This window comes from Artibeus jamaicensis, unplaced genomic scaffold (genome assembly GCF_021234435.1).
Source record: "Artibeus jamaicensis isolate MK-2021 breed Jamaican fruit bat unplaced genomic scaffold, CSHL_Jam_final contig_391, whole genome shotgun sequence".
Lineage (NCBI taxonomy): Eukaryota > Metazoa > Chordata > Mammalia > Chiroptera > Phyllostomidae > Artibeus > Artibeus jamaicensis.
The window spans coordinates 7,654,043-7,872,815 of NW_026521814.1; the positions used below are offsets into that span (position 1 = coordinate 7,654,043).

The window sequence follows — 218,773 nt, forward strand, 5'->3', positions numbered from 1 at the left end:
CTGCCTTCGCCTTTAACTACTTTTCACAGTCATGCGCCACTTAATGATGTGGTCCCATGAGATTATAATAAAGCTGGAAAAGTCCTACTGCCTGTGAACATCGCAGCCATCCTGCAGTCAAAGCCCAACGCAGTACTCACAGGTGTGCGGCCACGCAGGAGTGAATGAGCCAACTGTGCTGTCTACGCAGTGTAGCATATACGACTGCAGACGGTACGTCATGGCTGGTGATAATAATAAAAACCTGTTACGATGTATGTGTTCACTATACTATACTTAGCATCATTTTAGAGTGCACTCTTTAGAGTGCCTCCGTAAGGCATCACGTTCTCCTGTGCTCCATTCCATCCTGAGTGTGTGCAGTGACAGGCCGCATGGGCCTGCGGCCCAGGAGCACCAGCCTGTACCTTCTAGGTTTGTGTAAGTTTGTTCGATGGTGTGTCCACAACGACAGACTTGCCTGCCGGTGAGTTTCTCAGAACGTACCTCCACCACTGATTGTTGCGTGACTGTATTTATTTACTTAGCTGACATGGACTCAGCATCGATTAAGGAGCAGGTGCAATGTCAGGGGCTACGGATTTATGGGTGAAAGCCAGCCATTGCCCCTGAGATTCTCACACAGGGTGAGAGAGAGAGCTAAGAAGAAGGACGATTAATACATGTGCCAAGACCAGAACGGAGGTGAGCTTAAAAGGCCTGCGAGCGTGCAGAGAGCGTGCATCCACTTGGTTGAAAAGAGACCTGCCCAGGAAATTACAAACAATTAGAATAGGTTAGCTAACTGAGCTGTTGGACCCCACCCCCTATTTTGAAGCAGAGCTCATAAATAGCCATTGGAGCTCCCTTTCACATTTTCAGCCTCTTTTGTTTCCCTGGAACAAGCATCTTGCCTAATCAGACACAGCAGGGGGCACACCACTAATATTCAGCCTGTCCTGGCAGATTTCTTTTTCCACAAAACAAACCAAGGCATTGGTTTGTCATATGTTTAAATGCAATAAACAAGTTACTGCTGATGGCTAGTCAGGGCTGGCTTGGCCCTTCTCAGCTATAGAAGCCAGCACCCAGCTGGGGAAAGAGCACCCCAAATCCGGTTTAGAACAAGGAGGTCCCTCATGCGACTGAAGCCCTCTCTTCCAAGGGCTTTTATTGAATTGCATTAGTGTTAACTGAAGGCGATACAGGGATGCACTTGGGCCGGAATCGCTTTCTCTGCCCTCAGTGCAATACCAGTCGCTGAAGGCTTCCTTTGGACAGGAAGTTTTGACAGCAGTTAAGAATGGTTTTAGGAAGCTGTTGGGCAGAAAGAGCAGAACGGAGCAGAGATGCAGAGGGCGTCAGGTCTGTGTGGGTTTGCACGGGGTATTTCCTTGCCTGCGTGTGTCAGAGCTCAGAGTGGCAGGAGGGCACAGCGTAGACACCAGGGACCACACTGACAAAGGCCGGGTCCTGGTCCAGTATCTAACGTCTGTAAGACCCTGTGCAAGTGATTTACCCTCTCTTACTTCAACGGCCTCATCCGTAAATGGGGGTGATGATGATGATGATGATGATAGTCTCCTTCACAGGGTTGTTGGGAGGATTCAATGCCTTAATACTTAGAAAGTGCTTAAGAGAGGCCGTGGCACGTATGAAACATTCAATAAACACCTGCCGTCATTATTGCTGTCACTAGGCAGTTTAGGTCACTAGGGATGCAGACAAAGTGAGGAAATAAAGGAAAATCTTTCCTAGGTAACAGTCTTGTGCTGTAAAGCAGGGTGTATTGTGCTTTGTAATTCACAGAGAATCTTCCCCTTTGTTATCCCCACTTTCTGATCTATAAAAGGTAAACTTGGTACTTCTTATATGAGGCCTCCGGGATGGAGATGCTTCACGTAAAGTGCTCAGTCAACGTTAGTGTGACTGCTCAGCGGTGCTCCCTGGTATCTGGTAGACACTCAGTGTTTACTGAGTGAATGAGTGAGTATTACCCTCATGAGAGCCCATAGAGATTATTCTCTCCAGGTTTATATATACATATATATATAAAAGGACAAGGTTAGAGGAGCTCAGCAGCTTGTAGCTGGGTCAGCCTGCTACTTAGGGAGTCTGGGCTCCATCTCTGGGTCACCTTCTAAGACACCAAAGCTGACACCAAGGTTTCATAGCCATTCACGTAAGGTAGGGTCACTGGTGGGCTTCGAGTCCAGGCTCTTTCTAGGACACCCTGAAAGCTTGTGCATCTCCAACCGGCTTCTACGGAGAACCCCTGCACCCCTCTCCCCAGGCCTAACTAGTTCTTACTGTCTTTGAGTCAGCTCAAGGTCGTCTGTCTCCAAAGTTAAAAGGTCATGGTCCCAATTCAGAGAGGAAAAGAAACAAGTTAATGGACGGAATTCTCAATCGAAAGTTCTCCTCTCACATATTTTCCTCAAACCCATGGACTTGACCTCCGTTTCTCTGCAACTGAGGGCTGGGCGAACACAGAATGAGTGAGTGAGGGACTGAGTGAGTGCAAGATCAATAGGAAACCCTGGAAGCAGGCGGCTGGTGAGACCCGACAGCTTTCTGTGGTCATATCCGTTCTGGCTGTCTATTGTGATTGTATATTGTGCTGTACAGTCTGCTAGTGAAAGTGCTCCTGCTCCATGTGATGAAGTGGTGAGCAACATCAGCCCTTCAATCCCCTAAATAGCCCCTGTCCTCCACCTGGCAGAGCTGGGCAGCTGCTGTAGCCAGAGAGAGTGAGGCAGGGGCACAGCCATCGCTGGGAGAGCCGACCGGGAAGGGGGCCATGATTCTCGCTCTCTAATATCCAAGTGCCAGAGGATGGGATCACAGCAGCAGGCTTTCTCATTCCCTCCTGGGGAAGACCCAGGCATGAACTTAAGCAAGAAACTCACTCTTATAAAAGAAATTCTCCAGAATAATATCTTACTGAGCTTCAAGTCCCAGACAAATATCAAAGCTGGGAATTGCAAGCATCTTCAATCTCAGGTTCTCTTGGCTCCCTTTCACGCTTGGCATTCACAGTTGCTGATACAGCCCTCACATCCCAGAGTTAAGACATCAGAATACACCTACTGAAGCTGAATCCCAGTCCTGAACAAAGCGTCATCCAGCTGTGACCATCTCCAGGTCTCTCAGCAGCAGATGCCTAACACTAAGCTCTGGGACACAATTAGGTCCAAAATGGGGGAATTGGCCGGGGCCTAGGGCACAAGGAAGGAAAAGGGGAGGTGGAACTTGGCTTTGAAAGGCAGGTAAGGGGGCTGCCCACACAGAGAGTTTGTTGTAGGCAACAGATGAGTCAATGCACGCTCTCGGAGATGAAGATAGGTTTCAAAGATCTCTAATTTTATTGATTACAAAATAATAGTCTAATTATAAATTTGGTGGCCAAGCTTTACCTGCGCAGGGGCGAACTCTCGGGGTGTCCAGAGACACGGTGCCCAAAAGGGCTGCAGATGAGAGTCGCGCCTGGCTCACAGACTACGGGGTTCTTATAGGGCAGAGCAAGCAAATGCGGGGTTACAGAAGCAGATGTGGCAGTTAGCCATTAGCCAGGTTGCTAAGTTTAAAAAAACGGCGAAAGTCTCTAATTGGTGGTTGGGAGCTGGGGGTCTTATCTGGCGGGCCTTGGTCAGTTACCTTATTTGGCTAGGAATTTTAACCCAGCCGTTCCCTGACATTTATTTATTACCCAGTCTCAGGAACTGCAGATGCCTAACGGCTGTTTGTATGTTTCTACTACTAATGGCTATTACAAGTTCAGGTGGGAACCTAAAGGAAGGCTCTTATAGATGGGGTTACTCTTCTTTCTGAGATCACCCTGCCAGGCCTGTTAGGGCTGAGTGCTGTAGAAATTCCCATTTCTGTCTGAACCCTGGGCACCCCGGTTTCTGGGTTCCCTAGTACTCAAAGCCTCAAGCGATATGCACAGCAAAATATAAGATTCATGGCCCAGGCTTAAGAAGCACACAAAAGAAGTCTGATAAAATACACATTTATTAGAAATTTTTCAGCAGCATCATTTCCATTTGCTTTTCTAATCAAAATACATTTCAAAGTAATTACAATGAGCACTCAAAATGTGAGCAGCAAATATTTTGAGAACTCAGCAATAAAATAATCAGTAGTACGTTTCATTCATTCATTCATTCATCCACTCACTCATTGTTTTAAAAACAATGTGCAATATTAGCACAGAGACCCAGGAATGCTACTTAGTATGAAAATTGAATATTCCTGCCATTGTTCTGGTTGTAGAGACTTTACCCATATTCAAGAGAAGAGCTGGACTCTACAGTACATTCTGATATAAATGTGTGGTTTAGCCAAAAGACCTAAAAATAAAAATCAGTAAGAACAGTTTCCCTTTCTATTCATGTTTGACTTAGTAAATAAATAGTCATTATAATGATATTTTCATGCACAGAAACCCAGTTTGAGGCTTTGCTTAACCAGTATTCTTTTCACATCTTACTTTACAAAGACACAGATTTGGTTTTAATAATTCAGCTACTGGGCTCCAGTTTCTAGGGCAGGTGACCCGCCTGCGGTGCCAGGCAGGGACGGGAATCGCCCTGTGATCCATCAAGTGGAGCAGGTCATTCGATTAGATACAAACACTTTGCAAACTAACTCGTACTTAACGACATGGGATTTTTTTCACAGACATCAGAAAACAAAATGTTACCTTGGCAACTGGTGAAATACACACGAAACAGAGTGTCCTGGTTAGACAATGCGAACATACAGAAGGGTGAAACCGAACCGCTTTTCCTAACTTCTGCATTATCTGCGGTGTCGACAGTCAAATCCAGGTGCCCATACAATACACAGGGCCCTCTACCAATACACCTGTTAGTCGGGTTACCTGTGATACTGAACATTAGTGAAGTGCTGATGTGTGAAAACAGACCCAGCAGTGGGTGGGGCCTGGATCCCCGTCCTGGATGATTCTGTAGGGAACACAGGTGGGGCCTCTTCTTTAGACACAGCCAAGGGCCCCAAGTGCGTTCCTTTCTTCATGGGGTCATTCACTGCGATGACCACCAACCAAGGGGGCAGCAGGCAGTTTTATTAGCAAATTTAATGATGTGATAATCTTTCCCAAATTTACAAATGTACAAGGTATTTGTACCATTACCTTTAGATAGCTTCAGCGCAAAGATATACATATAGTACACTGTGATAATTATTTGTAAAAATATGAGACAGCATATTAAGTAAAAAAAAAAGACACACAAGACATAGTTTCCACAGGCACTTCCAACTACAGGTGAACAGAGAAAAATATAGCTTTTTAATAAAGGACTGAATGTTAACTTTTTTTCATCTGTAAAAAATATCTGTGCAAAAGTGTGTTTCTCATTATTCCCTAAGTAATTGTAGCACTGCTACATCTCAGAGTCTTCTTTAACAAGGTTTGCTGTGTCTTTAAAAGTGTCTTCCGTGGCAGTATAGGCTGGAGCGGGGCTCCTTTTCGGATGAACTTGAGCAGGGGGCGGAGGTGACGGGGGTGAAGCCACAGCAGCGCCCTGCTTCTGCTCGGTCTCCATCTGAAACCACAAGGAAACAGGCGTCAGCCATTCACTCCCCCAACAGGACTGCAGACGGCTTGTGTGAAGAGGACAAACCTTTGCCAGTTTGCGCAGAATATTCCAACTGTATGTCTAAGTGAGACCAACAAGTTACTGCTTAGAAGGACCACCTGTGCTAAGCAAAAGGGTTCAAACTTACCTCTGCATAGACCGGATTTTCAAAGTTGGCAGTTTGTTTCAGTTTTCGTTTGAAGATATTCCATTTTGTTGCCTAAATGAAAAAGGGAAATCAGAAAGCCTTCAGCAATTTTGTATGAGTTTCTTCCCCGGCCTAGGTTTTAAAATTCCTTCTTAATAAAGGAATAAGCAATTTGGAACCTAGGACCAGATGACCTGGCTCAGATGGTAAATTGTTCAATTTTTCTTTCAGTCATCCCTGAACAGTAACTGAAACTCTCTGGGCTCTTTACATTTAATAATTTTAAAATACTTCCTTGGTTTGAAATTTATAATTTATAGAATCTATGCCCATAATATCTAGAAGCTGGGTTTTTTTGGGGGGGCACAGTTTCTGGTTGCCTCTTGTATGTGTCCTGACTAGGGACCGAACCTGCAACCCAGGCATGTGCCCTGACTGGGAATCGAACCTGCAACCTTTTGCTTTGCAGGATGACGCCCAACCTACTGTGCCACACTGGCCAGGGCTGTCTAGAAGCTTTGACAGAGGCAGGCAAGTTTCTTCAGGGGCTGCCTGACATTTTAAGGAAAAAGCCAGATTACAACTCTTGTTTCATAAAATGGTATCCTGATCCTTGATCAGTGCAAGCACATCCCTTCTTCCCTCATCATCCCTCCTGGAACCATAGTAACAAGAGCAATAGCCAACACAGTTCACATTAATTGAGAACTTGCTGTGTGTCAAGGACTAGTCCAAGAGTTTTACACGTTTCTGATTAAGCTTCCTAATAATTCTGTGCGCCAGGTGCTCTTACTACCTTTATTTTACAGGCAAGAAAATGGAATCACAGCACGGTCAGATAACTAAATTGTAAGTGGGAAAGTGGGCAATGATTACAGAGCTCAGAAGCCCATAAATGAAGGGCCACAGAGAGAGATCATCCCAGACTATGATGGGTGGCCCGTCTCACTGAGAAGCTGGTGGTAGTGGCAATGCACCGGCTGGGAGATGAAAGGGGACAAGGGGACTAGGACAGGAAACAGCCTTCTCTATCAGGTAGCTCAAGTAGCCCATGTTTCATGGGGTGCCTCTGGCACTGTGAAAGTAGGGGGCCAATTTTGAGGAGTGGGGAGCACGTGACTGCAGGAGACGTAGAAGAGACCAGTCCCTTTAACCCCCATCTAAGTGTGCACCTTCCTTGCACATGGCCACCACCAAGGGGAAGATGAAGACATTCGTGTCTGAGCCCGGCCTCTGGAAGCTTATGCTGAACTGGGAAAGGTCAAAGCTCTTAAAAGTCCCTGCTGCAGTACGGAACGGCTGCTTGGAATTAAGCAATTACTAACCAAAGAAACGGTGGGGGTGCTCATTTTTATCTCCTTGGGAAATCCAATGCATGTCAACATGACTTTTAGAAAATGACAGAACTGAGCAACAGCATTTCATGTTCTGAACTTTCAGTCCTTTGAGAAGAGGTACTCAAAGGTGAAAGACAAATTTATGAGGCCTTTGCCAAGTTAATGTCAAACTAGGGTGATCCCAACCAAGTGCCCCTGCTACTCGGAGCCACACTGGCTATTACCACAGATACAGGAAGACCCCTGGACATGCCACAGAGGACAGACCTTAGAACAGGGTGTCAAAATCATTTCCACCAAGGGCCACATCAGCCTCACGGTTGCCTTCAAAGGGCCGAATGTAATTTTAGGGCCGGATAAATGTAACTACTTCTTAACAGTTAAGCGAGAGCTCGGCGCTGCCACCAGGTAGAAACAAGGTGCCAGCTGGCTAAAACAAAGTGGAGGGCCAAGGGCCTTGTGTTTGCCACCTGTGTGTGCCTTAGAGAGTGTCGGAACAGGAACCTAATCAACAAAACAAAGAAGCAAAATATAACCAAAGACACTGAAATGGAGAAAAGGCTGACAGTGACCAGAGGGGAGAGAGGAGGGAATTTCAGGGGAAAAGGGTTTACAGGAACAAGTATAAAGGACACATGGACAATAACGGGGCGGTGGAAACAGGAGGGAGGTGGGGAGGGCGGGGGGTTGGGCTGGGGTGGGGGGAAAAGGCAGAAAACTGTACTTGAACAACGATAAAAAAAAGAGAGAGAGGAAGAAGTGACGTACTGCAAAGACGGACATGAGAAAGAAAAGGACTACAGCCAGTGAAGGTCCACTACTCTTATTTGAAAGGGTCTCTCCATGTTCATCTGTTTTTGATGACTGATGAGTACGTAGGTTAGAGGTCACGGCGTCTGCACCACACTGCCCTTCCCACGCAGGCCGACAAAGGGCTGTGCAGGCGAGCTGCTGTCGCCACTCGCAACTGGCTGAGAGGAAAAGTCACACTGCCTCAGGGGTGAGTCGGACTTGGGGAGCCAACTATGTGACAGGCACGTATTCTGGTGTACATGGAAAAATTAATCTTCAAAATCTACTTTTAAAATGTACTTTGAAAAAAAATTCAGCTCCTTGAAAAATATAAAACTGGAAAGTCCTTTCTAAGACAACATCTGTATGTGTGTGTCAGGATGGAAATAGTAAAGGCAACCTGAAAAGGTAGACAGAAACCTTTGTTATAAGCTCTTCTCATTAGCATTGTTTAGTTCAACTTTTATTTCGACCTGAACAAGCAGAACAGGAGCCAATATCTAAGTACCTGAAAATCCAAAATGACCTCCAAGTTAACTTTGCAAATGCCAATTCTGTTTATAGATTATGCACTTTGAGAAACAAGAATTTTATAAAAGGGTAAGATTTCTACCTCCCCTAAGACTTGTGTTTCTTTGTATTTTTTCACAGAACACAGAACCTTCAAACTGAGACACCCGAGGTACTTTCGTTCTCGACTGGGATCACAACGCCCTGGGAGGCGCCCTACACAGAATAGTTTTATCCCCGAGAAGCCCTCCCAACCAGTATGCCAACAGTGCCCTCAAGGAGCAACTTTAAGGACTCTAGTGCTCAGCGGCAAAATAGTTTGCCCAGAATCAAACAGCTAGATCTTAGGTAGCATCACATGTGTCCATTAAAACTAGTAATATATTACTCATTAGTATTTTATATAAATGTATTTATTGAACTTCTCTTTATAGACCAAATAACATAAAACTTTCAAGAGACCTGAGGAAATGGTAGGGAAACTCTATCTAGTGGGGTTTTTTTTCTTTTAATCTCCGCATTGAGAACAATAATGTTGGTGCGAGAGTTAGACCACTAGACAGATAGATGAAGACGGTATAAATTAGCGCCATCTAGTGGTGAGCATAGGTGACAGCTGTAGAACTAAGAACAACATACATTATTAAGGGACAAAGATGTAAACTGTAGTAAAACTGCATTACACAGTAAAGGAAAGTGTCTTCTATACGAATCCTTGATGCAGTGAGCTCTTCATTCATATTAAGTCATTTTCTCAAATTAAACACCTCTGGTCTGAAGAGGCTGGATCCAGATGCCCTTTTTTCTGCATAATCTTCCATGTCGCAAGCAACATCATTCCCATCTCAGCGTTGGAATATAGGTTTATTTTGTGGGAAGTTTCTCAACTTATAATTTTTTAAAATTTATCTTTAGTAACTGCCTACACATCTTAGGATCTGTGAGCCCACTGGGGTCTCCCTAGTTTGCCTCGGATTAAATAAACCCAGCAGTTCCAAAGTCCTCTCCCCAAATTCTACACCATGCCAGTGGTTAGTCCATTACCTGAGTTCCATCAGCACCTGGGGAAGTTGGCTTCGTGTCTGGAACTAGCTCAGATGGGTTTATGGGACTCCCATAGTTCAGGTTCTCCACATTTTCAGATGCAGTCACCTGTGCAAGTATTAGAGGCCATTAACCAGTGCTAACAATTTGTGCTATAAAGTTTCTTATCAAGTCTTTGGTTCTGCTTTTCCCACAGACATGGTCAGGCACCGATTTCATTATGAGACTGGGCCCAGGGCCCAGGAATAAATACCACCCTCATCTTGCCACCTACCACTTGGTCATCTATCTTATGCCTTAATCCTGGGAGACAAATGCACCCACCACTAGTAATGGCAATTTCTATTATCTTCTCTGTGTCCTCTCACTCCTGCTGTTGAGCATATTTCTGGATAAAAGTTACTCTGGTTGTACGATGACAGCCAACATCCCAGGAGGAAAGCATGAATTATTTCCAAACTCACTGGTGAACTGAGAATCTTATCTTTGGATACTGAGAATAAAATTAATAATTTCAGAAAGACTGTTTAATGGGTTAATTTTTACATACAGATTTTTATATATTTTACTTTTCAATATTACTCTGCATTAGTTTCAGAAGTACAGCATAGTAGTTAGAAAATCCTGTACTTTACAGAGTGGTCTCCCTGGTGTTTCAAGTACCCGCCTGGCCCCACACCTAGTTATTTTGATACGAGTCACTATATTCCCTGTGCTGTCACTTGTATCTCTGTGACTATCTGTAACTTCCAGAGGCTGAATTTTTTTTAATTTATTTATTTAATTGTTGTTCAAGTACAGTTTTCTGTCTTTTACTCCCATCCCAGCCCACCTCCCACCTAATGCTCCCCACCTCTCTCCCATTTCCACCCCCCTTAGTTGTTGTCCATGTGTCCTTTATACTTGTTCCTGTGAATCCTTCCCCTTTTCCCCTGAAATACCCTCGCTCTCCCCTCTGGTTATTGCAGAGGCTGAATTTTTTAAATGAGGCATAATGAAATTAATACTCCTCTAGACAGTCCCTCTTAAGCCCAAATTACCATGGATATACAATCAATAAATTGCAGAATAGAAATTCACTCCTTTTCCTGTATTTTTACATTCACCACTTCATTTCCTCTCAAACTTGAGTATGTGTTTATAAACATGGCCTCATTTTATTTCAAATGAAAATGCCGAAGAAAATATGTTTTATCATGTAACTATAAAGTTTTGCCATCTGGGTATCTGAGGATTAGGCAAAATGCTTTCAAGATTCAAATATTTCTGATCTTAAGAAAGCTATTCATAAAATAAACATTTGTATCTTGTATTAAAATGTGCCATTATCTTGTGAGCACAAAAGAAGTTTAGGTATTAACAATAAAACTGTATTTCACTGAGGTGGAAGTTGTTTTGCCGGAGGAATTCGGGCTAACAGTTGGCCAGCACAGGAAGTGGTGTTGGAGCTCTTGATCCCGACCTAATGAAGTTTTCTTCTGCATGCACGCTCCTATCTGATCTCCCTGACCGTCTTAAGGATGAGTGAGTAGTGGGGATGATGCATCAGGAGAAATTTAGATATTTGCCTCTCAGCTTTGGAGATGTTTGTACTTTTCAGAAAGGCAAGCAGGGAGAGGTCACCTAAAAATCACACATCCGTGATACCAGTAAGAATCCAGAAAGTATCACCGGCCCCCTATATCTCTGCATAATGACCAGACGATCACTCATTCCGCTAATATTTACAGGTTGCCTGTGTGTGTCAGACTCAGAATGAGTCCTCTTGCTTCGACCACTCAGAATGAAAAGGTTCTTAGTCAGCACCCCCAGAACAGTCACCAAACCTCAACAGCTATGCAGCAAAGTGGGTTTTTTATTATATTCAGGACTCGTATCCTTGGATCAGTCCTGTTATTACAGATAGTGAAGCTGAGGATTGGGGGTGAGGCAGCCCCTAAAAGAGTGTTGTTCATTATGCAACAGAACAAGACCCAGCAGTAGTAACACCTGAAAGAAAGGGCCGTGGGACTTCTCACCTGGGCTGGCTGGGCCACTTTAACAGCACTGTCCCCGGTTGCATACATTGGGTTTTCAAATACTATGGGTTGTTTCCCCATCTCCATGGTAAAGTGATCACTCTGATAAAGGGAAAAAAATCATACCATGCTGATCTGGTTCGCACACAGAGGAAGGTGTTCTCACGCCTAGGCACAGGCTAGGTGCTATGCCAAATTTACCCCCCGAAAGTTGCAGAAATAAATAAACACAGCAGAAGCACGAGACCTCCATATGGGAGTTTTCAAGCCTTTTCATCTCAGGGCACACAGAGACTAATTACTAAAAATTTTTAGCACACCAAAAAATACATGTTTTGCCCATCTGACAAAGAAAATAGGTATAATTTTGATTCATTCACACCAGACAGCTATTGTTGTGGTGGCTGTTGTTGTTTTCATTTGACAATCTAAAGGAAAAGAGGTCAGTGCCCCAAACTAAGTAGGTATTGCATGTTTTAAAAATTCTTTCAGCACACCAGTTGAAAATCGCTAATGTAAAGTAAAAAATGGAAACACTCTTCCTATATCTATGGCACCTCAATACGAACAACTCACTTGGGGATCGGGTTTGGACAACAGAGAAAAGGGTGGGCAGTGAAAAAACAGCAAAGAGGAGAAGAGAAAGGGCGGGGAGAAAAAAGAATGAATAGTATTGTGCTTGTAGGCAGAAGCAAAAATGAAAGCTTTGGGGGAAAGGCAGAATACTGAAAATAATTTCCCTATCTTGATTTTACAGTACTAGTCCACTCATGAAGTAATCCATTTGGTCCTCACAGAAGGCAATATTGTATCCATTCAACAGATGGGGCAGAGAGGTCAGCAAGCTCCAGGACCGTCATTACATACTTACAAGGCAGCAGAGTTGTAATTTGAAGCAACCACTGACTCTAAATTTCTGTTTATTCCATCATTATACAATGGTGGGAAAATAAACAACACTAGAAAATGTATATTCCCTACTCCTTTCCTTACTTCTTCCTTTAAAAATACAAAAAGTCATCAAATGAAGAGAGAATACCTTGGTCTGTCTCCTTCACCAAAAATTATAAGACTGTTTAAGATTCTAATTAAACTTAATTAAGACTGTTTAGAGGGAACCCAAGATGGCAGAGAAGTAAGTGGAAGCCATACTAAAACCCAGGACCAAACTGGAATTATAACTAAACTAAAGAAAATTCATCCTGAATAATCGAGTGAACACTAGCTGGAGAAGGCTTACAACCAGAGACTTACAGAAGGAACTTCACCACAACAAGACTGGTAGGGAATGTTGGGGTGCAAAGGGCTGGCTGGGCTCCCACAGGCAGCAGTTGAAGTTCTGGAGGGATATTTCAGTGTCTGGGGGGAGGGGTCTCCAAGAGGTGTGGAGTCTAAACCCCAAGCTGGGCTCCCCAGCCCAGAGCACCAGAACAAGGAAAGGAACCCAAATAACATCTGGCTGTGAAAAGCAGTGGGGTTTCTGTCTGCAGAGAGCCTCTTAAAGGACCAAAGCACAGAAGTTAATCTGCAGCCCCTTACCCTGGGCTCTGACAGAGTAGACTAGAGACACATGAGGAGAGTCTTGGGTTGGTGGACAGAGAGAGCTGCAGGGTCAGCCACCAGGATCCCTGTGCCAAGTCAGTCCCCATACTACAGAGCCACCTTTCTCAGGCAGAGCACTCCCCTCCCAGCCTGAGGGGAACCAACAGCTCCACCCACAGGAATCCCTCTTGCCCTACCCCGTGGAGCTTAAGGCTGGCTGCTGAAGGGTACAGCTGGAGGCTATTTCAGCAACAACCTAACAGAGAGCCTTCAGGCCAACAAGAATTGCTGGGAGCTCTGAGACTTTAGCTGACCCTCCCCTAGGCATGGTGCTGGTCAAAGCCAGCCTCGGTGCACAGCCAGGTCCTTTCTGCACACCAACAGGACCGGCAGAGAGGGAGCCACATACTGTAGATCTCTGATAGCTCCAAACAGGGTGACCAGGGCCGGTTACAAGCAGCATCTGACAAATGCCTACACCAGAGTCTTTGCGGATCCACCTAATACATAGAAACAAATACAAAGAAGCAGCCAAAATGTGAAGACAAAAAGCAGGTCCTAAATGCAAGAACAAGAGAATACTCCAAAAGAACTAAATGAAATGAAGGCAAGTAATTTATCAGATATAGAGTTTACATAATGATAAAGAGAACAACCCAACAAGAGGATATAACTCTGGTAAACATTTACGAACCCAACACAGGAGTGCCTAAATAGGTAAAGCAAATCTTGATGGGCATAAAGGAGAAGATCAACAGAAATACAGTCATACTAGGGGATTTTAACACCCTCTTAACTTCAAAGGATAGATCTTCCCAGACAGAAAAACAACAAGGAAAAAGTAGCCTTAACACACTAAATCAAATGCATTTAATTGATATTTTCAGAGCATTTCACCCCAAAACAGCAGATTGTACATACTTTAAAAATGCACATGGAATGTTTTCTAGGATAGGTCACATGTTGGGACACAAAACAAGCCTCAATAAATTAAACAAGATAAAATTATATCAAGCATCTTCTATGACTGCAATGCTATGATACTATAAATCAATCACAAGAAGAACACCGAAAAACACACAAAGACATGCAAGCTAAATAACATGTTACTAAACAAGGAATGGGTCAACAACAAGATCAAGGAAGAAATCAGAAAATACCCTGAAACAAATGAAAATAAAGACACAGCAACCCCAAATCTGTGGACACAGAGAAAGTAGTCCTCGGAGGGAAATTCATAGCATTACAGGCCTATCTCAAAAAAAAAGAAAGAAAAAGCTCAAATAACCAGTCTAACTTTACACTTAAAGGAACTTGAAAAAGAACAACAAACAAAGCCTACAGTGAGAAGACAGAAAATAAGAAAGGTCAGAGCAGAAATAAACAAAACAGTCTTTAAAATGATACAAAAGAGCAGTGCATCCAAGAGCTGGTTCTTTGAAAAAATAAACAAGATTGATACACCTTTAACCACACTCATCAAGAAAAAAAGAGAGAAGACCCAAATAAATAAAATCAGAAATGAGAGAGGAGAAACGACGACTGACACCAAAGAAATACAAAGGATTGTAAGAAAATATTATGAACACCTGATATGCCAACACATTGTACAACCTGGATGAAATGAATAAATTCCTAAAAACATACAATCTTCCGAAACTAAATCAGGAAGAACCAGAGAATCTGAATGGACAGATTACACCTAGTAAAATTGAAGCAGTCATCAAAAAACTCCCAACAAACAAGAGCCCTGGACCAGATGGCTTCACAAGTGAATTTTACCAAACATTCTGAGAAGAACTAACACCTCTCCTTCTCAAACTATTTCAAAATATTCAAGAGAAGGGAAGACTCCCAAGCCCATTTTATAAGGTCAGCATTATTCTAATTGAAAAACCAGATACAGACACCACAAAAAAAGAAAATTATAGGCCAATATGCCTGATGAACATAGATGCTAAAATCCTCAAGAAAATATTAGAAAACCAAATACAGCAATACATCAGAAAGCTCATAGATCATAATCAAGTGGGATTTATTCTGGGAATTCAAGGTTGGTACAACATTTACATATCAATAAATGTGATTCACCACATTAAAAAAATGAAAGATAAAAACCACATGATCATATCAATAGATGCAGGAAAAGCATTTGATAAAATCCAGCCCCATTTACAAGAAAACCTTTCAGCAAAGTGGGAATAGAAACATAATAAAGGCCACATATGAGAAACCCACAGCCAATCATCATACTCAAGGACAAAACCTACAAGCGTTCCCCTTAAGATCAGGAACAAGACAGGGAAGTCTGCTTTCCCCTCTCTTATTCAACACAGTACTGGAAGTCCTAGTCATAGCAATCAGACACAAAGAAGAAAGAAAAGGCATACACATAGAATAATGGAACTGAATAGAAAGCCCAGAAATAAACCCACATCTTTATAGTCAATTAATATTTGACAGAGAAAGCAAGCACATACAGTGAGGTAAAGATAGTTTATCAAATAAATGGTGTTGGGAAAACTGGACAGAGAAAAATAAAACTAGACCACCTCCTTAAACCACACACAAGAATAAATCCAAAATGGATTAAAGACTTACCTGTTAGACCTGAAACCATAAAAATTCTGGAAGAAAACATAGGTAGTAAAATCTCAGACCCAGCTCATAGCTGTATTTTATCTGATCTATTTCCTCATACAAGGGAAACAAAAAAATAAACGAATAGGACTACATCGAACTAAAATTTTTACAGAGCAAAAGAAACCATCAACAAGATAAAGATGCAACCCATGGAATGAAAGAACATATTCACCAACATATCTGATAAGGGGTTAATATCCAAAATTTATAAAGAACTTATAAAACTCAACACCAAAAAACCAAATACTCCAATTAAAAATCTGGCAAAGGACCTGAATAGACACTTATCCAAAGAGGACATATGGATGGCCAATAAATATATAAAAAGATGCTCAACGTCACTAATCATCAGAGAAATGCAAATTAAAGCCACAACGAGATACCATCTCACACCTGTGAGAATAGCCATCATCAGTAAATCAACAAACAACAAGTGCCAGTGAGGATGAGGAGAGAGGGGGACTCTTTTGCACTGTTGGGGGAATGCAGATTGGTACAGCAACTGTGGAAAGTAGTATGGAGATACCTCAAAAAATTAAAAATGGATCTGCCTTTGGCACAGTGATCCCAGTTGTAAGAATATATCCAAAGAAATCCAAGACATTAATTTAAAAGAATATAAGCAACCTGCTATGTTCATTGCAGCATTATTTACCATTGCCAAGATATGGAAGCAGCCCAAGTGTCTATCAATAGATGAGTGGATAAAACAACTATGGGTTGTTTATATAGTGGAATTCTACTTGGCCGTAAACAAGAAGAAAATTTTACCCTTTGCGACAGTATGGATGGAGCTGGAGAACATTAGAACATTATGCTAAGGGAAATAAGTCAAGCAGAGAAAGACAAATACCATATGACTTCACGCACATGTGGACTCTAATGAACAAACTGAACTAACAAGGAAAATGGGTACAGACTCATAGATGGAGAACAGATGACAGCTATGGGGGAGGGGGGCAGGTTAGAGGGTAAAGTGACCAGGCAAAACCAGAAACGGACTGTGGACGTGGACAACAGTGTGGTGATTACAGGAGGGGAGAGAGTGTAAGGGGGATAAATGGTGATGGAAACAATGCACTAAGGCCGTTCAGAATTCCAATTCGACGGTGTGGCATATAAAGCAAGGGTAAGTTTCAATTTTATTACTATTTTGGGACACATTTCTGCAACAAACCTGTTTTCCTAACTTTGTCAGTAAGGTGAAGAGTTTATTCTGAGAGGCCTCCCATCTGTTTTTTTCTAGGATAACTTCATTCTCTATAAAAAGTGTTACTTTTATAAAACAGTAAAAACGACAACATTCAAACAGTCATTGTGGAACCCCACTCACCATCACCACTGCTCTGTCAATAGCCGACTCCGGTCCAAACCCAGATATTCCGATATCCATATTACCATCGGCCCCTGATCTGAAGGTCACCCCATTTCCATTTTCAGAGGATTTGACAAGACTGCTTAAACTGAAAAGAAGTCATCGAAACAGGGTTACTGCTTTTTGTAACAACCCTTCATAATAATAATACCCTTTCCTCCGTGTTGCTAAGTCTCGCAGAAAGGAAATGCTCACTGTCCACTCTGAATTTACACATCAGATTCGCTAGTGAGTTCTCTTCGCTCCCTGGAAGTGCTAAGCTTGGGATCTGAGAGGGGCCCAACTTGACCTTCACAGGAATGAAGCCTTTCTCCAGCCCCGCCTGAGTGCCCACCAGCAGACACCACCACTGGACTGTAAAACGGGATTTGCATTTAGGCTTCCAAGAAGCACTTGATCGAGAATTTGTGATTTGAAGTGACCGCTTTCAAGTTCACTACTTTTTGTTTCTGAAGAATAGATGAACTGTGTATTGTGTTCTTCTAACTTTAAAAAAAAATTATTTCTCCATGGTTACATCTCCCTGGCTTCCAAAATCAAATACTCCACGTAATGAAACCGACCTTGGCAGCTTGGGCAGAGAGGGCAAAAGGGAGCCGGTTTTCCTATAGTGGAAAAATCCCAGCGTTGCCAGAGCTCCAATTATGATGATCAGGATGATGGTCAACAGCACGGCCGTTGCTGCCATTGAGGAGGGAAAAAGAAGCAAACATGTTACCACGCGAAGGGGAAGAGCCAGTCTTCGCTGAAGAAGCGGGGGACTGGAACCCTTCATCCTACAGAGACCGGGTTAAAGGATGCAGACGGCATTCGGTTCAGGCTCTGCGAAGTGTTTCCAGACAGCTCGTATTCTTAAAACTTACTTGTTCCTGGAGAAATGCCTCTCGAAAGCCCTATTTCACAGTAACTTCCCATGTAGCCGCTCGGACACCTGAAAGTAAAAGAAGAATTGTTCACGAGATATTGCCTTCTTAGGCGTCTACTGCAAATGTATAAGTGCATCTTGAGGAAGAGCAAGGTTTGACTGAGTAAATTATACGCTGAACAGACATGTGTCCTGCATGACTTTCATTTACTCTGCCTGAGATGAGGAGCAGAGTGAAGAGTAACCTGACTTTGAAAATTCACTCTCAGTGTAACAGCTATGGCATCTACAAGGTCAACCTCATCAGATAAACCTACCAGTGTCTTCTCTAACCCATGGAATGTTTCCTTATAAAGAAAAAACAGAAAGCATGATTGTCTTTTTTTCTTTGCTATGCTTTCCTTAAATACTTTTTAAAGAGCTCCACCTCTCTTATTCTCAATAATTCTCCTCTTCCCAGGTCTTGAGCAGAGTCTCTGATCACCGTGGGCACCTTGTCTTGAAGCAGCTTTGCTGGCAGCCGCCCTCCCACAGTCCAGTTATTAACTGACCATCCCCAGTGAGCAGGCAAACGCGGTAGTTGTCATTTCTCTAACTCCCTGCTCTTCCAAAGTGTGGCCCACAGTTCTGTGGCACCTCCTGGGAGCTTGTTAGGAATGTTGCATCCCTCTGAATAGCATGGGCATTTGATCCAGGCTCCAAGTGGTTCTTAAGCACAGTCCTGTTTGAGAAGCGCTGCCTTAATTCTCTCTAGACTTCCCAAAGGAGGGCAAGCTGGTTAAGATGGGACAATTAGTGAACTGCCAAGGCTTCTGTACTTGTTTTTCTGGCCACTTTAAGGTCTTGAATTCCCCCAGAAGAGGCAAATCCTACAGCTCGGACCTCAACATTCAGACTTACTTGCATTTGGGGAGGTCACTTTCATCAAAATAGCAATTTCCTCCGTGCATACACCTGCATGGGAGGGGCATGATGATAGGATTTTCGATGGCTGCAGAAAGGGAAGGCCATGCACGTGTTAGTCAGCGTACTTAGCAGAGCACCTACACCATGCAAACTACTTCCAGTCCAGGGTCCAGGGTGGGGGTGGGGTGGTTGGGGGCAGGGCAGCTAATCAGTCTCCCTATCAAAAAACGTTGCCTTCCCCTTGAGTCAGATGAATTTCCTTATCAATAATAAGGTCTTGGAGAGTAACATACATTTGGTAGAAAGAAAAGGGCAGTGGATAGCATCTCCCCCACAAAAAACAGCGGAGAGATGCTAGGCTCCAGAACAGACATTAATAGTTCAAAGAAACTGTGGTAAAAAAATCTCTTAGGACATCCACCTTCTCATTTGAAGTGTCCATCTGCCCTGTGAACCTCATTAAAATCAAGAGTTCAATTTAGGCACACCTCCAAACTTCAACTAAAGGCTCCAAAGCATCAGTGACCCATCCATCAAGAAACAGACAAACGGATACAGATACACAGACGCTTGACAGACAGCTGGTTGGAGACCTCATTTTTTTGAGTGTCCCAGAACCGCCCTTGCTGTGGGTCCCGGCTCCAGCTCAGGCCCTAAGGATCCCCTGGGTATGGTCACTAGAGTTTGTCTTATACCCAGAAGATACTCAGTAAGTACTGATCACCTGTGTGTTTGTTCAAGGAGCTCTAACACCCTTCTGGCACACAGTCCCTCATTTTGAATCTCTGCTCGAAATCCCTTTCATCAGAAGGCCTTTCCCGGGCTTGCTAGCGCGCTCTCACCCCACCCCATCCCTCTTAGCTTCTTCCATTTTCTCCTTTCCCTTTTTACCACCTGACATCATATATTTATTGGGTTATTGTCCTATTAGAATATAAGCTCAACAAGACCAGGGTTTTGGTCTGTTTCCACTATCTCTAGCCCTTAGAACAGCACTTAGCACATAGTAGGCACTCAATAAATTCTTTTAAACGCAAATCTTAATATAATCCACTTGGTAAGACGTGTAAATGAGAGAAGCAGATCAGGTGACAACCTGGACAGCACCTCTCCTTCAGTGTGAGGCTGTAATGTCAGGACGATTCACCCACAGCACAGAACAAATCTCAAAAGCTTTAAATTGTCATTTTGTTCAAAATAATGCTAAATATTGTAATCTTGCCAATATTTCCCGTAGCACTGGGATGAGAGTGGGGGTAGGGGAAGGGAGGCGGGGAGAAGCAGTTTCTTTCCTGGGTTCATTCTATAAACCTGTCAAACTTTTCAACCAGGTTGAGACGTCAAACGGCAGTGCCTTGTTTAGCTGCTTGCTCCCCCTGGTGGTAGAAGGTGGTTAAGCCCCTGTGTTCTCCATCTGCTAAAACTGGGGGACGTAAGCTGTAAAATGGGCCGCTAGTGAAATGCAGAGTGATTTTTTAACGTACTTATCAAGCATTGAAAACTAGTTACAGAAACTAATTATTCTCCTTAATTTAAAAATTATTGAAAAAAATGTCTTGCCACGCACAGATCATTCAAAAGATTTCCCATTGCAGCCTTCATCTCCCAACAGCACCAGGTACATTGTAAAATGTGGTCCTTTTGCACTTGTCACAGCTTCGGGATAAACATGTGAGGAAAACAGGAAACCTCTGGCCCCCCCTCCATACCACACAAGGCCCCCCACACAAGAACCTGGGCCTCCACCCGAAGGAATCCAGTTTTGGCTGAATGGATTTGGGGGTGACAGCCGTCCAGTACGGGGCAGAGGAAGGAAAAAAAGGCCTTACAGAAAATTCAGTTTTCAAAATGTCTTTTCGAAATGACACAACTGTAAATTGATGGACACTGAATCTATCTCTGCAGATCTTGGCAAATAATTCTCAGAAACCACTGGAGCACAGTTCAGTTTGGCACCTCGGGTCCCACCCTGTCCGTATTTCCTGCATCTCGCACCCCCCTTCTAGCCATCATCACTCCAGTCTGCAAAGGACTCAGTCCACAGAATTCTTCAGGCTCCCGAAGGAGGGGACGCACCAACAGGGAACCTGTGGAAGAGAGCAGGGCAGCTCTTTCCCAGGCCCCTGTGGCTGCCCAGGCGGTGCCCCTACCTGCGTTACACTCGGTGATGCTGCCCTCTACAAAGGTGGAGCCTTGGGGACAGGCGCAGCTGTATCCTGCGGGTCTCAGGAGGCAGAGATGGCTGCAGACATTTTTACAGCGGTTGGGCACTGGAAAGCAGATGAGAACAGCATTTAGGTTCTGAGGACGAAATGAATCCCCCGGCCAGGAACATGCCCATCAACTGAGTGGTAGCCCTGACGGGTGACATCCCAACACCTCTAGGCCACATGCCACCTGGCTGGTGCTCACCCTCACTACACCATCACCCCCGCCACCCACCAAAGTGGCACAGGGGGTGCCACTGCCCTGTGCCTGCCCTGTGCCTCCATCCTGCCCTGTGCCTCCATCCCACTTCTGCACCACTCACATTTCCTACCGGCATCAGCATTTCCTCTACCGCCCTAGCAGGTTTGAAAGGCAGGTGTCTGGTTGCTACACAACCTCAAAAACTGGTCAGTGCTAAGCAAGTGGAGATGATTCAAAAGACCCCATGATTATATCAAGATTTGTCACACCCAGATTTGGGTAGGTCATTACATGTGGTCCATCCAAAGCACACACTGTATGTGATTTCCACCCTCACCTTCCAAGAACTTTCTTCTGTGCTTTGAGGTTTTTTTGTGTGTGTGAGACAAGGGAGTTTAGAGCTGTGACTATCAGAATCAACTGAAAGCCATTCACACCAATGGATGCCCAGTCACAGGAATTCATATTAAAATTGGTCTGGGAAACAGCTCCATCATTACCATTAAAAGTCCCTCTAGTAATTACAGAGCCCTCTGAATTCTACCTTAGCATATATTATGACTTGTGCAAGAGGTAGATGATCTCTGAATTCCTTCTCAGGTTAACATTCTGTGATCCTGATTCTCTGTCACCTTAAATGTAACCATAGACAAGGCATGGCGATAAAATAAAAAGGTGTACTCCAAAAGCCTCACTTGGAATCTATCCCATTACCATCTCTTCAGCTCTCTAGAGCAGGGCTTTCCACACTTTAGTGTGACACAAAACACCCAGGGAATCTATTCCAAAGGGCTGGGTGGGGCCTGAGAGTCTGTATTTCTAATCAGCTGCCATATGATACCAAAACTACTGGTCCAAGACCCACATTTGGGAGTAGGGCCTGGAGCAGGGATCCTCAAAATGTGGTCCCCGAACCAGCAACAGTAGCATCAGTTGCAAACTTATGAGAAATGCAAAATTCTTAGGCTGCCTAAATCATTTTAAGTCAGAAACCCCACAGGTGGGGCACCATGACATGTGCAACGAGCCTTCCAGCTGGTTCTGATACATGCCACAATGTGAGAACTACTGCTTCAGAGTAAATCTAATATGGCACAGCTGGGCGGGGTCTCAGACTTACACAGGACTGGGCACTTTCCAAAGGGGGCCCAGAGCACCAGCTGACTGCAATGCTTTTCCCTCAGGGGCGGTCTCCAGATTTCCCTCTGCCTGACTCCTAGACAGCCTTCTCCGCAGGGGCCACAGGGGGCTCACCATATATACTGTGCTCTCCCCGTCTGCCTTTAAAACTGCCAAGCGTGAGAGCCACAGGAGCATTTAGGACACGGGGCTGCAGGTGTTTGGAGAGGGGCTGGAGAACAGGCAATCACGACCAGCAACACAAGGTGGTTTTAGAAAGGGCATTTGCCACCTGCGTCATCTCCTGGGAGGCTCATCTCTGAGCTGCAATTTGCAATTTGCTGATTCAAGGTGTCAGAGTACCAGTGCATTTAAGGGGACCTCAGGCTCCACCTTTGGTCCACACACAGGGAACGGGAGGGAGGCAGCTTATCAAAGGTCACAGAGCTATAGCATTCAACTTGGATCTCAGCACACTGATCACGAATTGAATGGATTTGGAGAAGACTAATTGAAGTAACATGTCTGGGTTACCACTGAAGAGAGAATTGGACATTTAGAACTTAAAAGCCTATTTCCTTTCCTCACTTCAAAATTTTCCCTTCCCTTTCAGCCCACTCCTTATGAAGCAGGGCCCAGAACTGTTTCATAATGAAAAAGAGGGGAGCGAGCAGAAATGCACCTAACAATTTTAGAAGGAGGCTGATATAGCTCAGGATAACTTACTAGCCTGGTTGTGAGAGTGGGTACAACTGATGATACTCGGGAAACCCATTGTGTGACCTGTTAACCCATCTCACACTTAGCAGGGGTGTGGCACCTGCTGGGTTCTGTGGCCTGGCAGTACATACTCATAACCCCAAACAGTGAGGACCGAAATATTTGTACCTTGTATCTGCTGGTGGCGTACATAATTTCATTCAACCGCCAATTAACACACACACACACCCCTTTCACAAAGCAAGAGGTCAGCCTATTATAATCCACCGCCATTTTCTAACAATATAGTCATTAATCTGAAACAATGAGAAACATCGTCTCCCAAGGTTAGTGATTACCTGACTGGTTGTATCGATGTTGATGAAAGACTCGAACTTGAGTGAGCCAAGGGCTCACTGTCATCATTCTTTCTTTCTCATCTTGCCCAAATTTATCTTGTGTCCATACTTCTCCCTTATCCTTGGAAACCCAGTACAACTGGTCTTCGAAGATGTCAAGACTATAAGGGCTCATTGCTGCTCACCCACCAGGAAAAACAAAAGAAAACAAGGTTACTGAAGAGAAAACACCCTAACCCCATCTCTATCTCATTTGGCTTGGATTAATCACGATGCCTGGAAAATTCAGGAACATCCAGGCAGACTTTCTGTACATGAAAATACAACAGTGTGCTGCTCTGGGAAATCAAGATAAAAAAAAAAATCAAACTAGATTCATGCTTACTGGCAAACACAAATTATTGGGGACTTGCTCACTTTCAAGTTGCTGATTTTATTTTACTTTCGGAAAATAATTTGTGTGGCAGGTGTTCTTTTTTTCTTTGAACTTAAGAAACCACTTATCAGGAAAACTTGAATTGTGTTGAATTGCTGTCATTCTGCAGAGTCTGGATAAGAAAACAAAATATTTGTCTCCTTCCAGATGGTTCCAGTTGTGCATAATAAACAAGCCAGCACATTAAACACACGTGTCTAGAAGTGGTTAGATGGATTACCACCTGCACACAGGAGCACCACCTCTATCAGGGCAACCTAAATGGAAACTTGGTTAGTTCAATATCTGCTGCTGAGAGCATTTTAAAAAATTACATAAAAAGAACAAAAAGGGCATCATTACTGCTAATGAGTTCATTCACATTTAAAACCACAGCTGCGAGCTAGAGGGAGTGGTAATTAAGAAAATATAAACCATTTCCTAAAATCAGCATTCCTTTCTAAGAAAATGGGCAAAGAGACTGGAAACATATTCATTGATTATCTTACAAATGAAATTCTAATTCGTTTCTAACCTGCACTGGCAACAATTCTCCTGTCAGTGCCATCGTATTTTATGGTTTCAATAGTTTTCTCCTTGAAGTCACTCCAGTAGATGCGGTCATTGTTCAGATAATCAATAGAAAGACCCGTCGGCCAACCCAGGTCCTCGTGAACCAGGACGGTCCGATGCTGCCCATCCATCCAGGCTGACTCGATCTTCGGTTCTGTGCCCCAGTCGGTCCAGTACATAATCCTGTAACAGAAGGTTTCCTCACTGTGGCGTTTCACCTAGTGAGGCTTCTCCCCTGAAGGGGAGCATGGACTTCCCACAGGGGAGTCAGACGGTTTTCTTAGTGGCAGGGGTGCGAGGTGATGCTGTTTTTATACTTTGTAAGACAGAGAGAGGAAAAAGAGAACTGGTGCGTTTGCATCTCTTCTTCCCGAAAACTTCACTTCCTCAACAGAAACTGGCCAGCCTTGCCCAAGGACACACACCCAAACCCTGTAAAATACACACGCAATTACAAAAGCTGTTCCTTCTTCAGAAAATACTTACTGACTGCCTACGGGGTGAGAGGCACAGTTCTGTGTTTGGGATGCCTCGGAGACCAGAACAAGGATTCCTCCTGTCACGGAGCTTACTTACTTTCTAACTCTTTTTAAAGGTATTAGTTTGCATCCAATCGAGACTTAATTATACAAGAACTGAGCAAACCAGGGATTGTGCCAATTCAAATACATAGAAAGGATCAGTCAGGCCAGGTAAGTGAGGGGAACAGAGCAGCTATAGACACCAAGTGAAGGGCAGAACAAGGCTCTGTTTAGAGGTCCCAGGCAACGTAGCAACAAGGAAGCCACACCTCCCTCAGATACTGCTGTTATCAGCTCTTCTCACTTTTCAAGCCCCAAATACAGATTTTAAAACAAATTTTTTAATGTGACTGATTAAGGGAAAAAAATCTGTCGCTCTGTTAGTTCAAGTCAAACATGCCTCTGGGCCACACTAGCCCACCAGTCGCCCACCACTTTGCAGCCTCTAATCTAAACCACTCATCAGGTATAGATAGGCCGACGGCTAAATTCTCCCGAGGGATGTGTGGATTTAGGTAAACTGGGCTCTGGAAAAATTGTGGCCAGAGGCCTTCCCCTATACAACACTGGTCTGAAGCCTGGTTGGTCCTAAATGACCTTTAGGGCATATTATAATTCTTGAAAATAGTCATAGATGCCACTCCAAAAATGTCCAAGGACAATTTCAGTACAATTAGGAAAATCAATCAAATACATGTAATTTTCTGAGAAGCCAAGTAGAAAATACCTAGAACATGAAAGACTCCTCCTTCGAATACTTACCCTAGTTTGGGGTTCACCACGACTGCCGCTGGTTGGTCCAGCTGGGTGGTGATCAGCCACTTTCTGTACCTTCCATCGAGTTCAGCCACCTCAATTCGCTGACTCCTGGCATCTGACCAGTAAATGTGCCTGAATTTAGAAGGACACAGTGAAACAACAGAAAGGTCTAGACTGGTCACTTCTGAGCACCAGGCATGAAGATGAGAGGGAGCATTTAGTCTGGGAGTTCCAGTTGGCAAAACGGCTACTCAGATACTAGCAACAAGGGCATAGTCTCCCTCCCTGGGGACTGCTGAGGGGACATGTTTGGAAGGTTACGGGGACAAAGGTGGGAAAGTCAGAACTCCAGCATAATTGGCCAAAGCTGCTGAATCAGCTGGGACCAGAACAAGGGTGGACCTACGTCTGGCATTGTTATGAGACATGCCCTCCCAGGTAAAAGTCTTAAGCACTTTGGGGCTGTCCCTTTAATTCTGATTGCTCGTGAGTCAACTTCCTCCTCAGCCCAAGAACCCCACTGGAATCAATAGGAATCTGGCCTTGGTTCCACGGGTGAGTGGAAGCAGCTTTCCAAAATAACTCAGCCAGGTCATCCTGCACTTCTTCCACCCCTAAGACTGCAGGTCTCAGTCTCTCACAAACAGAAGGATGTCCATCCATTTCTTAATTCATTCTTTCCTTAAGTCTGAGAGAGGGGTAAAGCTTCAAACGTGAACATAAATCTGGCATTGCCCACTTGGTTTTTAGGAGGAAGTGTTAAAAGTCAAGAGTTTCAAGTTCCAGATTCTCTGAGGCCTTATTTCTTGGCAGAAAATGCTAAAATGAGTCTCTCCTGTTAGCCTGCAGACACAGTGGGGACCTAATTAACTTCTTCAGAGATGTTCAAGTCTTCCAGGAACACCAGACAAGTGTGTTTAAAGGTGCAAATTAACCAACACAGCAAGTGACTTTCCATTCTCATGGAGGGCAGGAAGCCCCTGAGCCTTTCCTATCAAACATTTTTCCGTTGTCAGTTCATTTTCAAGGACACAGGGGATTCTGTGAATGCTTGAGCTGTTTCTCATGTCGCCACTTTTCCGCCAATGTCACTGCAGTGCAAGGCTCTTCAGTGAGGAAGGAGCTCACTGCCATTTCCCACCTGAGTTTGCAGCTCATGCATCTACCTTATGAGACACTTGCTTAGAGGTCTTATGTAGGGATCATCTAAAATGTTTGACTCTGCTCCCCGGGGACCTCAAAAACCTAAAAGAGGACTGTGGAGCTGACACCTCTACTAAGAGAAAACCCCAGTGATTAAACAGGGAAGTCAAATTTCCAATCTGTCCAGACAACACTGCCCACTAAAATCACAAGGTGTTGACTGTTCCTCCCCAAAATAATTACCACAGGGCAAAACGGTTCATCTCGGTGGCTTTCCTGGGAGAACTGTGAAGCGGTCCCATTTCTTCCCAAAATGAACAGTGCCACTGCACTAAAGGGTGATTTTGGAATCCAGAACTCTGTCGGCAAGAATACTCTCCTAGATATAAATATAGAATCTTGACCTTTGTCCTTTGCCAAACTTTTTCAGGGCACACATAGAATAATGGAAATGGGCATATTTATAGGATACACTGGGGAAAGCGAGGTGGTTGCTGGGGCTAGAGCAAGCCCAGCCGTGACCCAGCTGCACCAGTGGCCGAGTGTGCCCATATCCAGCTCCAGCCTAACTCGTGTGCCCAGGAGAGCAGGAAGGGGCTACAGCCAGGTAAATAGAATAGGCAAGAGGGGAATGAACATATGCTAAGCTTACCTTCCAACCCAGTCCACTGCTAATCCATCCGGCTGCATTATGTATTTCAGGCCTAGGTCAAGCACCTGCACGCGGTTATTGCTACCAGATTCAAAGTTGGGGATGTAGGCACGTTTGATAGCACCGAAATTGGAGCCGTGCCCTAGCACAGTGTAATACAGGACACCTGCAGAGGCGAGACACACATGCCAGTCTCAGGTTAAGGACATCAGGTAAGAGAGAAACGGGGGTCCAACTAGGTGAAGTACTGTTCCTTTATGGACATCCATACCTCCTCATTGTTCCTATAATGCTAGTAATTCAATTGCACCAATATGATCAAACCTCAAAACTTCTCATACCTGAAGAGCTATTGGCTACGAATGCTTCATTGATAACACCAATACATACTCAGTCATCTTTACCTAAAGGTAATTCATTAAAATATATTCCAGATATTTACTCTCATTAGGATCAAGTTCTAGTTTCCAAAATGGAATATACAGATAAACCAGGGGAAGACTGTTGAGAGTTTGCGATCCTACTCAGTAAGAGCAATAATAAAGGAGCCATGCAGATGAAAAGCCTTATTTTATGTACAGACTAAATGACAGTGGACGGCAGGCATTATAAAGAGCATGGGAAGATTGTGACTTTTAAGGTATATACTTTCCTAGGTATATAATATTCTTTAAAAGCTTACTGTATTACATAATTGTGTGAAAACATAATAACAAATCTCCACTGCATAGTTTTCAATAGTTTGCAAAGCATTTCACATTTATGATCTCATTTGACCTTCAAAACAACTCTCAGAGGTAGAAAGGCAGAACAAAATTTCTTCTTACTTTACAGATAAGAAGTGGCAATCCAGAGGACTGGTACAATTATTTAAGGTCGTAAGACTAGTAGATGAGGGAGACAGGCATAGAAAGCAACTTTCTGACTCCTGCCCTGTGGCCACCTCCCACATACCATACAGAGCTTTGAGAGACTTAACAGTAAGCATTACTCAAGTTTTTATTCATTAAACTAGATTTTTTGAGCACCTAGCACACACGCTGTCCTGGGGGTTGGGTGAGGTGCTAGGCATGTAGACTTGAATTAGATTCAGTCTCTGGCTCCAAAGAGCACAGGGTTATGAAGTCAGGAGAAAAACATGTGGACAAATAACTCTAACTCAGTGCAACGTGTGCTTTAGGAAAGGCATGTGTAAAATGTTACAGGCTCATGGCTGAGCAGTCCTAACACTGTGCCGGGAGGAGTTACAGAAGATGTCACAGAGAAGGTGACATCTGCACTGGGTGTTTGAAGTTTCCGTAGAAGTCTGCCAAATGTGCAACAGCGGGGAAGAACAAGATCTGTGTGAGCAAAGACAAGGAGGCGTTCAACAAAGGGATGTGAAGTGGTCCTGAAAGCGTAAGCCCCAGGGATGGCAAGAGGTTTGGTGAGAAGCTGGGAAAGGTTGGCTGGGACCCGTGACTATACTAAGGTGTCTGGAGCATGCTGGGTAGAGGATCTTCCATTTCCACTCATGCAACAAGATTCACTCATTAAAAAATAAATCCCCTAAAGCTCAACACCTTATACATCGGTTAATTCAATCAACATCAATGACAGATGCCAAAGTTCACACTCACTGAGCGCTGTGCCCTCGGGATCCCAGTCATAATCGACAGCCTGGATGTGTTCCTGTTCCTCAAGGTAGTCTGCATACTTCTCAGAGGAAAGATTGTATTTCCGAATTCGCACATTTTCGGGAAGTAGCAACAAAGGAGGGTCCCCTATAAACAAAGAAAGGGTTGCTTTACCTGTTTGGTTTCTACCTGAAGTTTTCTATATAAAGTGGGATAGAAAATAGCAGGTATCCTTCCCCCTTTAACAACAACAGCAACAAAAAGCAAAGAAAAGAAAAAATATATGAGTTTCCATAGGAGTCTGGCTATCTCTGCTAACCAAGCTGGACAGAGCTGACTATCCAGCTGGAGTTGCAAAATCCAGGACTGTGGACGTTCTCATCTCCAGTCTGGTGGGAAGCTAACATTCCTGCTGGGGACACTGTTAGTTGCTTATTCTTTGTGCTCAGTGGAAAACAGTTTGCGGGGGTGTTCAACCCGCACCCCGTGAGCTGCATGTAGCCCACGATGGCTGTGAATGCGGCCCAACACAACATCATAAATGTGCTTAAAACATGAGATTTTTTTGATTACGTGGCACAATGTATTTAACGTGTGGCCCAAGACAACTCTTGTTCTTTCAGTGTGGCCCAGAGACACCGAAAGCTTGGATGCCCCTGGTTTAGAACAAGGCCAGACCAAGGCCCCCATCCTTTTTTCCACTGATCTTTTTCCTTTATTTGCTGACCATAAAACAGAGAAGATTGCAGACATTCAATCTCACAGAAGAAATGCAGTACATATAGTCTTACTAAAAGTTTACCAGGAAGTCCTCATTCCTCACTCTTTACTGACAGATTTTATGATTCTTTTAACAGGTAATTGGCTCCATGACCCAATTTAGCTTCCAGCTAATGACGAAAAACAGCTTGCTCTGGATTTTTTTTTTAACTTTTTTTTTTTTAGCTAAAGCGGCTATTTTAATGGTGTCTCATCCTGAGTTGCATTAAATGTTTCTATTTAACATACTTGCCTAATGGCAATTGAATCTAATTTAAGTAACTTTGAAAGTTTACTTTATAAATTTCCTGTCTTGACATTATGTTTTATATGAATATTCTAATTTATTTCAGTCTTCTTCTTAGTTAAAAGATTTAACCACTTTATAATTTGCTGCTTAATTACCAGCCCAACCGCTCAAATGCTTTTGCCCTAGTTTTTCTTCAGCATAAGAAATGTTTGGAGGGTAAAATATTTAAGTATGCTAGTCAAATGTATATGTTAAAAGCCCAATTTGTATGAAAAAATTAAATAGCTATTTTACTCTTGGTTTTCAAAATAAAATGCTATTTTCTTATCAAGTTCCTTAGACCTTACAGAGGTGTCCAACACGCAGCCCAGGATGGCCGTGAGTGCCGCCCAACACAACATCGTAAGCTTACTTAAAACATTGTGAAACTTTTTTTGTGATTACGTGTTGCAATGTATTTAATATGTGGCTCAAGACCATGCTTGTTCTTCCAGTGTGGCCCAGAGACACTGAAAGGTTGGATACCCCTGCTAGCACAAACTTTAAACTCAAATCTGTAAGATCATGAAGTCCTGTGCCCCTCGCCTGTTAATATGCTGATTGAGATCAGACCCCTGGAAATGTGGACTGTAACCCTTCCGATTCAACAGTCTGGTTACTGCTTTCTGCAGGCCTGCTTCTCAAATACTGGCAAGAGCCTAAACTGCAGAACTAATGTTTGAACTTATGAATGTGCCAGACGCCAGACAAAGGTGTCTTTGATTTGTCCCAGAGAAATGTAACTGGTTTTTTGCATGATCCACCTTAGATGACAGGGCCTCAGACCTTGATCCTCCTCATGGAGCTCCATTAATTTCATTCTACTGATGACCATCCCATAAGCAAGCTTCCATTGTTTGAATCTTCTGGAGCGTGGCATCTTGTCCACCTTCTGACATTTTCATAAAGGCAGACAAGAGGCTAAAGCCAGGATGAAAATAACACCTGACTCCTGTTTGAATTCCTAAATATTTGTTAGGGAACTGTAGTTATTGTTTTAATCTGGCAAAGGAGGGAAGAGGAGAAGAGACAGGGTGGGTGTGGAAGTAACTGATGAATTAAAAATAAGACTTTAAGTCTAAAGTTTATGTTCTGGTATATTGTACTCATCTGCATTTATTTCTCCAAAAGTTAATTACCCCCCACATGAACCCATCATACCATCAGCTTCACACCGATTCCCATAGACGCCACTCAAGGACCTGAAGCCTTCGGCGCAGTAACACTCATAACTTCCTTTAGTATTTTGGCATTTCTGGGGACATGTGGCAAATTGCTCGCACTCATTGATGTCTGCAGGCAAAATAAAACCAAATATCAGACATCTGCTCCCATCCACTCTTTAGAAATCCTGCTTCTGCTTAAATCCATATTCACACACAGTGAGGACTGAAAAGGCTACGGATGAAAAGAAGCAGATACCAACATTTGTAGAATACTCTGGTGTTTCAGACACTATTTCACATGCTTTCCATGTTTTTCCTCCTCACTTAATCTTCTAGAAAGACTCTATAAGGTATGGACTGTTATTAAACCCAAAGTCCCAAAGCCAGTAAGCAATGAAAACAGGGTTTAAACAGAAGCAGTTTGACTCTGTGCAATAGCAGAACAAACTTTTCCCTTTCTGGAAGCAGGTATTGTTTATGACCACTTTCCCTTCTGCTAACCAGCTTCAGGAATGGGAGTGATCGAGTTGGTTTTTCAATGGAGTTCCTAAGCTTCTGCTTTCAAAAGAACTCTTCCAATCATCTGAGGTTAGATGTAAATTCAAATTTGAAACAGTAAATTAGTTAGAAACAGTAAATGCAAATAGTTAAAGACATTTAAAATTATCCTAATCACTTACCATCTTGAAAAGCTATCTTCCAACTCTATACATTAAGACATTGATGTCTGACAGGTTTGTAATATGTTGTTTGACTCAAGATAAAATATTTGACTTGTGTTCATTAAAAAAAAAATGTGATCTCACACAGTGAAGCAACACACAGCCGTCATCACTGAAGCCTTCGTAAATCCCATCAGTGTCAGAGCTGTCGCCGAGGGTGGGCAGCCTGCCCAGCCCCTGGGAGGCACTGGTGAGACAGCACAGAAAAAAGCACCAGGCATCCCTGAGTTTGGGATGGGGCGGGGGGGGGGGGGGGCGGTTCACAGCCCATTAATAAGAAAGAACATACAAGTAATGCAAAAACAAACCGATCATCACCCTCTGATAGTCAAGTTATTGGTGTACCTAAGTATTTTAATGAGATGGAACCACGAGTTTAGCCCCATTCAGAGAATTACACATGGTTTAATAAAAGGGAATGAGAGGAAAACATAAAACGTGCAAGTGTCTCCTAACAAATTGTAGGAAATATACTCTACCATCACAGGAGTTTCTGTCCAAAATACCGGCTTTAAACCCAGGTCTACAGGAGCAGATAAATCCTCCCTCACTTAACTGGGTGCAGTTATGTTCACATACATTTTCAGCACATGATCTTTCTTTTCCTTTATCTGAAAAACAAAACCCCAGCATTGCATCAGATCCATCACAACTACGCATTGCTAGGTAAGCGTTAGCTAGAGCACAACAAAATGCACGTTAGTCATAAGTCACACCATTGCCGTTAGAACCATAAATTGGTCTACACGAAAAGGAATTTTGCAATATGTAAATATCAAGGACTTCAGAAATAGTCACACTCTTTCATCGTTATTTCACACTAATACATTTTGCCTTAAAGAAGGAATAAACGTATGCACTATAATTTGTGTTTAAGGATTATAATGAGAAAATTTTGAGAACAACTTGAGTGTACATTCAACAACAGGGACTAAATGGTGGTGTGCTGCGTTTCATCAAATCGGAGGCACCCCAAGTGCGCCATTGTTTTATGTCACAGTAAAACAGAAAGGATCTGGGACTTTAATAACTGTGGCATGTTATTAAGTTTACAATACATCCTGGTTTCAGAGAGATATTAAAAGTAAAAATAAACATGCTCAAGGATATGTTTTTTAATCCTCACTCAAGGATATGTTTATTGATTTAGAGAAAGAGAGAGGAAGAGGAGTGAAACACCGATGTAAGAGATAAACATTGATCGGTTGCCTCCTATACACGCCCCTACTGGGGATTGAACCCACCAGCTAGGCATGTGCCCTGAGCCAGAATTGAACCGACACTCCAACCTACTTGCCGAGAAATCTTGCTGGGGCTAAACATGCATCTCAGAATCAATGTTTATGATTTATGATTATCTACACAAAGGATTGCCATGCAATCTTCAAAATTCATGATTTCAAATGATACTTTCACATGGGAAATATCTCTAGTAAAAATGAAGTAAAAGATTGTAATACAATTTAGTATAGAATACTTCTTTAAAATTGTTTTAAATATCAAGAAATACCAAACTTGGATTAGTTCTCTTAATGTTATGATTCAAGTGATTTTAACTTTTGATTGTTAATATACATTTTTTTGGATTTTACGACTTTCTTAAAAAAACTTCAACTACTAGTTTATCTCTGTAGAGCCCATATGGATAACTCCCAATAGCCCTGCTGTTTGGGGGTCCGGACCCTCCAGGACAGCCTTTTAATAGTTCAGACTCCACTTAGAACAATTTGCTGCTCAGCATTGCCCCTGGTTCTTGTCTCTGCCAAATATCTGTCCAAGCCATCTGCCTTTCATGCCTGTCATTCTGATCAGTTTGCCTCTTTTATCCGGAGTCTTCATACACCTCCAGACCTAGGTCTTACAGTGAAGCTGACAAGGATAGACACAGACAGTGAGAGCTAATGGGAGGGAGGGTGGGGTGTGAAAGGGGGTTATCTCCAAAAAGGATCTCAAACCTGTTTAAACTTCTTCAGAAGTCTCTTGGAAGCAGGCTTCTAAATTTTTAGTCAAAGAGATTGTGGCATCTCCTCATTCAATTCTTTCAAATCCAAATGGATTTTTTTCTACCTGTCTTCTACAGCAGACAATAAGGTGAACCTAACCATTTCTCAGAGCCCCTAAGGGTACTGACTGTATAAATATATATGGTTTGAATAAACTAAAAACATTTGAGTTTCAAAGAAAAAGAAAAATAACCACTAAATAAAGCACAAGGTCATTCAGTGGAATGCTGCCCTTGGAGTTCATACATCAGAGCTATACACATAAAAGCCTTATAATAAAGTCTGAGCTCTTAACAACCACACATTGATGAAACAAGAGTCCTTAACAAGAGCCGAAGCTACACGAGGACCTTCTTATAACTTCTCTCATTTGAAAATAGTAACCTTTAAAAAAAAAAAAGAAAAGAAAATAGTAACCTTTTTCATCCATCTAATAGAAGATTTACCCAAAGAAGACATAAAAAATTTTTAAATAAAATTTGTTTTTAATCAAATGTCACTTGAATAAAACCTACTGTAGTCAATTTTAAGCCTTTTAATTGGCTGAGGCAACTGGAAGAGAATCCATGTTTGACCCAAGCCCAGCTTGGAAATACTCCAAGATCCTAGAACTATTCACATACCAGTCTTTGGATGCAAACACAAATCTACCACCCAGTTTTGCAAATTCTGTCATGTCTATGCTTTCTAAAAACACTTGAAGTGATCGAGTACTTCATCATGTCAAAAAACTCCAAACCCCACTAAGAAATTTTATGAGATAAAGGGCAAATCAACATGGCATGGCTGGTCATTCATCCCCTTTTGAAACTAACCCAGAAAACAAGTTTCCATGGAATCTTTGGGATGCGTCAGAAAAAAACTGTTTAAAACCCCAGAAGTTGAAAGCATGTGGAGCTAACTGAGGTGACTACGTCACAGGTTCCCAGTATTTGAAGAACTCCCTCCTTCTTCCTATAAAGAAATCGAAGCCTGGATGTCCATAGCTGCCCAAAAAGGCACAGCTAATGGCAGAGGAACTAGAGGGCCGCTCTCCTGGCCTGGAGTCACGGGACAGTTCAGGTTCCACCTCTGCCACTCTGTGTGACTTCAGCAAGTTACTTAAGCCCTCTGAGCTTCACTATACAGATAGACATAATAGCAGTGACCCAATAGGGCTAACTTCAGTGACAAATTAAATAGCATATGTGAAAGCCTTTCATAGGAACTATAAAGGACTACAAAGGTGTGAATTGCTAACATATCATTCTGACATTTCCATCACAATACTGGGACAGAACCATCCCTCGGTTGTGTTCACCATCTTTTGCCCACACAAACTGCTCTAAAAATAAAAATGTTCCTTCCAAGGTCCCATGTCATTCCTATCTTTACCAACTACCCTCAGAAGTTCTTCCCCTAAGCGCCAAGGATACTGCATTTGGGTTAAGATGGGAAAATGTGAAGCCTGGTAAACAAAATATGTAGCTGAGAGGCACTGAGTGAACTGGGAAGGGGATGCGTTCTACAGCGAGGTGGATCAGATCCCAAATCCTGACTCAACATCTTAGTGAAAGACGTGACCACTTTATTTAACCTGTAAGCTGGTTTTCTCATTTGTAAGGGGAGCAGGGGGGAGAGAGACAGACAGACAGACAGACAGAGAAACCTCACTCATCGGATTGCTGAAAGGGTGGAATGAGATAACACACGTAGTGTTTGGCTCAATGCCTGGTAGAGAGTAAAGTGCTCCACACCAGGCAGTGGTGGGCTTGACCGCCGCTCAGCACACAGAGTAAATTAAAGAGAAATACATGGTATCATTTACATGGTATCATTCATTATCAAATGCTTTCATCAGATAGGCCCGAATTATCACAATGAAGTATAAAAACAAGTACTTACTGCAACCCGTTTCATCAGACTGGTCACCACAGTCATTGATATCATCACATACAAGGTGCTGTGAAATGCAATGCTTGTTGCTACACTTAAATTCATCTTCTCTACAAGGTCTAGGGGTCGGACCTACACCTGTAACGTAAGAACAAATTAAAAGTCAAAACTTTTCCTTCTGCAAAACAAAATGCTTCCCTCTGTGGCAGGGACAGTTACCACTCACCAATAAGCTTGTGCTTCCGGCCATTTCCCAGTCTCCCTTGCAATTATGTGGGGACTAGCTCTGGTCAATAGACTATGAGTCGGAAGAGAGATGCCACTTCTGGACTGAAGCAATTAGAAGTTCACATGCCCCCACGCAGTGGCAACCTTGAAAGCCAGGCGTGTCAGGTGGCCTCATGACAAAAACATCAACCGCCTGACACTGGCCTCACGGTCAGGAGGCAAATCATAGGACATGGACACTGGAGGCAGGAGAGATGGGGAGCTGCATTACGTAACGGCAAAGCATTCGGCAAAGCTTCAGAAAAACTGGAAGGCTGACCGTGTGCTTGCTGAAGTCAGTCTCAGGAAAGAGGTTAGAAAACAGAGGGCCAGTGATGTGCATTGTTTGCCGTTATCTGAGTTTGGCAAGGTAGTATAACAAAGAAATAAGCTCGGAAAAGCACTGAATGATTTACAAGCAGAAATGAAAGAAAGTCAAGTCCAGAAATCTGCCAGGTGGAAAAAGCCAACTGCATTTAGATCCCAAGCAGTAAGAGTATGAAGTTTAAACGGCTTCGAGACACAAAGGCCCAGTAAAACCTTAGCTGGATGAAAGGACTACCCATCTATTTTTCAAGATGGGCTGAATGAAACTGATGAACAATTGAGGCAAAAGTACACGAGAAAAACAAAGCAAAGAAACAGAAAAGTTTCAAGAATTATGTCCCATAAGGAACACTGAGGATATTGACTTTCAGAACTGACGGGAAGCAAATAGATCCAAAGTGAGTGCAGAAAGTTTGCACCTGAGTAATGCCTGCGTTTATTAGTGTCTGGTAAACAATTATGTCAGCAGAGATCTGCAGTCCTAGGGGCAGCTCCTAGGGGCAGCTCAAACTTCTGTAGAACAAACTGAAATGCCAGAGGTACATTTTGCAAACTGCAATTTGGGGCCCTAAGCTTTTCCTCCTCCCTTTTGACTTTTGCTTACAGTTTTCTGCTTTCTCATCACTTCCATCTCCACAGTCATCTATGTGATTGCACACCTCATGACTATAAATACAGCGATTATTGTCACACCGGAAACGGTACAGCGACTCACAGGAAACGCTCACTAGAACAAAAGATGGAAAAACAAAAATTCAGTTTAAGAGCAGAACATAACGTCAGTATCTAAACTGCTCATATGTCAGCACCAAGCTTGCTTGATTCATCCATTCATTTGCTCATTCAATTAGCCAGTCAACAAGTACATCTTGAGTACCTGATATACAGCACAGTACTAGGCTAAACAGCAGAGTCAGTGGGGAACAAGAAACCCACAGACCTTGTCCTTTTGGAGCATTCATTCTGGCAGAGAAATAGACTTTACCAATTAACCATTCAGCTACCACTGTGGTAAGAGCCACAAAGTACATGTGCTATGAAAGCATCTACAAGGGGTACCAGATAGATCTTGGGTACAGGGGAGGCTGCATGGAAGATTCTGAGTCATGGTAGGTTTCTGGACCCGAATAAAAGGCTCTGTGGCTGGAGCACAGAGGGAGGAGGACAATGGGGCCACGAGGCTGGAGGGCCAGCAGGATCATGCACATGTGAGCTCTTATTCTAATGGTCAGGGGGCCATTGTCTATGTCTCTGACATCAGTTGTCATCAAGCCTCCAGAGCATGAAGTCCTTTTATTAGTTTTACACAATGATGGACTCTGCTTCCCAAATTCCCTCATCTATTACATTTTAAGTTGATATCTCAAAATCAAACCCTGAGTCATTGTTATCCAGAGTTACACCATTAGCTGTTGTGGTGCACCTATGAGGAACCCAAGGATAGTAAGGGACCTAGGTCCCTTACTTATTTTGTATAGGGGTATGGTTCTTTGTAGGTACAGGAATTCAGTAAGCTCAACACTTGTGTGGGTTCTTCTTTTTTTACACCTGGGGGACTTGGACTGTGTGATTTCCTTCTGCCTTTGTGCTATACACAGAGAGCTAGCAGAGAGACTTGTAATGATGTCAGTTGGGGGAAAGACTCAGATCCAAGAGCAGGTTCTTGGAAGTATGGCTCACAGAATTATTTGCTATGAAATGCAAGTACAGCAATAAAACAGTGTTGTCACTTCTTAATGTGACTGTGTCTCTGCCTCTCCAAAGTTTAATTTTAATAGCTATGGACATTGTATATTATATCCTCATTGTATACGAGGGAAGCAACTTCCTAAGAACTTCTTTGAAGGTTATATATGCTTAAGATGTTTTTCAAGATTCATCGAGTTAAAAGCAAAACAAAACATTGTTAGTTCCCAACAAGAAAAGAGATGGCAAGAAAAATGTTGGAATGCCACTGTGAAAATGTAATGTATGCTAATCACAGTTCTCTGAAGGAAAGGAAATATTCTGGTGTATCTTTTTCTAGAGCCAAATCTCTGAGATAAAAGAACAGCAATGAGTCTAGGAAACCAAACAGAGGGGACCATGTGAACTCCAGAAGCAAACTACAGTGGAGCCAGACCAGGAGCTAATCAAGAGTTCCAGCAAGAATGTTTCTGGGGTGTCTGCTCCTGTGCTAAGGCCTTTTACTTACACAAAATCATTAACCTTAAGCTTGCATCAGAATTATCCGTGGGGCTTAGTAAATGCAGAGACTGGTGGGCTCCACTGTCGGAAATTTGGATGGATGGGCCCATGAAACCGCATTTCTAGTACGTTCCCAAGTGATACAGTGGAGCCTCCCAGGGGTGCCACTTGGGGAACAGCCGCCCTAGAGTCTGTCCAGTGACTCCAAACACAGAGCAAACGGATCAAAACAAAGTCTATTCTCATTCATTTGGTTAAAATCAGTAGTTCTCAACCAGGGCACTAAATTAAAAACTACGAAGCTTTTAAAAATAGACATTTGCCCAGGCCCTGTCCTTGGAGATTATGGTGCATTAAGGTCTAAGCCTGGGGTGGGGCCAGGGCATGTGATTTTGAAACATTTCTCCCCGAGGGGTTTTGAGGTGCACCCAAACTGACACTCACTAGTTTAAAAAATATGCATCATACAACAGAAAGAAATTAGATGGCCTTGAATTTCCTAAGTTGTTCTATGAAGCTCTAGAGCAGGGGTGTCCAGCCTTTCGGCGTCTCTGGGCCACATTGGAAGAACAGGAGTTGTCTTAGGCCACACATTAAATACATTGCAACACATATCACAAAACATCTTATAACGTTTTGAGCAAATTTACAGCCATCCTGGGCTGCATGCAGCCTGCAGGCTACAGGTTGGATACCCCTGCAGTCTAGAGGCCTGGAAGAGATGTTTTGAAGGGCATCAAAAGTAGGAGGATGAAGGAGAGGTTCAACACCCTTACTCAGACTCCAGCCACCCAGATCAGTCTCTGTTTACCCACATTCCATTTCCTACTAGGATTTCTTTTGAAGTTGTTGTGTTCTAAGACCATAAAAATGTTTAAAACCATAAATGTTTGGCCAACTTTTTCATATTCCCAATAGAGAACTAGGCATGAAGGCTAAGAGAAATCACAGGGAAGCAGATCATGTGTCTGGTACTCAAACACTGCACAGCTGCCTCCGGGTCCACAAGCTCCTCATAAAAAACACCGTGGCTTTGCCAGACAGCATCGCTCCCATTCACTCCATCCCATTCCCTCTTACAGCACAGGTGGAGTTCTTCATCAGAACCATCGCCACAGTCGTTATCACCATCACATATCCAAGATGACTGCACACAGACGTGATTTTTACATTCAAACTTGAGAGCTGGGCAGTAGGTACCATTGGGAAAGCGAGTGGCTGTTGGTTCAAATGATTAGAAGTTACTAGATTTGAAAAGCAACATTCAAATGATTAGAAGTTACTAGATTTGAAAAGCAAACCTGCTATTTCTCCCTTAGCACTCTCCTTTCCAGCCTGCCCTCTCTTATTCATCCACATGTGTTGTGGCCTTAAACTTTCTGAAATGCTGATGGAATATTTCTTAAGGACAGTTGTCCCAGCCACTGTCCAATGACAGGAGTCATTCTGTGGATGGCGATGGACTTTTTTTTTAGAGGCAAGGGCAGTTCCTCAGCTGTGTCAACCCTGGCTTTGCCCACGATGCATTTGTATACTTAGTCTCTTTGAAAGTAGATTTACGATGGGGCAACCTGATCATCAACAGTATCTATCATGGATATTCAACAGCTATTACATATTCCGTGATTTATAAAGAGCAACATGTGATGGTCATATTGACATTACATTTTAAAATAACTTTTATTTACTATCATGCAATTCAGAAACAATTTAATGCTGTAAATTCAGCATGGTCTAATACTCAGCCCAAGCTCTCTATACCATTCATTTATTGCTTGAATATTTTTTTACCTACAAGGTTTTTTACCCAATTAATGATTTATATAGTAGCTGTATATAAATACTTTGATAGCACAGATGCTTAATATATTCTTTACTTAAAGTATTTTAAATGAAAAGCCCTTGGATAACCACTGTGAAATATATAGATATGGTAACTCAGACCCCAGGTGAACTGAGAATTAATTATCGATGAGTGCTGCATAGAAAATACCTATGTCCTTTTAATCTAAGAAGTGGTGGCTGATGAAGAGGTGGGTTCTGGTTGCCATACCCATACGATTCAAATAAACAAGAGTCTAGGAACTTACGACAAACTGTTTCATCAGAGGCATCAGAACAGTCCATGACTCCATCACATTTCATGTCATCAGGCACGCAGTGTCCACTGTCACACTGAAAATATTCAGGATGGCAAGTCCTCATCTCTGAAGAGAAAAGACTGTCATTCCCAGAATGCCTTGGAATTCTCAGACAGATATTAGCTCTAGGGGCTGTAGTAACTACTCAGTCACATTCCAATCCACAGCCTGTCACTGGCTGACCGCAAACCCACAACTTATAGTTAGAATAAATAACGAATAAACTCTCAAAACTCACACCTTCTCCAAGCAAGGTAGGGAGATAAAGTATCTACTTCTCCTATGTCTCTTAAGCTTTTCCTCATAAATCTGTATTCCTCAACTTTTAATGTTTGCTGATTTTTCACAGACCCAACCCTTCCTCAGTAAAGAGCTATAAAAATTACTTGGGCTTTACGGTTCCTTCCCAGTGCTCTGACCTGTACACCGGAAAGCTACAATAGAATAAGGCCACTTTCTGAGAAGTAATAGGAAGACTGATGTTTTTATTTGTTAACAAGGCAATGCAAATTAAATTCTACTCCTAAAAAACGTTTAAGTTAAAATGAAATTAAAAATTTTTTTCTTGTGTTTCCCCTCTCTCATTATTGATCAGGCTGCTATAAGTTAAAAGTAAAGCACAGAAAATACAGAGCAGAAGGTACTGTGCAATGCTAAGGTTTACAAAGTCCATAAATTACACAAAAAATCATTTTATTCTAAAAACCTTGCAAACACTCATTTGCAGACCCTACTTCTGTCAAATATGCTACCTTTCCTACAAGACTCTATGGAAAGCCTCTCAGAGAATTGTGACAGTTACCACAGTCCCGCTCATCTGAGTTGTCTCCACAGTCGTTGTTAAAGTCACATATCCATCGGGAGGGGATGCATCTCTGATCATCACACCGGAACTCGCTCTCTGTGCAGTCCCGAGGGACTAGAAAGGAAGAACCACGTGGCCATCAGTGGGTACCAGGAATCACACACAAGACAGGTCAGTGCCCAAGGCCCTCTGGGGTCCCGAGTCACAGAGGTCTGCTTGGGCAGACTGTCCATCCTCTAAAAATAGACTTTCCACCTCCATTTTCAATCTGTAAGAGGTAATTTAATCTTAAGAGAAATTTCAGTTTCATGAAACTCTAGGTAACCTCCTACAGGCTTCAACGTGAACTTTCATATAAACAATAAGATGCCAGTTAGATTGTCTTTTTGTAGAAGAATGATCAGTATACTGATTGTCTCCATTGCCTGTGGCAAATAATGATCACTTCTTGCTTCCAAAACATGACTAAAGTTAGAATGTATTTCATATCAATCTGAAATTGACATAAACCATGAGTCAATGGTATACGCTCAGGGAAGGTCCTTATGAAAACTCTCTTCAAAACACATATAATTATTCTATCTGGCTTGGTGTGATCAGATCTCTGCTTCCCTTTCCTTACCCTCCCTGTCCAATTTCCTATAGTCAGCACCTTCCCTGGGAGAGAGGAACTAAAACTTGACCTGTATTTAGCCATTAGACCTCCTAATACAGTCACTATTCCAGGTGAGACGACAAACCTAAAATACCAGTTCTCTTTCCTCTGCTGTTTAGGTCATTTTAGGGCAAGATCTTAAGAAATAATATCTTTGGATTAGTACCTTTCCTTTTTATATTTCTCTTGGCCCTGATCTTTTATTTTTACCCTATTTATCATATTATATTTGTCCTTTATTATGTGACCTCAAGTTCTTTTTGGAAAAAAAAAGTTGGGTATAAACAAATAAATTCAACAAAGTAAAGATATACTCAGATAAACATCCTCATCCCAGAGTTGGCTTATGCCCATAGTTAAAGAAAAAGTAGAAACATACCAGTTAGAAGAAGGTAAGAGACTAGGTAGTTGTCTTCCTGCTCTTTAGGATGAATGGCACAGACAGTTAACTTATGGGCAAAGAGCAGACACCACAGCTCTGACTGCACTTAAGGATGACGGGACCCTGAACTCACCACAGTTTTCCTCATCTGAGTGATCTCCGCAGTCATTGTGCCCATCACATTTCCAGCGAAGAGGGATGCATCGGTGATTATTACAGCGGAAAACCCCCTCAGGTTTGCACGTCATCTCCTCTGCAAAGCACAGTCGTTGCAAAGACTTCAGAAGCCAGTCATCAAGAAATGCCAGAGTAGCGATGGCTTTCTTGTGAGAATCTGAAAATTTGCTACCATGTTCTCAAAGCTCCCAGAGAAAGGAATGCCAACAACGCTCTCTGTCAGTGATCCTCTTTGGCTAACCTGAGCCTATCCTACTACTTGAACCTAGATCCAGTCTCATTCGTAGAAACCGTTCAGACAATGAATTGTTACCTGGTTTCTAATTTGCAACAATGGCCTGGAAAGGAAGAATAAGTGATACCACCAGCAAATAGAACATCTCCATTACATTGTCTTTAATTCATTAGATTCAGTTTTATTAAAACAACCCAACTTTCCAACTAATCCTAACACATACATTCATAGTCATTTTGGTTTCAAGTTAGAGTATATGCCTAATCTCGATGAATTCCATTAATCCACTTGACCATTTGTCCACAGTTATTTCCATGTTGCCAGAGTGAATACAGCTGACAGACAGATGATACAGGAAGTCGGAGAGATATTCAGAATACAAAAATCTTCAAATAAGAAATACTGACTTTGAAATATACTTTTTCATAATAGATTATCAATTTTTTTCTCTAGCCTCCTCAATTTCAGTAATTCTATAAGCGTAGACAATTTAAACTTACTGAGTGTAAAAAAGAATTCTATACTTGGCAAAAATTTTACAAGTTCCTAATATCTTAATAAAGTTTTCCCCAATTTCATTTAAGATGCTAGAATTAAACTCCCCCAACAACCCTGTAAAATGCTATAAAGATGTAGCATGCTAGTAGAAGAATCAATAGATAGTCATTTTTTCAGGGATAAACCAAGGAAAGATGATGAGGGAAATCCACCCTCATCTCCTAACAACAGCCCTGGACACTCAAATGTTCTTGCCCCTCCTGACCGCCCTGCAGCCCCCTACCACAGCCTTGCTCGTCGCTGTTGTCCCGGCAGTCATCGGCACCGTTGCACACAGCCCATTTGGGGATACAGCGGTAGTTTGTTTTACAGCTGAATTCCGTGTGGTTGTCACAGCGATAGGCTGGGCCCACTGGGAAGAGAAAGTAACAAAGTCAGATCTGAAGCCTCAGTCCAGCCAGGAACTGACACCAAAAGACACCTGCCATTGTCACATTTAGGAAATGTTACTGACAAGTAACAATGACCACGTCACCAACTAAATTGACTCCAGCAACATGTGTCTGGCTGAGGTGTGATCTGTTCACCAAGAACAGAAAGGAAGTTTTCTCATTATCTTAGTAGAACTCATTTGTGCTGCAGTATAACTTAGTGGGAAGAAAAAGGACTGGGTTTGAAATATAAAAACCAGGGCAGACCTGTTAGCTCTGCCACTAAAGACAAAGATGACCATCCACTGAATGTGAACCTCAGTTTCCTCATCTGTAAAATGGGAATTGGTAACACCCTACTTCCTGACCTCATCTGTTTTTCTTGAGGCTCAAAGGAGAAAGTGGTAGATGTACAAAATGTAAGTTCTCGTTATCACATTCTGAACAGGTGTATCCAGTGTATCAAGAGGAGAAATCCCGCATTTCAGAAGCAGGAGTCTGACTCGATCTGCAGCCATACAGCTAGCTATACTTTGTCTTGCAATGCCAGGACTAGGCCAGAAATCCAAGACAGGTAACCCAGTGGGATGCAGCAGGGGGCTCCCCATCTTCTCTCACTCCACACACGGGTTCTCCTTGCTCTGTGCTCCTGCTCAGGCCACGCCCCTCCCACGAAAACTTACTGCATTCCTGGACAGGCTCATCTGAGTAGTCTCCACAGTCATTGTCTACGTCACACTTCCAGGACTGAGGGATGCAGTGACCGTTGGCACACTTAAAATAGCCGGGCCGGCAGATCCTGCTGGCACAGTGCGAACTGTCCTCATCTGAGCCATCCCCGCAGTCATCGATCGAGTCACACTGCCAGGCTTCTGGGATGCAACGTTTGTTGGCACACTGCCACTCATTAGACTCACACTGGTGGTGCTCTACAAGCGAGGGAACTTGGTTATCGGCTTGGAAGGCATCAGGAATGGAAGCTACTGATTTACACTGAGAGATCCTGGAGAGCTCAATCACAATTTCTCTCTAGAAAAATTACATCCTAATGTACTTATTGCCAACCAGTACCACTATGGGCAGTTATTTCTTCAACTATTACTATCTCCTAAATTTTTAATATCTTTTTTTGCATGCAGAATTAGGGGATAAGGACTGAATCAATGAGGCCCTACTGACTTCACCTTCTCTGATTCCTGTTGCCCTAATGGACAATGTTTTTTACACTTTGTGTTAAAAAAAAAACACTTTGTGTTTGTTGCTGTTGTTAATATGTTGTTTTTAGGTTGGAGGGTTTGGGGGGTTTTTTAGAGGGTTTTTTTTTTTTTTGCCTTTTTATAAAATGGAAACAAATAAACATTACAACGGAGAGGCTTTGATTAATATTGGAGTGGGAAACCCTTATTTCACCCTCAATGTTAGCTCTCTAGGAGGATTCTATGCATAGCACATGATAAAGAAGCACCAATGGCCAACTTACTATCTACCTTGACCATTTGCCTTGCAGAGACCTCAGAAATTCTAAACATTTTATAAAAATAGATACAGGATGGAGTTTTCTCCTAGGACTTTGGACCGGGTCTTGGTTTATGACATTCAGAAAATCCCCACGGAATCACAATGGTACAAAATCAACTATGGAAATGGGCAAAGAAGGTATTGAACACACCGCAAAGAGTGAGGTCTTCGTCGGACCCATCAGGGCAATCGTGGTAAGTGTCGCACAGGAAGTGCGGGCTGGTGCAGTTGCTGTCCTTGCACTGGAACTGTCCCAACCGGCAGTAGCGCTGCGGGCAAATGGGGGGCTCATCGGAACCATCTAAGCAGTCTCTCTGCCCGTCACATTTCCACCAGATAGGAATACACCTGCACGGACACAAAAGACCACTTCTCTCAGCGAAGCACCGGGGGGAGGGAGAGTAGGGGAGTGGGCAATGCTTCTCTGGAGAGCAGAGGGCAAAACGAATTCCAGGTGATGACACGCATGAGTTCTCCCAGAGCCTGAGAAGAGGACAGTTAAACCCTGGTTACTGTGATGCATTTTTAAAGGAAACATAACTACATGAGATAGACCAGGTTAGTTAAGACTCAAGATACACACTGAAAAAGTGCTTGGAGTAAGATGATTAGATTCTTGCCACAACAAACAGTGGAGTGCGTGTGTGGAGCTGTGCATCTGGTAGCAGAGATCATCTGGGATGGTCTGACAGGGAGATATGAAAGGCATTTGGATGTTGGCGGGAAAGCTGGAGGGAGTTAACATCTGTCAAGAGGTTATGTGTCTGCTAGATTCTCTTTTTTGTTAAGATATATCTAGTGTTAGAGAGAGGGGAAGGGAGGGAGAAAGAGAGGGAGAATAACATTGATGTGCTAGCAATACATCAGTTGTTTTCCTCTCACACATCCCTAACCAGGACCTGGCCCGCAACCCAGGCGAGTGCCCTGACCAGAAATTGAACTGGTGACCTTTTGGTTTGCAGGATGTCACCCAACTGACTGAGTTACACCAGTGTGGGCTCTGTGCTAGGTTCTTAATCTAAGATATTGTATTTAATCATCAAAATGACCTGCCACTAAACCCTGTGATTTGCATTTACACCTCTCCTCACCCCACTCCCTGACTCAGTGCCCCCAGTCACCCACAGCCTGTGGCCATTGTTAGGAAAGTAATCTGTGGCCCTGCTTCACAGAAAACCCAAATGATCAAAAAATGGCATAGTTAACTAGAAAGCTGGGCCAGTACACATATAAAAAGGTAGAGAAATTCTATCACTCTTGAGAGCTAAATTTCAGTGTACACATATAAGGGGGGACTCAAAAAAGCCTAAAATTTATAAATTTTATAAATTTATTTATAAAAAACTGTGTATTTATTCTTATATGTTTAAACTTCAGCCACTTTCAAAGTACTCCCCATTTGACACAATGCACCCATTGAGACTTTTTTCCACTGCTCAAAACAGTTTTTGAAGTTGTGAATTTTTGGTGCTTTTTATGCTTCTGCCATTTTTTGTTTCACCTCTTCCACATTGACAAAACATTTCCCTTTGAGGACTTTTCCATCCCAGGAAACAAAAAAAAAAGTTGCTCAGACTGCAATCCCATCAACAATGTATTAGGGTCCCCTCTTCTCCACAACCTCCCCAACACTTGTTGTTTGTTGCATTGACTGCTATGACCACTGTGGAAAACAGTATGGAATTTTCTAAAAAAACTAAAAATGGACCTGTCTTTTGATCCAGCAATTCCACTGCTGGGATTATATCCTAAGAACCCTAAAACACCAATCCAAAAGAACCTATGCACCCCAATGTTCATAGCAGCACAATTTACAATAGCCAAGAGCTAGAAGCAACCTAGGTGCCCGTCAGTAAATGAATGGGTCAAAAATTGTGGTACATATACACAACGGAATTCTATGCAGCAGAGAGAAAGGAGGAGCTCCTACCCTTTGCAACAGTATGGATGGAACTAGAAAGCATTATGCTGAATGAAATAAGCCAGGCAGTGAAAGACAAATACCATATGATCTCACCTTTAACAGGAAGCTAAACAATGAAACAAACAAGCTAAACAAAAACAAAGACACTGAAATAGAGAACCAGGGGACAGTGACCAAAGGGGAGAGGGGAGGGAATTTCAGGGGGAAAAGGGGAAGGATTTACAGGAACAAGTATAAAGGACACATGGACAACAACTAAGGGGGGTGGAAATGGGAGGGAGGTGGGGAGCACTAGGGGGGGTGGGCTGGGATGGGAGTAAAAAACAGAAAACTGTACTTGAACAATAATTAAATAATTTTTTTTAAAAAGTTGCTCAGAGTGAGACCAGGTGAATAGGGAGGGTGGGACACCCAGGTCATGCTGTTTTTTGGTCAAAAACTGCTGAATATTCAGTGTGATGCAGGCAGGTGTGCTCACAAATCGCCCATCATGAAATGAGCAAATGCATTGAGTCTTCCAAAAAAATTTCACTGAGGCCGAACTCAGCCTCTCATGACAATACCAGTTGGTACACTGCTACAAATGGGATCCTAGAACACTCAATGGGGGAGCCTATACTACAAGAGACCCACCCTCCAGAAGATAATTCCGTTATTTTTGGGTCCCCCCCCCTTGTATATATAGGGGTGAGAAAAAAGTTTATAGTTGTTTGTATGGAAAATACAATGGTTAGTAAATTAATAATAATAAAAGACTAAAATTGTTTGTATACTCAAAACTATAACCTACTTTTGCCAACCCGTGTATACTCTGGCCCTGACACTGGGGACAATTTATTAGAAATAAAAAACATATAGTTTGCTTCCTCTCTATAGATATAAAATTTGCATATATAGGCACAACCATTGATGAATATGTTCATTTCTTCCATGGAAGAATTTATCTGAAGTTGGAGACTGCAAGTCTTGGTGCATCCAAATGAACCACATTAATTAGCCAAATCTCAATTCATTTGAAAACACTCATCCCCTGGAGACTTAGAGTTCAATGTGTATCCAAGGAATGGAGAGGCACTGGGGAGAGCAGAGAGGAGAGTCTCACTTTTCATTGTTAGCACACAAGAATTGGGTGCTGGAGCACATGGGCAAGCAGTGGGTACTGTCCCCCAGCTGGACGGTTTTGAAGTCATCTGGACACTCGCAGGTGAATCCTTTCCCTCCTGCTGTGATGAGGCAGAGATGAGAACAGCCACCGTTGTTGGTACCGCAGGGATTATTCACTAGTGAAAGAAGAAAGAAAATGTTCACTCACTTAAAGAGAACACTGAGCACAGATGAGATGATTCCCCACCTCATCAAACTCATCACCTCTTAGTAACAAAAATAATTAGCCCAGTTTCATGCTTTTTCCAGAAGTTTGTAAATAGGACAGATGAGAGAGCTGTATAAGCAAGTAATCCTGGGCTTTGAGAAATTGATTTTTGTACTATCGGACGTGAGACGTACCCACTGGTGTTTGGGGCTAAAAAATATGTATTTCTCAAAGACCTAAGAGAGGAGGTGGGAAACTTAATTTATACTCATGTGTCTTGAACCAAAGTTAAACTTGTAATTTCCAGCAGATGGTATGTTCTCTCATTCTAAGGATACAAGTAACAGAATATGGCCAAGGACAAGGTGGTGGATACACTGAGCAGCATTTGCACTAATTTTCTGGGCTGCCATTGCAAATAAAGATGAATTTGAACTTCTGCTAAAATAATACGAAGAATATTAACTTCAGGAAAAAATATTTAGTATCTATATTTTGCCAATTCTCATATTTCTTATTTCTAATTTTATCACATGTTTTAGCAAGACACCACAACAGGTCCACAAATGGTCCATAAAATCTACTGCACCCCCACCAAAATATACGCCAGACATTCACTGGACTTTCTCTAAAGTATGAAATGCTTTAATTGCATGAAGAGGAACATAAATTCACAAATAAAAATTTCTAACTTATGATAAAGTGAAATGAGCTGCACTCAATATCTTTACCTTCTGGAAGACAACAAAAACATATTCAATAGACAATACAATGTTGTATGCAAGAGGAAATTTAATAAATGATATTTTATAATTATAATTCTATTCTAAACATCTCTCTTTTGGGGGGCTTTTTAAATTTTTATTTTAATTGTTCAAGTACAGTTTTCTGCTTTTTACTCCCATCCCAGCCCACCTCTCCAGCCCTCCCCACCTCCCTCCCATTTCCACCCTCTCTTGTTTTTGTCCATGTGTCCTTTATACTTGTTCCTGCAGACCCTTCCCCTAAACATTTATTCTGGACCAATCATTTCAATAGATTGATCTCAATATTAAGAAATAATTGTTATAACTGCATCTACATAATTATATCTCTGAGGTAGAACAATTTATTGTGGTTATATAGGAAATGTCCTAATTTTTCTAAAGTGTTTTCTTAAGTATTTAATGCTGAAATGTCATATTTTTAATTCATTTAAAAATACATCAGTAAATCCTTTGTATATTTTGGAGATTAAACCCTTGTCTGAGGTATCATTGACAAATATGTTTTCCCATATGGTTGGTCCTCTTTTTATTTTAATACTGTTTTCTTTAGCCATGCAGAAGCTTTTTATTTTGATGAAATCCCATTTGTTTATTCTTTCCTTGATGTTCCTTGCTCTACGGGACATATCAGTAAAAATGATGCTGCATGAAATATCTGAGATTTTCCTTCCTATGTTCTCCTCTAGGACTTTAATGGTGGAAATGGGAGAGAGGCGGGGAGCACTGGGGGGGTGGGCTGGAATGGGAGTAAAAGACAGAAACTGTACCTGAACAACAATTAATATAAATAACTTTTTTAAGTTAAAAATATACATCAATGCTCCAACCAAAATAAATAAAGTAAATATGGCAACATAAAAACTGTTAATTCTTACCAAAAGACAAAAAACAAGATTAATTTTTAAGACTAGAATCAGCATTAAGAAAATGTTATAAGCAGCCTTTCCAACAGAAGAATAAACTCTACAGGTATTTCCATGCCCTCAACTTTCAGCACGTGCTCTGTAGAAAACACTGACAGGTAACACCATTGCCTTTCCAAATCAGGATGTTTATGATGAAAGAAACAAGATGTCATGCACATGAATCTGAAGCGACTAGTCAAACTTCTGGGTCATCTGCTCACCTATCGGCTGCCTGTACGGATGGTACACGTGGATGTCATATGGCTTATGTGTCGTGTTCACCAGCATCACCCTGTTCGATCCATCGTATTTGTTTCCCTTTTCAACCGTCCTGGTATTCCAATCTGTCCAGTAAATAGTGTCTTCGAAAATGGTAATGGCAAAGGGGTGAGACAGTATCCCGTCATACACTACGTGTCGATGGCGGCCTTCCAAGTCAGAGTACCTGGGGGAGGAGGAAGAGTCACTCGGTGAAGATAACTGCTCTCCTTTAACGCCTTTAAGGATAGAGAGATTAGCAAATTAATAATTCCAACTTCCAGAGGTAACTGAAGCTGAGATCCTCCATAAAACTCCTCATCTTTAGTTAAAACAAAGAATAAAATTACAGGATATTTGGACTGAACAAAAGGTGTAAAAGTTGAAAAAAAAGTGATGTCTTAAAAATAGGAATGGCCAGAGGAGTTTAAATAATCACAAATTTCTAACCACAGCTGCTTTCCTGCAGATGCAGCTGGTTCCACTGTCACAGGTTTACAATTTCTTACACTGAAGTTCTCCAGGAAGCATCATTTGATATCCTGGGATGAACACCCTTCTTGTGTCCTAAGTCATCAGAAGGAATCAGAGGATAGCGACACAAAGCTGGAATTCTGCCTTCTCGTGAACATTTCAGGGGAGAAGCTGTACTAGGAGACAGCTGGATTCTCCATATAACCTGAGTGGCATATACTAGCTGCACTAAAACTACAGATCAGGGTTGACTCTGCGTGTACTGACAGACCATTTATTATTAATCATGCCCTTGGCACTTTTAATGAGTACTTTTCCAGAACTTTGCGGAGGAAGTTCTCTGATTTCAGTCACGGAGCATCCACATCCAAATATCTAGGTCCTCTAGTTTTGTCTCATTCATTTCTATGAGTCTGTCAGAATACTGATATTTCAAGTATTTTTAAAGTTTGGAGCAGACCCTAAAAGTCAAACAGGAGACTAAATGAGCTGTCAACTAAGAAACCTGATGATGTTAGCCATGCAATGTTAGAAGTATTCTCCAAAACATCATAACTGATGGTCTTTTAGGAAACGTGGAGACCTTGGCCTCTATTGATACGACTGCAGATAAGCACCCAGAACTTAATCACTATTGGTTTCTTTTTAAAAAAATCATTGACCAGAAAGTAGTCTTGAGACACTTCCTTTCAGTTCTTGCAGGATCTCTGTGTGAAGACCTCAGGCTCCTTTATGAGTATTTTTTTTTTGTCACATGCACAACCACAAGCACAGCAAGAAGGATGTGGTGGCACAGCCCAACAGGTACGAGAAATGCACACGCTTTATGAAAACGTATTTGCTTACGTGGTCCATGAAACATGTATCTGAACACAAACACTTCCCCCACCCCACCCCGGGAGCTGATCGAGTCAACATGGCTACATGAATCTTAAAGGTTCATTCAGTCCCAGATCGCAGCGCCTGGTGTTATGATTTGACCTTTCGACAGCAACCTATTGTCTGAATTTTAGAATCCGAGTACACAGGTTTCACAAAAAGCGAACAGAATATTAAATAGTGAGAAAATTCCTTTTTGCTTCTAATGCTCCTTAAAATACTATCTATGTATACACTGTCAATTTCAGCTAAACTTACAAAGCTTTTAAGACTGAGAATAATCTACAAGTCCTAAAGGACAACACGAATCCAACAGTAAAGTTGCTGAAGTTTCTTTGAACAGCTTAATGCTTCTACTAATTCAAAATGAGATTTTATGAAATGCTAAATTCTGTGATATTTTTTCAAAAAGAGAATACGTATACCATGGGAAGAGCCAAGGGTATCACCATCTACACATTACATTGAAAAGGTACAAATAAATATAAATAAACTAGAATTCATATTCTACTTATTATGACCGAAGTTGAATTCTACCTAACAGTGAGTTAGTATCTGTTATGGAAAATTCTGCAAGAAGAATGCTAAAGACTGCCTTAGTATAAAAACAAGAAAGAATCCCTAACACATCACACGTCCAAACCCTGATAACCTTCAATTTCCCAAGTCTCCTTTCCTACCAACCCTAAACATATTTTAAAACTAAGATTATTAAGGTAATTTCAAGGGCCCTGGCTAGTTTGACTCAGTGGGTTGAGAGCCAGCCTGAGAACCCAAGGGTTGACAGTTCCATTCCTGGTCAGCGCACATGCCTGGGTTGCATTCCAGGTCCCCAGTAGGGGAAGCAAGACAGGCAACCAGCCATTGATGTTTCTCTCCCTCTCTTTCTCCCTCCCTTTCTCGAAAAAGAAATGTTAAAAATCTTTTAAAAAAAATTAATTTCAAGGGACTGAGTTCAAAACAAGTATTAGGGAGCAGCAGCGGGTAGTGGCACAGCCTGTCAAAACAGTCCAGTGTCCCAGGACGGGGGTGGCAAAGAGTCTTTATCACATGTGTCAGCTGCGGAAAGCTGTAGAGAAACATCCCAATTCAGCAAAAGAGAGTTCTGGGATTGATTCACTTTGTCCGCCCTGAGCACTAGAGAGAGCACCGGAATGTGTGCCGGGTTCCTTCCCTCTCAGTGGTATGTCTCTAGCAGAATGTGGAATTCGAGAACTTCAAAAATATCCACACTGACTTTGGCAGCAAAATAAATTTAACACAATGACAGAATTTTAGAAGGCCTGTAACTAATGAGTTAACGCAACCCCATGCTTTTGAATGTAACAGGCTGCAGATCGGGGCACCTGTTCGTAAGTGCTTACCCAGAAGAAATTACTACAATCTAACCAGAACATAACTAACAATGCCCCAAATAGACATGTACTGGTTGGTCAAGAAAGTATATTATCTTTCTTACAATGAGAATTTTTCACTGAACAGTATAACATTTAACATACTTTTTAAAAATTACCATTTTACAAGAATGATTTGAATGTATTATCATATTGAATAAACCACTACATAAAACATATCATTATACTTATCAATAAGTGAGTGCACAAAGTATTTTAGGAGAAATCTTTTTTACACTCTTACTCTTTTTCTTTCTTTACATAATAAAATTTATTAATCATGTGTTTGGGAGGGAAGAGAAAAATAAAGGGATAAGAAATTAAGACAGATTGAGCACTAAACTGACTACCATAGAGGAGAGATTATTAGCTCCACTTTTTTTTAAGATGGAAAAAAAAAAAAACAATAAGAAGTGAAAACACGTGATCTGTATGACTTCAAGGTTCACTCCCTTCCCACCGGACCATGCCCGAGCTCAGTGAATGGCCGATAGGCAGTTCTAGAAAAGAGTGATCTCAGAGACCAGTGAGAAGCTTCCTGGCAACACAAGCCTGGTGTTTGGAACAAACAGTTACTCAGTGGGCTTTATTCTTTTCCATATACGTACTCAATATAACCCAGGTGAGCATCTGCCCAGTAGAGTAGATCGTTGGTATAATCAATGGTGATGCCATTGGGCCACTCTAACTTGGTAGAGATAATCACAGACTTGTTGGCCCCGTCCATGCCTACTCGCCCAATGTAGGCCTTGTGAGCCCAGTCTGCCCAGTACACATACCTGTGGGAGGAAGCACAGAGGGTCAGCTCCTGAAGCCAAAAGAAGTCAGTAGCCACAAGACATGGCCCTTCTCCAATTAGATAAATAAAGTTTACATTCTAAAGAGCTTCTTAGAAAGGAAAGAAAACTAACTAATAGAATATCATCTAAAGGGGGATGGTATACAGAGAATGCTCAAGAGTAAATGCAATTAACTGGGGATTTCAATGGACTTGGCCGGGAAAGTCCAGTAGAGGCGAGTTATTTCTTTTACCAAAATTTTGTCCATGTAGCCAAAAATTGTGACTTGAAAAGTGAAATGGTGGCATGGCAAAGAAAACAGAATAACTCATGAATACCATTAGAATAAGCCATGCTTTTACCCATTACACGAAACCATTTACCAGGTAGAAAAAGGAGACAACAAATCCCAGCAAGATACTGGCCTTGAGATAACAGAGGCAGAATAAGGGCATGAAAGAAGAGCCCCAGATTACAGGGAGACAATACCCATATTGAGGGTGAAGGACAATTCCTCTGGGATTATCAACGCAGAAGGTGTTATTGGCATCCAAACAGTGCTCCACCAGCTTGCGGCGGTACCGACCATCAAGGTCAGAGACAGAGAGGCAATTCAGGTAGGCATCCACCCAATAAAGCTTTCTGAAATGGAGAGCCAAGAGTTACTGACCCAGGAATCTTTTTTGTGAAACAGTGCATATTTAACCACCCAACTCTCTATCCAAGCTACCTTGGAATCACACATACAACTGTTAAAAGGCACCTTTCCCCCACTACCCAGCAAACAAGGGTAAAGGGGGAAAGCTGACCTTCCTGCAATGGGACAATGGAAGACGCAAGACTGTGTGCCACAATTCCCACTTTAAGATGATGTCACATGAGGAATTCTGGGTCCACACCTCAAACAAGGATTCTGGCTTTACTTTCTTCATATTTAGTTCTGTTCCTGCAAGTCTTTAATTGCTATGCTTTTAGACACCTAGTAGGGCCATAAAATACTCATATCCACATAGTCAATATTTTATTCATTATTCATCAGGCACTTATTGAGCACCTAAAGTAGGTCAGCTACTATTCACGTAGAACTAGGGAGCAAACGCCCCAACCCCTGTTTTAGGATCTTTACCCTTAAACAGAGAAGAAGCGGAAGAGTTCCCCTGTAGGTCTGGGCTGACTGCCGCACTATTAGCAGTGTACCTGCCTGCATCTTCATTTCTGTTAACCACAAAGCCAACTACTATATGCTGCCAAGTTCCTGACCGATTCGACATTCAACCAAGGTGTTTAGAAGTGTGCATGATTTGATCAAATCTAATTATCCCTTGCCTACGTTAAAGAGCCTCAGTTTCTAGAAGGACTCAGAACAGAAGTTGCAGATTAGCCTCTCTATTTCATAACCAGCACAGGCTGGGAATGAGTACTGTTGTAAACAAGCCTGTGAACTCGGGAGAACAGGGTCTGCTCTAGAGCCCTGGTACCTGGCACAGCGTCTGACATGAAGCAGTTTCAAATGACTGAAATTACTGGTGAATGCATGAGTCATCCCTCACCCCAATCTCCAGGTAACTGAATGGCCAGAAATAGCAGAGGCCTTTTCTCCTTTGTGATGCCCCCCCCCAACGATGATAGCACATTCTTAAAATCACTAGATTTTAGGCTCTGTGGCATCCCACCTGAGCATCAGGTATACAACAGAAGAAAAAACCCGTGCAGAAGCATTAAATGTATCCACACTATTAACCAAGCTGAAAAAGACCAATTCCCTGTTAAGACGAAAACAGGTTTGTTCCTTTTTTAAATTAACTTTTATAAAGCTCCTCAGGGTTTTCTTACCTGGCAACCCAGTCTACAGCCAGACTTTCTGCAGCTGGTAGTTTGTGCTTCAGGATTATCTCCCTGCTTGTCTTATTCAGAAACATTCTCTCAATAACTTTTTTCTCTATATCAATCCAGTATAACCTCTTCTCTACTCGGTCAAAATCCAGTGCCACAGCATTGCCCAGTCCTTGCAAAATGAGGGAGTAAAAGGAGCCATCTACAGTTAGATTTCTCAAATAGTAACGGTTGCTGAAAATGAGATAGGGCTCAATGTTGCTGTTCTGCCGGCAGCTCTTCCCATCGGGCTCCCGGATGTAGCCGGGGGCACACTTACAGATGTAAGAGCCCATTATGTTCTCACACTTCTGGCTACAGACAAAGGGCGTCTCCTCGCACTCATCAATATCGCTGCAAGTCCGCTTGTCAGACATAAGCTTGTAACCAGGATGACAAGAACAATAGAAACTGGTTAAGGTGTCTGTGCAGTTTTGGTCGCAGCCACTGAGGGAAGGATCATTGCATTCGTTAATGCCTGTAGGTAAAAGAAAGTCATTAGAAAACCTAAAATACCAATGATGGATCCACCATGATGACCCAAAGTCAACATTTCCACCGTAAAAGCGCCAATTCTCAATGAATCGTGCTAAAAGTAGACAGACAATAGGGATTTCTCAAGGCTCTTGATTTATTCAAAAGTCATTGTTTTTCCAACTTCCTCCCCAACTTAGTCCCTCACCAGTGGTTTTAACAATACAACTGACAAGCTTACATTTCCCTTCAAAACCTATACCTGCCAAACTTCTTTTAATCAACAGTTTTTAAAGTAAAATGTCAGGGGAGAGGAGGAGAAAGACAAATGGAGGAGACCCGGCCATCAGGGTGCTGGTAAAACAGGCCTGGGGGCGGGGAGGAGGGAGCACCCTGGTACGCAGCATCTCCGACTTCAGCAGTGTGACTACTCACATCACGGCAGGGTTCAGGGGGCCAGTGTGGCACCACCGACACTGGTCCAGTGTCCAGTGCATCTGGGAAGAGATGCACACATGTGGCTGTCCCGTGAAGGGATAAGATGCCCGCACTCCACTGAGTGCGCCTTTGGCCCGTCCTGTGACACGTGGCTAAACTCACACAAAAACTATCTACCCTGGGAGGACAGCATGTTCTTATTAATTTTAAGTTTTATAAATTCCAGGTGGTTTCCTGTGGAAGTTGGGGTGAGGGGGAAGTTAACAGTCTCCCATTCAATCGCCTGAGGATGAAAGTGAACAACAGGCTATGAAATCCTTGCCTCGGGGCAGTTCAAGCAACAAGTCATTCCAAGGGTTCAAAGAGAATGAATGTTGTCTGCCTTGTGTAACAATGCTGCTAGGTACTAATGGTCTGACTTTGCTCATTTTCTCTTCTCTGTAATGAGCTGCCTAACTCATGGACAAGTCCCTATATAGCAAGTAATCTTTGCCTTTGACAAACAAGAAATAATAATTTTCTACCTAGAGGACAGACAGGAAATTCCTGATAAGTCATAAAGGGTTAAGAATTCAGTTTCCAGCCCTGGCTGGTGTAGCTCAGTGGATTGAGCGCAGGCCTGTGAACCACACAATCACAGTTTGATTCCCAGTCAGGGCACATGCCTGGGTTGCAGGCCAGTTCCCAGCAGGGGACCCACAAGAGGCAACCACACATTGATATTTCTCTCCTTCTCTCCTTCCCTTCCCCTCTAAAGATAAATAAATAAAAGTCTTTGAAAAAAATAAAAACCTTCAAAAAAAAAAAGAATTTAGTTTCCCCAATTTCTTTTCCCAAATCTTCTGTTATACTCACCACATCCTTTCTCATCGCTGTTGTCAAAACAGTCATCTAGGTGGTTGCAGACCCTCACCAGGTCGATGCAGTTCCCGTTATCACACCTGAACTGATGAGGGGGGCACGTGGGCTCTGGGGTGTGGCACAAGTGCCCCAGCTCATCAGAGTCATCTCCACAGTCGTTTTCCCCGTCGCAGATGTAGCCCTTGTAAATGCAGAACCCATTCTGACAGGTGAACTGATTCTCATTGCAGGTGGGGTATAAGCAGTCCCTCTCGTCGCTGTAGTCACCACAGTCGTTGTGCCGGTCACACCTGTGTTATGAGACCCAGTACGGCTCTGAGAGAAAGTCTCAACTATCTCCTCCACCCAAATGACAGGTCAGCCATTTCCATCACAAGATCATCAATGTCATCGACCTCTCCTCCCCCAGCACCTTCACCCTCCCCACCAATCTCTGGCAATAGAAGAATAGAGTATTTAGCATTCTACCCAACTTCCCCAGGTGCTGGTTGCTACCATTGGAAATGTGGGTTTAGAGCTATTTAAACAATTGCATTCATTTTCCCCAGTGGACAAAATAACTAACTGCAACTTTTATAATTTTTGTGTCCATCAGATCCACTCATCAGATAATGACACAGCTTATGGGCACAAGAAATATCCTGGCTACATAGCTATACACTAGAAGTGTCCATATGCAAGTACATACTCATATACTAGAAGTGTCCATATTCAAGTACATACTCATAAGATGTGTACTATATATTATAAATAATGAGGCTATTGGGTGTGGCCTATAAGAACACTTATCTTCTGATTGAAGTCGTGTTTTGCATTAACAGTCCTGTTACTTCCATTTTTCATTATAATACCCCTGCCACCTACCATGAGATGTGACTGGTAATGACGATGGGGAGGAGGAAGACTAGTAGGCTAGCATAGACTACTGTCAAAGGAAAAAGGCATTCCATAGTTCTAGAAGCTACCTTGGAACCTAACATTCGTAGGCTCTGTGAAGACCATGTGGTTTCCCGCAATCCTATGAACCAGACTATTCTTTTTTCTCTACATTGTTGCAAGATCCTATGAGTCATAATTACTGAAAGCAATCTTGTTAACAGTAACAAAACTCATCTTAAGTCTAAAAGAATCTTCAGTAAAGGTGGGCAAAACTAATGGCTGACAATTCATAAAAGAATTTACTATGGAGCCATAGAAGTTAGAGGCAGAGCATTAAAAGACATTAAGACATCAAAGCCAAGTGTTGTCAATTTTACAACTCATCTATGGTCAGGCCTTCTAATCAGCATTCCCATCCACAAACCTAGGACACTGTCATTGTGATTTATACCAAAATGTGTGTGTATAACTGTAAAGAACTGTGATCAATGCAAGTTAGCTCAACTCCATTTGGTGTTCTGGGAGCTATAACTCATTTCCAAATGATTTAAGATGCCAATGCTTTCTCTACTCTCATTTAAATGCAACCCAGGAGGGAAAAAATAAGTCATTTAAGTAAGCAAATCACCATGTTTTTAGACACAATTGCATGTCAGCATTGCAGCAAGCTGCTCACAATACAGTCATATCCAGATTCTTCAGTAGCATCAGGAATGAGCCAAGGGAAAAAAAGTCGGTAGGAAATATGATCCCTTGTACCACTATACCAAACAGGGAGTCCCCACTCTGCCAAGCAAGCAAGAGGGTACATGTTCACAGTGTGTTTTAGTGGAGGATGCTGGCACTTAAGGCACAGAACTTGGAGTGGTTTAGACCCTATAGCCCAGGTTTCCAGATGAATGGTCCTCCTTCTCTTTTGCCATAGCCCTTGTCAAAAGCAACTCAGAAAGCTCAGTGGGGGGAAAAAAGAGAGGGAGAGAGGAGAAAAGGAAGAAAAGATAAATGAAATCAATAAAACTCTTATGGGGCAGGTAAGTCAGCTGCTAGATCATAGTAATAAAGAAGGCAGAGCTCAGAAAAGTCAGAAATAACCTAGATCGAATTTCAGACCCGACATAATAATTCCACTCCCTAGATCCTAGCCCAGGTTGTCAGAATATATCAGAGACTAAGGATACTAGATATTTACTGGGCTCAGGAGAACCAAACATCAGTAAACATAACTCTTGAGCAAGTAGGGAGAAAATATAAAGATTTATTCTCTTTCTCATACAAAGGCTAAAAATCTACAGATCACATCCACATCAGTTAAATGTAGACAAACCACATGTAAAGAAAGTTCACTAAAAAAAAAGGGGGGGCAGGAAAACAGCTCCTGAATGTCTTCACATTGTCAGCATTCAAACTGCCACCTCTCGGCAATGTTAGGGTGGGCTTCCTTGGGGGAGGAGCCATCCCACAAGAGCGCATCATCTAGACAACATTTATCTACCTCTTTAATCTCTACCATTTGTGGTCATAATGTCATGTTTCTGGTCCTTCCACATCCTTCACAGAAGAGAACCCTGTCTGGCATCCTCAGGACCACCACCAAGAGCACAGGGTTCTGCCCCCTGCTCTACCCCGTAGTGCCTCAGGGTCAGGGAAGGGGCTGCTGCCATGGCCCCAGAAGCCCTGCTGCTCTGATCTTGTGCCAGCTTCACAGATATTTTTCTTCTCTGTCCCTAGTAGGATGTAAGCCAATGTCCTTGTTCCCTCATTATGCATTTCTGACCTTGGCACATGCAAAAATCAAAATACTTCATACAAAAATTCAGATTTCCAACTTCTTTCAAACAAAAGAGCAGGGGAGATGCGTCCCTCCTGCCTCTCCCGCGGGATGCTGGATGCTGGATGCTGGATGCTGGATGCTGGATGCTGGATGCTGGATGCTGGATGCTGGAGCGCGCCCTCAGTTTACCTCCCCTGCCTCTGCCCATTGTTTCACTGACCATGAGCCTAAGTGCCAAGCCACAGTCAGCATCGTTCTTACACCGTTAGCTTCCTCATTGCACAGAGAAGAAAGTGAAGCACTTCTTTCCCCCAAGCCTTTACTCCGAATCGAAAACCAAGAAAGTCATTTGCTTCAAGAAAAACCTGTGCCTATAGCCCACCCTCTTCACTCATCTCCCTGGGCCCCTGGGGAAGGTCACAGCGTGGCTGCCATGAGCCCCAGGCCCTTTCATCTTCACGAGCCCTTTCCTTCGTAAAAACATTTGAAGTTATAGTTAATGACAACACTGATATAAAGGCAGATACACCTATTAATACTACCTATTAAACTACTTTCTTTGACTTAAAATTTCTCTTTTTCTCCTTGTGATTTTGAAAAAATCAAAACACGTCACAGCCCCCTTAAAAGGACCCTGAGCCAAAGGCAGCGATGCCACCAGGCCCACGGCCCACCCATCGGATCGGTCAGCTCTGCCCCAGTGGGTGGTCGAGGTTTACAGGGAAGTTTTTAATCCCCCTTCACCTGTAGGAGCCGGGGACGCACTGTCCATTGCTACAGGTGAAATCGTTTTCAGAGCAAGACCCCCGGGTGCAGTTCTGCCGCTCATCGTAGCCGTCGGCACAGTCCATGTCCCCGTCGCAGACCCAGGACTGGGGGATGCACCTCCTGGAGGGGGGCGCGTTGTTCACACAGAGAAACTCGGAGCTGGAGCAGTTGTGTTTCTCTGAAACAAAGCACGTGAGCATCAGAAACCACGCCAAAGCACGTTCTAGCAGTCAGAGTCTTTCTAACCCATTACAGTCTAAGAGGGGAAAGGAAATGAGAAAACAGATGAAAAAATCAATTATGGTCATGCTAGGTCATAATAAAAATGCCTCCAAAAATTCCATTGTAATTGTTTTGGACTTTGGATTTTTTTTTTCAGAAGAAAGAAACAGTAAAAACCTCACATGGTTTTCCATAAAAATAAGATCCTACTCTTTCCTTAGGGCTTCAGAAAAAAACTCTCAGTTTTGTTAATTGGATACCAAAACATGCCTCACATTTGATAACATGTTTTAGCTTACACGGTGTCACCACACAAACACATGTGAGACAGGTACTTGTATGTGAACTCCACAGGTGAGGAATTGAAACTCAGAACGGTTAAGTAGGCAGCTCACAGTCACAGAACTTTTTAAAGAGCTAGGGCTTCAAACCTAGGTCTGTTTTCCCCCAAATCTAGTACTTTTTTCAAACTACATTAAGCTACCATCCTAAGTACAAATAAGGTGTATAGGAGAAAACACACACCAACAAGGGTTATCAGAACCCATGGCACTGTTAGGAAAGAGATGAGACACAAGTTTTATAAGCATTGATGCCCCAGAATAAAAGAAGAGCTACGTTGTTGCTTAATCTCGTGGTGGGTGAATAGGAGACAGAGGAAAGGGGTCCTGGGGAGGGGAGGCAGGAGTTCCCGCCTGTGCAGCTGCCAACCACCGTCTCAGGGGAGGAGCATCTGTGGAGCTCAGGACAACCGTGCCCCTGGCACAGGAGGTAATGATCAAATGCGAACAGCGGGGAGCCGTTGTTCTCATGGTTCTACCACGGAAAGACAACTTTTCTAAGACACTTCAGCTAAGAGCTGGCAATGCTCCGTTGGTAGTGAAAAATGGTGTTCCTCAGCGTGTTCAGTAACCCTTCTCCAAACAACAGCTCTAAGGTAACGGATGAAACTAGAGGCGTAATTAATTGCTACACTGTTGAAGCTGCTATTCATGTTAAGTGTGGCCAACTGAGCTCTCTTTATCTGCTCTAGGAATGTGGGACATTGTTTCTCTCAGTTAAATGCAAGAGAAAAAAACAAAATTTAAAATCATTTTTCATTACTTAGAGGTATTTAAGTACATGAGAGCAAAAAAATCCCACAGTGGAAAAATTACAATAACTTTCTATCAGCGTGTGTTTGCGTAAAGAGGAACTGCCTGACAATCATACGCTCCAAAGACAGGAAAATGAATCTAGTGAGTTTCCCTGGAAGGTGACGTGGCGGAGGAATGAACTGGTTTCACTCACCACAATGGTGTCTTTCATCCTCATCGCTCATGTCCCCACAGTCGTTATCACCGTCACAGATCCAGTCTGCTTGGATGCACCTCCCAGTGTCACACCTGAACTCATCGCTTAGGCATGTTGACTCGCTGTACACTGAAAACAAAAATAAAAAGTTCTCTTGTTGCAGCAAATATCTGCATCCCAAAAATCGTGGGAGAAGCCTGCTCTAGGCTTCTCATGCAAATTCTTTAATCGTATCCCCATATGCTCCTGCTAACCAGGGACCGGTAGACCAGGGACCCCACAAAATGAGCCTAAGGCAAAAGAAAAGTTAACTTTATAAAAAATACAGCACAAGGATAACAGTAAGAAGAAACAGGACCTTTAATAAGCTGGTAAAAAGAAGTGCAGGTAGATTCGGGCTTTGGAAGAGACATCCTTTCTGAAACAGCAATACCGCTTCTAGAAATCTAGCCCACAAAAATCTTGCCACATTCTACGCACAAAGAGACTTCTAGAAGGATGCTGAAGGGGTTCCAAACAGGCCTCTGTAAGATGTCCTTCTTTGACATGCGAGTTATTTTGAGCTGAAGGCAATCAAGACCCTATGGGCTCAAGAGAAACGTTTTCCTCTCCCTTAAACAATTTAAATTGGGCAGGGGGTGTCTTGCCCATAATGCAAGTATTCACCGGAAATAACATTCTGTGATCTATCAATAAGGCAGAGTAAAACTTCTAATTCCCAAATATCTGTTCTTCTTATCATCCTGCAAAGGAGCTTCCCCTCTTCTCGATTCCCAAGAAAATTTACCTCCCATCCTTAGCTCAGAATGCCTTATACACCTCAGTTCAAGTTTCTGTCTCCGAACCTCTCACGTGTGTGGAGTATCTGACTCTTTCCTGCATATGGGGTGCCCATGTGTATGCATGGAATTAGTCTGGTTATTTTCCATTAATAACCTGTGTCATGTACATTTGATCATTACACCAGCCAAAAGAACCTATAAAGATAAAAGAAAATTTCTTCCTCTCCCACAATGTTCATTCCAGCATTATTTTTCAAAGTGAGAAAAATGGAAATTACCTAAATGTCCATCAGTGAGGAAATGGGTAAAAACACACAGAGTGTCCCTACTGTGGAGTGACATTCTGCAGTGCAATGAGGTGGAGCTGTATTTGCTAACACGCTGACATGTGTTCAGCTAAAAAAAAAAGTGGGGGCAAGTGGCAGAAAATGTATACATAGTAAGATCTCATTTGTGTTTTAAAACCTACTTATCAGGGTGTGTAGATAAATGTAAGAAGACACTCCCCCTTAATTGTGATTATCTCTGGGGAGTGAGAGTATTAAAGAAGGGTGGAGAAATAAAAATTTTACTCTTTTGTATACATCTTATTATTTCTTTAAAATAATATCACTGCCTATTGTGAGACAGTATTGATATATAGATTTTGTGTTTATCTTCATATAGCTATCGCTGTGACCTTGGTTCCTATAGATATGGAAACTACTTATCCTTCACATATTTTAACCAGTAGTTCATATATTTAAACCAATTTATAATACTATTCTACTCATATCACTTCACTTATGGATCCTCCAAACACTATGTGCCATTTGTTCTCTACAAAACTTTCCATGTTGGGGGGAAAAAACACTTGGCAAAGGCTTCAAACAATTACTTCCCAACTATTAGTCACTGAATTTAAACCTGAGAGAAAAGAGAATAGAAAATCCTCTAAATTCAAATTATGCAAATGGTCCTAAGAAAACCACCACAGAATAAAAAGGTTTACATATGATGGCATTGCTACAGTGATATATAATAAAGGAAAAACAGAAGCAATGTAAATGCTTAGAGTAAAGGCAATCAACTCAATGAGGATCAGTGGAATATCATAGGGCTATTAAAAAGGAGTGTAAAGACACTATCACAAGGGTCAGCAAACTCTCTCTTAATCAGCTCGCAAATATTTCAGGCTTATAGGTCACACGTACTTTGTCTCATCCACTTGACACTGCCGTTGTAGCACCTAAGCTATTGTAAACAAAATAATTGAATGTGTGACCACATTCTACAGTAATAAAACTTTTTTATAAAGATAGGAAGTTGGCCCGTTGCCGGTTTGCCAACTACTATACAGCAGTATCAAAATCAAAGTAAAATATTTTATCTCTGTATTTTTATAATTATGTAAAAACAATGTGCATGGATATAGATTAGAATTTGCAAATGTAAATTGCAGCCTCCAAATAGACAAATAAGCACAAACATCTCCAGGAATACAAAAGCATCCTCAGAGCTTCTTGGAAAGATCAGACAGCATAAGACAGCAAAAGCTGGCAAACAGGCAGAAGAGGAAGAGGATATGTGCCCATAACATGCCCCAGACTCATGTATGTGATGAGCCTACTGTCTGTATCCTCCCCACAGGCTTGTGGGTCAGAACTCAGCCAATTCAAAGCCAACCATAATTAATCGAGTTCTACAAGCCAGGCACCATATTAGATGCATCACCATTGGTCAGCAACCTCCATATCCTGACAGCAGCCCATACCCTGCCCTGCACTAACATGTTCTTAATGATCATCTGCTGAGAGGTTGCAGCACCGCAGCCGAGAGCAGCAGCAAGGAGTGCAAACCTTCAGCAGCTGTGACTGTCCTCTGTGTCTGGAGGAGCTGGAAGAGTTTCTCTAGCTGCACCGTAATGCTTTCCATGCTTGCTCACTCTCTTACCACAAGTAGCAGGTTCATCAGAGCCATCAAGACAATCTCTTTCTTGATCACAGTACCAATGGCTAGGAATACAGGGTCCAGAGGTGCAGTGGAACTCATTGCTGCTGCACGTGTGAACGGCTGTTGGAGGAGGGAAAGATGATAAAACCCATGAGCAAGACTCCCGCTTATTCCCACCAGTCTGCACAACCTGCCTGTATCTCTGAACTGAACAAATAATTGCCAAGAAAGGAAGACCAAGGCCTGCTCTTTCAGAAAAATGGAATTTTGTATATTTCCTTTCCATAAAGAGGAAGGAATATGAGGGAGAGAGAAGGCAAACAATACTGCCCCAACTTTCCGAGATATTTTTTCCTAGATTTGATAAATTCCAAAATAAATTGTATGTGTTAGAAATACTGAAGAACTGCTCTTTTGATACATAGAAGACTTGCTTCTCTATTATAACATAAACTTAAATAAATTCTATTGAAATAATAACTAAAAGCAAAAACAGCAATATGACCATATCTGAGCTCACCCCACACACAACCTTTAGTTACATTAGACCATGATTCTAGAGGGTTAGCAAAGTTCTGCTCTTATTCATCCTTGTTATATGTGGCTTTTATTTGAGTAAAAGGATTCTGCCTATATTTAAACACTGGCTCTTTTCTCAAGTAACCTTAGGTAGCTCTGGTCATATGTATTTTCCAAATGGTTATGTGGTTACAAGCCACAATCAAGCCTTACTATTCTTCTGCTCTACAAGGCTTCCGAGCTTTGGCCCATGATATCTGACAATTTGCAGGAGTAAAAGCACTGCTCAGGAAGCAGAAGTTCCTAAATTGTCAGTAGTAGCTCCAATCTGTGTGTCCCTAGCTGGTGGCTGTGTCTGAATTCTGCTTCTTCTTGTGGTTGTTACTACAACTGACTCTTGCTCTTGAACTGTAGATTGGCCTGGTGACAAACATAGACTCTTAAATCATGTATCTATTTACACTAATAGTCTCAAAGTGATCAAGCTTAAGGAAGGCCTTTTAATTTGAACTATAAATATAAGAAATTGTTTGATTTAACCAAATTGCTAAATATGAAATGAGGGTTTCTGAAATTTAAACATACTTAAAATTAGAAAAAAAATTTTTCAGTTACTGACGGCTACTATAATCATATTAAAAATAAATGCAGGGGTTTAACGTGCAAGTTTTGCCTGGAGTTCCTGAAGACAAAAGGCCTTCAACTCGGGCAGAAATGGCTGTGTGACTGAGGGCGGTCACACACCAGAGCAGGTCTCTAGAGGAAATTCTTGGAGTCGGGCCTCCAGCCAGGGAACAGAGAGAAGGGGCTTCTTAATCCACTCCAATCACATCCTAAAGTAATGCCTACTGCATCTACTTACAATGTCAGACAGAACGACAAATTAAAATTTGCCCAGACTCCCAGCCCATGTATGTGTGTATTAGCTGAAGATGAACATCCCTGGAACCACAGAAAGAGAAGCAGGCTTATATTACCGCAGAAAGTGGGGTTTTCGTCACTCATATCTCCACAGTCATTGTCTCCGTCACACAAGTAAGAACGAAGAATACAAATATTTGTAGAGTGACACTTCGTGAATCCCGACTGGCAAGTGCGATCAGCTTGAAAAACACAACCAGATACACATTCAGAATATATCCACCACACATATACCATCAAGAAAGCCCACAGTGACAGGTCTGACAGTGTGGAATCTGAGCCACCAGAGGGGAGGCATTTTCAAAGCTATTACAGAGGCAGGATCCATTACATTCAAGTCACACCACAGATTCTAGAGTAAAAAGAGGTGTTTCCAGCTGAAACTGCATGGAGAGGTGGGGAGGCTTGCTTTGTAGTTTAAATCATTTTCATTATTTAATAGCATCAACAAGGGGCCCAATGCTTGGGACTCTTTTGTAAGTAGAGTTACATAAAACTCTAAGTAATTAGAGTTACATAAAAACTCCCAACTCTACATAATCTATGGCATATCCACACAATGGGGCAATGTGTAGCTATAAGAAGGAATAAAGAAGATCTCTCTCTATAATGTAAAGAATGATGGTTTGATCTCTAGGACCTATTAGTAGTAAGAAAGCACAATGCAAAACAGTAGACAATGGGGTGTGTGTGTGTGTGTGGAAAGACTAGGAGACAGATACACTTATATTAACAACAATAAAAAATAATGAAAAGTGTCACCCCAATGGACAGATTCAGTATGGAGGGACAAGACACAGAGGACAGGGATGTAAGACTTCTGTTACTATACCTCATCAAATAATTTTCACATTAAAGCCATGTACATTGCTGTGAATAAATAAGAACAAAATAAAAATGGAAAAAAGAAAAGCAATTCCTAAATTTGGAAATAGTTAACAAAAAAGTTAATGGTGAATCAAGTTGACAGCCAAACCATATAGAGAAAAAAATTCAAATGTCTTTGAAACCAAGATTTTGACCTGGTTTCAAAATCCAGGGATTATATATACCCCCAGAGGGATATAATCTGAGAATATGTAGGACCTCAAGTCTTAAATTACCCTTAGTAGACTTACTGGTATAGTTTGTGTGGGCATTTGAAATTATTTAAAAATAAAGCAAATAAGCCTTTATATTAATGCATTAGAAATCAAGATTTTTAGCTTAGAGAAGGAAGAGAAGTGATTATAAACTCTAAGTAAAACACCTATAATTTTAAAGTAAAAGGAAAAATACTGATATGAATTTAGTTTTTCCCTAAAAAAGTACCTCCTACCTCGGTCCAGTGAAAAGGCCTAGAAGCAACGAAAGCCAAACAGGAGTGGGGAACTCCCAGACCATGGCCATTTTACACACCACAAAGGAACTAAGTCTCCTTGCATAAGAGGTCATTCCAGGTCTAAGATAGGCATGTACAGGGTTAAGCTATGGAGGACTGACTAGGTAGGCCTTGTCAAAATAACAAAGCAGCGGACTTAGCAGGGCTCCTGCTGGCCTGAGATAGGAAAATTGAACACTGAAAAGAATAGATTACTTCAGAGCATTAAAACTCATAAATCATATAAAAATCAATGAGTTTAATATAACACTAAAAACAAAAAAAGTCATGCCCGTGGCTCACCAACTCAGTTCCCTGGGAACTGACACGCACAGGGAAACAACCCAGCATTCACCCTGCAGACTTGTAAGTCAGGATGACAAAACAGTTGACAAGGGGAGTTTCTTCTACATGGACCTTCAGCTAATAAGTGTGGAGGGAATAACTGGATTTTTAAATGCCTATTTTGTTATGAAGGGTTTATGGAACAACCATCCATTGATGTCTAAACCACTGGGTAAATGGTCAATGGGAACTTCCTAAGGGAAGATTCAGGCTGACTTCTAAATCCATTAATTGATTCTATCATCACATAAAGCAGAACAACCAAGCACTATGTGCCTCATGATGAGATGCAAGAGGAAATACTCAGTTTCACCTGTATAGTATTCTACCCAAAGAACTGAACTTCATGTATTCAAACCTCTAGGTCTGAATTCCAGTTAGCAAGAAATAAGAGAGATAAAATAACAAATTAAATAACTCAATTATGCAATTAGTCAAATTCAGAATATGGAACATTCCACAAGACAAATCAATGGCTTTTTTTAAAGTGGGAACCATTGTGGCATAAAAAACAATAAAGATTTATAACAATCAATATTAATGTGTAGACCTTGCCGGAATCTTATTTTGAATACAGCACTGTAAAAAAACATTTCAGATAAGTGAGAAAATTTGAATATGGACTCAGTACGGGTACACATTAAGTACTGTTGATTTTGCTAGGCATTATAATGGCATGGTAGTTGTTTTTCAAAATGTCTTTATCAATAATATGCGTGTCTGGGAGTTACCTTAAAATACTCAGAAAAAGGCTAAAGGAGATAGAGACAGATTGGCCACTTGTTGATAAATGTGAAAGCTGGGTGATAGGTATATGATGCTATTCTTTCTGCTTTGGTGTGTATTTAAAATTTCTCATAAGAAAAGTTATTTTTAAAAGCACATCCAAATAATATTTCATGTAACTCTACTTACAAAAGCAGCAGAGCTTGTAGATATATCATAAAATGAAAATATATTTGGACTTACACTCTGCTCTTTTGTTTTCACAAGATGCTAAAGTGCAAATCCCAGACATTTTAGAAAAATTAATAAATTATAAAACAATTTACCAGAAAAACTAAAAAGACAAATCATTTTCATTAACACCACACTATACAGTTTTTACACAACAAACATTAACCACAACACATTTATGCAATAATTTTTTTGTCAGTAACTATTGGTAAAGCTTTAAAACAATCGGGAATTTTGCCAAGTGAACTTCTCATCTGGCAGATACATAAACCAAAGATAAAATATTTAAGGTTAAAATAGTCAATGGTTTTATGGGTCCATAAATTTAGGCAAATAATTCTAATGTTAAGTAGAGTTGCTTTTAAAAATCAGTTAGTAAAATATATTAAATGAAATTTATGTTTTGGATGAATACTTAGTTCACTGTTTTTTTAGAAAGCCCACAGTCCAAGACGTCAGACCCCAAACCAACGACAAGTACTTAAGATGAACTTACGGCAATTCCTCTCGTCTGAAGTATTGTTGTCATGGCAGTTGTTTACACCGTTGCAGACCAAGTCAAGAGGTATACACCTTTTATTATTGCAAGTAAATTCTGTGGCATCGCACTCAGTGAACTGGCACCCTTCCTCGTCACTGTTGTCCCCACAGTCATCCTGGTGATCACAGCGATAACGATACGGGACACATCGCCCATTGCCACAGGTGAAGGCTGTCGAACGGCAGGTGTGAAACGCTAAGGAGGAAAAAACACCAGAGGAACCTCTTGATTTGAGCATCATCCTAATTTCTCAAAAGATACAACCAAATAAAACAGACACTTAAGAGTTTACCTTCCAAGGCAAAAACGGCTGCAAAATGGATGGCATGCAAATTGAGATAACACTTTATTAAATTAGTTAGATTAAGCAAAATATGATGTACGCTTTTTTTTTTTAAGCCACTGAAGTATTTTAAGCAAATGGTGAAGTCACTCTGTTTGTCTATCTCTCAGTCCCAGGAAAGCATGTGAATGCAGTTTCTTCTGTAACAGAGTCTGCTACAAAAAGGTAACTAACTTCAGAACTTCCTGAGATGGTCTCCTCCTGTGTTTTACTTACTCCATTCAGATGCAACCTGAATACTGAGAGTGGTTTCAATAAAATTACTGAATTAATAATCTTTCTGCTACTTAAATTAATAAAATGATAACAATCACCTATTGGAGTCCTTAGTTCCATGATAAGTCATGTTTAATATGCATCAAGCCTTCTGCTGTGTTTTTTATATTGTTTCTCTTATGCCTCACAAGAATCCTAGTAATGGCTCCATTTTACAGATGAGATGTCTGAGGCTCAGAGAGCTTGAGTGACTTTCCCAGGCCATGCAGATTGTGTAAATGGCATAGCCAGGATTTTAACTCAGCACTTTTGCTTTTAACTACTACAGAGGGGCTTCCTGATGACGCTGTTCCATGGCACATATATCAGCTTATATGTGGTTTAGCACAAACACGGTCTGGCTTCTCAGAGTAACTGCTTCTCAGCTCTAACGGGATGCTTTGGCACAGACTGAATATAGTCCCACACAGCAGTGTTCTGCACCAAACACTTGCATTAAGGCAACCTTAGCGCCAGCAAAACTTCCAAGAATCCAACTCACCACAAACGCTTTCCAGCTCATCACTGTTGTCACCACAGTCATTTCTGTTGTCACACTTCCACTGCTCCGAGATGCAGCGCCCATTGAGGCAGGTGAAATTGGAACCAACACACCGCATGCCATTGTCCGCAATGCAGTGCTTATTGTTGTTGGCCAGGTACCAGCGGCCCTCCTGTGGGCACTGGCACTCGGCGCCACTTGGACCTGGAGAAAAGCAGGCCCAGAAAAAGCCGAAGGTCTGTGTAGCAAACAGTCATATTTTCTCCCCCAGAATAGCACTTGGTGACAGCCTCTATATTAAATGTGCTACAAGACAAGCCATGGAAACTGCTCCCGTCAACCTTTCAATAATATTCTGAGTCATTTTTTCATCAAGAACTACCACCAATTAGCAAATGTGGCTAATTCACCCCAATCTTTAAACAACTCCTCATCTACGCTGAAACAATGACAAGGAATCTGCCTTCTCAGCAAAATCTGCAAAGCAATGGTATTAAAAGGCACATCTTCCTACGAATCTGTCGTTCTCAATAAAACCCTAGAAGTACATATCACACATCATATCATCAGAAATATTTCCAGATAAAGTGCTTCTCAGATAAGATCAAATTCAAGGAGTTCATCATCACCAAGCCCTTATTATATGAAATGTTAAAGGGACTTATCTAAGAAAAAGAAGTTAAAGAAACATGAACAGTGAAAGGACAACAAACTCACAGTTATTAACAACCACACCTAAAATGAAAGCAAACTAAAAGGACAGCTAGATCAGGAGTGGAAACATAGAAATGAAGATCTCAAGGAGATCAGGTTAGCAACAGGGGAGTGGGAGGAGGAGAAAGGGGGAGAAGGTACAAAAAATAAGTAGCATAGACAGTAGATAGAAAATAGATGGGGGGGCAAGAATCGCATGGGAAATATAGAATCTAAAGAACTTGAGACACATGGTCATAAACTAAAGGGGGGGTTATGGTGGGGACGGGGGGTAGGGTGGAGGGGAATGAAGGGGGGGAATAGAACAACTGCAACAGCATAATCAATAAAAAAATAAATTTAAAAAAATTTTTAAAAAATATTTCCAAATACAGATAACACCTCCTAAGTAAAAGAATTAAATCTTAAATCCCCATCTTTCTGCATCCATCAAGCTTGTATTAAAAATGCAGGAACTAGTATAAAGGACACAGGGACAACAACTAAGGAGGGTAGAAATGGGAGGGAGGTGGGGAGCACTGGGGGGGTGGGCTGGGATGGGAGTAAAAAACAGAAAACTGTACTTGAATGATAATTAAATAAATTTTTAAAAATGCCTTCATAATAAATCTTCATATCAAACAAAAAAAAAATATTGAAGGCTTCCTCTCCACATAGAAACTCCCAAATCTACTTTTTCCCACATCAGACAGGTAATGTGTCAGAGCTGTAAAAGGGCTAGAGGGAGGCACATCTCACACAATAACGTGAACACCCAGTCATCGCATTTACAAACTATAAAAGGATCTCCCAAATCAATTTTCTGAATTACCATCTAATCAAGAGTTTGAATTTTATTCTCCCACTAGAGCTGAATATTCCCCCAGCCATCCTTCAGTTGTCATCATTATTGTGTCTCTCCGTGACTCCATCTTCACGGGCAATGCCTTACCTGGTGCGCAGATGTGGCTGCAGCCCCCGTTAAACTGGTCGCAAGGGTTGCTGCACTGCTGCGGGTGGTCCCTCACGACAACGCGGATGCTCATTAGCCGGGATGGAAAACTCGTGGTCATGGCCATCTGACCTGACCCATCATATTTGTTGGCTCGGTAAATTTTTTTTGTGAACCACTCAGTCCAGTAAATATACTGGCCATTCATGGTCAAGCCAAAAGGACGAAAGATTGTGCTGACGATGACCTCACGCTCCGTGCCCCTTAGAGTGCTGCGTTCAATTCTGCGCCTAAAACAAAGTTTAAAACAATGCTGGAATCCAGAAAGAATAAGTTCTGCAATGAGCAGCACAATGCCTGGGTCTAACCATTGCTTTACCCAAGCCCTCCAGTTTCTTTTCAAGGGGAGTATGTGCCAGCAAGACGTGTTTCTGCTGGTAATGAGAGGACCCAATTTGCTTATCAGACAATGGCCCATACAAATCATTCATTTCCAAATATTAATATAACCTACAAATAATCCTATAAAAAGGACCGGGCCTATATAAGTAACATGAGACTATTATGGAAAATTACAATAAAATGTTAATTATAGTTCCCTTCCAACTCCCTTAATGAATTTTTCAATTTGTCATTTACCTTGAGGTATTTTGTTTTAAATGAGAAAAATGAAGAAAAGATCAAGTTGGTAGATAGTCAGTGTTACAGACCCCAAAACATGAAATAATCAAGAAAAAATAAGATTCCTGACATGTAGATACCAGCCATAATAAACAAAATTATCTCATCTCTTCAATTAATCCATTAGGATGATGAAAATGTGAGTAATTTCAGGGGTACTTGGAGAAGTTACATATAAACTTAGAGTTGACAAAAATATCTAAGAAAAACATTATGAAAATGTCTGAGAAAAAGCTGCTTCAAGAAGGATCTATTTGAAAAGATAACCAAAGTCAAGACTAAAGGAAACATTTTTGTAAGACACTAAACACTAAAGCCCAGAGAACACTTAATATCAGTGTATATTTAAAAGTCATTCATATTTTATGGTAGTTACATGGGTCCTGTAGATCAGGGGTCCCCAGTCCCCGGGCAGTAGACTGGTACCTGTCTCTGGCCTGTTAGCAACCAGGCAGCAGAGCAGGAGGCGAGCCGTGGGTGAGTGAGCTCCACCTCCTGTTCCCCCATCCTTGCCCCCTGTGGAAAAATTGCCTCCCTTGAAGAAATCCCTGGTACCAAAAAGGTTGGGGGCACCACTGCTGCAGATTATAGATAGATTTGGTGACTACATTTGTATTTATAGCTGAAATTTAATTCATCTCGTAATGCATCTTTAGATGCCTTTTAGTTCATAATTATTCAATCTCATAACATACATCAACTTTCACAGGTACATCCACCAAGCTAGGATATAGTTCCTAAACCTGTGACACTAAATTTTATCTATTTGGCATTTCATATGTTTATTCCAGTATGCAAATCTCTCTCCTTCATAAATGGAAAGATCTCTTCTTATCTGCACCCACATGACTGACCAAAGACACATACAAACTAGCATCTGCCCAGTAGAGAAGGTCTTCCTCGTGGTCCACAGTGAGCCCAGAGGGCCAGACCAGGCTGCTGTTCACAATGGGTTCCTGGAAGTTTCCTCCTACTGTGGCTCTCTCGATTTTGGCATTGGTACCCCAGGAACTCCAGTAGATGTACCTAGTCATTCAAGAGGAATCATAATTAATTCATCACAAGGAACCTCATCATCTTTCCCTAAAAAAGAATGACTCCCACCCATACAACGTGCCCAAATGGGATTTACTGAGTCAGAGCATTGACTCCCTAGTATGCTATTAACATTTCTAACATCAACGTGAGTTCCTCACTCACACTCTCTCACCTTTGAATCAATAGTACAGTGTTACAAGTCCATAAAGTGTTGGCCCTCTATGAACATGAAATAACTTCAGGCCCCTCTCCCTTCAGCAATAAGTAAATGTCAATATAACCAAGAAGATGATGGCATACCCTCCACAAGGATCTAAGACAACTGCTCTTGGCTTTGTAACGTGGGCTATCACAGCACGCTTAGACCCATCCTCAGCCATGGAGTTAATTGTCTCGTTGGTGTAGTCACTGTAATAAATTCTTCTATTGATCCAGTCAAAAGCAATGCCATCAGTAGTCCCTATGTCTGGACATAACCAACAAACACACACACATGTTAGAGTCTCATATGCATTTTAGAATCACCTGGCCATCCACGCATTGATCCCACTGTGTCCAAAGTAAGCCATCCCTGGAGTGCACTTACCTGAAACAATGACAGTGGGAGAACTGATCCTTGTATCCAGGTTGACATAGGAAATCTGGCCCCGTCTAGGTTCTACATTGTGTGTGAAGTAAATTCGGTTATTTATGTTGTCATAGTCCAAGGCCATGACGTGTCCTCCCACATTTATTGCTTGGAAAGGTAGGCTATGGTCTTCAGGATCCAAGTGCAGGCTTCCCAAGGAGTTCTCCAGGGCAAAGATGAGGTAATTTTGTTTTGTAATGGTACAGCTCTTGCCATCATGGTCCAGAGTCCCAAAAACACAGCTACAGTTTGGAGCGAGCAAACCAGGCAGAGCAAAGCAGAGATGGGAGCACCCACCATTGTTTTCCAAGCAAGGGTTGTTGTTGACCTCAGCTGGTGACCGGGGCTGGACACTCTGGTCAAAGACAGTCACGTCTCTTAGCCAATTGATATTGTCCCTGATCACTGCTGGCGATTCTGTGTTATCTGGTTCCTTGCTAGCTTGGAAAATTTTTTTTAGATTTCTGTCTACCCATATGATAGAATTTCCAAAAACAGTGATGGCATAAGGGGTTGGGTAGCGACTGCCGTAACGAATCACTTTCCATTCCCTTCCTTCAATATCAATCCTTGAAATGACATCTAAAGTATCATCAACCCAATAAACATAGCCATTTCTGTGGTCCACAGCCAAGCCCCGTGGTGTGACGATCCCCTCAGACACAAGCACAGTCCGATTGGTGCAGTCAAGAAAAGCACGTTCAATCTTCGGGTTTTGCCCATAGTCAGCCCAGAAGAGGTATCTGTCCTTGGGGTCTACAACAATATCCCTGGGCATGTCCACTCTGACTCTAAGGAGAACACGACGATAGGTGGTATTGATCCGCAGAACTTCTATCAGTGTTTCAGACTCAAAAGCATTGATGAAATAAAGATTGTCTGCAAGAAAAAATGAAAGAGCATGCTCATAAATGGAAAAGCAAGATGAAAAGAGAATCTTCAGAATAAAATGTGTAAGGTTGAGGTTTGGCTCAGTATATATTTTCTTTTCCAAGATAATGAATGCCTGTTTAGACTTAGGAAAATAAATATTTACTCAGGACCTAAAGAGATTGCTTCTTCAAATTTAAACAGAACGTGCCTATCTTCAGCTTCTCAACCACATTAGAATTCAGCACATGTCAGAACCCAGTTTTAACGCAAAGGGTTTTTTTCCAAGGATGTCCTTCCTTTTCTACCTGAATGTTGAACACTTGCATTTTCAAAGACTCTAAATAAGCATCATCATGGAATGACTTCTACTCCAACACGAAGAGAAGGAGCAAAGAGGGGCCAGGATCTCGGGGCATTGATCAATGTCATCAATCCTCTTTGTGCTAACACTAACATGAGGTCTTGTCCTAGTCTTCCTAACCAGTATAGATGTGATCATTCCACAAACCTTCTAAAGCTACCAGAACAAAACCGTGTTTCCTTTGAGCATTATTAAACAATGCAAGGGGGGAAAAGACCATGTTGTGAAGGCAGTATAACGAAGAGCAATCCCACATTGATTCCATGTAGTTGAAAGTCTGATGTTAAACTATCTACCAAAACACACCTACTTTGTTCCTGTATCTGACTCAAACCTGCTCTAGAGAAATCAAGCCAGTATGCAATGTTACTAATCTATCCTTTTCATTATCTATTTCTAATTGGATTATAAGCGTATTCCATCCTTTAATCCAGGGTTGGTAAACTTTTTCTAAAAAGGCTTGTATATTGTAAATATTTTGGGCTTTACAGAGCATGAGGTTTCTTTCACAAGTATTCATCTCTGCCACTGTAACATAAAGCAGCTGTAGACAGTACATAAACAAGTGGGGGCATAGCTGCGTTCCAGTGAAACTCGACTTAAATGCAATAGGCGGTGTGCTGCCTTTGGCCCACAGGACACAGACTACTGACCCTGCTTTAACTACCCTCAGTAATAACATAGTAAATTCATAATCAGGAATGAGATTTAGGAACACAATTAAAGTCTTATCTAACCACAATACCATATTTACTATTTGCAATAAACTCTTATCATATTACCTGGGTTTTTCTAATGCATTTTAATATTTCTATGTAATGTCTACTCACCAAGCTGGATAACACTCAGTGATACCTATTTTATAGAACAGTATTATATTCTAAAAATTATAATGCATTTGATTCTCAGTGTATCATTAAAAATGAGCGGGATTTCAAAATTAAGTACATGAACCAATACAACTAAGTTAATGTAATATTGAGTCAGGCATTTTAATAGAACTACAATAGAGGAAGTACTTCATTAAAAGGGCTTTATAAATTAACAAGAGGAAGCAAGTAAGAGTTGGGCAATTAAAATTTGGGGGCTTTAAAATAAACACTTGCCATTTCATGGTTTACATTATATTTTAAGATCAGAAATACAATGCTAGACTAAATTTTCTAGCACAAAATAAGATGATAGCGATACAAACACACCAAAGAACTAATGACATCATTATGCAGCTTCCCTACCTGCTACCCAGTCCACTGCAATACCCCGCACTCCATTTTCTCCGATCCCATGTGTGACGATGTTTGTAAAACCAGACCCATCTGGTTTGATTCTACGGATTGCATTATAAGATTTATCAGTGATACTAAAATCACACCAATAAATAAAGCCAGAAGAAACATCGACATCCACATGCAGTGCATTTCGTCCTGGAATGTTTAAGAAAAGATCGTTAAACAAGGCGCTAACTGGAACTAGAATTTTTAAGTGTCTGCCCTCCTTTTCAACCCGTGCTCTGACTAGGCCCCGTCGCAAAATAAAAGTATTTGTTTCCTGGTTGCAGAGAGTGCACCTACCACCCAGATCTTGGTTTCCTGCCTTTCCCACAATAAGAAGCACTGGCTCAGCTGGGAAGGGTAGGGGGAGAATGGGGAAAATGGTGCAGGGACTAAGAAGCATAATTGGTAGCTACAAATAGACAGGGGGAAGTTAAGAGTAGTATTGGAAATGAAGAAGTCAAAGAACTTATACGTATGACCCACGGACACGAACTAAGGAGGTGATTGCTGGAGGGAAGAGGGGTGCTGGGTGGAGGGAGGCAAAGGGTAAAAAATTGGGATGACTATAATAGTATAATCAATAAAATATATATTTTTTGAAGTTGGGTGGAAAAAATTATGAATTTTACAATATCTTTACATGATGGTAATTTAGATGCACACCATTTTAGATATAAGAAAACAACACTATGTCATGAGTACATGTGAACATGGTCATCAAGCAGGAGCACGTGTGGTGCCAGAACACTGACACCTCTCACTATACGCTTTTCTGTCTTTTCTGACCATTTCTCCCAACCCTTCCTCCCATTCATCCTTTTTAATACCCTTCCTGCCTTTTATCTCTATCATTAGCCTGTGGCACACTCTTTCTGATGCTACTAAAAACTTAGTTCCTGTTGTGATCATATATATGATCACAACATCTAGATGCACAGCATCTCTTGGTGCTTCTAGAAAGCAAGTGATCATTTTATACATTTATAACATGTAAGCCTAAAGTGCTGCAAAAATATAGTTATTAAGGAGACTCTAATAATGCCAGTTCATTTATTTTAACTCATCAAGTATATATTAATAAATCAGATTGGGGACTATTTCATTACTATCCTAAATAGTAATAGACTCTCTACCCTAAAATTTGCATTTCAGAAATAGGGAACAGTTCTTCTGACCACCAACTCTCAATATTTCTTGGGATCTCATTCGATGTTGCTGTAGGCCGGTCCTCCTCACTGTGGTCTGTAGACCAGCAACAGCAGCATGCCCTGGGAACTTGTTAGGAATGCCAATTGTCTAGCCCCACCCCAGACTACTAAATCAGAAAAGCTGCAGATAGGACCCAGATCTGTGTTTTAAAAGCGCTCCAATTCTGATGCACGCTAAAGTCTGAGAACCACTTGAGGCTGAATCAGTTCATTTAAAGAGAAAGACAAGCTTCAGTATGTGCTGAATTCAAATGCTTTCCAGCACCAAGGACTGCAACTTGGCACCAGATGGAGTCAAATATTACTTAGAGTGGAGTGGCGTACCTTGGCCTGCCACTGGCACCATGGCTTCTGAATGATCCGACAATTCCAGGCTAAAGCCTCTGATTGCAGACAGCATCGAAACCACAATGAAAGAGCTATATGGAGAGCAGGTCTGATGATCCGGATTGAGCTTAAATCCAGTGGCACAGGCGCATGAGAACAGTCCTCCTGGTACAGGCAGGCAAATCTGCTGACAGGCATTCACGTTGTTGCTGCAGCCATTTGAAGATTCGGCAGAGGCTAAATGAAATCAAAATCAGTTTGTAACTTTTGACCCTACCCTGCCTTCCCATCTCAAACTTTTAAAACTGGGTCTGCAAATAATCATTATAAAATTAATAACAAAATACAGTATCTGAGTTAACAACCTAAAAACAATACTTGAAAGACTAAAGCTTATATAACTAACATCTAAAGGTATGAAAACAGAACCACAGCTATTGTATAATAGAGAATGGAGCACCAATTGTATTTCTGCCACAAATCATGTAAGAATTAGGGAAGTAAGTATACAAATTCTATTTTTTTTTTTGCCCTCTTGGCCTATGTACTGGCATTTAAAAGTACATCAGTTTAAAGACATAATCAACAATATGATAGGCATTTGTTATAAAATATATTAAATAAGAGTATTTAAAACTTTTCTATTCACATGCAATAGAAACAAATACCAGTGACAGTTGAGGTTATAGAGCAGCAAACAAATTGTTTGATAATCTTTGATTAGAGAGTAAAAGCTATAAACTAGGTCAGAACTATAAAAATAATCTCTAGATCATGATGCTAATTTAAAGGGGGCAAAACAATAAGATTATTTCTGAAAATAAAATAGGCAGCAGCTAATAATATTCCCTTTAAGATTAAAAATTCTATCCTGATACATTCTCCCAGCAGTCATCCAGTTAATATTTATGGAGCAAGGTGCCAGAACCTTTGTAGTTACTGGGTAGAGAGAGAGAAACAAGACTGACAAAATTAGTGTCCTTATGGAGGTTCCATTCCAGCTAATTAGAAAATCCAGGCAACAGACCACTGGGTATGTCAGAGAGTGCTGTGAAGCAGAGCAAAGTGAAGCATTTAAGGTGAAGAGAGAAGATGGGAATAAACTTGGTCCAAAGTCAATCTGGCCTTTCAGATGCCAGATCAGTCTCAGACACTTAGCTATACTGAAGACATGGTCATCATTTTTAAAACACTTTGAGTCATTTCCATTTGCATGCATATGTATGTACATAGGTCTGTGTGAGAGCATGTGTTTCTAAGTGTGTAGATGTGAATACACATTGTACATCCATGATAGTGTATGTTTCAGTGACAAATACTTACTGTGTTTATGGTAAACTCGGAGTCCCCTTAGATTTGGAGTATTATCTCGCAAGACTACTTTGTTGGCCCCAGTGGCCTTGTCAACTCTTTCAATGACCTCATAATGCTCATCAGTATAATAGAGGAAGGAGCCGTAGACAGCAATTCCCCAGGGGTGGGAAAGATAGTTTACCAGGACCATTCGATTTGTGCCATCCACGTTTCCTCTTTCAATCTAAAAGATCAGAATTTTGTTATTGGCTGGTTCATAGTGAAATGAGAGAAACATTTAAAACTATAGACCTGACATTTACACAGCCCTCCATCCTTCACAGAGATTTTCCATATCTATTTTCTGATTGGATAATCAGAACTACACTGAGCAGTAGGTCAGGCAATGTCATAGCATCCATTTCATTGATAATGAAGCTGGAGTTCAGGTAAGTCAATCAACCTGCTCAGGTGGCATGGTGAAGAGATGGGGACTAATCCTATTTCATTTCTGCATGTGATATTCTAGTCAAAGATACACAATTAATGTCTCCTTAAATATGTCCAACTGTGGACCCTTACACCGCAGTTGACTGACCCTGCCTTTAACATCATCAATAGTTTCTGCAGTGGGATCGGAAACACTCTCCGTACAATCACAGAAGACAGCAAGACTGGTGGGGCAAAGGGCAGCGAGCGCTGTTAGAGCAGGACAGGCCACAAGCCTTAGCCAAAAGGACTTGGTGAACTTGAAAGGAGCACACAAGAATGAAGCTCCTACTGGGGTGTGGCAAGTGGCCTGCTTCTGGAAGAAAAACGAATGTAGATGGCTGGTCTGGTTTCATTCCATAAATTCTTCTCAAGTGCCTCCTCTGTGCCAGGATCTGAGCTGAGCACTGGCGAGAGAGACAAATGGGGTCTGGCCTCTGCCTCAATGGGCCAGGGAACCCAGCAGCTGTAAGCACAGGCTGTGCCTTAGGAACGGACAGGAGTTCCAGAAGATAAGGTTGGAGGGCAGCTGCTGAGGGAGTTATCTAAAGCAGATTACAGCTGACTGAAATGTGTGGAGCTACTCCTCTAGGCCAGGGTTCAAGAATAAGTAGTGTTCAAACCTATAGGTTGTGGGTTTTATGAAGACAACATGTCTCCATCACGAAAGCAGGTCTAGTAATCAGGGCCATGGTCTAGTCAAGGCTAGAGAGAGACAGAAGGTTGTCTGTCAAGTGGTTTAGAAGGGTGGAGGTAGCAGAAAAGGGCTGGACCTGAGAAACGAGGACAAGGATTTTGTGATGATTAAGTAAGGACATGGTGGTTATCAGAGCCAAGAAGAAATAGGAGGCTTCTAGCCTAGGAGAAAAGATGGAAAGTTACATCTCTAACAAACTCACAGACCCAGGAGGGCAAGCAGTAGAAAGAGGAAGGGAGGGAGATGGTGAATACTGAGTGGGTCATGCTGAGTTATATGCAGAAATCACAGCATGTGACAAGAGCTTTCTCATCACCGCACACATCCCAGACAACTGGGAACAATCTGGATGGGCCACGCAGGCTCAGCAATGAAGACCAACAGACTGAAAGGGTGCTCATACCACTCCCCTGCTGGTGACCGCCCAGTAGAGCTTCTGATCCTCGATATCAAGAGTGAGAAACTCCAGGTGTTCGAGGTCTCCAGTGAAGAGGGTCTTCAGAGATGTGCCATCCATGTTAGCACTCGCAATCTTGGCAGGAACCCCACTGTCAGTTCCCTGGTCAGACCAGTACAGTTTCCTTCGAACAAAAAACACTAAGTCAATGAAACTGAAGGCGGATTAGGGTAAATGGCATTCCTTATTTAAATATTTAAATGATAATGTGTATTCCTTGTCCTCAAGATACACACAATTCAATGGAGAAAGTCTGATTCATCAATATTTTTTAAGTACAATGTTGAGTATTTAACCAGTATCAATGTCTATATATTTCCTAGTTATTATTGGGGTAGAGGTCATTTTAAATGGTATCTAAACCAGCAGGGGATCATCTACCATTGGTGGGTGATCCTTTAGCTCCGACAAGCAGGTGGAAAGCTTGTGACCAAGGAGGAACCCACTACATCAACAATCAATGCCTTTCAAAAAAATCTCATTCTGCCCAGTATACTGGGAAGGACGAAGCTAATGAAAATGTTGTCAGGTACCTGCCTGCTGACCTCCCAGGCCTCTCCTTTAATTATCCAAATTATCATCTCCAACAAGACCAGCTACTTTCTTATTTAATCCGATTTCTTTGATGAAAAATGCAACAAAATAGGAGAAAAACTGAGTGACATTTTTCTGACAATGGAATTCTATTGGCATGCTGACATCAGGATGTAAAACTTTCTGTTTCACAATGAACTAGACTCACTCACCACAGAGAACTGCCAAATCCACAATACATAGATGAAAGTTCTCATCAAAGTATAATATGAAGGGTTGTTTTCCTTTTCCACTGAGGACATAAATTTCAGACTTGAACCCAAGTTTTAATTTCTTTCTATCCCCTCTCCTGCTATAGGCACAACAAACAATTCTCTTACACTCTCTCCTCACAAGTCTTCAAACTCCTTGACTCCAATTATCTTTATTGCATACCTCTTCTGCCACCAATCCAATACACCCATCCCATGAACCTCATCTTCAAGTCCTTCTAACTTCTCAATCTCTGAAATTATCTGCCTCAACAAACCCTCCCATTTCATCCCTGCTCTCATTTTATTTCTCTTGTTGAAGCTTCTTTGCCCTTAAAACTTGCAGAGCTTCCAAGCCTCCAGTCCTTCTATGCCTGGACCTCATGTGCAACCACTTTAACAATATTCTTTATTTATTCTCTTGATCTCCCAGTGTGCCTACCTCCCTAATTACTAACCCTGTATTCGTATCATTAGTTGTTTTCTCCTCCACCATTCCAAGCTACCAAAAGTTTGCTGAACAAAGTCACAGAGCTCTTGTGAACTCTGAGTTGACTAAAAATTTAAGCTACTTAACCTTAGCTGAGAACAATCACCCCAGCTGACCATATCAAGTTCCCCTTCTCAATTCTTTCAAAGTGGTCCCTACTAATCTAGCCCTTAATTTTCAATCAGTGATTCCATCATCTGCTCTTAAAAATATGCTCAAGTTTCCCTATTCTAAAATTTTTTCCTGTTATACTTTGATCTATACACATCTACCTTTTTCTATTTTTTTCAATACCAAACTTTTTAAAAAAGAGTAGTCACACTTCTTCACCTTCCTTTCACTCTTTAACTCTTTTATGCCCTTAATGAAGATCCTCTTTCTGATGTGACCAGTGACTCAATCCTTTATTAGCGATACCCACAGGAATGTCTTTCTGCAGCAACTGATTCAACAACACTGATCATAATTTCTCAAGACTTTCTCTTCACTGAGCATCCAAAACATTATATCCATGAGTGTGTATATATATATATATATATATATATATATATATATAATACCCATGATATATATATCCAGGATAAACATTATATCCATGATATATAGATATAGATATAGATCCATATACATCATTATATATCCATTATATCTATCCTGTTTCCTCCGAAAAATCAATGTCTCCCAATTCAATTGGACTGCTCTTAGTTATCTGAATATTTCCTCCCTCTTTTGCCCCTGCTCTTGATTTTGCTTCCTTCAAAGAATGGATGATATCCTTAGAGCTAGGTCTGCATAGTGAAATTCTATGTATCTTTTAAGATCCAGTCCAAACAGCATCACCTCCCTTAAGCTGAAAATTTCTCTCTACAGCACTCACATCCCAATTTCTATCTCCTTATATGGCTCTTAATCATACACACACCTGGGTTATTGGTATTTACGCATGGGACTTATCAAATATATTAACCTATAAATTCTTGAGGTTATAAAAATTACAGATTATGCTTTTAATAATCTTTGTATCAACCCATATACCCCTAACCTTGGCAGAGAATGCTTTCACTTGCCAAAATCAATGTCTTCCTCTTCTTTTTTGGTAAAAAACAGGTCTACACGTCCTGGCTTCCTTGTAATTAGTTAGCTGTAGCCATGTGACTGAATTCCAGCTTAAGGAAGGTGAGCAGAAGTAGTTTGCACAGCCTCCAGGCCTGGCCTGTAAAAACTACCCAGCACATTCCTAAATGCTCCTCCCTTTACTGTTCAACAGGTGTCAATACCCAGGATGACTTTCAAAGTCTCCTACTGAAGACCCCGCCAGCCTGGGCCTCTGAATGACTGCAGAACAAAGCTTCTCCCACCTTCTGCCCAAACTCCACTGCCCAAATGAAAGACAAATAAACTTCTATTTTCTTTGAGCCATTATACATTCTGGATTTTCTATTAATAGTTTGCAGATTCTCATAGACCATCCAATAATAGCAGAATAAATAAATGTTTGATGAAAGGAAAATGCATAATGCATGAACTTGAGTTTCAAAAGTAGAACTTTAAATCTAAGGCAGTCCTTCTAGAAAAAATAACTGAAAATTAGGACAAGCCAGCAATCATGGAATAAAATTTCTGCTTTTAGTGCCCTTTAAGAATTGAGATTGATTTGTGCATCGCCCGTACTTGCAGCAGAGAGCTGATACTTCCTCCCTCCCACACCTGAGCACCTGCTGACCCTCAAACAGAAAGTCAAAATGGACTTGGTGCAAGATAACTGTTCTCTTAAAAAGTCAATGCTCACACTTTATAATTCATTATTCTAGTTTATAATACAGTTTAAAATAACTAATGAAACAGACCAGAGGACTCTAGTCTACGTCATGAATTTCGTTTTCTCCTCTTCTCCCTGCCCTTGGCCTCTTCCACTCCAGTCCTGACCAGTCTTTTCTAAAATACAGATTTGGTTCCATCACTCTCTTTTCCTCCAAATTCCCTGCTGGCTTTGTATTTCTCTAAAGAATCACGTGCAAGTCTTCAGCATGACATTAAAGCTTCCCCGTGATATGTTCCCAAATGACCTTCCTTATCTGCTGTATCTCCCATCTGGCCAACTGACCCCTACACCAAGCCTGTGGTTCCAGCTCTCTGCACCTTCGGGGCTCGGCTGGCCTCACATTCCACTGCCCAGTGGCAACCCATCCTCCACCTATCAGAAGCTTTTTCATCTTTCAGGGTCTATATAAATGTTATCTACCCCCTTAAAGTTTTCCACATTCACTCAAAGTCAGAATGTGTTGCTCATTCTTACAATTCTATTTTTAAATTCGTAAAATTCTTGCTTGTTTGGAATTAATTTTCAGCCCAATGTTATTAATTTGAAGAGCACAGAACAAAATACACATCATATCCTTCACACTAAACATATCGCAGAGCTATTTCTCTTCCTCACTGAGATCTGTATTTTTCAAATTTGGCATATGAAATCGGAAAAAGTCCTAGGTTTGAAATCTCCTGTTTTCATCAGACCATAACATGTACAAGAATGGTGCTGTATGGAAGACAGGAATCACTGCTTAATACTCACCCATTAACAGGATCAATAGTTATGCCAACTGGAAAACCAACTCCAAGAGCTGTCCCATCATTGGTAATCAGTGTTTTTCTGTATCTGACCTCACCCCGGAGTGTCAAAACCTAGAGCATAAAATCATTTATTAGGGGAAAACAAAGAAGGCTGACGTGAAGAACACAAAACACACAACAAATTCCAAAGCATGACTAGGGCTGAATGGGAGGTTTGGCATGAGGTTCAGATAATCCCTAATTGCATTTCCTGGGTATAAGGAAATCAGCTCAATAGAAAATGAGAGTAAGAGTCCTGACTGGTGTGACTCGGTGGACTGAGTGCCAGCCCACAAACCAAAGGGTCACTGGTTCGATTCCCAGTCAGGGCACATGCCTGGGTTGTGGGCCAGGTCCCCAGTAGGGGGCACTTCAGAGGCAGCCACACGGTGATGTTTCTCTCTTTCTCCCTCTCTTCCCCTCTCTCTAAAAATAAAATAAAATCATTTAAGAAAGAAAGAGAGAGAGAGAAAATGAGATTAAGAAAAGAAAAAAAATCACCTCTCAAATGCCTATTTTCATTTCACCTAAAAGTTCAGGAGAAGAAATGTATATGAATAAAAGATTCAAATAAGGGAACATGCAGAATCACTGCTAGAAAGAAACTACAAAAACCTTCAATTTGCCTCTTTCTTCTCTAATTTCCGTCCTTTTCCAAAACCTCGGGATCTCTTTAGTTCTAAGGAAAGTTCCTTCCTCATTTCGTGGACTGTATCACGCTCTCTCTCACACACAACCATTCTGCCAGCTTCCCTTTCCAGCTACAAAATTGCTCTCAGGGAATGGGGACACAGCTACCCCTAGTGGAACACAATCTCTTAAACATTTCTCTTTTATTTATCCTGAAGTTGGAATTAAATGTGAATTACTCTTATGCTGGAACAGATATTGTATAGGTAAGCTGTAAGTGAACTCTATTCTTGTTTCTTAAGCAACCTAACACTCTCCTGGAAAAGTCACAATTAATATCACCAAAGGAGAAAACCAATAAAAACACTAAAAGGGCAGTTTACCTTTGAATCCTTATTCTTGGAGATCCTTCATAGATATTCTAAATATATTAATGATTTGAGGGAAATCGGGGCACTGCATTCACTGGCCACCTTGGTATCATGAAGCACTTTTACTTATTGAGCCATTAACCCCATTTTACAGATAAGGAAAGAGAGGTTCAGAGAAGTTAAGTAATTTTTCCAAAGTCAAATAGCCTTTGAGTAGAAGAAATATGAGGCTCTCCCCAGTAACAAGATGAATCTTTATATCTCAGAGTCTTGAATAAAGTGTTTTTCTCTAACTTGTCCGCCTCTTTCCTACTTCTTCACTTGACAGAAACAAATATTGGTCATCCTTCAAGGCTCAGCTCACCAATAACTACTTGTAAAAAGCCTGCCATTCTTTCTCCCACACTTTTACCTCTGCCCCCAACCACATTTTATATTCACTTCTCAGACCGTACTTATTGCACCAGGGCAAATGTTATTTGTTTATGTGTCTAGCTCTCAGATGTGTGAGCTACTTAAAAGCAAGGTCGGTTGGGGGAGAAATGTTTAATTTATCTTTGAATGCCCAGGACTAACCACGGAACTGATCCATAGAAAGCATTTCCTAGTGTTTGTTGAGTGAATGAATGAGCAAACAAACCAGCTCAAAGCCAGGTTTTTGGATGCCAAAGCAAATTATCTTTCCTCAGCACCTCGCTGCATTGGGGCAGTTACAAACTTTAGGTTCAGGTGGGTAAGGCAGCCTTACTGATGCAGACGCATGCACAGGCACACACCCAGCTACCTTTCAACTGGTACCTTTTCATTCTACCTAGCACTGATGGAGAAGACATGTTCTCTGCTTTTGGAGAGCTATCAGTCAAAAAGAGAAGACCCACATTTGCAAAGAAAGAGACCACAAGATGGTATAGGAGCATATTAACTGTCATTGGGAATTAAGGCAGCTTTGCACCGAGTGGACTCTAGGGAGATGTGAGTTCCACACTAAGGATCTTAGACTGCAAATTTTGCCCATGTTTTGATGAGAGGGTGATATTTTCAGCTGACATGATGAACAAATATCTTCTCTCACTGACAAAGTAGGGTTAAATCAAGCTGGATCCCTGGAGTTGTGATTTCTAACAAGGCAAAGTTAGGACACCGCCCAGAAATTAGGCAGTGAAGCTGACTGCTAATGCCAATTCTTAACTTCTAAGGACTTCAAGGGTCTTATTTAAAAGACAAAAGGCTTGAACCGGATGAGCCTCCAAGTGTTTCCTTAATGTTAACAGTTGATGAGTCTACCCAGTTTGGTGTTTTCCGGGGGATTAGCGTTTGTGCATATTGCAAATGTCCCTCTCCTTGTGAGCGGTTACTTGCCAGCCCTTGGGAATGCGGTGAAGCTCGCATGGGACGGTAGGGGTGGAAGACCTCTGTACACTGTAGAGCACTGTCCCACGTGAGCTCCCATCACATCGGCTGTAGATCAGCCACTTGACTGCTGTGCGTCTTCCTCACAGTGGAAGGCACCTGTGTTTAGTGTTTATCTGTCCGTGTGCCCCAAAGTGCTGCGAATTTACTAGCCGGTGCCTAACCCAGAGCAGTGGATTGTCACTCTACATGGCCCTGCTAATTGTCCCTCTCACAAGACCCTCTCTTTGCTTTAGAAATTTCCACTTTCAAAATTATTATGAATTAATAATCCCTTACATGTTTTAACCTTGTCCCAGAATGAAGAAAACCAATACTAGTCAAGTTACTTCTGATTTACTTCATGTGATTTCATACCTGCACCCCATCTAGAATTTCTTCTGGGAATCGGAGTAAAAAAGAACAGTTATCGCAAAGAGGGGAGTATCAAAGGAATTAGAATCAAGTTTCTACTTTCTGTTTCACTGTTTGAAAAACTGTATTGGCGCCATAGAAAGATTTCCATCTTACAACACAGGTGACCTATAAATTAGGTTTAGGACCAAATAGCACTGAAGATTTGATGAGAAAAGATACTGAAAATTCCCTACTATAATCTTTCCTTTATGCTGAATTCCTTATATAATTTTAATTTATCCTTTTACATATTTTTATAAACTATCTTAAATCCTTCAATAGTATTGATAGAAGGATTTAAAATATCTTAAATCCAACTTACTATTGATATTTAGAAGAAAACCAAATAGAGCAGTAAAAACATCTCAGTAATTTATTTTTAAGCTGGTTTTCCTCCTTCGCTTCAGAGATTTGGATAGCTAATACTAATATCTCTGCATTTGCTTCTGCTTAAAAATAATTTTAAAATCCATGAGATCATTTTCTAATAATAGAGTTCCCATGAATCAGAAACCAGTATTTGTAGACCTGGCCAGTGTGGCTTAGTTACTTGGGCGTCATCCTGCAGACCAAGAGGTCACGGGTTCAGTTCCCCATCAGGGCACCTGCCTGGGCTGCAGGTTCCGTCCCCAGCCAACTGATATTTCTCTCTCTCAGCCATGTTTCTCTTCCCCTCTTTATCCCCCCTCCCCTTCTCTCTGGAATCAATAAAAGAAACCAGTGTTATGTACATAGTATCAGGTAATATTATGGTAGCATTCTGGAATCATTACTTCAATTGACTGAGTCCCAGGATTGGTGTAATAAAGGTTTCTTGATATCCAGTCTAAGGCCAGGCTCATAGAAGAGCCCAAACTGGAGAGAGGAACTAACACTGTCCTGTTGGTGCCGTCTGTCTTCACCCTGTGAATTTCACCCTGGAAAGAACAACAAGGAGAAGTGAGCAGTTTCAAGGCCACGGTTTCTCCAGGAAAACACTTCTTTCACTGTGGTGCCCGCCAGCTGCAGTGTTTCCTTAACACTCTTCAGACTTGGAGAAAAGGCAAAAAGGTTCAGAACCATTGGGTGGCCTCACTGTGTACAGTGCTAATGCAGCAACACTTCGAAAACACTGATTTTTAAGTGTGCCACAGGAGTACACAAGGCTTATCATTCAGACTACCTCTGATATTGGCTACACAGATTTATTTCCTAATTACCAAAGGCCAGAGTCATCAAAATAACCCAAGTCACAGGAGGCCAGGAGTATATTTTGCACCGTGGCATCTAGTGTCAAACACAGAATGTCAAACTCTTCCTCATTGCATTCCCTTCGCCCCTTCCCTCCCCTCACAGGTTTCTTTCCTAAAGGGTGACAAAGGGACCCAGTGGGAAACAATTGGAGAAGTGTTCTTTTTATCCTCAGGGTTTGCAAAGGTTCTGAATGAAAGTCCCGACAGTCACATCAAATGCTTTCCTGGGGTTCCCTGAGGGGGAACCCTGGCTTTCAGTCTTGAGTTATGATCATTTTTATGTTAGTCTAAAAGCTCCTTAAGAACCTTTGTGACTGCTGCTTCCAGGCGTGTATTCTGCAGTTGAAACCAGCTGGTTCAGTGCAAGGCAAATAGTAAGCACTTTAAAAGTACTTGCTGAATATTCATTCAAATAAAAAAATACCCAATAGCTTAAGTGTGCTTATTATTCTAAACTTAAGAGTGTTCTGATCTTTGCTCCAGGGCAACCTCCCATTTACATCCTTCATTGAATAATTTTTAAAAATAGCAGTAAATTCATTAATTCTGGATCATTTCCCTTTTATTCCACCCAGCGTTTGGCTATAAAAAGGCATCGCTGCAGGTGCTTTGCAAGTTATATACTTTGAATGTTATTCAAAACTTACTGGGTTCTCAACCCAATAGATGAATTCCTCTGAGTCGTCAAACTCCACATCATAACCGTTCTGTATCCCTGACACAGGGACCATGGCATCATTGCTCTTCACCTCGGGATGAAGGGAGATCCCAAAAATGACGCTACGTCTGACCGTTATTAGGAAAGGCTGGTCATCTGTGAAAACAGCAGAATATCAGTCACAATCGTGCCCCACTATTCCCAGACATTTAGAGTAACGAAAGGCAGCGGATGGCTCCCGTCGTATGAAATAAAATGTCATCCATCTCAGCATTGCAGCAATGAACACAGCGCACAGCAGACAGTCCCTCCCACAGCCCAGGGCCTCCTGTTGGCTTTCAGTGTGTTGCTGAGTCCGCAGACCTCCAGCCCCTCACGCTGCACTTCTGGGTTGTCCTGAGGCAGATTCACGCCACCTTCCTTTAATTCCTTATTTACCCCACCACAGTCAAGAAGTTCTTTCATTTCTACCAAGACAAAAAGCTCACTAATGCTGAATAACTTAGGAAGAGGTGGATTTTGAAAAAAAAAAAAAATGTGCAAGAAATCATAAAGTATTCTTGGTGAATGGCAGTTTATTATTTTTAGGTACGTTCAGAATATAAAGCAACTCTACAAAGTGTTGCTTAGTATTTATTAGAGATTTTAATTACTAAAAAAATCAAATTTATAACCCCACCAATTGTTGTTGACTAATGTCTGTCTTCTGCACTAGGTCCTCATTCCCAATGGCAGTGATTATGTCTGATTTACTCACTGTTGTGTCTCCAGAGGCTGGCACATCATAGTTGCCTAATAAATATTTGCCAACTAAATGAACGACCACATAAATGAATAAATGGGTAGGTGCGTAAGTGAGTAAGTAAATGGTGCTTCTAAAGTTCTCAAAAGTGTCTGTACATTGCAACTTAAACATCCTCATAATATCTTAACCTATCAGTTCACTTAGCCTCCTTAATACAATGAGGCCCTTTTTCAAAGATAGTCTTCATCATAGCTATGTAGTCCCATTATCAAAAATATATATAAATTGATGAAATTCAAGAGTGGGGTTTTACTTTGTAATTTCTTTTTAAGAAAAGGAAAACTTTGGAATGTGACTTTTGTGTTATCAAGACATATATCTCACACATTAAGACAAAATATAAAATGATTAATTGTTGTATAATTTCCATGGGCTAAAAATGTTTCATTATTTTGATAATCTGAGAAGCTATACAACTTCAGCAGGATTATTTGACACTTTTTACTTACTTTTACATCTCATTAGCTTTTCCTTGTTCCTGGCAGTTTTAGTATTGATAAATAACTCAGCATTTTTTAACCTGGTACAAATTCAAAGTAAATTTTGCAACTACTGTAGAACTGATTTGCACAGTTCTACAATATATAGCATTTAATCTTTCACAACAAGTCCACAGAGTCGTTTTCAGCTGAGGCCAACGCAGCTCGCAAGGGCCCTGGGACTCCTGCCAGAAACAGTGCATAAGTGCGTGCGTGCGTGCGTGCGTGCGTGCGTGCGGTAAAGGGTTACCTCATAGGCCCCGCCTCTCTCAGCGCAGCAGGCGGCCCCTCCTCTGAATGACTGCAGTGGCCATAAGAATCGCCCCCATTTATTGAGAATCTGTGCCACACAGTATACACCAGGCAAGTATTATTTACTTAACTATCTCCCTGAAGCCTCATAACCGTCTGTTAAAAAGTCACCACCACCCACCACACACCCTCACACCCACAACTTTCAAATGAGGCATGAAGGAATAAAGCAATTCAACCAGGCTCTCGCAGCCAGGGAGGGCCCTTGGACTCCCACAGTTCTGTGCTTAATCACCGCTCTGCAAGAAGTGCAGGCCGGGTGGGACGGGGGACTCTCAGTTACCACTCAACCCTTTTGACTTAATTGTAATAGTAATTTTTAAAAAGCTGTATTATGAGTTTCGGATGTACTTGGAAATTATATGGAGATATTTAATTATTTATTGGCTATATGCTATATAATTGCTCATTGGTTCAGTAAAAACAAGAATTACTCCCAGTTTCACAGAGGACATTTAAAATTTTACTCACTCAAAACCTGCTATTTCCTTTTTAACAGATCATTTTCCTATTAACTGGAGGAATTCTCACCAAAGGCCGTTCAGGACCTTACAGATTTTGCATTTCTTATGCATCAGTCTCAGGCCCTTCTGGTTCCTCTGAGGAGCTCTTCCCTCAAGCACTGCCCAGCTATTCTTTTTCTCTGGCCACTGCTCCTCCCTGGGGATGTGCCTCAGGTCCTTCATCTGATTGCTGGTGCATTTGAGAGCAGGGACCGCGGACAAACATTTGTGGGCAATGGAGCAGAGGGCGGAGTATCATTCGATGCTGCACTGGCAGCAAGTGAGAGAGCCAAGGTGGAGGATGCTGCCAGAGAAGCACTAGAAAGGAAGTGACCATTGAAACAGGTGGCCTGGAAGGATGTGTGAAAAGTGCTCTGTGGAACAGAGAAAAGGAGTGGCTTTACAACGCTATACACCTCTAAAGAAGCCAATGGGTGAAACACACAGGACTGGAGAAGGAGAAAAAATAGTAAAAAGCTTGTCGCTCACTCAACATTCACTGAGTGCCATTGTGTGCCACAAACAATAGGCTCACATCAACAAATCGGGTGGACACTTTGAGCTTCGAATCCAGAGGGCAAGACAAAGTATTAATAAATGGGCCCTTGCTCCCAGGAAGGAGTGGGCACAGGAGAACTTAGGGTTGGGTGAAAGGGTCAGGAGAAGGTGATATTTAAGCTGTTCAAGGTCAGTACGTCTCAGTCTTTTGAAATGAAAGATCATTTCTTATTTTTAGTGTCCATGTCATGATTTCATCAAGATTAGTGTTAGCAAAGCAGAGAAGTGAAAAGACAACAATCGGGAATGGGAAACTGATGTCATAGTTAAAGGGTGACATTTACGGCTCTCCAACCTGGATCCCACTCAACTCTGCAGACTCACCAGCATGGCAACTTCCCAGGGCACAGGCAAGGAGTGTTTTTTTGTTTTTGTTTTTGTTTCACTTCTTTTGCACAGAATCACTGCAGCCATTGCCTTGTGTCCCTCCCACTAAGTCAGAAACCTATTTTGGATTTGTGATTATTTTACAGGGTGTTAGGGAGGTGGTCAGATTTGAGTTTTTGTTTGTTTTTGGCATTGTGGAAACATATTTTCTAAGGAATAAAAAATTATTTCGTGCAAAGAAAAATTTATAACATAACATTCGGAAAAAAATAGATATATCCCATAATCCCCTACCCTACTGTAACCACAACCAGCACTTGCATGGGTGGTCTTCCAGACTTTTTAACACACGTTTACCCAGGGCCGAACTGGACAGCATCTGCTTTTTCAACTAATCTTATCACCTCAGCATTTCCAAAGACATACCAGACACTTAGCAAACACTATTTTAAAGGTTACTGAACATGTAACGCAAGTAAAGTGTTTCATCTACCAATGTTAACAAGTCTTCTAAGCTTCTTGTTGAAAAAAACTAAAAAACTGTGTAACTGTTAACATACATCAGCACTGAGTTATCCAGCTGGTACTGAGAAACCAGTTGGGAAACAGTGAAAAAGTCCTGCCTCAGTGAAGGCAGCCCATAGAGAAATCACTAGTGGAATTATTTGTGAAATGACAAAAGGTACTGTTTAGAATTAATATTTATCAATCACCATCAGATAGTAATGCCGATTACACCAGCCCCAATGCACAGTTTAACCATCTCTTTGTGGTGAAAGGCTGCTGTGTATCCAAAATGTCTACAGCCCAGTTTAATCTTCTGCTGAAAGACTCCGAGGACACACTAAATTAATCCATGTCAACAAGGATTAGTTGCATAATAAGTCTCTGAAGAAAAGTGGCAGATGCCAATCCCTTTGTAAGCATTACCAATAATTAAAATCTTTCATCAGGAAAGTAACCTTGCAAAATACTGCATGTTGATGGAATAAGTCTACAGCTGCATAACCTGTAACCATAAATTTCCTCGATTCAACATATATTTCCATTTGAAAACTAAATTTTCCTCTAGAGTAGGACCCTATTTTCTCTAAATTTAAGAATTTTTTATGATTAAACATTTAATTTGAAGAAAAACATTTAATTTGAACTTATCTACAGCCATTCTTATGAGTATCAGAACACATTCATTCCTCTTCAATGGGAAATGAAAGGAACTTGAGTTTAGAATAACTCCGTTTTTAAGCAAAGGCAAATGATTTCTGAGAAGAGTTTATTATAGATCAAGTACACACTCCAGAAGAAACCGCTTTTGTGGATTGACTACATCTTTTCCTTCCATTCTTACTCTCTTCATTTACTCTTCAATTAACCCAATACAATAACTAGGATGAAATAAAAATTAAATGTCCAAATAACCACTGAAAATATTTCACACAGCAGAAACTTACATTTGAAAAGTATCAAATAAGCCCTGGCTGGTGTGGCGCAGTGAGTTGAGCACCGGCCTGCGAACCAAAAGTTTGCCAGTTCGATTCCCAGTCAGGGCACATGCCTGGGCTGCAGGCTGGGTCCCTGGTGGGGGGTGTGCAAGAGGCAACCACATATTGATGTTTCTCTCCCTCTCTTTCTCCCTCCCTTCCCCTCTCTCTAAAAAATAAATAGATAAAGTCTTTTTAAAAAGTATCAAATAATAGTAAAGGTATTGAAACCTAGCCTCCAACTTTCATCACTGACTATTGGTTATGAAAATAAACATGAGATAAGGAGCCTGACAAATGAAGCCATACACTCATGTCAAAAACTTTAACCTAAGTGCAGAATTTAGAACTTCCATCACCACCAGTAGTCTAAAATGTAACCAGGTAAGAGAAAATGGGAAGTTAAGGACTGCTGAATCACATGTACACACAACACAGCTCCGTACACAGAAACCGTGCAACAACTGAGGTACCTGACTAAGCACCCCACCCAGTACACAGCCCAGAGATGCAGAATCAAAGGGAACACGGCACGCTGTCCATCAGCAAGTGGCTCAGAGCTTACCCAGCTTTGCACAAACTCTGGCAAGCTCCACCGGCAGGGCACACTTAAAGGGCATACTGTACCTCTCAGGCAAGTCACGGAATCATGGGAGAGGCTCCATCCGGAGGGACAAGCACAGGCGTAACGCTGTGGACTCTGCGAGGAAAGCAGGCACAGATGGCTGCAGGGGGCGGAGGCGCATGAATTTATACCTGCAATAGAAAGGGAAGTAAACATTTCTGAACAGAAACCCCCCACATTAAAGTACACAGGATGAACGGGCAGAGAAAAATGATATATTTATAGATACAGATATACAGTGAAATATTACTCAGCCATAAAAAAGGAAATCCTGCCATGTGCAACAACATGATAGAGCTTGAAGGTATTATGCTAAGTGAACTAAATCAGAGAAAGACAAATACCATATGACTTCACTTATATGTAAAACTAAACAAACAAACAAAAAACCCCAAAGTCATGGAGAACAGATTGGCAGTAGCCAAAGTCAGAGGGTCAGGGTCAGAGGCAGAGGGGTGAGTGAAACGGTCAAGGTGGTTGTAAGGTAGTGACTTCCAGTGATAAGACCCATCAACTCTGGGATGTCATATACAGCATGATGACCATAGTTAACAGTACTGTATTAAACAAGCAAATATTTGAAAGTTGCTGAGACAGTAGATCTAAAAGTTTCATGACAAAGAGAACGCTCTGTAATTGTGTGTGGTGATGGGCACTCACTAAACTCACCACGGTGACCATTTCACAACATACACAAATGTCCGATCACGTTGTGCACCCGGCCGCACCTGACCTGTCCTCCCAGAGGCCCCTGGGATTCAGAGACATGAGTACATTATGTTACCTCTGTTGGTTTGGGGTTTTTTTCCTAAACCACATTTTTACCCTTCCCTAACACCATGCTTTCAACAGAACATTCATAAGAGGGAGAGAGTTCGCTCCTGTCTATAACCAGATTATGAGCAAACAGCCACTGACTAATCCTGTGCTTACTATGGAAATATGATGCTCAATGTTATGTGTCTTTTTTCCTGACCTAAAAGACATCTTTTTACAGTAAATGAAACCAAGGTGTGTGTTCTCTATATGACCTTTACAATTACACACTGTTGACTAAGTTTTGGTTAGATATTTTATCTTTCTGATGATGCCATCTTTGTGTGTCTCTGCACCTTGTCACAGAGATCCTGTGTGCATCCCAAGCTCACAGGTGTTCTCTAGGTCTTATATGTTCTTATTACACACCTTGTCAGATTCATTAATCCATTCATTCACTCCCAAATGTTAAGCCTTCAGCATGTACCAAACACTATTCCAAGCACTGGGAATGCTGTAAACATGGGGCAGATAGTCTAGCAAAGGGAGACAGAACTAAACTCATAAGCTGTGAGATTTCAGGAGATAGAAGAGGGTAAAGCAGGGATAAGTGGTGATGGAAGGAGACAACCTGGGGTGGTGAACACACAATGCAGTATACAGACGATACGTTATAGAGTTGTGCACCTGAGACCCAATACATTCAATATAAATAAATGAAGTGTGGTTTCCGAATGGGAGGGTAAAGACCAAATAATTATGAGAAGGGAGGGCCATTTTATATAGGCCGATCAAGGGCCTGCACGGGAAGATGCTCCAAGCAGAAGGAAGAGCTAGTACAAAAGTGCGGAGGTGGGAAGCTGCCTGGGATGCTTCAGGACCAGAATGAAATCCACTGAAGTCCAGTGTGGCAAGATGAAGTAGGAGAAGAGACCAGGGAGGTAACAGGAGCCAGGTTCCCTAGTGTGATGAGAAACCACTGGAGAGTTACAAGGAGAGAAGACTAAGTGACTTAGTCCCTCCTCACACTCCAAGGAACACTACATAGGCCGAAATCTGAAAACACCTAGCCACCCACACCATGCACTGTAGGATGACAGGGTGGCCACAGAAGAGCACCCACCACGGGGCAATGGTGCCAGAATAAGTCCTGAAAATAAGTGGAAGTGATAAAAGGATCTAAGGGACTATGTATCTGGTCTATGCTGTATTTGTCAGCTGAGGACACTGAGACTCAGAGAAGTGTCCCAGAGGCAGTGGCCAATTTCTAAATAAAATGACACAATTTGGATCTGCTGCTGTTACATACAAGATACAAGTCTTCCATGGCAAATAGCATTAATGGAAATGTTAGGAAAGAAGGAAGGAAAATTCCTTGCTCAAAAAAGTGGGTCTGCAACATTGTGCGTTTTACATTTCCAGAATAAGTGTTTTCTGAGCTACTTCCCAGCAGGATATCTCTCTGTCTCTTTCAACTGTCTCTCATTTACCATTGGGCTGTTTTGAAGGATGAACCGCAACAATCCCAAGGGGCTGGTGCACGTTATAAATCACAACTGACTGGTTCCCTCCATGCCACTTGTTGGCTTGAGTAACCTGCTGAGTGGCACGGTCAGTCCAGTACACGGAATCTTCAAACAGGGTTAGGGCATAGGGGTGCCGCAGAATCTGTGAAGCAGAAGGGAATGATGAGATCTAGCCTAGAAATAAAAACCAAGGGGAACAAACTAGAAAAGGATGCCCAAGAGATGGTTCCCTTTAATATTTAATAAAAACACAGGGACGTCATCATTTAAGAGACAGATGAAATATATACTGCTTGACCTATGTCCCGCTATACCACTCAAAATCCTCTCACATACATGTGTCATTTAGGCTTCATTTTCACCCTGGTAGTTACTCTGGGCATCCATCTGACAAACGAAAGCAAAACCAAAGTGCAGAAAGTAAGGCGACTGTCTGGGTCCCTTCCGCCCAAGGCCTGGCCACCACCCGTTATGGCCACTCCTTCTGCAGGGGTGCCGCCGTCTTGCTCTGCCGCTCACACACACACAACCCTGACACAGCTGAGATGCCTGCTTCCCGGGGGTAGGGAGGCCCTCCCAGGGTCTCCTCAACTCACAGAACCATAAACAATGACAACCTTAAATAGAAATTACTAACAGTTCTATATTTTCCCATAACTTGTGAAAATAAATTCCACAGAATTCCTCAATAAAAATGCAAAACACATAACAGGCTATGATTAATTGACAATGTAAATATAATTAAATCATTAATATTTGTTTAGCCCCTTTTAAAGGTACAGAAGCAACAGATTAGCATGTACACAGCAATGAAATCACAGGAACAATCTGACCATGAACTAGAATAATTTTCTTTCCTGTTAGCGATAAAAGATGAATTGGACCTTATTCCTGTTGAAATTCCCTGGATTTACCATGTAATGTCTGTAACGCAAAAATTAAATTCTTCATTTTCTTGTGTCTCTTTCTGCTTGTGGTGTCCACCAGGACGCTAATGCCGTCTCAGTTCAGTTTTCCTCACTAGCAACTTACCAAATCACTGGCTATCACCTGCCTCCGATGTTGTCCATTGTAGTCACAAAAATCTAAGTAGTCAAGATAGGCATCCAAGAAGTAGAGCAGTCTGTTGGGGTAGTCAATAGTTAGGCCATTGGGCCACAAAATCTTGTCCTGGACAATGACGGTGCGCGAACTGCCATCCATGCTGGCTCTCTCAATCCGTGGGTGGTGGCCCCAGTCAGACCAGAACATCAGATGGTCGCTGCGAAAAGACACTGGTTACCAACCGGCAAGGGCCTATTTCAATGCACAAAGTAACTGTCACCTTAAGTAAGAGAACATCATGTTTACACTCTACTTAAAATAAATCATCTCTTAGCCCTGGCTGGTGTAGCTCAGTGGATTGAGAGCGGGCCTGCGAACCAGACAAACGCACTTCGATTCCCAGTCAGGGCACATGCCTGGGTTGCAGACCAGTTCCCTGCAGGCCAGTTCCCAGCAGGGGATGCACGAAAGGCAACCATACATTGATGTTTCTCTCCCTCTCTCCTTCCCTTCCCCTCTAAAGATAAATAAATAAATAAATCTTAAAAAAAAAAAACTTTAAAAAATAAATAAATAAATCATCTCCAATTCACAGTGCATGCACAAAGCTTATTATTTCCTCTGAGTGTTACAAAGTCAAACTGCGATCATAATGCAATCACAAAGCCATCTAGGTGTGTTTATACTGTCCATAAAACATGCAGGACATTATGACCCTGAAGTGTCTCAGTGCCAATTCACATTTCTGCGCAATCCTCGAATAGTTAATCTAGAAAAATGCATCTGTCCTTGACTGTCTACTTGTCATGTTTAACAACAACAAAAAAGAGTCTATTTAACATTAGAATTAAACATAATTTGCCTAACTTACCATCCTGCAGACAAGAATCTAAGTTAGAGACTTGGCAAATTCAAGAAAGGAGGCCCTCAGGGTTTCTAAACATATAGGAAAATTTCTCTTCCTTCCCTTTAGAATCAACAGGCAAAAATTTTCTTTCTTATATGGTCTATAAGGGAGCTCTAGTAAACAACATGAAACCAAAGCAGAAAACTCTGGCTTTTTTTTTTTTAATATGAAACTATGAGGTATCAAAATTATAGCAAACTGGCCCTGGCTGGGTAGTTCAGTTGGTTAGAGCATTGTTCTCAAACATCAAAGTTGTGGGACTGATCCCCAGTCAGGGCACATACAAGAAGCAGTCTGTGAATGAATGCATAAATAAGTGGAACAAGTGATGTCTCTCTCTCCCCCTACCCCTTCCTCTCTCTCTCTAAAAATCAATTTAAAAATTGTTTTAAAAATGTCACAGCAAACTGACCTATCTACAGAATATTACAATGTACATTCATTAGAAACTTAATTATATATGTCTACAAAAATCATTTCAATACTTATATTGCCAAGCTAATCAACATAGTCTTAAATAACCAATTGTTCTTGCATACTTTATGAAGAACACTATTCAGATTTAAAAAAGATAGCAACAACCAGTTGGATGCCTACTGCTTCTACAGAGATGGTTAAACAATGAATTATTTTAAATTTTATGATATGTATACCAGTCACATCATGCTCCTGTTTTTCCCCCTCATTATAACCACATCGAGGCCACATCACTGAAAAAAATAAAAATAAAAAAGCCTTACCTAACCCTAGGATCTAATGCTAGTCCCCTTGGCATCGTTACATTGTGACTAATCAGCACGGTCCTGTGGCTCCCATCAAGCTTGGAGACTTCAATTGTTTGCAGAACATAGTCTGTCCAGTAGAGATTGCGGCCCACCCAATCTACCACAATACTTTCAGTCATGGTGACGCCACTGTCAAGTACCTAAAGACAAAAGCGAACAGCAAGTGAAGTCTAAAAGGAATGAATGAATGATAACATGGAAATTATATGAAATCCTGAAAAAACGCATCTAACTCGCCCTATGTTTGCTTGTGACCATGATAAAACTTTGTCCTCCAATGAAAATAGCCACCTAATCAACACTAAGCTTTTATAGGAAAAACATACAAGGTCTCATAGAATTGAACACTTGAGGATAACTCTATGGTTGGATTAGTGCATGGTTTCATTTTGGTTTCAAAGTTTTTTCAGTTAACAAAAGCTCTATCCATTCACTAAATTGGCCAACTTTATGAGAAACTTTATGATGCCCAGATGCCAAAAGTAACACTTTTTATTAAATGTCAATGATTACAAAATAAAGTTCTAATGGGCAGAGGAAACACACCACAAAGGTAAAGAAACCAAAATCAGGAGATGGATTGAGAAACATAACTACTCTAAAACTAAGAAAAGCATCCCCTGAACTACCCTGCATGTGCCTCTACTCTCGTACACTAGGAAAAAATTGCAAAAGGGACCTCATAGGTTTTGTGAAGTCTCTGGATCTTGAGACCTGGAATTCAGAATAATGGATCTGCCTTTGGAGGCCACATTTTTATCTAAAACACCTACAGATTCAGAGTTATAAATGTCCAGCCCTCCTGGGTACAATGCAGCCCCAAAGGGAAGCCACCCAGGATACGACAGGGCCTTCTCTCACTGGAGAATAACAGGAAATAGACCCAAGGCAGGGGAGTAGTCAGGCCGAAGGTCAGTAGACATGTACTTACTACTTTTCTGTCTGTTCCATTTTGAAATGCACTCCAGATTTTACCCTGAGTTCCATCAGACCAAAAGATACGACCACTGATTGAATCAAAATCAACAGCTACAATGTGAGAACCATCCGCAATAAGTGCATAGATATTATGGACCTGGGAGGTGAAGTTGTCGGCAATAATTTGGTTCTGACTTGCCACAAGTAACAGAAGACTTTCAGATGCTGTCCAAGAAGAAAATGCAAAAATGTCAACCATTCTGGGGGGGAAACAATACTAAAGCCTCTCCAATATTTGATGTAATACTTTTGGTAACAAATATAATTCTAAACTATAGTAATAAAAAACCAAAAATCTCTATAAAATTATTTTAATCATTTCATTCCTTGCCTAAATAGCTAGGTGATTTTCATATTTAAAATAAGCTTTTTCTGAAATATATTTCTTCCTTGAATTATACTTTAATGTTTGTCTAAGTATCTACTTGCATTCTTTCTATTACTATAGTAACTTTTGTACTTTGCTTATCTTCATTCCTAGATTGTGTAGGCTTCTTCATAGCAGGAATCATGTCTCAAATATTTTTATTTTTCACAGGCATTCAGCTGTGGCAGAGACTCTAATTATCTCCCAATATCCCCTCTATGTTGTTTTAGTCTCCTTTATTTTGTCATTTAAAGCAGCTGAATTAATATCCTAATACATAATATAATCACTTTCACATAGTAGAAATTGAATTAATATTGGGTGAATTGAATTCATTAAGTGCATTATATAAATATACTTAAATATAGAAAAGTACAGAAATAATTTTTAAATAATGTAAACCACATTTAGATATTATTCTAAATAATAATAAAATCATCCTCTACCTGTATATGTTTTAACCTCTATTTTTCAAAGTACATAAAGATCTTTATGCATTATAACTCATTTCATCCTCATGAGAAACTGAGGTTTAAAGAGATTATTTAACCTATCCTTTTGGCTCATAATCAACATTGCTAAATCTTTACAGGAAATATTTGATCTTAAGGTCTGGGGTATGCTGTTAACTGGCTAGAATTAGTTCACTTTCAAGTTCAGTCATTACCTGTAACTTTGCAAGTCTTCCCATCAGTGTCTAACATGTATTCTTTATCACACCAGCACCGGAAAGAACCTCTTGTATTGTGACAGTGCTGGCTACAAAACCCTGCAATATCACATTCATCTGTATCTTCACAGGTCTTGGAATCATTGGCAAGCAGGAATCCCAAAGGACATAAACACTGAGCCCCAAAGGGCCCTTGAACACACTGGTGAGTACAACCAGCATTTAAATTTAAGCAGCTCTCTTGATCTAGAATAAAGAAAGAGAATCAGAAAGGGGAAAAGTGAGGTGCCTTTGCTTCTTTGGTTCACTCTGCCATAAATATTTGTCATGTAGTCTTGGGCCCCCTTCAGCATAATGCCCAGCTAAGAGCTAAGTGCAGCATTCACTAGGATGAACTCCATAGACTAGTTGGTGTCTGCTCTGATGGGCCTAAGGGATTACTATTCTCCACATCCACTGGGCCTGGACCATTTTCTTCACTATAACCCATTATTATAATTCCATATAGTGCAGTGAGAGAAATTTGGGAAAACATTGTTGACAACAAGAAACACAACCGTCATTGATAAAGCATGCAAATAAACCTAAATTACTTCTCTTATTCTTCTACCCATACACAAATGGAAGACAAGACTTTGACATTACGAGCAAGGGCTGGAAGGAAGGTCTGTGAAAGTGAATACATGGAAGAGGAAAGGCAATTAGAACGTTAGAAGGCACAGATCCACTACATGCCATCTTTCTTTATTCTCAAGGCCCAAACATCAATGCCTGAAGCCACCGAAAGACAGCTCATATGCCTGGGGATGCAAATGGTCTCTATTTCTATGTAACTCATAAGGGTCATGGTACCCAACATGCACTAGAAGGGGAAGTCAGTCAAACTGATTAGGGCATTTCAGCACAAACACAACACATACAAAATCATAAAAAACCTAAAATACTTGGCAATCATACCTGGCTGGGGTTCATCTGAGAGTGAGCATTGATTAAAGAGGAAAGAAAGAAAGGACAGTAATTAGGATTACATGCTAATCACAGAATTTTAATCACACCAAACACAAATCCCCAATCTCATTTGTTTTGTGGCAAGTTCTGATTAAAATAAGAAAATATTAAAGTTAGAAAAAACTTACGAGCACATTACCAAAAGAACCAAATTTAATTTGACAATCTAATGGCCTCATTTAGTCTTTTTTAAAATAATTAGTAAAAAAGAAGTAAAAACACAGAGCCAAGTGCAAAGGATTTAATGAGAAATATTATCCAGTGATGATTTACTTGAATCACTATGGTTTTCCCTACATAGATTTGAACTCAGAGAAGAATTGAACTTCCTTCCTCAAAAGCTACATGGTGGTCATGACAATGGTGATGCACAAGGGGTCACTGGTCAGAATGAATTCATGGCCAGTAAACTGTGGTCGGGAAACTTACTGCAAAGTGGGGACTCATCTGTCCCATTGGGGCAGTCAGGGACGCCATTACATACTGCACTCAGATTCACACAGATGCTATGGCCAGGGCACTGCCATTGCCCATTGGGACAGATAAAGGCTGGAGTAGGGCAGTCCTTCTCATCACTCATGTCCCTGCAGTCATTGTCCCCATCACAGAGCCACTCTCTGTGGATACAGTTTCCGTTGTCACAATGGAACTGAGATGGGGAGCAGGTCTTGGGCACGCAGCCATGGTGCTCATCAGATCCATGGACGCAGTCTGGGTGCCCATCACACTCCCAGTTCCCTGGGATGCAGACACCATCTGACTGGCACTGAAACTCATCTGGGTGGCACATACCCGGAGGCCTGGTTTCTAAGAGAAAAGCATAGGAAAAATATGCTTGTGAGTGCAATTTATAATCCCTTTTATATAATCCCTGTAGGAAATGATTCTGAATCAATGGTAGGTTTATAAGAACGACTATGGCAAAATAAATATTGAAATGTAAAATAACACATATAGTGTCTTCTCCAACACTGCAGTAAATAGAAATCTTTATGTGTGTCTGATTAGTTGATTTGACAACAAAGAACATGATGCACAACCCTTGAACAGGAGACAAATCTCTCAAAGGAACATTTCTTACGTTCATTCAATCACAGAATAAATAATAAAATATATCTGTCTCTTTATTAAAGAATCGCCAAAGCACTTCAACAGAGCTTAATTAGCTATCGTTACTTTGAATTTCATGTGTCTAATACCATACATTTGGATGTTATAATTATTCCTCAAATGAGCTATATCCAAAGAAACCAGTACACACTAAGTAAACAAAAGGGGACAGTAAGTCCTTAATTCTTTGCAAACTTTCCACCACTCATCAGTAATCCCTGAGAGAGATAAGAACTGTCATCCTCTTCCATCTAGGTAAGCTCTAACTCCCTCCGGGGGACCTTGCAAGGCAACAGCAAGTCACTGGCACCTGAAAGTTTAACCTCATTTTATCACAGAACTCTATGGTTTCAATGTGAAATAGGAAGGTTAGTGATTATGAATTTCTTGGTGTGGTACATACCTATAAAGTATGTGAGCATTGTATTTAACTTTGCTTATTATCCATAGGTTTAAGCACTACCTTTTTTGATTGGGGAGAAATGATAGAAAACTACTTTTTATGGTCCAAAATATCATTATTCAAACAAATGACCACTTCACTGACAATTTCTAAAAGCTTAAAATCCATGTAACATAAAATACAGGCAATAATAAATCCTGTTCATTGTAGGTTTCCAGCCTTTGGAGATTATAGGTCCATCAGATTTATATTCCACAAAGTTCTCCTTGAATCCTCTGCATAGTAGGAATTTCTTTTCTCTGAGCCTCCATAGAATTTTGTCTGTATCATTGTTAAAGCCCTTGTAACTGCCAAACTTGCTTTAATTGCCTCTTAACTTTCTATAATTTCTCTTACCAGATTCTAAGAGCAAATACTATCTATAATATCTTAGCAGATATTCAATCAATAACAGCTGAAAGAATAAATTCATTAGACTCAATATCTAATTCTACTGATACCATGTCCATACCATGATTTGACCTCTGTATAGACATTTAAAGGAATCCATTAAAATGCCCTTTTACATACTATGTCTCAAAAATTTGAAACATGCTAATTTGGGGTGTCCTAGGAAAAATATAATAGTAAAAACAAAAATATCTAAGAAATGTTTAACCCACCAAAGAAACTACCTGAAAATGCCCATTTATACAACCACTTGATTCTCAAGTTATAAGTTATTATTTGGTAATGCCTTGGCAACTTTATTTTATGTTTAACACTTTGATAATGCTTTGTGATTCCTCTGATAATACTTTTTAATTCAGACTGTCTTCCCTCCAGTTTGTCTGAGTTAGCAAAAACCTGTGGCAGCGTCGGTGTTGTTAAAATGGAATGACCCTTAGTCTGAAGCATGCTGGGTCCATGGTACTTACGGCAGTCTTTCTCATCAGAGTGGTCAGTGCAGTCAAAAACACCATCACAATGATATATGTTGCTAATACACTTATTCTCACTGGCACATTTGAATTGAGAAGCAGTGCAATTAATGACTAAGAATGAAAGAGAAAGGCGTTAGAAATCAGCTCAATGAGAAAATGAGTAAACACTGAGATTTTTCTAAACAGCATGAATAAAGAGAAAGCCATCCACTTACCACAACCATTCTCGTCAGATCCGTCAACACAGTCCTTGTCCCCATCACAGACGTAAAATAGGTCAATACAGCGATGGTCAGTGCAATGAAACTGACTAGGCAGGCATGTTGCTGTGAAATCTAACATCATCCCAAAACAAGACCAAATAGTTTAATTTTTGTTTAATGTGTACCAGAGCCAAAATGAAAAATGTTAAAGAGATAGTTATCTCAATTGTACATGTGTTCAAAATTCCTTCAAATCAGCCATATTGCCAAAGTCAGCCCAGCAAGAGCACTCAAAATTAGCAGAGTTTTTAGAAAATAAGTAAATAGATTATGGGCAAAGTCAAAAACAGTGATTATACTTGAAAAACAGACCAGATGTAGAAAGCGAGCACCATGGGCTTAGACTAGACTATACTTCATGAATACTAGCAAGTCCCGGACCACCCCAAAGCTAAGCAATGGAGCCCAACAAGGCAGCGTGTTCAGCGTAACCTATGTGCCGAGTGGCAGTAGTGTATAAGCTGGTCATGATAACTGGTTTAATCTCAAGTCTAAGCAAAACAATTCTAAAAATCGGCATTCTGCTTTGCTGAAGAGACACAGCCTTAGAACCAGCTGCGCTGCCTGCCCCCTCTGAAAGTGGGGCAGGAGATTCACAGAATGTGAAAGCTAGACGGGATGCTGAAGCTCATCTACTTTGAAAGGAAAGGGATGCACCTGGTCCAAAACTAGAACTCAGTCCAGGGAACTTTACTCTTCCTTCAACTACTACTGCAGATAAGACAACAAACAACCAGAAGAAAACTAGAACTCACAAGTAAAAAGCAGGTGGGTAAGATTAATGGTAATTTAAATGTTCTATGAGTTTTTATTCTATTGCCTTTTTGCCTGTATCAAATGAAAAGAAAAACAAGAGCCAAATGTCTGGATATGTTTATATGAATTAGGGAAAACAATTTTTTAAAAATATCTAAATGGTTAGTTGAGAGATTATTTTCAGTTTCTATCTGAATGTTAGATATCAAAGACAGTCTTCATTTTGCTCCCCAAAAGTTCAATATGTAGGAGGACTCTAAGCTTCCCAGGTCTTTGGAACAACAGATGGAATAAAAGTGGCTAAGATACAATGAAAATTTTGTGAGCCTTAGAGGAAAGTGTGCAAGACTACTGATTGTTCAAATCTATTTACTAGGATATCAACCAAGAGAAGTTCATTCCAAACTTACTGCAGTTCCTTTCATCAGATCCATCCCCACAATCATTGTCTGTGTCACAGAGCCAGTTCCTTGAGATACAGAGGTTGTTGTCACAGGTGAAGAAAGATGCAGGGCAGGAAATGGGTGCATGGGTGGGGCAGTTCTGCTCATCACTGCCATCCATACAGTCCCTCTGCTTGTCACAGCGCCACTGTGCAGGGATGCACTCTCCTCCGTGGCCACAGGTAAATGCTGAAGATGCACAGGAATTGTCTACAACAAAAACAAAGTCATCACAAACATATTTATTTTTATAGACTTTTAAATGAGTCCTTACCTTGTAGAGGCCCAATTCTTCTCCTTTTTCAATAGGAGCATCACACAAAATAGGGAGAAATGTGCAAGCCATCCAAATCCTTCCGCTTTTCCTCCTCCTCTTCCTCATCCTCATCATCATTGTGGTATTTACTTAGCAATTATCATATCCTCACAAGAATACTGTGAGGTACATATAATTATCTGCATTCTACACATGAGGAAGCTGAGGCTTTGAGGACTGAAGCCATCACAGGTGTCGTCCTTTACTTTCAAGCTTCCTTCCTCCCGTAACAACTCCTCGTCTACAGAAACCTTGAGAGTGTATCATTTGAAAAATGTCAATTAATAAAACACTTGGGTAAAAATCTGCACTTACAGAAAAAGGAAGAAAATTTTAGAAATTTCAGAAAAATGTACAAGTGGGCACTTTTATTTTCAAATATGTAACTCTTCTTTTTCTCTAAGATAGGTTATTATTACCATTAATCTTAACATGATAGATATTTCTGACATGTCAACTGTCTTCTATCTTTTTTTTTATGGAATAGTTTGTATTCTGCAGTAGCATTTATTAGGGTCCAAAAATTATAAACTAGATTATCACAAAAAATACAACGATGAAGACAAGACAACCATTTTAGCCCTAATTCATTTTACAGCAAAGGTGGGGGGGGGGGAATACAACCCATGAGATTTTCAAAGCCATTATTGCAAGTACTTACTCTGTGATACTATCCTCTCGGATACTAAAGGTTATGTCTAGTGTATTTTGATTTGACTTTTTGAGGAGCTTGACAAAATGTAATGACTCTGCATTGGTCCAAACAGCCAATGTCAAAAAGACACTTTATTGAAGGTAGTCCAAAGCAATGCAAGAAATCATTTGTGACATTATCCATGAATGATATTTATTGCCTGCCTTCCTAAAATATGAAATTTTAAAAGAAACTTTTCCCCATAGAGCTAACCCAAGCTTTTTTTTATTTTAAAGCCTGCCTTTCTCCATTCTTCTCAAAAGGTACCCCCCGAGTACGAGCTACTTACTAGATGTGCCACAGAGATGCTCATCGCTGTTATCATGACAGTCGTCAATCCCATCACAGCGGTAGTAACTGGGCACACATCTGCCATTGTTACACGGGAAGGAAAAGGAGCCACACTGGTCCAAGGGTGGTTCACGGGACGGGTCTTCCAGACACGTCAAGTGGTTGGAGGTCAGGCTCATTCCATAGGGGCAACCACACACCCGCTGGAAATTTGGCACCGGGAAGCAGAAGTGGCTGCAGTCGCCATTTGGATGGGTGGGTCGATTACAATAGTTAGAACCTGAAAAAGCAACATACTGAGACAGTGAGTTAATCCCACTTCCCTTAGGTTGATCACAGGCGTGGTTTGTGAAAAACAGCAAATGGGAAAAAAAACTTTTCAGACCAAGGCTAAAAAGTAGCTCACTCTTGAAAATCAACACGCCAAATATTAACATTCAATGTATTTTTTCCAGGAACACTTTAAAAATTTTTAAACCTCACCCGAAGACATGTTTCTATTGATGTTTAGAAAGACAGGAAGGTGGGGGGGAGGGAGATAGAGGAATGTCCTCCATACACGCCCCAACAGGGGATCAAATCAGCAGCCTAGGTATGTGCCCTGACTGGGATGAACCCACAAACTTTTGGTGTGCGGGATGATGCTTCAACCAACTGGGCACCATGCTAGGGCTCCAGCAACACTTTCTGAGTTAGCAGAGTTACACAGAGATTGTTAAGTCTTATAGTATTAAATATCTGGGTGACAGGAGTATAAAACTATCCGGATCTACATTCAATAACAAGTACTTGAAGAAAAAAGGAGCCACCACATTAAATATAGAAACACCCACATAAAAGAGCACAGCAGTCCCACTCACCAATCTGGATGTTGTCGTCATATGACTTCACATGCATTATATTACTGATGCCGCGTCGGATAACCGTCATTTCTCCACCGTCCGTTTTCCTGACTCGAACAATAGCGCCCAGTCTCCAGTCAGTAAAATATACATAGTCTAAAAAGAAACACGGGTGATTAGTAGTTTTCTCACAGCTCATTTATAAATCCCTTGAAAATACACAGTAGGTTTGTGATGCTTCCTGCAGATACGAGAAGCTTCTCCCATAAAGATCTGTAATATGTTTCTGTAGTCATTTGCCATGACCTGTCTCTCTCTAGAAATGACTCTTACAGAGGCTATATTTTCAGCAATATTAGGGTTCATATTCAGGCAAACGTGTATGGAGCATTGTGACAGCATTTGATAGTGATTACATTTAGACTTCCGTGGGTGAAAATAAAAATTAAAAAGCATCAGGATTCTTTTAGAGAACATTAGAGGGTGCCTCCTGAGTCTGCGTTCTTCTCCCAGCTAATACACTAACCTGATCAGTGCGGGCAGGCAAATACTTAACCTTGTGAAGTCTCATTTACCTAGAAAAATTAAAGCAATACTCAAAAGTGACTCTAAGCTCCCTTTCAGGTCAAAAATTTCATATTCCCAGTCTTACTGGGAATATTTTTTTTTAATTTTACATTCAGTTTTAATGAAAAGCTGTTGAAAAAAAAAAAAGGATAGCTCTAGTCCAAAAAGAGGTTTTCGGTACGTTTGGGGACTAATAAAATTATCTGCTGAAGTGAGCCTACACCTATCACCACGTTAATGTTCCACGGAGCTCAAAATAGTAAAAGTCATGCAAGATTCTTAACAGCAAAAGTTTAATCGTTTTCATTTCACACAAGCTACCAAAGCAGAGAAGTTTCTAAGGGAAAGAATTAAGTCAAAGTGGATTTTTCTCTTTCAACTAACTAAAAATTTCAGATAACCAGACAAGATGTCACAAATGTTATCATTGGACCAGTTTTCCTTATCGATGGTCCAATCAATGACTCCTCAGTGCCTGGACTCACTAAATAGTATTCGGACTGACAGCAATCTCAGTCCCCCCACTCAAGAAAGTATTTTACTTCACTTAAATGGCCAAGGAATCCAATCACTGTTTAGTCCTGTGGGGCGTGGCAGTCAGGCAAACCTAGCAACAGTTAGAAAGATGCATGGTTTTGTGGTGCTGCACAATAAAAGACATTTTCATGAGACATTCACAGTGAAAGGCAGTGTGGGAAGCAACTATTATTATTATCATTTTGAGAATCTTGTGTCTCATGGTTTTGCACTCAAATTTTTTTCATATTGATGAAACCAAAAGGCACTGAAACTACATTTTTATTCAATCCCAGAACATTCCAGCAAAGAGCAGATAAAATTTAACATTTTTATAGTGTCCCTGTGTGACAGCACATAGCATGTGACTGATGTCACTATTAATAAGGGAGTGAATGCATCAGGGGAAGAATATAACTGACTCATCAAAAGTCTCAGAAAAGCATTTCTTAAATATTCTTAAATGCCTTGTATTCCTCCACAGATAAACAGACAGCAGGATGAAATATGTCATGTATTTACTAGCTATTTATTCCACACTATATGTGTGTGAGAAAGTCTTTGATTTATTTTCAGTGTTTAGTTTTGTTTTGCTTTTTTAAAGCACTGTGCTAATTATTCAAAGTAGAAAGTTTCAGCCACAGACACACTAATATTATTGGTAAGGCCTTTGGTAGTTCACACCAGGGCATATCCTCTAACTGGACTATGATTTGTCAAAAAAAAAAAAAAAAAAAACGAGTAGATTTTAGTCTCTCCTCACCCTCTTGGCCTGGTGCTAGAAACCACACACACTCAGTCATGGAAACCCTGTCTTCAAGACCGAACAAACCACCTGCTTATGGGGCAAAGCTACATTCTCATTCCGAACGACTGTCATCAGACAGCTGCCTACACTCAAGAGGTGGGCTGAGAGACGGAAAGCCGACACATCCGTGTGATCACTGGTGTGGTAGGTTCCCAGAATCCCATGTTCCTGACAGTCTTTACTAGTAGCATTAAATGATCTAGGGGAAGAACTGCATCTTGCTATATTCTTCCTAAGCCATACCTTAACATTTCTCTATAGCAAAGATGATGTGACCAGAAACCTTCAGGCATTCAGTGAGCGTACAGCTGATGAATACATGCAATAGTTTTTCCACAAAAATTCTGAAGAGGTTCTTGCAAACATCAGAGAACAATGAAATTCTACAATAGTTACTACAAACAGGTTGTGCTGTTTTATTTCTGAAAACAATTTAGGCCGTAATTTATTATTTCTTTGTTTAATATTCCTATAACAGAGTACTTGGTATGTTAGCCTGTATAACATGTACTCTACGAAGTGCCATACCCTACAAGTTGTGCATATTATTATTTAAAAGTATCTAAAACAAAAACACACTCTAAAAGTGAAATATGGAGTCAACAAGCCAAGTATTTTGCCTATACATAATAGTACCATTTTCGTTTCAGTATTCTAAAGTAAGATTTACTAGAAATGTGAGATTGCCGAATGAGGAGGAGTGTACCACTACAACTGGCGAAGTATAAAAACAGCACACACTTTTTTTACTGCTTCAAAACATACCTTGAAAGACGGTGAGTCCAAAGGGGTGTGTCATCTGCTGTACATGGCCCAGAGCTCTTCTATCTAAACCATCAAAGGTACTGTGCTCGATTTTATCAAATAAGGCATCGACCCAGTACAATCGTAAAGCACTAAAACGATAAAATATTTAGTTCATTGTTATCCAGAAACCAACAAGGCATCCTTTATAATGAGGGCATTCAAAAACAGTATGTTCAATTGACACATTTATTAAACAGAGTTTTTAAAACTTAAGTATACTCATTAAAAATGTAATAGTTTTATGCCCCCCAAGAAAGATACAGCTATTTTTATGAAGTGATTTTCAATTAAATATTTTAGAAAATTTGAAATATTATTTTCAAGTTAGAAATTTTGTTTTTCTCCTCGTTAAATAAACAAGAAAAACATTAGTAGCTAATCTATGTTTGAAAGATTAAATACATTTCTTCCTTTTTTCCTCCTATAAATTACTTTGGCATTTCATATCTGTGAACTTATTTACCCTGTTACTTTTTCTGTATTTCTAAATTGAGCATCAATTTTTTGAGAACTATATCTTACACTCCAAAAACCCTCTGAGAGTGAACATAGAAAAATATGAGGTCTGTCCAGAAGAAGTCCAGCCATTGTTAATATAATGAGAATGGTTTGTACAACATCAATGTAACCTGGCGGCCAAGGAGAGTGGACTGGAATGTGCTTATGTGTGAACAATGACAACTTCACTGTACTAGTCAGAGGGGGTGGTGGACCCCATTGAGTGAGCATATGTACTATGTGCCAGTGACATCAAAATGACTGAGGGAATAGAGCAATGAATCTGCATCAAATTTTTCATTAAGCTTGGATATTCCTCCACGGAATTATTCAGACTATTCAGAAGGCCCTGGCTGTGGGCAACTGGTGATTGGCAGCTTCATTAAAACAACAGACCCACTCATATACAGTTTTTTGGTGAAACATCAAATCACCCAGGTGATTCAGCATCCTACGGCCTAGATTTGGTACCCTGTGACTTCTGGCTTTTTCAAAAACTAAAATCACCTTTGAAAGGGAAGAGATTTCAGACCATCAATGAGATTCAAGAAAATACAATGGGACAGATGATGGCGATTGGCAGAACTGTGTGAGGTGGCCTGGTGCCTACTTTGAAGGGGATTGAGGCGTCATTGTGTACAATGTTTCTTCTATCTTGTACCTCCTTCAATAAATGTTTCTATTTATTGAAGAAGATACATAGGACAGACCTCTATTCATAGGACAGACCTCATATACATTTGATTAATTGACACGAAAGATTTCCTAACTTCAAGATGCTCCCTCTAACACTTACACATGACCTCCACTTCATCAAATCCCTCTTCTATGTCTAATGGGGTTTGAGTATTATTGTCCCCTCCATATTGACCTTCCTCAAGGTCATATCATTCCACTTCCTTTAGCAATTTCCTCAGAGCATTCGAGAAGGCATTAGTTTTTGTTCCAGCAGAAGTTGGCTGACTGTGTTTTTATGTTCTTACAGCGTTCCACAACCGTCGAAAAACCCTCTGAGAGTGAACATAGAAAAATATGTTCAGACCTCTGAACATATCAGGGCCTATCAACGTTCAGGCCTATCAACGTTGGAAAAATACCTAAACACCTGAGGGCAAGCAGTACCAGTTTCCACACTCTGTCATATTTTCACATGCTGCCTCATCTGGGTCCCTCAATAAGTGGGAATGCAGTAATTCAGGATGATTTTTACTCACCCCCAATCAATGGCCAGTCCATTGGGCCACCCAAGAGTAGTATTTACTATAGGCAAAAGGTTAGATCCATCACCCCCTGCTCTCAGAATTTTAGCAGGACGGAACCAATCGGTGAAGAATATGTACCTAGAAAAAGAGGTCAAAAATCAAAGGTGTTAACACTGGAACATACTACATAAATTAGAGAGATTTAGTACAAACTCAGATTCTCCAGGGACTTGCTGCAAATAATTTCACTTTCTTTATATGCTACTGGGCTTGCACATGGGAAAAGGGGGGAAATCTACTTATCTAATTACTAATTAAAGGTTCACTTTTCAACATATAACTAAATCTGCAAATGCAAATGGCATTAAATGGACATCCAGAGCAGAGAGCCACTGTGCCAAATACATTCTTTAAAAAGAAACAATTCACATTACATTTTAAATAGTCCGTGTTGTTTAAGGGAGATAATAAACTATGAACAAGAAAAGATTTTAATCTCTTCTTTCTCCCTGGATTAAACATCCTTGATTCACTACATCACTCTTCAGTCATCTTCCACAAGGAACTGATAAATTTGTAGGGGATCATTCTGAAGAATGAGTCCAAATCAACAACATAACTCTTAAGAATTGTCTTACCCAAGGCATCTCTTTTATTCTGAGTGGCAAAAAGTCGGTGGGAAGCAGGGGTGCTTTTAACTGAAATTAGTCTTTTCTGAAACATGACTTCATATTATTTTAAATGAAGGAGTCATTAAGAAAGGAATTTAATGGCTTTTCAAAACCAAATGCCCAAGATTTAGTTTAACATAAATTCATTAGAAAAATCAACAGTTTAATTCTCTATAGTGTAATAAAATTCCTTATCAATATCAGTTCTAAAATGCTTCATATATTTATTACATAAGGAGAAAATTAAAATATAAAATAAATACTCTAGAGATAATCTACAGAGTTGTTAAGACACACAGGCTTGCTAGTCAAACAGATCTGGAATTTGAATACTAACTGTTGCTTTAAAGTGTGTGGGTCCTTGGGCAAGCCACTTCACCTCTCTGAGCCTCAGATCATTATCTCCAAAGCAGGTATTACACGTACCACACTCACAAACTGGCTTTTGGATTAGACGAGGTTATATACGTATAGCGCTTACTGTACGCCCTCAGTGAACCGGCTTTTAGTGAATTATCAGTCATTTTTTTTAATTGTTCCATTCAAATACAAGGACTACTTAGCTCCAACTTGTTCTAAACAAACACATTAACTATTAAACATATTTAAATAAGAAAGGTAAGAATCTAAAGGGAATAGTGTGAACTGTTCTGTGTTCTCTAGTCTGACACAACCAATTCTGAAATGGTTAAACATGAAACTCGGTCTGTTGCCTGAGACATTTTATTCTGAAAACTACTGATGACCAAGCAAGTTTTACTAAGCTTTCTATCAATATATTACAGCGGGGGGCGGGGGGGAATTGAGCCTTTTGTGATCATTCCACTACATATTCATTCCTTCCCCAGTGAATCTATATCACATTGTTTGGTCCTCTGAGACTGTGGAAACACACACACACATTTCTGTAAAAACTGGGAAAGCCGAAACTAAGAAGAAAGTTTTTTAAAGGAGATGAAGTGATTACTGAAGCCTACACTAAAAGGGTAAAATTTAACCCGATATCAACTTGTGTAGTCAACCTTACATTTGCTGGACTTGCCAAATCCCTATGGCATTACCTTCCAGTCACTTACATAGTTTCAAGCTCTCGGGAAAACTCAAACACACTTACCCAGCAATGGGATGAACTACGATGGATCGAGGGTTGTTTAAATTCTGGACTATTTCCCGTCTCGATTTATCGGCTAGCCTCATAACACTGACACTCCTGTAAGAAAGGTCTGTCCAATAGAGATTCTTTGAAATCCAGTCAAAAGTCAGACTTTCAACACTTTCCACCCTGTTAGCCGTGAGAATTTCTCTTCCTGTAAGTTAAAATACAGACATGATTTAAACTAAGCATGTTTTATAGTAAGACATACCTTTTCCTACTACTGCATATTTAAATTTTGCGTCAGAATTAGAGCACGTTTCAGTATCATTCAAAATTCTTTTTTAAAAATACTGTAAACTGCTGAGCAACAACATGAGGCGAACCTAGAATCTATCCTTTCCAAAAGTTTAGATCTCAAAGAATAGATATGATGTTGATAAAAACAGAACCAGGAGTGGTGTGGCCTAGACTTACTCCCTTCGTCAAGGAAAAAATAATTCTCATTGCAGCACATCTGAAAAAGAGATACCTGAGTTCACACACGCACAAACACCACCCACAGACAGCTTTGATGAACTGACGCTGCCAGGTACGACTGGGGGATATCTCGGTGCTACGGCCGTCCAGCACTCTCATCAACAGTGTTTCATAGCCACAAAGGTGCCAAGTATGGGAAAGACCAGCAAAGATACCAGAAAGGAACTCAGAGCTAAGTGCAGGAGAAAAAAAGACCACTTTCCTCTTTGTGAAATTTTTATGCCTTTTCCCTTCTTTTTCCTTTCCTCACCAAAGAAAATCTGAATCAGTGTAAGCAATCACACCTCTTTCTTTCAAAATAGGGAAAACAATCCTTGTGCTTTTCCCATTCATTTATTCAGAAAATTCCACCACAGTAGATATTTGGAAAATTGTTAATAGTATTGCTAATAATAGCTTATATTGAGCACTTACTTTGAGCCAGGAACTGCCCACATACTATTTTACAGATGAGGAAACTGAGACATAGAGAAGTGAGGCATCTTGAAAGAAGTGTGGGCACTACCTTCAGGGTATTTATAATGAAGTGGGAGAGAAGGAGAGACAATGAATCCAAGAAGCAAAAATAAAACAGTAATGGGCACTGTGACAGAGATACGCACAGGATACTGTGAGAGCAGAGTCTCCGAATAGAACGTATGGCAGGTGGAAGTGTGGAGAAGTTTCCCCAAGGAGGTGGTGAGTTGGGAGCTCGTAGAAGGCAAATACTTAGGGCCGGGGAGAGAGAAAGAATTTGATTGACAGCTTCACATGTTCCAGAACATAGTTGGAGGTTAATGAGAAAAGCTAAAAAGAGGGAGAGGAATGGGAGGAGTACTCCCACCCCCCATCATTGAATAAAGAGCCCAACAGTAAACTGTGACTAAATATAATTTATCTTTCAGAGATGATTATGAAGGTTATAACAAAATTCCAATCAATTAAAAATTTAGAGTAAATCCACATTTATATATAATTCATATCTTTTTTAAAATTATTATCATTCCAAGCTAAGCATTTAGAGAGCCCTGCATCCCTAAAGAGGAGGGGTCCCATTGGATCAATCTGGCTGCTTGCATGTGAGAAACAGCCTCTAGTCAATTAACCCATTAACACCTTTCATACACTTGCTTCTTCATGGAGTGTCAGCTTCTTTTATGATCATATTTGTCATTGTTAAAATGCACCATCAGGCCCTGAGTGGTGTAGTTCAGTGGACTGAGCACAAGCCTCCAAACCAAAGGGTGGAGGGTTCAATTCCCAGTCAGGGCATGTGCCTGGGTTGTGGGCCAGACTCCCAGTAGCGGGCACTACAGAGGCAACCACATATTGATGTTTCTCTCCCTCTCTTTCTCCTTCCCTTCCCCTCTCTCTAAAAATAAAATAAGATCTTTTTTTTAAAAAAACACCATCATTTGTAATTCTGAAAATAAAAGTATTCATTTAAACTTAATTCATAAGAAAAGCAATAGATTTCTTTTCCTGAACTAAAAGTATTCAGGAAAGCATCCTGCTTAAGAATTGAATGCAAAGTTTTACTAAACAAACTACATATATTATTAGCATTATCATTCAAAACCAACAAAACACACCAAAAATTTTAAATCCCTTTCTCACCTGTGCCATCGATCTTTTGTTTATAAATCATGTCTACTGATGTATCTGAAAAAAAGAGAGTTTTCTCCCAGGCATCAAAATCAATTCCAACAAAGAAAGAAGGATTTCCCGTCACTGGAACTATGACATCTTCCTGGGTGGAGACGGTGAGCGGGATCCCACGAACAGCCACTTCGGATGAAAAGATCAGGAACTGCTCTACAGCTACAGGAAGGACACAGTGCAGTCAGCCACAGCATGGTTCTTGCCCTCTGTAAATCCATTCAAAGCACTTACACATCCATAAAGCACTTTATAATTCTAAAATAATAGTAAAAATTCATCTGCAGAGAACATAGATGGAAATAATGGGAGGGAAGAAAAAAGATAAGCAGCAATAAAGGCAATACAAGTATTATGATCTTCTCCCTGAGAAATTCATCAATTTATTTGTATAAAAGATAGTATGTACGTTTAATTTTTAAAGCAGTATTAACTGAACTCGTAGTAATTTAATCAAAATTCTAGAGTAAGATTGACTTTTTTATAGAGAATCCTACCTCACTTTTTGAGGTATTGAGACCAGTAAAGGAGGAGAATTGAGAGCAACAAGGGAAACTATTTAGAAAGAAATAAAGGAGGGAAAGAAGGGAAGGAGGGGATAAATGTAGAAAATAGGAAAGAAGGGGTGGTGTTTAAAATCAAGGAGACAGTGACAGTATGTCAGGAAATCAGAAAGAGAAAAATGAAGGATATATATCTGAGAGATAGAAAAAAATACAGAAGGAGCTTAAAAACAAGATTATTAGACAATAATAGAAGCACATAGCTTTTTAATTGAGGGTGATTTTTATCTTAATCTGGGATTACCTACAAAGTTAACAAATTTGTCTGAATTAGAATAAGAAAATTTACATACTAAGCCAGAAGCAGCACCATCTGGGGAGTAAGAATTTATCAGAAGCATAACAAGGAGGGTTGTCAAGGTGAAAATAAAAGAAATAAATGTTGTAGGAATGTATCTCAACATCAGCTGAGGCAGAGGCAATGGCCCAACTATGAGGAGATGTGTAGGTGACCCAAGAGGAAGAAACGAAGTCTTTAAGGTAAGAACGTGACCCATGGTACAGCAGCAGATATAAAGAGAAAATGGCAACCGACAAGAGAAAAACTAGATGAGGAAACAAGCCACCCCAACAAAGCCAGGGGGGACCAAGCTGTCAATCACTTTGTGTGACTCAACATGGCACAAGTGGCAGCCTGGGAGAGGTGAATAAAAGTGATGGGAGTGCTCTCCACAGAAGTTCAGGCTAACATCTCAAGTGGAAAAGGTATACATAATAGAAAACACTCAAAATGAAATCCTATGAAATTTCAATGGCCCAGTTAAAAAGGCAGACAAACAGTGGATAGAGCACGGGCTATGAACCAAAGGGTTGCTAGTTTGATTCCCATTCAGGGCACATGCCTAGGTTGCAAGCCAGGCCCCCAGTGGGATCCACAAGAGAAGCAACCACACATTGATCTTTCTTTCCCTCTTTCCTCCTCCCTTCACCTCTCTCTAAAAATAAATTTTAAAAAACACAACCTTTAAAAAAAAAGGCAGACAAAGATTTCAGGAAGGAGCCCACAGGGAAAGGGAGACAGAAACTGACTTCTTTAAACACAGCTCTGTGTGGAGGGGAGTGGGGCCCTGAGGAAGATGCCCTGTGGGTTACAGAAAAGTGAAAAAGCATGACTGGGAGCTGGCACAGTTCGAGAGCAGCGTATACCCCTATGTCACCTTGCAGAAAGACAGTCCAAAACCGATTTCTTACCAACACAGTGGCGGCCATCCACATCTAGGTTGAAGCCAAACGTGCACTTGCAGCGGTAACCCAAGCCACCATTATCTGTCCTGTGGCTGAGGACACAGACCTGTGCACAGCCCCCGTTGTTTTCGGCACATGGATTCCTAGCTGCAGGAGAAGACGCACAGGGGAAAATCTCAGTTAGAAATGTGTAATTATCCCAGACCGGTGAAGCCACTTTTGAGCCTGTAGGTGAAATAGAATAATGTGTGTAAAATTCAGAGACATCACTGCAGGTTGTTACTATATACATTCACCCCTAGGGATGCTCTGGCCCTCTCGATTTCATCACTTCTCTCCCACTTAATCTGCAACTGGTGGTGGCAAAAAAAACAGTCCTGCAAAAAAAAGATTCCTGCAAATGGATAATTTGGGGGGCTATTTTCCCAGTACTTGTGTCTGCCAGCCTCAGTGATTAGAAAGTAACTGTCCCCCAAAAAACCCTGACATGCTATTTTACCATTCATAACATACAATTATAACTTGCTGGATGCTTACTCTGTTAGTAAACCAACTGACAATCAATGACTCTAAGAGATAAGCAGTAGTACCCTGATCCTATAGAGAGGAAGCCAAGTCTCTAAAGGTAAAACGACTTGTCCAAGGTTCTTTGGTGGCCAACCAGCTACACCAAATTGAGATCTGACTCAAAACCCAACACGATTGCAACACAAACCCATTTGTACTTCCGAAAACCACTCTCAAAACACAGCGACCCCTGGAAGTTCACTGAACACAGTGCTGCCGCCACAACTAAAAAATGTTGTATGTGCTTTTGAAATAGTCTTCTTGGCCTTTGACTTCTTTAAAATAGTCTCTTTACCATCACAGGTGGATCAACTTAGAGAAACAACAGCCAGATATCATTCTGAGACAATTAATAGAAATAATTTGGATGATAAAATTGGGTAATTTTTTGATTGAGGGCTCATAAACTGACTATTCCAAATAGAGATTTCCAAAATGTCTTCAGATATATTGTATCTTCTCATGTAAAATATGTGTTTTCCCAGGATGACTACAATGAAGGATATTCATATGAACATTTTGGTTATAGTGGGTGGTTTCTTTAAAAAAAATCAGCCTAATTAGTTTTTCTCCATCAGCCAGGTGGGATCAAAATGTGATCATCTGACTCAACCTGGCAAGAGTGGTAGATTAGGAAAGATCAGAGACCCATCACTTAACACAAGAGTGTTAAAGTGAAATCTGTTATTTGCTGAGTGACTATTCACTCATATTAAGCTTTCTACCATCATAGGGTTAGGGTTTTCCTTGATGCACAAAGCAAAAACAGAAAAGGGCTATGTATAACCCAGATAGTTATATCCATTTAAAACCATAAAACACAAACAAAACTTACTATAAAATGAAACTAAGCAGTGTCAAAATAAAAATATTTCTTTTTTTTAGTAAGTAACCAGCCAGAGCCACCAAACCCAATTTGCTTCTGACAGACCTGCTGCAGATGAAAGAATGGGTGTCTTAGATGTACAGCAGAGAAAAAGGAAAAAATGGCTCTGAAAGCACCTAAAATGAGCACTTAGGTATGTCATTATCTTCCTCTGGGCCTCAGTTTCCTCAACTGTAATATCAGAGAATTACAAGATTTCTCTCCATAGAGTGAAGATAGATGTTTTGGTTTGGTTTGTTTCCTACTATATCTCCAGTATCTAGACAGGATCTGGCACATAGCAGGTGATGACAAATATCTGTTAAATTAATCTCTAACTCCTCTATAGATTTAACTCTGAAATATGTCATTTTCTCCAGAATGTTCATGATTTGCAGAGCCAATTTCAAAAGATTTAATTCTCCAGATAACCCTTCACATATCTGTGAATGTCACCAAATCTCATGAGACCCCTTAACGTTCACTTCCGCAGCCTCGAGAAAACGTTTCTCCCGAGGCCAGTACCAGACATGGGTTCCATTGCTGAGGGGCTCACCATAGGGCTGCCGGAGGGAATGGTAAACAGTCACTCCAAAGGGCCTCAGGGAAGACTGGTAGTACACTTGTGGGTTGGTCTCCGTGAACTTGTTTGCCTTCATTACAGCCATCTTGGTCCAGTCGGTAAAGAACACACTGTCTTCAAACAAGCTCACTCCAAAGGGATGAGGAATGAGGGAGCCTCCGTGAAGCACTGTCTTCCTGTTACAAAAGATACATAGCATACAATTTTTTGTTTGCTTTGCTTAATTTTGATTAAAGGTGGAATTAGTTCCAGTAAATGCATAAAAAGCTAAAGAATTTCTTGTTACAAATATAGAATTTATAGATTCAATACATTTTAAAACACAGATGTATTTCCACATACACATGATAGGATTTTCCTGTCTTTTGGAAAAGACCGTTGAAACTTAAATTCCAGTTCCAATCCTAGCTTATTTTTGACTTTTAAAAGAAATTACCATTTTCTCACCTGCTCTTCATTCTTTTAAGGTTGCCTCATATAGAAAAGGGCTAAGATACGACATGTCATTTTGAAATCCATAGGTAAAAGGGTATAATAAGGGATTGGAAGTCTGGTAGAGGATGTCTTTCAACATGAACTTCACACTGGATCACTGACCATTTCTCAGCAATTAGGGTTTAGGACAGTGAGTGGCAGACTTCAACCCACGGCAGACACACAGACCTGTTCCTAATGTCACCCTAGTGAGAGCAAGAACCAGTGCGATGCTACGTTTACGGCTCTGCTTGATGAAACTGGCAGCTGATCTACTTAAGGCACAGTGTGCCCAGAGCTACTTAAGCAAAGCAGAAGTGAAAGGTGCCAAGCGAGAGCAAGGAATCAGTGCCCACCCTGACTACATCCACGTAAGTGATAACTCGGGCCATATTTTTAAATTGGGGTAGAAAATGACTCATGAGGAAAAATCTAATTCTCTTTTTTCCTTTGGTACAATAGGAAGCCTTCTAAGGAAAATCTTAGCAGTCCTGAAAACTGAAAAGCACTCAGTGGAACTCTAATAAAAAATGAAGATATGCCCTGGCTGGTGTCACCCAGTGGACTGAGTGTGGCCTGTGAACCAAAAGGTCACTGGTTCGATCCCCAGTCAGGACACATGCCTGGGTTGCAGGCCAGGTCCCCAGTGGGTGCCATGTGAAAGGCAACCACAGACTGGTGTTTCTCTCCCTCTCTTTCTCCTTCCCTTCCCCTCTCTCTAAAAATAAATAAATAAAATCTTTTTTTAAAAAAAAGACTAAGATAGCAATGCTGGAAACACTATAGGAAAAAAAGAAAACTAAGAAACCTAAGGTGACAAGTTAGCACACACTTTGAAACATTCGATAATGACAGGGTACATTAAGATTGGAGAATGGCTTTCTTTTTCAGTTAGCAAATTCCAGAACCCTGAATGCCACCTGCTGGCAAAGCCAGAGGCAGTGACTTTATGATTTCAGCTGTACTCATGAGATTTATTATCTCTTTGACGCTTCCTCACAGCCAGCAAACCACTCAAATCTTTCTGAAACTCAATTAGTTTTTATCTTTTATGTTTTAGTTTAACCTTAGCATAAAGATACTTGAACTATATAATATAATCCCTATGAAAAAGAAAACTTCAGGTATTTTTCAGTCTTTTTTATATGACTTATCAAGTTAACTAATTTTTTTTATTAAATTAACTCAAATTCTCACTAGAGGAACCGGTTGCAGTGATAAGAATTCATAGCCTTATCACTTCATTTAAGGCCTTATCATTCCATGTCAGGACTGTGCTAAGAACATAAAACCCAGGGGCAAACTCTGATACTCTCCTTACAAAAGGGATAAAGAAGAAAACAATAAAATCAAGTCATTTGGAAAATGTACCCAGCCAGTTTATTTGCTGAATGCACTGAGTAAATTTTCCTTAGTCAAAATTTTAAGACCATTTTTGAAAATATCAAAAGGAAAGACCTAAAATAGTTAACAATTTAAATAATTTATAGTTAGCTTTAATGAGACTAAGAAGATAAAGAGAAAATATGCCATATTCCACATTCAACTGCTCTGTTTAACTATCTTTGAAGTGTATCAGGTAAAAATATGAGTCAGAATTTCTCTTTGAAATTTGAAATATATATAAGGGCAGAGTAAAATCCAATTAATTTCCACCAGAAAATGTTAAATAAATAAAAAAGCACTTATTTATTGAGGGAAAGTTAGAAAGCTAAAAGACAAAGTTATTTTTAGAAACAAACCATAAGGGACCCAGAGTATAATGAGCCTGGGCATAGATGGACTCTGGGACCAGTGAAAATAATGTGTGTTATCTAAGAGTGAAAAAGGGGTTGGGAAGAGAAGTCCAAGAACAGATGTTCTAGGGAATATTTGATGACTGTTATTATGGAACACAGGAAAGTTAACAAAACTCAGAGCAGGTCACCATGCAAATGTCAACACAAAGGTTATTCAAGCTAATAATGTCAACCAAAAAAACAATATTTTAGTTCTGGTCCTTTGGTATCCCTCCCCATAAATTTCATGCACTTTCCCCAAACTCATAAAGTTATTTAAACAAATTCTTCTTACCTTTGAGTTCCATCATAAGTTACGGTCTCAATGTAATCAAACCGGGAATCAACCCAGTAAACACGCTTTGATACGATATCCAGAGTTATCCCACCAGGCCAGCCCAGCTTGGTCTTTACCAAATCTTTACGGTTAGTACCATCCATGAAAGCCCTTTCCACTGTGGGTCCCCCAGAAAGGCTCTCCAAATCTGAGAAAAATAAGTAACTAGAAAATAAAAACAAAAGAAAAGATGAAAGACTCAGTTATTTTACAAGTTTATCTGGAAATATTTGTTTTAATTTTGTCTGGATCAGTGGAAATTTCCTCCACCTGATTAGAGAGCTGTGGGGGTATAAAATAATAGAGAAATTAAAAAGTATTAAAAATCCAAGACTAAGAAGGCCAATCAGGAGAGGCAACAACACCAACAGCGACTATTAAAATGCACGAATATGTCACCTAAAAATTTATATCCACTCCCAGCCTCCCCAACCCCTGTTCCCTGGCTCTTTCACACCTCTTTTTCACATTTATAAAGAGCTATGGAGCCATTTCTCTCCTTAATTCCCCATTTCCCCCTAAGGCGAAGTTGAGAGACAGATCCATGTTCAAGGAAGGACAGCTGATATCATGAAGTAGAAATGAATAATCACCATTCACCAACACTTTAGTAGCCTAACGTTCATTCAAGGGTCCTAAGACTCAACTGGGAATACCTAAGAGAAAGCTAAGTTTTCAATAACTGTTTTCAAATGTGGAGATCAGGAAAATTTGAATTTACACCAGGTGAAAAGTAAGCATTATCAATCTTGCTGGGTTGGTTCACAATGAACAACTTATAATGTGGTATTAACATTGACATGTCAACTTTAGTCTGTAACAAGAAAACACCAAAAAGAATAGTTCCTGCGAATTCATGCTAGAGTGATCATCTTAATAATAGTGAAACAAAAGTAATGTTTGTTGTAACAGTATTAGATTGAGTCAGAACACAGAGTCCAATCTCTCAGCCAGGCAAATATGGCAAACATTAAGAATAAAATTATACCCCGAAACATCACATGTTTTTAGTATATCTGTGTTTGAATTACATATCCTCAAATGAGAGTATATTTAGCCAATTCCTTTAAAGCTTCTATGAACACAAATATGGGTTCTAGAGCACAGAACCTAAAAGAAATCAGAATTAATCTTCTATTAATCCCACAGATGTTTTATGTGTAGGAAAAGAGACAAAACTCCAGAAATACTGGATTCAGTATGTCTTCACATCACTTACCCAACAGATGGGTCCAGGGCAATTCCTCTAGGATGCCCCAAGTCTTCAGTTATAAGGACAACTCGGTGGCTCCCATCCAAATTGGCCATATCTATGCGGTTGACCTTGGTCTCCACCACATAAAGTTTATTATTAACCCAGTCCACAGCCAGATTCTCTGGATCATCAATAGAAACATTGAGAACTTCTTGGATATCTAAACCATTAACACCAACTGAAAAAACCTGAAAGGAAAACCCAAAACATTATACTTCTTGAAAATTTTATGCAGTTGAATTGAATTAGAATTTTATTAATGGTACAAGGAAATATAAGAGGGAGAAATAAAATTCAATAACTCTTTTGGAGTCTCTAAAATTTACATTTTAAAAATCGCCACCGCATTACTCAAGGTTGAAGTTAAAACCATCACACGTTCCAAATAAGACAGTATAATGAAAATTTGGCTGTTAGACAAAATAATGTCAATATTTGTTACTCAATCCTCAATTATGATTTCATTTAGAAGATGCAAGTAAAATCTGATTTTTATCATACGAGAAAGCAGAGTATTTTTTACATTTTAAATGATCAAGTTTCAAAAATTACTACCAAATATCTATCCACTTTTGAAAGAATGTCTACTATTTCTTTTAATTAGGCTTTTGGACTCCATTTCGAATAAAATTAAAAGTTGCTCAAGGCTAATCCATATAATAGACTGCTTTGTTTAATGGGTTCCATGTAATAGTATAGCATGGAAAAGGTGCTGATTAACATAAAATATCTCAAGGGCCTTTTTTGTTAGAAAACAAAGGAACTTTCCCCTTTGCTCCCCCCAAAGTGAAAAGCTATCAACACTTTGTGCTTGGGGTTCTATCAGCTCCCAAGCTACCCTCCTGAGATTTCTGTTTACCTTATCTAGCACGGTGTCAGTCCAAAAGACTCTTTGTAGGTGATAGTGAAAATCCACACCCACAGCCACTCCTCGATTCTGAGACTCTACCAGGACCTTAAAGGATCTTCCATGAATATCACCCATTAGCAAATCTCGACCATCAGAGAAGATAACAGAGGCCTCAGCAGCTAAGTGTGAAAAAGGAAGGCATTATTACTTCTTCAAATGAACAAAGATGATGAACTAACTTACACCTGATGTTTTCTGCTTTTTTCAGATATGTTCTTATATGCTTTCTTATTTTATTTTAAAATAAACTCTGAGTCAGACATATAGATGTCATTATACCCACTTTACAGATGGGCAAGCTGAGGCACAACACTGCTCAATAAAGTGTCCAAAGTCACTGTAAATTAAGAATTGAGTCTGCCAAGAATTCAAGTGTCCTGACTGCTGCTAGTCCAGTGCACTTTCCATGACACTGAGGGGAATACATCAGATATTTTTCAAGAATCCTTGATAAAATAAGCACTTTACCTCAGGTGCAACTGTAGATTGTGTAAAACACAGAACTCATTTTAAAGACTCCTGGGAAATCACTGTGAAAAATATGGCAATGGACCCAAATCTGCTATACCTGCTATACCCACAGCATGCAAAATGAATAAGGTTATCCATGGCAGATCGGTTTGCAATAGCAATGGAAAACAAACAAAAGCCCCTAGACACAGACAACAGTATGGTGGTTACCAGAGGGAAGGCGGGGGCAGTTATTAAAGGTCAAAGGGGATAAATATATAGTGACAGAAGATGACCTGAGTCTGGGTGATGGGCACATAATATAATATGCAGACCATGTAACATAGAAATGTACACTTGAAACCTATATAATTTTATTAACCAATGTCACCCCAATAAATTTTATTTTAAAATGCTTTCAGTTTAAAAAATCCTTTCTGCTTAAAAAAAAAGACATGATATAAAAGTCCATCGGTAAAGGACTAGTTAAATAAATTATGTACATCCAAAAAATGGATTATGTCACTAGTGTCCCACTACTAGAATGAGGACAAGCTCTCTGCATTGACATGAAAGCTCTTAAAAATGTATAATGCAGGCCCTGGCTGGTATAGCTCAGTGGATTGAGCGCGGGCCTTTGACCCACACGATCGCGGTTCGATTCCCAGTCAGGGCAAATGCCTAGGTTGCAGGCTGGTTCCCTGTAGGCCAGTTCCCAGCAGGGGATGCACGAAAGGCAACCATACATTGATGTCTCTCTCCCTCTCTCCTTCCCTTCCTCTCTAAAAATAAATAAATAAAATCTTTTAAAAAATGTATTATGCACATTAGCAAGATACAGAACTGTATACGTAGCTTCTACTACATATGTAGCAATAAAGTTAAATATCAATATCTGTATATTCTTATTTATGCACTTAATAATCTCTAGAATTAAAATAAACACTGATTATGAGATAATAGACGTGGAAACTAGGCAAAAGTGAACAGATGGAGAAGATACTTTATTATTTACTTCAATTACTTCTAATTTAAAGTTTTTGAATATGTGGCTATATTATCTATTCAAAAATAAATTTAATTCTTAAAAATCAGCTGTACCTAAAAGTTCATAAACAGCAAAAAACAAGTATCCCTACACAAAATCAACTAGAAAATTGGCTATTCCTCAATCATGTGAGCAGGTAAGTAAGCTTCGAAGGCCACTAAGGGCTCTTCAGAATCAACTAGGGAAAAAAAAAACTGAAGAAAGGAGTGAAGCTGAAATCTTCTTACATAGAAATCCATGTTGACAAAAATGCTTTGGGGTAGCCATCTTTTCTTTTTTCACAGATTTTCCCCATAACTTTTCTCTACTATAATACTCTAAACTGATTCTAATGAAACACCCAGGAAGAAGGCATTCTCACAAATGATAATCCAAATTTAGCAAGTCCATTCTGAACCACCCCTAAATTTTGCATAAACAATAGCAAAATTATTTTGGTAGAGACTTGTCACCTACACTGTGGTAGGTAAACTAATTCAGGAGAAATGCTCAAGTAGGTCAACTGTAGACATAAAATTTATTCCATGATTAAGTGTGGTAGATGACACAACAGCCCAAGCCCAAAGTGAACAAGCAACCGATAAAAAAAAACTATTAATAATGATCACCATTATTCACATATTAGTCCCTAATCAAAGTATGAAATTCATGTTGACCCATTCTTCCAGCAGCAGGGACCACTCCTGATTTTTGATGATTAATCCTGCCATCTGCATAAATGCTAGTATTTCTTTCATGATTTGCTATGGAAGGAAGAGGTTAGTCATGTTTACTGCCCAGAGATCCAGGTGTCCTTAAATTACTCACAGGAAGTATTCGCTTTGCAATGCCGCCCGTGCTCCAAGATGTACCCTTCTGCACAGTGGCACTGGTGATGGCCAATTCGGTCTTCACACATCTGGTCACAAACTCCCCATATCTGGCAATCATCAAAATCTGCCACAGGGAAAATAAACATTTGTAATCAGGCTTACAAACATTTTTAGACTACCCTCAGAAAAAAGTCTTAAGACAAGTGATATGGTGGTGACCCTGTCTAAATAAACACCCTCTGAAGGGAGCACAGATTCTAGGCATACAATAAAAAGTAGGAATTCAAAACCAACATCTTCCTAGTAGGGAAAACTCAAAAGCACTTAAACACATTTTTAAAAGTCTACATACAAGATAACTTTATAGAGGACACACAATGCTGCTCAGATTCATAGCCCTGGGGTATTGCATTTCATAATGTTGGTTTATAAAATACCTGAATTTTTATATATATGCTTCCCTTTAAAACTGTGCTTTACAATATAGTAGCCACCAGTCCTCTGTGACTTCTTAGGTTTATATTTAGATTAGCTAAAATGAACTAAAAGTAGTAATTCAGTTTCTCAGTCACCCCTGCAACATTTCAAGTGCTCGGTGGTCACAGATGATTAGTGTCACCGCACTGGACAGCACAGATATAGAGCATCCCCAACTTTGCAGAAAGTTCTGTTGGCCAGCACTACTTTAGAATAAAGTAACACCTGCTTTATATCCAGCACCTCAATAAGACACAAATGTGTGACTACAATAAACTATTTAAAAAGATCTATCTACCCAGCTGCTTTTCTTCTGATGTCCAAAAAAATCATACCAAAATTAATTTAGAATGAAAAATAACTTCTCTTTTGATTAACTTATTAGTCATTTCTTTAATAAGTATTTATTGCATGTCCATATATGATAAAGCTCTACTCAATGCCATATGTCCCAGAGTTTTCCTATGTAAAAAAGCAATTCAATATAATTGACCTATAAACAATACAATATGGAGGTGGGGAACAACACAAGAGATTAAAGAGACTTTCTTAAAAACAGTGAATTTTAAGGGCACAGAAATTGTCCTCTCCTTGATAGACTGATGGCAAATAAATATTTCATCCGACCCTCCAAGTTCACATCCATTCTTCATGCTTCCTCACCCTGCTCTCTTCCCTGGAAGGACCACCTCCACAGCCCATACCAATAGGGTTTCCGCGCCCTGGGCTTCAGAAAATTTTCCAGTAATTAGAATCCCTGAAACTGTTGTACCCTTGGGTCTAGGATCCTCCAGATTTCTAGAATCTAATTATTCTCACTGCAAGTGTCAGAGTTGTGAATTGGATTCCATCACACCTGTCAGGTGGCCCGCCACCGGGTGGCTCCTCAACAAGAAAGCTCAAGTCAAGGGAATGAACTAATGGTTCTAGTTTTCCCAACTACAACAACATGGGCCACCATAATTTTCTTTCCAAGGATTGTAAGTTTTTAAAAAGTGATCCAGTTGGACAAGATAAAAGGACCCTGTCCTCTGTGAGTCTAAATGAAAAGCCCACATTGATCTATCCCTTCTGTGCCCTCACCGCAGCCCTGGGAAAGCAGCACCCGAGGCTTCGCTTCAGTAGGAACAAAGTACAGGACATTCGCCCTCAAACTTCCAGAATGTCCTGACCTCATTTTTAATGCAAAACCAATGAGACTGTACTTAAGGGTCTGGAGGAGCCTGGGAGCAGACAAACGGAAGAAAACTAAAGGTAGAAAAGGCATAACTAGAAATCTGGTGATGCCAATGCCCCTCCTATCACCTGGGTTTCAAGTACTTTAAAGGTAAGAATAAGTGTATAAAAAGCATGTCACTTTTAGCGACTGAATAAAACTATACCTCCATTTGGAAAAAAAATAAAGGCTACTTAATATCCATAGGTAATTAAACTGAAGACAAGAAAGTAGAGTTGAGTTTTTTCATGAGCACAGGCAAGGTAATAGAAACTAAATACATAAGACACTGCTACAATACCTACCTCCCACCCTGTTACTTTTCTTTCCTTTTTACTCTTTGTTCCCTCCAACTAACAAACACTGCTTTGAAAATAATTCAAAAATCTCTTTCTAGCTTAGACTCTCTTGGACACACTCTGACCCATCTGGCTGTGTGAAATCCCACCATGCCAAATGACCGCCCTGCCCTAACTGTGCACCACGATGTCCTTCCGTCAACGAACAGTGAGCACGTCCTGTCAATCAGAGACAGTAAGTCCGCACCCTGCTTCAGCACGCCACCGGGCCAGGACTACCGGCAGCAGATAAATGGTAGAAAGACACAAGATTTCAGGTCAAGATTATTCCAGTTTCTTGTTATCTATCTTTGAGGCATTCACTGGTGGGTCAAGTCTAAGGTGACAAATGTTGCATAGGCTTCCAACACCTGATGCCTCTGCAATGAGTCAGCCACTCGGGTGATGATAGACACACGGAACTGAAATGCTTGAAAGAGAAAACCAAAGCAACGCTCGTGAAAGCTCAGCTGAAATAAGTGTAACTGGTTTCATAATGCCATGCATTGAAACTAATGAGTTCTCTTTACAAAGCAAATAAAATAAAGTCTTCTTTGAAAATAAATGTGAAATAAATGTTAACCCAGCTTCAAAATTCAGGGGCAACAAATACATTCTGGAAGGACAAGGAAGGTCACGGAAAAGACCTCTTCGGGTGACAGGTTCTCACATTCACAGGGAATGTGAGTCTCCAATGTCAACTTCTGAGCTAATCTCAAAGGAGGTTATCTGCAGTAAAGTCCCAGGCACTGAATGAACTGAAAGGTGTTCGCCATGGAACTTGAAACCAGTGTCCCAGTGACAGACCACACTACTTCCAGTGGACTATGAACTGAAGGGTTTCTGTAAAATCCTGAAATTACCTGTGTACAATATTGCACATTTTTGTATTCCATTCATCAATAGGTTCAATGTAAAAACTTTGTCATGACAGTTTTTTCATTTCTTAATAGCTGCAAAAACAATTGAAGTGACCTAGACCTCTAGCATATAAGAAGCCCTAGACACTTGGAAATATAAGCTAAAGCTCTTCACAGACTTAGATATTGGGGAAAGATGTTGGAAAATGTGCTCTCTGAACTCCAGGGTAAGGAAAATAAAAAAAAAGACCAAACAGGACAGGTTGTGGGGATCACAAGACTGAAGTAAGGATTCTGAAAGAATAAATCACTTTTAATGAAAACACATAAGGCCTATCAAGTTCCAGCTGCAAGGCAATCCAGCCCTGACTCCTCTTTAGGGGTTGAAAAAGGAAAACTAGAGAAAAGCTGACGTAATACCAAGAATGTGGCTTCTGGTATTTCTATTGGAATTCCTTTTCTACTAAGAGAAAGGGGCAATGCCTGGACAACTAAAAGACTGGAAATAGGATTGGCAGCTGGGTGGTAGTAGAGGGGGGGTGGGGAAGTCTGACATTTGCCAAAGACAAAGGAGCAGCCTCACACCCACACTTGAGCTGCCCTCCCTGCCCTCCCAGGGAGCACAGGGCGGGGCTGCCAATGCCAGTGAGCCTCCCAGCAAAGGAGGACATGTGTGTAAAAAATATTTTTACATTTCTTAAATGCGTCCCCAGTGTAATTATGGTACTGATAAAACACAAAGAGGGTTCTGCAATCTTATTTAATGCCAGCTGCAGACCATAATGATTTATTTATAAAATGTTTTGAAATTATTAGAAACTTGGGGGCTTCCTTAAATAATTCAGAGCTCTTTAAGTCTTCAGGATCTCCCACGCTGACTTACAAAAAACACTTGAACTAAAAATGTCTTGTTGAATACAGTTAAAAGGAGTAAGCAGATCATGGGCAACCTTTGGGACATGGTCCCACATAATTAGAAACCTAAAATTACCCACTTTGCACACCACAAAGACAACCTCAATTGGGTTCTTTTACCGGATGAAAAATCCCGTGCTTCTTGACACATGCCAGGTAAATCAGCCCCACTGTCATAGTTCTCGTTAACACTGAGGAATACTTTCTCAAGATTGCAAGTCTAATGTGTTAAACCGCAGTTTATCTCTGGCACTACGAGTTTTTCTGGCTATGAGTAGGTATTAAGATCAACCATAATTATGAAAGTATAATTAAGTTGGAAGCCATGAGCTGAGACTAAAGACAGTAACTTCATTGGGTTTACCCAAATTCAGTTTTTTTGGCCACACTATATTAACATTTTAGAAGTTATTTCAGAAAAGATACTTTTATAAGAGCATTTATTATGTATACCATGTTTGTTTTAATCCAGAAAGCCCTTAAGAAGCTCAAATTCCTAACAAATATCAAAAGAACACAAGTGTCCTGGGAAAATTGTTAATGAATCATTTCCATTGCCTTCCAGACGCCTTTTCCCAACACCAGCAAAAACAAACTTTTTCATTAAACCTCTGTGGTCACTACTTTTTGATAATGTGAACAACTATATTTGTTGTTTGCATCTCAAAAATTATAAAAAAGAAAAAATCAAAGCATTATAAATTCATGTCTAAATCCTAAAAAACTAAAAATCAATAATTCTCCCGTCATCAGGCCCAGTCTTAATCACAGTGGGATGCAATGCTGGCTTGCTTCAGATTAAAAAATCTCCTGGTGGAAGGAAGCATGTCTCTGATAGGACAGGTGTGGAAAACATTTGGTGTACTGGTGCCTAGTTCAACACAAGCCATCGGCTGGCAGCAACATGGTAGAGTTTGTTCGTGAATCAGCTTCCACCACAGGTAAAAATCAAGGGGAATGATTAACAACCAGCAGAGCGTGGGCCAGTGTGGTCAGTGGAGCAGTGCCCTAGTGACCTGCTGTGTACCGCTCTTCAGTTGCTGGATCCGGGGGAGGTGTGAGCACACTGCAGAAGCGGTCGGGGGAGCAGGCTAGGGTAGTTACAGAGTTTAAGGCAACAGCTGTATACCAACCACATGGTAGTATTTCAGTATTTAACAACCCGTAAGGCTGTTCCAGCCCTGTATCCAAATACTTAAAAAGAAAACACAAAAAACGATCTCCATCATCAGGTAGTAGACAGGCATCCATGTAGCAAGTCAGCTCATCACAGGACCACTCTTTGGCCTCGTGCACCTCGCAAAAACTTCTCAGAGTTAAAACTTTATAATGTCCAGGTTTTCTGTGAGGACTGTTGCTCTTTGTTATACAGACCATCACTCCTACCCACAAGCACAGACTCCTCTTTGTCAAAGATTGTAGAACCCATCAGTGTGGCAAGCACTGTGATGAAAGACCAGGTGCTGCCACCTGTCACTTACCGACACATTTACGGGTGTTATTTTGGTCAGCGACATAACCTGGAGGACAATAGCATGCTCCTCCAAATGGGGCCACGTGGCATTGATACTCACAGCCAAAGAAAGGACACAAAGTCACATCTAAACAGAGAAAAACATTTTGTTGAATGAATGGTCACCTCTGAACAAGACCCATTTACCTATGAAATAAGTGAGCATGCAGTCCAAACACAGAGTGTCTGTCGCATTCAAGCCTTACAGCAAGATTACGGTACAAAAGTTCAATTCACATTTTTAAAAGTCCTTTTTAAAGTTATAACTATGGCCCTGCTTTGGTGTAGCTCAATGGATTGAGCGCAGGCTGAGAGCCAAAGGGTTGCCACTTTGATTCCTAGTCAGGGCACATGCCCGGGTTGCAGGCCAGGTCCCCAGTAGGGATTGTGCATGAGAGGTAACCACACATTAATATTTCTCTCCCTTTTTTTCTCCCTCCCTTCTCCTATCTCTAAAAATTAATAAATAAAATCTTTTTAAAAAGTTATAACTATGTACAAGTATAAGTCATCATGAAAAAGCTGTTTATGAAAACATCAAGTCACAAGTCTTTGTGTCTACATTAATAGAAGGGACTGAGAAATTCCCAACTGACAGAATTGAAAATAACATCAAAAACATTAACTGTGGCTAGTTTCAAATGGTGGGATTTCAGGTGACTATACATATTTCTTTTTTTATATACATATTTCTCCTGTTAATTTTATTTTCTATTTTGTATTTTTATTTTGCACTATGACTATACATCTCTCGTTCATTTTTAAAGCGCTTTAAAATGGGAGCAGCTGAAGAACGCCATGGAAGTTTCTGCATATTTAAATACTACAAGTTTTTTGCAGGGGAAAAAAGACCTTAGGGTCACAGGTACATAGTTACTTATAGGCAAGTACTAGATCATTTAGAGTGTACCATTGATGAAATCAGGGTCATAAATTGTTATTCTCTTTCAGGACAGTGAGATGTCCACAGAGTTGAGGGGTTGATGGTGGGATGAATATTTTACAGCCCGAGAAAAAAAGAAGAAGAAAAATTAACTCAAAGTGTATATCCCAGAAACCAGAAACTCCTTTTTTAATTATTATTACTTTCTAAATTTTTAATTTTTTAAAAATTATTCAGAAACTCCTTTTTTGAGTATAGCCAGATTAAGACTTTTTCCATAATTATAAGCAAGGGAATAATATCTCCATTAGAGTCATTAAAGATGCCATTAAAACCATTCTGCCCGCCCTGGCTGGTATGGCTCAGTTGGTTGGAGCATCATCCCATAACCAAAAGGTTGTGGGTTCAATTATCAGTCAGGGCACATACCTAGGCTGGCACATACCAGGGTTCACTCTCTGGTCTGGATGCATATGATCCAGTCCAAGTGCAACAAATCAATATTTCTCTCTCACATTGATGTTTCTCTCTCTCCCTCATCTCTCCCTTCCTCTCTCTCTAAAACCTTTGAAAAAAATGTCTTCAGGGGAGGATTAAGAAAAACATTCTGCCTGGCTAGTAGGAAAATAAAGCCACTAATATCTGAAGCCCCTCCCATCAAGAGATGGAATCCATTCTTTAATTCATTGAGTCTGTACTTGGCCAAGTGGCTTGCTTTGGCCAATAGACATTTAGCAAACATGATATAAGCAAAGGTTTAAAGAACTTGTGCACTAAGATTTGCCCTTGCTATCACCAAGCCTGAACTTGGTGGCAAAGCTTTTACCACCACAACCTGACAAGGGAGTGAGCTGGTCTAAGTCAGAAGAACTACCCAGCCAAACAACAGAACTGTGAGAAATAATAAATGTTTGCTGGCTTAAGCCACTAGGTGTTGGGATAGTTGGTTAGGAAAACACCAAGTGACAATCTCTCTATTTGGGCTTCTGTTATAGAAAAACAGAGGCATATCTATCTGAAAGATACCCAGACAAATGTCCATCCTCACCACAACGTCGTTGTGCGGTTTCATTGGCTTCATCCTCTCCTGAGGGACAATCGAAAGTTCCGTCACAAACTTTTGTAATTGGGATGCATTTTCCAGACTTTGGACAAGCCCATTCACCTGGGTAACAGTTATGAAAATGATGAGGACTGCTTTCTGTGGGGGGAAAAAAACAAGAAAGTTATGGACCACATGAGAAGGAGAGCCCGCTTTTTTAATCCATGGTTAAGAGAGGACGTAGACGAGGTAGAAATCTACAAATGACCTATATTTTAAAATAAACTAGAACCTTCTAACTCTATCAATAGACTTTTACTGAGTTTCTAAGGAGTGGCAAAATGGAACTAAGTTTCATTCTTTCTAAGGGGGGGGCAGCCCCCAGTTAGGTTATAAAAGTAAGGTGCAGATATGGGTCCGAATTATCAACAAAACGGATGGATAACCCCTAAAAGGATTCAATTATTTAAATCACAAATTACAGAACTAGGTCTATTAAGGTAACATCAGGATTCCTGAGTTTTTAATTTTTGTTCTTATTTTTGTCTTTTTTGGTTATTTGCTTTTTTTCCTTAGTGAAACGTCAACAGTGCAAGAAAAACCATAACTCAAATGTGGGAAGACTACTTGCTGGAACACAGAAATGTGAAACCAGTGGGCGTGCCCAGAATGAGCATCACTCTTACATCTGGGGCTGCAACAGTACAAGTGACTTGCTTTATGATGTGAGTGAACTTCTGAACTGGAAGAGGTACCGCCGAGTGAGGAAGGGGACTGCTATTGGCAATTTCCTTCTCCTAGAACCTTTACAGGCTTCCCTGGATAGCAGGCCCTCCTGCAAATACCAATCCCTAACTCCATCTCTCGAGTTGCCTCTGTGGCCTCTCTCCCGCCACTGGATGCCAGTCACCCATTATTTGGAAATCAAAATTTGAAAACAAAACAAAACTGAATTTAACTTTTACCAAGGTTCAAAGTCATTTTTAAAGGTCAGAGGACAAATCGCATTTTTCCCTCTTTTCTCCCTTTCCCATCATACTTCTTTGCTATAGATAAATCTAGTTAAATAAGCAGTCTTAAAAAGAAGCAGCAAGCTATGTAAGGGGGAGGGAGTGCCCTACCTACTTTACCCTAATAATAGAGGGAGGAAATTATCATTTATGTTGTATTTGTATTCTGGGTCTTTTTAGGAAAAGCCAGTAGAGTCACCTTCTACCCATCCACGAAGCCCCTTAAATCCCAGACAATCCCGAGACTGCTTGTCACACAGATAATTTCTAACAATGAAAGCAGAAAAACTAAGCTCTGGAAAGCAGTTTAAGAAGATGCTTTTCTACCAGGATCTCTTACCACATCCATCTTCGTCTCCGTTATCCATGCAGTCGTCGTCTCCGTCGCAAACCCAGTTCTGATTGATGCAGTGGCCGTTGGGGCAAGTGAACTGATTGCCTTTACAGGTCTCATAGTCTGGAAGAAAATAACAGCTGACCTCCGAAGACACAAACCACTTGGAAAAACTCAGAGTGCTCATCTCACTGCCTTAGTAGAGCTTTTAGAAACTGAAATTTCTATATCAACTTAGTTCCTGAAGTATCTTGACAAAAATGTAAAAAAATGAGAGAGAGAAGAGGAGAAGGAGAAAAGAGGAAAAGAGCAACTTTGGGTCCAGGCAATGAACTCCAGTGCTAGTCTATGCTTCCCAAGCTTAAAAAGAAGATAGTATGGCCCTGGCCATATGTACCCTGAGCCGGTGTGGCTCAGTTGGTTGGAGCGTCATCCCATACACAAAACTGTTGGGGATTTAATTCCTGGTCAGGGTACATACCTAGGTTGCAGATTCCTAGGTCAGGGCCCCTATGGGAAGCAACCAATTAATGCTTCTCTCTCACATCGATGTTTCTCTTTCTCTTTCCCTTCCTCACTTTAAAATCAATAAATGCATTTTTTAAATTGAAAAAATAAGACAATGCTATAGGTAGGCACTGAAAAGAGAAGGCAGACTGATAAAGATGATACAGATAAGCCAATGGCTAATATTCTACTACCTTATCACAAGCACTTTAATTGCTATTTAGAACCAAATGATTCTCAGTCACCCATCTCATGATGTCACCTTCTCTTTAATATAGTCTCTAAAATAAACCTAGGTGCCAGCAAAGAATTCAGGCATGGCTCATAGAAAAATCAGGGTAATATTGAAAATATGGAACAATGCAGAAGGTGTGGGTACCAAGCCATCAAAATGGGTGTGGAAAAAAATCATATATTCTAGTAAATAAATTACCACAAAAAGCTGGCAACTTATAGGAATTACTGAGGCACTCTCGTGAAAACGAGAGCACAGGTGGCAACAATAAGAGATGGTTTGCTCTGCAGGCAACAGCATGGAAGGAAAAGTAGAGTCGGCGTGGAAAATGGAAGCAACGGCAGCCACCTAAATTGCAATGAAACTCTCCCGACCCTCCAATTGCAATGTGGTAAGAATTTCAAAGTAAAGAGGAAAGTTAGGGCCATTGCTTTTAGGGACCTTCCTCTCCCTTCTCTCACTCTATTATCGAGGTTATCAGACCCATTCCTGAGGCCTGGGTAATTTGAGAGTCCAGTGATTCAATACACCCTGTACCCTTGTAGCACAAGGAAAGAATGCAAACTGTCCATCAGCAACCCTTCAACTCTACACAGATTCTTGGAAGATAAAGGAGCCCAGGTTCAGTAACACTGCTGAAGCTCATGCCATAGGCCCTAAATGAACTTCTGGCTCCCTCTGCCATCAGACATAGTGACCCTTTTGTTTGAGAAGAGCAATACAGTGGTAGGGGGAAAAAAACACTCTTAACAACAGGACCCAACACAAAGAAATCACCGTACTGCAAGAATGTTCATCACTGCCGTCTTCACAATCCGGGAATCGGTCACAGACGTAGTTATGAGTGAGGCACTCCCCACTGCCACACTGAAACTGGTTGTGGGAACATACTTCAGCTGGGATGCCAGGTTAAGAAGGGAAAAAAAGAGAGAATTTCAATTCCACTGTGGCCATTTAATCTCATGGGAAGTTTCGGGCTCAAGTTTAAAAAGAGATTCGTAAAATAAATAAATAAATAAAAATAAAAATAAAAAGAGATTCGTATTGAGCGGGAGTATGTTGGTAAATGTTGAACAACCAGTTCTCCAGAGACAAAAGGACCCTGACTTACAGTGTTTCCAAGTTTCCATGGTGTGAATACTCCCACCACAGCTGACTTCAAGCTACCAACATGAATTCATTGAACAAAAACTTGTGAAGAGACAAGCATAACTGGCCAGTAGAAACCAGCTTCAGAACATCCTGTGCACGTTACTTACAGCAGTTGTGTTCATCAGACAAGTCTCTGCAATCGACTTTCTGATCACATCTCTGACTAATGTTATAGCAGGCTCCATTGGCACAAGTCAGCTGCTCACATGCCGGGTACCCTAAAAGAACAGAAACAGTACACAAACCTTAGGTTACAACATTCCTATAACAAACACTTCTTGAGTGACTATTATGTGCTAGACATTAAACACTGAGCCTGTATTGGTAAACAAAAGAGACATGGAGATGACAGTTGGATAAGGGAGAGGCACTGATCACAGAGCAAACGACAGACTGGGTTAAGGGCTGCTGGGGGAAGCGCACAGTCCTGTGTGAGTGCACCGCAGGGGTCTGGGGGCCCAGGGAAGTCTCCCCTGAAGAACTGACTTGCTTGTGAGCTCAGACGTGAAGAATGAGAACGAATCAAACTTACTTCAAAATGGAACTTTCTCTTACTTAATACAAATAGCATCCCGGGAAACTACTGCACCACCGCACATGCTTTGGGAAATAAGGGGCATTTCTTTCACTAGAGGGCCAAAGAAAGAAAGCAGGCCTAGAAGCCAGCAGACCCGGGAGCTGGAGTGCCACTCAGTGGTTCCGTACTCTGACTCAAAGCCACTCGTGCTCTCTGGGTCACCACTTCCTTAGCCACACATCTAGGTACTTTACTTCACAGGATAAAGGACCTCGAAAGACAATATCTAGTAAAGCGCTTTGAAAAGAGTCATGAGCTCTACAAGCACAAAAAGAAATTGTTTATACATCATGTACATATGGCCACCTCACTGCTATCCACCAGATGTTAATCCTGGTTTTCTAGGGCATCATAGAAAAAAATCGGGATATCTCTCACAGGGACAACATGCTGTCAGTCTCCACACTGTGCATCCCCAGATTTGGCATTTACTTACAAGTATTTCTGATGATCCCTAACTATAGGCTTCATTCTGTTGGTTGTTATCTAAATCCCTCAAATAGCGCCAAAGTCTCCTTTTCAAGCAGGAGCAGTGCATAGAATTCTGTGCTGAAACTACAGTAAACCTATCCCCCATTAGCAAGCCACGCTTTTAAAAAGATGAACTGGCAAGTAACTTTTTCCATTTTTTTGTATAGTAAAAGAATAAACCCAAAAATTCTCACCCTCAGAAGTTCAAAACTAGTCTATTAAGTGTCTTTAAATATCTAAATTCCCAAAGTTGCATGTAGTCGATCATATATTAAAGTGGAAAGTATTTTAGAATAGATGATTAAAATTTCAAAATTTTCTGAACTTTATTTCTTAGTAGTCCAGGAATCAGCTAGCAGTTAGGCTTATTGCTGCCTTTTTATCATTGCCACGGGATGCACTGCAAGGGTGCCTTCAAAGGGTCACACAACTTTGTTTATTAATTCTCCCTTCGAGAGATGCGAGAGGCCAGTTGAGCCAGGCAAGCAATTCCCCTCCGCCTGTGTGCTGGATGGCACTTCAAATTAGTATGTTATCTAACCTTTAAGAGCAGCTGAAAGCAGGAGAGGAATGTCAGAAAATTCAGCTCTTTGCAAAAGATAAGCTATCTGTCAGGGGGAAGATTTACTTGGACTTGGACTGTGACTACCTCATTTAAAGCAATTATTATAGATATGAAGGATCTGGGACAGATGTGCTGGGCAGATATCTCCTTCTCCTAGTCCCACTTTTTAGGAGCCACTGCCATAAAACTAAAGAGGGAAGCGCTGAACCAGCATCCACTGACATGACTAACAGTTTGCTGACAAGGCTCACCCCCCCCCCCCGCCAACAAACAACAAGCCAGCTTGATGTCATCCGGACTACGGTGATGGTCAGAGGTCAGCAGTCCGACACTCAGAATGAGGAGCAAACAGCTTTCTTCTCTCCATCCCTGCTGATAACAAATCTCTCTCAGTCAGCTCAGGACCTGCCTCAACCCCTGCACACCTCTGGTCTGTTCCATGCGTAGTTAACGGAAGGTACATGCCCATAGGAAAGACTGCACAGGGCTACCTGACTCCATTAAGTACTGAAAATATTGGGAAGTCTCTTTCCAAAGTTATTCCCACTTTGGAGACCCACACAGAGGGCACAGGGCAGCTTCTACTTACCTTAAAGATTTCTATTGCTACGGATGTTATAAATGAGTTTCAATCTACCCAAGGAAACAAGAAGTCACACTACTCTGGAATTGGGGGAATGTCTAAAAATCTTATCTTTTGGTTTATTTGCTTGGCAAGTCTGAGTCTAGATAGTCTTGTAAACTTTTTTCTATGGGGCAAAGCCATCATGTATCTTAAATGTCCTGCAGGATTTTAAGGGAAAGTATAATAAGAAAGGAGTTAATATACAAAAACACCATAGAAACTCATCGTAAGCCTTCTCTTAATGTAAAGATTGACAAGGAAAGGTTAACGAAGCCCCGGGCCTCTGAAGGGTGTTACCTGAGAACAGCCTTGCACGCCCATGGTCAGACCACCTCTTCCCTCTGCCTTCCTTACTTTCTCCAAATCCCAAATGAAATGTGTAGTTTGTTCCCCCCAAACTGGGAGCAGTCCCAGAATATACATGTAACATTTGCACTTGGAGATTTTTTAAATTTTTCTCTGCTAATGATTTGGTTTGTAGCACGCAAGTTCCATGCTATAGTTCTACTCAGGGGTGTCCAACCTTTTGGCATCTCTGGGCCACATGGAAAGAAGAGTTCTCTCAGGTCATGTATGAAATACACTGTCACAAGAAATCACAAAAATATCTCATAATGTTTTAAGTAAATTACAATTTTGCGTGGGGCCACATTCACAGCCATCCTGGGCCGCATGTGGCCCACGGGCTGCGGGTTGGACACCCCTGGTTTATGTAATCAAGGCGGGAGGTGTGGCTTGAGGACCTCACAGGTCCCCCGGATGGAAATTGTCAACAGCTGAGTAAGATACAAACATTGGGCACCACTCTTTACTATCTTAACAAGAAGGCTGTAAATACGTATTCTATTCTCAGAATTTGACAAAATGGCCAAAAAGCACATAGAAAAGAAAATAAATTGATTATAAAGAAAGAGAAGGCATCTTAAAGGTAGACTGTGAAACTTAAGCCAAAATTTAAGAAAAAGAAAAAGTTACTAATACAAGTTCTGACCAGGCACCTAGGGCTTTTCAAGATCCTGGAGTTATCCTTTATAAGTTACTGTACCTTACTCTGGTTCCAAGGCAGGCTAATCCAAAGTAGTCATTTGCCAGAAAAAAAGTTCACTAATTTAGCCACCAGCACTTAGCTGCAAGCACTACTCACAAAGTTAAATAAGCAATAACAATAACAATAACTAATTACATGTACCGAAAACTGTGTAATGGAAACTAGGAAGTACTCAATATGTATGAACTCATTTCAGCCTTATAACAACCTAATGAGGTAGATACTATTAGTACTCTCATTTATAGATTTACATTTTATACATTTTACATATGTGCCTCTCTGGGGCACAGAGAGGTTACGTAATTTGAAAAAGGTCGTATGACTGGTGACCCGGAGACCCAGAACTCAGCCCGGAGGCAGGGCGGCTGCAGGGTGCCTGCTCCTAACCACTAACAGCAGATACGGCTACTGCTTATAAGCTTCAAAGTAATAGAAAGAAGCAAAACATTACAGAAGAATGGAATTGAGCCAAAGTAAATAGAAAATCTTAAAAAGATAACATGAAAAGAAAGAGAAGTAAGCCAAGGGTGACAAGTTTTTCTTTCTCTCCTTCAGTGTTCCATTCTACCTTGGGAAGTCTAGAGAAGCAAGGGCAACTCTAAATTTCAATAAGTTAGGGCATTTTCTACTAAAGACTTCAACCTTTTATAATTTAGGAATTCCAGGAAACCCTATGCTAAGGAATACAGTTTTCTTGAAGTAGCAAGAAAAAAAAAACTACAAAGTAGCCTGAGACCCACATCCTCTTCCCACCTTCCCATCCACACCCCAGGCCAATTCAGGTGCCTGAAGTGACTGCCACCAGACACTGGCACGGAGTCCGTGCAGTGATATACGAGAGAACAACAGAGAGGCATTTCCTGCTTCTTCCCCAAAATAATCTGAAGCTGTTTTCAATAAAAAGCATATGTATAATAGGATTTATAAAATGGAAATAGCCATTCAGCACCTTGGAAAGAGAAAGCAAATACAGTCTTCCCAGGGCTGGTTAGACTTGGACTGACATCAAGTTTAGTCTGAGCAGCTTTCAGAAAACTGAAGTCAAAAATAGAAACACATTAAGTTATCTAGTTTACCTAACCCTGCTCACTTTGAACTAATGGGTCTGTACCTTTGTTCTCTATCCATGCTGACTGATCTTAAATCTAAATTAGACACGTGCCTGAGAGGCTTGCTCCAAAGACTGTGGATCTACAGCACCTCTTTCTTCCCATACATAACACCCAAAATCTGTGTAGAAGGTAAAGGCTGACATGGTTCGATTATATAAAAAATAATAATAATAATCTCACATGACCTCTACTATAGGACTTATTGACCAACAAGATAGCAAATTGTCCATCAAATGCTCCAAGGAATAGTGTGAAGAAGTAAGATGGTTTTTCACGGGTTGTCAAATGTTTATAATGCACACCAGATTTCATGGTACTGGCTCTATATAGGTGTAATAGGGCTCTGTTTTCATTCAGGGTCACCCAGTACCTTGGTCCCATTCCTATCTCTTCCTTACATTTACCCCCAGTGACTTATCTGGGAAAAACAAACAGGTAAAGTCTATCCAAAGAGACCAGAAAACTAGCTGTATCCCAGAATTTTGAGAATGGCCACTTTCAAACCACAACTCAACAATGGTGTAGCTCAGTTTCCCTGCTGGGAATGTGGCCTCAAATAACTGAGTGCTCATCATCCCTGGGTGGGCGTCAGTATGCTAGCTCTCCATTATCCCCCTGGTTAGGATTTAATTGTATCCAACATATTGTTGAAATCTACTTTTCTAGATACTGTGCTAAGAATTGAATGAAGAAATAAACAAAATTACAGGTAAAACACAAACTTCCAGAGCTTTTTAAAAAAATATTTTATTCAGCCCTAGCTGGTATGGCTCAGTGGACTGAGTACTACTAGCCTGCAAACCAAAGGGTCACCTGATGGGTCACCTGATTTTGTCACCAAGGGAGTTGTTGGTTTGATTCCCAGTCAGGGGCCCTGCCTGGGTTGCGGGACAAGTCCCCAGTAGGGGGTGCATGAGAGGCAACCCACACTGATGTTTCTCTCTCTCCCTTCCTTCTCCTCTGTTTACAAATAAATAAGTAAAATCTTTTAAAAAGATATTTCATTCAATGAATAATTATTGCAGACCTATAGGAGTACTAGGCAGTAGGGAGAAAAGGATGGACTTCATAAAGCGCTTACTCTCATAGAATTAGATTTTATTTGGAGGGATGGAAGGACAGAAATTAAAACAAATGTCATATAGAAAAATGTTACGGGAATATAGCAGAGCAGAATGGTAAAGAGGGACTGTTAGGAGTAAGTTCTCTGATAATGTGATATCTGGACAAGAACCATAAGGTTTCACAAAGTGGAGCAGTTTGGTGTTCGGGAGACTGGTGGAGGTGAAGGACTGTCTTCAGTGAATCTGAGAAGGAAAGGAGAGGAACTGGAGGCTGATGGAAGACAATCCTATGCAACGCTGTTGTAGGCAGAAGCAGAGAAACTGGGCAACAGCCGGGAGGGATACATAATGTGCTCGAATGATGGAGACTCAGTAAGAAATTTTTCTCTTTTTTCAAGGTTTTGGTGCTCTGAATCCCATCTCAACTGCAAGAACGTTAAACGGGTCCATCCACGATGTGATACGTAAGACGAGGCCAGTCTTTGCTTCTGCTCTCTCACCTCGAGCAGAGAGGTGACAGCAAGAGCAAGACTCGTGGGGCAGCTCACATGTGGAGCTGAGTCTGAAGAACAAATGTTTTTCATGAGCCACCATAGTCTGCAGAGTGATTTTAACCATTCTCTCTACTCCCCCCCAAACTGTCCCCCCAGGTAGAGTTTCAGCAGTTAGGTATATAAAGGAAAATGTTTAAATTCTGAAGAATAGAAAGTCAAGAGAAATAAAGCTTCAGGGACAAAGCAGCCCCAGTGGCAGGCAGACCAAATACTTCTGATTACCAGCAAGAAAGCCTTCATTGTAACAGGGATTTTACCCTTTCTTTGGCATTCCTAAGTAACAAAAGAGAAGTGCTACAAACCAATGACAATTAGCAATAGTTTACTCACACCAAAATCATTCTAATGTGGTACTTGAAAAAAACAAAATAATTTACTGACCTAACTGGACAAAAATGTACAATTTTTGAGCAACCGAAAGTCACCACAATATATTAATTGAATGAACCGTAATTGCTGCATTGTTCTGATGTTTATCTTAGACTCTGCATGAGTGGTTTTCCTGGATTCTAATCCCATTAGCAGTAAAAATGGACTGCAGTTTGAATTTCTCTGTTCCCTAAAAAAAAAAAAAAATTAATTGAGAATTTGTTTAATAGCAGGTGCCGTTTTACAGATGGCCAGATTGAAGAGTAAAGTAACTTAGGGGGAAAGGAGCTTTCACTTGTGGCATAGCTTTTTTGTACATAGTATTCAGAAATAGTTTTCTAATAGCCAAATAACCAAAAACTCCTTATGCATAGGGAAACACAGCAGACAAAAAGACCAAACACAGTAAGAAGCCTTTATACTACACCAAATTGATTTCAAGGATAATCTTTCTGATGGGAGTTTAATGCCCTTGCCTTCCTCACCATCTCGCCCACTCTCTTACCTCCCCTCTCGCTGCCTCCCGGAGAGGACTCTTACACACCCTTCTTTGTTCTAGGAAAGGAATGCCTGGAATGGACACAAGGTGCCCCGTCTTGCAACTCCCTGTCCTGATCTTATAAGCTTGAGAGGGTGGGTACTATGACCTAGGGGTCTGATCTGACTGACAGTCCAGACTAGGCACTAAGAGGCAAGCTTCCTGATCCTTTCAAATATTAGGGGGGAAGAATTAGTCCTTCTTGGGAGCTTTTCTAATATCCATTATGATAGTCAAGTGGTTTCTAGGTGCTTAATACACTAAGATCTATTCCTATAGAAAACCTACTTCTGAGAAATAGAAAATAAAAGTCATAGTCATAAGCTGATTCTCAGTTTGTACTCAAGTATTGGTCCCTATACCTCACAAGTCCAGAAACAAGAGAATAAAGTGTCGTATCTCACAAAATTATTTGCAGCCAAGCCTTGCTTAATCCTTGATCATGTAGGAACATTCTACTTTCAAACTACTAATAAACAGCTCCTATATAGCTGAAGGGACATTTAAAATAGCTACACGCCTCTAGGACAAATGGCTGCTAACATCATGTTATGCACCTGCTCTCGAAAATATGTACCTTACATACAAAGTATGTTTCCCACACACACATGAGAGAAATCCTTGCATCATCTTTGCAAATCTCTACACTAGGGCTGTTCTGAACTAGAGCAAGGAAGGGGAGAACATCTTGCTCTTAGAGGACATTTGACATTGTCTGGAGACATTTTTGGTTGTTACAACACTCTTGGTTGTTGGACATGCTGCTGGCTTCTAGTAGACAAAAGCCAAAGATGCTGTTAGCACAAGACAGTTCCCCACAGCAAAGAACACCTGGCTCCCAATGTCATGAGTGCCGGATTGAGAACCCTTGTTTCCAGATCTAGCTACTGATTTCCAAAAATGACAGGGGACACGAGAACATGTTACATGATATCAGGGGACAAAATGAGCAAAACCCAGACTGTGGGAAACTCCAAGACAACTGAATGGTTTTATAAACAAACTGAAAGGAGTTAAAAACAGAAATGGAAAGCAAATCTACAAATTTTGACACAGAAACTAACTCTAAAAGATCTTATTTGGATTTTGATTTAATTACATTCTACATATCTGGTTTCTTTCCTTAAATCCTTGTTTCACCAGTTACTTGTATTTTTTTTAAAAAATGCAAATGAAAACTTGATTAAAAACTCCTGCCCAGATGGTTTATAAAACTCACTTCCTTTCCTTCATTCCTTTCTATAACAGCTGCTTGCATGCTCACACCCTGCCAGCTTTTTTCCGGAAGGTCCATTGCTCGTACTAGTGACTTTGGACTTGGCTGCAGGTTGTCCACATGGAATAAATCCAAACGGTCTGTTTCTGCTGCCTTTTATTTTGCATGAAGTAGCATTTCCTTCAGTCCCATTGCATTTGCAACAAAGCACTCATTTTTATCCACTTGTAAAAAAGGAATAAAGACATGGGCTATTGGCTGGTGGCACAGGCCACTGGTTCTCTCTCAGACTTGCACAAGGTAGAACTTTCTCCTTCTGTAAATACAGTCCTTCATGAAGAATAGTCACCAGACTGGGAACCAGAAGATGGGTTGAGCACTAACTTGGCCACACATCACACAGCCTTGAACAGGACACTCTACACTTTGCAGTTTTAGATTCCTTATGCACAAAAGGGGATAGATAGTAACACCTGCCCTATCGTCTTCATTGAGAAATAACATCATAACTAGAATTTCTATAATGCTGTGAAGTTTACAAAATCCTACAGAATATGAGCATACTACAGTCATGTGCCATATAATGATGCTGGGTCAATGACAGGCTGAATGTAAGACAACGGTCTCATAAGGTTATAATCGAGCTGAAAAATTCCTATCTCCTATGACATCGTTGCCATCCTGAAGTGACAGCACAGTGCATTACTCATGTGTTTGTGGTGATGCTGGTGAAAACAAACCTGCTACACTGCCAATCATATAAAAGTGTAGCGTATATAATTATGGATAGCACACGATACTCGATAATAATAATCAATGACTATGTTACTGGTTTATGTAGTTTCTATACTATACTTTTTCTTCTTTCTACTTAAATAAGTGTTTGCTGTAAAACAGTGTGTTGTGTTATCCTGGCAGCCACCTCATACATCTCGTGTCTCTTGATCACATCATTCTCTTGTGCTTGAATTAATCTCGTGTTTTTTTATACAGTAACATGTTGTACAAGCTCGTAGCCCGGGAGCAGTAGGCTCTACCATACAGCCTGTGTGTGTGTTAGGCTATACCCTCCAGGTTTGTATAAGTATGTTCCACGATGTTCACCTAATGACACATTTCTTATAACATATCCTCATAATTAAGTGACACACAACTGTATATGACTTACCACTATTATTAATCAAAATATTTTCTTCAGTTGCCTCAATAAAGGATCTATTGTTTGCTTAAAAAAAAAAAAAGTCCTTGACTCATGGACTTGCTCCTTTGTGACAGTCAGACACACCCTGTCATCTCTAAAACTGCCAGTACAGAGTCTAAGTTCTCTGCAAAATATCTAAGGTCAAGGGAGACACAAATGAGGGGCAAGATAATCTCTTCAGAAGAAAACATTTAATAAGAAATTATACCACAGCAGAACTGCACCAGGAACTCGGCTAGGAAACAGAGATACAAAGACAAATAGCACAGACTCCTCTTGAGAAAAAATAACATACAAGGAAGAAAGCATTGAAGGCAAAGTGTTTTGCTTCTTCTTGACGTAGCATGATATGATGGTGTGGTTACAGCATGGCCTGGGGCTGTTTGGGCCTAGTTTCTCCTTTTCACACATGTAAGTATTTCTTCCATCAAAATTCTCAAACAATTAGGGAGATGTCCCACAAGAACAGACTAAAATTTAAATCTTCAGATGGAGACATGATAACTAAGAAGTTTATGATCAAGGTTTCTAATGTACACAAAATCTGTCTACCAATTATTGGGATATTGACTATTAAAATAACTTCCCCTTTTATGTTTTAAACAATAAAGAGGGGGAAAAAGGAAGTACCTTAGTAAGAAAAAAATAAAAGTATACAGCAAACTTCTGAACTGCAATATACCAAAAGGAGAAATGTATAAAAGGTGTCAGGAGGAAATATATAAAGAGAAAAGGAAGTTCTGGATAAGTTCATATATGATAAGACTTATAAGGGCTTTTAAGAGAAATTGGTACATCTGAGACTAAACACTGAGTTCAATGAACCACAGGGCTGACACAGTAGAATTCCTGTATTCTTGTATTCTAATAATTCTAATAAACCTCAAAAGAGGCAGATTACTTTTTATAAGTAGCACATTATGCACCATCATTATACTCTCTTATTTTGGATATGGTAATATTTAAACATTATACAAAGAATGATGTGATTTATATGGTTGATTTTGCAAACCGATATAGTATGCTGCCAGTATAGAGAAAGCTATTTTCAAAATGTAACACTTTTCCAAAAGCAATCTGGAAAAAAATTGAGTCCATAATAGCACAAAACTAATGAGACATTTGACCTAGAAATTTACCATAGTAATGAAATAAAAGTTAAAAGTGACCAAACTGGACTTTATACTCAACCTATTCAATGACATTTCAGGATCCTCTGTTAATGTTAAAAGTGCCTTAATTTTAAAAATGCAGAAAATTAATGTGCTAAGGCAGGACATACTTGGAATGTCTTTGTAAAAATAGAATCCTATCAGAGCATCACCTCTAATCCACAAAAGAATCTGCCAAGAGATTTTAATAACAAGAAGCATTATTGTAGGCATTTCTGTCCATCAACAAATCTAACAAATTTATTAAAATGCCAAAGAGAAAAATGTGAAACCAAATACAATGCAAAGACTGAAGGGGACTCACGGCAATCCTTCTCGTCAGTTCCGTCTGAGCAGTCTCTGACGTGGTCGCACCTGTATTCAGCCGGGACACATTCGCCACTGGCGCATGTCATCTGATGGCTGGAGCATGTTGTCCCAGCTGTGAAGGGGGAAAAATATTACTTTGTAATTACTGCCAAACACAGACCAGCCCACTGACATTTACCAAATATGAATGAGGATACTTGAAAGCAATGACAAGTAGAGTGAACACGAAACATAAAGTTCATAGGTCACAAGGTCAAGCACCCAGCTATTGCAAGGAAAGGGGCTTACAACGCAAGAGCAAAGGGATTTTTATCAGGATGCTAGCAAAAGGCCCATAGAAGCACATCAGCGCTTAACCACGTTAGTGTGTAGACAACTGTGTTCTCAACCTGTGTTGAGAACACAATATAGATTGAACACCTATATGATAAAGAGGATACATAATACAAGAATTTTGCAGTTATGGGTATTAATCATGGATCAGTAAGGACACTTTCACTGAAATCCTGTTTAAACCAGAGGAAATATTTCAAAGGGTTAACAGGGGTTATTCCTGAATGGTAGGAATATCGGTGATTTTATTGAGTTTCCTCTATCATATAAACTTTCTACATTGAACATGTGTCAGTTTTATAAAGAGCATGACAAAAATTTAAGCTATTTTAACTTTACCCTCTGTTGCTGAGGGTAGATGAAAGCAGGTTATCACATTTGCTTTCAGGTAAAACCAAGCACACCGATGCCTCGGGCATCATGTGAAAGCTATTCTGTAAGCCTCAGCAATTACCATGAGATTTTCTAATGTCCACATTAAAAAGGTATTGGGGGGAAATGTGATCTGCTAATAATAATAATAATAATAATAATAAAATCAAGTGAGGAAAATACTTTCCCTTGAATTTTGAGTTGCCTATGCTTCCATAAGTATATTTAATTTCAGCAAAATTTGATTTTTCAATAAAATTATATATCTGTTAAGAGATATGCCATCAAAACTTACCAAAAAAACTTTTCTTAAAAACAAATCAGGCCCTGGATGGTGTAGCTCAGTGGATTGAGCACAGGCCTGTGAACCAGAATATCACGGTTCAATTCCCAGTCAGGGCACATGCCTGGGTTGCAGGCCAGTTCCCAGCAGTGGACACATGAGAGGCAACCATACATTGATATTTCTCTCCCTCTCTCCTTCCCTTTCCCTCTAAAGATAAATAAATAAATCTTTTAAAAAAAAACAAATCAACAATGACAGCTTTAGAGCACGTACTTGAAAATTCAGACTCATAAAGATTACCATCTGATAAATGATGTAAAAAATTATTAAAAATTACTATCTTTAATCAATCATATCTTTGTCTTGCTCATTCTATTTAATAAATGGCTTCAATATGAATGTGTCATAATTATTGAGTAGCAAACAAAATTTTTCCATTCAGCCTATTTCTGACACATTCTTAACAGTATGATTTCATATCTTCTCCCATTACTTTATATCTGTGGGTTAAATTTTACTTCTATTAATACAGGTAGAATAAATCAAATTTCCTAGAAGTAACTTAAATGTCTGAATTCTGCCCATGAGACACAATTTCACGTGAATGAGATAAAAAAGATTAATACTTTCTGAGTGGTAGTATTTATTAAATTCTCATATAATTTATTTAAGTATAAATTGCCAAATTCTACATAAAATTAAAGAGCTTTCTTTATTTCCTGAAAAAGCAAGTACTACGTGGTCTTAAACAAAATATTAAAAAAAATAAACTAAAACAAGTGACAATATTATTTTAATTATCTTGGCTTCTTAAACTCAAGCCCAAATCAGTTTATATTTTATGCTTAAGATTTCAACGAGTTTACAAGAAAGCAGTTACAAGTTCATTCAAATGTGAAGAAATGAATTAAAATTATACAATTTCATCAACCAATCTAATGCTGTGATTCACTTATTATTCATCATTACACAAACATATATTAGGGCCTATTACATGCCACAAAGATACACCAACAGTGGGAACATCAAGATGAATAAGGCACGATCCCTACCCTCAAGGAGCTTGAGGTTTCTAGGGGAGACTTTAAGAAGTAACTAGAAAACAATGATGAAAGTGGATTACAGGCATATGAGGAATTACAAAAGCATGCAGAGGGGCGTGCCTAATTCACCCTAGGTTAGGAAGTGGACACGGCAGCTTCCTGGAGGAGGAACACTCCCCCAGGTCTTTAGGAGAAGCCGCAGTTAGCTAGGCCAAAAGGAAAGAAGGACCAGGTAGGAATGAGCATTCAGGTAGCATGCACGGAGACCAAAGGCCAGGACTCTGCATGGTATGCCCAAGGGAACTACAAGCGCCGCTGTGGCCCCAAATGGGCATTTCAAAGCAGGAGTGCCAAGGGACATACATGGAAATATAAGCACAGGCCACATCTTAGAGGCCACTGTAAACCCTGTGAAGGAGCTGGAGCCCATTCTTTGGAGGTAGTGTAGAGCTACCAGAGGGTTTTGGTTCGATGCTCCCAGCATTTGTGTCAGTGAGAACTGGGAAAGCCCAGGACTGGAGACAGGGAGGTCAGTGCAGAGGCTGCTGCAGTCAGCCACGTAAGAGACATGGGCAGCGGTGGCATAAATGAGAAACAGACACACTTCAGAGAGATGTTTATAAAGCAAATTAGTCAAGAATGATCAAATGCAGACAGGGAAAGAAAGAAAAGAATAACATCCAAGTTTCTAGCTTGGGCGCCTAGGGGATTGTGACATCCTCTTCATGCTAAGTGATTACATGCCTAACGTCACCTACAATCATCTTTCTTTTTTATCTAATAAAATGCTTTCATTATGAAACATGTTTCATCAAATTCTAGACTAAAAAGGAAAGCAGCCTCCTGATATTTCTGATAGCTTGAGACTGACTGATTTGTTATTTTCTGTTAGTACCTTATAGTGGGTCAATTTTATTTCTAGAACAAAGATAATACATGCATACTAGCAAATATATAAGGAAAAACCAGGGGGAAAGATGATCAGTTCTAGCTGAGACAACTGGAAGCATACTGGAGCTGTCCAACAGGCAGGTGAATATACGAGATTGAAGTGTGAGCAAGAGACCTGGCTCCAAAGCATAGATTTGGATAGCATCAGCCCATATGGGATTATAGAAATCATGAGAATGGTTGAAATTATCCTGGGAGAGCAGATAGCATGAGAAAAGCTGCTAAGGACAGCTTAGCAGCCTCTGAGCAACATCAATACTCACGGGCTGAATAGAAGAGGAAAACAAAATAGAATGATCAAAGCAGTTAAAAAAAGAGCCAGGAAAGTAGAGCATCATGGTAGCCAAGCTATAGTGTCAGGAAGGAGGGAGTGATCACGAGAGTCAAGCACAACAGAAAAGTCCACCCAGTGTGATAAGGAAATGTGCCTATTTGACAAACAGGGGTTCTCTGGTGACCTTAACGAGCGTAGTGTTGGCATAGTCTGTCTGCAGTTAAAGGATATCCTTTCAAGACTTTTACATCATTAAAAAAATGCTAGAATTACCTTATGAAATCCACACTCATCTAAAATATGTGACTTTGCTCATACATTGCTGCTATAAAGTTACCTCCAGTCTTTTCCCCCAAGCAGTTGACCTTTTAGCTCTCATCCCTCTGCAAAGTATTTTTACTGTAAGGAGTCATCTGCCACACATTGTATAGCAATCTACAGCTGGGTTTTCTTCCCACTCTGTGTGGGGAGCAGGGGAAAATGGAACCAAAATAGCATACCTAGCCAAAAGGTAAATTCGGTATCCATTTATTAAGAACTTACTCTGTGCCAAACAGAATACCGGGCCTTAGGAATGAGGCTGAGTAAAATGTAGTCACCACTCTCCAGAGATTCACAATCTAGCCCTATCCTATTCCCACCAAGTACCTGCTGTCTGCAGGTCACCCCATCTTCACCCTGGGATCTTTGAGAAGCTACTAGCTACAGAATATCACAGCCCAGACAGATTTCCTAGAAATAAGGATTTCTTACTGTTCCATACTATGCCTTGCACTTCTTCCTTCCTTTAGTCTTTCTGAACTACTAGCCCCCATCTCCTGTTCTGGTCCTCTTTTGCCACTCCACCTCAGACCCTGACATATGACTTGACCTAATCCGGATATGTCCTTGTTTAGCCTTGATTAGTTCCTGTCATGCCTTCCTCAAGACTGCCATTTGTCACCATCAACAACCTTCACAGCCTTGCACTGCTTGCTGGTTTGCCCTGAACCATTCTGTCCCAAAGCCTAGCATCCCTCTGTTGCTGGCAGACCCTACAACAGACACTGACAAGCCCTAACTGCCTGTTTCACCACACAGTCTTCCTCTTAGGATGAAACCAAAGTCGAACTCATGGGTATTTTGAGAATTTCCATTCTCTTCCTCAAAAGACCCTTGGCATCTAGTAGCCTGACTAAAAGAGTTCACACTCAATGCTGGACTCAGAAGTCCTGGGCTAACTTCCAACCTTCTATAAATGCATCCAGGAGCCACTGAAGACCACGGAGTCTCCATTGTCAGTCATCTAACATCTAAACAAGTTCCCATGTAACACAGCCATCCAAAACATCTGTTTCTTCTTTGATCCTCAAGGACAATGATTGTGAAAATGCCGACAAGATCTTAGTTGACTTATTAAAACAGGCCCAGTGAGATGATAAATGTCCGCAATTTGTTAAATGTGCACTTAATGAAGCAGAATGTGGTAAGGCTCAAAGGTGAATGCCATACAGTGATCAGAACTGGATCCTTCCAGAGGATAAGTGGGTTCAAGAGCTGGGGGGGGCGGGGGGTGTTAATGTTCTCTCCTCAAGACGTTGAAAGTGAATTAGGGGGATGTAAGCTTTGGAACTTGCCTCCTCCATGTAATCACAGAAAGCCTATAAGTTTAAGATGGCGGAGAAAAAAGTGGGAAGAAATTAAATAATATTATTGGGCTAAGAATTCATCAACTGTAGAACAACCCTTATTGTGTGAGATAATAAATTCCCTTTTTGCTTAACCTTTTTCAAGCTACATTTTTCTTTTTTTTTTGAAATGAAAAACAGCCCAAAACATCCCCACTGATATAAGAATAATTTTTAAGATTTTACTTATTTATTTTTAGAGAAAGAGAGAGAGAAACATTGATGCAAGAAAAAAAAACATCAATTCGTCACCTTCTACACATGTCCCAGCTGGGGACCAAACCTGAAACCTAGGCATTTGCCCTGACTGGGAATCAAACCAGCAACCTTTTGCTTTGTGGGACAATTCCCACCAACTGAGCCACAAAGTTCAGGCCTAGAATAATTTTAAGTTATACAAATATCCTTAATAAAGCAAAGAAATGATAAACATATTTCTCACATGTTGCCATCTTATATTTACTCAAGATTACTCACTCTCTCACCCAAAATTATTTTCAAGCTCATTAAAATAATCTTTTTTCCAGTTTGATCCCCCCAAATTAGAATTTAACAGTTTCTTCCAGATTACTGCCCTGAACCACCTCAATGTCCAGAAATGCAGCAGTTGCTAAAACCTTCCTCATTGCTATTATTTTCTTTCTTATTGTAGCTTATTCTATGGTGGCTTTGTCAGCACTCTCTGAAGCAACCACCATCAAGGCCTCCAACAGACCCATCTACTTGCCCCACGCAATTAAAATAAAGAGAGTTTAACACTGAGGCAGAGGAGGTGGAAGGTTTGGAAGCAGTGTGCTGCGGGACCAAAAGGACCCATCCAAACGCCAACCACACGAATGAATGCCCCACCTACAGATACCAATAAATGTTTGGTTTCTTTCTTGAGCGTAACATAATCCAAATTAAAGATTGGGAACCTATCTAACCATTTCCAAACCACTGGGGTATATTTATAATTCTTCAGCCCACTCATACTTTCAATATCAAACAACCTGAGTGAGAATGCTGGTGTAGGTTCCATTGTGGTATAAGGCCCAACTGAGCACTTGCGAAGAATTATCCCATTCTGTTGTGTACTGCTAACAGCTTAGGTTTTAGGTGTCTCAAGGACCAAAACAAGATTCCTCCATAAACACTTACGGCAATGCTGATGTTCATCAGAGCCATCCTCACAGTCCTGCTCACCGTCACACACCCAGGAGGTAGGGATGCACAGCTCTTTACTCTGACACTGGAAATAGCCTGGCTGGCAAGAAGCAGGAGCTAAAACAAACCAGAAAAAGACTCATTATGTCCAACAACCAGCATATTATACCAACAAGCAATGCTTACTTCAAGAGAATGTGTGATCAATTCTTGCTGAATTACGTCTGCTGGCCCCAATAGTAAACAACCCTATACTAGAGTGTATGGCCGCCGATCAGAGTTCATTGTCAGATAATCTCAGCAATAGCATCACGATAAACTGATGACCCAAAGCAATATAAAAATACAGAAAATAAAGCAAAAAGCCCAGACACACACACAAAGATATGACAAAAAAAGTAAACTAAATTTTAATTTAAGTCAAAGTTAACCATAGGTTATTATTAAATTTATTGAATGTTTCATGAGAATTAATAGTAAAGCATCATAATAAATAGGAAAATCCATAAGATTTGGAAAAAAGGAGACAAAGTCAAATAACTATTATTTCCACAATTTATTCGCTTCAGGATCTTTGGTCCATTCTCTGAGCCTCAATGCAATGCACCTAAAATGGAGACTACACTTATCTCATGGTTTTCTGCTAAAAAAAAGCAAGTTAAATAATGTATGTTAGTTGCTCTCACTGTTGTCTTTGGTATTGTTGTTATTATCATTATCATAGGACACAAAATATAATAACAATCTCTGAAGAGTTGGTATAACAGTTCATTTATTCCTCTATCCCAGAATACACTGTTTTTGCTTTTTTATTCTTCACATTTCACGTAAAATGAATTCAGTGAGCCCAGAGAAGACAAACAGCACACAATCACATCTCAACAAAGAGAATTACTCCCTTGCTCAAAGTGTGGTTCACAGGCGAGCAGCACCAGCAGACCTGGGAGTCTGTAGACATACAGGCTCTCAGGTCCCACCTCCAACATCCAGGTGATCCATCTGTGCAGGAGAGCGTGAGAGGCGCTGTGTAGGCTCTACTCCCCACCTTTCTCCCATTTCAAGCACACTGCCGTCCAACCATTACACCAAAATTGGACTGTTCTGTTGGGCCACAGTATGGCCAAAAATTAAAAACAAAATTACTTTTTCATCTGCCTTCCCAGTTTTTGGATTGCAAACCTTGTTTGTTCACCTATTAGAATGAATCAAATTGCAAGATGGGCAAGCAATGGATATAAGGGCTGGATGGGGGCATCAACTAGGGCACCTTTAAGAAAGGACTGAATTTCCCTAAGCTGCACTTTCCTAATCTGAATCCTATCTCAGAATATTGCTGAGAGAACTCAATAAACAAACATATGTGAACATGGTTTTATAAGTAGATAGTTTGGGGGTTTACAATATTCTCACGTTTTTAAATAAATTTTTTTTAAATAATCTCACAGCAGCCACTTCTGTGGTCTGGTCATGGTAATTCACACACATTAATACTACATCCTTTATACTGGAATAGACTCCGAGAGCTACAAATCACAGTTCTTCAGATAACATTTTTTGTTTGTTCGTTCTTAGTAGACACAAAATTTCCAGAGTAACTAATCTGAAATAGTCACTCACTGGCTTCAGAAAACCACTCCCAAACTGTTTTCCTATCAAGGTCACGTGATAAGGGGTAAAATAGAAAGTGATGTGCACTGATGTGAGTGAAACAGTTATTAATACCATCAGTTTTCTGTTCAACCATGCAGACCTGAAGAAACTTGCACCAAGTCCCAAATCTATCACTAAAGAGCCCCTTTTGGTTACAGCTGAAGCACTCGTGTTACTCAAAACAGAGCTTGGCCTGGCTGTTGCTTCCCACTTACGGCAGCCAATCTCATCCGAGTCATCCAGGCAGTCTTTGGTCCCGTCGCACCTCCAGGAAGCATGGATGCAGTGCCCGTCCTCACAGCGAAACTGTTCACTGTCACATCCTGCAATCCCACAAACAACAGGAAACCAGTTAAAAAAAAAAGAAAACTATGCCACACAGTTCTTTCACAGAAAAAATACAAAATGTTAATAAAAATAAAAAATAATTCACTAATTAGTAATCAAAGGGATGTATCTTATCATATAAAATTAGGGAAACACCTTAATAATGACTATATTCTCCGTTTCAGAGTCTGCAGAAAGCACGCTTTATACACAGCTGACAGCTGGAGTATGTGCCTTGATGTAACCAACCTGGAAAGCTATTTGACAACATATATCTTGCATTTTTAAAGTGCTTATTCTGTGACTTAGTACTTTTACTTCTAGGTAAAGTACTTCTTAGTACTTTTACTTTACTTTTACTACTTTTTCTAAGGCACTAGAGATTTTTATCACTTTATTATTTGTAATAAAGGCAACTGAAAACCTAGATGTCCAATAATAGGAAAATAACTAAGCTTTTTTATATCTATATTAATATATTAGGAACTCATCAAAATGGTTATGAAGAACTGCTAAATAATTCAGAGAAATATTTAAATTAAAAATATTTTAAAATATTTAAAATAAAAGACAAGGATGCAAAATTTTACCTATAACAGAGTCACATATGGAGGGAGGAAAAAGGCATTTAAAAAGACCACAATGTTAACAGTGGTTATCTCTGATTGGTAAACCTCATGAGTGATTGTTCACTTGCTTGACTGCACTTTTTTCAGTTCCTCACCCTGTATTTTTAAGTGCCCTTTTATTACTATATCACATGTAGCAATTTATGGTCCCTCATTCTAAGACTCAGACCAATATTTTGGCTTTTCGCTTTTTAACAAAACTGGAAGATGCCAAGTCTATATTCTCATCTCTGCAAACAATATTTAAAGTTATATCTGAGACAAAAAAATTTTTTTCTTCAGCCAACCAGAGTATACAAACTTAACACCAAAAGTTGCCACTTTTCCAAGTGGCAGTGGCAGAGTGATTCCCAAAATAGATTACAACTTTAAAATATTTATTTCATTTAACCAATATGTCCTGCGATTTTCCTGGGTCTCTCCAGGGGACTAATTTGGCGGCTGAAAATCCTCTGAGCTTCCCCAAATATCTGAAAAGTAACCTCCTCCCTCAGTATGTGCCAAGTAGAAAAATTTTTAAAGAGAGCAGCCAACACCAGCCCAACTTGGAGAAGACTCAAAACGATTCTTTTACAAACCCAAGGTGAGAGAGAAGTCATTTGGGGGTTAGAAGAATAATTGCATTTTCCACAGGTATTTAAGCAATCATGCTAAATTACCCATTTCAATTTTTGGCTAATGAACCCAAAATTAGGTAAATATACAGATCAATGACCTACTCCTAAAATAAATAAACAATGTGCTATCCTGACTTGTGTAAATGCAGGCATATCAACAGCATGACATAAACATAGTTAAGTGATCTATGAGAACGAGGGGATATAGGCTACTTTGTTCATGGAATGTTCAAATCTGATTGTCTGTTAGTGACACCCTGATTTATAATGCATGCTGCAAATGGTCAGAAACTTCCCTTGGCTAAATGGTGGTACCGAGTGGTACAGGAATACGTGCACCCAAATACCTTCTATAGACTAATGCACGATGGTGGTTGGTGGTGCAGGTCTGGGGTTGGTGGTGCAGGTCTCTTATCAACTACCTTTAAAACACAACAACCTCCCTTGCAAAAATGCCCCTAAGGAATGTACAGATTCACTCTGGAATCCCAGAACTTCTCACTGGATTTTATTCTACAAAGCAGTATTTCCATGGGAGATTAGGGGCTGTAGAGGTTTAGCTATTAACACAACATATATTAAATCACTTTTATCAATTAGGTGTATTGTTAGTAATCCAGCATATTACATTTGAACGTTCAGTGCATTTGTCTCTCTTAGTATCTAATAACTTCTAGTTGAAAAATTATAACAACCTAAAGGTCAGTCCACTTACAAAGTGCTTACGTAATATTGGTATGGGTAAAAGAAAAGCATCAACTTATAAACCAAGTATAAAGAAAAAAATCAGGGCAATATATTTCTTGTCTTGAAAAGATATATTTAGAGCTATTTATTTTTTTAACAAATTCAAGTTTATTTTTAGAAATGTTAAGTATGCTTGTATAATCAGATAGCTTTTGCTATGTGGAAAAATCACCTAAGGATTTAATGGCTTAAAACAGCTACATTGACTTAGCTCCTGATCCTGCTATTTAGCAGTGCTATTTCTTCAGCAACTTTTATTACAAGTCAAATGTTGAGGTTTGTTGTTTTTGCTAAAATACAAAGTTAAACACATCAGGAAAAAAGCACAAAATAGACACCCAGAAGTTATTTTTTTAAAGCACTTTAAAGCCAGTCATTTAAAATCACTCACATAAACCCAACAGGAGAAACTTTACAATTAAGTAATTCTTATGAGTGCCTTTTACATTTGATCTCCCAAAAGTTACCTAAAGTAATATATCAAACCCAATTTATTCGATTTATCCAAATATGCATGATATTTCATTCATCGAATTAACTTTTTCAATAATAACTACCATGCCTGTTATAACTCCCAAATGACCATCATTTGAAAATATCTGTCCAGAAAAAACAAACTAATACTCCGTCACTGCTGGGTGGCCTCTTAGCAATCAATCCAATTGCTACACTAGTGTCAGAAGGCTGTCATTCATTCTATTATAAAGGGAATATGTGATGTTTAAAAACAAACTGCTGTTTAGACACAAACAACAGGATGGTGATTACCAGAGGGAAAGGGGGGTGGGAGGAGGGAGAAGAGGGTGTAGGAGGAGACTTTGACTCGGGGTGTGGACACACAATAGAACATACAGATGATGCAGTAGAGAATTGTACACCTGAAACCCATATAACTTTATCAACCAATGTCACCCCAATGAATTCAGTAAAAATTTAAAAACTGCTGGTTAACGGATCTACATCTGGTCTACTAACAATTGCAGGTGCCGCTGATTTCAAGTATGCGCTTTATTTTCTGAGTGTTTTATTTTAAATAAGTAGCCTTTACTCACAACCCCCCAAAAGTTACCAGATATTATCTATGCTCTATTGTTTAATAACTTGTCCCGAAAAATGGGAGGCGGGTGAATTTCATACACTGGAGCCAAACATAGAATTTATGCAAGAAAAAATTCCAAATACAGCAAAATTTAAAACTTTTGTCAACAAGTGGTTTCGAAGCACCCATTTTGAACCAATCCAGTTTTAAGCAAAAAGTTGTTTTGCAAGCAATAACTTGAAATATTTTTCTCTAATAAAAATCAAGGAAGAAACCCTGGCTGGTGTAGCTCAGTGGATTGAGTGCTGGCCTGTGAACCAAAGGGTGGCTGGTTCGATTCCCAGTCAGGGCACATGCCTGGGATGCAGGCCAGTTCCCAGCAGAGGACTCTCGAGAGGCAACCATACATTGATATTTCTCTCCCTCTCTCCTTCCCTTCCTCTCTAAATAAATAAATAAATAAAATCTTTAAAAAAAGAAGAAAACATAATACATGATGATATTCTTTTAAAAAAAACTTTTGTTAAGAACTAGGCAGCCATTGATGAGGATCCATTAGAACCAAACAGACATCCTACCACCCAGCACTAACCCTTCCCGAGAATAAACAGATGGTATGAAGATGATAAAAAATTTACATGTGGTACTTAAATGGCAAGCATTGTTCTAAGCACTTTACCGACTTGAAGTCATTTAATCCTCCTAAAAACCCTACAAGATAGAGACCAATATTATACACATTTTACAAATATAGAAATTCTGGCATAGAGCAGTTCAGTCACTTGCCCAAGATCAAATAGAAAATGTATGTGAAGCAAGAATTTGGATCTGACAGGTCTGGTTCCAGCATCTGTGCTGTATTAACCGCTGCTCTGTAGTACCTCTCCAAAAAAAAAAAAAAAAAAAACCAGAGTCAAGAATACATGTAAAAATTTGACTTTTTTCCCAAAGTCGCTATCAACATTAACTGAATTCATCAACTGAGCTGGTGTGGAATCCATAGCATAGGCTAACATAATTCTACTAGAGACTAGTCATCTACTTAGCAGCAAACGTTGCTTGTAAAAACTGCTGGATTTAGGAAAATCTGCAATAATCAAAAGAAGTACAGGGAAATTAAAAAAAAAAAAAAAAGAGTTCCTATCTCTTCAAACAAAATTATATTAGTCATCAGGATAAATTTATTTTCTAAATCTTTTAGACCCTTAAGCTGGAAAAAAAAAAAGTAATCCTTTCCTTATAAATAGCCATATCCCAAGCTTTCTGGTCTAAGCATTGGACTAAGAATGTGTTAAGACAGCAGAGTAACAGGTAGTGCCTACAGGAGGGAATAAGTCACTCGTTTTTCGAGGATGGGGAACAACACGGATTGAGAACACTTGCTTCGGCACCTTTTACAACCTCTCGCCCTGCTCTGGGTACACATGGGATAGTTAACACATAATCATCAGGTAGCAAAGACTCCCCTTTGTAAAATTCTTGGGATGGTTATTTACGACAAATATATAAAACCATCAGGGCAAATCATGAGACTTGAAATTGGAAGTTACTATTTTAAATCCCTATCAAAAAATTAAATATGGAATAATTTAAATTAAGACGAATATCCAAAAGTTTAAAAAAAGAAAGAGAAAATGTTGAGTCATATTAACAACGGTCTCATTATTTTATCCTTTCCTTGTAAGTTTCTTTTCTCCCTCATAAGTTCTCTTCCTAGAAGAGAAAGGCAAGTCATTGTCAAGGGAACACTGTTGAAAGTTAACAGAGTAGGGTAATTTCTATGGCAAATCCTTTTTCCTGCTAGGTCCCCTTAACAGATGCTGGTCCTTGTAAACACTTGGTCTACCTGAGGAGGTGCATGTGCTCATTTTAAACACATGCAAAACCACTTGACATTTTAATAGTCCTACTTCACTGAACTCAAAGAGAAAAACACATTTAAGAAGCAATTGTTTAATTCATCCACAATTTTACTTCACTTTTTCTGTACTTTATTTTTATTCTCTTTGTATTGATGGACATATTCTGATGTTTATAAGTTGGGTGATGGTTCATTATAATTCTCACACCTTCTGCACACTAGCAAGGCCAGTCCTCTTTTGAATCTTTGGTTGTTTGCTTATTTCCCAAACTTTACACTGCAGCCATGACAGCCAAGGGTAACAGATTGTAGGGAAGACCCGGTTCTGCCTAATGTCAACGGGTAGGACAGTCAGGGATTCGATTGATGGAACTGAAACAAGACATGCCGAGCAAACCAACCTACTACTCTCTTTCTACACAGTATTTTTGCTTCCTGATTTTATAACAAATAACCAAATAGGTAGCCAGAATTCTTTCTTTTAACCCAGTTAACAAACCACTGAGTTGGCTGCTTTTTCTAAAAAAATATTGTTACAGAGCCCTGATATTTTTATAGAGCAAAACAATAGTAAGAGGACATTTCAAGAAGTCAAAACCTTTAAAATAAGACCCACAAAAGCCAGTGGATCAGTGATCGTGTACACTCATTATTTAAGTGTAATTAAAAAATAAAAAGGACCAAGTCAGACTCACTAAAGCCACACAAAAAAATTTATATCTACTATGTGCAAAAAAATTGCTCTAGAGTTTGTGGGAGAAATAAAGAAAGCCAAGATATGGAACTTTTTCATTGAGTGCATAAACTTATTTTATACATTACATTGAGCACCCACTATGTGTCAGGTAGTATATAAAGTTTCATACACATCATTGGACCCTCTTAGAAATTTTATAATGTGGGATTTGTACTTATTTAACAGAAGGAGAAATTAAACCTCAGGGACATTAATAAACTTCCTAAGGGTCACGGTGGTAGAAAAGGTCAGAGTATTCAGACCCAGGACCTGTGTGATTGCTCCATAAAAAAAGTCTACACTGTTTTGCATGTCACTTCCCACAAAACCCTTCATTTACCCCGGATTTACTATGTCCCAGAAGTATGGTAAGAATTTTCCAGATTATCTCGTTTGCCCTCACAACAACCCTGTGAGATAATATTGATAGCCCCATCTCACAGATGAGAAAACTGAGGTTTGACCAAGTCTCACAGCTGGTAGACAGTGGATCAGGAATTTACATCAAGGCAGTCTGATTCCAAAGCTGTGTCAAATGACATTAGATGCTTTGGTTCCGCATAAGCAGCAGAGACAAGAACCAACTAGTCTCAGGGAGAAAAAAAAATCAACATTGCAGGCTGCATTGATCAGAGGAGACTGCCTGAAGGAGAGTGGCCCTGCAGTGGGCCTTCGGGGATGAGCAGGAGGGACACCAGGCATTGTGTAGGGCCCAAACAACTTGGGGGAAGCCTAGCAAGGGTGAAGGCCTAATGAGCAGAGATCTATGGACCAAGCGCAGAGAACCCCTCGTAGGATGGTAGTCAACAAGGCTAGGGAGATGGAAAATGCAGGGTCTTGAATACCAAGCAAAAGAACGATATGATCAAAAGGATTGAGGGTGAGAAAATGTAGAGATCACTAGTGCCAGTAAAACTAAAGGTAGCTCTGGGTAAATGCAAGCTTGAATGAGGATACAGACCTTGGCCATGAGAAGAGTTTGGGGCTCCACCTCATTCCCCAGAAACTTGCCCAGACCACAAGCTCGTCGAGCAGGCTGGTCAGCAGCTCTCCAACAGGCTACTAGCAGAGATGCGTTTCACCTTGTAGCCCCTGCAAGGACTGTCCCAGTCCCAACCCAAAGCAGCACCACTCGCATGGCAAATGGCCAACAGTGTCCACGGGTGTCACTGAAATTATCCTAGTGCCCTTGCCTCGCCGTCCTCTCCAAGCTGATGTGTCTCAGCATTTAGCCTATATAATTAGTCAACCCTCAAAATAGTCAGTTCATCTCAAAGATTACTTAGGTAATTGCTTAGTAAATTTTAAAGTCTTTTCAATGGTCAAAGCCAGCAGAATAGTGTTACATACTATCAAAGGAGCCCCTCAATTCTGAGAAGTGGGAAATAGTGCCCACTTTTTCTAATTGACCTACTCTTCTCCATTTTTATCTAAATACTAGCTTTCTCCCCTCCCCCACAGTCTCCTACATCCCAGTTTTTATCACTGAATACCTCCTACCCCTACAATCAGTGTCAATCAATACTGCAGAGTATTTTATAGAAAACCGTACCTCCCAGGAGTTCATGAGAGGATGAGATTGGCATTTAGGGTGAAACAATTATTCAGCTGCCCTGGGCAGTGTCCCCAGACTGCACATGTGGAATGCCAGTAGTACCCATCCCCTCATCACTGTGACAAGTAATGCCCCGGTACGTGTCCAAACACCCCTAGAGAGTGGCAGTACCACCCCCATTTGAGAACTTAGAACCTCTAAGTAGCTTGAACAATCAGGGCTCAAAACATCTTAACCCACAAGAAAGAGATCATCTAAGAAAACCCCTATAATAAATTCTGCCCTTCTGAAGATAATAAAATTTCTTAAACAGCAATCCCACTCCCTCCCGCCCATCAATAAGAGGGCCTGGGATTGGGCAATATCAGCCTGCCACTGCTAGTACCAGCAACTTGAAATGAACTCCCCTGGGAGTGTGATAAAGAATCTAAGTTCCAGGGAGGCCTGCTTCACCCTGGAATGCCCCACGGTCCATCCCCAGGCTTCCCCACTGGGGAGGGCAGTACACAGGGAGCCACACCAGGAAAAAAAAAGTCGAAAATCTAAAATCCTCAAGCAGTTCTTCATTAAAGTGAAAGATCACTGCCACAAAAAAAAAAGTCCTAAACACCTGTTTTGTGGTGCAGCCTTTTCCCATCCATATGATTACCAGAACAAAAAATAATTTCTTCAAATGTCCTCTCCCTGCCCCTGCCACACACACTCACAAAACATCTATACATAAATTGGCAATCCTGTAAGTGCCTAAAGCATTCAAAGGAATCCCCAAGTTTTTACCAAAATGCTCAGCAATGAAAACTCCAGGCCAGCCAATACCCAAACACTGAAATGCACTAGTCTTCCTTCACAGGACTTCCCCCAACAACTCAGCACTTTCTCTATCAACTACGTCTGCCGAGGTTCCTAAAAGTGAACTCCTCCACCAGGGAGAAAAACAAGACATTTGTCTCAGCTCCCCACAAGGGTCTAACTGGTTATTTACTCCCTTAATGGCCAAAGAGCAACACTTACATAGGATGTTGAAAAGAACGCTATCCAAACAAAAGAAAATTTAAGATTTGTCCGCCTGCTCAGTAAATAAGGACCCAGTGAATCAGACTACTTAAGAAAAGAGTAAAATGCCCTTCAGCACTTAATGATTTAATGCCCCTTGTACGAAAACTATAAATCACCTCCACTTGAAGAGCTTATTGCCAACCCCAATTGCCCAAAGTATTCCTATATTCTCAGTTAGGAATATAAATTACTGGAAAATGGTTAAATGGAATCAAACACTGAGGAAAAAAGAGAGAGACACTTTTAAGAAACAAGCAACTCTACACATCTGCAGGCAGACAGCTTTCCTGCTTAGGGATTATAACAGTGCGATAGACCACTGTTAGCCCAAACACAGCTTTTACAGACAGCATCACGCCAGGGTTGTTCTAATTAATTAGACCCAAGCATTGAACCATAAATCAAGTTAATACAGATGTGTTAAAGCTGCAAGCATCACTACTATTTTTGGTCATTTTAACAAGCAGATTAAGAGCAGGTTAGCAAATAAACAATGGCTTGATACTGGAAATTACAACAAGAGTAACAAAAGGAGAAGAAATTGACTCCTAGCTGATGGATTTGGTGATTCTCTAGTCATAGGCTAAATCATCTGTAACTAAGTCTTGACTGAATCATACAAGCACCTTGCTATATTCCTTCTCTCTTACTCCGTGTTATTTAGTTCTTGGCTATCACAACGGTTACACCACACATGCAGGACTCAACCTTGAATATTTAGCTTTGAGTATGCATGGTCTCTGCCAACAAAAAATGTTCTGAAATTCTTAAGAAATATTGTACAGCAAGAATGTGAAAAGATTTCCACCAATAAGTTTAACAGTCTGCTCTTGGACAATAATTACTGATAATTAATCATCTGGTAAAGGGAAGTCCACATTTTTAACAAAAATATATTGTTGTTGCCTTTTTAAAAAACTAGTTTGCTGGTATTTTACACAGTATTTTTGTATTTTTTCCTTCTAATGACAGATTATATTTCAGAAAGGATTTTATGACCCGAAACTCCAAATTCTCCTACCATGACATAATATATGAAATAGAGAGAGACCAGGATAAGCAGATGCACTTAAATGACCAGGAGGACAGTGATGGCAAGGTGGCAGTAATTTACTATGATTCTACCATGAACAGAACGCTACTCTAAACCTTCAGCTCCCAAGGGCAGGAATAAATACCTCTATAATCCCAGTGCCTAGCACAGTACACCTCCTGGTACCCAGATGACCCTCAATAAATGAGAAATACATGGTGCATTAGAATGTATGGGTGAAGCCAAGATGTTGCTCCAAAGATAAAGCCTAGAGATCTTGTGGATTTGTGGGCTTTTATAAGGGAGTCTCATGTTGCTGTTTAGAGTCTAAGGAACAATTCAACAATTCGACAGCCGTCATCCATGCTGGCCTGCGCAAGGGGCCATAAAGACTCTAAGGAGTCAGCCCCACAACCCTGGGAGCCTATTTATATGTTTGGGTTGTTCTCTGCTAATTTACTAAAGAATGGGACTGCCTCCCCATATAAAACTTTAAAACTTTACATTATATAAAACTTTACATTTATACCCAGCATTACTCTGAAGCAGAGAGTACTCAGCATGCTACGAAAAGACTGCATCTGATTCTACAAATTAAAATTTCTAGCTCTTATTATAAGCAATTTGCTAACAGTAACATAATTATGATATTAGTTTCCCTCTACGAAATCGAAGGTAAAGCTGATTTTGTTAACTAGGGCATCTATACAACAGGACCTATTATATTTGCAAAGACTTCCAGGGCAGAAATTTCTTGTGTCTCCTCCACTACACTGATTTTAACAGACTGACCCAAAAAGAACTTCAGAACATGCCTCGCTAGCAGGTGATCAGTCACACCATGAGTCCTTTGCCCTGGTTTGTTCTGCCTGGGCTCGAACAACATTTATGGGTCTCTAAATCACTTCCAGGTTCTATAAATGTCATCACGTAATGTTATAATGTGACTGTGATTACTTGAAACAACTCAATAGTTTGCTGACACAGAATCAAAACATTATATTGTCACCAACTGATATCTATGTGTAATGAAATGGTGTTTGGGTGGTTAGGCTTCTAACTATATATAGAAGGGGGATTTATAATGTCCCAATATTAAGAGCAGTTTAAATAGAATTATGAATTTATCTGCAATGAATGTCAGAAGCAAGAAGAAAAAAAGCAGAGTATATTCCTAAGATATTGCCTAATCTGTATTTTCAGTAATGACAGTAAAAATATACTGTCACTATTGCAAATTTTGAAACCATCCATTAAAATAGAATCTTAGAAGTTTAATGATGGAAAAAGGTAATGACTTCAGTAATAAACTACTAGAAAGTACATACAATAAAATCCCTACTAAATGATACACAAAAATTAAAACCACTGCTTACTGAAATTTTATCTGTATTACAGCTTTTTATAAGGCAATCAAGAAAATAAACTGATATTAAGAATCTGGTAAAAAAATAGAGTTTCAGTGGCTGTCTTAATACTGGAAATTGGGTGACAGTCCTGAATTAAACCATGAAAGAATGAGAGAGTCCTTAAGTATTATAATTAAATAAAACCTTAATTAAATTGAGTAAGAAATTCAGACTTTTTTGTAAGAGCTGAAATAAAATAAATACTAATGGAGAAAATACTAGATTAAGAGCCAAGGGACAATTTGGTTTTAACCCTCACAAGAGCACTGACTGTCCCCCAAATCGATCTAAACTCGAAGTTCCTCCACGGCAGGAAGGCAGGAACTGTTCCTCTTAGTCACCAAGGAATCCTCGCTCAGCAAAAGTTTGGTGCTTAGCTGACTTAGCTTCATGAATCTGAATTTAAACTCTCTGATGTGCAGCTTCCTTACCAGCAGAACTTCCAACCTGCAGAATCGGGTTGTGGTGAGGATTCAAGTGGTACCTGTAGACCAATCGGCACAGCGCCTGCCTTCAGCAGCCCCTCCACAGAGGGAGGGTCCCTGCTGGCCACTCCCGCCCCTCACCTGACTCTAGCATTGCAACCATCTGGGAGATAAAATACCCCAGGATCCATGCTTTTACCAGATAAGATCTGTTTATTCCCCTAATATCTAATCTAGATAAAATTTTTAAAACCTTGCTCCTAAGAGTGACCTTGCTCCCACCTTGCTCTCAGCACTGAAAACACGAATAGATGGTGGTTGTGTTGCCTCCTGCCCATGAACAAGTATTCACCGGCCTGGCCTGATCTGAGGTCAAGGGCAAGACTGAAAATCAAGGTTTATAACAAGAAACAGGGGTCGAGGTAGAGCCAAAACCAAGCCTGCCTTTGGTTTCCTTCATCTTCTTTACATTTTCCTACAATAACTATTTTTCATATTTTTGTCTATTTTAAATCACTCTATCGAAGGTGATCCTCCGGAGTTTGCCTGTGGAATTCTGTAAGTACATAATTTCAACACCAAAAAAATAGTTGAAGATAAATATAAAGGATTTCCAGAGTAGGCCTTAAATCACTATACTATACATTAAACTAGGACATGGTTACTTGTTATAGTCATAAATGGATCCCTATTGACCTCAGCTTATGCCTCAACATAAGGCAGAGAACTGGGAACATGAACAAACTCTAGATTTTAATCAATTGAAACTAAGCTTGAAAAGCTTTCCATTTAGAAAGTTCAAAGGTTTCTCCAATTCCTAGTTTTGAAAAAACGAAATTTCAAATTCTCCCTAAATGTCGTAAGATATTCATTATCCCAGCTCTCTAAAATTTTTCTTGTATATAGAAAAATGCTACAAATGCAACCATATTCTTGGACTAGAATCATTTATGATAGTGCCTTTATGATACATACATCCAAAAGAAACCTTTATCATTTCAAATTGTCACTTTCTTCCTGATTGAATGAGAATGGATTCACATAATCTAGACACCCAACAGCTCCAAAAGGAAAAAGAAAATATCCTGTTGCCATCACCCCAGCCCTAGGCTTCCTGTGAAACAGACACCCTACCGGCCTCCTCACAATTCTCCACCCGATGGAGCAGAGGCTCCAAACTCAAATCAATCCAACAAACACATGTGGAAGCTTATCCGTGTGCCCTTAAGGAGGAAGAATAACAGCCTTCAGGACACTACTGCAAAGAGAATGAGCCCACAGCAAGCTGGCTCTCCCCAAGCAAACGAATACCACCGACCCATTTCCTACCAGAAACTAACTGAGTCCAGTTCTTCTCCGAGGAGGGTTATGTTCACTGTTTACTAAGACCACTCAACACTTCATGAGATTTTGTGGGTAAAGTTACAAAGAAGGAAAAGCAACTTAAAAGGCTCTTCTGATAGTCCAGGAATGAGGCGATTAGGGCCTTATCTACTTCCATGGTCCCACCTCTGCTTTATTTCCCCGCCCTTGTCTAAAAATCCTTTCCCTCTCTCTCCCTGGAGTCCCCATATTGTGGCTGGAGTTTTCACGGCTCTCAACCTGCCCTGAATTAGACAACAACTGACCTCCAAAATCTGCTCCCCGGTGAACGTATTCACAGCAACTTGTAAGTGATTTCTGAAGCCCTTCCACGGGTATTTGCACTTTCAGCAGAAAATAGGAATCCCTCGAAGGAATGAATTTTCTAATTGTGGCATGTTAGGCATTCTCTAGTGCCCAAATACCTTCCTCACCAGCTTGATGGGGGCAGATTTGAGGTGGATAGAGTATCTTATCAGGGCTCCTGATACCATACCACAGAGGTTGTGGGAGGGGCACTAGGCCATCTTTGCTAATAACCAGAAACCTCTTCAGCAGCATTTTTCCATACAAGCACAGACCAGCTAAAGGCTTCCCAGGAGAATCTGGAGACATCTCTGGTTCGACGTAATTTGTCTTAGAGTAATCCAGGCTAAAGAAAAAGGCCCTAAGGAAATATGGCTAAAGCAACATTTCAGAAGCCCAGAAAAACAAGTAACAAAAAAATATGACTTCTTGAAACACTATAGTTTTGCTTCTTTATTAAAATAATACTTCTTCCTCTAATATTTATAACAAAGAACTGCTTCCCCAAGAAACACAAGATTCACCAGCCCCACCCACTGTGCGCGTGTGTACATGGTGCACTTTAGGAATGCACGTCAAGTCTAAGAGTCTGTCCTCTCCCTTCTTCCGTTCAGCCGAGCACCTCTGAAAGCCAACAGCATATCCAGAACAGGTTAAGAAACAAAGCCTGACTAACCAGGTGGCCGTGTGCTTGACACACTACTCTAAAACGGGGCAGGAGGGGGGAGGGGAGGAAGGGAAGACTGCTTAGAAGCCAGTAACCTTCCAGAGGTAAGCACCTGGAGCCACCCAGCCCAAGTTCAAACCCCAACTCCCCCTCTTACTAATACTATGGCAAGCATGTTCTTTAATTCCCATGCCTCCGTTTCCTCACCTACATATGAGAATAACAAGATAATAAGGGCTACTCACCGGCCGACGCGAAGACAGAATAAGGACTGTGGGCCTGGCACATGAGTAAGCGCTCATCCGAAGTGAGCTACTACTACTGCTGCTGCCCAAGTGTTCTCTGAGGCTTTAAACTTTATAGGTTGTCCCCTTTGAATTGTTCAGTTTTTTCCTGTTTCATATATATTTGCTTATACTCTAACACTTCTATATTCATAATCTGCAATCAGTTTGAGAACATTTTTACTTTTTTAAGATTATATTCATTTATTTTTAGACAGAGGGGAAGGGAGGGAGAAAGAGAGAGAAACATCAATGTGCGTGAGATACAGTGATTGGTTGCCTCTTGCTTGCAGGCCCCCAACTGGGGAGCTGGCCCACAACCCAGGCATGTGCCCTGACTGGGAATCGAACCAGAGACCTTTTGGTTCACAGGCTGGCACTCAATCCACTGAGCTACACCCACCAGGGTGAGAATATTTTTTAATTAACTTAATTAGAATGATAACTGATTCCCCCTTTTAAAAAAGTTGATTCAATACAGAAATTTCATATTATTACTACATTACACTTTTACTATGAATTATACTCTCCTTATGATATTTTTTATATCCCAGGTTCACAATACAAAAACATATCTCTATTATTCAAAATAAAACTGAACTATAAAGATAGAACTTAATTCACAAGGATAGGCAATTTTTTATACCCTTTCAAAAATACATCACTACTTGGTGAAATAAATTAGCTCTTTGCTAGTTTATTTCCCCGGTTGATGACACCTGTTTTGGTGTGTTTGTCTGTGTTTTTACCATAACAGACTGCAAAGGGAATTCGCTGAAGTCCTACGATTGTAGGGCACGTTCATGTGTAAAGAAAAAGATGGAAATCTCCTTAATCGAAACCCTCTACTAGTACATCTTCTGTGCCATCGACATCACCTGAGAACTTGTTAGGAAAGCTGACCACCAGCCTCACCCAGATCTGCTAATAGGAATCTGTATTTTAACAAGATTCCAGGTGATTTTCAGGCACATCAAAGTTTGAGAAGCACTGATGCCTGGCCTGCTGGCATTTCATTCTGATTTTTTAATTGAATTTATTAGAGTGATACTGGTTAATAGGATCATGTAGGTTTCAAGTCAATATTTCTATGATGATAGATCTACTACCTCTGTTTTTAAGACACATTAAACAATTACATTTCAGGATTGTTTAAAGTGTTTAGTAATAATAAAAAGAATTCATATTTAACTTAATAAAATTAACCAGTTGCCTAAACACAGCTATCTTAGTCCAAAGAAGCTGACAGTGACAATATTTATTGAATTACAGAGTTGACAATATGGAATTACTAAACTCTGATATCAGTATCTACAATCTAAGAATTCTCCTCACTTCACTCTAAATGTGGAAATTGTTTCTGACTTAGCCTTTTGAAAAAGGCTAAGCATGAAGAAAACAGAGGCCACATCCCACAAAAGAGAAAGTCTTGAACTTCTCAAAATGTAAACTGCTAACAGTATCACCACCATCGCAATCACTAAGAAAAGGGAATTCTGATATAAAGAACCGTGAGAACAAGCAGTATTTCTAACCTCCAAGTCAGAGAATCACAGATGTCTGTATATGGTATACATCTCTACTATATAAGGTCTTTAGAGACCTTAAAGTCTAATTCCAACATTCCTTTGGTGCATACTTTATGCCTACGATTTCCTTCCTTAGAATCATTAAAATAGGCTTTATCCTTCTTCCATAGAATGGTCCTTTGAACATTTGAAGAGAAGGCTACTCATTGTTCCTCTGATTCACCTCCAAAAAAAAAAAAAAAAAAACAGAAAGAAAAACCCCCAGTTTTTCCATCATTCCTCTCATACCATGGTTTCCAGTTCTCTCATCATTCTTGTATTTCTACCTTGAATTTAGTTCAAATTGTTTATGTCTCTCCCAAAAAGTGCTTCTCAAAGCTGCACAAATGCTCAGAGTCACCTGTGCACCTCTGGTCAAGAGCACAGCAGCCTGCCTCGGTACCCAGTCCCCACTCCTCTTCAGAAGCAGAATCCCAGCTTCATGGGGGGAATGATGAGTTCAGCTAAGAGGCTACATTTCCCAGACTTCAGTTAGGGGTGATCATCAATAAGATGAAATACAAGCAGTAGAAGTAAGTAGAACTTTCCGGAACTCTTTTGGAAAGAGAGAAGGCACACCCTTCTTTTCCGCCCTCCATTCCCTACTACCTGGCCTGAAGCAGAGACGGTTATGGCTATAAAAGCTGTTTTGGACAATGAGGTGAAGTTAGGGATGGGAGCCACCAGCAGAGAAGGGCGGAGCAGGAAGATAAGTGCCTGGTTGCCATGAAAGTGCCAAACCAGCCTTCTGTTAAGAAACAAATATCTATCTTGTTCAAACCAAACAAAATCCTCTCTGTAACACCAGTCCATAGTATAGTATGCCTATCACCTCCCCCTCCTAGGAGATGGAGTTGCTTTATGACAACTCCTGTAGCTCTTTTTAACTTTCCACAACCAAAGATTTGAGTTCCACTTTATTCATGGCTCTGTGCCAGACACAGGATGCCAGAAGAGGCAGGCATAACTCTTAGAGTCAATGGTCTTATTCTAGAGGAAGAGATAAAATACATACATAAATAATTATAATTCATGGCATGATGAGAAGCACTGGGAGAAAGGTCCAGATAACATTCAGTGCAGATCAGGAAAAGCCCTGTGGAGGACGGTGTGCGCATGCTCCCACGTCTGGGTCTTCAGGGAGGGGGCACCTGGCACAGGCACAAACTGGAACCGGCACAGAAGCAGGAAAGTGTGAGGCATGACCAAGGAAGAGCCACGTTCTTCATCCAGTGTCACTGACACAGCCTGCAATTTACAAAGACCACGCCCGAGGCAGATTCCCTTGTATGGGAAGTAAAAAAAACAAATTTGCAAAATCATGGCACTCTCCAAAGCCACTAAGTACCTCCAGGGAGTCGATTCACATGGACAGAGCACCAGTTGTTTCATTATCCAATAGGACCTTCTTCCAATGCAAGAGGATATAGAGGGATATATGACAATGGAAAACATATAATAAAAAATGAACTATTGAAAAAAGACACTCTCACAATCCATAAAGCCTCTCTAGTTTTAAACAAATGTCATCAAACATTTTCCATATTTTAAAAAACACCTGGTGGAGGCACTTTACCCATATTCTACTAAACTGGAAGAAATGTTTCCAAGAGGTATATTTTGAAATTTAATAAAGTACACAACACAAATGTATTTCTCCTTTTCCTCTTATAATTGATCAATTTTTTATTAAATTGAGTAGGTGTTCAATAAAGGTTACATAATCAAGAGAGTAAAACATGGGGAAATAACAGAACACTAGAGTTCAGCCTGCAAAATCCAGAGCCAAACTCCTACCCTGCCTCAGTTTACTCATTTGTAAAATGGAGATAGTAATGGACTGTCACAAGCATTAGACTCTATAGTTATGGTGATTATATCAGAGGCAAGCAGTACATTTCAGGAAAATGTCAGCTCTTAGCACCAGTTACTCCTCACTGTATCTTTATTCACTGCCTATCAGCCAAGATGGGCTATCAACCTTTGAGACTGGACAGTTCCTCGTAGTGTGGAAGTGCGCTGTGTCTTGCAGTTGGTTTACCATCCCTGTCCTCTGCCTTCTAAATGCTAGCAGTGATCCTCAGGCATCATAACAACAACCACAACAAATACCCCAATTTAGCTCCAGATGCTCTCTAAGGGAGCTGTTCCAACTAGGAATCCGTGAACTAAACCAGAGAAAACATCACATACCACATCCAGATGGTCAATAAGCTAGAAGTTTCCGACAAGAGGATTCAAGAAAATGCCATTAAGTATTTATGAATGTAAATAATGTGTATATCAAAAAGACACTTCTAATGTTCCCATAATAAAGCATAACTAATAAAACAAATAATAGAATTATTTAAAAATGCAACAAATAAAAAGATTTTTTTACATTCCATGGTGACTTTTTCTCCTTTTGGTTACCTCGAGGTCTAAAAGTTTAGTTCTACTCTCATCACCTGTCACTCAGATAATTACAGTAATTCCCTAATACATGGGTTGATCTGCTTTTCCTCATTGCAGCAAGCATTACCTTTATTAAATAGAAGTCTGATCATTTCACTTCCCAACTCATATTTCTTCAAAGGCACCAAACTTCTTAGCTTGACATACAAAATCCTCCACAGTCTAACCAGGGTCCCCTCTCCCAAATCCATCTCCTGCCCACACACCCTCCCTCAATGCGAAGTGCAAACGCCAAATCTGCGCAGTGTTTCTTGGCTCTCAGCTTCCTCGGGCCTACATGACTTCACTCTCTTTCCCAAACTTCTGTTGTAACAATACTCACTTCGTAGCACGATGTCTATATACATGTCTTACTCATCTCTGAGCCTCTGGTTCTCCAGTCATCCTAGTCTCTAGTAAATGTTTGTAGAATAAATACATGAATGAGAATATTTACTGTAATTCGTAGCAAAATCTAGCTTGATAGCTTTCTTTCCTGTTGAACTCCCCACTGACCTTTCTACAATTTCATGAAATAAGGAACAAAAAAGAAGAGTGTGCCTTCTCTCTGTCAAAAAGACTTCCTAAAAGTCCTACATAATACACCTGCCTGCATTTCATCTTTTTTTGACAGGCACATTTAACTGAATGTACCCTTTTAGCTTATTTCATGAAATTGGGGCGGGGGGGGGGGGACCATCATGGACCGTGATTCTTACATGTTCTGCCTACAACTTCTCACAAAGCCAAGAATTCATCTTAAGTGTCCTCTTCCATCCAGTCATCCTTCCCCTTGCCCAGAGGACACACCTGAGTCCCACTTAAACCCAGGCTCCCGTCATTCTTGTTCCCAGACTTACAGAGACATCTCAGTAACCCTGCAGGACCAAGTGTACAGGGAGCATGTGCAGGGCACATGAAATGGAAACACGAAGTCCATTAAGAAGTTTGAAATTTTCTGTAACGTGACATTTTGGATCTGTGCTTTCAGCTTGCAAGACCTAACAGGGGCAGGATGTATACAGGCAGATGTTAAGGCCTGCCTTCTAATGCTCCCTTGCCTAATAATTTCATCTTCTTCAAAAAAAACAAAAGCTATGCTCCCCCCCCCCCAGAAAATTCTATGGATAGAGAATCTCACCAGTGATTCCTGTATTTCAAAAGACCACAGCGCAGTGGCTGCCCTGATGCCCTGACCTAACCAAGAGCTGGTCGACTATTAATGATTTAACACCAGGTTCCCCGTGGGGCCAAATGTGTACTGTATGTTCACAATGTCCTTGAAATATTCCCAGAAACCCATAAATAACTAACGTCCATTGTATAATCCAGGAAACTGAAGCTCAGAGGGGCAAGTGGCTCAAGGGTGCACATCTGAAAAGTGTCAGGCTAAATCTTGGGCTCCTGTACCAGGGAGTGCCCCAGCACCCGCAGGTTAACTGTGTCCAGGGTGGGTGGATCCTTGAGACTGAGGTTCCTTGGACAGATGAAGAAGCAGCAGTGGGGGCATGGCCAGGGTTTCTGTAATAGCAGGAAGAGCCCAAAGTTAGCCTTGGCAGCCAGAGATTTAAATTTATATCACTGGCTTCAGCTCATTCCTATAATTTAAGCTACCTTCTATACCTTCAAGAAAACTAAAAAGTTTCTCTTTATATAATGTGAATAATTTTAGCACAGCATTTTTTGCAAATCTTTAATGTACTAATGTATGAAGATGCCAAATATTCTTTATATCAACATTCCTATAATGCCAACATCCTGAGTATCCTATGTCCTTCAGAAAACTGGATGGCTGATGTGAGGGCATGGGAGATCATTTTATAATGTTCCTGCTCACATGCTTCACTGGAGACCAAGACATAAGAAAATCATGTAAGCAGAGAATTTTCAATTATAGGGATTCTAAAAAGTAACAATATTTTAGCTGTATATTTTTATGGTATTTTAAAACTGCAATCAGGCTTCACAGAGTAATGCAATCAATATACTCCCAATTTTTTCTAAATTCCCTCTGGAGTACTCAAAGTATCTATTCAAGCCTACTTCTAGCTAAAAACCAAATTGTTTCATTTTTTTAAATTATACCTCCACTCGGTTGGAGCTTAGAAAAAAATAAAACATTTCAAAATGTAAAGGCTTGTCCTAGAGTGAGTTTCATCACTATTGCTCCCCCTCAATCTACCTTCACCGTGTACACTTACCTATTGTGCTGTTTACCTAGATCATTCTTTCCCATTGGGTTGCGCTGAAAGAGCAAGGTGTCCTTCAGCCTGACCCCTCCTTGAAGCGGAGTATTACGAGTGAACTTGGTGTGCTCCCCCAGCCCACGGCTAGCTTAGGAGGGCTCATCTGTGAGAGGGGACGTGGCAGGGAGGGAATGACATGAGCAGGAGAAAATCTCTAAGTTGTCATCAATAAAGTAAGTCAGGAAACAGCCTGTAATCTAAGAGTAGAATTTACTGATTTAGTCATTTATTTACAAAATTGATGGAAATTGTTAACAAGGAGTTAATTGATTTGAGTCACCTGATTACCAGTTAATTAAACACACTGACTTAATCTTCTTTGAAAACATCAACTAATCATTTCCCAGGTGTCAAGGGGTAAATCATCAAATAGAAAATAAACCTCTGTCCTCCTCTTCAAGGGAGATTTCTTGAGTGTGTTTTCTTTGCAGATTCCACTCCAGCAATGAGCCGAGTTTGGAGAAACTTTTTTCTCATAAGGCCATAATTGAAAGAGCTTCCAGAGTTTTTACCTCCATTAAAAGAAAAAAATTAAGCCTTACAAGCTTACCGTCCATGTCATTTGAATTTCTTCAAAAATAAGCTAGGAACACTTCTTGAACAAAAATGAACGGCCTGACTGGCATGGTTCAGCAGGGTTGAGCATCGTTCCACAAAGCCAAGAGTCGCTGGTTCGATTCCCAGTCAGGGCACATGCCTGGATTGTGGGTCAGGTCACCAGTTCGGGCATGTGAGAGGCAAGAGAAACCAATCAAGGTTTCTCTTGCATATGGATGTTTCTCTCCCTCTCTTCCTCCCTCCCTTCCCCCTCTCTAAAAATAAATTAATTAATTAATTTAATTAAAATGAACAAAGGTAATTGAGACTTTCATATGAGAAAGTGAGTTTCAAGAAAAGAACTTAAAACCTACTATTGGTAGGATATGACTAAAAATGAATAGCATAAAGGAATTTGGGGAAGTTGATGAACTGGTGGTTCTTATAGAAATATATACAGGTATTAAAATTTATAGAACTACATACATAGTCGATTTTACTCTATATTATTAATTTTTTAAATAAAAAATACTTCATGCCAAAACTCGAAGCCCACTCCTATGAGAACTACAAATCTTATTCCCTTTTTCACAGTTAAAAAAATTAAGGCCAACCACTTGCCCCCACCTCAGAAGGGGGAAGATTGTCCTAAGAAAACCAGCCCTGCTACAAAAAATGGAAAAGAATACAACCTACGTGTCTCATGTGAATCCAGTTCTCAATTAGTGTTGGGCTAGTGAAAAAGTTCGTTTGGTTTTTTCCACACAATGGCTCTAGTAGTACTTAGTTGTTTTTAGCTTTATTCAAAACAATTATTAGATTGTACTGTGTCAGCTGTCACATTAACGTGCATTTTTTAAAAAACTTATCAAAATTGGTGAATTTTTGTGAAGCCATTTTAATATTGAAGATGAAAGAAAACAATGCAACATTTTCAGTGTATTATGCTTTATTATTTCAAGAAAGGTAAAAACACAACTGAAATGCAAAAAAGATTTGGGTGGTGTATGGAGAATGTGCTGACTGACCAAATGTATCAAAAGTGGTTTGCGAAGTTTCTTGGTATTATCGACATTTTGGCCAAATAATCCTTTGCTGTGACACTCTCTTATTCATTAGAAGATGTTTAGCAGCACCCCTGGCCTCTACCCACTAGAAGCCAACAGCCACCATACTCAAGACATCCAAATTAATAGAGTTATTGGTGAAAATGAAAACTGTATCTTTTATTGTACAGGAAAAAAACTAAATGGACTTTTCGGCCAACCCAATAGATCCAATGCTTCTCTGCAAGAAAAATGGAGCCAATTGTCTTTGATCTACTAAAGTACCCACCGTGCACAGAGTCTCTGGAGGGATCCAAAGTCCCAGGTCACTGTGACAAATCGTGCTTAGAACTCCTGAAGGGACAGAGTGCAAGAGCCTTAATAAAATGCCTTTCCTCTTCCCTTCCTTTTCTCACTCCTTGAATCAAAGCAAAATGCCTGAAAAATAAATCTGGATTACAGTGGGATTTTGTAGCAGATATTCACAATCAGCAACAACTATTAAAGACTTCTTTGATTTCCCTGGCTGGGAAGTTAAAGTGTTAAATGCAATGTGCATCCTTCTTAGCTCAAGTCCTACTTAGCTCAAGTCCCATGTTTTCGCCTGTCTGCAATGCTGGGTTTAATTATTTACAGCAAGAAGCAACGAGCTTTTGCTGTCTTTCAGTTAGTAGGTTCAATTTTTAAACTGTGTGTCTTGTCTTTCACTAGAATCTCAGCTTCCAATGATTACTTAGCAAATTCTTTCAACAGCTCACTGCACCAAATATTAAGGAAGAAGTAAATTTTATGTCAGAAGTGAACTGGAAAAAAAATCAGAGTTTTGATACATAAAAATTAACTATTTAGCAATTGACTTGGGATATGTGTGTTTTACTTTGTTCGTTTGCAAATTCCTTTTTTGTTGATACTAGGAAAAAATAGGATTTCTACTAATAGTCATCAGTACAGTCTGGAAAAGTTGTATCATCCATATACATTAAATCTAAAAGCCTCTTCTCAATCTTACCTGGCACTACTGAATCCCTACGGAATGACTGAATCTTGCAACTTCATAGCTTTTAGGGTCAACCTCTCCTTTTGTTCAAACAATCCTATTGCTAACTAGAGAGGAGAGCCACACTAGAAGGTAAAAGGTTCTCTCTGTGAGGTCTGTATGACAGATTCACAACAGAAACTCTCCAAAAGGCCATCCTAAGGAAAACACAAGCAGTAATACAATTTCCCCCTCTACCCCCACCCCAGAAAAGGTGAATTAGGCCAAACAATTAAAAGATGAAGCTGACTCCCTTTCAAGGTTACCTCTCCATTTCTCGTACCTTCTTCACTTCTTTCATCTCTCATGAAAACATACCAGTTTTGGGCCCGGCCAGCGTAGCCCAGTTGGCTGGAGCACCATCCCACTCCCATATAATGAAAGGTTGTGGGTTCAATTCCAGGTCAGGGCACATACCTAAGTGGCAGGTTCCATACCCAGTTGGAGCATGTACAAAAGGGAACCAATCCTTGTTCCTCTCTCTATCTCCCCTCTCTCCCTCCCCTTCTCCCTCCCTCGTTCCCTCTCTCTGTAAAAGCAATAAAGAAAACTAAATGGTAATGGGAAAAAATACAATAAAGATTCAATAAAAATACATAAATAAAAATAAAAGCAATGAAAAAATGTCCTTGGTTGAAGATTAAAAAAAAAACTGGGGGGGGTCTCATTCTTTCTGAACCTCGCTCTGGCAAACTTCTACCAGGGTAAACACTTCTGCACTTCAATCAGAGTTTCAGGGGAAACAATGTCTGACTCTAAAGTACTGGCTGAAACGGTGGCAGAGCAGACATCTGTGGTGAAGGTGAGAGATGCTTTGAGCCCAAGAGACCGTTCAGCACATCCAGCCCATAGGTAAACGCCTTCCCCATCTCTGCAAAAGCAGCCTCCTCAGACATGAAGAAATTCAGTTCTCACTTAGTTGTTGATTACTTTCTCCCAGGACTTTGAATGAGAGAACTTAATGGAAAAATGGAATTTTTTCCATTAATACTAAACAACAACCTTTAAAAATCATTGCCATCCCTATGGGAAGTTACAGTAGAACTCTAACTGGGTAAGGGATCTTTTGAACTAAAAGATGTAATTACAGAGAAGAAGTCATTCCCACATAAGGACCAGTAACATAAGAGAAAGCCAGCAGACGGGAATAGGTCAGTACTTGAAGAGTGTAGAGGCAAACCCAGTTCAAATAGAAATGTCTCTTGTAAACGGTAAGCTGTTCTGGACAAGCCTATGTCACAGGAACCTCTCTATCCTTTGTTGCACCTCGCTGTATCACATCTGGAGCATGAGAAGGTCTCAATCAATAGGTATTGAATGAATAAATGAATGAACGAATGAATGAATGAATAACTGCCAAAAGTAGCACAAAAATGTCCAAGAGTTGGGTTGCAAAGGTACCAATCTCTAAAACGAGGTCACCTTATAGCAATATGAGCCTCACTAAATAAGGCTTTGTTTCCACACAGAGGCACTATCTTCCACTAGCTCCAGCCCATTACCCACAGTGATAACACGGAATAAAAGTTCTGGGTTCAAATATTGTTTCACCACTTAGTAACTGTATGGCTCTGGGCAAATTACCTCACTGTCTTTGCCTTGGTCCTTTATCCATTAATACTTGGACTGTTAATAAAGAAGCAAGTAAACTAATACCTGTAAAACACTTAGGACAGTATCAGGCATATAGAAAGCACTTGAAAAAAATTTGCCACAATTATTCTAGCTCATTCCCTCAACTTCTCAACCTACATATGCATGTAACTGAGTTATTCATCTGTGTCTAGGCTATCTGCTCCTGGTTGCATATGGAGTCCTTGAAAGAACAGGATCTAAAATAAGAAGGATTATGCCCAGAGGACAAGCAGGCATGCACATTTTTCAGCAGTTTCGGGCCCTCTTTAGCTAGGCCCTTTTTTCTTCATTCATCAGGAAAAAGATCCATGAATGTCCTGACTTGACATGTAAAGTTCTTTCCACCGCAGTCCGTGCCACCTCCCTGAATGGGGAAACCACTCCCCTCCTCAAACAGGGTATTTTGTCTGAACAAGGCTGTTTTCACTGAGCCATAGCCTCAGACAGCTTTCTTTTGTGTTCTGTTTAAACACAGAATGACAGTCCACTAATATAACTTCTAAAAACTTTGGCTTATCTTTTTGTAAAAGCTACAGCATCAAATCTGTGCCAAAAATAGCAAAATGACCCATTCTGTATGTACAGGGGATTCTCAGAGGGTAACCAGGTGCCTGGGATGGAAGTGAAAAAGACTGCTGCAGAATCAGCCACTCTCAGACGCATTTAGAATCAGCAGTAGTTGGGTGGTGGCGAGGGAAGGGGAGAGTCAAATGAAGAGAAGCAGCGTTGCTAAGCCACTTGTTTTGATAGAGACTGCAATGTTCCTCTTTCTCCATCAGATCTTGATGGTGCCTCCAGGAGCCTGGGGAGATGAAAGGCTGGCAATATGAAGGACACGGTGATAGGCCGAGTATGCCCCTTCTTAGCTTTAGCATCCCTGATGGCATCTGTCTAATCTGTCTACTCATTCTGCTTACATGTACCAAAAGTACATGAGCAAAAGTAAGTTTACAGTTATTTGCATAGAAAAAGACATACAGGTTATAATTATTACAATAGCTTTTTTAACACAAAATAATGTCACAATGGCACAGTACACTTACTTTTGTCCACCCCTGAAATTACTTAGCCCTATTCTGGACACTGGGGATAAAACAATTTTAAAAAAAGATAAAAATTGCTTCCATATTGAAATTTACATCATAGGGATGGAAAGACAAAAGTTAATAACTAAACAAAATACCATGGAGAATGTAAATCAGTAAAGAATCAGAGAAGACCACACTGAGAAGATGACCTGTGGAAGGCAAGGAGCAAGTAATGCACAATCTGAGACAGGAAGAAAGAAAGCTAGTACAAAGGCACTGAAGGTGTTCACTGCGTTGGGGGAAAGGCAAAGATATCACTGCATCTGGAGCATTGTGAGTGGAGGAAGGGAAGAGATGAGGGAGGTGATATGGAGGCCAGTTGGTTAGGGTCCTGTGGACCATTGTAAGGAGCTGGACTCTGAGCCTTTATAAGATAGGAAGCTATAGGAAACCCACCCAGTATCTCCTTCAGGGACTGTCTACTTGCACTCAGCCCCTTTGAGGTGCACCTCAGTATAGAAAGGTACCTTCTAAAGCTCATACCCTTCCCAGGACAGACGACATCTAGCAACTAAGGAAGGCCTGACACAGAACACTCTCATAGCCAACTCTTGCTCCAGAGACCCTGGGTCAATGGAGGCTTTGCCATAGATCAACTTCTTCTGCCCATCTCTGCTTTCTCCCTTTCCTTCATGAATATTCATCTTAATTAACATCTTGTACTCCCAAATCTGTCTCAATGTCTATTGCTGGACAACCCAACTTGTATGTGACAGAAACTAATCCAGTTTTTGAGCAGAGGAGTGACAATGATACAACTGATGTTCTAAAAGGGTATTGAAGGTCAATAGAAGGACCCTGACTGGTGTGGCTCAGTTGGTCAAGAATCATTCCATGAAGCAAGAAGTCACCAGTTTGATTCTGCCCAGGCACATGTCTGGTCTGCAAGGCCAGTCCCCGGTTGGAGTGTGTATGACAGTCAACCAGTTGGTGCTTCACTCTCACATCAATGTTTCTTCCTTCTCTTTCTCCCTTCTTTCTCCTCTCTCTAAAAATAAATAAATAAAATCTGGATGGATGGATGGACGGACGGACGGATGGATGAAGGGATGGATGGAGGGATGGAGGGATGGAAGGAAGGAAGGAAGGAAGGAAGGAAGGAAGGAAGGAAGGAAGGAAGGAAGGAAGGAAGGACAGACTAGTTAGTTCATTGCAGGGTGATCAATGACTATTGGACAGCCAAGCAGATATGTCAAATAAGCAGCTGCATATTGGGCCTGCAGTTCAGGGTATTGGTATGGATTATATTTATAAATTTGGAAGGTGTCAGTATACAGATGGTATTTAAAGCCATGAGTGCCTGAGGCTACCAAAGAAGTAGTATAGACAGAGATGAAAAGTAGTCCAGGAGATGGATAGGGAGAAGCATCAGTTGCCAAGGAGAAACCAGTAAGGAAGGAAGGCAACCAGGAGAATGTGGTTTCCAGGAAGCCAAAATAAGTGTTTCATGGGAGAAGGCAGGATACATCATGTCCTATGCTAAATAAGTCAAAAGCTGAGAATAGATTTCATTGGGTTTAACAACAGGGAGGTCATCAGTGATCTTGGCAAAAGAAGTAGTTACTTCTTTTGTGGATTTGAATGGCATGATTTGAGAAAAATTGATAAAGAGGAATCACAGAGGATATAGATAAACATGCCAAGGAATTCTGCTACAAAGAAGAGAAAATAGGTAATAACCAGAGGGAATGTGAGGTAAGGAGGTATTTGGTAAGACAGGAGACAATTAGTGTAGGCCGAAGTGCAGGTGATGACGTCTGAGTTATGGATGTTCGTAGAGTTCTCTTCTGATTGCTTCTATTTTCACATTTGTAAGGACCACTGTCATCTAAGCAGGTGGTATTGGAGGTCTGAAGAAAAAGACTACGTAAGGAAGTAGGACAGTGGCCTCACCGGGCAACAGGTCTTAAAGTTAAGATTAGTTTTAGGAATTTAAGGTGGAATGAATCAGCATAATCTTGTGTTTTTCTCCTGCTATCCCATGTTTGGCTACAGTAACACACATGTGAAGAATTCATGTAGATTCAACCAGAACTGGGCTTTTGCAGAGCACAACAGAGCAAGGTCAAGGGCCAGACTGCTGAGGGCATAGGCAAGGAAGTGATGCTAATGATGGGCCACAAAATACAAGCTGGGAAGAGGTGGTAGGATCAACAGACTATAAGTCTCAGCGGTGTCAACGAAGAGTTGGGTTTAGGATATAAAGGAAAGGAGCTACAAGGTTTTCCAGTGCACACACTCCAGCCGTGGAATACACAGGCTGCTTCTGATGCAGATGAACTCTGTGGGGGATGCTCTGAGATGAATCCGTAACTTGGATGAAAAAGGATTAGAAGAACAATAATTGTTCAGCTCAAAGAATCTAAGGTTCTTCCACGGGAGGAAGGGTTTGAAAATTGTCCAGGGAAAGAGCAAAAACACAGTTAAGACATGAACAGTGGCTAAAGAGAGGGACTGTCATCTTGGCCAGAAAAGGTGATGGTCAGGAGTGTGGGTGATACTTCATATCATCCTCAAATGGAAAAGAGTAGTTTTCCTTGCCATTGCAACTACCTTGTAATTTCCCCATCCAAAGAAAGAAAAGATTTAACAAAGTATACTTGACTGCCACTTGAAGGAATTTTCCATGGCAAGTTCATCTCTGAGTTTCATCTTACCAAAATAAAGATGCCCCTGGCTTGTGTGGTTCAGTGGATTGAGTACCAGCCTGTGAACTGAGAGATCACCAGTTCGATTCCCTGTCAGGGCACATGCCTGAGTTGCAGGCCAGGTCCCCAGTTGGGGGTGTGCAAGAGGCAATGTTTAATGTTTCTCTAACACATTCATGTTTCTCTCCCTCTTTCTCCCTCCCTTCTTCTCTCTCTAGAAGTAAATGAATAAAATCTTTTTAAAAATAAAATAATAATATAAAAATGATAGGTTACCCAAATCAATTGTTCCCAAATTGTGTGACCCCCAGAATTCCCTGTAAACTCTTTTTTGAAACGTTCCATACTCCTGCCCTGGCTGGTGTGGCTCAGTGGATTGAGTGCCAGCTTGCAAACCAAAGGGCCGCTGGTTTAATTCCTAGTCAGGACACATGCCTGGGTTGTGGGCCAGCTCCCCATTGCAGGGCATGAGAGAGGCAACCACGCATTGTTGTTTTTCTCTCTTTCTCCCTCCCTTCCCCTCTCTCTAAAAATAAATAAATAAAATCTTTTTTTAAAGGATCCCATACTCCTGATTTTGTAAGTGTAGGTTTTGGTCTAAGAATCTATATATATACTATTTACAGCTACCCAGGTAATTTTGATGACATGCCAAGTTTGGGGAACTAACTGACTTCTATCTAGAGTCTTTAGAAATTATAATATCCTATGCATTTTTGATGACAGGATGTTTTTGAGAACATAACTGAAGACTTTTCAAAGTTGAATAGCCCCTAGCTTTAAAAAAAAAAAAAAAAAGTAGCCCCATTCTTCCCGGTAGCTATGATATGACAATACGAAAAGCCAGACTGAGAAAAAAAAAACCTGAAACCTAGAGGGCAGTAGAGTCAAGAAAAACACAAAGAAAGAGAACTGGAACCCTGACTGCACCTCACCTGAACCCTTCCTGCCTCAGAAGTTTTTACTTACATGAACCAATAAATACCCTTTATTGTTTAAGCCAGTTTGCAGTGGGTTTTCTATTTCACGTTTCTTTCAACAAAAAGTATCCTCCCCACCCTTTCCCACACCAAAATTAAGTCAGTGTGGAAGTACATGTAGGATTTTCTCTTTTTTAGTGAGATTAAAATGTAGGTAAGATTGACAAATTTCAGATAAAAGACTTTTATTCTTAAAGTTAACTTTATCTGAGGATTTCCCTATGAAATAAATATTTTTTAGCCTTTACTTGGAAAAGTTTCTTCTTGTTAATGAGATTAAAAAACAAAGAATTAGGCCCAAAGAGACAAGCAAATCTCTGACACTATAAGACAGGATGTTTTTATAAAAGAATCCAAGAAAGTCTAACATAACACAATTCAGAATTGTAGCTACCGTCTTACTCTCCTTTTTCAGGTTCCCTCAAAACCCATTGGACCCTCAAAAGTAGACATGCTGATACTTAATGTGAATGAGTAGATCAGTGAGTAAAGGCTTATCTTCAAAGTTACTAAGAATCTTCATGAGTTACTGGCTGATAGCATGTAAACTTAAAGGAACCTCTGGTATTGCTTACAAACTTGGATCTCAAAATCTAGACAATAAACAAGCCACTGTATCCATGGTAACAGTGGCTTAACTTTTCAATGAACAGAATGGTAATTGCATTTCCTCCTTTCATTTCTCATTGTTTCCAATAATCTTGGGGGTCAGGCACGACCTGAGGGTTAATGACCAAAAGCTTAGGAATTTCCACATGAAATTTCACATTGTCTAACCTGTCATTTTCTCGGAGTCTTAGAGTTCCTTGTGTTATGCTTTAGCACTGTCCTAAGTCAAAAGTACTCTAATATACATTACCACTTCTGAAATTATAATGTTTCTAGTTTCTCAGCACATGCTATTAGAAATAGACTTTAACAAATTAACACAAAATAAAAACTGACATAGAGAATATATATTTGGCATTTCTGAATTAAACCATGTATGTGCAAAAGATACTTATTCTACCATATTTGGGGAAAAGTCTCTAGGGTAAATGCTAGGGACTCTTGCATTTTTACCAAGACGTATTCTGCCTCCATGTCTCCAAACCCTTCTCTCTTCTTTTTCTCTACCCCATCTTACTTAGCTGAAGTCTAGTGCATGGAAAAGGGACAAAGTATTAGGAGTAAACAAGGGAATGGAGTAAGTTGGAAAAGGAGAAGAGGCCTTTGCCTTTCTCAGCTGATTTTCTAGAACTTTCTCGTCCATCCAAAGGTCTGCTTCAAATAAGAATCCTTTATGTTACAACTTAATCTTCTAGAATTCCTTCTTTCTCCCATTCTCCTTCTCAACCTGATCACATGAACACCATGTCTTTTGCCTTAATGTTTCCAATATTTTTCCCCTTCAATTTATTGAGTTATCCCAGGACTGACTAATCTTGAGAAACTCCTATAGCTTTTCTTTTGTCAAAATAAAAGCTTTATTTATGTTTAGAGAGAGGGGAAGGAAGGGAGAGAGGGAGAGAAATATCAATGCACCGGAGAAACACTGGCAGGTTGACCAGTTAGCTCTCGAATACCCCGGCCTGGGGACCTGACCCACAGCCCAGGCATGTGCCCTGACCGGGAATCAACCCAGCAACCTTTGGGTTTGTGGATGATGCTCAGCCCACGGAGCCACACCAGTCAGGGCTCCTATATCCTTTCAGGTCTGTCTTCATACATGAAATGAAATAACATCAGTTTGTTTTATCTGATAAGGTGTTCTAGACACTTGTTTTTGCAGACCAACATCTATTTACCACTCTCTTGGTAAGTTTACCCCAGTTTTCCTTTGGGGTCCATCCTCACTCCATGACTTCAGGGACCTAACACGTGACCCAGACTTAAGCCGTGGGCCTACTCCATGCCCCTGGACAGAGCGACTGCTTCTCCAGTGACCTAAGCAGAACCCCCAAGGTGCAACTAAGACTTTTGCTGGGAACAATTAAAACAAAGACTCTTGCTCTTTCCCAGTGAACATGCCATGAAAGGCTCTGGGCTCCAAGAGCCAGGGACAGTCACCTTATGACAGCAGAGGGTACACATCTGGAAGCAGTGACCTCAGAGCCAGGAGACAGAAAGAGCTACCGGATCAGCATAACACAAGCTGGGCCCCATTTTATAACAGACTGAGCCATATGAAATTGCCAATATTTGACTATTTATAACCTAGAATCACAGCAATCCCACCCGTTTCCACCTAATGGCTCTATCTTTTCAATTACATGTTCCAATAAACTTCCATTTAGGTTTCAGGTACTTAACTTAGGTTTCTGTTATTTACAAATGGAAGAGTCCAGACTATACACATAAAGTTGTTTTAGCCATTAAACCAGCATGTAAACATACACAAGTGAATCACTAAAAAAAACTACTTGTAAAAAATTAAAATTAAAATTCCATATATATGGAATGTATAGATGAATTTCATATATATGTGTGTATGTATGTATGTGTGTGTGTGTGTGTGTGTGTGTGTGTGTGTATGGAACTAGATTTCCAAAGCAGTAAGTGGCAAAGTCAGGATTCAAACCCAGACTTAACCCCCAAATCTCACTCCTCCCACTTCATCACACAATACTGAGGTTGTTAAAAAATTGCTTAGGAAACATTTGCACAGGCCCCTCTGGAACATGTGAAACATAAAAGAAATGTCTCACTTTGAGACAACTACCAATTTGATCATTACAAAGAAGCAGCCCAAAAGTGCAGCTGAAACATGTCAAACCTTTTTTTTTATTGAATTTATTGGGATGACATTGGTTAATAAAATTATGTAGGGTTCCGGTGTACAATTCTACATGTCAAGTCTTTTTAATGTTGGTGGAATCCTGACCAGGATTATTAGAAACTAGTGAATGACTACCTGAGGCTCTTAAACACCAAGTGTCCATCCCATACCACTGTGACATCCAGACCCCTCTTTTCATTTCTCATCCTCCTTAACCTTTCTGTAGTACTGAGACTACCTGCTCCCTAACACACCGGAGACACTTAATAAATGTTGGGGAATGCCACAGTGGTGACAATTTTTTAAAACTCATCAAGATGACACAGTTAATATGGTATGATAACCATTTGAATTATACCAACAAAGGCTCCACCGAACTCATTTTCCCCACTAGAAGAGACCTTCACAATTAATACCTTTTTAGTTGTTCTATATCAAGCAGCCATCCATGAAAATCCTTTTCTTCCAATTCAACAAACTTCTGAAAGCACCCTCTACTTTATAGGTACGTTGTTCTAGCTACTGGGACTTCACAGAAACTCCAAAGCCAACATTACAATGTGTTTTTATTCACACAAGAAATATGTCTAGGTTCTTGATATCATTATTTTAAATAAAATAAATTCTTTAAAGATTTTATTGCTCTATTTTTAGAGAGAGGTTCAGAGGGGAGGGAGATTAAGGAGAGAAACATCGAAAGCAACATTGGTTGCCTCTCTCTCTCTCTCTCTCTTTCTCTCTCTCTCTCTCTCTCTCTCTCTCTCTCTCTCTCTCTCTCTCACCCCTCACTGGGGATCGGGCCTGCGCAACCCAGGCATGTGCCCTGACCAAGAATCAAACTGGCAGGGCAATGCCCAACCCACAGAGCCACGCTGATCAGGGCGATGACAAAAATTTTTAATTAAACATTTTTTGAAACCCAAGTGCTCTTCGAATGCCTGCCTAGAGAACATGGACAACTATTAACCATGACCTAATAATGATTATCCTGAGTAAGCCTAAAAACCTAATCATGTATCAGCCTGAACTACAAAACCCAGAGATCTTCATAAACTGGCTTTGATGGCCCGAGATTTTGGAAAGCGGACCTGGGGTATGGTACTTGGGAGTCAGAGCACTGTCTCCACTAGCACAAATTTTGGAGCAAGTTGAAAACACGAGGTGGATGGTTGCCTTAATCTATCCTAGTTTTCCTTTTAGCCGTAGGACAGGTGAGTCAGCAAATTTTTGAAGAAGACTTACCTAGGTTATCTTGTCAGCAAATTTTGTCTGATCTGATAAGTCAGGACCAACAGAAAAGGAATCTAGAGAATTTCTCAACCACCCAGCCTGAGGATAGTCAAAGGACAGGTATATAAACATTAGTAAGTGGAAAAACAAAATGAGGAGCAGAGGGTTCAGATTTTAGCTCTACAGGAAGTCATTAGCCCTTAGGCAAGACATTTAACCTACCTTTGTTTTTACTCCTTCCAGTCCTCTCCCTTCCCTCCAGGGTTTACCTACTTTTTAAGCAGATGCCCAATAAAGACAGGAAAAGAAGAATTTCAAGCAGCGAAAGAGAAACCAACTGTTGTAAAAATAAAAGTAGCAGCAAGGTATCAGAGATGTGATAAAACTAAAATGTTGCATGTTTGTTATTGGCCCCGCAATATTTTAAACATATAAATGTCACTGGAAGATGGAATTGTCAAAAAGCTGATACTAACTATAAAAAATAAACTAAATTTTTGTTGGATGAAAGAATTTAACTTTGTTAAAAATCAGTACTATTGTGTCCTAAGTGGGGAGCTCAATCCCAGAGCAGGACACAACAAGAATCAGAGGAAGGACAAACTGATGCCTCTCTCTCTCTTTCTCTCTCTCTTCCCCGTCTCTCTAAAATCAGTAAATGCAATGTATTTTTTTAAATAGATCAATACCATTGTCTCAAAAAATTTCAAATCACATGCTTGGCACCAGCCTGCGTGGCTCAGTTGGTTGAGCGTCCTCCTGCAAACTGCGAGGTCGCCTTCGCTTTTCCCCATCAGGGCACATGCCTGGGTTTCAGCTTTGACCCTGGACTGCCTAGGGAAAGCAACGATCAGTGTATCTCTCTCTTCCTCCTCTCTCTCTCCCTCCCTTTAAATCAATCCTTGGATCTAGGAATCCCTCAAAGAAATGTTAGCGAAAAATAGTTAAAGACTCTCCTATGTGCATTTGGAGACTGGAAATCTGAATAGTAAACAAAAGAATATGTGACTTTAAGTGTTGGTCAATATAATAAATAAGTATAATTGCTAATTTATGATCAATGTCTATATGCTCTACACCTTACACCATGCTAAGCACTTTTATGTCTCTATGTTGATAAGATGTCGAGGAATAAATTATTTTGTTACTTATATCAATTTTGCAGATAAGCAATGTGAGCCTTGCAGAATGAAGTGACTTCCCCAAAGTCACACAGCTAGAATAGCAAAGCCACTTCTGGGCAACTTTAACTGTAGAGTGCAGGACTTCCCAAATTTTTTCTTAAAAAGCATTATACAACAAGAAGGAAATGTGAATAATTTTCAGCTATAGATATGCTATAATTTTTTTAATTTTAAGCATAAAACACTCAGAGTTCTTTTCCAATTTCTAATGATGCAAAGTTTGCGGTAAGAGCTTATCTAAAATGTGATACTAAAATAAGGGCATTTACAATGTAATCATACTTCATAATAAGAATATAAAAATCTCTTTAACTTTCCACACCGAGGACATTCAGATAGTAAGTATGTAAAAATGATCAAGCAGGAAGACTAAGAATGAAGCTACTTAGATTCAGGTCATATTAACCTTGAAAGGACTGCTGGGGGGAGATACATCCAGTTATAGAGCGGCAGGTCGATTCTACCTTCTGTGGCAAAGACAAAATTCCCCTCAGCTTCTTTAGTAACTTCATGTGTAGATAGTAACTGAGAGAGCATAACATTTTCAGTACAAAAGAAAAGAAACGGAAACCCAAAGAGAGCCATACTGTGGCCGTTAAATTACAGCCTCAGGAGTCAGAGCCTCTTGGATCTGCCTCACAGCCCTGCCGTTTTCTAGCAGTGTGACCTTGGGTGAGTCACTCAACCGCTCTGTGCCTTCATTCCCCCTCTCCAAAACAGGGAGTGTAAGAGTACTCACTTCTAAGGGGTATCATGAAGATTAAATGAGTCAGTAAGTGTAAAGTACTTAGAACAAGACCTGCCACATAGATAAATGACTGTTTCTATACATATTACATATCTATATACACTTAGAGAGAGGGAGATGGGTGGCTCTAAACTACCAAGAAGAGTAAGTACAGGTGTTTGGTGATTAAACCACCAATCCAGGAATGAGAACATCTGCTTTGGTCACATGGGGGCAATCCAAATGGGTCCCAGATGAATCCAGAGGAGATTTCCTTTTGCCAGGCGCTGACGGGAGCACACAGTTAATCCTATGGCTACATTTAAGACGTGGGATAGAGCCCTAAGGTAGTGGGTGCAAACCCTCTGCAATAATAAACCCTCTCTCTGTGTTACTGACACTGAGAAAAGGTGTTCAAAGTAAGAATTGTTAACGCCCCCGCCTCTCCTCCCTTCCCAAAGATTTTTACAAGAGCAGTGGGATTCGTTGGCGTTTCCAACGTCTTCCCAAGAAGTCTGAAATGGGTACTGCTAGGAGTTGCTGTAGAATTACTTAGTTGTTTCCCTCTAAGGAGCTTACACTAAGAATTGAGGAAAGAAAGCAGATTAACCATTTGAATACATGTCTCGACCCATCCACAAGCCCTCCCCTCTCTCCACCAGAAATGGGGGCTTCTGCACTCCCTGCTTGTCAACCCCAATATGTGATCTAGGAAAATCAGTTTATTGCTTTGGCTAATCCTACAACAATAGGAGTTTCATTTTCATTGTAGGGCAATTAAGTTGTCCAACGAGAAGGAACAAGAGCGCGCAAGGGGAGGGAATGGATCCTCCTATCCCCACACACAGATTAGTCCCCGCGGAGGCAGCAGCGTCCGCTGTCTGTCTGGGGGTCGGTCACACGCGGCTCCGGCCCGGCGCTACCTAGCAACGCAAAGCCAACGGAGAGCTCGCGGGGTTCCCCGGCCTCCTCGTTGCCCTTCCCATTCATCCCCCGAGTTCCTCAGTACCTTCTCTCTCTCTCCCTCCCTCTCCCCCGCCCCAGGCTTCAAGCTCTCTCTCCCCTCCTTCTCTCCATTATCCTTTCTACTTGCTTATCTTCTCTTGCCTCTTCCCCTCTTACTGTTTTTATTCTCTCCACTTCTTCCTCCCTCTTTCTCCTTCTGTTTCGGTTAAAAAAAAAAAAAAGCATAAACTGTACGATAACTTGAGAGAAGTTTAAGACGCTCAAACCAGAAACTTTCTCCATTTGAGCCCTCAAAACTCTGGCCGCGGAGAGGCGCCCCATTCATCAACACAAAAGCCCCCACCACCCGTTTGGAAAGGAAAACCCTTCAAGAAAATGCTCCAGCATTATCAGGCGAACTCGCAGCCAATCCCACCTCCCGGCCTTATCTTGGCTTGTAAATAACCTATATCAAGATGCGGTCTCTTGGGGGTCACCGCGAGACCAAGTTTCGCTGGCGAAACCGGGGCGGGGGGTGCTCTAGCCCGCAGCCTGGGCGCGCGAACGGATCGCCCCGGCCGGACGCTGCAGGTGGAAAGCCGCACGCAGCGGGGCCCGGGACCGCTCCGCCGGGAATGGACTAAATCCGCGGCCAGAGCAGGCTGCGCACTAGCGGCGGGGGGGACCTCCACTCTCTGGGGTCCAACCGCAAAGTCCTTTCCGTAAGAGTCAGCGCAAAACCCCGTAGGAACAAAGACGGGGTCCCCGTGGGGTGCACTGTCACCGAAACCGGCAGGGCTGCTTTCTCAAGTTTGTATTGCTCAGTTCCAAGGCGGGCAAAGGAGGGGCGCTCCCACTCGCCCCTCACTGGGCAACCTGAGCGCCCCAGGGGGAGCCGCTGCGGCACCGCCGCCCGGTCCTCGCTCCTGCCCGGCCTCGCTCCCCTCCTCCCGCCCGCCACCGCCAGGGAAGTCCGGCTCTTGGAGCGGAGCTCCACCCGGCTGGTGCTTACCTTGGCCACTGGCCGGCACTAGGCGGGTGGTGAAAGCCAGCAACAGCGCGCACGCCACTGTCGCCGCCTGGCGCTCCATCCCGCCGACGGCCCCGGGCCTCCGCCTCGCCGTTCCTTCCCCGGGAGGTGGGCGCGCGTCTAGCACCGCAGAGGCAGCAGCAGCAGCGCCTCCGTTCGCTAGCGCTCGGCGGGATCCGCACCTCGGCGGGATCCCAGGGCAGAAAGCTGGCCCGCCCAAGGCGTCCCGTTTTTCTACCCGCGCCAGTCCCCACCCTCCAGACAGAGTATAAAGCCCTTTAGACCCCACCGCCCCGGAACTAGCATGCGGGAATCCAGCAGGGCAGGCCCCTGCCGCCCGGCCCGCCCCTTGCACTTTGCAGCTGGAAGAAGTGGGGACTCGAACACATGCTCACACAATCACACACGTACTCACACAGTCACGCACACTCCTCGCTGTCAAAAAGACAGTCTCACATGCTCACCCGCTCGAACACACAGGCACGCACACTTCACATCTACACACTCCCATTCGTACGCGCCCAGGCACACGCGAAGACTCACACGGACACACACGGGGGACTCGCGCCTCTCCGGAAGATTTGCCTCCGCCCAGAAGTCGGCTAAGCTACCTACTGAGGAATGTGGCACCGACACGGTCTTAGAAAAGGGAGAGAAGGGAAGGGGTCAAGAGCCTGCTGGAAAGATTTGTGGCCATTCTCTAGCCTGCAATCCCTAGGTCCTCTCGGACACCCCGGTTTTCCCCGCGGAGAGCCGAGGCGCTGAGATGCTATGCTGTTTTTTACTACTTATGAGGGGGTTGGATCAGCGTCGGGGAAGAGGTTGGATCCTTCCTTAGCTTTTCGTAAGTACCACATCTACAGGTGCCACGGCTAGAAAGCACTTCTTACAAGTCTGTTCATTTTGAAGCAGAATTGAAAAGGATTAACGTCTTCTAGATTCTGCTAAAGTGCCCCTGGTATATAAAGGAGACACATAAGGACTCAGAGAAACCCGCGGTTCCCTTCCTTGGGGAAGCATTAGAGTGGCTCTCCCCGGGGGTGTGGGCGACCCCCAAGGCTGCTACAACTGAACCTCACGTTCCCCCGCAGAGCCTCGTCCTCAGCCGGTAGGTGACACCAAAACCAGCAGAAAAAAAAAGGAGGGCTGCGCAGCCTACGTAGTTCCTGGCCCTGGGAGCCCCGTGTGAGGAGGGGATGTTTCCGGGACCCAGAATCGCCCCGGAATCTCCAGCCGCGGTCCCTGGGCCAACTCCGCATCCGGGCCCGGTCCTGCAGGAGCCCTTTCTCTCGCTCAGAGGGGCTGTGACCGTGGCCGCAACCCTGTTTCCACGAAATCCCGGGATAGGGTCCCTCCGCCTCGCCCTCCCCGGGGGCAAGATTCTGCCAGTTAATGACACCCTTTCCCTGCAGAGCACGGGTCATGTGGGACCCCGGTGACCCCCAACAGCTCGTATCGCGTACCTTTCGTGGGCTTTAGTGGTTGGCAAAACTTTGAGCTGGGGGAGGGGGTTGAGGGGGATGATAGGTGTTACTTTGAGACACAAAAAGAGGAGAAAATGGACTCAGGAAGAGAAAAACTAAGACTTAAAAAGAGTAGGGTGTGAGAAAGAGCGGGAGAGCTATCCTGGCTTTCTTTTCGAGATTTCTTAATTTGGAAATCCAGAGTTCTCCTTTCAAAGTCAATAGAACGTTACTTGCGTGCGAGCACAGCTTTGCACTGTACGGCTCCGGGGAGGAGGCAGGACTGGGGACCGCAGGGGTACCGGGGGCCTGGGAGTGAGGGGGACCAGTCCGGTGGGAGGAGGGAGGCTGCGAGGGGGCGAGAAGCTGCGCGTTCGCCTCCGCGGGTGATTTATGCCGGTTCCGGGCGGCCGGGCGATGGTACGAGACCGCGCCGGGGTCAGGCCAATCCGACGCTCGCCCCGGCCGCTGCATAGTCAATGAGCAGCCCCGCACCCGCGAGTTACAAAGAGCGGCGACCGGCGCTAGGGAGGCGCGCCTGGGGCCACTGGGCGGCAGGGGGGGAGCGTGCGTGGGGCGGCGCTGGCGGGGCTCAGGGTCGCTGCCGGTACGCGCGGGTAGGTGCGCGCGCGCGGGCGCGAATGTGTGTGCGCGCGCGCGTTTGTGTCCTTTCACTGTAGCAGCCGGGCCTCCAAACATTCCTTTCTGCACTGAAAGGTTTTCCTCATTGTTATTGTCTTTGTGTTCCTGTGTTGCCAACTTACTGGAATTCCTGACGTGGTTGCACAGCAGGGCTCGGGCGGACTGTAGGAGCCAGCTGCGTTTGTGTACTGGGCCGACCCTGCCGTTAATCCCAGAATAACGCCGGGCAGGGGGGAAGAATGGAGGAGAATGGGAGGGAGGGGAGCAAATAAAGGTTGGGGATAAGAGAGACTAAGAGCACGGCCCATCATTTCCAACACTGTGCATGTAAACGCACATTCTTTTCTACTGGAAAAAGAATTTTTTTCCCCTCAAACTCGTGTCGCTTGAAAACAGGCATGTTTTGCAGCCCGAGCCATGTGCTTGTTCACCGCGGGTCTCTATACCTGGGAATGCGCATTGCTCTATTTGCAGACCTAAATCCAAGGACCAGCATGAGAGAAAGCCCAGGACAACACATTTGTGTGATTTAAGCCAGCATCGTTTCTATGTAAGGCAAAGGTGTAATTTCTTTATTTTCCACATTTCTCTGTACATATATGTCTATGTAAGACTATACAGAGTAGTTTACCAAAAATGAAAGTTCTGAAAGTGAAGTATATTGTGGTAAATTCATGTTACTTGACTCCCTTCATTTATTTTTTACTTATCTGTATTCTTTTTCATGCTTCTCAACACCAAATCACTGGAAATATTTTCAGAGCATGTTTTCTTATCCTGCATCAATTTCTGCGTTCTGCAGTGGTGATGAACTTGTAAAATCTCCTTGAGTAATGTCCAATTCCAGTGTGCTATTAATTCTACCCGGATTTACCTCTTGAGTGCCATAAAGTCAACTGCCTATTGAATGGCTCCAACCCAATGTGCCTAAAACCAAGAACTCAACATGATGGAGTCTGAACCGTAAAACTGCAGTGTTGCTTACTTCAGTAAGGGGCGTCATCACCCATGCGGGATGCCCAACGCCGGAATTGTCATTCTTGCCTCCTCCTTCTTTTCCCCACCCCCATCTGCAATCAATTATAAAATTCTGTTAACTCAAATTCCTGATCCACTCTCTCAAACCCACCAACTTCTCTCAACCTCACTACCAGGAGCCTCCAGCCTCTCTCATCTGAGGTCTGGCAAGAGTCTCCCGATGGGCTGCTTACTGTCCGTTTCGCCCGACTCCCATTTACCCTCCTATTTTTCATTCTGCAAGTAAATAATCCAAAGTGATATTTCCATCAACTAGTGCTTTCAAACAAAGGTCCATACCCATTAGAGGGTTGTGAATTCAATTTGGTCATTCAGACAGAATGATTTTCAAATGAAATAGAATAGAAACTAAAATAACTTACATATGAAAAGGATGTGTATTGTTTCACCGGACTCTTGTTTCAGATCTGAGTGTGTCACCATGTAAAGTACACTTCTTATTATCCATCTCAGTCAAAAAAAAAGTTTGAAGTATCACCCCACAAATTACTTATTAATTTAAAAAAAAAAAAAAAGGAAACTGTTCTTTGCAGCCAGCACTGAGTCATGGGTGTCTCTCAGGACAACTGGCATAAGCGCCCCAAGATGTGGCAAGAGACAGTCCTACCATAAGAAGCAAAATATAGGCAAGGACACCCCACTGTCAAACACTAAGATTGCCCCCCACCAGCACACACACACATACTCACACACACATGTACAGGCTGCATGCAGGGTGGGGCAACAAGAAGTACAGAGCCTTGAGCTGGATGTGAGCAGCTTCTCCAGGGCTCCAAGTGTTGTACGTGTAAAACGAGGGTTACTGATATTATCTACCACACATCCAACAACAGACTGGTCCACACCAAGACCTTCATAAAGAGCTGCCTGGTGCTCATTGACAGCACACTCTATGGAGCTTGGTATAAATCCCACCACGTACTTGCCCCTGGGCCACAAAGAAGGGGGCCAAGCTGACTCCTGAGAAGAAAGAGACTTTAAACAAAAAATGATCAATAAGAGCAAGCTTCTTGCATGCTTCCTTCAAGGCCAGGCCACTGTGGCCGTGCAGGTGGCTTGTGCTGCACGGTCAGCAGCCATATTTCTAGCTGAGGACAATCAAGGCCCAGATAGGCAAAGAATCCTCCTTCCTCCTATCTTAGCTCTTGTAAAAAAAAAAAAAGCATTTATTATTCTAAAAAATAAAATAATAAATAGAAACCGGCAGATGTTTTAATAGGTTTAATTGTTATTTAGGTATGGTAAGGTCAACAGATCAGGAGACGACTGCCATTGAAAAGATAGTTTATTATACTCACCAACCCCAGGAGAGGGAACATAGGTCACATCTTTGGCAGCCACACAGTGACCCACTGAAGTCTTCACTGAGAAAAGGGAGGGGGAACTGTGGACCAGCACCCTTGCTGTGGTGTTGAAAGGAAGGAGTAGCAGGAAGAGTAGGCAGTTTGGGACTGGCTAGTTTGTATTTGAAAATCACTCCCCGGAGAGAACTCCCAAGGGGAGACAATGAGGGAGGCAGGTCAAGGCGAGGGGACTCAGGCAGACCGTCCGGTTGCCAGGAACAAGGTGTGTCCAGCATAAGCACCCAGGGCAGGAATGAAAGCATCAGGATTTCTGAAATGTGGTAAACACAACACGTACCACATGGTATTACTGACAAAAATGCACAACTTGAATCTTATCATGGGAAAGCATTTTACAATCTATAAATTTACAATTTATAGAATTAATCATTCTATAAATGACCAACCTGTATTCTTCAAAAATGGCAAGGTCATGAAAGACAAGAAGGCTGAGAAATTTTTTAGACAAAAGACAACTAAATGTAACCCATGGCCTTGGGTTGGACTTGGACTGGGGGAAATAAGAGCTCTAAAGACATTTTTGGAAAAATTGGTGGCATTTCAATATAGACTATAGAGTGAATGACAGTATCATAATGTTAAGTTATCTGATATTGGTTATAAAATAGAATGTCCCTGTTCCAAGGCAATGTACCCTCAAGTGTTTAGGGGTTCAGGAACATGAGTTTTGCAACTTATTCTCAAATAATTCAGAGGGGAAAGTGTGTGTGTCTGTGTATGTGTGTGTTAGGGAGCAAGAAAGCAAATGGGCAGAGTATGTGGGAGTTTCTTGCAACTTTTCTGTGAGCTTGAAATTATATTAAAGTAAAAGTATTTAAGTTTGTGGAACTTCACGTTAAATCATAAATTCCATAAGAATAGTTTCCCTCTTGTCTCCCAGTGCTTGCTCTTATTACTCCCACTGTACAGAACATTCTCCCCTCCTAAAACTTCCCTTCATCTGGAAAACTCCTGTTCAACTTTCCAGTCTCATCTAAAATATCTCTTCTTCTGAGAGAATCCTAGAAGCAGCAAGAGATAAGGGGACTGTCCCCTACAAAGGACTTTCCATCAGACTGTCAGCTGATTTCTCAAAAGAGACCTTACAGGCAAGAAGGAGCTGGAAAGAAGTATTCCAAGTCATGAAATCCAAAGACCTACATCCAAGATTGCTCTATCCAGCAAAGCTTTCATTTAGAATGGAAGGGAAGATAAAGTGTTTCTCAGGCAAGATCAAATTCGAGGAGTTCATCATCACCAAGCCCTTATTATATGAAATGTTAAAGGGACTTACCTAAGAAAAAGAAGATAAAAAAGATGAACAGTGAAAGGACAGCAAACTCACAGTTATTAACAACCACACCTAAAACAAAAGCAAACTAAGAGGACAGCTAGACCAGGAGCAGAACCATAGAAATGAAGATCAGCAACAGGGGAGTGGGAGGAGGAGAAGGGGGGAGAAGGTACAGAAAATAAGTAGCATAGACAGTAGGTAGAAAATAGATAGGGGGAGGGCAAGAATAGTAGGGGAAATATAGAATCTAAAGAACTTGGACACGTGGACATGAACTAAAAGGGGAGGAATGGTCGGGGAGGGGGGTGCAGGGTGGAGGGGAATGAAGGGGTCCCCGGGGAATAGACCTACTGTAGTGGCATAATCAATAAAATATAACAAAAAGAAAAGAAAGAAAAACTAAAGAAAAAAATAATAAAATAAAATATCTCTTCTCCCAGGAATCCTCCCCTCACTCCCCATACTGACTTCGGAGGCCCTCCTTCTTTTAGTGTAAGTGCAGTGTTCTATTTGCTACAAATCTACTGGGGGAAAAAACTACTATTTCTATTATATAGCATTCACAGAGAAATGGTTTCTCTCTCTCTTCTTCTCTCTTACCCACAAGGACATATATGTTCTGTTTTACTATTTTCTGAATACAACTAATATTTTACCAGGTTCAAGTAATTGTTCAATGAGTGCTGGCCTGTGAACCAAAGGCTCACCAGTTCAATTCCCAGTCAGGGTGTATGCCTGAGTTGCAGGCCTGGTCCCCAGCTTGGGGAACCACAAAGATCAGTGTGATAGGAAAGATACCCCAATACACCAATCAGTGTATCTCTCCTCCCCTCCTTCCTCTCTCTCTAAAAATAAATTAATTAAATCTTTTTTTAAACTATATCATTATAGCGAATTACACAATAAATTCCTGAAAGCAACACGCAGAAAAGATGATAGTACATGCTAACCTAAAATCAACTGAAATGTGACAGTGGCCCATATTTCAGTACCTGAGGACCATGTCCCCACAGAGTTCTCAGAGTGAGAGGCCAGCCTCAGGGTCTGCTCATAATACTCCAGCGCTTCATTCATTTCTTCTTTCAATTCGTACATGAACCAAAGATGCTCAAGCTTTCTATGTCTGAATTCATTTCTCCAAAGCTATTTCCCCCAAAAAAGATATGTTAGCCTTTAAAACTGATGCCTCTTCTATTTTCACTGCTTTTAAATAATGGATAATTGTATCGACTTCAGATTTCCTTTGAAATTCCCGAAGTCAGCCACCATAGAAATATATCTCTGGCAGTTTTTCTTCCTCAAGTGGTTTTATGCATGACGCTTTTTATAAGTGTCTCCAGCTTTTCTGCGGTCGCCTGCCCCTGTACCCACTGTCAGCCAGCAGTACATAAGCAATGTCAGAAGTGGGCTTCTGGGTCAGTCTCTGCTCAGAGTTGGCCGCTCTGTGTTCTGTGGAGTGTACTGTCATTTAATAAATCTGCTCTCTCTCTCTCTTTATGCTATTAAAAAAAAAAACTGGGCTTCTGTTCCAGAGCAAATTCAAAGTGAGATATGGCTAATCTTGTCATTCCGTCTGCCCTTTTTTCTATCCTGTCCTCCAGACTGACAGTTTGTAGCTCCCTGTATCTGAAAAACTTGTGTTCTAGAGCAAAGTTTTATCTCTGGGCAGAGAAGGGTGTTGCCCGAAAGGCCACTTTTATAAACTGAAGAGCCTTATCCAGACAGTATTTTCTCTGGTAAACTTGGCCAAGTATTGAAAGACAAGGTCTGCGAGTACTTGTTCAGTACTTCTTGACTGTGCTTTTCTCCTTCAGCTTCTTGCCCTGTATCCTGAAGCTTCAGGGTGAGGAGAGCCCATGTATATATCTTCTTGATTTAGAGAAAACATCACACTAATCTGTGATGCCTTGTTAAAGCCGCCCAGACCATAGGTGATAACTGCCTACCCAATGCTGAATTCAGGGTTTTCAGGGCCCACTTCTAGAGCCCTGACCTGTTCATAATTCTTTCCTCTACATTTCAGGAAGGCCCATTCTTCCTCCTAGTCCACCTCAAGACACTACTTTCTACAGCAGGAGGAACTGGCAAACTGCCTGCACATGCTCTCCACTTTGTGCAGGTAAATCTGGGCTTCTGCCAATCTGCACAGATGGTAACACAGCCAGGAGTAGTTGCCCCAGGTAACCAGCTTTCTCACGTCTGGGTGGTTGGCATGTTCTCCTTGGATTAAGTCTTCAGCTTCTTTCAAGCTCTCCACAGCTTCCTTATTCTGGCCTTTCAGGTGTTTCACGTAGGCCAGTAAGTTGTGTGTTCCCCACATTGCATTTTGTGCCCGGGGACTCAGTCTCACTGAAGACCCTATATTCTAACTCAGGCACTTCAGTGTCATCAATGAGCAAAATCTGAAGTAACATCTCAACTGCTCCAGGCTATCTTTGACCAGATCTTCATCAGCATTCTTACTCCTGGTTGCTAGGAATCAGGAAGCAGTTCTGCAGTATTTTCTTTAGCTGGAGGGGCTCCTCTGAGATCTGCCAGCCAGGAGGCCCTTCTGCAAGCCCTCATCCGAGCCCTCATTATTATCTATATTTCCCTCAGCCCAGCTCTTCTCATCCTTGTCTTCCCATGGTCTCCACAAAGCACCTCCCTCTGCAGCCAGAATAATCTGGGGGAGTCATACTCACCCTATCAATCACTTGGTTGTAACCCTCTAATAGTTTTCCCATTATTCCTGGAATAAAATTCAAAAGCTTTAGCATGGTCTATGAATGCTTGCATAAACCATCTGGCCCCTGGCCATCTTTGAATCTCATGTAAATATCTAGCACAATGTCTTCCACTTAGTTCCTCAAACATACTACTTTCCCAGCTTTGAGGGAAAGATTAGGAGAGAGACAGGCAGAGATTCCTGGCGCTGCCTAGACTCCTGCGCATGCTCTGGGTATAGTTCCTAACCTAGTGTATCCTACCAAGAATCCTCCCTTTGCTTGAACAAGCCTGTGTGGGTCTCTGCCCTTTGCAAAACTGAGCCAGACTGAAATCATTAAAAAAGTGCCAGAAGACATCAAGGTACCTCACCAACCTGGCATCCCTGGTGCACTTCTGATGCAATAACTGCAGTCCACAGGGGAAGAACATTGTATTTATGACCTGCCCCCCCACCATTATTTTTTTCTTTTACAACTTTGACTTGCCATCCTCATGCCCAGGGAGGCCCTAAGCCACAAGCAAGCTGCCTGTCTCTGGTGCACAGCCAGGGCCAAGACGTAAAGGGCTAATCAGTGGAGTTTTCCAAACCAAAAATGGAGACATCAGGTGTAATATGACAAGGGAACCCTCCTGATGTGCAAATATAAGCCATATGAAAAGTCTTGGCTGAGGTTTAAAAAAACAAGAGGGAAGCCCCTGGCTGTTGTAGCTCAGTGGATTGAGTGCAGGCCTGTGAAGCAAAGGATCACGGTTCAATTCCCAGTCAAAGCACATGCCTGGGTTGCAGGCCAGTTTCCAGTGGGAGATGCAGGAGAGGCAACCACACATTGATATTTCTCTCCCTCTCTCCTTCCCTTCCCCTCTAAAGATAAATAAGTAAAATCTTAAAAAAAAAAAAAAACAAGAGGAGCCCTGGCTGGTGATGCTCAGTGGGTTGAGTGCTGACCTACAAACCAAAGGGTTATAGGTTCAATTCCCAGTCAGGGCACATGCCTAGGTTGCAGACCAGGTCCCCAGTGTAGGGAGTGGGGACGGTAAGAGTCAACTACACACTGATGTTTCTCTCCCTCTCCTCTCTCTAAAAATAAATAAATAAAATCTTCTTTTAAAAAAAGAGGGAATATAACTGGTCTAACTGATTGAAAACATGCTCTACAAAATTAGAACTTGTCTGAAGTTTTCAGGACTTAAAGACATGATCATAGGAACCCCTGGTGAGTCAGGTGAGCCTAAAGCAAGCATAAACTCTGCATTGGGTTTCTGGCATTTCATCCAAATCAGACCTTACAAGATGCAACTTACTGTAATCTGAGGGACAAACACCATATGATCTCATCTTTAACTGGCACATAATCAACAAAAGAAAAAAGCAAACAAAATATAACCAGATTTAAGAGCAATCTAACAATAGTCAGAGGGGAGGGGGCAGTGGGGAGAAAGGTTTTCAGAAAATACTATAAAGGACATATGGACAAAACCAAGGGGGAGGGTAAAAGCAAGGGAGGGAGGTGGGTTTGGAGGGGTTGGGGGGAGGGGTTGGGAGAAAATATAGACAACTGTAATTAAACAATAAAATGATTTATGTTAAAAAAAAGATGCAACTTATTGTATTGTGAGATCTTGAGATCTTGTATGCAATGGAAAACATCCTCAGGATATTTTTAAGTTTTTTAAACTTTCCTTTAGCAGTATTTGCCTTTAGGACCTACAATTAACTTTGTAGTCTGAGTTTCTAAAAGATCAGTATTTCTCTGTGCCATGGGGTCCTTTGGCAATATTTGGAGACCATTTGGCTTGCAAAGGGTGAGAGGGTATTACTGTCATCTGGGAGGTAGAGACCAGGGTTGCTGCTAAACATCCTATAATGAACAGAACAACCTCGCCGCTGCCACCACAGAGAATTACCTGCCATCAAATTTCACTAGTTTGAGGTCAAGAAACCTAACACAGTGCAGCCAAATGTTCTGTGACAACAAAATCTTCACCTAGGATTTCAGATCTTTAGATCAAGAACAGAATCGTAAAACCCAATCAAAAATCACTTCTACTAATTTCATTTTCTAATAACTAGACAATCCCGTGGGCAAACGACTAAAACTCCATAGATCAGAGTCCAGTCTGGAGAAAGAGACTTTAAGACGAGGCGGGCCAAGAAGCATTTCAAAATGGGGAAGACGCATATCGGTTCTCACACTTCAGTGGCTTCAAGTAAATGCAAACTGAGCAAGAAGAGTACTTCTTTCCCCTCTTCTCTCTGGTTGATCAACTGCTGTTTTTAACTCAAGCCGCAGATCACATGTTTTCTCCTTTGTGGTAAAATCTCCTCCACCTTTCCCAGAGGCCTCTTTCTTTTCTGTAATCCCATCCCACCAAACACTAACCTTTTTCACGACACTCGAGGCATGTTCTAAACGCTTTAACTACATTCATAGCTCCTCCAATAAACTCTGTACTGTTCAAAGTCTTTCTTAAATTAGCTTTTTAATTATAGGATAGAGTTACATAAAATTTGCAAAGATAGTACTAAGAGCACCCACAATATCCCACACACATTTTAGCATATTATTAACAACTGACATTAGTATGGTACATTCGTAACAATTAATTAGTCATTATGGATACATTGTTATGAACTAAAGTGCACACTTTATTCAGATTTCCTGAGTTTTACCTAATGTCCTTTTTCTCTTCCCAGATCCCATCCAAAATATCACATTACATGTAGTTATCATGTCTCCTTAGGTTCTTCTTGGTTGTCACAGTTTCTCAAACATTGTTTTTTGTGTTTTGGTGACTTTGACTGCTTTGAGAAGTACTGGTCAGGTATTTTGTATAATGCCCCTCGGCTGGGTTTGTCTGATGTTTTTCACAGATTAGACTGGGGTTGTGGCCTTGGGGCAAGACCACAAAAGTAAAGGGACATTCTTCTCACATTACATCAAGAGTAGGTACTATCAACAGGACCTATCACCTTGATGTTAATCTTTTTTTTTTTTTTTTTTTTGAGAGATAGAGGAAGGGAAGGGGAGGGAGAGAAACTTCAGTTGGTTGCCTTCCAAACGCGCCCTGACCAGGGACCCAACCTGCAACCCAGGCATGTGCTCTGACTGGGAACTGGAGACCTTTTGCTTCACTGGGTGACACCCAACTGAGCCACAATGGCCAGGCCTGATGTTGGCCTTGATCACCTGGCTGAAGTAGTGTTTGTCGGGGTTCTCTGCAGCAATCATTCCTTTCCCCCTTTTCATTTAGTCTTCTTTATAAGGAAGTCATTTTGCACAGCCCGCACTTAAGAAGTAGGAAGCGTTCTTCTCTACCTCCTGAGGGTGAAGGGAAGAAATGCTTTTGCAACCCTGATTATTTACTTATTCAATGCTTTATTCATATCGATGTGGAATTTTAGATATTTATTTTATAGTTGGGGTTATAATTCAATACCACTCAGCTTACTGCTCAAGTGGTTCTAGCTGTGGTCACTGGGAGCTCGTCCAGTTGGCATACACCCATCGCTGTGCGGTTCGGGGTTTTGTTTCTGTTCGGACCACTTCCTTACTCACTGGCATGACAAGGTGTTCTGGGCTCGTCTGGTCTATTTCTACTGCAAGGCGAAGCCCTTCACCATTTCATCTCAGTGGAAAACATGGAGTGTTTTCTTTCTTTTATTTTTTATTGTAGTTTCTCCATTACCATTTAGTCCTCTCGTATCTCCCCTTCCCCTCTGGAGCGTCTGCCAGATCCATTCCTCGTTGGTGGCCCAAACCCACCAGCACCAAAGGTTGTGATTAATCTTTTCACATCTTGGCATCCACTTCATATTAGAAATCTCAGTTCAGTACATTGGAAATGTCTTGAGGAGAAAAGTAGCAGAGAATTTTGGGCTTACCTCAATGTTTTCGCTTTCTTTCTTGAATCTTGGTCTCCCAGCTGCTAGTTGTCTTACTGCTCTCCGACGCCTTTAAACAGGTTGTCTTATATCTAAAAAAATTTTGTTTAATTGTGACTATTCTCCAGTCAATAGTGTTGTAATAACTATATATGGCGCCGGGAGAGTACTGGGGTTATCAGAGGGGTCGCTTTGTAAATTATATAAATGTCTAAGCACTGCCCTATAAACCCGAAACCCTTATAATACTGAGTGTCAACTGCAACTAATAAATAAGTAACAAAAATTCAAACAACAAGAGAAAAAGAAATGGAGCCAACAACAGGGAGCCAGCTTCCCTCTGCTTTGTTGTCACGGAGAATCTGTTTGGCTGTCAACGAAGACGGAAAAGTTCCTTCCGAACTCCTCTTGTTTTTGTCCTCCTTCGGGGTTTTGGAATTTCTGGCTTTTTTTCTGAACACTGATAAAACCCCTGCTCACCCAGTTTTCAAAAGTGAACGTGTAATTTTAAATGTTTATACTCCAAATGAGCTCAGGAGTTGTGTGTGTGTGTAAACCTGTGGGCAAAGGCGTTGCTGTATTAACTGTACGGCCCTGCCGTGGCCACAGTATCTCGATGGGCTGACTCACTTAGGTCAGGTTGTACGACCAAATCCACCCTTTTTTCTCCAAAATTCCTAATAGCTGAAAGCATAAGAGAATAAATGAAATGGTCACAAACCACTTAAGTTTTCTGATTTTTTTTCTATCGTGCAGCTATGCCTTCTTTTTATGCCACATAAATTCCAAAAATAACATTGACTTGACCTTTCTGATGGTTTCTAGCAGGTGTTGTATGAGATGGACACAAAGTTGCCTGTAGCAGCTTTTGCCTTCCAGGACTAGTGCTTTGAACAGAGTTGGGCAAACTGCTGGCCAAGCGCACCAACTGCCTGCATCTGTACAACCTACAAGCTGAGGATAGTTTTTATAACTTTATATCATTGGAAGAAATCAAAAGAAGAATAGTATTTTATGACATGTGAACATTATGTGAAAATCAAATTTCAGTGCCCCAAAAAATCAAGTTTTAGCAGAACACGGCTACACCGATTCACTGAAGTACTGGCTATGGCTTCCTTTCATACTCCAACAGCAAAGCTAAGTAGTTACAACACAGACCAAAGAGCCCCCACATCGCCTAAAATAATTACTATCTGGCCTCCTACAGGAAGAGTTTGCCAACCTCCGATCTAGAAGGTGAAGTGAAATTCATATGGATATAACCACAAATTCAGGCAGGCGGGACCAAGGACATGCAGGGGACGCTCCCCGGAGCTGAATGCGGGGGGCCGGGGGCGGGGACTGACTGCCAAAGAGAGCAGGGTACCTAAAGAAGCATCACCAAAGAAGCAGCTCTCAAACTGGTCCCTGCAGGATAGCAAGGGTTTCAATAAGTGACGATTCAGGAAAGAAGATTGTTAACGAAGGGGAGAGTTTGCGCAGAGAATAAAGAAGGAAAAATATAAGCTGGAAAGGGCTTCAGGGATGAGACACCCCAAGTTTACAATAAAAAGGAATTATTGGGAGCAAAGAATATGAATACCCCAGTGGTTGTCCCTTCTTTATTGCATGCTACACATCAGTAATAACCACAAACATCAAATGTTAAATATAGTAGTGCTTTAATACTTAATGCTCTCACCTGGAATTTGGTGCATTGCAAAAACTGTTAGAGAAAAGTGTGTTAAGAAACTGTATAGTCTGAGAAATAAGGGACACTTGATTGCATTGGTCAGTAGCCACCCTATTGGTGATTTGAATAAAATGGACATGAACTCATAGGACTTCATTTTTGGAAGTGTCACTCTACCCAAAAATGCCCCAGCATTTTTATAACCGTCTATCAAAACAGGGCTATCCTAATTCAGTGTTGTCAAGTCTACATCCACAGGTCTTCTGGCTTTGAAAACAGTTAACAAAAATGTGCCAGTCTCTAGAAATCCTATATGACTGCCAAGACAGATGAACTGTGTCAATAATCCAAAGGTCCTGAGCCCCCTGGATGAATGGTCACCAAGTAGTCAATTTTTTACCCCTTTGCAAAGGTGTTTTCTTAGTTAAAAATCTTCCCAGATTACTATCTCTTAGGAAAAAGCCAAGTTCCAACCTTTGGACCCTGAGATGCTTAAAGTAACTGTTTTACTTGAGAAGCCATGGGGGAGGTTAAAAAAGGAATGTTTAGCTCTTGCTGCTGCCTTCTTACATATTCACAGAGTAAGGTGTTTCACGGGCAAGCTTGGCTGGGCAGACAGTATTCATAGCACGTTCCCCACCCCCAACCAGAGCCTCCCAATAATAAAGCCAATGGGCCCACACACGTAACCATCACAATTAAGAGCTGCATTGACTGAGTTCAAATCCCAACTCTTACTCTCCTAGCTGTGTAACTTTCACAACACGGCCTTGGCTTGTAACCTCCTAGTAACTCAGTCTCTTTATCTGCAAAATGGGACTGATAATTCCCCCAGAGTTTTGGGGAGGATTAGTGTTCAATAAGTATCCATTATGGTTATTTGATGGCTCCAATATGTAAGTCCTCTAGAACACCGAGATACCCAGTCTCTCCCAAGGCCATTCTATTGGTGGCCCCACATTTTTCATCATGTAGGGTAAACATCCACTTCTGTGCTCCTTCTTTTCTCACCACCACTCACCAGACCCCACTGCATCCTTCATTAAGTGCAATAACCTTGGCCTTGGCAAAAGTCTGCCCTTTTCATTTTCAAAAAGGAGGAACAGGCTAGAGCTTTATGATCAGAGGCATCTGTCTATCAATGCAGCTATTTTCAACCACTGTGCTACAAGAATTTTTAAAATATGCAGTACCTGACTATTTATTTAGTCAGGGGCACTGACCTCTTTTCCTTTAGATTGTCAAATAAAAAGAAATGACAACAGCCAACATAATAACAGCTGCTGGTGTGAATGAATAAAAATCATATCTCTTTTTTTTTTTGGTCAGATTGGCAAAAAATATATTTTTTGGTGTGCTGAAGAATTTTAGTAATTAGTTTATGCGTGCCATGAGATGGAAAGGATTGAAAATTGCTGTATTACTGGATAGTTGAGCTCGAGACCACCTGGATTGTATTCATATTTACAGCTGAGGTCTCCACTGCCGAGACTGAGGCAATAGATGCCCTTCGATCTTCCAAGGGTTCCCCAAACATCTGCAAACCTTTGCTCATCAAACATAACTCCTCTGGCTCAAGAACTAAGTGTATGACTATTGGCATAAGAACCAGTGACAAAGACCACTAACTTTTAGTACTCAAGAAGTCTCATAAAGACAACCCTAAAGAGGCAGGGATGTAGAGGGGGAGATGTTAAAGAAGTAGCCGTGAAGAGTCAGCTGTTTCAAAGAAGCTTCGTTAAACACTGAAGTTCTGTCTTTACTTAAAAAAGACCTGATGAAGTGTCCCATTTCAAACTTCTTCAGTGAAAGGTGTCATTTTACTTTCGGACTTATGAAGTTGCCAGACCCTTCATGCATTCAGTCAGTGAATTAATTCTGGTGAAAAGAGATGATCCCAGAGAGCAGCCTCACTTGCTTTGAAAGCTTTCTAGTACTACACCAGAGTGCATTATAAATCATTAATTTGTGTCTTTGGGGCTGCTATGAATTCATCACCAAAAACAGAAAGAATGCTATTTTCCCTTGACCCATTCAAAAAATACATTCAGGGCTTTGTGTCCTGAGTTTTACATTCCTTTGTTCCAAAAGAGAGAACAGTGTTTGTAGTGATACTAAGGCTCCTGTGTCTCCAAGGAAAGGAGGGTTCACCTGACTGCCAAGGGTGCGGGATCCCTGCAAGACTGGGAGAGGAGAGGGCAGGGTTCCGTGAGGAAGAAAAACCTCCACCAGCTTCCCCCAAGGGCCCAGAATGTTAAAGGAGGGGCTGGCACAAGGAAGTCTGTGAAGTTCAAGAGGCTTGGGAACAGCAACGGGGCTTTCCATGACCTTGGTGAAGGTTTTCCGTGTGGTCTACCTGGAGCCAAATGGTGAAGGACCAGGGCGTGGCAAGTATCAAACAGAGGCAGGAGTGGACTGACAATGGTGACCACCAGAGGTCAAAGACCCAGCTCACCCCATCCTGTCCCTAAAGCCAGGGCTCTTGTGCAAGCCAGTGGCAGATAAGTTATTTATATTGAATTGTTGACCAAGCTTGGCAAACAGAAATTCGGAAATAGATTCCATTTCATTTCAAATACAACAATGTGACAAGTTGCCATGGAAAAATTCATACCTGTTACAAATTGTTTTACTCGCCCATAAAGTAGGAATAATAATATCCATCTCAGAGGTTTTTAGTATAACCAAGTGAGATCTATGGTGTAAAGTATGAATTACTCTTGAAATGTTTCCTATGCTGTTATAGACATGCTTAGATATGTTTAGTATAAACCTTTCCTTCTCTTGCTAGAATGTTGACTGACCACTTGGCTCAATAGCATTTCTCTCTCCTTTGTACTGAAATAAGCTGAAACTCAGTTCATCACAGCCAGCAGAAGTAGTTCGACAAATGTCAGGAATAGGAGATGGCGTCAGAGACAGACCTACAGCCAGGTTCTGCTCTCTTAAGAGTCATCTTCCCTCCCTACACGAATGTCCAGTGCTGTCATAAGGACAGAAGCTCACACTGACATCCAGGCTTCACCTCGGACCAATTAAATCAGAGTTCTAGAAGTAGGGCCTGGGCACTGCCAATGTTTAAACACCACCCACCCAGGTGATTCTACCTGTGCAGCCAGGTGGAGAGCCCTGACCTTGGAAATTCTATTGCTTGGACAGTAGTAATAACTTTGAAGACCTGTTCAGGCAAGATAACTAAAGGAAGGGTTGCAGGAGGTTGAATCTTAAGTCAATTATTCTAAGATTTCTGTTGCCCTCATTATAAATTTTATTTGTAAAATATGTACCTATGAGAGGGTTTTCTAAGACAAGTCTATTTTTCTAGTCCTGAGAAAGGGCCTTACCCCTTTTCTGTACACAAAGGATTCTTAATCCTTCCTTGGGGTTTTGTTTTGTTTAACATTTTTCTTATTAGCCACTCTAGGAACGACCTCTGAAATTACAGTGACTTTTAAGCATGGCTATTTATTGTGAATGCAGAAATCTAGCCAAACAATACAAGAAGCTTTATTTAGCCTGAAAAACCACCACTTTGGCTCCCTTGGAAGAGTTATACTGAAGGGGAAATGGTTTAAAATTCTAACATGGAGACTAAAAATTTAATCAGATAATGTAGATAATATTTAGATGAGTATTGAAAATATGCAAATGTACCACCCTTCTCAGAATTTTAGTAAATGTTCTGGAATAATTATACTCTAATACTTCTCAAAACAACCTTATGTGGCAGATGTTATTGTCTTTACTTACACAAGAGGCAGCACTTTAAGAAAATTTAAGCAATTTGCCCCAAATTCCAAGACTAGGAAATGGCAGAGCAGAGATTGGAGCACTTATCTGAATCAAAGTCTAGATTTTTTACTCTAAACTTCCAGGGTCATTTAAACCAAAGTCTAGACTCTTGACTATGAAGCCCAAGGGTCGTTCCAGCCTTCTGCACAACAGCACCAAAATTCTTTTGCTTCCTGCAAAATCTTATCTTACCCAAACCAATTACTGCTTCAAACAGGAGTCTCAAACTCAGAGCCCAGGCTGGTAATACAAATGAGTTGATATGGGTCATTTTTTTTAACCCACATTGTTCTATGGTGTAGAAATTAGCTACTTCTCTGCTTCAGCCAACTATTGTCCTCTACCAAGTATTGGTATTATCAGCCTCTAATTTTAAAATGCAAGCCAGAAATTTGAATTTTTGTGAGAAATACCTAATTTTCAAATGTTGGCAATACATTTACATACTTGCTTGTAAAAGAATACTACATGAGACAACACTGAGCAGGCTAAACTATGTGAGCCACAGGAGAAAGAAGAGAGACTCATTCAGTATATTTATTATTATTATTATTATTATTATTATTAATTTGAGAGAGAGGAAAGGAGAGAGTGAGAAAGAGAAATATCAGTTTATTGTTCCACTTATTAATGCATTCATTGGTTGATTCTTGAACATGCCCTGACCAGAGGAATTGAACCAGCAACCGTAGCATATCTGGACAATGCGTTAACCAACTGAGCTACCTGTCCGGGACCCATTCCATATTCTTATCTTTTGATTTCCAGTATACATTAGTTGCTTTATGTACCAGTAAATGACTTTCTAGACAACACCATGAGGTAAGTCTGTGACAGAAAAAAAAAGTCAGCTCACTAATTAATCAGGGTCTCACTTATACATACACCATGGAAATAACTTTTTATCTTAAATCAGATTTTCCTCCATGACAACAATGGTAAACATATGAAGAGGCTGTATACTAATTACTGAACATACAAATATTATGGGAAAGTTATGCATATCTCCTTGGACAACAAATTCACTGGAGTAGTTTTAAGCTAAATTAAAATGCACGCAGCCCTTTAGGGCAGGAGCTCTCTTATCTGCAGCAGGCCCAGGCAGACATTATCAGGCTTGGAGGTTGGACAGGTTTTCCCTCAGGAATGGCAACTTAAATGAAAAGCCCTCAGGCTGCATCACAGCAAAAGGAAAAAAAATTCCTATTTTCTAAAATCTCTCCCTAACGCTGACTCTCAGATCTCTGAACTAGAGATAGGGCTGGAATGTGGATGCAGACGGGAGTAGTAGCACAGAATCTTTTCAATGAAAGTGCTTCTCAGTGCACATTTTTTAAAGGAGTTTCCCAATATCACTCAATGGAAAAAAATATTTGATCTCTGGATCTCAAAATAAGTACTGAGCCAATACTTGTACCTCCTTTCATTTACACCAGCCATTCACATTAATAACTATAGTATTCTCATTTGTCCCTTTGTTTATGTTTTCTTTCAAAACATGTCAAATTCATAGAAATAGAGAGTAGAAAAGTGGTGGCCAAGGGCTGGGTAGGATGGGGGAGATAGGGAGAGGTTGGTGAAAAGGTACCAACTTTTAGTTATAGTTGAGTAAGTTCTGAGAATCCAATGATCTAATGTAGAACATGGTAACTGCAGTTGATAACTGCATATCATATATTGAATTTACTAAGCGATAGAACCTAAATGTTCACATTAAAAAAAAGTAAATATGTGAGTGATGAATGTGTTATTTAATGGGGGGAAGCCTTTCACAATATGTACGTATATCAAATCATCATGTTGTACAGTTTAAATATCTTACAATTTTATTTGCCTGTTATACCCAATAAAACTGAAGTAAAGAAATAGGAGGCCAAAGACATTGAACCAAATTAAAATGCTGGCAAGGGTCTTACCATTTCTGAATTTTCCAAGCAATGTGAGAAGAGCATTTTTTATTGTTAAAATTGATGTATATAGTTTTTAATTAACGTCTTTCTTGGTTTTTTATTGTTGTTCAGTTACAGTTGTCCCTGCTTTCCCCCCACGGTTCCTCTCTCCCCTGCCCTGTCCAACCCGCACTCCCAAAGACAATCCCCTCCCCACCAGCCTTGTCCATGGGTCCTTTGTACGTGACATGTCCCCTTCTTTCTCCTGTTATTCTCATCCCCCTCCCTGTCCACTCTGGTCATTGTCAGTTTGTCTCCATGTTTATTTCCATGTCTCCAGTTCTTTTTTGCTCATTTGTCTGTTTTGTTGATTAGGTTCCACTTACAGGTGAGATCATATAGTATTTGACTTAATGTCTTTCTTGTAGGAACCAAAAAAGGGAAAATGAAATGGAAGGAATATTCACTATAAGAGAACTTTTTAACAAAGAAAAACAGCAGCTTCCTATGGAGAGTTGTCATCGTATCTTTTTAAAAAAGTAGTTCATGAGTGTGAAAACAGAACCTTGAGACAACTATCACTATATTTCCAGAAAGCTGATAATTATTTAGAATATAAAATGGCCCAGGCTTTCTATAATTGATTTAGAGTTTAAAAATCTATAAAAGTGCAAGAACTGCACTGACGGTGGTGAGCCTATGAGGGTGAGCCTATAGGTGAGCCTATATCTTTCATTGCGAAGCCTTAATTAAAACTTTTAAAGGTGGAAATCATGGCAAAAGATCAAAGAAGTAGAAAGAGGTGTCAGGCCGTAGTCAGTTCTACATCAAGAGCATTCAGCCGCCTCCTCCTCTTTTTTTCTTGATAAAAACCTATTAATTCCCACTCCCTTCTGTGCTAACATTCATTTCAAGGAACTATGCTTGGAGCTCCTTGTACATGCTTTTCAGACTGTGAGGAGCAAAAGTGTGGAAACATACCGAACATCTGAAACAGCTCTGTTCAACTCACGGCTGTGCGTCCCGCACCTCAGCCCCTCCTCCACCCACATGCGGGGTCCTCGCAAGGTCCGGAAGAGGGATTATCACCCCCCTGAAGACCTGGGGTGGAAAAATCTGATAACAGCACAGTAGAAAGTTATACTGTGACCAACAAATTTCTAACCCTAGGCTCATGGCAACAATCAGAAACCGACTTACTAAACTCAGTGGGGTTTTTTTTTTTACATAATTTGGGCAAAAGATGACTGTAGGGAGATTTTTAACTGAAGTGTTTCTCTTTTTAAAGATATTTGTTTGTTCGTTTGTTTGTTTGTTTGTTTGTTTTAGGTGGAGAGAAAAGGATGGAAAGAAACATCTATGTGAGAGAGAAACATCAATAGATTGCCTCTCATACCCACAACTCGAGGATGTGCCTTGACTGGGAATTGAACCAGTGACCCTTCACTTTGTAGAATGATGCCCAACCAACTAGGCCATACCAGTCAGGGCCTGAAATGTTTTTAAATAAATACCCTTATTTTGGAGAAACTGGACTTTCAGGGGAGAATGACAGAGTTGGAGGATTAAATATGAAAATTATGACAATTCTAAAATGTGAACCTGTGTCTACCGCTGCATCTTGTCTCTCCATTCTTCCTTTCATGTGGATAAAACAGCAGTCAGCCTTTCACATATGGGTGGCACTTAGCCAGTCTATGTCCTTTTAAGTAAACACTTCAAATTAAAGAGTAAAATATGTACATAAATCATTAAGTGTACAGTTAGACCATTTTTTGTTTCCAAATTAATCCATGTAGTCCGCACATGTCAAGAAACATTGCTAACATCTCCAAAAGCTCCTTTCATGACCCTTTCAGGACATGGCACTCTCTTCCCCACCTAAGAGTCACCACTGTTCTGACTTCTAACCACACAGATTCATTTTAGGAAAAACTCTGTATTTTAGTGCAGTCAAATGCTGTCTTTCAAGCACTTGGCCTCAGATAAGATCTGCAGATGTGCACGGAGACAGCACAGCTATCCCAGGCATTCATTGTTTCACTGCTTGGCTATCCTGAATTCTACATGGAGAATGTGGATGGAAAAGGGGGTTCTATGGAAAGCGACCTCACAGTTTATCATCTGATGATGAACTCCTGACTGGGAAGGTCGTGGTGGGTAGCCACGCCCAAGATTGTCTGTAACTTCTTCGGTGAAAGGTCTTAAGCCAAACCTGTCCATTGTTCTTGTGCATCTGGGTTAACACACTTTTGAAAAACCAGAAGAAATACTCCTGGAGGGAAGCACTGACCCTCAAGAGAACACATAATCCTGTTAACTGTCCAGTAAGCGGATGCCAGCCTTACCTCGCTCGCCTCTCAGTGATCCTCCTCACATTCCTGCCTTCATTTCAAATGCAAGAAAAGAAGCTGCAAAACTGTTCTTTTCCAGAGCATCTGAGATCCTTCTCTGTGACATATGCCCTCAGTTTGGCTCAAATAAACTTGTAAAGATTCCCTACACGTTTGTATGTTTCCTACATTAATAATAGTAAACATCATTTAGGTATTAAAAAACCCAGATTTAGTTCCTGTTCTACCATAATTAGTTGTGATCTAGATGGAGTAACTTCTCCATTTAGGCTCTTAAATTCCTCTTTGTAAAATAAGTACATTTAATTAGAAATAGTACCAGTTCTCTTCTGAACAAATATACTCATCCAAATTAAAATATTAAGAATCACTTTTGCCCTGGCTAGTATAGCTCAGCGAATTGAGCTCGGGCCTTCGAACCAAAGAATCGAGTTCAGTTCCCAGTCAGGCACATGCCGGGGTTGCAGGCTGGTTCCCTGCAGGCAAGTTCCCAGCAGGGGACCCACAAAAGGCAACCATACATTGATGTTTCTCTCCCTCTCTCCTTCCCTTCCCCTCTAAAGATAAATAAATAAAAATTTAAAAAAAAAAGAATCACTTTCAAGTGTATGTGTGTGTATATATATATATATATATGTATACATATATATAAATATATATTCATTTATATCAAAATTGAATAGATTCAGTTATATAAATATAATGTATAATGATATGTAACTAGAGAGAGAGATTTATAAAAATATTGTGCCTCTTTACCTTTCCTCAAAGACATTGTGGCATTATACATGCAGTAATGAGAGCATAACTGGGGTCCCTGCTCTCACACTGTTTCCAGTCTTGGTCTAACTGAAGTGAAGAAATTAATGAGAGATTATCCTGTACCAGCGACCTGCGAGCAGACAAGGCCACCTTACTATACAGAAAAGGCTGGGCCTTGACTTAGACCACTGGATGTCAATCCGAACTACTGAGCAGCCTCACAAGATTCCATGCTGGTGCCACAGTTTTGAAAAAGAATGTGCACGTGGAAGTGGTAGCATCCATGCAGAGAAAGAATGCAACACAGAACGTGATGCTTTTGTAGAATGTCTGCTTGGGCAGAAAACGATGCCTCTTCTGAGTGCCATCATGAGCCAGCAAAGTAAGCTAATTGGGGAAGGGAAGTACACACCTCCACCCCACACTTGGATCTCGGCCCTGAGCAGAGCAGCTGCTGATGGCTGGAGGCTGATTTCTATGTTTGCTCTTTTCCGCTATAAGGTTTGTGTACTGAAAACCTCTTTGTGAGTGTGTCTAAAAACAGTAGATTACTCCCTCTTAAAAAAAAAATTAGCCCTAGCTTATGTGGCTCAGTGGATTGAGTGCTTACTTGAGACCCAGGAGGTCACCGGTTTGGTTCCCAGTCAGGGCACCTGCTTGGGTTGCAAGCTGGGTCG

At 40.9% G+C, this 218,773-nt stretch overlaps 1 protein-coding gene, 1 non-coding gene and 1 pseudogene across 2 annotated transcripts; all 3 read right to left on the minus strand.

Annotated features, from left to right (window-relative positions):
• Positions 1-3,984: 3,984 nt before the first annotated feature.
• Positions 3,985-195,471, minus strand: LRP2 (LDL receptor related protein 2). Its single transcript, XM_053665167.1, has 79 exons — positions 195,235-195,471; positions 158,324-158,431; positions 156,453-156,575; positions 150,382-150,498; positions 139,673-139,783; positions 139,196-139,309; positions 137,678-137,794; positions 136,334-136,486; positions 134,371-134,490; positions 129,079-129,207; positions 126,723-126,892; positions 125,828-126,051; positions 124,567-124,773; positions 121,993-122,195; positions 120,011-120,151; positions 118,215-118,418; positions 116,100-116,292; positions 114,327-114,452; positions 112,573-112,703; positions 109,935-110,072; positions 109,073-109,354; positions 107,741-107,983; positions 106,527-106,646; positions 106,306-106,422; positions 104,305-104,682; positions 102,865-103,113; positions 101,784-101,995; positions 100,808-100,992; positions 99,149-99,377; positions 98,081-98,258; positions 95,837-95,965; positions 90,734-90,900; positions 89,628-89,771; positions 86,010-86,119; positions 82,109-82,286; positions 80,550-80,763; positions 79,224-79,463; positions 77,653-77,841; positions 75,142-76,062; positions 74,856-75,021; positions 74,385-74,543; positions 72,837-73,126; positions 71,192-71,395; positions 70,047-70,286; positions 66,945-67,070; positions 65,449-65,568; positions 62,732-62,863; positions 61,196-61,397; positions 57,796-58,091; positions 55,990-56,506; positions 54,646-54,798; positions 53,986-54,156; positions 50,594-50,817; positions 48,491-48,668; positions 45,616-45,812; positions 44,630-44,875; positions 43,799-43,927; positions 42,739-42,858; positions 41,566-41,682; positions 40,713-40,829; positions 39,703-39,840; positions 37,040-37,162; positions 35,851-35,979; positions 32,443-32,574; positions 31,237-31,368; positions 29,031-29,174; positions 27,412-27,577; positions 25,620-25,748; positions 24,299-24,519; positions 23,349-23,525; positions 20,913-21,032; positions 18,757-18,847; positions 17,855-17,922; positions 17,555-17,672; positions 16,950-17,079; positions 11,432-11,533; positions 9,414-9,521; positions 5,731-5,802; positions 3,985-5,549 (listed from the first exon to the last, which is right to left on the minus strand). The coding sequence occupies exons 1-79, from the start codon at positions 195,311-195,313 to the stop codon at positions 5,388-5,390; spliced, it is 13,959 nt and encodes a 4,652-aa protein (XP_053521142.1). The 5' UTR covers positions 195,314-195,471; the 3' UTR covers positions 3,985-5,387.
• On the minus strand, positions 72,588-72,691 carry LOC119045852 (small nucleolar RNA U13). The gene has a single exon (XR_005081866.2). It is a non-coding gene; the product is annotated as a small nucleolar RNA U13 (small nucleolar RNA).
• A 6,506-nt stretch (positions 195,472-201,977) lies between the features above and the next one.
• LOC128627422 (interferon-induced protein with tetratricopeptide repeats 1-like) lies at positions 201,978-217,203 on the minus strand (annotated as a pseudogene).
• Between the last annotated feature and the right edge of the window lie 1,570 nt (positions 217,204-218,773).

Bases quoted from the DNA above. Each gene is read 5' to 3' on its own strand.
- LRP2 (XM_053665167.1), bottom strand. From the start codon at position 195,313: ATGGAGCGCCAGGCGGCGACAGTGGCGTGCGCGCTGTTGCTGGCTTTC. The intron at 100,993-101,783 runs GTAAGTACATGT...TTTTGTCTTTAG, and splicing joins ATGGAACAGACAGAAAAGTA to GTACTTGACAGTGGCGTCAC. The intron at 27,578-29,030 runs GTGAGTGTGAAC...TCGCCTCTGCAG, and splicing joins TCCCGAGGGCACAGCGCTCA to GTGTCCTGTATTACACTGTG.